Source organism: Tasmannia lanceolata, unplaced genomic scaffold (assembly GCF_043159265.1).
Source record: "Tasmannia lanceolata isolate RefF3 unplaced genomic scaffold, GAP_Taslan_0.1 ptg000008l, whole genome shotgun sequence".
Taxonomy (NCBI): Eukaryota; Viridiplantae; Streptophyta; class Magnoliopsida; order Canellales; family Winteraceae; genus Tasmannia; species Tasmannia lanceolata.
The window spans coordinates 22,464,133-22,707,925 of NW_027518685.1; the positions used below are offsets into that span (position 1 = coordinate 22,464,133).

The following is a 243,793-nucleotide window of genomic DNA, read 5'->3' on the forward strand; positions in this document are numbered from 1 at the left end:
GTGAAACTCTTGATGGACACACTATTAAATTCCCTCAAGCTAGTAAGCCATTGTTTGCATCAAGGTTGATTTTCTGAAACCCTTTAAGATCAAACTCTCTGAAACCAACGGCATCCCCGAATATATGGGTGGTTCTTTAAGAAAATCTACCACAATCACCAGAGAAGCAGTGGTAACTTGATAAATACTCTAGTGGAACTAACCACTTTTTGCTTCGCATTCCAGTACATTAGAATAATACTAAAAAGATTGAGATAGACCATACAACACTATCTAATTGCATCACCATAAGACATCCTTCAAAACATATTGGGTAATACTGGCAGCTATTTCATGTGTCTTTAGATATAAAGGTCTGTACAGAATTCAGATGTCGAACCAAAAAGAGAAATTGATCATTTGTTGCAAAAATCTTCATACCAACCAATTTTTTTTAATGAATATATCCCATAGCCTCCTCACCTCAACCTTGGTAGCAAATTTCATGAGGGAAAAAAAAAAAAAAAATGATACATGGAAGAGAGTGGAAACTTAAAAAAAAAATACCATGTGAAAGAAAAAGGAGATTAATTAGTGGATTAAATCCAAGAAGAACCCTAATTGCCCGTTTGGATTCATCGATTTTATACTCCAGGATTATAAAATCCTCTAAAACCTGAATCTTATATTATAAGCTAACCCTGGATTTTATAAGCTAAAACCAGGATCGTAAGAGAAATGAAATTAATTAGTGGATTAAATCCAAGCAGAACCCTAATACAAAAAAAAAACATGAAATCAGTAAACAAATAGAGGTAAAAGCGACGAAAAGAAAAGTATAAATTTAGGATACGGAGTTCGCGAATGCTTATCTCGTGAATTGATAGACAAGGGATTGGAAGTGCATATGGATTGAATAGCATGGATATCGCCCGTTCTTGCAGCAGTGTGAATATCGTTCTTCGAACTCGATCCTCTCCGTGAATTTCCCATTATCGCCCGTTCTTACAGAGTTCAAACAGTTTCGCCCCTATATGCTAAAACGGAAAATGCACACAAACAAACAATAAGGCCTTTGCCTTTTTACTGTTCAAGCAAAAAGTGAGCTGCTGTTGATCAAATATCCAAGGGTGGTCCTCTAGGCGTCTACCGTATAGTTGTAACTTGTAAGGCCTTGCACCGTATAAAAACTACAAAAAGGTATAGGGAGATTTTATATTCAAGGGCGGAGAAAGAGAACACCCTACACTTGATTTCTGATCCAACAAAAGTCCCATTTTTTTACTTTTTTGTGGATCAGAAATCAAGCATGGGGAATTTTCTCTCTCTTCGCACTTGATTCCACACGGTTTGCCACCATATAATTTCTCAGGTATAGGAATGCTGAGATTTTATTAGGTGTAAGCCCACTCTTTAAGAGGTTGTTGCCGGATCAGATATCAAGGGTGGTACTTTTGAAGTATCACTTTCATGGGACTTGATGGTCTGGCATCATATAATTTCTCACCCTTATAATCCCTTATTTTTCAAAAAGTATTGTACGGACCACACTATAGGATGATCCAAACCTTCCACGTGATTGGCCATAATGTAAATAGGTTGTGAGGTTTCCATAATATGCAGTTCATCGATAGATTAGAAGGTTGGCATCATACTATAGAAATGATTTTTTTGGGCACAACCTTTTTACATTATGGCCCATCACATGGATGGTTTGGATCATCCTATACTATGGTATGTACAAAACTTTTTGACAAATAAGGGACAAAGGGCTTACACCATATAAAACCTATAGGAATGCTAAACTCAGAGGAGCCCTTGCAAAAAAGAAAGGGTAGAAGGGCCAATTTCCATTTATGATCATAATTGGAAATTGGCCAATGGGAGAGCCCTTCTACCTTTCTTTTGCAAGGGCTCTTTTGAGTTTAGCATTCCTCCAAAAAGGTAACGACCTTTAAAAAAAAAGATACTGATATTCCCACTACCATGTTTTGATAATCAGACGAACTAAGCTTGTCTTATATTACCAAGCGCTTTTCATTATGAAACTGTCGACGTTTGGTTTCCATATTACCTGATTCTTTTGTGGAGGAATCACAATGCCTTTGATATGATGTGTTTTACTTCTATAAGTGCCCTTGCAGATGTCAGATGAGGTTTGATGAAGGGATCATCAAGATAAATACCGATGCCTCACTTGAGACAGATGGGACATCAATTGGAGGTATAGAGAGGGATGAAGCCAGTTATGTCTATGGAGTGTGTCCTCTCTGGATGGCAAGAATTTTGTAGAAAAGTTTGGAAAGGAAAAATATTTCTAACATTTCCTACTTATTCAATCTTATTCAAATTTTATTTAGAGGGACTTACAATTTATGATAATATCCGTCCAAATTAGCCACAATCAAATTATTTCAGTCTAAATCGTGAAAAGAAAAAATTTCCCAAGTTTTTTTTTTCCATCAGAAATGTTTTTCTTGCAATTCTAACAGAGCATAATAACAAAGGAAGAAATATTCGCTTTAGAGATCAATGCTATTATTATTATCCAAGGTGGATTGAGTCCGACTCATTAATGGCAGTAAATGTGATCAATGAAATCTACAAATGCCCCTAGGAAAAGATACGTCATATCAGAGATAAAAGAGCACTCACTCAAACAAAGTAGCTGATTTCCTTTCTAAGATATTATGCCACTGTAAAGGGGAGATTATTCCTCCCCTAAGATGCCCCCACTTTTCTTGATATTGTGTTCACATTATGAAAAAAGGAGAAATCTATACCCGAATGTAAGTCTTATCTTGTTTAATACACTCATAGGCCAAACCCCAGCTTGCCCACCAATGGTAAAAAAAAATCTAATCTTGCCAAACCCCACTTGTCCACCCAAAAAACATTCCAACTAATATGTCATTTTTTTTTTTACAGGTAAACTAATATGTCATTTATAAAAACTCAAACTCAACAAAGCCTTTGTCCCAAACTAGTTGTTTGTTCGAAAAAATTTATGAAGAAAGTAAAAGGAATCTACCCGGCTCTAATCCTGGTTCTAGTTGGGTTCTTCTACGTGGATCATTTTTTTCCATTCTATCCTATCAAAGGTCATGTTTTATGTCATGTTCCTAGCTATCAAGTCTTTCCTCACTGTTTCTACACAAGTTGTTCTCGGCCTACCCCTGCCTTTTTTTACTCCATCAATTTGGCATGAGTCGCCTCTTCTCACTGGAGCATCCAAAGGCCTGCGTTGGATATGTCCAAACCATCTTAAGTGGTGCGCTCTCATCTTCTCCTCAATTGGTGCCACCCCCACCTTTTTACGAATGTCTTCATTTTTAATTCTATCTAACCTTGTGTGGCCGCACATCCATCTAAGCATTCGCATCTCCTCTACACTCATCTTTGTGGGCCGTACAGCATGGCTGACAGCTGTCTTATAAAACTTTCCCTTCAGCTTGGTAGGGATTTTACGGTCGCACAGAACTCCTGAAGCAAGCTTGCACTTCAACCAATCTCCTCTTATTCTATGGTTAACATCCTCTTCATCTCTCATTCCTTATGTAAAATTGAACAAAGATAGCGAAAGATATCTCTCTTAGGTACCTCCTGTCTACTCATATTTACTACATTTTCGTCCCGCCTCCTTACATTACTAAAGTTGCATTCCATATATTCTGTCTTAGTCCTGCTCAGTCTAAAACATTTAGATTCCTTTGGATTCCAAAGTAGTTCTCAATAACTCTAATTTAGCATTTACTCCTGCTTTGGTTTCGTCGATTAATACTATGTCATCTGCAAATAACATACACCATGGCACCTCGTCCTGGGTACCCTCTGTAAGCACATATATAACTAGCGTAAAAAGACAAGGGCTTAGAGTTGATCCTTGGTGCAGTCCTATTGTAATTGAAAACTCGTTGGACGTGCCATCCGTGGTTCTGACACTAGTTACTGCTCCATCGTACATATCCTTAATCATATTGACATATTTAGAAGACACTTTTTTCCTTTCAAGGACCCACCACATAACACTCGTGGGAACCCTCTCATACGCTTTCTCCAAATCAATGAAAACCATATGAATGTCCTTTTTATTTTCTCTAAATCTCTCCATTATCCACCTAATCAAGAAGATAGCTTCCATAATTGATCGTCCGGGCATGAAACCAAACTGATTATCTGACACATTAGTCTCATTTCTTAGTCTATACTCAATTACCCTCTCCCAAAGCTTCATGGTGTGACTCATTAGCTTAATTTCCCGGTAATTGGTGCAACTCTTAATATTCCCTTTATTTTTATAAATAGGTAGCATCTTCTTAGTCTTCAAAATATTGTTAAATAATCTAGTTAACCAAACCAAATCCACATCAGTCAAGCATCTCTAACTCTCAATATGAGCATTGTCAGGCCCTCTAGCCTTACCTAATTTCATATTTTTCACAGCTACTCTTACCTCTGATATTTGGATTCTATAAACAAATCTCTGATTAGTATCATCAAAAGTGTTATCAAGTTCTGCCAAATTCCCTACAGGTTCTCCATTAAACAACTTATCGAAGTAACTTCTCCACCTCTGTAACGACCCGATTTCCGACGAGTCGCTACGAGCAAAAGAAAGCAAAAATCATGTAACTATTTTTTTTTTTTTTTTATACAAGCATCAACCACGATAGAATCTTATTACAACTGAAAGATGTCTTATCATAACAAAGTATTGATAGACATGGTAAATGACGCAAGGCGTCAAAATGTAAAAACTCAGGAACAAACTCTCTGATCACACAGTCCCTTATCCCATGGTTCCTTCATTTGCAAATGCTCCGCCATCTAATGCCTCAACCCCTGTGGTGGAGGAATCAACGTCAGAGCAGGGTCATCCAGAGACCGAGCAAAGTAAAAGAGACAATAATAACAGTGCATACAATATAATCCACATCCTCAATAATGTCTAGAAACAATATAATAAAGATTACAATGCCCATGGCAATATAAATAAAAGGAATGACAATAATTTCAATGTATGCTATGCATGCAATAATTATGAGACAGCACATTCCCCAGGTACATCCGGCTTTTCCCCCATTTATTTTTCTGTCAGTTCTTTTCTGACTTTTTCATTTTATTTTATTTTTTTCTGCCGGTGTCCTTGCCGCACGGCTACCCACTACCCCTGTCTGAAGGTAGTGACGTTATGGACTTGGATTACGGTCTCGCATTTGCCGAGCCGGGGATACTATCCCTCGGGGATACTTTCCCTTTTTGGTTGGTTTGCCAACGAAAGGCAGTACACGCTTCTCGCGTTGGCCTTTGGACCTTAGGTCCCAGGATGATTCCACCACACCCTTAAGTTCCCCTTCACTTTCCCCATGTATGCAACATGTATGCAATTACTTACCTTTGCCTTTCTTCCTGCATTCATTTCAATTCATTTGATTCCAGGCAAGCGAGTATAAATTCACTAAGCAGGTATTTATCAGGCAATTTATAAGCAGAGCTACATTGCATAGACAATTATATTGAATACCATTACAAGACAAGGTCTAGCTGTCACCTGCCTTTTTAATTTCTGAGTGAAGATAGTAACCGAAAAGTCCCAACAAGAATAGGAATGATTAACCTGTAAATAATTCTAAGTTTTATCAAATTCATGTCCTTTCTGTCCAGTATGCACTATTTATGTGGGCCCCGCATATTACTATGCATGTGGGCCTCGCATGTTACTATTCATGTGGGCCCCGCATGTTACTCATTCATGTGGGCCCCGTATGTTACTATTCATGTGGGCCCCGCATGTTACTCCTTCATGTGGGCCCGCATATTACTTCATGTGGGCCCCGCATGTTACTATTCATGTGGGCCACCATTCTTTGGCTACTATGCTCAGCAGTTCGCCTTTTTTTCGCCTTTCTTTCCTTACAGTGTACTTTACGGTTACTATGCGAGCATTTCACCGTTCAAATATGATGATAAAGTTTGCATAATCGATAGCGAGTTATCGCCTCATATGCAAGCTTTATCCATAGGTGGTAGAACCAACCATATCACCGATATTTCACTGTTTAAATAAATAACTATTGACCTTCGCCTTTCTTTCTTTACAGTTTACTTTACGGTTACTATGCGAGCATTTCACCGTTCAAATATGATGATAAAGTTTGCATAATCGATAGCGAGTTATCGCCTCATATGCACGCTTTATCCATAGGTGGTAGAACCAACCATATCACCGATATTTCACTGTGTAAATAAATAACTATTGACAGACTTACCTTCTCCTCTCTCAGATTTCATTTTCCTTCTCCTTTCTCAGATTTCCTTTTCCTTCTTCTCTCTGATTTCCTTTTCCTTCTTCTTTCTGATTTCCTTTTCCTTCTTCTCTCTCAGATTTCCTTTTTCTTTTTCTTCTTCTTCTCTTCCTCTCTCTTTCTCTTTTTTTTTTTTTTCCTCGTCTGCGAGCCTCTATTTATTATAGCCTTAACCTGAATTATTATATTATTATTTTATTTATTATTTTATTTGCATGAATAGTAACTTGAATTATTATATTATTAGTTTATTTGCTTGAATAGTAACTTGAATTATTGTGTGGGACTTACTTGTTGTGGGACCTACTGTTGGTAGGACCCGCTGATGTGGGACCCGCTTGTGTGGGACCTACTTGTGTGGGGCCCGCTGATGTGGGGCCCGCTGATGTGGGACCTACTGATGGTGGGACCCGTTTGTAAATAGTACTCGGTGGGTCCTACTGTGAATAATACTTTTAAATAGTGTATCTCAATAGTGAACTTGCATAGTATTTCTGCATAGTAATCTCGCATAGTGACTATTGTGAATAGTGACTATTGGAAATTTTTAACATATATATATATCTATTCCGTTTTTTGTTGACATCTGGGGCGGTGGCTTAGTGGTAGGAAGCCGTTCAATCTTAGCTTAGACTTGGGTTCGAATCGTGTACGCCCCATTATGCCAGATGTCCTCATGCCCGATTAACTTGGGGAAAATGAGTAATGGCCGATGATTACCCACCTATGAGGCCATTTTTATATATATATATATATATATATATATCTATTTTACCGGTTCTTACATTCTACCCCCCTTAAAAAAAATTTCGTCCCCGAAATTCCTCTCTATCACTAAGTAACTAAAGGCGTACCTCCAAATAATTCTGGAAAATTATTCTGTATATCGGATTCTCGCTCCCAAGTAGTCTCATCGACGCCATGGTGACGCCAAAGTACTCTGACAAGGGGAATCGACTTGTTCCGCAAAACTCTGTCCTTGCGCTCCAGAATGCGCACAGGTCCTTCCGAAAAGGACCAATCACCCTGAAGCTCCACCTCGTCCTCTTCTAGCACGTGAGAAGGGTCGGGATGATATAGACGAAGCATGGATACATGAAATACATTATGCATCTGATCAAGGTTTGGAGGTAATTCCAACTCATAAGCTCGAGATCCAATTTGCTTAGAGATGCGATAAGGCCCGATGTAACGAGGGCTCAACTTACCTTTCCTGCCGAACCGCATAACTGCTTTGAAAGGCGAGATTTTAACAAAAACCATATCTCATTCAGCGAACTCGAGCTCTCTACGCCGCTGATCGGCATAGCTCTTCTGCCTACTCTGAGCTGCCTTTAACCTTTCCCTGATCAAGGTTACTTTCTCAGAAGTTTCTTCCACCAATTTCGGCCCAAGCAACTGTCTTTCACCAACTTCAACCCAACACAATGGTGATCTACAAGCACGACCATAAAGAGCCTCGAAGGGAGCCATCTGAATACTTTGCTGATAACTGTTATTATAAGCAAATTCGACTAGGGGCAAATGACGCTCCCAGTCTCCCCCAAAATCGAGAATACAGGCTCTCAATAGGTCCTCCACAATCTGGTTAACCCTCTCGGTCTGACCATCCGTTTGAGGATGATAGGCAGTGCTAAAATTTAGCTTTGACCCCAAAGCCTCATGCAACCCATGCCAAAACCTAGAAGTGAATCTGGTGTCCCTGTCAGATACTATAGAAGCAGGTACCCCATGCAATCTGATAATTTGCGCCACATATACCTCCGCCAACTTGCTCATAGTCCAAGTCTTTTTCATGGCGATAAAATGTGCAGATTTGGTGAGACGATCAACAATCACCCAGATGCTATCACAACCATTCTTGGTTTTGGGCAAACCCATGATGAAGTCCATAGAAATACTATCCCACTTCCATATGGGTATCTCCAAAGGCTTTAGAGTGCCTCCAGGTTTCTGATGCTCAATCTTTATTTTCTGACAAGTCAAGCATTTCGAAACATAGCAAGCCACTTCTCTTTTCATTCCGCTCCACCAGAAATTTCTTTTCAAATCATGATACATCTTGGTGCTACCTGGGTGAATGGTGTAGCGAGATTTATGGGCCTCATCCAAGATACTCCTTCTAAGATCTTCTTTAGCTGGCACACATATCCTGCCTTTAAAGTACAAGAAACCGTCTGCCCCAATTGAAAAGTCTGGTCTGGAATCTACTTCTTTCTTCAACTTGATCAACTCTGCATCATCTGCTTGAGCCGCCTTTATCGACTCCAAAAAATCTGACTGAACTCGAAAATTTGCTAAGACTGATTTTTCACCCACTTTGCAAATGTCCAGAGTCAAATCTCTAAACTGCTCAAGAAGTTTCCACTCTTCTATCAGCAAGCATGCAATTTTAGCACATCCTTGCCTACTGAGAGCATCGGCAACCACATTGGCTTTACCTGGATGGTAGCTCAATGCAAACTCGTAGTCTTTTAAGAACTCAAGCCACCTCCTCTGGCGCATATTTAATTCTTTCTGATCAAACAGGTATTTGAGACTTTTGTGGTCCGTAAAAACCTCAAACTTCACACCATACAAATAATGACGCCAGATCCTGAGCGCAAAAACCACAGCTGCCAATTCTAAGTCATGGATGGGGTAATTCACTTCATGCCGCTTCAACTGCCGTGAGCCATATGCAATCACCTTTCCATCCTGCATAAGTACACAACCTAACCCCTTTATGGAAGCATCGCTATAAATAACAAAATCCACTCCTTCAGAAGGGAGGACAAGAACAGGCGACGAAGTCAACCTCTTCTTTAATTCCTGGAAACTGAGCTCACACTCCTCCGCCCAAATAAACTTGACATTCTTTCTAGTCAACTTGGTCAGAGGACCAGCCAATGCCGAAAATCCCTCAACAAATTTTCGGTAATAACCAGCTAGCCCCAAGAAACTCCTGACCTCAGTTGCGTTAGAAGGCTGTTTCCAACGCAACACTGCCTCTACTTTAACTGGGTCAACTGAGATGCCCTCCTTAGAGACCACGTGACCTAGGAATGTCACGCTCTCTAACCAAAACTCCCACTTTGAGAACTTGGCAAATAAATGATTCTGCCTCAAAGTTTCAAGTGCTCTCCTTAGATGCTCTGCATGATCTTCCTTGGACTTAGAATAAATGAGAATATCATCAATAAATACCACAATGAACTGATCTAAGAAGGGTTTGAAGATCCTGTTCATTACATCCATAAAGATAGCTGGAGCATTCGTCAGGCCAAAAGGCATTACCACGAATTCAAAATGACCGTATCGGGTCCTGAAAGCTGTCTTGGATATGTCCTCATCTCTGACACGAAGCTGATGATACCCTGATCTGAGGTCAATCTTAGAAAAGTGACAAGCTCCCTGCAACTGGTCAAAAAGATCGTCGATCCTAGGCAAAGGATAACGATTTTTGACAGTAACCTTATTCAGTTGCCGATAATCGATGCATAAACGGAGGCTGCCATCCTTCTTTTTAACAAGTAGAACAGGAGCACCCCACGGCGAATAACTTGGCCTGATGAATCCTTTCTCAAGCAACTCAGACAACTGTTCCTTCAATTCCTTCAACTCGGCAGGGGCCATCCGATAAGGTGCTTTGGAAATGGGTAAGGTTCCTGGCTCGAGAGCAATGGTGAAGTCGATCTCCCTGTGGGGAGGCAACTCCGTGAGATCCTCTGGAAAAACATCAAGGAATTCACTTACCACGGGAATATCAGCTGCTGATAACCCTACACCATCATCCTCTTTCTTCACATACGCCAAGAAACCTTCACATCCCCTACTTAACATTTTCTGGGCCCTTAATGCAGCAATAATTTTGATTTTGCCAGGGCGCTTCACACCCTTAAATAAGAATTCTTCCTCTCCGGGTATTCTGAACACCACCACCTTATGGAAACAATCCACACTGGCGTGGTAAGACGCCAACCAGTTCATGCCTAAGATGACCTTGAAGTCATTCATATTCAGCAATACAAGGTCTCCCAAAAGCTCCCGTTCCCTAATTTTAATTTTGCAACCCTTACATACCAAGTCAGTAATTACCACATCACCTACTGGTGTGACCACTCTCAACGGATGTAGTAAGGGTACAGGAGATAAAGCTACTTCTCGAACAAAATCAGGCGATATAAATGATAATGTAGAGCCAGAATCAAATAAGACATGAACAGATATACCATTAACGTGAAGCTGTCCTTCGATAACTGCATCGGATGCTTCAGCGTCGCGCTGACTCAAGGCAAAGACCCGATTGATAGGAGCTTGGGGTGCATTTCTTCCTTGAACTGGTATGAGCTTTGGGTTTCCCCTCCACTGATTTTGCTGCTGCGGCTGGAATGGAGGTCTAGGAAGAGCCTGCTGCTGCTGCTGATATGGCTGTCCGGTATACTGCTGACGCTTCTTTTTAGGGCAATCCCTCTGCTTATGGTTGGGATCCCCACAATTGAAACAGACATTTATTGATTTCCAACACTGGCCTGAATGGAATTTTCCGCAAAGAGAGCACAAGGTCTTGGATTGCGATCCACCATCCGTCTTCTGCTTTTTGGGTGGAGGTCCCTGATTCCTGCTAACAATAGATTGAGATCTAGCTGCCTGTACTGACTTCTCACAGTCTTCTGCCACCTCGGCCTTCTCACAGGCTTCTGCCAAGGTCCTAGAACCAAGGTTAACGATACTCGCCTTAATGGAAGGGCGAAGACCGCTAACAAATTTCCGAACCCGATCTGCCTCTGTTGCTGCATATCCAGGTGCAAAACGTGACAGCTCTCTGAACTTGGCTCCATACTGAGCCACAGTCAAAGCCCCCTGCTTTAGTTCTGCGAACTGCCCCGCCAATTGATCTCTTATGCGCTCCGGAAAGAACTGCTCATTGAAGCGAGACTTGAACTGTCCCCAAGTCCCTGACAAGACTGCGGGATAGTTCTGAATCATAGTCCGCCACCAGACACCCGCTTCTCCCTTCAGTAAGAAGGAAGCAAAACGCATCTTCTGAATACTTGAGCACTCCATTACTGCAAAGATCCCCTCTATCTCTGTAATCCAATGATCTGCCGCTAAGGGATCACCTGAACCAGTAAACTCAGATGGATGGTAGTCTCGGAACTGACGATGCATCTGAGAGGCATCCTCACGAGGTCTCGACTCCTGACGATTCCCGAGATTGGCTGCGATGGCCTGAAGGGCGGTCTGATTAGCTATCTGATTCTGTTTAAGAATTTCTGCAAGCATTTGCAGACTATCCTGATTTTGAGGTTGAACTGGGCCATGCGTAACGAGCTGAGATGGTTCATGTCCATCATTAGTAGGGACATTCGCCTGGTTAGCAGCTCCCCTCCTCTGATACATCTGCTAATAGAAGACTTTGTTGTCATTAATTGAGTAGGTATTAAAATTTACTATTGTGTCTTCCCTTTAAGGGTATAAAATCAGAGTGCATATATTTTGGTCGACAAGTCTTAATTGTCTACCCCAATCCTATAATCTACCCACTCTCACGAAGTCCAGGTATTTCACAAAAACCCAGAGCTCTGATACCACAACTGTAACGACCCGATTTCCGACGAGTCGCTACGAGCAAAAGAAAGCAAAAATCATGTAACTATTTTTTTTTTTTTTTATACAAGCATCAACCACGATAGAATCTTATTACAACTGAAAGATGTCTTATCATAACAAAGTATTGATAGACATGGTAAATGACGCAAGGCGTCAAAATGTAAAAACTCAGGAACAAACTCTCTGATCACACAGTCCCTTATCCCATGGTTCCTTCATTTGCAAATGCTCCGCCATCTAATGCCTCAACCCCTGTGGTGGAGGAATCAACGTCAGAGCAGGGTCATCCAGAGACCGAGCAAAGTAAAAGAGACAATAATAACAGTGCATACAATATAATCCACATCCTCAATAATGTCTAGAAACAATATAATAAAGATTACAATGCCCATGGCAATATAAATAAAAGGAATGACAATAATTTCAATGTATGCTATGCATGCAATAATTATGAGACAGCACATTCCCCAGGTACATCCGGCTTTTCCCCCATTTATTTTTCTGTCAGTTCTTTTCTGACTTTTTCATTTTATTTTATTTTTTTCTGCCGGTGTCCTTGCCGCACGGCTACCCACTACCCCTGTCTGAAGGTAGTGACGTTATGGACTTGGATTACGGTCTCGCATTTGCCGAGCCGGGGATACTATCCCTCGGGGATACTTTCCCTTTTTGGTTGGTTTGCCAACGAAAGGCAGTACACGCTTCTCGCGTTGGCCTTTGGACCTTAGGTCCCAGGATGATTCCACCACACCCTTAAGTTCCCCTTCACTTTCCCCATGTATGCAACATGTATGCAATTACTTACCTTTGCCTTTCTTCCTGCATTCATTTCAATTCATTTGATTCCAGGCAAGCGAGTATAAATTCACTAAGCAGGTATTTATCAGGCAATTTATAAGCAGAGCTACATTGCATAGACAATTATATTGAATACCATTACAAGACAAGGTCTAGCTGTCACCTGCCTTTTTAATTTCTGAGTGAAGATAGTAACCGAAAAGTCCCAACAAGAATAGGAATGATTAACCTGTAAATAATTCTAAGTTTTATCAAATTCATGTCCTTTCTGTCCAGTATGCACTATTTATGTGGGCCCCGCATATTACTATGCATGTGGGCCTCGCATGTTACTATTCATGTGGGCCCCGCATGTTACTCATTCATGTGGGCCCCGTATGTTACTATTCATGTGGGCCCCGCATGTTACTCCTTCATGTGGGCCCGCATATTACTTCATGTGGGCCCCGCATGTTACTATTCATGTGGGCCACCATTCTTTGGCTACTATGCTCAGCAGTTCGCCTTTTTTTCGCCTTTCTTTCCTTACAGTGTACTTTACGGTTACTATGCGAGCATTTCACCGTTCAAATATGATGATAAAGTTTGCATAATCGATAGCGAGTTATCGCCTCATATGCAAGCTTTATCCATAGGTGGTAGAACCAACCATATCACCGATATTTCACTGTTTAAATAAATAACTATTGACCTTCGCCTTTCTTTCTTTACAGTTTACTTTACGGTTACTATGCGAGCATTTCACCGTTCAAATATGATGATAAAGTTTGCATAATCGATAGCGAGTTATCGCCTCATATGCACGCTTTATCCATAGGTGGTAGAACCAACCATATCACCGATATTTCACTGTGTAAATAAATAACTATTGACAGACTTACCTTCTCCTCTCTCAGATTTCATTTTCCTTCTCCTTTCTCAGATTTCCTTTTCCTTCTTCTCTCTGATTTCCTTTTCCTTCTTCTTTCTGATTTCCTTTTCCTTCTTCTCTCTCAGATTTCCTTTTTCTTTTTCTTCTTCTTCTCTTCCTCTCTCTTTCTCTTTTTTTTTTTTTTCCTCGTCTGCGAGCCTCTATTTATTATAGCCTTAACCTGAATTATTATATTATTATTTTATTTATTATTTTATTTGCATGAATAGTAACTTGAATTATTATATTATTAGTTTATTTGCTTGAATAGTAACTTGAATTATTGTGTGGGACTTACTTGTTGTGGGACCTACTGTTGGTAGGACCCGCTGATGTGGGACCCGCTTGTGTGGGACCTACTTGTGTGGGGCCCGCTGATGTGGGGCCCGCTGATGTGGGACCTACTGATGGTGGGACCCGTTTGTAAATAGTACTCGGTGGGTCCTACTGTGAATAATACTTTTAAATAGTGTATCTCAATAGTGAACTTGCATAGTATTTCTGCATAGTAATCTCGCATAGTGACTATTGTGAATAGTGACTATTGGAAATTTTTAACATATATATATATCTATTCCGTTTTTTGTTGACATCTGGGGCGGTGGCTTAGTGGTAGGAAGCCGTTCAATCTTAGCTTAGACTTGGGTTCGAATCGTGTACGCCCCATTATGCCAGATGTCCTCATGCCCGATTAACTTGGGGAAAATGAGTAATGGCCGATGATTACCCACCTATGAGGCCATTTTTATATTTATATATATATATATATATATATATCTATTTTACCGGTTCTTACAACCTCTCTTTAAAACGTTAACTTAAATATATTTTTTAGTAAAGAAGTACATGATTTAGTAATTGGGAAATCTCATACAAAATTGAGCTCTATTTTTGAAATTATGGGTGGACAGTGGTTGAAGTTCATAAAACTAGTATTTTCATGATTATAGAATCTTTCCTAAATCGTGATTTATGACGGTACCAAACAGAGCCTAGCCTGACGTAAAAAAAAATCATTGGAAATAAAATCCAAGTTCACCTCGTTTTTCTTAGGGAGACGAGAAATTCACACCACTGTAGGATAATTCACAACCTTGTAAAGGAACGTATGTGGCAGACTTTACGCTTTTTTTAAGTCAATTCACGTTCAAGAGGTGCGAATTATCCTACAGGGGGTGCTCAATTCACGTTAAAGAGGTGCGAATTTATCATCTCCTTTTTTAATCCGAGGAATGTCTTTTAGCATTTTTGGGCATCTTTCTTGCGTTCTTAGAGCTCGCCGCCCCCCACCATAGAAGGAGCTGAAATAATTCTTAATCTTTTTTTAGTATGTATTAATTCTTAATCTTGATTTTGGGTATCTGTAGACACCCCATTTTGACCAGGCCCTAAAGTCCTGAAAGTAGAGTCAAGATCCCGAAGTTGAATAAACTCTAGAGAGGATGGGCCCAAAATGAAAAGAAAGTTTGAGTTTTCATCAGCTTATTGTACGCATTTGTGAGTACAAATTCCTCAAAAGGTTGATAATGGTCTCAAAGAGTATGCTCACAAAATTTCAAGAGAATCAGACGGAAAATGACAAAAGACGAGACCGTTTAGTGCAATAATCAAAGCATCATTATACAAATACCATCTTGGAAGAAGGGGTGTGTATCATCGAACAAAGGAGTGCAAATACGAGTTCCTATTTGCAAAAAAGAAAGAATATATTTGCCCCTTTCCTTGCCTAGCAGCCCCCCCCATAGAGTAAAAAGAGTAGTAAAAAAATGGACAAGCATGGGCTGTCCATTGGAAAAGGGAGGGGGTGCGAATATATCATTCCCTTTTCTAAGTGCCCATTTCAGGCTCTGTTCACTTGCGTCCCCTGGAAAGCAAATCCTTGGAAAACAACATCTTTTTTCCTTGACAAGATAGAATTTTGGTGTTCACTTGCTTTCCAGGGAAAATAGAATTACACATGTGGAATTTCTGCAATAAGTCAAAAAATACATGAAAAAGCCCCCATTTAGGGATTTCATTTCCGACAAAAAACACACGGATTTCGTTTCCCTGGAAAACTAGTGCAAAAAGAAGGGCAAGCAGTTTCCCTGAAAACCTTCTCATGCGCAAGTGAATAGTTCAGAAACAGTCCAGGAAAACCTTTTCCTAAACAGATTCCCTGGATTTCTCTTCCTAATGCCACGTCAGATTCCCGGGAAATATATTTTTTTCCTTTCCCGGGAAAACAAGTGAACAGAGCCATATGCAAATGGGGGAGGTCTCTTCATTTTCGTTGGAAAGGGAGGGGAAGGAAAACCCTAGTTGAGAAATTAAGAGAGGGTTTGGAAGAGAGAAGGAAAGGGGGGAGCTGCCATCTCCGGCCCAATTTCCGGCCACAATCCGGCACCACCATTAATCCTTCAAGGCCCAGCCGCAGCCATCTTCTGTCCTACCATCCCCATCTTCCAATCGAATCAGCCCCACATCTTCTTCTCCAAAAGTGTCTGCCACTACCTCAATTTTAAGCCACCTACACCTCCATCATCAACCCTTCAAGGCTCAACCACCATTATCATTCGACCCTAACCACCATCAGCTACCATCTCATATCCCGATCTCCATCTTCTCACAGCCACCATCAAACCCATTCTTCAAAACCATTTTTCAGCCATCCCCAAACCCTCTTCTCATTTTCCCAGAACCCACATCCACCATCGCCACCGAGCATCTCAAACCCCACCATTCCCAAACGCCATCTCCACCATCTCTTTCTTTGAAATCCTCAAGTAAAACCCCATGACCCACCTTCATATCTTTCACCTCAATACCCCCTGTTATCTCCTTCCCCAATGATCTCTAACCCAATTCCGGCCAGCCACCACTAAATCTGAATCCGACCACCAAAGCCTCTTCTCTGTTTCGTTTTGAAACAACAAAAGGAAATTCTCTTCTTCTTCTCTTTTTTTTTTTGAAATGGTGAAAAATATCATAAAAAGAACAGGGGGGGGGACCGAGATGGACCACACCCGAGAATACAGGAAACAAGAAAAAGAAAGAAAAATTACAAAATAATACTCACGGAGGGAGAAAATCAAACCATTCCAATTCCGAACGACTAACTCCACCCCTAGCCAAACCATCCGCCTCTCCATTAGCGGACCTCCGCACATGATTAAACACAATACTCGAACCCGAGATTAAATCCTCTATTTCATCAAAAATAGAATAGAATCTCCATGGAGGCAACACCGCCCTACTTAACCACCGAATCACATTGAGAGAATCACCCTCCACAATAGTTTTGTCCATGTTCTCTCTATCAATTCTTTTGATACCTTGATAAGCCGCCTTTATTTCGGCCTCCGAAGCATCACATATTCCAAGAGGGCCAGAATAAGCCCACACAACTCCACCACAATCATTGCGAAACACACCTCCAACCCCGGCCGGTCCCGGGTTTCCAAGACTCGAACCATCAAAATTCATTTTAAGCATTCCACAAGGAGGAGTCTCCCACCGTTGAGTCTTCTTCTTCTCTTTATTTGGAGTTTTAGTGGAGAAGGGTTGAGAGATTAAGAGAGGGGAAGAAATCGCAGCAAAAGAAGGACACAAGCAAGGAGGTAAATCTCTTCTCATTTCTTCTTTAAAATGTTAGCTAGATTCCATCTCTTGCTTGTGCTCTTTGATTCTTAGGCAAGTGTGATTTTTCTAAAAGAAAATTAGTCTGTGATAGGCGAATTTCCTTTTGGGGTTCTTGTCTTCAAATCGTTGTTTCAGAAACTTCTATGAAATTCTGCAAAGTCATGTTCATTTTCATTTGAGGAACAATCTCTGAATCAAGGTTTTGTTGGGTTTTGTCTTAGCTTTTGTTGCCCTTATCCAATGGGAAATTAGAAGTGGGCTTGTTTGCATTGACAAATTGACAGGTGTTTGGATCATTTAATTGGATTTAATATTATTTGAATAACGAAAGTTTTGATCAGTTATATGAGCAGGTGAATACTGCATACATGAGCTCATTATGTTTAAATGGCTTTCGATACTCTTCATGTGTATTTTTGTGAGATGGTATTTGCATAGCTATACCTGTCTTTGTTCTGTCATTTGGAGTTGATGTTGGTTTAGGCTATGCTTTGATAGTTGTATAATTCAGATTATACTGAATTACTGCATATTCCAGCTTAGTTCTTCTTCCTGATAGTTTTGTGGGAACTTTAGAGCTAAGAAAATAACAAATATGGGAACATATAATAGATACAATAATGTTGACATCATTCCTTCTCAATGATCTCATGAGTTTAACTATCAATCATATATTGATGTAGACACCCCATTTTGACCGAACCTTAATTTTCAAAATCGAATAAAATTCCGAAGTCAAGCAGGTGCCTTAAAGTCAACTTGAGTCCCGAAAGATTGATCCTTGTGTAAATTCGGGAAGGCAGAAGAGGGGTGCATTATCAAACATGAGTGTGCCAATACCAACCCCGCGTGTAGCAAAAAAAGAGCGATATATTTGTCCCTTTTATTACTTGGGACAGCCTACTCAAGTGCAAAAAGGAGGAAATAAAATGCTAGATGGGGGTTGCCCATTGAAGAAATGGGGTGAAAATATATCATTTCCCATTTTCTAGCTTGGACAGCCCTGTTTTGCAAAAGGGGTAGTTACAAATACGCATTAGGGGGCTGTCCAAGGAGGAAATTGGGGTCTGTTATATCATTTCCCTTTAGGGCCATCCAAACTAGGGTTTTAAGGAGGGAATCTTCCTCATTTTCTCTCCCAAGAGGGGAGCCTCATTTGCAGCCAAAGAAAGAAAGAAAAAAAGAGAAAAAGAGGAGAGAGCTGAGAAAGAGAGAGGGAAAAGGGCTTTGCAGCCATCTCTCCACCACCCTCACCCCCCCAAAAATCCATCCGACCAACTCCTCACCACCATCTTCTACCTGCTACCACCTCTCACTCTACCTTTAAACCCATTTTCATTTTACTCCATTTTCCATCCCCAACCGACCACCATAGCAGCCACCAAGAGAGAAGAGGAGAGAGTGAGAGAGATCCGGCCCACCTCCGGCCATCTCCCTCATTTCTCCGGCCAGCCACCCTCCTCCCACTTCATCTCCTCCATTTATTCCGGCCAGCCACCGCACCTCCATCTTCTCTTCCCAATCAGCCTCCATTAAAATCTCAACCTTGCTCTGATTCATTTTTCTTATCTAAACCCTCTCCTCCATTTCAAAACCTACCACCATCTTCTACAAATTTCACCCAAACCAGCCCCAAACCCATTTCATTCTCACACCCAATTTCAGCCATCATTTCCACCCTTTGATTTCTCACCACTACCACTATCCCCACCACCATCATCTCCCCCCTACAACCATCTCTAACCCCTACTCCTCCCATTGCAGCCACAACCAAATCCGTTTACCTCCATCGTTGCCACCTTCTTCATTCCCCACTTCATCCACCCTTTTCACCCAAATCAGCCACCATCAAAACCCATTTCATTCCTCATTGTTTCAGCTATCATCTCCATTCCTACCATCAATTTCATTCAAAACCATATCCCCTTTTCCATTTCTAACCACCATCTCTACAAATCCAGCCCCATTTTTGCCTCCATTGCAACCCCACTTCGCCCAACCCTTTTTTTCAGCTCAGCCTCCAACACCATGTCTATTCCCCTCACCACCGAGCTCCAACTTCTCCATTAAAATTCCAACAGCCCCTATTTTAATTACCTCTGCAAAACCCATTCCTCCTCAATTGCTCCATTTTCACTTCTTCTTTGGTGAAACCCACCAGACCCTAATTCCACCATCGTCTGCCAAGCCGCCTCAGTTCCGATCTTGGACAAGGAAATTCTCCATCAGAACGCTCCGATGAAGGGCGTATTGCGGGACTGACCTTAATTTTAGGCTCTATCCCAGGTAATTTTACCTTATTTAATTCATGTTTAGATCATGCATTTAGGTAACTTGATGAATTCTTCTCTTTTGCAATTTTACTTGATATACTAGCAGTTTAAAGTCATTCTATCTGTCATGTTCTTGCATAATCTGTGATATCTAATGGACCGGATCACATCTTTGATGGGAATACATCTTCTAATCCGGGTTCCTGTGTGCTTATCCTATTCACTTTGCCTTAGATCAGCGCCCCCCCCCCCCCATATAATCATTAATAGATCTGGGCATAGTTCCCTTTTGTTTGAGGCTAATTGATACTCCTACTACCCCTGTCCTGATAAGGAGATAGATTCATATCTTGATTTTTTTGGTAGTTGTCAAGGGGTCATTGCAGTGATCCTATTGTTTTCCTTAGGACGCACATCCTAGTTACACATAGGTTGTAGGAACCACCTGCATTTAGTTAGGGCATATAGGGTGTCCTAAAATTCACAATTCACTCAAATCTAAATGATCGCTCAAGAAGCTTTAATAATTAGTCCGGTCTTTTAGATCGAGTCTAGGATAGAGGTCTAGGCGTCTTAGGCATCATAACTTAGAATAGGCACGAAGAACTACGTTGCCTTGATTCTCGTGGAGGCGGGGATACGTAGGCTTCTTTGGATGAACATCAGACCATCCAAGGACTCGGGCTAAATCGTTTAGAGTCTTAGGATTTGTTGTGTATTTTGTTGTGTTTTCTTACTTTCATGCGCATACCTTATATCTTTAGCTGTAGTATGTGTGTGTTTGTTTACCAGAACTTAGACACCAGTTAGGCATGTCACTCATAACCTAGTTGTCATCAGGTGACACATCTTTTATTTTATTTTGTGTGTGCTTATTATTTTATCCCCTGGTCATGCATGATTAGGTAGACGTCTTCCCGGGGATATTTTGTTCCCATTTCACATGATTTTGCCCAAAATTCTTTGGAGTTAATGAAAATAGCATAAGAGACCAAGTGCTTGCACTCGGACGAATTGGGGGTACTCTTCGGACCTTCTCCATTCGTAACCAGGCACGAACCCATATATATTTCTGGTTATCCATTGCACAGATGATTTGTTTTTGGGGTTCCATGGCCTATCCATGGATGGCGACTCTGAGTTATTTTAGGTACATCTTGGTTTGGGGATTTATCCTTGGATCAAGAGGTATCTAGTTTGTATCGCCACTCGTGCTATGCTATGAGGGTGGCATCCGTTTCGAGAGTTCCTTGGTAGAGCTCTCCTTCACATTGTGGAGATCTTTGAGGATTGTAGAGGGTCTCGTGTCCTCGGCACCTCTCTTCCAGGATCGGGGTCCACAATTGACTACGTCAGTTTCCCATCATTTTTCTTAGTTGGAATTTGAACTTGAAGAATGATAAAATTGAGACAAGTAATTTTTTTTTTTGAAATGGTAATATATTGAAAAGGGAGCCGAGGTGGTCCACCAGAGATACAAAGAGAGAAAACAGAAAAAACAACAAAACACAATGGAAAATATGCATGTTTGGTATTCTTGGGAAGTCTAAGGCACAAAATATGCATGTTTGGTATTCTTGGGACCTATATTGCTCAGTTTTAGTAATGACATGAGATTTGTTGATCCTGTTGTCATTTGTACAATATGAGGACGGTATGTTGCAATTTACCTACCCATCTTTAGTTAACTCATCATAATATTGGTCACGATTCCAAAATATGCCGGCATTGTTTCTATCATAATTGATTCCATAGAGCAAGATCACAACAGTACCTTTTCTTGTAGTAATAGAACAAGGTCAAGCTACAGGTTGATTCTAAATCAGTGTGAAATGCTTTATCGGAATCCTTGCTATTCTGTTGCGAAAATTGTACTGAACCAGCTTGTGATATTCTTATTTTGATAGTCCATATTGCTGGATTTTGGTGTATGTCAATGTTTATAAGTGATTTACTAAGATACGGGTATGGTTTCATTATTTTGTTACTCATCTAGTTTAATGGTTGATTAGTTGATGTTTGTCCTATTCATGAAGAGAATGCAAATGAGTATATGGTAAGGTTGATAAGAGTTGTACCCAAATGTTGTGATGCCTCTGCTAGTTCTACTTTGTCCCCGTACATTGATCAACAATGTTGCTGCCCTGGGCATGCACTGATAATCGCTCTCTTTAGTTGATTTCTCTTGAAAAAATCATTAGTTTTATTGTAAATCGAGTGTAGTGGTGCATCTACTGATTCTATTTTGTTCAAGGCATTGGCTTTAATTGCTAAGCATTCTTTACAAATCGGGTAGGCCTCATTGCTTAATCTTTGAATGTAAGAATTTATAGACTTGGATTGATGCACATATTTAGCTCGTCTCTTTATTCATCCTAAGTAATATTTGTGGTGACACCATTCCCTTAAAAACAGATGAAAAGGCTGCTATATATATATATATATATATATATATATATATATATATATGGCCATATGTTGGTAATTGGTTTCCACAATCTTCCCTTTTGCTGTAAGTGTCCAGGGAGAGTTTCAAATCAAATATCTAAAAGGAAAAGACATGTTTAAGTTGATTCCATTGTGGTTAGGGCCTAATAGGATCTAGGAATGTTTTCCCCTCTCGATAGTGGTCTTATCACGGTTAATTAAATACTCAGAGTCTCTTTTTCCTTATCTTTTGTTCTTCCTTTGGGCCTAATGTTGATATCTAGGGTTTGGTCTTCGGCTTCTAGGTTTTCTTCATACTCTCAGAGTTTATGCTAGAGTCCGGGTTCTTGGCTATGACAGAATGTTTCTTGAGCCAACCTCTTCCCTTCTTGCCTTAGAGCTTTCGCAGGTTAAGGGATCCTATCCTTATAGAGTTAGGAGTCAATCCTATCCTCATAGAGTTAGGAGTTTGTCATACCTTTATAAAGCCATAGGAGTCTGTCCTACCATTATAGAGAGTCAGGAGTCTGTCCTACCGTCATAGAGTCATAAGATTTTGTCCTACTATCATAGAGTTTGGGAGTCTGTCCTACCGTCATAGACTCATAGGAGTTTGTACTACCGTCATAGAGTTTAGGGTTCTATCCTATAGTCTATAAGCTGTCCATTAGTCTAGGAGTCGGTCCTCTTGAATAAAAAACTCCTTTTTTAAGCAAAATAACAAAAACGTTTTTTCGCAATGCTGTTTCGAACTACGTTGGCTTGATCCCTTTCCACAGGGTACGTAAGCAGCTTGGGACCGACATCCCAAGTCCAGTCAAACTTTTCTAAAAAATCTTGCAAACCTTTCAAAATAAACATGTTCAAATCATTCAAAAACATAAAAATTATTCAAACAAATCTTTTATACCCGATTTTCGAAAAGATCTTCTCCTAGAGTTAGGAGTTTATCCTAGATGTTTGGGGTTTCTTAGAGTTAGGAGTCTATCCTGGTTGTGTTGATGCTTTGTGTGTTTCGTGTGAGTGTCCCTAGAGTTAGGAGGCATCGAGTCGTGGTTAGTTAGACACTTAGTCGAACCAATGGCTAGATTATGATGCACGTAGTTAGCCCATTGTTTTCCGTAGGACATACAACCTAGTTACACATAGGATGGAGGGCCCACCTGCATTAGTTCAGGGTTAAAAACTTGCATTAGTTAGGGCATATAGGGAGTCCTAAAAATCTACAATTCACTTGAACTTAAGCAATCGCACAAGAAGCTTTAAAAACTAGTCAGGTCTAGTTGATCGAGTCTAGGATAGCGGTCTTAGATGATTATGCATCGTAGTTTAGAATAGGTACCAAACTACGTTGACTCTGATTCTTCCTGGGCCGGGATACCTAGAGCAGCCGGGATGGCCGTCCTGGTCCGAGTCAAACTTTACATTAGAGTCTAGGGTTTGTCGTGTTGTGTTTGTGTGTGGTGTCAGGTTGTATTGTGTGTTTTGTTGTGTTTTCTTACTTTCCTGTACGGGTCTGTAGCTATAGCATGCATGTGTTCGTCCACAAGAACTTAGACACCAATTAGGCATGACACTCATAACTTAGTTATACTTATGAAACACTTCTTACATTTCGTTTGTGTGTGCTTATTATTCATCTCCGAGACATGCATGATTAGGTAGACGTCTTCTCAGAGATATATATATATTCCCATTTCACGTGATTTTCTCCTAAAATTATTTAAGGTTAATAATAAATGGCATAAGAGACTAGGTGCTTGCACTTGGGCGAATTGGGGGCGCCTAACACCTTTCCCATTCGTCATCAGGCACGGACTTTTGTATCTCTGGTTGTCCATGGCAACAGAGTATTTCATGGGATCCAGGGTCGATTTCCTTGGATGACGACTCTTCTTTATTTTAGGTACATCTTGGTTCCGGGCTAGTCCCCGAATCAAGAGGTACTCACTTATATCGCTACCCATGCTCTGAGTGGCACCATTTCGAGAGTTCCTTGGTAGAGCTCTCCTTCACATGTGGAGATTTCAGAGGATCGACGGGGATCTCGTATCCTCGTCGCTGCCGTCCTCGGGATCAGGGTCCACAGGCTGGCGACTTTGCTGGGAAGTTCTTAGAACATTGCCTAACTTTGCAAAAATGCCATTGAGATTCTGTCTCCCCATTCCATTGAATCTGTCTCACCAATCCATTGTGATAATTCTTAATCTTGATTGACAGCCTATATGATTTTTCAGTTCTATTTTTTTTTTCTCAGTTACTTCCCTTTCAGTAATAAGAATACTTAGCACTGAAATAAGCCTAAAATCTCACATTTGGAAGTTCCTTTTGAAGTGGGTAGCCTTGGTTTTTTATTTTATACAACTTCAAATCACTCGGTACTGAAAATTGACGATTTCATGTTTATATATGAAGATGTCTTAGATATTTCTTGATCTTGACAACCTGATTTCAATGTATATGATTCCTCCATTTATTCTGCATATTTTTCTATGATCAGAGTAGCATTCGGATAAGCCTCAAATCTTGTATTTTGAAGTGTTTAGTGTAAAGGCTGGCCTCATCTTTGGTTTAAACTGGTTAGATTCTGTGTATTTTCTACCAGATAGGATTTTGGCTTAAATGGTGTGAACTGCTTATTTTGTTTTGGGTGTTTATTTTTACAATTTGGGAAACTTGGCTGTAAGCTAATCATTGTAATGATGGTTGAAGTATTTTATAGGATTTATGACAATCTTAAATGGTTAAATGCCCTTAATTTCGCATTTATGACTGAAGTATGAGATGTGTGGAGCACATATCCCACTAGGTAAGGTAGTAAGACAGATGCAATCTTTGCTAAAAAATATTTCAGCTTTCTTCTTGGATACTTTTAGTATAAAGAGTTGAAAATGGAACTCGATTTGTAATGGCAGTAGGGATTTGGAGGTTTTGACAGCTAGAAATGCTAGCCACCAGTGAGTTCGAATTTATAGGGTTTAATGTCTAAAATTGAAGCTTATTTTGTCATAACAAGATTTTTTTTTTTTGCAACTCTGGTTCGGCTAGAGTCGATCTTATGAACTCTTGTTTTCTTCTTGGTTTAGAAACTCTTGAAGGTTTTGGTTGCCTTGCTAGTTTGCAATAAGAAATGATGTAGAACTTGTGCTTTCTAAATCTAGTTAGTTACACTTTGAAGTTTGAACTTTGAACATATAAGATTGTCACAATCATATACTATGCTGAGTGCATTGCCTCCCTTCCAATGCCCCGAGGTTCATATAAAAAATACCTTGGTCTTAATGTCTCTGAGCTCTCAGTTATACTGACAAGTGACACCCAGTCCTTTATACTTTTTTTGAATGGTTATAGCATTAACTTAGCAAAGCGAACCTAGTCCTTTATACCTGGCTTAATGCAGCAGTGAGATAACAATCAAAGTATGAACTTAGCAATGTTCCAATTCTAAGTGAGGGTGTGTTTGTCATGTGCAGGAGGGTCTCAATCCACTGACTTAATAGCTTAGTTTAGGCTTTTACAGAAGAACTTCTTATCCTACCAGGTGAAGCAACAAAGAGTAAGAGCTGAATACTTCACAATTAGGAACTATATGAAGTGCTCTTAAAAATTCTGAACTCACTTTTTTTCTACTTTGTAGCATCAACAACCATGAGTACCATGAAGTTTTGCCGTGAATGGTATGCGCTTTTCAACTTTATCTTACATATTTAGATACACATATGTTCATACTTATGCCTTATTTTTGGTTCCAGCAATAACATTCTCTACCCGAAAGAAGACAAGGAACAAAAAGTTCTCCTCTATGCCTGCCGCAATTGCGATCATCAGGTCTTCTCGTGTTCTCATACTTATTTTATCTCTCAAATGCTCGTTTTCTCTGAGTCGATATTCTGTTGAGGCTTTGTCACCCCCTTTAAATGTTGGTTCACACATTGGCTTGTGGTGGCACCTTGCACCCTTGCCAATGTGCACTTGGAAAATCAAGGTGGGAAGAAGGCCATGGGACCAAGGCTTTGGCATGGCATAAGGGGCATAGGCATGGGCTATGCTCATCTTGCACTAGACTGGTTTTGGGCACTGGTTAGGCACTGGATTGGTCGGGCATTGAACTGGTTAGGCACTGGACTGGTGTCGGGCACTGGTTAGTTATTGGTTAGGCACTGGACTGGTCGGGCATTGAACTGGTTAGGCACTGGACTGGTGTTGGGCACTGGTTAGTTACTGGTTAGGCACTGGACTGGTCGGGCATTGAACTGGTTATGCACTGGACTGGTGTTGGGCACTGGATTGGTCGGGCATTGAACTGGTTAGGCACTGGACTGGTTGTGGGCACTGGACTGGTTGTGGGCATTGGCTGATTGGGCACCATTCGTAAACACCAGATTTGGTGTGCACTCATTGGTGGGTGCAAGCAAAACCAAGGCACTAGTGGGCAACGGGCATTTGGCAACACATTGGCTTGGTTGCAAATGGCGGGAACGGTTAAGACAAACCTGGGCGCTCTTTGGCGTCACTTGGGCAACACTTGGGCAACACTTGGGTGTTTTTGAAAAAGAGTGGGAACTGTTATATTCAAATGAAGGCTGTTGTTTGTGGCTATTATGCTCACACTGTGGGTAGTTGTTTGTGCCACATGGTGGCTTTGTATTGGTTTGTAACTAAGCACATGGATTGTGCAAAGTTTGAATGGAATATAGGCACTCATAGGCAAAAACGCCCAAGGCATAGGCAATCTTAGGCAACTGTTGGAGTTTCTTTGTAATTGTACTATGGCAATGGCGAAATCTGTGGAGTAGGCAGAGATTTGGCCGAACCACGTTAAAAAGTCTCTTGTGTTGTGATTGTGTGTGTATTCTTGTTGATTTGTGTTACTTTGTGTGTGAGATTTTGTGTGGCTGACTAGCGTAGTGCTAGGCAATCACGGACAACCCCTTTTATCAAACAAAATTTGATTTTTGGTGAGTTGCCCCGTGACACTTGGCTACTTACTAGCTAACCAAATTAGGGTTTTATCTTCATCTAATTCGTGTAGAAGTTTGGGTGTTTCCATTTTGAATTTCAGTTGTTGGCATTATCATTATCCGTTGCAAGTTATTAGTTCATAATGGCTGTTTAGATGTGCAATTCAGTGCTCTGTGCACTTGTGCGGAATTTCCATTAGTTAAAGTTAAAAATTTGTGTGGTTGGTCCTATATTTTCTCATTTTGTGTAGCTATACCTTGAGCAGCAATAGCAGGTGGGCTCATTTTTCTGTGATTTAGTGAAGCATCAGGTAAAGTCTATAATTTTTGTGGTTAGTCCTATATTACCTCATTTTTTACTTACCCACCCTTGACGGCAATAGCAAGTGGATCCATCTTTTTGTGATGTATGGCATATGAGGAGATATTGGAAGTTTCTCCATCGTAAGATTGAGGTTTTCTTCTGTGAGAACTTCAAATCTGTGGGGAGGAATGAGGGGGGAAACAAGATCGGTATTGCAAGGACGACTAAAGGTGGTCATGTATAGACTATTTTTACTATGAAGATTCTTTTGCAAAATTTCTTATTTTTCCTTCAGTTTAAGCCTCTTTTCCAACTCCCTAGTGGTTATGGCCAATAACCCTTTATGCTACTTATGGCCAATAACACTTGTGTAAGCTTTCTTTATGTACCATTCTGTTGTAGCTCGTGCGGGAGCATTAGTGTCTATTGCTACTGGCGGGTTGTTAATAATAGTATAGTAATTGGGGAGAAGTTATTGCTCTAGACTTAATGAATAATACGAAGGGGTCTCCCAACTGCCCTAGATAGAGACAAGTAAATAGAAATTATAAAATGGATAGTGAAAGAAGCTGAGCATAGTGAATGAAAATAAAATATAGAACAACAATCTACTAACTTTTATCGATGATGAAAGTTAAAATGGAATATTCTCATTCGTATGTTTTCCTTTGATACTCACCAAGTTTTATCCATGTTTACACTACTTTGTGATCCTATTGCAGCTTCAATACTGCATGCCACAAAATCTATTGACTTTATGATCGTCTGTAGTACTTACACATAGTTCGGAAGGAAAGCTGCATATATGCACTGATTGGGGTGCTGAAGGACATGAATTGGTGTTTTATGTTTTAGAAAGAACAACCCTAGTATTTGGTTGCCATTGACCCTTTAAATGATATCCTCTGATTGGATAGATTTGTTTGTGGTTCTTTTGGGCATCCTGTGGCGCTTTTCCTGCTTTATCTGAAACTTAAAGGTTTAAGAATTCATTCAAGTACTGGATATTTCCTACCAATGTAAAGTTAATCCTATGTTATGACTCAATATAATGAGAATTAGTTTCACAAATTTGGGATTTTAAGCTAGTCAAAATGTTGCATTGAGAATTTGAGACAAAATTTATGATGCTGGCCTTGTTTTTGAATACAGGAAGTTGCTGAAAATAACTGTGTATATAGAAATGAGGTACATCACTCTGTTGGAGAGCGTACTCAAGTCTTACAAGATGTAGCTGCTGATCCGACTCTTCCTCGTACTAAAACAGTTCGATGTTCTCAATGCAATCATGGAGAAGCTGTATATTTCCAGGTCAGTTTTACTTTCTTTCTCTTATTCTTCCATTGGTTTGGTGGTGGACTATAGTCAATAGTGTAATCAAACCATATCTGATTATGAATTTTGGAGAAATGCAAAAATTAATAAATAAATAAAAATTAGATGTGAACAAACCGTGAACAAGCTTCAAATTGACGACCCCTTCAGTTCGTTTCTGATTCTTTTATGCTCCACAATGGACTTCACTTACTAGTTACTTTTTCATGGAGCCTGGGATTGGGATCTTTAACTTTTATTGATCAACCCAACAAATTTTGATCACTCATCTCTTGCAGAGATAAATTTCTAATGAATTAGGCCTCCTCAACTAGCAATAGTTTTATATAAACCTAGCCCAAATACATTTGGGCTAGGTTAAACTGTACTTGGTAGGTTAACCCTAGCCCAAATTCATTTTATTTTCAAAATTAAAAGAAAATGCAACATATTGGCAATAGGTATACTTGGTATGTTAAACTGTACTCTATCAACCAGTGGCCATACGATACATTTCAAATGGTATTATGAAATATTGTTTCAACTTGAGTGGTATTGAGCATGGTTTGAAATATCAGCCGACATGGATACATATCAGCCATACGTATCAGTCTCAACAGTCCGGTGTTATATCCTGCTGGAGCCTGCCCACATTCTTTCAGTAGAGCATTTATACCAACATTGTTTCACCAAATTCATCTTCAGATAATCATATACCGGAATGCACAGTCAAAACATATCAAATAATTTTCCTGTCCAATTTGTTGTCTTGTGCTTCCTAGATCTTCAGGTTTAAAAATAGCTTATTTCTATATGTTGCCACTCCTGCCTTCTTCTACTTGTCTTAACTAACACTGGATCTTATCTCAAAAGCATACTTGTGATATATACTAGTTTAAAAAAGAAATATGTAGCAGCTACCATGTCAGTTTCATTCGAGGATGTCATCGTTGTGGCTAATACTGTTTTTTGGTGAGAATATGCAGGCGACTGCTAGGGGAGAGGAAGGTATGACGTTGTTCTTCGTTTGCTGCAATCCTAATTGTGGCCATAGATGGAGAGATTGATGTAGCAGAGATTCTGGCTTTTGAGAAGATCCCGCCCATGTTACATGCCCTCTAGATAGGGTGATATTAGGTTGTTTACGCCACTGTTTGTCACAGCTAAGAACCATTCAAAGGTTTTCATACAGTTATCTAAAACTTTATATCTGCAAAAACATATTAAAAACTTGTTACTTTCCTTCTTATGTTGCTGTGGAACTTTTGTTTTTTCTCATGAATTAGATCAGTGTTTGAAAATGTGGATGCGAGCCATAATGCGGCCAAAGAAAATCCTAGTTGACTCGCTATGGTGCTATCAAGTACCTGGTTGACACGGTTGATTACTCAGTTGACATGCCCATAACTCAAGAGAGTCAAAGGAGTTTTGATTGACTTTGTAGAACAAAACACAGACTCGAACAAGAATGTGGCCAGCGTAAAAAGGAGGCTACTCGGGTGAGTCTACGATGATGATGCTGGAGAGTTTTGAAATTAAGAATTAGATGTATTGTCATTTGGTTGGTTGGCAGTGCAGAGCTCGGTGCAAGGTTCTTGTGAGCTTCCAATGTGAGTGGTACTTGGGCCCCACTAGATGATGGACCCCACCACCCACCATTGATGGCACAGTCAATGGTTAAAATGAAGATGGTTGTCATTACTCTGGAGACCATTGATCGATGGCAATACAGTCAAATCGTTGTGATTTTTGGCATATGGCCCACCAAATCAATCCTCCCAATCACGATTCCCAACAACAAAATTTTAAGCTAAGTACAATAAATTTAGTCTGGGTGCAACTTGGTCGGGTCGGGTTGAGGCCTGTGAAAACAACCAGTTACTCCAAAAGCTTAATCTGTTGGGTTTGGCCATTGTGTGTGGGCCGTGCCCCTCTTTCTTTGGGTTGGCGTGGCAAATGTGACCCCCCTCTTTTGGGTTTGGCCATTGTGTGTGGATTTTTGCTATCAGGGAGGTTTGAACCCAGGCATTTGCTTTGCTCTGATACCATGTGAAAACAACCAGGTACTCCAAAAGCTTAAGCTGTTGGAGAAGGTGTTATTTAATCTTTTATGCTTTAACAAGGCCAACTTTAGCCCAACACGGAGGGGCATACCTCACCTCCAACCCAACCCAACTTGCCCCTAAATCTCTCAACCCGAACCCAATCCATCTAACCGAATTTGTAAATTGGGTGGGTTGGGCCCAGACAAAAGTAGGAAAAATAAAATAAAAAAGAAGCTATAACCCGAAGATTTTGAAAATCACCATAAAATTATTGGACGGGTTCAGTTTGGGTTGGGCAGCTCAAGGTTTCAACCCTAACCCAGAAATTGGGTTGGCTTTTCCCTGCCCTAAACCAAGACAATCCGAGCTGAGATTGAGTTGACCCTGTCAGATTCGTGTTGAATCCGGCCCAAGTGGCGCTTCAAAATTTTGGAAAAAATAAAATGTGGGGCCATCATGTGTGTTTTTGTGATAAAAATTCTACTCGTCATGAGTGGTTATGTGCAAGCTAAAGCTGGGAGCTGATATTTACGCCCCTCTTAATTCTGCGGACACCCGCTTTCACACTCTCAAACCGGCTAAAATTGGTTGCAAGTTACAAAGAAAGAATTGTTCCAAACATGACCAAAATGCCCTTTCAACTGAACCCCCTCCTATCTCTCTCGCGCTTCCAAATCCCGCAACCCTCAGCTTCTCTTCTGCATCACGTCTCTCGCTGCAAAGCTTCAAGGTCTCTCTCTATAAAGAAATAAAATTTCAGAATCTCTCAGTCCCCTATGTGATATCTCCTGGAATCCTTCAAAGCACTTTCGATTATCCTCTCTCACACTCTCCTCTCTATCAATCAACCCAAAGCTCGCTCTATCTTGATCAACGACTTCACAAAATTCTGTCACCCAAGGGTCCTCCCCATGGCCATCAACGCCATAAAATCCCTCCAAAACCACATAATTCGTGCACACAGGCGTGATCACATTACTGGGAACTCATCAAATGTTGCATCCAAATAGAGCAATTGAACAAGAGAAACTCGTCCATCAACACCTTTTCTCACATGGGTTCAAACCAAAATCCTTTATAATCAACAATCTCATGAACATGTACATGAAGTTAGGTCTAAAAGAGGAAGGACGCCAACTGTTTGAAAAAAATGTCTGAATCGTAATGCCGTTTCGCGGACCACAATGATTTCAACTTATACTAATCCTACTGTGGAGAAGGATGGATTGCGGACCATTCAATAGATCCGTTGCAGTATAATTGTGAGATTGGGAGATTTAATCGTTTAGAGTTTGATCACAGGAACATTTGCTAAGAACAGTAATGATGTTGGAGCTCTTGATCTCTTTAAGCATATGAGGGGTGGTTTTTGAGCAAATAAGGTACACTAACGAGTGTTTTAAGAGCTTGTACAGGTGTAGTGCTTTTGGAATTTGGCAGACAATTACATGCTCAAGTGATGAAATTTGGGAGAGAATTTATGATTGACAATGCACTTTTGGATAGATATTGCAAATGTGAGGTTGTGGAGGAGGCGAATTTGGCATTCGAGCAGATTCTGGAGAGAGGAGCTGCGCAGAATCAAAAGGGGCGTAAATATCAAGTCCCCTAAAGTTAACTACATTTCATCAGTGTAAGAGATTATATGACTTCATGTGATACAACCAATTACTCCGACGCTTAAGCCTTTAGAGTTGGTGGTGTTATTTAATCATTTATACTTCAACACACTCCCTTGTGTGTAGCCAGTACTTTCCGCGAGTTAACAGGTCTGATACCAGCCAATAAAAAAAAAGGCCTGATACCATGTGAAATAACCAATTACTTCAGAAGCTTAAGCGGAGACTTAGCCCCTGGTTCGTTTAAGATTATGCCAACCGATTGTGAGCCCAAAACCAATTATTCAACTCAGAGCAAACATAATTTTGAGTCCTGGCTTTGGATTCGCAATCGGTTGGCATAAACTAAAGGAAGGGGGTGAGTTGGTGTTATTTAATCATTTATACTTCAACACCTCATAGCAACTTCAAACATATTTCTGAATTTGTAGATTGATGCTGTATAGATTAATTCAATCATTCGAAGAGAGAAGAGGTAGTTCGAGACTGGTAAAGTGGGCTTTTTGGAAGAATTAATTGTGTTTTTATTGTTCCAGCTTGAGTAACCCAAGACCTAGAACCCAGGACCGGCGGGTATAGGAGGAGTTCCATCTTGGATAACCCAAGACGGCAAGACCGACGGATATAGGAGTTCTTAGAAAATCAGGAGGCGAAGTCCCTTGGGCTTTCTCATGGCCAATTGGAATAGCAGACTCAAGTGAAGTGGACGTCCGAGCTCTCCAAGTTTAGCATGGGAGGATTTAAACATGGTTTTGGTAGAAGGAGATTCTCTTAATACTATAAGGTGGTTAAGAGGCTCTCTTGTCCCACCATGGAGATTTTCTGATTTTTTTGATGAGATCAAGGATAAAATAACAGGTTCATCGATCCAAACCACTTATTTCTGTGATCTTCCATTGAGCAAAGTCATCTCCATCTCCATTGGATGATTGCTCCAATTTCTGGCAAAGAAAACAACTATTTGATCTGTACAGATTGGTGGATTGGATCGTCCAATCGAGGTTGGCTTTTCAACCATCGGATCATATCACATAAAAGATGCCAATGCTGGGCCCAATGAATGTCTCTAATTACTAAGGAGTGTAATGGGCCCATCATCTCTTTTACACTATCCATTGAATTTTAGGCCTTGTAATGTGTCCGTACCCTAGGCCCGGCCCAAGGCCAGCCCATTCAATATTCAGTGGTAATTTCGTGGTTTTCATAAAAGACCATGTGCGTTTACGTAATTTGATCTTGCTCCTATCTCTTTACGCGGGCGTGATCTAGACCGTCCAATTTAGGGCTTCTTCATCGAGGGTTTTCTCCTTTAAAACCCGTGCGAAGGAAGGGTTCAGAGAGAGAGAGAGAGAGGCAGAGAGAGAGAGAGAGGCGAGAGCAGATCTCTTCCACCGGCGGATATTTTTTCAGGGCAGCCTTAGCGTCAGTTAAGGTAAGATCTCCGTTCGTAGAAAACTGGTTTTACTGTAACTGTTTAGGTTTTTTTTTTTTTGTTCCCCTACCTTTATCTGTTGAAGAATCTATACTTTTGCTTCATGTTTGCAACTATCTAGTTACAGGAGCCTTTAGATAGCTGAAATAATCGGATGGAAATCGAAAAATCAGTACCGGAGAGAAATTCCGATTCTCACTTATCTTTCTTTGTTCTTTAAAGATAATCATGAACGAGCAACATAAAAAGTTACGCTAAACATAAGAAAATTAAAAAAAGAAGAAAATTATAAAATGATCAGTGAAGCACTAAATCTCATATTTTATTTTTTGTTGAAAAGAAACTAATTCATACTGAGAATAGGGGAAAATGACCAGTTTACTATCCATGGAAAAATAATCCCAATTGGTCTGATTCTTGTACGAGCTCTCAGTTCAAATTTTAATTGGTGTTTGTGAGCCCAAAGATCTGGCTGATATGTCGCTAATAAAAGGGGAGATCTATTGTTTTAGGGCTGCTTATGGTAAGTGTTTATCATAAACAGTTGAGGAAATTTATATGGATTGACCAGAATTTGGAAGCACATCTTGATTTGTAGTTTTGATTGGCCAGAAATGGCGAATTGTAGTGAAAACCTTACTAACATTACTTGATAGAGGAAGGGGTTTTTCATCTCCTTGGGCGAAATAATGTGCCAATGTCTCAGTAACCTTTCATTACTTTTTTGTTTTTTTATTTACACCTAGATTGCAGTTTTGGTCCAATTTGGGCCTTTCTAGACGTCAATTTGCACAAAACTTGCAACCTAGAAAGCTCAATTTGCCATTTCAGTGTATGTGATATATACAATTGGGACTGCAGCTTATTAGGAAGAACCTCCCTCCACATTGAACTGAAGTGGAATGACAAGTGGGAGTTTTGATTTTGTTCTTTGGGCTTATTGCCCTAGGGCTGGCAATTTCACCCGGAAAAAGCAGGGATCCGCCCCGCCCCGCCCCGCTTGGGGAGGGGATTCCCCGATTTGAGTGGGGAAGGGGAAGGGGATTTAAAAAATTCCCCGGTGCGGGGAAGGGGAGGAGAAGGGGAGGAGAAGGGGATGGAGTTGGTCCCGCCCCGCCCCGCCTTAATGCCATTTTTTTCTTGTATTTTTTTAAGTGTTTTTTTTTTTTGAGGAAAACTACTAGAAACCCCTTGGATCAAAACATATCTACAAGATTCTCCCAAAATTTTCATAATTTCCATTAGTACAGTTTTGTCCCTGACATAGCTTTTTATGTTTTCTTTTACCCATAATCCATTGGGCATTGTCCCTCATTATATTAGTATATTACCCTTAGGAATCCCTAAAATCTCTCCCTCGAACCATCACTGTAAGGCAACATTAAATTCTTTGAAAATCTCCCTCCCCCAAATAAAGGCAACATCTTTCTGATGAGTGATGAGATTTTATATGGTGTGCGCTCGTATAGTCCATTATTTTTCAAAAAGTAATGTATGGGCTACGCCATAGGATGGTCCAAACCGTCCATTTGATAGGCTACAATTTAAAAGTACTTTACAGGCCACACCATAGATCATCCAAACCGTCCATTTGATGGGCCACAACGTAAATAGATTGCTGCCCAAAAATCATTTCCATAGGATGATTGCAACCCTCCGATCTATAGAAGGTACCATATTATGCAATTCCTCTATAGATCAGAGGGTTGGGATTATCCTATGGAAATGATTTTTGGGCCACAACCTATTTACGTTGTGGCCCATCAAATGGACAGTTTGGATCATCCTACAATGTGCCCATCAAGTGGAAGGTTTGGATCATCCTATGCCTATGGTAGTATGGTGTGCCCATCAAATGGACGGTTTGGATCTTCCTATGGTGTGGCACGTACAGTACTTTTTGGCAAGTGGGATTGGTAATTAGGGATCTGCTAGGGACTAGTGATCAATTAAATGAATCTGAGAGCAGCCACCTTTGTCCCCAGGTTAATAAAATGAATAAGACAAAATCTTAGCCTATGTGGGTTGTGTGGCTACTCTCACATGCAACAGTCAAGCCGCAACATGCCTGAAGTGATTGTCCTAGCAAATCTTTAGTTTTAAACCTAACATTTAACAAAGTAAAATGAGAAAGTAAAGTGATTGTCCCCGAAGGATGCGGGGCGGGGATGAGATGGGGATTAGATATTCCCCGTGGGGAGGGGGATTCCCCATCATCCCCGTAGTGGGGAGGGGAAGGGGAAGGGGCGGGGGAAAATTCCCCGCAGAGGGGAAGGAGTAGGGGACCCCAACATCCGGCCCCGACCCGCCCCGTTGCCAGCCCTATATTGCCCCTTCTAAGGGAGCTCCATGTTTGGAGCATCCATGGCTAGTTTCATGCTTATCAAAGTATGCATTATATATTGTGCTTGGTATTTCAAGGTACCTTAATAACCATGGAAAATGATGGTAGCTACCAATTTTTTTTTTGTGCATGGGGCTCCTATATGATAAAAATGTCTCGATCTATTATTGGATTCATAGGTATATGACGTGTATTTTATGTGTCCAGAAGTGGACACATCTGGATCTCTCTCTTTTTCTTAACTAACATATGTGTGTGAGCTATAACTGATTATGTTCGATGGGACTAGCAAACTAAATGTCGAAACGACGTAAATGATAATAATTATCTTTTCTTTTGTGTGGTTTTTGTAGTTTTAAATACAGTCCATATTGAATTTTCTCAATCGCTATCATTTACAGGCTAATTCTTACCTTTTTAACTGTACTATTTGTTTGGTCACTTAATCAAAATACATTTTGTACCTTCTGCACCTAGATGGCTTGCTACCTTGGGTGACTTTGATCTGTAAGGGAACAAGTGATAGGATGATTCTTCCTCAGTAGACATTGATCAACAGGGAGAAACAGTTCTATGATGAGTCCTAATAAAGAACAACACCAAGAAATGTATGTGAGTTTATATTGGATTGCCTCCCAATAAACAATCCCAATTTCCAACCAACATGATGATTGGTTCTCATCTATCACTGACACCCAAAATTTAACTTGGAACGTTGGATGTCTCGCAGAGACGCAGACATTGCTGGTACACTGAGTCATACTTCTGGGTGTCACAATGAGATAACAATTATAAATTCAATACTTAGATGGTTACCGTTGATTTGAAGCCTTCTATCGATTTCTTATCTCAAGACTACTAGTCTTTGGGGAGCTCCACCGTATCATTCCTGGTCAAACACCCTCTCTGGAAAACAGGAACTTATCTCTGGGTATTGGAGCATACAATGAACAGCTGGCAACTTCCTCTACCTTGGGGGATCGCCTGTCAAGTGGCAACCAATTTGACGATGCAAATTTTGGGCAAGTATTAGGTCCATTAAAATACTCATCTCTCTCTCTCTCTCTCTCTCTCAAGCATGCTATTAGCCCAGCCTTTACAAACAGTTCTAAAAAATACTGAGTTACAGACCTACCGAGTCATGAGGTATGAGTTGACTCTTTAGAGTGCTGTTTATGTAGCTGATCATGCAAACTGCTCTCGTTATGTGTTGTCAAACTGTGTTTTATAATCATAAAAATCGGTATTGTAGTTATTTTTTACTTGTGATTTTGTGGTTGGGTATAGATTTAGTCACTCATCAGGTTATGGATTTTCAGTTATGTGTTGCAGCTTCAAGACATTAATTTTGTGACCAATTTTAACATCTTATGAACAGGAAATACAGAGTTCCTTGTAGCTGAAAACATTAATGATTTATTTTGTGTGTATATATATTTTGTGTTACAAAGAACAGGCTCCAAGCATTTGGGGGACCATTTCTAACTTGTGTTATGACCCTCACATTTGTTGCTGAGGTTCAGGTAAATCATGGTTAAGCATAACAATGTTGTGCCTAATGGGCACTTTAAGAAGCACTGGCAAAATTATGTCAAGACATGGTTTAACCAACCAGCAAGGAAAACCAGAAGACGCGTTGGTATGCTGTATTTTCATTGATTTTGCATTTTCATTGTTTGAGTGTTACACAATGTTTCCTTTTTTGGTTAATAGTAACTTCTGATTGCTCTATGTTTTACTTGCCATGTTATATCTGGTCTTTGATATGTATGTTCAATGACAAAATTTGCAGCTAGGCAAAAGAAAGCCGTGAAGATTTTTCCACGGCCTACATCTGGACCCCTTCGTCCCATTGTTCATTGCCAAACACAAAAGTACAATATGAAAGTTAGAGCTGGCAGGGGATTTTCTCTTGAGGAGCTCAAGGTGAGAAGGAATTTGTTTTTGTTGTCTCATCAGGTGTTTGCATTTCCGATATTACTTTTGGAAAGCTTTAGCTAAAGCTGTTTGATTGGCAAAGTTTCTCTATAATAATGTGTGGATTCACCAGATAGCTTTCTCATTGGTAGGAACAGAATTGCCTTTAAATATGGAAAATAGTTGGAGGCAAATCTGTGGGTCACCACCAGTATAAACATTTTAATGTGTATAGGTTGCCCCTTTGGTGTATCAGGGCTATATGCGTTGTTTTTATGTTCGGTTTCGCTTTTGTTAAAGTAATGTAGAGGCCAATTGTTTCTTGGGAGGATATGAGATAATAACTCTATTGGATGGGTAGTTATGCTCCTAGTTTCTGAGTGAAACATTTTCTTTAATTGATTGAAAAACTTTCACCCTCTAAATCTTTTACCCTGGGTTGTGTAGTTGGCTGGAATTCCGAAGAAGCTTGCCCCAACCATTGGGATTGCCGTAGATCACCGCCGAAAAAATCGTTCTTTGGAGGGTCTCCAAGCAAATGTGCAGAGGCTGAAAACTTACAAGGCTAAGTTAGTCGTCTTCCCAAGGCGCACAAACAAGTTCAAGGTAAATTAAGTTCATCTGTTATATAAATTTTATGCTATTCATCCCTTCATTTTGTAAGTCCTTCATTGATGATGCTCTTCTTGCTGCAGGCTGGAGATTCTAGTCCAGAGGAACTGGCCACTGCTACCCAAATCCAAGGTCCTTACATGCCCATTTCACTGGAGAAGCCATCTATCGAGTTTGTGAAGGTTACAGATGAGATGAAGTCCTTTAAGGCATATGCCAAGCTCCGGATTGAGAAGACAAATCAGCGCCATGTTGGTGTCAGGGCGAAGAAGGCTGCTGAGGCAGAGAAGGAAGAGAAGAAGTAAGGTAACCTTCATAGTATTAGGATTATTCGTAAGAGTGTTGTGAGTTTTCTTGGCACAAAATTTGGGACTGATTTTAGTTGAGTTTTTCCGTCTAGTTTGAAACTTGAGACTATCAGTTAAATTTATGTAGTTTGGATTTCTTTTTGGATCCTTTAATTTGGTTAAATTTCATAAAGTCTGTCAGTAATATGTTTTATTTGAAGTTTTATTCAACTTTTCTGATGCATATTTCTAGTTTGGGAAGTGGTAGGGGCAGTTGCAGAGCACAACCCAATTGTCCCGGGTTTCAAACTCAGGGTGAAAATTGGGTGTAGTAGGGGTTTTCTCTTGCAAAATGAACTTGATTTGTCTGAACCAGACTGTTACAGGTTAGACGCCTGACCTGATGAACCCCGAAACAAAAATTGCTATTTTTAAGTGGCCATGTCTTTGTCCGATAACTAACAACCCCTTTGTGGCCATTTCAAGCTGTGACTTGGGTGTTCATCCATTTGAAGCGGTGGTGTCTGGAATTCCTATATGCTTTAATGCCAAAGGTGTGATTAATGGTACTACTACTATGAATCCATATACCACTTATTAAGGAGATTCGCTCTTTTCAGGCATAGTTATGATTAATGTTACACATTATTGGATGCATGCGAATCTCTTAGCCTTGCACTCTACCCACCCTTGTGCAATGCCCCAACATTACCGGCCAGTCAGCCTAACCTCAATTGGCCCTTAAAGTTGCGGTCAAGGACCCCAGCCTTGTACCCAAGGCATGTAGGACACTTAAAGAAATAAAGTGCACAAGTGGAAAGAATGTCTAGGACTTACCTACGAATGATGCAACCCAGAGGAACCCACCACCCACCCGCCAACCCCCACGCATGCGCGTGCACACACCTTGAGTTACATTGAGACTCTAATTGAAGGGGCAAATACACAAGTAGAAGGAATATGTTGTGGTCTCAAGCAAGGATGCTTAGACTGAGTGGTAAAGAACTATCCTAGAATTGTCTTACAATGAATACACCATCTACGAGTGTACCTACCATTAGATCTCTCCGAAAAACTTCCTGCACAACTGTAGATTTTTGAAAGGTTTTCCACTTCTCCATGGCCTGCTTGGCTTCTATTAGACAAATAAAAAGGGCTGTGGTGAACAATGAGCCAAAATTGTCTCGTCTTTAAGGCAGGCAACTATGCTTTAATCAAATACGTGAGAATGGTGGGTGATCCCTCAACCATTTGATGGGGGCTTTCGCACCCGTTGGATGATAAGGTGGATGGACTGGGAAAATTCTCGTTAAGAGTAGGATTTACACTAGGAAAAGCCCTTCCCGTTCCTTGGTTATTAAGTGTATCCCAAAACCATCTATGGCTGGAAATGGATCAAGTCCTGAATTAATGGTTGCAGGGCAAATCAGAATGGTATCTGTTTCAGTTGCATCTTTTGAACTCTCTTTTGTTACATTTTGAGGAGGAATAGGAGTTGTGAGTTGAGGTTTTGCGTTGTGATGGTTGAGAAATTAGGGGTGGGTTTTCGTCTGCCAATTCTTAGTGTCACATTGTGACTTTAAGCAACCCTCCCAATGTTACTCACAAGCCTTTACTTAAAAGGCAAGAAAGGCACGTATCCACGCTCACAAAGAAACAAATAGCCTGGGTGACCTAGCCTTGGACTTGAGGCAAGAAAAACTTGTATACTTGAAAGTACACAAGGCTTGACATTGTGTATGGGTGATCATCAAATTAAGAGCTCTCACCTATTTTTATGCTTTAGAACGTCAAATAGCAATAATCCATTGGGTCAGATGATCTAGTTTCTCCCGTCTCTTCCATGCTTCTCTACTGTATCCAAGAATTTTCTAAAATACTTCGTACAATTCTACAACGATTAAGATGTCATTTAACCTGTCTGGAGCCTATTAATAATTCTAAGCAGGGAAAGTACTATTTGGCATGTGTAAACCATAGTTGTAAGGGAAGTGACTGGAAAGTGAAATGGGAAACAAAGGATTTAGAAAAGTGAAATGGCAGGAAACGAAAATCTCCAAAGAAAGTAGAAAATGTGTGAGAAGCGTTGCTGAGAGTCAACGTGAAACATGTAATAGGTCACATTGAAATGAACGAGTACGAAAAAAAGAGTATGATTGGAATAGATTAGGGAAGAAATGTTAGTATAGGTGAGAATTAGAAGTAGAAAAGAAGACTTTGCTACTAATTAGAATGATAAGTTTTAGAAATTTACAGTTTATTCATGTATATTTACTAAGTTTTAACAAAAATATTCCCATAGTTTTCATTTAAAAATTTCAAGTTTTAAATGCAGTTTAAAAAAACTGCTCCCTCAACATAATCAATTGGAGAAAATATGATTTTAGAAAGAAACAATCATCTAAATAAGAAGCGTACTCTTAATTAAGAGGAAACACATATGAAGCATCAGTAAGCGCTTCATCTAAACTTGGGAAGAGAGAAGAACTTAGCTTTGAAAGCGACCTTCTCATCAAAGTAGGTAGTTTTTTATAACTGTGCTGTGAACAGATCCATTTGAGTGGTGAGGAAGGAGGGGGTGTTGTAGTGGGAAGATTGATCATATGGGAATCCTTTGTTTCAATTGTGATTAGTAGGGCTGCAACTTGGGTCGGGTTTTACCCGACCCGAAAATAGTTTGGGTTGGGTTCATGTTTCTCAGGTTTCGGATCGAGCCGGGTTTGAAGGGGCCCGACCCGACCCGACCCGAGTTACTTAAGTTATAGTATGTATTTTTTTTCCTAAAACTTTGTTACTTTAAAAGTGAAAACTTAACAGTAAAACTCATGCATGCACGCACGCAATCACAGGGGTTCTTTCCATCTTCTATTTGTTTCCCACTTTAGCTCTAAGGTTTCAAGTTTCAACTAAATAGTTAATGCACTAAATAGTTTGTTTGTTTATCTCATATGAGTATAATCATTTTCATTTGGTAATGCATCAATTTATTCTCTTTGGACTAGTTATTAGTTAATGCACTAAAGAGTTTGCCATGCTTGAGTTTTTCTACTTCTATGAGTTGAGTTGCCTTGCCAAACAAGAGTTTTCTTTAAAAAATTGCGTCAACGTAAAAAAATCCGATCCAAGATTTATCATGGGTAGGGCCGGGTTTGGGAATCGTGGGTTTTCCGGAAAAAACCCGACCCGACCTGAGATATTTCTCGGAGGGTTGGGTTCTTCAAAACCCGACCCGCCCGACCCGAGTTGCAGCCCCAATGATTAGCAATCCTAGGATGAGTCCTACGTAGCAGAACTCATTATATTAACCGATTGATAAAAAGGAACTTCGGTTACGAGTGATCACATAGTTGGTGTCGAAATTGTGATGCTTGGGGTCGAAATTGGCCAAACATGTTGAACCGATTTTGTTTCTTCCACACCCACACACACCGTCATCCAAAGAGGTGGGACGATAATTCACTCCCAACAAAAGCTAAAACAATAGAATCTCATCTCCAACAATGGCTGATGATAATTCACTCCCAACAAAAGCTAAAACAATAGAATCTCATCTCCAACAATGGCTGACCAATGGTCTGCCATTGAATGCCTTTGGCCAACTATCATCACTAGGTATGTTGAACGTTGCTGGTAGCGCGCGCGTGTGTGTGTGTGAGAGAGAGAGAGAGAGAGAGAGAGAGAGAGAGACTTTAATGGAGATATTTCTGTAAGCTCTGTTTGGTTGCACAAAAGCCCATATTTTTCCCGCATTTTTCGTGGTTTTAAAGTGCCAGCTCAACAAAATCGTCACTTGAGTGAGCAACCTTTCTATGATTAAAAGGGAAAAAGAAAGAACTTCTCATTTGAGGGAGGGAGGGAGGCAACATTTTGGTGGTGATGCAGTAAAACAGTTCCCCAATGTTCCTACAATTAGTTTGGTTGCTTGTTTTGGGGGGATTGTAGGAGTTTTAAATGCATGAGATCTCCGAGAGATCTTCCCAAAGCATGTTTGGTTGTCATTTACACCTTTGACCACCAGACAACTTCTAGACATCATGATTGGTTTTTATCCTAGGTGGCGCCTACGTGGCGGAGATGTTCTCCCCCATAATCTTCTCCCCTTTTTTCACCAAAATGGAAAAATTTGTTGGGAGAATTAGTAGAAATTCTGGTCTTATTCTTTTTCTCTCTTTCTCTCTCTTCCACCTATATTTTGATAATGACACCCTACATCTTCCGCTAATTTCCTCCCGCAACCAAACACTACTCGCAAATCTCCCTCCTAATATTCTCCCCATCTTCCATTCTCTTCCATTCTCGTCTAATTGTCTTTGACTTATTTTTCTCCTATTCTCCCAGCCATCTACAAGCAACCAAACAGATAGAGTCGGGGATAGGAAAGAATCCTTTTGAAGGATTCCTCCTCGTGAATGGGCATGCCCTTACGTATACTACGATTGAAGAGGCCAGATAAATACATTACGGAGGATTTTTTGTGCAGTTGGACACCAAGAGCAAATCGGAGGGTTGAGAAGGTTGATAATTAATAAGTTGTAAAGGACCAAAAGTGTCTCATTTTTGGTATAGGAACCCTTGAGTTATTCTATTTAAGGATTCCTAACAATTCACGCATTGAATCAAATCAATTTAGTATAAATCTGGAACAATCTATGCGGTAGTTGAGATGGACGGAAGCTATAGCTGTGCTCAAGCAACTAAAGGGGATGGGCGGACTATCATACTTGTTTAATTTATCTCTCTCCACTTGGATGCCATGGGGTGGGCCTTAGAAAGTTTTGACATATGCAGGAGGAATTCGCAGAGCCTAAACTGTACGACGCTCCTGGCCCGCAACGAGCTTAATCTGCGAACGTCATATCTAAAGAATTGGCCAAGGAGCTTTCTCGAATATCCCTTTCACTAATGAAGAAGGCCAAAGAAGATAAACAAATGAGTAAACAAATGAGCTTTCTCGATACAAGAAATATGTTTTACATATGTGAGACTGATCAATATTCTTCTATCAATATCCTCTAATGTTTCCATCAGTATTCCAAGATTTGTTGAATCTGTGAAGAATCCAAAAACTTGAGTAGGATCCAATTGTTAGATATGCGTTGTGCTTTTATGTGCCCTAATATGGGATAGTGGTACAATTGTTGTTGGAGATAGAGGCTGAGGGGCTCTTTGGATACCCATCAAGGCCTGTTCGTTTGAGATTATGATAACCGATGGTGAGCCCCCAAACCAATTATTGGACTCAAAATTGTTGCAATTTGAGTCCAATCGGGTTTGGGGGGGCGACCATCGGTTGTCATATTCTCAAAGGGGCCTAAACATTATTTGCATAGTTATATGCAAATGATGATTATTATATTTCTACATCTGTTTTAATTAGTTGCTCCCAAGCGGCCTCAATTAATGTCCTGTCAAGGAAAAAGTAGGCTGTTCTCCAGGAATTTGCTTTCCAGGGAAACACATGTGAAGAGAGGCTGAAAGAGCCCTATCATTTCCCTTTTGAAAGAGCCTAACAACCCACCGTGATTTTACTTATATCATTTTCCTTTGAAAGAGCCTAACAACCACCATTTTTATAAATGATACGCAACAAAGCAGCTTAACCACCCAAACGTACTACCACACTTATTGTTGGCCTAACAGATAGGCCCATTAATACTCTTTATTTGGATCTTGACGTTTTCTTCTCTGTAAAAGGAGAGACGAATTACATCCAAGTTTCTGCTATCAGGAGACAAATGAAAATAGGGAAAACTAAATACTTAATACTCTTTATTCAATTATTAAATCTCTCTAAAGTAGGAAAGTTAAAGTAAAAGGCTACATTTTCCATTTTTCAACATTGTTTCAAATACAAGCCATTTTTGTAGTGTTTGACTTTCTCAAACTAGGAGAAAAAGAAGAAGAGAAAATTATGAATCTATAATGGAGTTTTTATTAGAATTTTTATGAAATAAAAGTTTTATTTTAATTTTTGAGGAATGATAGAATGAAGGGCGCCCTTGCAAAAATCAGCTCTAAGGGCGCCCCAATTGGTGGGTTTTTGCAGAGTGAAGCCAAAAAGTGGAAATGCACCTAAAAAAAGTGGAAAGAGTGTTGACTTTGTAAAAATCAACCGATGGAGGCGCCCTTGGAGCTGATTTTTGCAAAGGCACCCTTCATTCTATCATTCCTCGTAATTTTTTATCGTGATGGGAATAAAAATGGGGAAAAGATATCCATTCCGATTCCTGTCTCACCCGAAATGGAAAGGAAGGCAAAGTAATTAATTTTAAGGGATTTGCTAGCGTCTATTGCAAAAGGCATTTCGTGGATGGCCTGTTGCATGTGATAGCAGCCACCCAGGCTCACTTTTCAGCAGATATTTGTCTTCATTCAAGAGGTGCTGCTCTCACATGCAACAGGCCATCCGCGAAATGCCTTTTTAAACGGACGCTAGCAAATCCCTAATTTTAAATGAACGCGTGTTATTGGAGAAGATTCCGAGGTTATTTACATAGACGCATGTATTTATAAGCGAACTCTACTTGCAGAACAAGGCAGCGAGAAAGAGAGAGAGAGAGAGATGGGTTTGAAGGTATGTGAATCTCTGCTTTCCTCTGCTCAGATTCCTTCGTTTTTCTCCGTGGATTTAGTTTCTTTGTCGGAAAATTTCAGCCTAGTTTGCAGAAATCGCTCTCTAATTTTCTTTTCTCTTGACTAATTTCTCTGTTTGTTCCGTTTTTAGGAAATTTTTTTCTGTTTCTCCATTTATATCTGAAAGTAGCGTAATTAGTTTAGTAGACTGTGTGATTGTTCTTTTTTTAAGATCCGAACAAATCTAATAATCTTTGCTTTGATCGGGTTATATTTTCTTTAGACCCAGGCAGTTTTCTACATGATCCGTTTCTTGGAAAATTCTGTCTATTTAGATGTGAAAATAGCGTAATTGATTTAGTAGACTGTGTGATAGTTCTTTTTTTTTTAGATCCGAACAAATCCAAATTTCTTTGCTTTGATTGGATTATATTTTCTTCAGATCTAGGCTATTTTCTACATGCAGAGTTCAAAACAAACTTTTGTTGTTGATCCTGAAGATTTTGTTTTGCTTTTCATGAATTTTATGTTTTGAATGTTCTCTGAGGTTTGGATCTTTGTTGTTTGAACTGAAAAAAAGTATGACCTACAAAAAGGATGTATTAGATTATATCTAGAAAGATCGGACAGTTGGATCATTATATTTTTATTGGTACATTACTAAAATTACTTCCTGATCTACCACTATAATGATCCAGCAGTCAGATCTTTCTGGATCTGATCTAATACATTTTCTAACAGTCTTTATGCCTTTGAGAATGTTTCCTTACATTGTTAGAATAGAGTTAGATCTGACAGGAAAAGATTGGAAATCTGCTTATTATTGATAAAACTTTGATTTGTTTTGTCCTTTTTTTTTTGTTTTGTTGAAAAGCGTAGATCTTTATTTATAGTTTGGAACTGTGTCGCATCCCCCCTCCCCTCTCCCCTCTCTCCTATGCCACATCCTTGTCAACACGTCTCCACATGCGAATCGGACATGGATTCGCATGGGACACACCCGGATTCTTGTTATAGCCGTGTCCTGTACGAATCCTCTTTTTTCGAGTGAATCCGACACATTGTTATTAGTTTTAAAATGTGAATCCTGTATATGTTCTCTTTAAGCCTGTTTTCTTCTTTACATTTTTATATAAAAGCACAACCTGTACTCTTTTAATAAAAACCCTAGCACCTCGACTCCCCACCCTCGAACATCGGCCTCCTTTCTCATTCTTCGAATATCTTAATAAAAACTGTAACGCCTCGACCCTCCACCCTCAAATTTTTCACGAATACACACACAAACACACACACATAATTTTTAAAATTTTATTGTATTTAATAAAAATTACCGAATCCCCGAATCCTATTTTTTGAGATTTGCCGAATCCGACACCTCGAATCTGTGATGGGTCCCGACACGCGGATCCGAATCCATGCAACACAGGTTTGGAGAGTGGGCTTTTTTTTATTGCTTTTTGACTAGGCACAGATTGTTTAGTCATACACTTTGAACATTATTTTGAAAGTCTTATGATTTACGATTCGATTTTACGATTCAAATCAAATCTTATGCATAATGATATGAATTCCTTGATTAAATCTTAATTTGTCTTACGATTTTCGATTGAAGCTTACGATTCGATCGTAAATCATACGATTCATATGATTTATGCGATTTATCCAAATTAAGTTTTGTATAAAAGAAAAGAAGAATTTCTTTCAAAAGATCTCATTTCCTTTATACATTACAAGAAGCCTTTGAAATCCCTCTTATTAGAAGGAAGAAGACAGAGAAGTAGGAATTCAAATGAATCGAACCAGTCAAGCACAATGCAGTGCTTGAGGGCATTACTTACATAGAGGTGAGAGAAGACTATAATGAGGACAACACCGGTGACTCTAGTCTTTTATTATTGATATTTGTTGTTTGATGTTTGAGACTTTGAGAATTGATATGAATTTGTGTTTTTTTTAAGATTATTATCCAATATGCATTGGTTTGGATGAGAAATAGATGATTAGCATGTGTCAAACTTTGTTAGAAAACATTTCGTATTACGATATTGAATGGCTAATAATGGTACTTTCTATTTGAATTGATGATTTTAGATGAAAAATGAATAATTGGCCATTTTTTATTCTTTAATTTGTTTATAATTCATCATTATCATTATCATTATATTTATTTATTTATTTGTTTTTGAATAAATCTTACGATTTGCAATACGATTTACGATCCGATACGATTCGGCCCCTATTACGATTTATGATTTGATTCCGATTTTCAAAACATTGCACTTGAATATCTGGTTGCATGTATCGTCCCTTGTTGACCATTAAGCTGTTCGCACACATAGATATGATGAACAATCAAATCACGGGGATACAAATAATCAAAGTAGGAAACACACAAGCAAAGATCGGGAAAACAAAATGAAAGAATGTAAATCAAGATATGATATATGGAAATTGGGCAAGGCAAGGCAATTAAGGCTTAATCCAAAAGACTTTTAGTCTGTTATTCACCCACTTATGCACATGGCTACATGGAAATAAAGCCCCGAGGATATAATGCCCACAAATTATCGATCCAAGACTGCACTCCAACTTTCATAGCGAACTAGTATGCCCGCACTTAGATGGAACAGGAAGAGATTAGGAAGAATACAAATCTAGATATCCTAGTATGCCCGCACTTAGGCGGAACAGGGAGAGATTAGGAAGGACACAGATCTAGAGCTCTGCACAATATAAACATATACACACTACACAAATACAAGAAAGGATTCCTATGAATTTATGGCTTTATGCCTTACCAAACCAAGTGAGAAATCTTTACATTGAGTTCTTTCTGATGTAAATTTAGACAAAGCATCAACAACGCTTCCACATATCCAAGGGGTTGCAGACATTAGGAGAGGTGTAGTGGAAACTCTTTGCTAGAGCATGAGACGGGGTACAGAATGGGAACGTCCAAAGAAATTACACAAAAGTATATACAAGGCATGTTATGAGGTAATACGTGGTGCTGGAATAGCCAACAGGTAGGGCATGCTATACAGTGTTCCTTCGGTGCTAAATATATTCATGTAGGTGTTTTATAATGGGAGCCTACATAACCAATGCTTGGAAATACAGGTCAGCCTAGCTGACTTGTTATCATGCTGTTGTGACTTTTAAGCATTTAGCCTAGAACAAGTATAGATATAAAAACTAGAAATGAAGAAGCTAGAGAAATGTGTTGGTATTTATACTGTATACGTATATACATATCAATATTTAATCATATAACAATTTCAAAATTCAATTTATAATTGAGATGCAGACTTTTGCAATTAGTGTTTGAACTTTGAACTTTGAAAAATGGTGTAAAATATATTATGCATATTTGTTGGAATTGCGCTGTGAATTCTTGTCTTAAGTTAAAATTTGTTAAGGTCTGTAGCAGATATATTTTGAAGTTAGATGATATTTGTATAATTTTGGAACCTTAAATTTTTTAAAATGTTAAAAGAATCAAGAGGGGAAAATTCTATTTTTTGAGGTTGTGACATTCTTTTCTTATAGGCGTAAGGGTTACCAGAGAGGGGCTTTGTTGCAAGTGTTGTTTTATCTTTAGTTGTTAGAACTGAAATTAAGAACAGAGTCAAATATTATGCATATAGCATAATGTAATATAAACTTTAACATAGGAAAACTCTACCAAGTCAACTGAATCCATTACTTAGTGCTTAGTTGCAGTGCACTTATATGGTTCACATACTAATTGGGACATGGATGTTATTCTTTATAGGACCAGGATCTAAATTACTTGTGACCCATTTCTGAACTGTTTTGCACCGACATGGACACCCCTTGTGTCAACTTGGTGGTTTTTAAATAGAGGCATTTTATTGTGATAAGGGAAAGCTAAGAGACCTAATTTATTGGTCATTTGTAGAAGCTAGTGGCAGTTTCACGATTTCATAAACTTGCTTGAATTTTTATCTTGTGCTTTTGAGTTTTTTGGTTACCAGCTATTAATACTCACTATTTCCAAAACAGTCTACTTCCACTAAACCTTCCACGAGGGGTTTTCTCTATCCTGATGTTCATTCATTTTTGTATTTGACAGTGTTCTGCTTCCGATGATGTTTTAAGACAATCAACCAATAATTTGATGCTTTCCATGGACTGACTTGGGTTCTTTTACAGGAAGAGTTCGAGGAGTATGCTGTAAAAGCTAAGACTCTACCCCAAACCACCACCAATGAAGACATGCTCATTCTCTATGCGCTTTACAAGCAAGCAACTGTTGGGCCAGTGAACACCAGTATGTATTTCATGTAAAAATAAAATATTTGATTTTGCCAGTTAATTTCAACTTCTATTTTTATATTTTTCAGTACAAACCAAGTGTTCATTTTGATTAGAACTCTAACTTTCATCCTCAATGAAAAAACACTGCTCATTACTTCATCATTTACAATCCTCATCTCCTCCATGTTATGGTGAATTGTGGAAGCACACCTCAGTACACAAGATATTTTGCAATGATACCAGATTTTCCTGTTTCTTAAATAGCAATATATTATCTCAACTCAACTCAACAAAGCCTTTGTCCCAAACTAGTTGGAGTCGGCTAAATGAATCATTTAGAAAAATTTCATGAAATAGCAATATATTATCTAACTCTCCCTATTAAGCCTCAAGGAAAGTCACGAGGACCATTATTCTCAAATCTCATGAAAAGTGGTGTTAAGTAACTATTGCCTATGAATACAAAAAATCATGTTGCCTTGTACTTCTCTAATGTATAAACCAATGGGTTCTCATCTTTTCGATATCTCTCTATGAATCAGGACATACAATCTTGTCCCATAAATTACAAGTTTTAGACCAGACAATGAAGCATAGGGGATATTTCTGTTACTTCTTGAGGAATGCATAGATTTTTTTACTCCGCCGCAGTCATTTGAAGTTCAAGTGAGATTTACAGATTACATCTGCTCTGCAGTTCTTCCATTTCTTAAGATAGTCAGCAAAGCGTGATTCAACACAAAAACGGGACGGGAAAAAGTTTAATACTGTATTGGTATAAAAAAAACATAGTAATAAAACGGAAACTCAAAATAATGCCTTCAAAATTTTGTAATTTACAAAATATAGTGGGGTAAAGCTGGAAAATTGGCCCAAAAAAACGCATTTAATACGTTTAAAATGAGTTCAAAACGTGTTTAAAACGTTTTCCTAAAAAAAAGGAGTGTTTCTTTTTAATGTCAAAAAGAAATAAAAATATGTTCTTGACTCTTTCTTCCTGCAGGCCGTCCTGGGATGTTCAATCTTAGGGATAGATACAAGTGGGATGCATGGAAGGCTGTCGAAGGTGCGAAAATACCCCTAGATTTAAAATATTTTCTAGTATTGTTTCAGTCAGTGGAGATAAATTGATTAATTGATTGCATGTTAAAATCACACCTTTGAAAAAACAGGTAAATCGAAGGAGGAAGCAATGAATGATTACATCACCAAGGTAAAACAGCTTCTGGAGGACTGTACTGCTACTGCTACTGCTACTGCTACTGCTTGATTTTCTTTTCATTGCTATTGGAATATGGATGCTTCTTGTTTTAGTATTATGGGCCAAAGACAGTAACTCCCAGTACTCAATTAATGAAGTTCCTATTTACTACTTCTGATCCATCTGCTATTCGACTTACCTTAAACAGGATTGGTGGAACTGCTATGTATTTTTTATTTGCCTCGGACTTAAACTGGTCAGGAGGAACTGCAAACTATTTTTGAGGTGAACAAACCTCCGTTGCTACGGACTTTGTGACCCCAAAAATGAGTTTTTATGGTGGCTATCTAGTATTTAACAAGGTGAGAGATGTGCAGAGAGGGCGGTGAGGAGAGCATGAGATGGGCTGGAAATGTGGGGGAAAAAAAATTCCCTCTTAGAATCTATTGTTACTTTTTCCTGTTTTTTAATCGCCATCTCATGTTCTCCTCACTCAAACTTGTATCTGTCTCATGCTGTATGTGCCCCTTTCTCACACTAGGTCAGCTGGGAGAGGCCGATTTTAATGTAGCAGAGGTTCGACTCTAGATGGAGCTTAGACCACCTCACTATTTTTGACATGCTTCTATCATTTGGCCAGGATGGCCCCTGCTTTAACAGTATAAAAAATGCTGAGACGATGGGGCTGTTATATACACTTTCCTAACATACCCCACCTGTGCTTTGTGGGCAAGATGAGATCTGTCTTGTCCAAAAGTTGCAGACTGAACCTTCATTGAGATGATCTAGGGTCCTCGATCTATCATGGTCCAGTTTAGAGTTGTGCCTAGAAATGCTAAAATCGGGGATTTTTGTATCCTAGGCATGTGGTTTCTGTTTCCAGAGACTATCGTCTTGATGGTCTCTATAATCCATAAACGTGTTGGGACCCAAACCAAAATTTAGTCGTTCTCAGACATTGTTTGAAGAGATGGGGATTTAGTCGAAAGGGATTTGCATGACCTTTGACATGCTTGGAGTGAGTTATGCGTCAAGTCGTGTTCTTTTTTTGGGGAACTCTAAAATACTGTCATGGGTAACTTTTTTTTTAGGAGATTTTTTAAATACTTCATTAATCGAGAGTTCTTCAAATACGCATACAGAGTCCTCAAGAAACTTCATATTTCATGAAAGGGAAATGTTATCAGCACAACCATATTTTGATATTTCCACAAACCCAGCTGTCTTTTCTTCTTTAATTGGTTTTTTTCGAGCTTTTTTTGGGAAATGTAATAACCTTTTGACAGCTCTTTAAATTACTAAAAGAAAAGATGGCTTGAGAAAATATAAAAATATGCTGATATCACTTCCCTTCATTAGATTATCGCCTATGGAGACTGGTTTGCCTAGAACAGGCGGAACTCTGAATATATTTTGCTTACATTTGCTGTGAATAGAACTGTCAATTAATCGAGCCAAACTCAGAATATTGCTAGACACATGGCTCAGGCTCTGGCTCATTGATGTTGGCCCCATCTTGATTGGATGATCTTTAGCCTTTTTAGTCTACTGTTATACAGTGTAAGATTTCGCTGAGATAAAAACTAAAGCGAAGATTTTTGTAGGGCTCTTAGTCTTTACATATGGCTGGCTGTTTGGCATGTGGAGCCTCTTTTGTTTTCGACTATTCTCATCGGATGTTGCAATCCTCAACAAGCTATCAGTTCATTTAAGAGGAGAGTCAACAATAAAATAGAAATGCTGACTCCATTTCCTTCTCACCGTCGGACTAAGCTGTAGATAACTATTAAAGATTAATAATATTGGGTGTAAAGTAAAATAAAGGAGTGCCAATATCAAAACAATGGTATATCAATATCATCTCAATTTGAGAATTTATACAATCGGAGGGTGTATTGAGTAGCTTGACCTAGGGCCATGCCATGGTTTTGGCATCATACAAGCATTGATGGACAGTTGGAACCACCTATCGACAAGTGCAATTTATTCTGGTAATCTCTCTATAATAAGGGCTTCCAAATGAAGGCCCTACGCCCTACGCCTTTGTTCTTGGACAAAATATTAACAGAACAGAATTAAAAGGTCTTGACTCATATATTAAAGGAACAAAATTGGTGAAGAACAGATAAGATATAATTCCTAAATAAACTTATACGAGCATCATAGCCAATCCAAGGATTACTATCCCGATGCAAAACAGCCCAATCACTAGATCTCATAGTCTATATTCCCCGTCTTCCGTTTGTTTTTATACAGTAGGGAAGAATAAGATGCATGGCTATATTTTCTCTTGAGAAATTTGGGTGGGAAGTAGTACAAGAGGTGGCGGCCAATTATTCAATGATCCAAACCACTTATTTCCCAAAAATTAGTTCCTATGTAGCTTTTGGCTAGAGATTTGCAGAAATGACCGAAATAAAGAACACCATTCTCTGTATTTTTTTTCAGTGCTTTCATTTTCCACAGTAGAAAATGCAATGGCTGATGAGAATGGTTCAAGAACACAGCCCAAGTGGCTTGGATCATTGAGAAACTGGCCCCCAATTGTAGCTCTGCCCACCCATATTCTACCACCAAAGGAAAACGTTGCCAACATTCAATAGAACAGAAGAAGAAAAATCAATAATCAAAATGGGAATAAGTGGGGAATTTACTGAATAAAAGGATATCTAGATATATAATATTCTCTCACACGCGATGCACCATCTCTTGCCAAAATCCCCTCCAAATCCCCCATAATTCTGGCCAACCAAATCTCCAAGTTCCTCTGGATTTCTTTGAAGTTATTTCTGATGGAATCCAAGAACCGTCTTGTGCTTAACTTACCTTGGCCTCCAAAGTCTTCACTCACATAGCTCTTCACTGTCTCAGCTTGCAATGCTGTCAGCTTCTGTCCAGTTTCAAGGGCACGCTGTTGAAGCCTAAATGTCTCAACCAAGAATTCTGTTTGCCGTTGGGTGCGGAGCTCTGAGCTGAGGGTTGGCTCACATGGGTCACTCGCTTGCTGAAAAAAACAGCAGCATGAAAATCCCTTCACCATTTCATTTCCAATCTAGAAAAATATTAGGTTCAGTTTGAACAATTACAACAAGAACAACTACAAAATACAAACAGTTTCTGAACAATGAGATGCTCCTTGAATCGATTAAATTTTGTTATGTTTAGTACATTTCTGTCAATTCCTGTTCAGCGAATGTCAAAGTTGTTTTTGATACTTGTTCACAGGTTTTGGTTCACTGCCTTATCATATAGCACATAAAGGTTAAAAGAAAGGGGTCATTTATCTATATCTCTAACCAAAGCTCCTTGAAATTGTGTAGCACCTTGTAAAGCAAAAATATTAGATCCTCTCTGTTCAACCTAACAACTGAATACTGATGAACCAGTAGTCAGTCGGGCAGTATTTTGTTTGGGAGTCAAACTGTAAAGATCATCTCTAAAGGTCTCCACTCTCCAGGAAACTCATACAAAGGGCAACAAAGCCCATTCACATCATTGAATTCATTTGTGATAGTAATCATCTTTCTATATCATGCCACATTTCTGTGTACTCCAACATTGAAGAGAAGACAATAAGACTATGTAAATCATTGAATTCATTTGTGAAAGTAACTGTCTATATATACAAGAAGACTAAGTACATCATGTCACCTACGTTGATTACACCAACATTGAATAGGAGAAAATGAGATGCCACTATTCAACAAAATTACAACTTGAAGGAAACTAGATGGGTGGGCTATTTTGGGGGTTTTCTGCTGTATATATTTTGGGTAGGTCTTGTCCATGTTGATAGTACAATGTAGAATCTTTTATCTTATATAATGGTCACTTTTCATAAAAAAACAACTTGAAGGAAAAGGAAAACAAATACTCAAACATAACACTAACAAATAATGGTCTTTAAAAGAACACGTATGAACCTTTTCAATAGTGATAACTGTGAAACAACCAATTACTCCCAAAGCTTAAGCCTTTGGAGATGGCGTTATTTAATCTTTTATACTTTAAGAACCCCCCTCACGTAGTCACGTGTGGCCCCCCTTTTTAGGGCTGGCCTACACGTGGCACATGTGGACCCTCTTTTGGGTTGGCCATTACATGTGGATTTTTAATATCAAGGAGTTTTGAACCTAGGACCTTCGATCTGATACCATGTTAAACAACCAATTATTCACCTCCCTTTCTTCAGATGTCATAATCTTGTCATGGGGTAATACTGTACCCTTGCTTTTGCTGTGCTTTATCTTTCTTTTTCATTAACATAATTCTCTTCCCCAAAAGATTCAATAAAAAACAGAGAACTTTTTGACATTTGATGAGGGCCATGATTGTCTTCATATTGTTAATCCAATAAAATCAATTAGATAAGGATGATTTTGACAAAAGAAAACCACCAAACAAACATTGATCAAGCAAATCTTCCCCATAATGGCAAAGAACGGACATACTCATATGACGTTGCAGGAAAATACAGTTAACATTAAAACAATTAATATAGTAACGGAAAATGGTGAGGGGCTTCAAAAAAATGAATATTCCTAATAGTACGAAAAGAAAGAAAAAAAAGAAGCAATGTTGGATGTTATGGCTTACCATTCTCCTGCATAAATCATCAATTTTCCCCGAGAGAGCTTGATATCTCTTTGCTTGCTTCCTCATCAAAGATGGAACCTTTGAAAGCTCACCATTCCCAATCCTCTCCAAATTTAGTAATTCCTGCTCCAACAATTTTAGCTTAGAGGGAACTCCTGTTGACTTGCCGTCTACTTTCCAAGGGGACTCCCTTCTGAACAATGAACAATTTGCTTATAAAATTGCGGAATCTTGAAAATATTAACTCCAGAAGTTTACTTTCTGTGGGATGCTGATTTACCTTGCTACAAAATGCTTCATGTGATACAGGGTTTCATGGGGTTCATACTGTATGTCCTACACGAGTTGAAGTTGAAAAGGAATGAGTATTAAGAACGTCTACCTTGACATTTTACTTTTCATTTTCAGATAATGATATAAAGAACTGCATTTGATAATATTCAGGATTCTCAATGAATTACTAAGTTACCATAAAAACAATTATCGTGAGTTACTTCAAGCAATCTCATATTTGCTCAGATAGGGTCACAAGTGGTTGCCACATATTAATGTTCAGTAGACGTGAATAAGACATAGCTATCGAGATTCTCCCACCCTCAAACCTTTAACTTCTCTGTTTGAGTCTTAGTGGCGAAAAATAAAAACGAAAGAAGAAAAAGGGTTTGATAACTGTTGGCTTTTGGCCGGATAGAGAGGTGGTTGGTGTCGCCCTACTGCGGTGACCAGAACCCAATCCGTGATGGCAGCAGTCGGTGGCTTGCAAGTAAAGCCCCACTAATCCTAATGGCTTCTTAATTTATCTACAAGAAGCTGATTTTAACTTATCTATAGATGAAAAGGATCCCACTTTTCACTCAAAAGCAATGGTGAGTAGCAATTCAGAAGCAATGGTCACGTCACAAGAAATGATCCAGATTAAAGTTTTAAGGTGATAGAGCTCAAGCACAATGGTCATGTCAAAAGAAAATCTAGACAACACCAGGCATTTGTGTGAAGCAGTACATGATCGCTGCGAATTGACATAACTAAATTCTAAAAAAGATTGTGTCCATATTTACCGGAAACTTCCTAGTTGGATGGGAAGCTCGCTTCCCCAAAAACTCGGTCCGGAAGATAGGTTCTCACTTCCCAAATTCAGAGGAAGCGTGCTTCCCATGTGTTTCCTCTTAATTAAGAGTAGACTTCCTATTTAGGTTATTATTTCTTCTAAAGGAATATTTTCTTCTGATGATGATATTGAAGCATTTAAAACTTGAAATCTCATCTTAAATTTCAAATGAAAATTATGTACATTTTTCCCCCAAAAACTTAGCATTAAATATACACGAAAAAAAAATGTGAAATTGTAAATTCCTAAAACTAGTTATTATAATCAGTCACGAAGTCTTCCCTTCTAATTATAATTTTTACCTAAATTAGACATTCCTATCCGACTGCAATCCTACTCTTTCTATGTACTTGTTCCTTCCAACGAGGCTTTACATGCTTCAAAATTGCTTTACATGCTTCATGTTGACCTTCAATGACGCTATCACACATTTTCTCTGTAATTTCTTTAGAGCTTTTTGATCTTCACTTCCCCATTTTCTCTTTTCTAAACCCCTTTCTTCTCGCATCGCTTATCACACTCGCTTCCCATGGTTAGAGTGACTAATGAGTTATTTCAAAACGACGTGATCATTTCTTGTGACTTGACCTTCATTTTTTTCTTGAAATTTTAGTTAAAGTGACTAATGAATTAATGAGCAGTTAAAAGAATTAGAGAACTACGCTTAAGTGTCATATCTAATACATTAGTTTAAAGGTAAGAAGGGTCACACTCTCACCAAGGGTTGATGAGCGTGAGTTAAGTATATAAGAAACAAAGGCCCTAGGTTTATAATTCATAAGAAATAATCATCATCTAATTAATAAGAGAGAAAATCCTAGCCCCTTTTATCACTGTCAGATATTTTGAAGAGCTACCAGTCAACCAGGAAAAGACAAGAGAAGCAAGTTGAAGATTCAAAATCATGTCTCGCGCTTCAACATGCAAGTTATCATTTCTCTATTCTTGTTTGATTCATGATACGAGGATGAACTAAAAAACAGGAAATAGTGGTAAATCATTGAAATTAAGATCTAACATTTACTTCAAAAGAAACTCAAGTGCTGAACTAACTAAAAAACATCCTCACGGAAGAAAATCGAACCTGCCAGGTGCCAGATCTTTCAGTCCAGGTCTTTGAAGCCGGTGATAGGAAATCACGACTAAAAACATTCTGCTCTCTACACAAAACCGACATTTCATCATTTTCCTCACTTCTCTCCAAGTAACAAACTTCCGGCACCGGATCTAAACCTTTAGAAACCCTAATCTTCCCAATCTCAGAGAAATCCGTACAATAATCACCAAATTCACCATTATCATCCTCATTCCTACCAAAAACACCTCTACTCTGAGATCCATAACCTCTAATCTCCGATTCCTTCTCCGATTTCGCCATTCTCCAACTATAAGCTCGAATCTCAGCTTCATTCTCAGTTTCTCCAGTTCTCAAACAGAAATCATCATCTTCATCTTCTACAGTCTTCCTTGACATGAAATTAATCATCTGATCCCTTTCATCAAGCTCTCTCTGCAACTTCTCAATGCAGATCCTCAATTCAGATGCCGATGTTTCCAAATCGCCGATTTTTGTCTTGAGATGAACGATTTCCTCGGCAGAAAGATCGATCTGATGGAGGAGCTTCTTCTCTTCTTGTTGCCATCCGTTCCTATGGCTTGCGAAGATCTCTACTACTTTTGCATTTGCTTTTGAGTCTTCTTTACGGCGAGATTGCATCTGCTTGAGTTTTTCTTCAGCTTGGAAGAGCTTTAGAGAGAGGCTTCTGTTGCGAGATTGGATTGAGGAGATAAAGGACATGTAGGATTTGGGGAGAAACCCTAGGAAAATGCCAAAGCTTATGCCTAGATAAGTAGAGAGAGGTTCTTTAGAGGGTTTGAGAAGAAGAAGTTCTGTTTTTGCTCCATCTGCAGCCATTACTCTCAGAGAGTGGGAGAGGTAGAGAGAGAGAGAGAGGTAATGTGTTTCCTTCTTTTATGGCTCGGTGTAAATAGTTTGATCCGAATACCCTCTACAAGTTTCAAAATGACTAATAAGACAGCCAATTTCTCTTTTACATTTCTCTATTTTAAAATTGATATTCGCACCCGTTGTTTTGGCATTTACTGGCCACTGCTACCCAAGTTAAAATTCCCATCCCCGCTTTGAGGATGGCGGGAAAATCTTATGTTGTTTTTATTAGATTTTGTTGATCCGTGTAGGAAAAACACCTTGAGACCTTGATCAGATGATCGAGATCGTTGATCTATCAAGTTAAATTTAGGATTCAACCAAGAAATGCCAAATTGTGATTTTTTAGTCACTTTATCTTCCGCATGAAATGTATGTTCAACATGGGACCAAAGAAAATGTGGGTTGCCTCATGATCTTCTATAAAATCAACGATCTTGATCGATTTCACATACATGTGTAAAGAAATTTCGGTTTTTCCGAAATTTGACCCAAAAAATCTGTTTTCTTTTTAATTAATTTAATATTAACCGTAATTTCAGCCGAAATTTAATATTGAATAAAATATGGGTTTCGATTTTTGTACCAGATTTCGACCGAAAATTTGAAATTTCAAGGTCCGAAACCGGTGCCGAAACCGAAATTTTAAACCTTGTTTATGTCTACTCTTTTACACTAGAGGGTGATGTCCCAACTCCCAACTCCCAACTCCCAACTAAGAAGGTGACCATGTTTTGACAATGGGGGCTATCTCACCTCTTTTTAAACTTCTGTATGGAGCTTTTTGGGAATTTTAATAGCTTTCGACAGTGGGTTAAATAATGCAAAATCAGGAAATGATATCTATACACCCTTGTTTTGATAATGTCACTCTTTGCTATTTTTTACAGTAACATTAAATAGATGTGGTAGGATGAGTGGCATTATCAGACCAAGGGTATGTAGATTCCATAATTTCTCAAAAATAGATACAGATGTTGTACTGAGAAAGAATAATAGAGATACATGGATAAGATGGGCATTTCGAAATACATGAGAAAGTAGAGTCGAAGGGGCATTCAAAATAAGCAAAAGTCTGTCATTGCCTCATTGGATTACGAGTTATGACGTGGAGATTATTTTTACCCTCGACGAAAGCAACAAAATTTTGGCCTGTTTGTCTTTTGGATTTTTGGTGGTCTTTACAGCAAAATGATGAGGCCTAGACTCTAGAGCAGTGTCCTTATTTTTGTATGCCATGCCCATACATCTTCTCTCCTCACCTAAAACAAATGCATGATGACACTGGCTCTCTCACTTTCCTACCACTCCACTTTTTCTCAAGTCCCTAGAGATCGTGGAAAGCTATTTCACGAGAAGTCCTTAAAAATAGCCATGCAACCTCTTTCCAAACAAGTTAAAAGCAACCAAATAGGACAAACTGAAATGAGTGAGGGAGATACTAACCAACCCACTTCCGAGGATATCCCTGTTTTACCTTCGAACATGCCAAAACCGACCTCAGCAGCCATTGGATTTTTCACAACCGATTCTGAATCCAAAAAACTGATTATTGGACTCGAAATTAAACGCAACTTTGTCCGACAATCAGTTTTGGACTCACAGTCAATTCTCAGAATCCAAAACCAACAGGGACTTTGAATTCTCGAAATCAGTTTGGCCTTAAGTTACAGAGAAACCAACATACAGAAGAATAATTATAAAGGAAATTAAATTCAACATATGGAAGAATAATTGTAAAGGAAATTAATTTCTTCTGATATTTAGGTATTGTTCGTTTGAGATTATGACAGCCTATTCTTAGCCCCAATCCCATTATTGGACTCGAAATTACATTGATTTCGAGTCCAAAGAGAGCCTTAATGTGAAAAGCTTAAGCTGTTGGAGTTGGTGTCATTTAATCATTTATACTTCAACACTTCCCCTCACGGTTGGCTCCTCTCCTGACAAATAGCTGAGACATATTAATCTGATAACTGTTGTCTCCTGCTATGTGTTTGGACTATGGGTGGTAGTGGAGGGAGAAATAAAACATTAAAAATCCTTTGATAACTGTTTTTATCAGACCGTATAAACAAAATAAACTCCGACCATATATTATCTATTTTTAACTGGTCATATGTGGCTTTATATGGGATTTGCTAGGCAATTTTGCACATAGCCATCTCGCGGCTTACTTTAGCAGGACAAAACACCCACAAAGGCTCAGCTGTATTCATTTTATTTATCTGAGGTGGACGCTGTACCCTGCAAAAGTGAGCCGAGAAATGACTATCCCCGACATTGCCTAGAAAATCCTCACCCACTCTATCCAGTCTCTCAGCATTTCAATCTCCATGCAAGAACTGGATTGTAAATATCTTTTCCATTTATGTATAACATTATCATTTTTAACAGCAGAATGGCATGGAAGTCCGGAAAGGAAATCTTCTTTCTCTATATTTCTATTTGGGAGTATAAACGTCTTTGTTGGCATTTTTAATTGGGGTGCATAAATGTTATCAGCACTACTGTACTTTGACGAGGGCACTCCTCACTTTATTAAAAGTGGACCATAAGATGATCCAAACCGTCCATTAGATGGGCCACAGCCTAAATAGGTTGTGCCCCAAAAATTATTTCCATAGGTTGATCCTAACCCTCCAATCTATAGAGGATTAACATTCATATCGGAGGGTTAGGTCAACCTATCGAAATGATTTTGGGGGCACAATCTATTTAGGCTATGACCCATCTAATGGACAGTTTGGACCATCCTATGATGGCGGCTATACCGTACTTTTAATAAAGTGAGAGTGCCCTCATCAAATCATCCAAATACAGTAGTGCTGAATCTGCTGATAACATTTCCCTTTTTCTTTTGTGTTGGGGTGAAAATAATCGGGTTGTAATTAGTAAGACTTCAAAAACCATGGCATCCTTGTAAGTCTAGAGAAGTTACCATCGGCATTAATATATCATTAAAAGCTCATTATCAAGTGAGGGACAATGCATTTATTTTATCAAGATGGTTTGGACAAAATTAATTGGCGCCGTACTGTGAATACCAAAATGCATTTAATTTGAGGAGACAGAGTTAATGATATCGCACTGCTCGAGGTTAAGACAAGATTTACTATTAAACTTGGGGTCTTCCTCGGTTTCATAAATCGATTACAACGTACGTTGGAAACTCGATTCCACTCGTTTCAGCTCGAGACTTTCTGACTCGGGTTATAGCAGGGAATATCCTAAGCTGTGACTCTGGGTGAGTCATCTGTGAGGGAAAAAGTTACGCAACCATGTTTTCGCAAGGTGGCAAACGGGCCGTGCCGGGCCGGCACGGCACGGAAAAATTAAGCCTGGAAGGGCCCGTGCCGTTTGAAACACCTTTTGGGGGGTATTCTCGGATTTTTTTATTTTTTTTTAAAAAACACATTTTTAAAAGGGGGCATCCGTTGGCAAACGGACCATGCCGTGCCAGCCCTCCGGGCGGCCCAACCAAGCCCGGTACGGCCCGTTTGCCACCTTGATATTGCACATATGGAGTTGGGAGGAGAGATAATACATAATTAACAGGGAAAATTCGAAGCTTCTGTAATAATTATATGGAATATGATTTGAGGATTCAAGAGGACATCATATGCAGTGTGTAGGCCAGCCCTAGTATCCTACAAGCTAGGGCTGCAACTCGGGTCGGGCGGGTCGGGTTTTGGAGAACCCAACCCTACCCGAGAAATATCTCGGGTCGGGTTGGGTCGGGTTTTTTTTTTCGGAAAACCCACGATTCTCAAACCCGGCCCTACCCATGATAAATCTCGGGTCGGGTTGGGTCGGTTCGGATTTTTTCACGTTGACGCAATTTTTTAAGAAAAATTCTTGTTTGGCAAGGCAACTCAACTCATAAAAGCAGAAATTACACTCACATTACACTTGAATCAAACAATGATGTAATTACACTCACATTACACTTGAATCAAACAATGTTGTAATTACAATCAAACAATGCTGAATCAAACACTTGAATCAACTCAACTCATAGACGCAGAAATTACACTCACACGCAATAACAGTGGGTGCGTGGGTTTTCACTTTTAACTTTTAACTAACAATAGAAAAAAAAATGTACATACTATAACTTATGTAACTCAGTTCGGGTCGGGTCGGGCCCCTTCAAACCCGGCTCGACCCGAGATTCATGCGGGTTTTTGAATGTTCAACCCGGCTCGACCCGAAACCCATGAAACCTAAACCCAACCTAGGCTATTTTCGGGTCGGGTCGATGCGGGTCGGGTAAAACCCGGCTCGAGTTGCAGCCCTACTACAAGCACTCTTCCCATTAAAAGAGCATTTGTCCTTGGGGACTAATCGTCTCTCAAATATCTTGCCTTTCATTTTAATGTGAAGAGTTGAGCTTAATCTTAAAAAAAAAAAAAAAATCAATTTGTCAGTCTCAGCCGTACACCTTAACTTGAAAGGTTGATATTTGGGCCAACACTCAGTAGTGGCGGGATGAAACATGTAAGCTCTTGTGTGGGAATCATTGATCTAATATCGAAGGTCTAGATTAAAGAATAAGATACGAGTGAAATTCCTAGAATTATCCATTGACCAAAGTAATTAGTAAAGAGTAAAAGAGTAATCAGCACATCACATGCTTACTGAGACATGGATTATTAGTGTTGCCGAATTCAACTACACCGGTAAACTTTGGTAATGTGGTTGATTAAATATACTAAGTCAAATAGAGTCGAATAGATAGAGGGAACTGCGCGCTCATTATGGAAACCTCAATAGATAAGAGGGTTATGGTCATCCTGTGGAAATGAATTTTTGGGGCACAACCTATTTACATTGTAGCCTTGCAAATGAACAGGTTGGATCATCCTAAAGAGTGGACCATACAATACTTTTTGAAATCAGTTTTACCACTATCAATTTGGTTTAGCAGCTCTTACTAATTTTAAGCCAACAATAAATTTCCCCCCTACTAATCCCTCACCATTTTAACCATAATGTTATTTCTCTAACCAAACCTATGCATTAGGGTGGGGCCCACCATTTTCACATCAATGGGACGTGGCCCACCATGTTACACCTATGCTATCCACCATGTTACACCCCCGGGATCCTAGTCCTTTGGTAAAGGAAATATGAGAGAGATGGGCAAAACATTAGAATTGGCTTGACTTTTTGTTAGGTACCAAATGAAGAAATTGCCAAAATATGTTTCTACTTATTGGCTGAGTATTTATTTATTTATTTTAATCGGGAGGGCACAAATGATCATTAAAGTGGGTCTTCGTGTAGGTATAGCTGGTCGTTCACGGTGTCAGATATGACAGAGAGCAACCCCACACAGACACAGCATAGCATAGCTACATCAGAACCCAACCTGCCCAAAAATCGGTTGAACCCGTCGGGTTGGAGTTGAAACTGACCCGAGTTGTACCCCTAGTAAAATTAAACCAAAAAAACATAAAATTAAACCAACCCTTGCAGTATCAAAATACGATCAAGGTTTTCAGTTTCGATTCCGGGGTTAATTTTGTTCCTCACCGAAACCAAAATTTTAGCCGAAATTCCGAAATTTTGGCCGAAATTCGGTGAAGGCGTTCGAAATGTCAATTTTGTAGGCCGAAATTTCAGCAGAAATTATCGAAATTTCGTCAGCTGGAATTCTGTAAAGGAATAAAAAATTAATATTTTATAAAAAAATTCTCCAAAATTTCGTAAATGTTGGCAATTTCGGTTTCGGTCCTCACCAAAATTTAAACCCTTGAATACAATAGTGCGGATATCAGTCCCCATGTTACTTCAAGTAAAACTTTTAGAGCAAAAAGTACAAGTCATGAGGGCGTGAGATATTCTTTCCCTAAAAACTTTAAAATTCGTACATGGGTAATTTTCCGTTTGAACTCTGTACTACGTACGTATGAATTCAAAAGCAGGTAACATGACTTCCAGATACTATGTGTACAAATCCAAAGCTCTAAAAGCGTAAGACAGATGGTGGGCCCACACATGCTTCAAAAGCCGTGCTTCTTACGTTCCTTAGGCAGAGACACACACTACGGATTTATGATTACCAAAAAAAAGGTCATAGTTAGATAACACCCGGACCTACCATACGAATTTAATCATTTCTTTGATGCGCGAGTAATACAAGGGAGACCAATTTGTTCATTCGGCCCATAACTTATAGAATTTTAATCATTTAATCTATGTTAAAGTATAAATGACTAAATAACACCAACTCAGGCCTTAAGCCTTTGGAGTAATTAGTTATTTCTCATGGTAGGTCTCCGTTCAAAACCCAACGACTCCTTAGATATTAAATATCCATGTGTATTGCCAACCTAAAAAAAAAAAAGAAGGGCCACACGTTAAGGGCAGTGTTGAAGTGTGAATGATCAAATAGGAATGATAGATGCAAGGCCCCTTTTTATGCACGGGCTAAAGAAGGGCCCTTGAATAGATTTACGTCATTAAGTGCAACCGAATTCAGTTTCTCAACCGATTTTCAAAATGACGTGGGTCTATTCAAGGGCCCTTCTCCGGCCCTAGCATAAAGTGGGCCCTTGCATCTATCATTCCTCATGATTAAATAGAGTTTTTATATGGTGTAAGCCCGTATAGTCTAGTATTTCTCTAAAAGCGTACAGCTTACACCATAGGATGATCCAAACCGTCCATTTCATGGGTCACAACATAAATATATTGTGCCCAAAAAATATGCCAATAAGATGATCTTACCCCTCCGATCTATAGAGGTTTCATAATATGCAGTTCCTCTATAGATCGGAGGGCTAGGATCTCTCTATGGACATATTTTTTTGGGCACAAGCTATTTACATTGTGGCCTATTAAATGGATGGTTTGGAACAACCTATGGTGTAAGCCGTACAATACTTTTAGAAAGATACCTGACTATAAGTGCTTACACCATATAAAATCTCGATTAAATAACACTTACTCTTAACTGTTTAAGCTTCTGGAGTAATTGGTTGTTTCACAAGGCAAGTTGGATCTATGTGTTAAGCCAAGTAAGCAATTTGTGGTAACATGAGTAGCTATGAATGAACTCTGAAGACCATCTCCACCGGGCCAATGAAGAAGGGAGGGCCCCAATTGGTAGAAAAACCCTACAATCCCTTGGGTTTATCCTACATATAGGATAAGATAGATTATCAAAATACCACTTCCTTTTTGTTTCGACACCTTTTTTCTTTCAATCACCTGAGATTGTCTCTTGGTTAGAACTCTTAACTCTTCTACAGTGGTATCTCAAGGAGGCGCTCTTACTGGATGATGGGTTGGTCCAATCAGGAATTCTAGGGCCCTCAAACTAGAGATGCCATTCTGTCAATGGCCCTCTGTCCCTCCTTTTCTAACCCACTTGGATGATAGATCAAATATAGATTTTTGTACTGAGAGCTACTTCTCCAAATTGACACATCATCAAAGAGGTCATGGCACCATCCAATCCTCTCCAACACTCCAAAACCATGTGATCTCTTGGAGCTGATAGCAACCTTATATCCAACCATGTCAGAAATGGCTATACTTACTCCACTAGAATGCAGTCTTTTCTTTTACTTTTTCAATTTCTGAATCCCAAAAATCACTACTGTTCAAATATTAGAACTTCCATAAATCTGATCAAAATATAATAATGGCAATATCTCTTGTTCATTTATACAATTGAACCCTGAAGTGTATTTATAAGGAGAAATTACAGAATCTGCCATTGAATTTCATTTTCTTTTCTTCTTCTTGAAATTCAGTCTCATTCTCATGTGAAGGAAGGCATGTAGTGTAAAGGCAAATGAAAATCATTTTCTTATTCATGGATGGATTCATTCCATTTTTGTTTTTGTTCTTTTAATATGTTTCACTTCAGTGAAGCCTTCCTACAATCCAAAAACGCTGAAAAATCATGATTTCCAACAATTAGACAAACCCATAACAAGTAGCTAGCCTTTTCCCTTTCAGAAATTTAGTGTGAAATAATAACTGATGAGTATTTTCTTTAACATTTGATATGGGATCTCCCCATATAGTTGAAATTCAGGGGAGCAAATGCAAAAGTTAAAGATGGGTCACTTGTCCTAATCAACATGTATTTCGGATATATTCTCGGTTCGGGTGTTAAAGACGAGTTGATTTCCGATGAGTCAGTTTAAGCCTATTAACTCATGCATGCATCAGACATAATATTTCATGTAATTTCCTTATATACATGAAAATGGTGCAACAAAATCAATCCCTGTTGTTAGAATTCGGCACTTTGAACTCTAAACGGCAGCTATGTAAGTTTGGCAATTAAGACAAACATCAAATTGATTAGAAAATAAGAGCATTTTTTTTTTTTACAGAAAGCTGTTTACAATTACACAGGAACATTGCTAGTTCTTTGCTCTAATCCATCTTGTTTCTTTGCCTTCTCTTTCTCTAGAACGTAGATTTGTTCTGCCTCTGGTAAGGCCAGCATGATTGCTTTCATTCTGAAGTTCATTTCCTCAACCTTTTCCATTAGTCTGTCATTTGTAAACATGCCAAGGAAGACCCCTTGGATTGTTTCCCAGCTTTCGATTAAGGGTAAAGCAATGATCACAGCTGATCCAATGGTACCCCATGATATGGCAATGACTGCCCAAAATGTGAAATAACCCAGACTGAATTCTCCTGCTTAAGAAAATTATAATTAGGATACTGTTCCCTTGCATTATAGTTATAATCCATAATGCATGAGGTATGCCATAGTTTATTGGTGGACTATTTCTTTTCTACCACTGCTCAAATTATATATAAAGAACAATCTACATTCGCAGAATATGTGTCCAATATGCGTTGCTATCGAGACTACCTTAACTTATATTTCTTTCATTTTTTGGTACTATCTGTATAGTCTTAAATAGTTATCAAATATTTATAATTCATCAAAATATGCTTTTCTTTATCCCATGTTATACATAATAACACATCTGCCTATATTTATCATATATTGTACAGACTTATCTAGTTTTCAATGCGTTTGACTCATTCTGTCAGTTGTCCAACACTCAAGATACTTGTCCATGTTTAATTTACATATCTACCAAAACAGAATAGATATATGTTCTGGGAAATATAAAGGTAAAGAATAATCACACAACTTATTATCAACTGAGATTACTCATGATTTGTGCAAACAAAATCACAGTTCAAAGTGAAGAAAAAGTATCTTTCTGTAAACTAAAAAGTTTTGTGAGATGATGAGAGGTTGATATATAGGTTTGGTTCTTTATGTTCTATAAGTTTTGAAGGGAACATTCTTATGAAATCATTACTGTTTTTTCCAGTAGAAGAAACTGAAAAATACTGTGGTGCATCCATACGACTCAGTGAGAAAATTATCCTAATTTTGTCCCTAGAAATAGTGTTTCCAAATGCGTATGAGGGTCAATGCAGCCAAAACAAATCCCAGTTGACTCGGAACGACACAGTCGAGTACTTGGTTTGCATACTGATTACTCGGTTAACGCAATCATAACTCAGGAAAGTCAAAGGAGTTTCGATTGACTTTGTAGGGCAAAATAGGGACTCCGACAACAATTCGGCCAAGGTAAAAGGGAATCGAGTTGGGGGGGGGGGGTTCACAATGATGCGGGAGAGTTTTGAAACTATGCCCAGACATGTCAAATGCAACTTTCTTTAATTCAAGTGGAACTCAAGAAATATAAAACCAAACACTGAATTTACCAGCTGGAAGGGAGAGCAGTGGCCACAATATTGCAATCACTGCAGTAAATCCAACACCCCATTTCACTATCCATGATTTAGCTCTCACTAGCCTTTCCTCCTTAAACTCTTCACTTGGCAACTCACTCCTTTCCTTCTCAACCATGGTTATCTGCTTGGTGGTCTCCCAGTCATAATTCTGAGGCCACATAAAACTACAAGCTGCATGAACTAGTCCACCAGTCAATATAGAGACAAGGTTTCCAGCAAGCATTGGTGCATTCCGACCAGTTGTGTCAAGATTTATCCGTCCATATTCAATTCTCGTTACAGATAACCACGTAATTATTCCGAAAAGACAACCGAGAATGGTCCCGAGAATAGCACCTATTGAGTTTGCTTTTCTCCATAGAAGCATGAAAGCTATAGGAAGCACAGCTGAACCAATAAGCACTCCCGTGGCTAGATACATCCAACCCAAAGAAACACCGGCCTTGTTTAGTATCACAGCTAGCACACCCATGAAACATCCAAAAGCTAAAATAACTCCTCTTGAGACTTTGAGAATCTGCTTCCCAGTTGCATCTGGATTAAGATAAGTCCTGTAGATATCATACGTGCACAAGGAGGAAACTGCTATTAACTCTGAGGAACCAGCAGATGTCACAGCCCTGCAAAAAAATAACAAACACTGAACATATATGGATGTAATGAACGTTACAATGATAAAGGGAATAGCTTCATGTTAGATTTTATTAAAAAAATCTAAGTTTCAAATATTCCATAATTGGGCTAAGGCTTTAAGGTGGCTTTTCATATTCCTTGGTCTCCAAAAGTCATGCACAAAAGGACAAAAGAGGGGGCCTTTCTTGGTGACTCTTTGTATTCCATTTATGATGGCTCTTTGGTTTTCTCCTTTAGTTGAATGCCTTTAGAGAACGTACAGCAGCTCTACATACAAGAGGATCATCTATATTCGGTTTGATTTTCATCTTACTCTAAGATTAAATTATTGCAGTTTTCATTTTATAATTTTCCCTTTTTGCACCAACACTTCAAACAGAGACTTAAAAACTTTGGAGTCTAAAGATTTGGCCAAGTTCAGATGAACATAAAATCTATAGGTGACTTTCTGTTCTTTCAGAATTTGACATTAAGTGCATCATTCCGACCCAGGACAAGTTTATGCAGATTTTGGTTGTTTTTGCTAGGTGACTCAAAATTTAAAATAGCTAGCCAAAATGAGGAAGGTATAGAAACTCACAACGGTGTGTGGTATTGATATCTGGCTACCTGAACCAAGTACCAAAGTGTGTGCATATTCTTTTGCATATTTTAAATATTTTTCCTACCCTAAACCCTGTGTAATGATAGTGTTGAAGCCCAAACCCAAAGTTCAGATTGCCAATTAATGATTTACATATTACCGGTGCTCCTAATTCGGGTCAGCTCTCTTCAATCTATTGGTTGCATTTTTTTATCCATGGCAATAATATCCTCTCATAGCTGCAACTCTTACACTGGACACTTGGTGATGCTCTATGTATTATGTGATGCTCATAAAAAATTCCAGCCAATGCTGACATACATAGGATGATTAAACTCTACTCAAGAACTAATAAGATATGTAAAGAGACATAGGCAGCATCCTTAACCCAGACTATTGCTTGCATGCATAAAAATTGCCACATTGTAATCACAAGATTTCAAGTTGTTCACTAAAGTTCTTGTGAGATTCCCATTTTGGTATTTTAGTTGGTTCCAGAAGACCAAAACCTGATAACCAGTGGGACAGGAGTCCATGAGTCCATGACCCACAACCACTCAGGACACGGTGGTATTGGCAAGTTTCTAATGAGATGGCCTACGAGAGGGACACTCAATTGCATATGAATAGATCACAAGCACAATCTTTAGGACAAGGAGAGTAATGTCACCAACAAATCTTGCTTCTAGATGATTTTTTTTGAGAAGGTAACAAAATTTTATTCCAAAAAGAAGATAACATCCATCCAGGGACAAGATGTCCCCAAATATGGATCAGAGTACATAATTAACAACCGCAATATAGAGGCATTAACAAAAACAAGTACATAGATTAAACACTGAAGATGACGCAGGAGATATCCACTCTTTCCACGCCTTCTTTCGCCAACTTGTCCACGGTTGAATTTGCCGATCTCCACATATGAGTCAAATGAGGGCGGATGATACCCACAAGGTCCCGGATTTCATCGATTTCTTGCTTCTAGATGATGCAGTTTACAGGTCATCAGGATCATTAGTTGTGGTCTTTGCGGGACCTACAATTATCCCTTGCTCCATTTTACTAGCAATTAAATGTTTTCTTCATGTGTCAGTAAGAGAAAATATTGTTATCATGATTTACTAAAAATGCGAGAAGTCCTGTTTTGAGCATTTGCCCTTACGCTCCGATGTTGGATCCTGTCTCTGCTTTGTCTCTAATACATGATAGAAAATTTATTTCTTTTTCAGGTACCTCTTCTAGAAATGACTGCTTTTTATTCCAATGGTGAACTCTCTTGTATCTTATGATTACAGAAGTCCTTCTCAGAAGCTGGGTATCTTGTGCCCTCCACTATTGGAGAACCTCCCTAGTTATTTGCCATCTGATGGCAAGTTTATTTGCTTAACTATTATTATAAGGTGACTTGTTAGTTTCCTCGGTATAAAATGTCTTTAACTTATTTTGGAAGACATCTCAAAATTGCACATAAAAAGGCTCCAATTCTGTTTCCATTGAAGAACATACGGATCCTATACAGCAACCCGACTGAGCTGCCTCTTTTCCCACATTTGTTGAAGCAACAAGCTGAAAGTGTTTGGGCCAAAGACATGATTTTTCTGGTTTATTGACTTCATTTGAACTTGAGGAGGGTGTCATTACTACATTCCACAAGCATGTATTCCATTCACTTGTTAAATTCACTAGCACTTCATAGTTGACATTCCAAATCTCAAATGCAAGGCTTAGCTCCGTGAAAGAGCACAATCTATTGGAGTGGAATACTGTTGACAACTTTTATCTTTTGATGTAAGCCATATGTCATCAGTAAAAAGAGAATTCGAACTGCTCCATTATAACCATAGCCATAACTTTTGTAGCGTTGAGGTATACTTTGGTTCTTGATTCTCGATCACTAAGCTTCATTTGTATAGCATGATATACATTTTTGATGTAGGTAAAGCTGGGATTGAGCCACCGACCTCAGGGTTGGAGAACATAGTCTTTACCAATTGAGCTAGAGTATAGCATGTTTTACATTTGACATATATGATCTAACAAATCTCTTTATGAGCACTCTTGTGGACACTCTTCAATTAGCTAACATTTATGTGCAAGCTAAAAACTATTGATGAGTAATCTAATGTTTTGATGTTTAAATTTAATTCAGCTTCCAACAATAGTAAATGTAAATAACAGCATTATAAATAGACTCTTCCCAAGAGCCTGAGAGATTATCCACGACTAACATTGCCATAATCAGAATGAGATGCCAGTAAAACACCCCACTTAAAGGGAAAATAGAACTCACATAAACAGCATAGTAAGAAGGAGAATAGACCCTCCCTTTCCCATCAAAGCTATAGCTGTAGCAGGTGGTACAAGTCCATGGCCGGCCTCGCTTGCTGTTATTGGGAGATCAAGGGCAAGGGCACCTAGACCCAAAGATGTTGCCAAAGAAAATGGCACAGCAAACCAGACAAGCCCACCCAACAAGTAGCCTTTATGAGTTGATGAAGGACGTGCTGCTATAGCACTAACCCAATACCCCTGCACCATGAAAACTAATACACCATGAAAACTAATATAAGGAATTTCCCCTATACCAGGCCAAAAATTCAAGGACGCTTAACAGATTGAAACAGATACTTCAAGCAAGAAGCCATTAGAGTGGCTTGCCTTGAAGTCTACCAAATTATCTAATGATTTAAATGCAAAACTGTGGACGAAAAACAAAGTTGAGTGCAGAAGTAATTTTATGTTTGAGATGAACAACAACCATATTTTTGGAAGGTATGTTTCATCCAGTCCTAGCAGAAACTTTTTATTAATTTATTATACTCTATTTTTTTATATTTAATGTTTCTTTCTGAATGCATAAGTTAAAGGGGAACTTACAGGGGACCAAAACTTAAATGGCACAAGTTACTTGAATCTAAGCCTGCTGGTACACAACAAGTCTTGCCACTTAAAATGAATAGAAAGATTGTCATGTGCATTTGAAATTGGGTATCTCGGTTGCATTGGAGTTTGAAGAAAAAGATCACATTAGCTACATCATCTTTCTCTGAAGGGTTGTTATTGTATGGTACTTGTCAGAAAAAAAAAAATATGAACACCTTCGTAAAACAAATATATATTTGATGCTCTAAAAGGGTTTCATTCATTTTAGAAAAGTCAGGGGCATTCATGGTGGAAAGGAAATTGCTGATATGCCCAACAAATCAGTAGATTGATAGCAAGGATCCAAAGATAACTAGATAAATGAGGAAAATAGTAGTCCTTACATTGTCCACAAAGACAGTACCAAAGTTGCCAATAATGTTGATGATTCCAAAAACAAGGCCTCCGGAGCTTAACATTGTTAAGTAGGATCCCTTGTAGTTCCCATTTACAGGTCCACAGGCTTGCCCAATATGTGAAAATGGTTCCTGACAATTTCTTGATTTACTAGCAACGAGCAAAAGGCGATCATATATGACTCTTGGGCTACCAAGCTCACTACTTGCCGTATAAACTAAGTAAACAAATATTACCAATACCAGATGCACTGCACATTGATAAATTAAGAGCTAAAGTTAGAAAGCCTGGAATGACATAAAAGCAAATCTAAATTACAGATTTACAAATTGAAATATACAGGACAAAAGTAGACGAAAGAAGATAAATTCCCAGAATACCCATAACACTCTAAAAACGTTCTAGATCACTGACCTTCAAATATACGGATTATCGAAAATAAAACAAAACAGAACAAATGAGGCAAAATTTAGTTATTTGAAATATAGGCAAACAAATAAGCTTAAAATGCAATTTCACCCCCCTATGAGATCAAAAGGACACAAGAAGAGTTCAGCTTACATACCAATAACCGAATGTATGTAGCTTGCCAAGAAGGTCGCCTTTAGTCCTCCTGCTAAAGTATAGACTATTACACCAAGAGGTATTAGAAAGCTTGCGGCATAGATATTCACACCAGTCAGCGCATTTACTACTGCAGAGCCGCCAAGAAGCAACATGGCAGTGACAATAATATTCGTTAAGAAACAGAATCCAAGGAAGACAATGTGAGCAGAAGTACCCCATCTGATCATACATTGATAGAGTAATTAGAACTAGTCAACAAGCATTCGAGATTATATATGAATTACAAACTATCTGAAAAATAACATACCGAGCTCTAACAATTTCACAAACAGTATGAGCATGAGGAGCCTTTCTTTTGATTTCTATAGCCATAACACCAAACAAAAGTACCTGGTTTTGTGGAAAGTCCCAGGGATTAAGATCGGAGTGCGAATTATTCATTTAATTGGGTGATCATATGAGAAGAGAAGTTAATAAACCTGGATGGTAGCACCACTCGCATACCAGAAAGGACCACTAACGCCGTACTCCCAAGCGACGTTGGAACTTTGCAAGATTGTTGCAGCCCAAGTCCACTGTAATGTCATTATATTTAAGTTATCGGATTTTAATATAAGCAATGGGAAGAACTGGGTCTGGCAATTGGATCATGTAATATAAGCAATTGGAAGAACTGGGTCTGACAATTGGATCATCTTGTTTGTTACCTGGGATACAATGACACTAGCTATGAGTCCTGTTTTAACATTTCTGCCTGCAGTGTTGAACCATTCTGAGGTGTGGCGAGATCCAACGTACCGCTTCTCAAGCCACACCTGATGCCACATTCAATACGCAACATTCAGTTTAGTAGTTTTGCAAGAATCATAGCTATCTAAGAAAATATATGTAAATTCATAGATTTATAGGAGATTTTCTCAGTTTGCTTGAAGAATGGAAAGAAAACAGATTCCGCTAAAGAGAAACAATCAAAGGAAATGCCTCATTTCATTCAATGTATGAAGGATAGTCACTATAGAAGTTATTGAATTGGAGCATTTTACATAGATAGACTAGGGTTTTTTTTTCCCGTTCTATGATTCAAATTCAAATAGAGTATTTGATTGTCGATAAATGCTAAAGGGACTGTTAGGCTCTTTCTAACAGTCATTTTTTGGGTCTCATGTGGACTTGATTGGGTTCTTATACGACCCAGTGAATACAAGTCTGGTCGGTTGCCAATGGCCTTGTTAGGTGGTGAAGCCGTAAAGAGTCTTATAACATAGTGTAGTTAGTTGGAGGGGTGTCAATGGATCTATTTCGGATCAGATCGGATCCACCTATGTCTTGGTCACAATTTGTTTGGATCCTTACAGGTCGGATCCTTTTCGGAGTGCTTTCTGGATCCTACTTTATGACTTAAGGTCACATTCCATTTCGAATCAGACCATCCATGAGTGTCTTAGGTGTAACATATATTGTACACAATAGGACTTAGGAAGGGAGATGAAAGAAACTGGAGAGAACCTCTTTAAGATTTTGAGTAGGATTATTTTAAGAAAATACCCCTCATAAATATACACAAATAAATGAAAATATGAAGAGCATTTTCATACATTGGCGTCCGCTCCATCGGATTTTGTGGACCTTATGGTATGGATACAATGAACACAATCGGATCCAACTGTTGTGCCCAAATTCTGTCAATTAACGTTTGGATCCTTTGGACCCTTTAGATGAATCGTCTGGGTCCATGGACACCCCTAATTAGTTGTGTCGCATGGACTTAATGGGGCTGTTCTCCTTGGGGATAGCCACCGGTTTTATTTTATCCTTGGATAGACTTGCTAAGCCGACCCCAACTAGTTTGGGACAAAGGCTTAGTTGAGTTGAGATTGACCTTTATTCTAGGAGATGGCGTCCGAGAAAAAAGATTCATGGATAGCAGATCTAATCTTAAAAGAAAGTCACTTTTATGCTCTTTCCTAAAAGACACTTATCGTGCCCTATTTCTGCCTAGCTCATATGATCAGATCCGTTGATTTGAACGGCAACTATAAATCCAGCCAAATGCCATTTAGAATAGCTTCATCGATGATTCTAGCCCTTCATCTAGTATTGAGTTATGCCATGAAAAGCTAAACCGTTGATTTTTGTAGTCCGTTATCTAACACATGAGATGCCCGTTTGGGATGAAATTTAGGCCATGTGGGTCACCTTGTGAGGATCTACAGGATCAACTATCTTGATTTCACATCCCTTCTATTCCCCTTGGACCCCTCATATAACACTCAGATGTTGTGATATTCTTAGAAGCATGTGAGGAATAATCCTCACATTTCGCGCCAATCTGTTCATGCTTTTTAAGCTCACAACATAAAGAGAATATCACAATAATGGTATTGGGAAACATGTGATTCTTCCTCATCCATTGACAATGCTTGAAAGAATATCACAACATTTGCACAGTACATGTGTGAATGGAGTTATAAATACAAGATGCACTTTGTTTCTTTTTCGTTGTGAAACATCTTCCTACAACTCTTCTTTGGCCCTTTCTAGCATCTGTGGTGGCAATGGCAGTGGTGGTTGTAAGTCAGTAAGTGAGAGTTGGATGAGACTGAACCATTAATTTTAGATGGTTTAGTTTCCTCCAATATCTCACCTTCAACCTTTCCCTTTTCCAATCTCTTTGGTGGCAATGATGGTGGTTGCTAGTGAGAGTTGGAGGAGACTCAACCATTTACAATGTAAGTGAGACTCAACCATTGACAGTATTTGTAGCATACTAACATTACTTTAAATGGTTCAGTTTTCTCCAATATCTCACCTTCAACCTTCCTCTGTAGTGCTTCTAGCTTCAGTAATGGAGGTGGAGATTAGATGTGAGAGTTGCAAATAGTTCAGTTTTCTCCAAAACCTCATCTTCTTCCTTTTTTTGTAGGTAAGCTGAGATAGAACGTCCCACCTCTTGGTAGAGGATTAACCCAATACAGGGTGTGCAACACAAGGACTTCCAAGGAGGTCACCCATCCTGGTATCACTCTAGCCAAAGCACAAGGACTTCGAAGGAGGTCACCCATCCTAGTACTACTGTAACCAAAGCACGCTCACTCAACCTTGGCGGTTTGGAATGATTAATTTTTGGGTATCACTACTTACAATCCCGACTGTTGATCTTATCCAGCGTGGAGATCGAAGTCCTGCTTTGGGATTGGTGGGAGAGATGAGAGGATGATAGTCTTCCAGTTCTCTCATCGAGCATCACCCTCACCAATCATAGGGCAGGAGACTCACATCTTGATCTGCTGTTGCAATTCTCATTGAGCTGTGATAGGCTATTAAAGAAATTTAAGATGCTAAATAAGAGAAGTGATATTTTGGCCCCCTTTTCTTCTCTGGTCCACCCACTTAGGTACTTATTAGGTATATTGATAACTCCTCTGTTTATACTACATGAGACTGGCCCGGGAAGAAAGAGAGCAAATATATCATTTCCCATGAAATAAATGAGATTTAATACGGGCGTGGGCGTAATTTTCTAACGTCCAGTAGGGCCCACTTCAAACCACACATTTGTTGGTACCCCTTAAATCATCTCCAAAGGATGATCCTAACCCTCTGATTCATAGAGGTTTCTATGATGTGCAGCCTACTTATGTCATGGTCCAACAAATGAGCGGTGTGGATCATCCTATGAAGTGGGCCCCACTATACCTCTTGAAAAATAGGGAAATGATATACACCCCACTTTTTTCTTGGGACAGCCCCCCGCTTCTTCTTTTTTTTGTAGTAGTAGTAGTCATAAATATACTTGAATGGGCACTCCTCACTCTAAATAAAGAGGGTGAATTTATCCTCCATTCTCACAGAAACCGTTACAGGGGGGATTTTATCCGTTTAGGCATTTCCTTAAAAGAGATTCTCTTAAATATCGTCTGCAAATTAGAAATTTCACTACAAAGAAGACAGAAATTGAGAGATAGATAGATACCAGAAAAGAGGTGAAAACGGCGAAGAAAGCTCCGAATCCCAAAATGATAGAGTATCCAACTCCTTGATTGAGAACTGTTTTTCCCTCAAAGAAACTGCTGTGTCTAAAGCACTCTCCTTTATCAGAAATCGAATAGTATTTAGCTGAGAATCCCAAAGGAGGGCACGTTGAAGAAGAGGCCATGGAAGCTACGTTTCCTTCACTCTTCTTCTCTTTCTCACACAGAGTGAAGGAAGAAAATTATATGGAGAGAAAAAAAGCGGTAGCTACGTTAGCTAAAAGGCAAATAAAGTCCAACCAAGAAGGTAATCTTGTTCTTGGAAAGCCTGTTGGGTGGCAATACTAGATCCAATAGTCATTGTCTAGGAAACTAAGAGGGTATCTTCAATTGCCTCATTGTCATTAGTAGGGCCCGCTTATTTGGGTTCATTATACATGTCATGACCCACCCCACTGAAAAATGTGGAACTTGATAGGAGCTGGTATATGTTATATGTGACTTCAATTATAAGCTCTGCTCATTTTATATTTTATTTTTATTTTTTTAATGGCCTCTTATAAACTTGAGGCCCTGTTACTCAAAATTAAACCTAATGTTGAGTCCAATAATCGGTTTAGAGAATAAGATCAAATCTTGCCAGATCTGATATATTAGGAAACTAATTTAGATTAGGATAGTCTTTAATTAGTTATTTCTATTTTTATAATAAAAATTTTCTATGTTTTAGTGCTTTATATAAGCACATGTTATTGCTAATAGAAATCAATGAAGAAAATATCTAAGAAATTGTGTCCTTTTGTACAAAGGAGGACTGATCCTTTCCTTGAAGAGGATTAAGAGGCCAATCTTCCCTCTAAGAAGATTGAATCACGTTACGAACTGATTCAGGTTCGTAACACTCGATTTTGAGTCCAATTAATTTTCGAAATCCAAAACAAATAGGGGCACACAATTGTGTCCGATAATAAGTCTTTGACTCAAAATCCAAAAATGTGGGGTCTTAAATCAAGACTAATATGGCTATTAGGGTTGTATCATTTAAAAAAAAATAAAAAAATCCCAATTATAAATAGTAATAAAACCTTTCCCAACTAGAATTGCTCTCGCTTTCCTGTATATAAAATCATACAAATTTTAATACTCATACCCATGTATTTTTACATATTATAAACATGAACTGTATACCGAAAGATGAAACCTCTTTGGATCTTGATGGAATTGAACCACCACTCTCTTGAGAAATAGCCTCAGTTCTCAAGGGCTCTTCCAAATTTTAAGCTAAAGATCCAGAGTGACGGCACCCTCTGTCCACGAGTGCTCAGTAAATCATTAACAGCACACAGGAAGAGAACGGCTCAGGATAACACCCACAGATGATTTAAAAGAGTAAGACAAAGCTGCTGAAAAATGCGCTCATGTTGGCTGTTTTCTCGAGCAAAAGCAAGCAGCGAAATGGCTTTCTGCAAAATTGTCTAACAAATCCCTGCTAAGAAATAGTCTCAACTATCCAAAAGGTATGGTCTATCCTCACCAGTCACAAGCATCTGTCTAAGAGACTTCTATAGGAAATGAGAAAAGGGCAGGGAAAAAATCAAATACATAGAGTTATAAAATTTATTAGAAAACCAAAAATGCTTGATAACGGGACGAACTCATATCAAATGCCACGGGCACAGAATAAGGGACCCAGAGAAAAATGGTAAAGGAAAGACTAGCTACTGTGGTGGGTTATTTACAGCGTATTGTACCTTATTGTGTGTAAACAAAAGAGGTGTCAATGTTGAAGAAGGGATTGCAGTTTTCTATATAAACAATTATAAGAAGAGACTGATATATGAAGATCAATGAAAAAATCCTTCACATAACACCTCTAAACATTATTTGCATATAATCTTGTCTCCAAACGGCTTTGATGTTTTTGCAAATACAGCAATTGACAATTTCCAAACGGAGATGATATTTTCACCCCCACTGCAGTACACATTCACCCCCTTATGACGTGAACAGTGAGCAACTTTTAACATTTTTTGACGTTAAAAGGAGAGTGAATGCATACTGCCAGGGGGGGGGATGGCTGGGCCTGTGTAGCTGTTCTGATGCAAAAGCTAGCAGGTAAATGGCTTTCCACGGAATTCCCCAGCAAATCCCATATAAAATACATAAAAGACTAGAAGACGCTAAACTCGCAGAAATTATATGGTTACAGATTATTTAGATGGAAATCATATGGCGATAAGTCTGGTAAAGCAGATAAGTCTGCCTCCTTGCTTCTTTCTCTTTCTCTACTGCCTTGGCAGCCTGTCCTTTCCCTGGCCGAATCTCACCGAGCCTTGCATCTCCCCATGAAGAATTCATTTTCGTATAATCTCGTAAACTCATAGATTAGAATCATCAATAATACAAGACAATTACACCACAGTAGGCACCACCAGTGGACTATTTGTATCAAACTAAGTGACAGGAATCAGCAAAATTTTGTACCAAAATCTACACATTTACTGAAATAATAGAATGCAAAAAATAATAATAATAATTTTATTTTTTTCACTAAGATCATCAACTACCATGCAGAAATCCAATACTTGTTAAAAGGATTCATCACCGAGAGGAGATATTGCATGAAGTTGATCTCAAATAATCAAATCCAGAAAAACCCAACTTTATAAGAAAATCAACAGTCCCTTCGAAGAAACTTCTCACCTTTTGTGTATATAAACATCTCAAAGCATTCTTCACTGTGGAAAGATTCCATGAAGTCAATCCCAATGAAGCTTTAGAACACCCATAGTATGATAGTTAAATCAATAGGCCTTTAGAAGACCCACAGAATGATAGTTAAATCAACAGGCCCTTCAAAGGATTCCTTTATAAACCTCGTAAAGAAGGCCACATCTTTATAGTTGCACGTGTTGCTTTCTCAAGAAATTAGTCATCATCATTGCCTAATTCCCCATGAAGATTTACTTTAGAAGACCCACAGTTTGATAAATCAACATGCCACATCTTTAGCTGCACATGTGTCTCCCTCAAGGAATTAGCCATCAACTTTGCTTGATTCCCTGTGAAGATTACTTTAGACGAACAACACTATGATAGATAAATCAACAGGCCCTTTGAAGGATTCCTTTATAAACCCGTGAAGGTTACTTTGGAAGACCCACAGTGAAGGACAGGCCACATCTTTGGTTACATATCCATCCTACATAAAGTAATGATTCCTCTTCCTTGCCCTCAAGAAATTAGCCATCATCTTTGTTCAATTCTCCCACACGCAATAAGAACAGAATTGCAACAACTCCCCAACACCTACAAAAAATCAACCTAAAAACAACATACTAAACCCCATATACATAACAGGTTGGGAGTAGGGAATATTGGAAGAGAGAGAGAGAGAGGGCACATCAAGCGAGAGAGGGAGGACCCGAGATGAAAGGAAAAATTAGCCTGCGAGAAAACCCTCCCTCAACTCAAAAAAAGGAAATTTTATTAATAGCGACTGGCCTGCAAGCGCATCTGCAAAGGCACAGCCATACTACCTATATATATGACTTAACAATAGCCGCATTTACATCTCATCTTTTCATTTCTTTTATACTCGATCGAAAATCCTAACCAAACCCCAACCACCATGATTATCCAGGTTATATGAAAACTCTCAAACCATCTTCTTCTAATTAACATACCTATTGACAAACATGAGAAAAACTGAAATACTCTACCATCGCCCGCCATCGAGACACAAGAATCAATAAAAATAAGCCTTTCCTCTTTTGTAAAACTACCATTGCCCAGCATAAAAAAATTCAGGAATCACAGAAAGAAGCCTTTCCTCGTTGTAAATCTACTCTAGGGTGCCTGCAGAAAAAAGTGGCAAAACATATATTAAAGCCGAAGACAGGAAAAAGTATTACAACAACTAGGACATGACCTATAAAAAAACTACTACGTAAGAAATGAAAAATAAACCAAATAGAAAAGAAACAGCAGAATTACAGTTGAAGGGTTCCAATTCGTTCCTCCAAGGTGGAAAGTTCCTCATCTGGTAGCCACCAGCATGTGAAGCCGGAGAAAAATACAATCGATGAAACATCCTGGAATACTCGTTAGATAAGTGATTTCTCCATGTGCTTCTTTACATGGTCCAGCAGCAAGACTTGGAACAAATTTCTGAAAGTGCTTTTTGATACCAGTTCTCCAGAAACCACATCACACCAAAATAATAATAATACCAAACAGGAAGGAACCAACTATACGAATAAACAGTAGCAGCAGGAGTTATACAATCTCTTGACAATAGTGATGCCATGGGAAGCATCATAAGCTTTTGGTCTCCGTCTATATAGACAATTGCACCACAATAGGCACTGCCAACAAACACCATTCAAAAAAAGGGCACCACCAGTGGACTGTGTCAAAAATTGGGTTTAACGCCAAAATGCTAATAGCATGCACTTAGCCGCTTACTGGTAATGCTTATAGGAATCAGAAAAAATTTATCTCGAAATCTTTGGCTTTACTGAAATAATAGAATGTAAGAAAAAATTATTTCAATGGGAAGTCTGCCATAACATCTTAAATTGATTAGATGGTGTTTGAATCTTGAAGTTGTTCATTGGACATGCATCTGTTGATTAAGGATGTTTGAGTAGTGCTGTCCAAAAAAAATAGTAGAGAGAAATAATGAAATATGTACCCATGAGAAATGCAATCCTCGCTAACAGGATTTTTCGACGTGGGGAGATACTCCATGAAGCCAATTTTAAATAATCAAATCCAGGAGATTTCTTTAGACGAACCAGTCAGAAATCAGAAGTCCATTATCATAATTTTTCACCTTTTGTAGATAAAAATCGCAAAGCATTCACTATGTGGAAAGATTCCCATGAAGTCAACAGTCCCCATGAAGATTACTTTTAGAATACACACGGTATGTATGAATCAACGATGAATTCCTTTATAAACATCTTAAAAAGGCCACATCTTTAGTTGCATATGCGTCGCTGCACATCAAGAAAGGAGTCGTCTTCCTTGTGCCTCAAGAAATCAGCCATCAACTTTGCTTAATTTGCCCACTGGCACCTTTCCTTTTCCAATCCTCCAAGAAATTCTCAAAATAGTCCCATAAAGATGTCACAATGGTTGCTCGCTCGCTCATTTCATATTAGAAGCGAAGGCATATTGTAAAGGGAACGGTGAGAACTTGCAAAGGTTTTATGTTGAATGAATCGAAGTAATGACAGATACATAGAAAATAACACTACGAATGATATGAAAGTGAGAACTGCCATGCATCATTAGTAGCCCTCAAATAATGGGATTTCATACAATGCAAACAAGAATTGCCTAATGTTTTTACTTCCTAAAGTCAGATAGGCACTAATCATATAAAATTTCTTAATTGCCCAAGGCTTTAAGTTGCCAATATAACAGCTTCTGACCCAATGCTTAAGTTGCCCATATAAAGCTCCCGGCCCCATGCCCATGCCCAAGAAGATAAATGTGATATAAATTTCCGTCGCACAAGGTTGATAGGTCGACATAGATTTATTTCAGCCATTAAAACCAATAACTGATATCTGTCAGCTAATTTATCAGTTTACTCTGTCTATAAAATGATTACAAGGCAAGTTTGCCATACCTGACATTTTAGATGACAACACTCAAGTTGATGTTGGATTAGATTGAGGAGGTGATTCTTAATGTTGAAAGCGGGACGGCGCCATGTTTCGCTTGTTTACGCAGGCAAGGATTAGAACTAAGAAAACACCAATATTTAAACGACATTATTTCCTACACCCAAACATATTTGTTTGGGAGTAGGAAATAATAGGGGTAGAGAGAGAGAGAGAGAGAGAGAGAGAGAGAGAGAGAGAGAGAGAGAGAGAGGACACAAGACAAGCGAGAGAGGGAGGGTCCGAGCAAAAAGAAAAAAACTAAATAGCCCGGAAAAAACCCTCCCTCACTCAAAAAAATGGAAATTTTATTGAGTGACTGGCCTGCAAGCGCACCTGCAAAGGCACAGCCGTACTACCTATACGACGTTACAATCGCCACCGCTTTTACATCTAATCTGTTCATTTCTTTTTCCTCAATCAAAAATCCTAATCAAATACCAACCACCGCGACGATTATGCAGGTGATATGAAAACACACAAACCATCTCTTCTAATTATCAGACCTGTTGATCATCGTGAGAAAAACTGAAATACTTCACCATCGCCCATCATGACATCACAACGCAAGAACCAATAAAGGAAGACTTTTCTCCTTTCCTCCACTGTAAATCCACCATCGCCCAGCATCAATACTCAAGAACCACAGAAGCCTTTCCTCTTTTGTAAATCTACTCTAAGGCACCTGAAGAAAAAGGTGATAAAATATATATATTAAAGCTGAAAAGGGGGGAAATTATAAGAACTACGATATAAGAAATGAAAACATAAACCAAATTAGAAAAGAAACAGTAGATTTACAGTTAAAATGGTTCAGAATGGTACCTCCAACGTGGAAAGAACCGTCCCAACGCAAGAATTTCCAAAGCATCATAAAAGAACAAAATGGTTGAGAATAAACTTTCTCAAACACCCCAAGATATGAAAGTTCTCCATCCTGTAGCTAACAGCAAGTGAAAACTGAAAATATAATCGATGACAAAATGGTTGAGAATAAACTTTCTCAAACACCCCAAGATATGAAAGTTCTCCATCCTGTAGCTAACAGCAAGTGAAAACTGAAAATATAATCGATGAACCACCCTTTCGACAAGTGATTTCTCCATGTGCTTCTTTACATGATCCAGCAGCAAGAGTTGAACAAATTCCTGAATATGCTCTTTGATACCAGTTCTCCAGAAAACCCATCACACCAAATTGATAATAATACCATACAAGAAGGAACCAACTATACAGATAAACAGTGGCAAAAGGAGCTCCACAATCCCTTGACAGCGGTCATGACATGGGAGCCATCATAAGCATTCAGTCTGTCTATATTGACAATTGCACCACAATAGGCGCTACCAGCAAACTGTGTGTCACTGTCAAACAAAGCGACAATGTGTTTCACGTCAACAGTAAAACCCTAATCATACGCACTTACTGGTAATGCTTATAGGAATCAGTAAAACTTTCGGCCGAAATCTTCAGCTTTACCGAAACACCAGAATGTAAAAAAAAACATTTCATTTGAGAAGTCTGGCATACCAAGGTTTAAATGGATTAGATGGTGCTCAAATCTTGGGCATTAACTACCGAGTAGAAATATGCCATCAACTCAACCTCAAACAAGCAGGAGCCAGCAAGATGTACACACAAGAAATGCAATCCTCGATAACAAGATTTTTCGCCCTGTGGAGATACTCCATGAAGTCACTCTCAAATAATTAAATCCACAGTCCCTGAACGGAGTTTTTCACCTTTTGTAGATAAACATCCTAAAGTGTCCCCCATGAAGATTACTTTTAGAACACCAATAGTGTGAATGAATCAACGGGCCCTTCAAAGGATTCCTTTATAAACATATTAAAGAGGCCACAACTTTAGTTACATGTGCACCACCACGTATCAAGAAATAAGCCATCATCCATGTGCCTCAAAAAATTAGCCATAATCTTTGCTTGATTTGCCCATAGGCACCTTTCCTTTTCTGATCCACAAAGAAATTGTCAAGACAGTCCCATACAGATGTCACAGTGGTTGCTTGCTTGCTCCATTCATAGTAGAAGCAAAACACATATTTTAAGGAAATGGTGAAAACTTGCAAGGGTTTGATGTCAAATGAATCAACATAATGTAAGATTGCAAGGGTTTGATGTCGGATGAATCAACATAATGTAAGATACATTGAAATTAACACTATGAATGACATGAAGTGCGAGCTGCCATGCATCATAAGTAGCCCTCAAATAATGGGATTTCATATAATGCAAACAAGACTTGACTGATGTTTTTGCTTTCTAATCTCAGATAGGCATTTACCATATAAAATTTCTTAATTGCACAAGAATATAACAGTTCGCGACCCCACGCCTATGATGATAATATATAAAATTTCTGTCGCCCAACAGTTCTTTTGATTTTATATAAACAGCTTAAACAATGGATTTCTTCCTAAGGAAAATATAGGTTGACAAAGTTTCATTTCAGCCATTGAACCTTAATCCACAATTAAAACCAATAACAACGGATATTTGTAAGCCAATTCATCAGCTTATTCTGTCTTTATAAAATGGTAAAAAATGCAAGTTTGCCATACCTGAAGTTTCAGATTAAAACGCTCAGGTTGATGTTGGATTCGTGCGAGGAGGTGATTCTCGACACTAATGCAGGGCTGCGCCTGGTGTTGCTCAATTTAAGCAATCAAGGATTAGAACTAAGAAAGCACCAAACTATCAACATCATACTTAGTTGTTTGGGAGTATGAAATAATTGAGAGAGAGAGAGAGAGAGAGAGAGAGAGAGAGAGAGAGAGGGCTCGAGCAGAAAGAAAAAAATAGCCCGAAAAAAACCCTCCCTCAACTCAAAAAAATGGAAATTTTATTAATAGTGACCGGCCCGCAAGCGCACCTGCTAAGACACAGCCATACGACCTATATGACTTTACAATCGCCACTTTTACATCTCATCTTTTCATCTCTTTTTCCTCAATCAAAAACCCTAATCAAATCCCAACCACCATAATTATGCAGGTGATATGAAAACACAAACCATCCATCTCTTCTGATTAACAGACCTCTTGATAAACATAAGAAAAACTGAAATACTTCACCATCAACCAGTAACTCGACCCAAGAACCAATAAAAGAAGCCTTTCCACATCTGTAAAGCTACCATCTCCTAGCATCATGACTCAAGAATCACATAAAGAAGCCTTTCCTCTTTTGTAAATCTACTCTAGGGCACCTGTAGAAAAAAGTGATGAAACATAAATATTGGAGCCGAAACAAGAAAAAAGTAATACAAAAACTACGACATAAGAAACGAAAATATAAACTGAATAGAATAGAAACAAAAGATTTACAGTTAAATGGTTCAAGGGTTTCGATTGGTACCGCCAAGGTGGAAAGAATCACGCAAAAGTAAGAATCTCCAAAGCATCAGAAAAGAACAAAATGGTACATGAGAAAAATCTTTCTCAAATGCTCTAAAGAGAGGATGGGGATGATTCTTGATGTTTCAGATTACAATGCGAAGGTGATATTGGATTCGAGCGCGGTGCTCAATTTATGCAGCCAAGGATTAGAACTAAGAAAACAGTAATCTATAAACATTATTTCCTACCCCCAAACATATTTGTTTGAGAGAGAGAGAGAGAGAGAGAGAGAGAGAGAAGCGAGCGAGGGAGGGCCCGAGCTGAAAGAAAAAACCGTGTGAAGTCTCTGTCTTCCTTCCCTGTTAATATGGCCAGGAATTCAGCCCATTGATATTTTGAGGGCCCACTCAGATGGATCAATTGCAGTGGAAATAACATGGAAATTTGATTTTTCGGATACTTGGCAGCATTTTCCATCTCCACACTCATAGGGTGTGTTCAGTTGTTTTCCTCCAGTGGGAAAGTAGAAGAAAATAACATGGCAAATGGAAAGAAAAGGAAAAGGAAACCATGTGATAATGATGTTTGGTTGCCAGGAAACTATAAAGAAAAGAATTGTAACTCCCTGCCAGTGGACTTCTGCAGACATGGTTCCCACCTCCTAAATGACATTCATATTCACAATACCCTGAATTACTACATGGGTTGCCCTTTTCAATCCACTGAGCGTGCGCCTTGCGGAACCACAAACTGCAGAAATGGCATAACCACACAATAATTCGACAAAAGATAGAAAAGATAAAACCCAATTGAAGCTTAAAAACAGATTTCTAGGGATGTTGATGATTGATTCTTCTTTAGACCTATTTTAAAATGTTAGCTTGCTTATAGCCTCTAATAAAACTAAAAATTGAATTTTCTTCTCTCTTTATTGACGGTAAACATATCCTTTGAATACAACAACTTTATCCACGTTTTCCAGTTAACATTGATGGGCAATTTCGCAGCTAGGTTTTGCATGTGAGAACGGCCACACAGGTTGACTTTATGTGGCCGTTCTCACATGCAAAAGCCAGTCAATGGCTTTCCATGAAATTGCCTAGCAAATTCGCTAAGGATAAATAAAGGGAGATGATATTTTCACCCCTCTGCAGTACGCATTCGCCCCATTATAACGTTATTTGAAGTCAAAAAGCGTTAAAGTTGCCCACTGTTCACGTTATAATGGGGCGAATGCGTACTGCAGAGGGGAGAAAATATCATCTCCCTAAATAAAAATGAGAGAAATCTGGAAAACTAACTGAAATCACAACTCTAAGGGCCCAAATAAAACAAGTAGAAAACTTACAAACTCGGACATTTATTTGTGGAGAGATTTTGCAACAAGCCTCCATTTGCAGCAAAACCCCACTAAACCCTCCAAACAGAATACAACCCTCGGGTTTCAGTCCACCATTAGAAATACCCAATTCCCACAAAACACAGATAGAGAGATGGAGGGATGTCTAGGGTTTCAACCAAAGAAGCAATGACATTGAAATCGTAAAAGTAAGAAGAGAAGGGTTTTTGTCATTTTCGCAAAGAGATCTGATGGGCCATGGTTTCAGACATATCAGTAACCATGAAGGGGACATAATTTTGTGTCCAATAATCAGTTTGGGACTCAAAATCCAAAATGTGCTGGTCCTAAATCAATATTACCATGGTTAGTAGGGTTGTAACATGTTTAATAAAACCTTTCCCAATCAGAATTATTAATAAAACCTTGCCCAACTAGGATTGCTCCTGCTTTGGACCGTATAAAAAATCATACCAATTTTGATAAGGCCCGTATCTATTCATACTATAGACATCTACTGGGCACCCAAAGATGAAACCTTCTTCAGGATCTTGGTGGATTTGAACCACCATCCTCTTGAGAAATAGCCTCAGTTCTCAAGGGCTCTTCCAAACTTGAGCTAAAGACCCAGAATGACAGCACCTTCTGTTCATGAGTGCTCAGCTAATTAGGGATTAGCCAGGCAATTTCGCAAAAAACCATTTCGAAGGGCAACATCTGCTAAAAACATGAGCGAATTGTAATCCGGAGATTAATGAAAAATCCTTCACATAATACACCTCTGAACATTATTTGCATATATAAAAGTGCAATCAACAAAATAAGGGAGTGTTAATAAATATATTTTTCGATCTAAAATACAACAATTTCATTTCATCATTAGAAAAAGTTGCCATTGATAAATTACACAAAATAGTCATTTCGATAGTGAAGGACACATTTAGTATGGTTCTCGATCAATTCTTCCCATAAGAGAGATGGCGTGATTCTTTTACTATGATTTAATGGTATTGTGAAAAAACAAAACGGTCAGATTCTTTTACTATGATTTAATGGTATTATGAAAAAACAAAACAGAAGTGACCATTCAAGTTTTACTAATTAGAAAGTGGAAATGGTGCACAGGCACTAATGATGTATGTAACATGGAATTTGCTAGGGAATTTTGCAGAAATGCACTTCGCGGCTGACTTTTGCATGAGAGAACAGCCACGCCACCTGCTGAAAAATGAGCCTGTGTGGTTGTTCTCTCATGCAAAAGACAGCCGCTAAACGCCTTTCTGCGAAATTCCCTAGCAAATCATATGTAAAATACATAAAAGAGGCAGGAACCGAATTTTTTCCATAGAAATTATAGTTACAGCTCATTGAGATGAAAATTATCTAGTTAGGGCTATAAAGAGTGGGATTGTCATCATAAATTGAAGGTTGTTCTAATAACTTGAACTGAGCAAAACGCCCTGGGAGACATAGCACATCTACCTCTAGTTGCATGACCCAGCAGCAAGAGTTGAACAAATTTCTGAAAAGTGCAATTTGAGACCAGTTCTCCAGACAACCCCATCACAACAAAATGATAATAATACCATACAAGAAAGAAAAGACTACACAAATAAGCTGCGGCATGCCATGGGAACAATCAAAAGCTTAACACTCTGCCTATATAGACAATTACACCACAGTAGGCACCACCAGTGGACTGTTTGTGATAGGAATGAGCAAAATTTTGTACCAAAATCTTCAGATTTACTGAAATAATAGAATGTAACAAAAATAATTTCATTTTCACTGAGATCATTAACTACCATGTAGAAAAATTCAATTAACTCAACCTCAAACAAGCAGAACCAGCGAGAAGTTTCCCACGAGAAATCCACATCTTTGGTTGCATATGCGTCGCTGCACATCAAGAATTGCTTAGTTCGCCCCCACAAGCTCCTTTCCTTTCCTGACCCTCAACGAAACAGCCAAATAGTCACTTCTAAATCCATTTTAACAACTTCTTCCATAGTAGCCAGAAACTTGAGCAGGCGGGAAACTCATTTCCCTTAAAACATGTTTTGGAAACGTTTTCGAAACATGATAGAAAAAATTGGCAACGTCTCTGAAACGTATGGGAAACATATGAGAAACTTATATGAAACGTGTGAAACCTTGAGAAACGTGTGAACCTCGTAGAAAACGTATGTGAAATGTGTGGAGAAAATACGTGTGAAACTTACTAAAATCGTTTTGAAAACACACCGAACAAATCGTGCAATATAGATAATAAAAAGAAAAACAATAGAACATATTGTAATAAAAAATAAAAATAAGAAATATTCAAATAGAAATTTTAAATTAACAAATTTTATTACAAAACCATATATTTCGTCTTTTCATTATATTTCATATGTTTTCACTTGTGTTTCTTAATTGTTGCTGAAATGCTTCTAATGCATTTCCTAAGACATTTCTCAAGGTGTTTCTCATGCGATTTCTATCATTTTCCTGTTTTTCGTTTCCCCTCTATTTTTTCTCTGCATTTCCCGTTTCCGTTTCATGCTTCACTTCCCGAATTCGTTTCCCACCCTGGCAACTATGGTTTCTTCTATTCACAATAGGAACAGAACGCAGACAATTCCCCAACACCTACTGAAAGATTAAAAGCACACGAATATGTTGCGTAGAAAAGAAGCATGCACAGTTAATTTTCCATTCAAATAACAATAACCACAGTACAACAAACAAATGGCATCTACCTAATGCGTAGTAGCCAAAGATTAAAAGCACACGAATATGTAAGGTAGAAAAGAAGCATGCACACATAATTTTCCATTCAACTAAAAAACCACACAACAACAACCAAATGGTATCTACCTGATGCATAGTAGACACACAAGGCCAACTATACAGATGTTACCGTGGTTTCACCTTTCATAGAAGAACCACTGGCATGTTGGAAAGGTAAGGGTGAAAAGTTGATGGCAAATGAATCAAATGAATCAGATATTATCATATCGTAAAGAAAGATGCATAACAATTATGTAAGCAATCCTTGAACAGTATAAATTAGACACGGCAAACACTGTGAATGATACGAAAGCGATGGCAATCGTGCAATTGGTAGTTCTCAAATAAAGGGCAATGCAAACAAGATTTACCAGAGTGGTATTTGCCATATAAAATTTCATAATTGCTCAAGGCTAAGTGGACAGTATAACAGCTCCTGACCACAGACCTGTGAAGATAAATGTGATATTTGTTAGTCCTTTACCAAAAAAAATTCCTGATGCTCACGGTTCTTTTGATTTTAGATAAACAGCTTAAACATTACATTTCCTCTGAAGTAAAATGTAGGTTGATAGGTTGGCTAAGTTTCATTTTAGCCATTGAACTTTAATCAGCCATTAAAACCAACAACTGATACTTGTACCTCATTAAAAAAAAACTACGACACAAGAAATGAAAAAAATAAACCAAATAGAAAAGAAACAATAGAATTGCAGTTGAAGGGTTCCGATTGGTACCTCCAAGGTGGAAAGTTCCTCATCCGGTAGCCAACAGCACGTGAAGCCTGAGAAAAATACAACCGATGAAACTCCCTGGTAAACTTGTTAGATACGTGATTTCTCCGTGTGCTTCTTTATATGATCCAGCAGCAAGAGCTGAACAAATTTCTGAATATGCTCTTTGATACCAGTTCAATAGAAAATACATCACACCAAAATAACAATAATATCATACAAGAAGTAACCAACTATACAAATAAACAGTGGCAGCAGGAGCTCCACAATCCCTCGACAGTAGTCACACCGAACCATCATAAGCTTTCGGTCTCTGTCTATATAGACCATTACATCACAATAGGCACTACAAGCAAACAACGTTAAAAAAAAAAACACTACCAGCGGACTGTGTCAAACATTGGGGTTAACGCCAAAACCCTAATCATACGCACTTAGTGTAATGCTTGTAGGAATCAACAAAATTTTCTGCTGAAATCTTCAGCTTTACTGAAATAATAGAATATATATTTAAAAAAAAATCATTCATGTTGGGAAGTCTGCGATACCCAAGTCTTAAATGGATTATTAGATCATGTTGGGAAGTCTGCGATACCCAAGTCTTAAATGGATTATTAGATCATGTTGGGAAGTCTGCGATACCCAAGTCTTAAATGGATTATTAGATGGTGTTCGACTCTTGAAGTTGATCATTGGACATGCTTCTGTTGATTAAGGAAGTTTGACTGGAGTTGTCCCAAAATATAGTAAAGAGAAAGATTAATTACGAGAAATGCAATCCTCGCTAACAGGATTTTTTCGCCGTGTGGAGATACTACATGAAGTCAATCTCAAATAATCAAATCCAGGAAATTTCTTTAGATGAACCACAGTATCAGAAATCAACAGTCCCTTATCAAAGAAACTGTCAAAATAGTGCCATACAGATGTCAGTGGTTGTTCAGTTGCTCCATTCAGAGTAGAAGCAAAGGCATATTGTAAAGGGAACGGTCAAAACTTGCAAAGGTTTTATGGTGAAGGAATCAACATCAGGAAAGATACATAGATATGAGCAATATGAAGAGCTGCCATGTATCATTAGTAGCCCTCAAATAATGGGGATTTCATATGCAAACAAGAATTGCCTCATGTTTTTGCTTTCTAATCTCAGATAGGCACTTACCGTATAAATCAGCAGGCCCAAGGCTTTAAGTAGCCAATATAACAGCTTCTGACCCCATGCCTGAGTTGCCAGTATAAAAGCTCACGACCCCATGCCCACAAAGATAAATGTGACATGAAAATTTTTTGTCGCCCGTCGTTGATATGTTGACATAGTTCCATTTCAGCCATTAAAACCAAGAGGAATGATAGATGCAAGGGCGCCCTTGCATAAAGAGCCAGAAAAGGGCTCCTGATTGAATCCACATCATTAAGTGCAAGCCCTTGCATCTATCATTCGTCTGAAACCAATAATTGATATTTGCCATTTAAATTATCAGTTTATTCTGTCTATATAATGATAAAAGGCAAGTTTGCCATACCTGACGTTTCAAATGACAACGCTCAAGTTGATGTTGGATTTGAGCGAGGAGGTGATTCTTAAAGTTGAATGCTGGGCGGTGCCAGGTGCTGTTTGATTAACACAGCCAGGGATTAGAACTAAGAAAACACCAATATTTCCTACTCCCAAACATTTTTGTTTGGGATTAGGAAATAATAGAAGAGAGATAGATAGTGAGAGAGGACACAAGACGAGCGAGAAAGGGAGGGCCCGAGCAGAAAAAGAATATTAAATAGCCCGGAAAAAACCCTCCCTCATCTAAAAAAAAATGGAAATTTTATTAATAGTGACTGGCCCGCAAGCGCACCTGCAAAGGCACAGCCATACTACCTATACAAATTTACAATCGCCACCACTTTTACATCTCAAGTACCAACCGCTGTGATTATGCAGGTATATGAAAACACACAAACCATCTCTTCTAATACTAAGACCTATTGATGAGCATGAGAAAAACTGAAATACTTCACCATCGCCCATCATCATGATGCAAGAACCAATAAAGGAAGACTTTTCGCCTCTATAAAGCTACCATTGCCCAGCATGAAGACTCAAGAATCACAGAAGCCTTTCCTCTTTTGTAAATCTACTCTAAGACACCTGCAAAAAAGTGATTAAACATATATATTAAAGCCAAAAATGTGAAAAAATTACAAGAACTACAACTTAAGAAACAAGATTATAAACCAAATTACAAAAGAAACAATAGATTTACAGTTAAAAGGGTTCCGATTGGTACCTCAAAGGTGGAAAGAATCGCCCCAATGCAATAATCTCCAAAGCATAATCAAAGAGCAAAATGGTATGAGAGAAAAAAAAACTTTCTCAATCACCCTATGATATGAAAGTTCTTCATCCTGTAGCCACCAGCAAGTGAAGTGGTGGTGGCTAGTGAAGCCTGAGAAATATCTAATCAATGAACCACGCTTTGGATTAGTGATTTCTCCATGTGCTTCTTTACATGATCCAGCAGCAAGAGTTGAACAAATTTCTGAATATGCTATTTGATACCAGTTCTTCGAAAAACCCATCACACCAAAATGATAATAATACCATACAAGAAGGAACCAATTATACAGTGGCAGCAGGAGCTCCACAATCCCTTGACAGTAGTCACACCACCGAAACCATCATAAGCTTTCAGTCTCTGTCTATATCAACAATTGTACCACAATAGGCACTGCCACCGGACTGCACGTCAAACATCGTGTTTAATTCCAAAACCCTAATCATAAGCACTTACTGGTAATACTTACAGGAATCAGTCCGAAATCTTCGGCTTTACTGAAATACTAGAATTTAATTAAAAAAAGAAATCATTTCATTTAAGAAGTATGCCATACCTAAGGTTTAATTGGATTAGATGGTGTTCAAACCTTGAGCATTAACTACCAAGTAGAAATATTACATTAACTAAACCTCAAACAAGCAGGGCCAGCAAGATGTACACACAAGAAATGCAATCCTCTAACAAGATTCTTCGCAGCGTGTAGATACTCCACGAAGTCAATCTCCAAAATCAAATCCAGTAAATTTCTTGAGATGAACCACAGTATGAGAAATCAAGAGTCCCTGAACAGAATTTTCACCTTTTGTAGATAAACATCCTAAAGTGTTCTTCACCATGCGGAAAGATTCCATGAAGTCAACAGTCCCCATGAAGACTACATTTAGAAGACCCACAGTATGACAAACCAGCAATCATCTTTTCTTGATTTGCCCACAGGTTTCCACCTCAGTAACTGTCAAAATAGTCACATACATATGTCACCAGTGGTTGCTCTGTTGCTCCTTTCATAGTAGAAGCAAAGGCATATAGTAAAGGGGAGGGTGGAAACTTGCAAGGGATTGGTGTCGAATGAATCAATGTAATGAAAACACTATGAGTGATAAGAAAGCGCGAGCTACCATGCATCATTAGTAGCCCTCAAATAATGGGATTTCATATAATGCAAACAAGAATTGTCCGATGTTTTTACGTTCTAATCTCTGATAGGCATTTACCATATAAAAATTTCTTAATTACTCAAGGCTTTAAGTTGCCAATATAACAGCTCTTGATCCCATGCCTAAGTTACCAATATAACAGCTCCCGGCCACACGTGCGCGCGCGTGTGTGTGTGTGTGTGTGTGTGTGTCTATATATATATATATATATATATATATTTCTCAGTCAATTTATCTGTTTATTCTCTCTTGATAAAATGATAAAAAGGCGAGGATGCCATACCTGATGCTTCAGATTACAATGGTGATTCTTGATGTCGAATGGGAGTGATTCTTGATATCAAATGGGGGGCGGAGCCAGTTGGTGCTCAATTTATGCAGCCAAGGATTAGTATAAACATTATTTCCTATTGTTTGGGAGTAGGAAATAATGAGAGAGAGAGAGAGAGAGAGAGAGAGAGAGAGAGGTGAGCGAGGGAGGACCGAGCAGAAAAAATAATAGCCCGGAAAAACCCTCCCTCGCCTAAAAAAAAAGGAAATTTTATTAATAGTGACCGGCCCGCAAGCGCACCTGCAAAAGCACAGCCGTACTACCCTATATGACTTTACAATTGCCACTTTTACATCTCCATCTTTTCATTTCTTTTTCCCCGATCGAAATTCCTAACCACCATTTTTTTTTTTGAAATTCCTAACCACCATGATTATGCAGGTGACATGAAAACTCACAAACCATCTCTTCTGATTAAGAGCGATATTGAAAAACACATAAGAAAAACTGAAATACTTCACCATCGCCCGCACTGCAAGAATCAATAAAAGAAGCCTTTCCTCTTTGGTAAAGCTACCATCTCCCAGCATCAACCTCTCTAGTAAAGGGTTCTGATTATTACCTTCATCCTCCATCGTGGAAAGAATCACCCAAAAGCAAGAAATCGCTAAAAATCAGGAAACAAAATCCCCGAACTAGTGGCTCAGGTGATGAGAAGTTGCTAAAAATCCGGAAACAAAAAACTCTACTATCTTTCCGGTTTTGAGGAGAGTTTTTTATTTCCGAATTTTTAGCAACTTCTCATTGCCGGAGAGACTAGTTTCCGGAATTTTGTTTCCTGATTTTAGGAAATTGGAGACTCCGATTTATCGTGAAAAATAAAGCCTCCCAGCCAAATGTGAAAAAAAAACTCCAAAATCCCTAAGATTGAAGAAATATGGAAATCCCTCTTCAGAAAAAGCCTTCGGAACAATCTGGAATAAGATAGGAAAAAAGACTCAATAATCTGGAACATAATACATCCTCAACGATTGATAAAAAAAAAAAAAAAAAAAAATGATAGAAATCGCTCTTCAGAAAACCCTAAATAAATTCTAAGATACGATGAATGATTAGATAGAAAAAAGATCTACACTCAAAGAGATGATCGAAGATATATATAGAATATAAGAAGAAATCAGAGGAACTAAAAGGCTAGGGTTTCGAGACTCACATCGGTCACCAAATCCACCGCAACTGATTTGCAGCATCGCAAAACAAAGACCTCTCTGTAAAGATTGTATGGGCGTGAATTTATAGGATGCCATTGAAATAATCTACGGTCCTGATGTTGCGATGTGATTGGCGGGGCCTTTAGATCAACGAATGGCTGGACACCACGTGTACTAGTCTAAAATAGCTAATCCACTAATTTAATTTGATTGGATAAACAGAAAAGTGTGTTGATATTTTCACACCCCCTTGCAGTACGAATTCGCTCCACTGTTAACGTGATTTGACGTTAAAAGGCGTCAAACATGGGGCGAATGCGTACTGCGGAGGGGGTGAAAATATCAAAATCCCCATGAAATACGTACTTTGACGTCAATGCCAGCCTGACAACTGACGTTTTTAGAAGCGTAACTTGGGCTGTATCGCTAACCACGGTTTTAGAGGGGATTTTGCGGATTTATTATTCGTGCCACGTCAGCAAAAAGACTTGGGAGTTGATAAATTCGCACTCCATTTAGGATAATTCGCAGCACTGAATTGACGTCAAAAAGCGTCAAAAAAAGGAGGGTACGCGGAAGAATCCAACGCTTTTGCCTTTTGGGCCTCAATTCACTCTACAAGGGTGCAAATTATCCTGTAGAGGGTGCGAATTAATCATCTCCCAAAGAATTTTGTTGCTATGTAAACTACAAGAGATTTGCTAGGGACCATCGCAAAAAGGCATTCATGCGATGGTCCCTAGCAAATCCCAAACTACAATATTTGGGCAACAATCAGATTCGGATCCCACCTACTAATCTAACGAAATTTTTAGGCGCTAACCATATGAAGACTCGCTCTTCCCTCCGCAATTCCGCCCATCAATATTGAGGGCATACTCAGAAGACCCAATTGCCGTGGAAGTCTATATTCTCGCTCAGATGAAGTCAATTTTTCGTGCAGAGAAAATAACATGGAAATTAAGTAATTTTTCTTGCAAATTTTTCGTGTTCAGATGCCTCACAGCATTTTCTTGCACAGATCCCATATCAGAAAAGTGAATGGATATGGAAGGGCTTCGGCACCCTCTCCTGACAGCTAGATTTTAAGGGTGAATTCTACATGTCTTCCAACAAGTGATATTAGAGCTGGGGCACCGTAACCCAATGTACCCTTGAGGATAGAGAAAATCCTCAGGAAAGATCTTGTAGCTCCTGTGTTGCTTCTGAGTGGAGTGGGAGATTGTTGGGGGTTCCATGCGAAAAGCAAAGATCCCACATTGAAAAAGTGAATGGATGTGGAAGGGCTTATAAGAGCTTTGACACCTTCCTTTAATGGCTAGCTTTTAAGTGTGAGTACCACCCGGGTCCCCAACATATTCTTCGGCTTTTAATTCGTATGTAAACATCTTGCGTGTAAAGGCGTTGCATAATTAATTTTGGAAAAATCTTAGCTCTCATAAGTATTTTTCGTATCGACTTTGTTGAAGCCTTGAAGGTACAACTCCAAAGCTCAGCCACTTTGATAAAGGGATAACTGCCTACCTGGACGGGCAACCACTCAAGATGTCATGACAAGCAGTTTATTGTTGCATATTTGCGTTTTTTCATTAGTTTCATTACCAATTCATTCTTCAATTTGCTACTTAATTGACAATGTCGGGCTTTAAAGTCACATGTCGCCTTATGTTTGCATCATTAATCCTTCTTTCCAAAATTTTAGTTCGAGAGTATAAACAAACTCCCATTTTTAACTCGATGAAATATATCATATTATTTACACTATATTGAGTGCTTCTTGAGTGAGGCTGGCCCCCCTAGGGGAAGCTCAGGGGAACTTGTCCCCCGATTTCTTGCTGAAAACAAGGCAACCTTCTATAGGCAATGGTTGCCTGTGGCTGCTGCTTAGGAACTGGTCGGAGCTGTGGCGGCTCATACAGCTCACCCTCTTCCTGTTGGAGTAGCCAATCCCGACTAGCTTTTCTTTTTAATTTGAGAGAGACAACACAACATTCAAAGCACAAAGTGATGGATTTAGTCATAGAAAGGCCTCCAGTGAGCTCAACAAGACACGAGAGTGGAGGAGAGATACAATGTGAGAGAGACAACTTGACGGGGACAACCCTCAGATATGTTCGGTGTAAAGTACACAGCTCAGAAAAGAAAAGGAAATTGATATGAAGAGCGAGAGTAACACTGAGCATGGGACCTGCAATGAGAATATGCCATGTGTACAAAAAAATTACTTTTTGTTGATTTTCCTAAATCTAAGGGGTTGCTCACATAACTTGGCATGTTGTGAAAAGAATCAATTGGTCGGGTCGTGTTTTAGGTCATATTTTCAGTTTCCCTAGCATTACTCAAAAAAAAAGTACAGTATAAAAATCTCTACACAACCAAGGATTGGGATCATCCTATAAGAAGATGTTGGGGGCACAGACCTATCCACGCCAAAGACCAAATCTCTCTACAGTAACACCCAAAAACCAAAGGAAAGTGATATATTTTGCGACTTTGTTGCCTGGGACAGCCCCCCTGTAGTCCTCTACTGTATTTACTACCATGGTTTTAAATTTTGACCGAAATCCGAAATCGATTAAAACCTAAAAGGTCATTTATTTTGGCACCCAAAAAATCTGTTTTTCGACCAAATTTAATATTGAATAATATATTGGTTTCGGGTTTTTTACCAGATTTAGATCGAAATTTCGAAATTTCAGGGTCCGAAACCGGTACCGAAACCGAAATTTTAAACCTTGTTTACTACTACTCTTTTACACTAGAGGGGGCTGCCCCGTGTAAAAAAACGGTGCGAATATAACATTTCCCAAACCGAAAGCCAAAGTTTTTCAAAACGCGTCTACTTGACAAAACCTATAGTCGTCGCAGTTACGTTTCGCTGTACCTTCCTCTTACAAAAAAATGTCTCTTCAACACGAATCTCTCACCATAGTCCGAAACAAAATAATTTAAATACCACTCAAAATCACCAAAATACCCCTTAACTCAGACACCCCTTCGGCCTATAAAAATGTCCTCTTTAATATATGTCCAAACCCCCCTCTTCATTACTCTCTGCCCGCTCTTCATCGCTCTCTCTCAACCATGCTCTGAACTAACCCTAACCCTAAACCTAAAATCTGCAACTCTCATCTCCTCTTCTCATATATCGATTCCCATTACACTCGCGATCCTAAAATTTGCAAGGGGTTTTTTCTTTGCCCTATTTCTCCGCAAAACCTTGAAACCCTAAGCCTTATCTTAAATCCCTAAACCCTAAGCTTCATCTTTTACCCTTTCATTTTCTTTGAAATAGAATTAAGATTAGGGTTCTTCTAATCTTCTCTCAATTTCTTCGTTTTCATCTTGTTTTAACGCAAGATTTATCCCTGATTTGAAGCAAGAATCAGAAATTTTCACCAAAGATACGATCAGGCGCTTGGCTTTTGTGAATTCAACAATGGCGGAACTCTGAAAAGGAATACAACCTTTGAACTACAGTCATGGCAGTATTCGCAAAAGGCAAGATTTCTGTGCTTCTTCTTATTTTCATTTTAGCTCCTTCGTCTCGTTTCAGCTTCTTTGTAAGTTTCTGCTATGGAATTGAATTTGAACAAGTACACGAAAACAAAATCGAAAATAAACAAGGTCACGAGAGCGATTCTTTATGTCTCTCAGATCGGCAAGAAATTCAATTGAAAAAGCTTGAGGATTTAGTGAAAAACCTTACTGAAACAGTTGCTAAACTGGAATCTTCTATTTTGGATTTTCATAATTTTGGATCTGCCAAAAAGCGCCAGCTTGTCGAGGAACCAGTGCTTCATTTTGTGCAGACTGAAAAGATTGATAGTAATGATCATGGCGGAATCAGGTCGTTGGACGTAAAAAAAGATGGGGTTTTTGAAGGGAAAGTTGGTGCAGCAGAGAGGGGAAGGGGAGTTACAGTGACGAAATTCAAGCCTTCATGGTCGGAGCGGTTTCGGTTTCTCTCAGCGGTGAAGCTCGAATATGAAGTGACTTGCATAAATGTACTGCCATATGAGGATTATGAGGGGCTTAGTAAGTATGTTGCAGTGGGCGACGAGAAAGGAAGGGTTTACATTTTCTTATTGAATGGTGATGTCTTGGTTGAGTTCAACACATTGTCAAATTCGCCCATTACTTCGATGCTTTCTTATATGACTCTTTGGAAGAATGAGACTGTGCTGGTCACTGGACATAAAGACGGGGCGATCTTAGTTCATCGGGTTTGGGAGGCGGCGGCGAATGGTGAGGATTGGCATTCTCTTTTTATGGAAATGTCACGTGTACTTGTTATGCCAGGAAAGGGCGATGAGGATTTGTCAGTGCTGGTTTTGGAATTGCACCAAGTGGGGAGGATGAGATATGTAATGTGTTCGGACATTAATGGGAGGATTAGGGTGTTCTTTGAGAATGGTACACTTTTTGGTGCTGCCACATCACTGAGTCGGCCACTCGTGTTCTTGAAGCAGAGGCTTTTGTTTTTGACGGAGAATGGTGTGGGATCATTGGATTTGAGGAGTATGACTATTAGGGAATCTGAATGTGAAGGGATGAATGGGTCTGTTGCAAAAAATTACGTGTTGGACGCATCAGAGCGATCAAAGGCATATGGGTTTTCATCTGAGCGTGAACTGATACAAGTAATGCTTTTGGGTGATATAGTGAATTTCAAATGCGTGGTTAGAGCTAAGAGAAAATTAGACATGGATGGGCCTCTTGCGGTACAGACGATTAAAGGGTATTTGCTTGTAGTTAATGAAGAGAAGGTTTTCATGTACAATGTTTCTTCTCCGCATTACAATAGGGTTGGTGGCCCACGGCCACTATTTTTTGTGAATATGGACGAAATTATATCTTCATTTCTGAATTCACATGCACTGCTTGAAAGCTCTACAAACAGAAAGCCTTTAGTCTCCACTGACCGTGAAAGGCTTGTGATTCTTGGCTTTGGAAGTGGGTATGTTGGATTGTATCGTTCGAATCTTCCAGTTTTCAAAGCAGAGATCAGTACTGTGCTCTGGAGCAGCCCTGTCGTGATTTGCATTCTATTCCTTATTGGTGCATGGCAGTTCTTTGGCAAGAAGAGAGATTCACTTACTTCATGGGGTCCAGATGATCCTTTTAGCACCACGTCAGTGGAAACTGGAGTTTCATTAGGAACTGGCCCAGGAGACAGAACTTATGATGAGTCTGCAAGGTCTTCTGATCTCAGGGATTTGAGAGGAGGTGCCATTAGAGGTCCATCAAGAAGATATGTCTCCCCCAATAGGTATCCTGGTGGAACAGGCACTTCTTTTAGGCCAAATTCTGCCGATCCCAACTTTAGATCAGCTACAGAATTGAAATATAGAGGGCAAAATCTTGAAATTACAGGTTTTCCCAAACGACGAGAGCCTCTATTTGCAAACAGTCAGGTTGTCGAGGATAATATTGATTGACCTGCTCAGTAGTTTGTATGGGTCTAGTTATATTAGACGGGTTCTCTCTTTTTTTTTCGAATGGTAATATATTATATTAGACTAGAGTCCTTCAAATTTTGATAACTTGGCCCTTATATTTTACATGTCATCGCGTGATCCTGCCATATTTGTAACTCATTTCTGTGGGAATGTATCATAATGACATTTGAAGCAAGTCCATTTTTCTTTGCATCCTAATACCTCAATAAATGTGGTAACTTTGACAGTAGTATATAGGGCAAGCGGGCTAGTATATGCTGTGATAGATGCAATCTTACAAAATGTTGGTCTTCACATGCCTCCAACTTCTTGGATCTGTAATAGATTCTCCATATGATTTGTTGTTGAATGAGGATAATTTGAATCAATGATTAGTGCTCCTACTCCATCAGTATGCACTTGTTTAATATATCAAATGTATGCACGTACATCATAACGGAAGTCTCTTCAATTATACCATATGCCATGAGTGGTTTGTTTGCTATTTTAGGTCTTATCTAGGAGTGCTTGTACATCATAAGGGAAGTTTCTTGAATGGTTTGTTTGGTATTTTAGGCCTTATCTAGGAGTGGTTATATAACATCGGGGAAGTTTCTTCAATTATGCCATATGTCATGAATGGTTTGTCTGGTATTTTAGGTCTTGTCTAGGAGTGCATTTATTATCTTCTGTTTCAGTCAGTAGGTTTTGCTGAGTCATTCTAGTATTATGGCCATTTTACAGGAGTTTTTCTGGATATGGTTAGCTGATGAGGCTGCTGAACTAATACAACCGATTCATCTTTTAGTTTTGAAGTTCAGTAAGGCATCTTGGTTTAAACTAGAGGCATGATGAATTAAGACAGATAGCTCTTCTTGGCAAGTGCCCTATTTTGTTTTGTCTTCATTGTTGTGTCATTGCCTGTGGGTGTTCGTGTTGGCAATCACTCACTTTGCAGCCATTGAAGGATCAATACTTGTGGCCGTTGATTTCCCTGCAGCTTGTTGGTCATCTGAGATTCCATTCTGAAACGTTTATTGTGTATCTTCGTCTGGTCTGTCCTTGTATTGGTGTCACATTTGCTAACACAACCATCCTCTAGGTAGGGCGTAGGGCTGCCGATTATTGGTATTTCATCCTCCAGCTGGTTGTGCCACAGTACCAGTTAAGCTGAATCAGATGAGTTGGGGGGACTTAGTTCATGTCAAGAAAGGTGATCTGGTTATCCTAGCTTTTGTGGGTCGTCTTGGGGTGTTTTACACAATGCATACACAGGTAATGTATAGTATTTTCATGTCTTTGTACTGGGGTCACACTACACGTGAAAGAACAGGTTTTAGGGCTTTAGCCAGTAACATAAATAGATTTTTTTTACACCCACACATAAATAGTGCGAAGTAATTGGTCTTCTTTGACAAGACATCCAGAAAAATTCGCAAATTGGTACCTTGTGAAAGAGTTGGGCCACAATTCTAGTTTTTATGTATCAAGGAGTACTGGAAACTTATTCAAGGTGGGATTTTTGGGTGACTGTATAATTGCTCACATGCCCAACTGCATAACCTTGTTAAAGAGTTGGGCCACAATTCTAGTTTTTATGTATCAAGGAGTACTGGAAACTTATTCAAGGTGGGATTTTTGGGTGACTGTATAATTGCTCACATGCCCAACTGCATATGATCTGATTTGTCTGGTAATAGCCAACCTAATTAGACTATATACCTGTCTCCTTATTGGGTAGTTTAGTGTAAAAGAAATGGCTAAAAGCTGCATCCAACCGTCTGTCTCTGCATGTATGTGTTTGAGCATGTGCTTAGAGCTAACATAGCCCTTTGTTTATCCCCTTACACCGAAATGATGTTGATAAGGGAAGTGTGCAATTTAATTATTATTATTTTTTTTTTTTCTGAATTCAGTTGGCTTACACTATTGGGTCCATGTTTCTCATTGTTGAATAATGTATTATGTTAGTTTAGACATTACTTGTATTAGTTAGGGGTATTGTAGTCATTGTATGTTGTTGCCCTAGTTTGAGCCATATATACATCATATTCATGAGGAGCTCCCTAGTGGAGTCTTCCAACCTTCACTTCTCTTTTTCTTCCTCTCTTCTCTAACCCTAGATTACTTCTAACATGGTATCAAAGTCAATGGGTTGATCCTTCAAGAAGGAAAGAAGAAGAGTATCTCCCTCCATGCCATCATCCATTTCTCTCGTATCTCTCTCGTATCTCGTTTTCCTCTCTTTATCTCTCTATAGTTTCTCCCTCAAATCTCAAATCCCTCAAATATCTCTCTCGTAGTATCTCTCTTTCCGTGTCTTTAAAACCCATTTTTTTTTGAAGAAAATCTCTCTCGTGCTTGTGTCCTTCCCTTCTCCTCCTCCTCCCATTGCCCCTCTTCCCTTTTCCCTAACCCCTCCATTCCCTGCTACAGTAACTGCTACAGTACCGCTATTGTAACCCGCTACAGTACCGCTACAGTAGATCGCTAATCCGCTACAATACCCAAATAAAAAAAAAAGCCATTTCTATACCCTAGAAATCTCACTCTTTCTCTTTCATTTCGTCAAACCCATTTCGTTTTTAACCCATTTTCCCTCTATCGTATATCTCAAAACAAAACAAAGATCATGTTTGTATTACTTGTGTAAACCCATTTTGGGTTCTCCTCCACTTCAAAGCTCTCTTTATTTTCTCTTCTCTATAGCTTTTTTGGCCTATGGCCTTTGTTTTTCTCATCTCATCTTCAAGGTGCACCCCAACTGTTTGATGAAATGTCTTAAAGGGGTTTTGTGTCTTGAAAGTGTTCTTTTTGTTTCTAGTTGAGGCCTTTGGCCTCAACTAGAGGGGGAGTGTTGTCTTGTATTGTTTCTTGTTGTGCTCTTGTGCTTGTCTTGTTGTCGTCTTCTTATCATCTCTTTCTTTCTATTACCTTCTATGTCTTTTATGTAGTTCTTCAAGGCGCACACCAAGTATTTGATAAAATGTCTAAGAGAGGTGTAGTGCCTTGTTTGTCATCTTTCCTTTTTCTTGTTCTCTACGGCGCACACCAAGTGTTTGATCAAATGTCCGAAAGCGGTGTAGTGCCTTGTTTACCTTCTTTTCGTTGCAAGTTGAAGGTATTTGACCTTCAACTTAAGGGGGAGTGTTTTCATGTAGTTCTTTGTGTCTTTTCTTAGGAGTGTTGTCTACTTTGTTGTCTTTTCTTAATGGGGAGTGTTGTTAGTGTTGTCTTTGTCTTCTTAAGGGAATGTTGTCTTGTTTTCATGTCTTGTTTTTCATGTCTCTTTGTGTTGTTCGGCCTTATGTCTTATCCCTTCATGCTATCTTCTTCCTCCTTTTTCGGGCGATGGCTTTCATATCCATCGTTGGTCGGCTCTCTTACAGGTGACTGTCTTTTTCCGTCAACCTCTCCTTTCTGGGCTATGGTTTCCCCATCGTTGGTCGGCTCTTTTCAGGCGACGATATTCATGCCGTCGACCTTGTCTCCAGGCGATGATGTCCCCATCGTTGGTTGGTTATCTTCCTCTTCTTATCTTCAGGCGTCGATATTCATGCCGTCGACGTTGTCACCAGACGATGGTTTTCCCATCGCTGGTTAGTTATCCTCTTCCTATCTTATTATCTTTTCAGGTGACGATGTTCATACCGTCGACCTAGTCTCCAGATGATGGTTTCCTCATCGTTGGTTGGTTATCCTCTTTCTCTCTATCCCTTCTCTCCAGGCAACGGTTTCTCCGTCGACCTTGTCTTCGATGGTTTCCCCATCAGTTGCTATCCTCTTCACTTGGCGTTGTGCTGCTTCGCTAATGTTCGTTGTGCGCACCTTTGGTGTGCCCCTTTTGCTTCTGGATTGTAGCTGTTCTTGTCATGGCGCCTCCATTGCCCTCGATATGCGGATATGTTCGCCGTGCTCTCATTCAGGGAGAGGCCTTATTTGATCGCTCTCGTTGTTGTGCTACTTCAGGGTAGCTACTCTTATGATGGACATTGATCTCGATTTTGTTCATGGTGGCCTTTGTTTTTTTTGTTTATGTTTTTCATTATGTATGTACCACACCAGCTTGAGGATGAGTGTTATACCAAGTTGGATGTGCATGAGCTTCTTGAACTTTTTTAGTTGTTGATGTATTTCTTTGTAGCAAGCTGAAGCTTCATAGTATATACACTCCAGCTTGAGGGGGAGTGTTGAATAATGTATTAGGTTAGTTTAGACATTACTTGTATTAGTTAGGGGTATTGTAGTCATTGTATGTTGTTGCCCTAGTTTGGGCCTATATATACATCATATTCATGAGGAGCTCTCTAGTGGAGTCTTTCCAACCTTCACTCCTCTTCTTCCTCTCTTCTCTAACCCTAGATTACTTCTAACATGTTAACTAACCAACTTCTCCAAAAGCTTAAGCTGTTGGAGAAAGACGCTATTTATCTTTTATACTTTAACACTCCCCCACACGTGTGGCCCACTTGGCAAACACGTGGCACATGTGGTCCCACTTTGGGCTGACCATCGTATGTGGATTTTTGCCATCCGGGAGGTTTGAACTCGAGACCTTTGGCTCTGATACCATGTTATCTAACCAACTTCTACAAGAGCTTAAGCTGTTGGAGAAAGGCGTTATTTATCTTTTATACTTTAACACTCATCATTTTTGCATTCAACCTTCCCAACATTGAGTATATATCCTCAGCTTCCAAAAGAAATCTATCACCAGAATTGAACATGCTCACTTTATTCCTCACATAGACTCAGCTGCAACCAGCACGCTTTTCTGTCCTCCCTTCCTCTCATTTTCTCTCATATCTTTCTCATCTCAGTCCACTTTCCCTCTGCAGCATAAACATTAGCCCCTTAAATCTGCTTCCATGTCTAATACTTTCTCCTCAGCTTCTCTTGCCAACACTAGATTCCTAGGTATCCTGCAAGCATTCAGACATGTCCCACAGATTAACCCAATCTCTGTCAGTAACTCTCAATATCACTTCTGAATACTACATATCACCACATTTTGCTCACGTCAACCATAGTACTGCTCAGTTTCTCTTCTACCTCAATCCCAACCCTAACTATGTAAGTGTGCATCTGCTTTCTGTGATCTAGAGCTAATTGTATTGCAAATTCTCCAAGCATGGTCGGTCGCTAAGATCAACACATCAAGAACCTTGTGAAGAGGAAAAGAAAGCTGTCCAGACAAAATTCTTTTCAGATAATGAATCCAAAAGCCCTCTGTGCTTCCTCCATTTTCCCTCGACAGCAATCTCCCAAGATCATCAAGGTAGTTGAGAAGCCATTTTCTGTCTGGATCACTGCATGAACTGGCAAGTGGCAGCCACATTTCACATATTTAGGAGAATAAGAAGTTAACCTTTGACTAGTTTCTAGCAAATGAAATAAGTCTTAGTGTGAGACAATAAGTGTAGATAGGATTTGTTTTGTGTAGATAATGTTTATTGAGTTGGAATAGCTTAGACTTAAGCAAGCAGTCAATATGCTTGCAAAAATATAACTCCTTCTGTCTAATCTCATTTTCCCCATTTGATCATTACTCCATAACCATTATGAGCACAACTTGAAATCAGCGTATTCCAAGACAGTGTCACTGATGGCTGGGAACTCTTTTAAACAGATCAAAAGCCAGCTCCAATTCCCCTTCTCTGCAACATGCTGGAACCACCTTTGGGGCTATTTATTTGGATACTTGGATTTCTAAAGCCTGGAAACACGGGAAGATCTCCTACTCTCACTCAATGGAAAGAAGGGCGATAAATCAGAAAATGATGGACGGTCTACTTCTTTTGTCTCCCTTCTAGAATTTTGAGGAAATCCAAGATTCTAAAATCCGCGTATCCAAACGGCCCCTTTGTGTTCTTAGAAACTGAATCTTTCGCACATGTTCCATTAAGCTTAGAAGCAAGGTGGAAATATCAATCCTTCTCACGTGTTCCATTAAGCTTTAGAAGCAAGGTGTGGCACACACGTCCACAGGTCCCCCAGCCGCCACCGTCAGAGCACTCGAACCTATTTTTGTGCTAGAAGATAATTCTTAAACAATTTTTACCATATGTAGGGACCATCTTGGGGGCCTTGAAAACCCTAATTGCTTTTCAATCACTTGGGGTTTTTTCTCGTTATCCTTTTGCTTTTCTATCTAGTGAGATCACTTCAGAGATCAGTTGGACTTTTCTATAGGAGCTGAAGAGATGTTTTTGGTTAGTAGCTGGGGTTTTAACGGGGTGGAGAGATGTGTTGAGGATGATAATGCATTACACGTTTTCAGAGTGTAATGAATTTTAACAGGGTGAGAAATGGACATTGTGCATGGTTGTAAGCAAAAAATCACAAATATGGAGTGACAGCAATTTCCCTTGACAATTTTTACCAAATATGGAGTGATTTGTCGGCTGTGTTTACTTGCGCGCTTTCATGGGAATCATCTGTATAGCAACAAATCTTGAGAGGTCTGTTGCATTTTTTCCCTCACTATATAAGGTTCCAATATCCTCTCCTCCATAAAAGTTGGGTTAAGGCATGATCACAACATTTATTTGCTTGAAAATTCCCTTTTTGAGATTGGGGGAACACAGCTGAGTTTTCTGTGAAAAAAAATCTCTCCTTATTATATGAATTTTCTGTGTTTTTATTCTCGTGAATTTGCAAAGCAAAGAAAAAATAGCCAAAAGGAAGACGACACACAAATTTTTACGTGGAAAAACCCTTCAAAATGAAGGGAAAAAAACCACGGGGCAAATCAGATCCACTAATCAAAAAAGAAAGAAATTACACAAGTTTCTCTCGAGGCAATATACCAGGCCTGAGGAAATCACACAACTTTTCCATAAACATATTCTATTTCATTCTCTCATCCGGTTCTCTTCTTTCAATACCCCCCAATTAGGCCTGAGGAATTACACACAACTTTTCCATAAACATTCTTTTTCATTCTCTCATCCGGTTCTCTTCTTCACCAAACTTGCGGTGATCACAGGGAGAAGAACAGTCCTACCACACCACCACCAAAAGAAGAAAATCTCGCAGTAGCCGCCCCGCACGTTTTGTTCTGTCAAATTTCTTTCAATTTCACCACACTTTTTTGTTCTATACCCAATCACAAAAAAAACCTTTTGTTTTGTCAATTATCTTTAAATATAAATTTTGAAGAGTATGAAAATCTTGCAATAGTTTCCTAAGATGTTTAAGAAAAGTGTTTTAAGAAGATGCATAAATCCTAGAAGAACAATGTCAAATCTATATTAAAAATCCTAGAAGAACAATGTCAAGTGTTTTAAGATTTAACTTCCTCCAAGTGTCAAATCTATATTAAAAAAAAAGAACAAACAAAATTCAGATACATCACAGAGAAAAGGAAAATTTTGGAAAAATGATTTAGGAGGAGCATAAATCCTCAAAGACAAAAAGAAAATACAAAAAAAGAAAAAGAAAAGAGGATATGAAGAAAATACAAAAAAGAAAAGACGTTTGAAAAGAACTGGAAAAATGGTTTAGAAGGAGCAAAAAGCCTATAAGACTACTGAGGATTTGTAAAAACCACTATCAGCTACAGAAAAGTAAGAAGAAAATATGTAATATAAACTGTACTAAAATTAATAAGACCCAAACCATCCCAATGCGGAGAGAGCAGCGGCGGCGGCGGGGCACACACGTGTGCTCATTTTTGGGTTGATCCTGCATGAATCCGAAAACTTTTTAGGCTTCCAAAATTTGGCAACACCAAAGTTGAATTGAAAACAATGACAACACTTTCTTGACTTAAAATAGCATCTAATCAAAAGGAAAACAAGTTGAAAAAGAAAAAGAAATTAACCTTGAAAATTCTCCCGACACAACAAACAAAACTCATCCCTCTTAAACTCAACCATCTCTTGAACTCTTCATTTGATGTGGTTTAAAAGTTTGCAAATGGTCATCTCTTAAACTCTTCATCTGATGTGGTTTAAGTTTGCAAATGGCCACGCTGCAGTTGTTGTTTTGGCCACAGACTTGGTGGGGACTACTTCAGGAGTTCCAAAGACATTCCAAAATCTCAATGTCTCATCCCCTGCTGCAGAGGCAACTGTGCATCCATCTGGGCTCTGGAAAAAAAAATCAACAAAAAGGTTAGAAACAATCAAAACCCAGAAAATTAAAGAAACCCATCTTTACTATCTTAAAATTTCATAAGAAAAGAGAAACTTGTATGTGTATTGATACCTGAGCCATGAACAGAACTCTTGAAGTATGACCAGTAAGTTCAGTAATCTTAACCATTGAGGGGTATTTCCACAAAATGAGTTGATTTTGAGTGAACCCATGAGAGCTCAACAATTCCCTCTCATTCTTGCTCCATAGCAAAGAGCAAACTTGTGAGCCTGTATCAACAGAATTCAAACAAGCACCTGTGTGACTGTTCCAAAACTTAATAGACCTATCTCCAGTACCCCCACCAGATGCAAGCAGATTGCTCTGGAAGGGACACCAGGCAAGTGCCTTCACAGCGGCTGTGTGATCTTCCAATCTGTGAAGCCATTGGGTTGGAGAATTCGAAGAGGCCATGGATCTGTCCCATATGTGAAGGAGATTATCATTCCCTCCACTTGCTAATTGTTGTCCCGAACCCGACCACTTCAGCCCACAAACCTCTTGCTCATGCCCTCTGTATGTTTCAATGATATGGGATCTTACTCTCACATCATGGTTAATTATCAACGAATCCATTCCTCCAGTCGTTAGAATGTGATTGTTCCAACAAAGAGACCCAACCCGTGATCGGTGCCCACCTTGCAGAGTTCTCAGCTGTAGAAACACAGGAACATGAAGGAAAATTAACAACATAAGTGAGATCATCATCAACAAATCCCTAAATGATTAAATAACACCAACTCTAACAGTTTTACAGTTGCTAACAAAAAACAACTGCCAAGAACAGAATATTCCCCCTGATTGAAGAAAACGCGGTTTACCTTTCGATTTGCAGTGGAGTCCCACAGCTGGACCTCAGAACTGTTCAAGCCCACAGCTATATGTTGTCCATCAGGAGCCCAACTCACACTGGTAACAGGACCATTCTCATCGTTCACGGTCACGAGCTCTGATGTAGACCCATCTGAAGCATCCCACAAGTACACTGTATTTCCAAGGGCGATCGCTAAGATATTACTGCTACTCCAATCCAGCAAGTTCAAATAGTAGTCATCTACAATCTCTGGGGCATCTAATGTCCTCTCTGCTGACTGTAAGATCATAAAAAGAAGTACAGTTAAAAAACAATAAACACCCAAAAGAAAACCATGAATAAAAGAATCATAAAAACAAAAAAAAATAGCAGAATAAAAGTAGCAAAAGAAAACCCACTTGTGGAATGTATCTGTGAGACTTTGAGGGTTTTGTTTGATGGAGATGAACATTGTCAGAATAGGCCTCTTGAAATATGCTTTCAACGGGCGATGGGGCTTTGCTCTTGAAAGCTAGTATTCTGGTTCTGTTCATCTTCAAAGTTTCGGCGAGTTGCTTTCTGTAAGCCTCTTTTGAAGGAGAACCAACTGCTTTGTTCTCCTTCTCTCTCCTTGCTTCCATTAACAAGTAATGGGACATGTCTAAATCCATTGCGGATCTGTCTGGGATGAATCTATCACCCTGCAATTTCCAAAGAATTATCATAAATCAATGAGAAAAGAAAACCAAAAATACACCGAAAGAACATTTGTGAATCAAATAAAAAAGGAGAGAAAATTCTATCAGATTCCTAAAAACCATAAAAAATAACAATCAAGAAAGAATGGGAGAATTAGTCGTAATCATGAGTAATTCCACAAACCTAAAATTGATTTGAAACAAGTTACATGAAACCAGAAACCCAAAAAGAATTTTTTAAACAAAACTCACCACAAAGTGCATTAAGAAGGTAACAGGAAACAAAACCCATAAAATGAAAGAGAGGATTGAAGAAAGAAAATAAAAATTGAAGGGAAATTACAGAACAAAACACCACAATAAATTATTTTAAAACTCATCATAAATGTGTATGGAAAAGGGTATAGGAAACAAAACCCTAAGTTTAGGGTTTAGGGTTTACTGCGCAGAAAAAGAGGGAATTCAAATTCAAGAAAGAAAATAAAAATTGTAGGAAAATTAGAGAACAAAACTCCACAATAAATTATTTAAAAACTCATCATAAACGGACCCCCAGTCAGGACCGTAACAGATATGTAAAAAAAACTCTTGAATTGATCAACATACGTATTGCCGTGATACTGGATGCTTTGGAACGATGTGTTCTTGAAGAGGGATGCGAGATTGCATCTTGTTAGAAGAGACAGATGAAGAGAAAGATCCTGCATCCATTGATATAAAAAAAAAGAGCAAAAGAGAGAAAAATCCTGCAAAAAAAAGATCAAAAGAAGAAGAAAAAATCCTGCAAAAACAGAAAAATTAGAGAAACAAAAGAAAACAAGATTCCAAGAAGAAAACAAATGATTGATGGCCTTCCAATATCAGAGCAATCAAATAATAAAACTGGAAGATGATAATAGCAGAGAGAGAGGTTTGATGGGTCTCTTTTGATTGTTAAGAGAAGGAGATTTTCTCAGTGCGCTTTGTATGAATGAGTTTGTGGGGTATGCTTTTATATACGAATAGTTTTCTTGTAGATTCGAGTTTGAGGAGCAAAAAAAAGAAAAAAGAAAACCCTAACGGCTCTATTGCCAGGCCACGTGTTTTTTCAAAAAAAATAGCCGTTAAGCTGAGTTGGGTTTGGTAACTGTGTTCGGTTCTCCGCGTGTTTCAAATTTCTTACCATTTTTAATTTTCCGGGAAGTGATTGCCAGGCCCGCCCTTTCTTCCCAGGGCCACTCTCCTCTAGTGTGATTATGACTCCTAGTTTTGCACTACTAAGGGGTGGCGGGGGGAAGAAAAGGGGGCGAATATATCATTTCCCTTTTTATCTGGAATTGCTTCACCTCCGTCACAATTAAGGCTGATTTTTTTTTGGCAAATCTCTGGTTTTAAAATTACATAGGTGGTCATAAAGCCTTCTTTATTTTTGTAGTTTTTATAAGCATTGGATGTCCCATTGAGATAGGAGGAAAACCATCATGACATTCTACAAGATCAACGGTCTTGATCCCCATATAGGACCCACTAATTGCTCGCTGCTATTGATCCTGCCTACTCATTCTCCTTTCCTAACCGTCAATTTGTAATCAATATAGGACACAGGAGCCAACCAAATGAAGGGTTTAGATCACATCGAAGTCGGATAGGGTTTCTAATTGGCTTCGCATTTAATTGTGAAAATTACTAGAGAGACACTCACTGTTAGAGTTCTGAGTTCGAGCCCACTGCCGTTGCTGGAATTTTTTTGATTCTTGAGACTTTTGTGGGATTTCCTCAGGAAACCCACGTTTGGTTGGTGGGCCCTCATACGATGAAGTTTATGGGGGACTCCTGGTCCCTTCTCTATGCTCTGTTCACTTGTTTTCTAGCAGCAAGAAAAGAAAAGAAAGGAAAAGAATCTGACCTGGAAAACTGGAAAAGAAAGGAAAATAAACTGTGAGAAAATTCCGTTGTTCACTTGGCCGAGAAAAGAAAAGAAAGTATGCAGGCAAAGTGGTTTTCTCAGGAAAGTGATTTTCTCACCCTTTTGGTGAAAAAATTTAGAGGGAAAGTGCAAGAAAGATCGTTTTCCACGTCATTATTTATATTTTCCATCTGTGTAATTATACTTTCCCGAGAAAACAAGTGAACGGCGGAAAATGTCAAATCATGTCTAATCACGGAAAAATTTGGCTTACTTTCTTCTCCTTTCCTTTCTTAAGTAGGCAAGTGAACAGAGCCATGTAACTTTCGTATGATTATTAGAGCCCCAACTGCATATACCTAATGAGATAAGAATAATCTCTCTTCCAAAACATATTTTCCAGAGGGAACAAGGAGCCCCCAAACTTATAGACCCCTCTTGTTAAAGGCCACCTAGATGCTAGATTTTCTAGCTTTTCTTCATTAATTAGGAAAGTTTTTTTTCCCTCTTTTTCAGAATTCCATGTAAACATGCATTAGACCCACGTCCGTATACAAGTAGTACCTTCGTTTGAGGAAGGGAAAAAAGCAAAGAAGAAAGGATTAAGGGTAGGTTGAACCCTATTCCCAATGCTTCTATTTTCTTGTTTTGAATTTCTGATGGAATGAAGTATTATGAACGGTATGCATGGGCATTGCACAATCTGAAGTAACAAGCAAATCATATGTACCTTACAGTGTATTCTCCTTCTGCATATCCAAATATCTGTAACCGATCTCTTGTACCTTACAGGATTAACCTTGGAGAAAGGTGAAGAAATCCATAACAAACAACAAAGAAAACGTATGTCAATTACACATGTTTATCACCTATTCCCCTACAGAAACTAAAGGAAGTCCCCTGCAAAAAAAAATGGAGAGACATTAGTATTTAATTCCCTAGTATTTCTTCTCCATAAACTAATACAAAGTCATGTGAGATAAATGGGAAGATAATCATTTACAGTAATACAAAGTCATTTGAAATTAAGGCTCTGTTTCTTTCGATGTAAAATTTGTTCTTGATCATCAATCCAAGAGAATGAAACTGCCAATTTAATACTCAAAAACTACTAAAAGATGGAATTTGCTAGGGACCATCACAGAAGGCATTTCGCAGACCGGCTGTTGCATGATAGAGCAACCAAATAGGCTCACTTTTCAACAGATTTGTCTTTATTGATGAGGTGGCTGCTCTCTCATGCAACAGCCCTTCCGCGAAATGTCTTCTGTGATGGTCCCTAGAAAATGAAAATCTCCTAAACTTATATAAACTACAAGGATTTATGGGTAAGATTGCAAGAAGATATTAAGCTTACCAATACCATCCCCCATGTGTAGAGAAGTAGTCATTGTCCAATGACACGGCAAGAGCAACAGCCACAGCTCTCTCTGATAGAGTCAGTGGGCGGCTAATTTCTAATTCTTGAATCTGAAACACACAGAACAGGAAGGGTAATAGAAAGTTGAGTGAAAATAATGTACAGTACTCAAATTATTAGCATGGATACTTACCACACGAGCCGGCCCCTTCTTAGAACTCTGATCAGCATCCCCAAATCGTATCACATACTGACCTGCATCAGTGAGCAGCTGCAAGGAAAAACATCAACAGAGATTAGATTTTTGCTACAGTGGCAATATCCTGAAAATCCAATGTCACAAAATAAGAAGTCATGGTTTTCAAATTCAGCCAAAACGAAACAAAATGACCGAAATATTTCGGTTTCAGCCACGGCCGAAATGAAATTTACATGAAGTCATTTCTTTACAAGATTTCAGCAAAATTTCATCAAAATTCAGAAATTTCAACCTTTGTTTTTAGCCATTTTTACAAAATTTCCACCGAAATTTTAATTATGTCCACCGAAATAGCCAAAATATCTACCGAACTCACTGAAATTCACACCAAAATTTTAGATGGTCGAAATTTAAAAAAATGGAATCATTATCATAATTTTTACAAGATTTCGGCCAAAATTTTGGCCAAAACCGAAATATTTCGGTTTTGGTCACCACCGAAACCGAAATTTAAAACTCCCACTTGTGAAACACGAGAGAGAGAGAGAGAGAGAGAGAGAGAGAGAGAGAGCACCATGGTATAGAGTTATGAGAAGTGGAAAGCGTTAAGAGATACAGATTAGGTCAACAAGTAACTCATTTGCTAGTTTAACCTTGTTGTCAAATGTTTATGTATTTACATAGGTTGCTATAATATGTATATGGGAGATGATGTCCACGGTCCCTCGTTTGATAAATGAACACTTGTATTTTCCACTTCTCTCACTGGCTGTTATGGTTCCCTAAAACCTATAAACAGCCAGTCAGAGAAGTTTAAAATGAAGGGATGGGTGCCAACATCAAAAGAAGAGGGTGCAGATATCATGTCTTCCATGTTGCCAAAGAGGTAAGTCAATGCATTTGGCATCATGGGAAAAGCCTATTCTAAAAACGAGCAAATGCACAAAACACCTAAAGAACTATTGGGAAAAAATGGGAAAGAACTGGAAGAGATGCATTTGCAAACAAGAAAAGCACAATCAAACTGCTAGGAATGTCTCTGGACATGCTTGGGATTTTGGTATTCAAGTATTTTTCAAGCAACATTGGATTTTGAAGTATTTTGGACTTCCAAGTATTTTCTAACAAAATTGGATTTTGAAAAAAAAAAAACAGAATATTTTAATTGCTGAAACATCATTGAAATGTGAAAAGCATGCACTCAATTCCTAAACCATGTGAGTTTCAAATTTTCTAATGAAGGATTTCAATTTAGATTAGGGCACGGACTCAATTCAAACTGGTACCAGCTTGAATATAATAAACATTCGAGTTTCTGCAACTCCCTAATATCTGGGTGCATAACAAAGTAAACAGACCTCCAAAATTTCATTCAGAAAGCAAAATATGAAAATAAATGTGCAAAACTAATTGATGGCAGAGGAAGCTTTTGCATTGCCACTATTTCAGAGCCATTACTAATTGACTCATGTGCCAAATACTATCCAATGAGATGAAAAAGAGACTACCTCAAAGCCAATACCCCTCCAGTCACGATTAATTTCAGCTAGCACATTCCCATCATTATCCTTTAAGGTAAATGTCCAGTTCCAAAAGCCAGGGTTTTCAACTACTGCAAACTGTTTCTTCCTGTAAATGAAATTCTAAAAAAGATTAATTTTTTTTAAATATCCATTAAAAAAGGATTAAATATTCCAGCAGTTATTGATAAATTGCTTCCATCCAAATAGCCAGAATACCAAAATTGAAGTTAAAAGCGCAAATGCCTAAAGTGGCATACCAGTGTGGAACTCTACCATGCCAATTAGTTTAGAATGATTAATTTCTTTAGCAAACTTGAATAATGACAAAAGATGGGCCCATTAAATCAAAGCGACACAGGATGAGGTTCTGCTTTGGTGTATTCATTTCATTAAGGACTTCAGAATCTTAGATGCTATAGTACAGTAATAAAACGACATAGAATCACAATACAAGCACAGTTTAATGGCAAGCCTGCACAACCCCCGAGTTATCTTAGAAAAAAAAAGAAGATGAACCACAGAAAAAAAAAAAAAAACAATGGTATGCATAGACCTTCTAAACATGCTACCTACCATACAATGCTGCAAAAAGACTAACTGTATGGCTGCACACAATAAGAATGCTCGAGTTAGGCCAACAGTTGCCAAATCAATGACAATGAACTAAAATGTGCAGTTAGATAAACCTCCCCAGCCAATTACCCAAGCCCAATACCCATCACTTAAACATTCAAAATTATTTTACATCCTATTGGTCAATACCACCACCCACTACATATTCCCCTTTACCCTCTTTAAATCTCTTTCTATTTACCCTATTGGCTAGCCTTTGGGCCCACCACTTAACCTAAAAGAAACCCCACCTACAAAACCCTAATATTCATCCCAAAACCAAAAACGGTTTTGTGAAAAAAGAAAGAAAAGGAAAGCCCCCTCTTGCATCAAGGTATAGCCTCCCCCTCTCTCTGCCCCCATCCCCTCTATCCCTCTCCCCTCACTTCCACCACTCTCTCCCTATCCTTTCCTCTTCTCATAACCTTCTCACCTCTCATTACCCTCTCCTCTCTCATCCCCATGACTGAATATAATTTAAAGATGAAAATTTAGGAAATGCTAGAATAAGCACAAATACAAACTTATAAAGCATCACATAAGCAAGACAATCATCCATAATGGTTTAAAACAATCAAACACCTAGAGACATGTACTGTCACATATGTCCGATGATTTAGTACATACCAAATTTCACATGCAATTCATATAAATATAATTATGCAATGCATACTAATATAGTATGCCACTACTACATTTACGATTTTAGTTTATGCATTTTTGTCTTTTCGGTATAAATTTTGATGGACATGAAAATGGAAACATTTCGGTTGTTTCGTGTCGGTTTCAGTAGAAATTTAAAATCAAGACAACAAGGTGGTTGCAGTCAACACATTGATTGATAAGAGAAAAATATCCTGTTAGGACGATAAAAATACCACTGAATGATATGGAATTCATGGGAGCATCTCCACAAGCTATTAACCAGAACAAGGATAAGAATTTTGTTCCCATCAAGTTCACTCGTTACCCATGTTGGTGATAAAAACAGTTTATAACATCAAGGTCAGGGGTTCAATCGTCATGCCTCTCCATCAAAATGAGAAAAAAGGACGTTCCCATGAAAAAATGGCACAATTTTCACATTCGTTGAATCAAAATGGATTGAATGCCACTGAGAGTTTTAAGACCTGACCAACTAGTGAACCAGCCTGGTCCTCCCAGGCCGTCAAACTGTAAGATATAGTGTTCTTACCAATGCCTACCCATGCCAAACTTAAAGAAAAGTGATCTGCAGTTCAGCACCATTGATTCTTTCATGTGCCATTTTAGTGGTTCGGGAATGAGGACAGTCTCAAAGCGATTAATCTAACCCCATCAAAACAGAGGCAAAATTTAGTCCACCAAAACATGTGGAGGTGCCACCGAGGACTCATAATTTCCTTCATAGCTCCAAATAGAAGAGACTCCATGAAATTTCTTAAGTTTAGTTTGTGTATCCTTCACACCTCATATTTCTTTCAATATTGCACCATAATTTTCTATTTTTTTATTCAATTATTGTCAAACGTATGATTTGACATATAAGAAAACCTATCTTTTATTACAAGGTGGCCAAATGCAGTCCCTCACTCCAAATGCTTAAAAAGAACCCCGGTCACATTATCAAACCATATTAAACAGTGAGCCCACACATCGTCTGCATTGAAAAGAAAAAACAAGACAGCCATAATCTTCTATATGTATTGATGAATCAAATTTATCGTGTCTCTAACCAATCAGACAAGGCACATCAGTCAACTGATAGCTACTTTAATTCAGCATATTAGAAATGCAAGAAAATAAAGAAACAAAGCCAAACATGGAAAGTATACAAAGCCAAATAGGGGTGACACTGGCGTGAACTCTTTCAGTACATAGCCAACAAATTGAAAGTTGTTTTTTGTGAAAAGCAAGCAAGTCATCCTTCTCTTCCTCTAACTCTTCAAATCAAGGATGGTGAGTTGGTACTTGTTTTCATGATCACAAGCCATCCTGTTGAACTTCAGAACCATTTCCAGCAATAAAGAAAAGGAGGTACACAGTGAAGAATCAATCCTATCATCAAAATATGAAGAGATTAACACGAAAGATGCATTACCCCAGATACAAATCGTAGATTCTCCTCCAAAGATGCCATCGTCTATGAACCACACCAATTTCCTAGAAAACAATAAATATGTTTATGTAATTACTACAAAGGCTCCTTCACCTTCTTGCCATGTCACTATGAACCATGGAGGGTTACCTTTATAGACATTAAAAAACAAGCTTACCTTACCGTCTATCTCTGCATAAATTGTGCTATTTATAAACCAAACTGGCCTGCGAACCTAAACAGAATAATGCTTATTAGGGGTGAAGCTGCAAATACATAACTCAAAACTAAAAGGATAATGGTTCCAAACTACTTCAAGGACTAGTGTTTATGTATCGTAATGCTCACCCTAAAGAGTTCGTTACCCATGGCATCAGTTATGTAAGCAATGAAAGGGCGCCTTGTACGGAGTAGCTACAAGATTTTTTAACACATAAGCTCCATGCTTCAACAACAAGTAGAAAAAAAAATGGAAGGGACAGCCTACGATGAGCATTTAGAAAGTATCACTCGAGCATGCATAACTTATTGAAACAAACAGCATGTTGTGGAGTTTGATTTTTACTACCCAAATTCAATCATTTACATGGAAACATAAATCTGCAAACCAAAGATTGTTCACCCCTATAATTATGCATCTAGAAATCAAACATAAAAAACTTCATCAGAAGTACAACGAACGTATTAATGCTTCAATTCTGCCAACTGGCTACGAACATCCCTTCGAAAGCAATAGCTTTATTCTCTAGAAAACGCATCTCTCCATATGCATAAAAGAAATAAAAAGCTTATATATGAAAAAATTTGGATCAATGTGTATGAAAGAACATTTTGCAATAAATAGAAACATAATTAGCAAAATTCCTTGGATTTTTACACATTGTTATTTCTTTGTCTTTTTTAATTCTAGTTAAAAAAAATCTGTTGATGATAAATAAACACATAATTTCTTCTACATTAACCTTGCTCAAGCTCAATGATACAAGGAAAATAAATGATAAAAAAAGAGAGCACATGGAATGCAGAGATTGGTTGATACTAGTGTTACCTTCGACAGCATTACAAGTACGGAGACAGCAGCAAGGTTATAAAGATTTGACACCATATCAGATCTCATCTCACACATTTTTATATATGTGAAGTTACAAATTACTTGGCCTGTAGGTGCAGGGAGTTTTTGTGTTTGTATTGTGTCACAATATGTCCACAGAGGTTCATGTTAGGAGGCATGCGATCATGTTCCTGTTCTTGCAAGCAACTAACACAGCTATATCTCCAACTAATATTTAGCATTATAATGTTCTAAAACATCCCATGCATCCCATGCACAATGATTCTCTCTGAATTCTCTTTTCCCAAAAGTATCCTTGCACAAGCATGCCTTTAAGAAAGGGAAAAAAACTACCGTTCGAATCTATGTCACAAATATCTCCGATATTTTCAAAATATCGCGTTTTTATCATGACATTTCGATAAAACGACAAAATTCCGAAATAATCCCAAGATTTTAAAAATATAGCGATATTTTCATTTTTATCATAAAATATCGCGATAATATCGCAACGACAAAATCCCGAAATAATCCCGAGTTTTTAAAAACATATCGATATTTCCATTTTTATCATAAAATATCCCGATATTTTTATTTTATATTTTTTCTTAAATTTTATATATTTACATATGTTTTAAATAATTTTATTTTTATCATTCTTTTCCCGATATAAATACGAATTTTTTTTAAAAAATTTAATATATCCCGATATTTTCCTTTGCCGAGAAATTCCCGAGAACGATATTTATGACATAGGTTCGGATCACTCATATTTATGACAGAACGGTATTTATGACAGGTTCGAATCACACGGTTCTAGGTCAGCCAAACTCCATTGCCCTGGACCTCTCTTTGGGCTTGTAAATTTTTGAGACAACAAAGCAATTGATTGAATTCCATCTCTCTCTCTCTCTCTCTCTCTCTCTCTCTCTCTCTCTCTCTCTTAAAATAAATAAATAAATAAAAAACTCTCGCTTGATCACCTAAAATCCCTTTATTTAACTTTCCAAAGAAAATTATGAGTCTAACTTTGCTTAATTTTGTGCCTCAACCTCTAATTAACCATTTCTTATCATTTTGTCTCACTGTTTTGGCCTTCTCTGTTAAATAATTAGAAAAATCGTAGATTTGTTTTTTGCATCACTACATAAAATGCCAATATTATAGGGAAACTAGTAAAAATGCACGTGCTATCCATTTAAATTATCCATTTAAAATTGTACAGACCACATCATAGGTTGATCCAAACCGTCCATGTGATGGAACACAACATCAATAGGTTGTGCCCATAAAAATCATTTCCATAGGCTGATCCTAGCCCTCCAATCTATAGAGGTTTCCATGATTGTTGTTCCTATTAAGGTGTCCAAAATTCGTCAATATTTTTACAGGTGTCCTGCATTTGTAATATCAACATTTCTGTAATTTGACCCGCACATAGTGAATAAGGAAAAGTAGTTTTTTCGTCATCGTTAGGGGTGCAACTTGGGTGTCAACCCAACCGTTGGGTCGGGCTGACCCGATTTGATATGGTACCAATTGTTGACCACCTCAACTCAAGCCGGGTTGTTTTGGATTTTGAGAACCAATAGTGAGTCACCAATAATCAGTTGTTAACTCACAACCGGTTCTCAAAATCCAAACCAAACAGGGACTAACAATTAACAAAGGGAAATATTATCCGCACTACTATATTTTGATGATCACAATCCTCACTTTATTCAAGTACGGTATGGCCCGCACCATAGGATTATCCAAACCGTCCATTGTAGACTGTGGAGACTATTTCAATGTTGAAAAAGAAAACACCCATATACAGAACTTCTTCAGATGGAACCCAAATTTGGGTTTCGGGTCGGGTTGGGTTGCCCGACAGCCCAACCCGACCCAACCCGATTTCCAATTGGGGTTGATTTTTCCCAACCCAACCCAACCCGATTTGCAAAAAAGCCTAACCCGACCCAACCCAAATTCGGGTTGAACCCGACCTGCGTGGGAACATCCAAGTAATAACGATGGTTTGAAATTATATATAGTGCTAATGTTCTCACTACCATATTTTATAATGGCACTACTCACCGTATTTTGATGATCGCACTCCTCACTCTATTAAAATGTACGGTATGGCCCGTACCCTGTGTCGGTACTTTTCGTATGTAGATTACAATTTTACCCTGAAATAATTTCTCATAGAGATAGATGTTAGATATCAGCAAAGGGGTTAATGGTAAAAGAGTAATGCTGACGTGTAAATCCCAGACAAAAAGAAAAGAAATTTCTTTTGGATGGGCCACTTCCTACATAGGTTGTGCCCCAAAAATAATTTTCATAGGTTAATCCGAACCCTCCGATCTATAGAGGGTTATAGGTTGATCTAAACCGTCCATGTGATGGAACACAACATCAATCGGTTGTGCCCGTAAAACCATTTCCATAGGTTGATCCTAGCCCTCCAATCGATATAGGCTGATCCTAGCCCTCCAATCGATATAGGTTGATCCTAGCCCTCCAATCGACAGGGGTTTCCATAATTGTTGTTCCTCTTTAGGAATCCATCAATATTTTGCAAGTGTCCTGCATGAGGAATATAAAGTAGTTCTTTCGTCATTGTCATATGTCTTTACCTCTTCTTGGTAGTTTTTTGCCATAATTGTCATAGACAGGTACCCTGTGTCGGTACTTTTCGTATGTAGATTACGATTTTACCCTCAAATAATTTCTCATAGAGGCAAATGTTAGATATCAGCAAAGGGGTTAATGGTAAAGAGTAATGCTGACGTGTGGATCAAAAGGTGGGACAAAAGCGGAAATAATGGCAAATGACACAAATGCCCTTACATGTGCGATACAATTGGAATTATGGCAGTGGGACACAAGCGGAAATAACAGCAAAGGGTGGAAGAACTTAACCCATGATTCCGCCTTTATATATAGTAGTTAGAGTTTCTACTACCTCTTTACTGTGTAATAAATATTGCTCTTTTCAGATTTGTACTAAAATTGGGTTGTAGAAGACACTTGGACTCATTACTTTAAATGCTGTTTCCATCATGAGAAATAGCAAAACCAGAAGCCATTCTAAGATGGAGTAAAGGATAAGATAGAAACATCTACTGACAGTTGTAATATTTTAAGATAACACAGCAAATAGATCCTAAACACATACGCATATCCCAAAGCGAATAATTTCAGTAAATCAGAAGACGAATTAACAGTACTTTTCATATAAATGACAAGCAATTTCTGCAAAGATTTCACAAGATTATTAATATGGACATTAGCATCACAGAACTACTGATTTCATCATGGTGAGCCAAATATCAGAATCAACACACAAATTGTGGCATGTTCACTGTAATTCTGTAACTCATGCTAATATGCATTCTCAGAAGAAAGAAAAAAAGTCAAAACTTGTTAGAAGTGGATATTAAACATCCAAATAGAGGAAAGAGAATATCATAGGCCAAGGTATGAATTTGAAAAGAAATGAGATGGAGCATACCTGCCTAAAGATGAAGTTACTTTGCTCACGGATAAAACCCACAGGCTGAAAGAAAAACCAGAATCCATAGTCAGAAATTTTCCAATAGTAAGAAAACAAATGGATATTTTCACCATTTATTATTAATTATATAAAAGCTAAAACATCAAGAGAGTTTACATACCGACTGAGGATAGTAAGCATCTACCATAGCATACCGGTTCTCCTGCAATCTTAAGAAATACAATTAGTCTAAAGACTCTAAACCATAGGTGCAAGTAAAGGATCAACCCAATGTTCAAGAAGTACATAAATAAAGAGCCGAATAAGAAACAATATGATACCATTCGGAAAAGAAAAACAAGAAACAATATGACATTAAGGTAGCATTGGCAAACCTACCAATTTATTATATGTCCCTATTTAAAATGTAGGTGTGTGTAGCAAAGAAAATTGAAAAGATCTAGGGAGTGGACATCTGGGCAATAAAACGAGATACGAGATAAAATGAGTGGAGGGGTTGACGGGTGTAGGCATATTCCTAGAGGTGCAAATGAAGTAGTGAACAAGCTGGAAGAGGAGGGAGCGGATAGAGAGTGTCTGTATGTTGGGTAGTCCTTGCCCAAGAATGACTAATTAATTTCTGTTTTTGCAATCAATTTATCTTTTTCCAAGAAAAAAAGTCAATAAAAATGGGAATATATTCAATGATTGTGTTAATGCCAAGAGGAATGAACCGAGTAAAGACGTAAATATATTCAGTGATTGCAATAATGCCTAGAGCAATGAACTGTGTACGGTGTACCAACCTCTCAAGAACCAGCTCAAGTGTTGAGAAGATAAGGTATAACAGGAACTATGCCCAAGTACTGTATAAACATGCACACTGAATAAATACATTTAAACTATACCACTGCAACAATTGGCGCCCAGTACCAAATGCAACTCAAACTTCATTGTCTTGTTCCGTTAAATCCCATCAAATACCAAATATGGTTGAAAAGGATCTATAATAAATGGCCTTCTATCAAATTATTCACAAGAATTGTCTGCCAGCCACTTCGTATGAGACAGGCCATGAAATAAATCCAAAACTCTGCGCACTGCAGTTGCGAAATTTTGACAAGAGGGAAATCAAGCGAGACAAAAGATGCAAGAACTTAAAATTTTTGCCATGACAGGAGCCAGCAACAAGTTGAGCACTTAACAACAAACTAAAGGCTCTAAGCTGATGGTAATTTTTGCATGCAATGCAATTATCATCTAGGATTCAAGCTTCACCTCAAAAGCCTTTCTTTCCTAACAACAACCAATTCAAAAAGCTGCTTTACTAACATAAAATAACATCTGAGATGCAACACCTTAACAAGTATTTAACCACAACAGTAAATACAATTTTTTACGTGCATATATAAATGGACAATAGCTGAGTGGCAAAAAATAGCTCACCTGCTCAAAACCCAACATAAGATTTGCCCACTCTATGTCCCTAGTAATGAGCAAATTGGCCCTAGAAAGAAGAGGTGCTATCCTGACCTGTGGTACCCAAAAAAAAAGTTGTCACTTCATCTCCAACTCATGACAGTGATAGTAGCCATGTGGTTACAAAACAATCTTTATGGAATCCAAAAAAAAAGAACTACACCTTGTGATAAGAAAAAAAAAAGCATGCCGCATTGAATTGATAAATTAATCCGTCCCAAAGACATTTCCAAATGCAGATTAAAACTTGATCAACAAGAAGTAGTGTCCCGACTTTACAATGGTGAAAACTAAAACACTCGCTAATAGTTTCAAATTGTGCAGATAAAAAAGCCTGCTAACAACAATACCAAAACAAGTATAGATACGCTCATACGCTCTTAGGCAACTTAAACCCTAATCCAATCTCAACCATCAATTTTCTTTTTATTTGCTCCCTGAGAAAGCAATATGAGAGAAACCACAGTTTCCTCAAACTTGGGTTCACTAAAGATTTGCTTAAAAAACTCTAAAAATAGAAATAAATTCTTGATGAATCTCTAATCTTGAAAATGGAAAGGTTTACTAACTTCAGGTCTTAACAAAAGACCATAGAATTTCAGCTACATCAACATGCTGTCTTGGTAACATCATCCATTGATGTTATAGGAAGAACTTATCCTTGAATTTGAATAATAAAGAAAACTTGACCCAGTTTTTATAGTTGAGAACCTTCCCCAACTTCAAAATCCAACCCAAGAAATCCTACACATGGAGACAGTCGTGGAAAGAGCAGTAAAATATTTACTTGTCGAAAAATTCCACATTTGTATCTTAGTTGACCCATATGAGGCTATGATCAAGCACAAGAAATTAAGATGGATTTGGAGTAACAACGTGACAGGGAAAAAACTGCTGACATACACTAATGTTTAGCAAATAAAACATGAAAAGAATTAGAGAAAGATACGGATGCTACTTTACTCACCTCTTCTGGAGATGCTGGCTTCAAAGAACCTGTCGAAGATTGGCTAAGGGGTGGTTGCTTGAGAAGTGGTTTCTCTGAATTATCAGATCTTTCTTCTGCAGCCGGTCCACCAACAAAGCCTCTTCTACTAAATGGCATCTGAAAAGAAAACTGATTTTCAAATGTACTGTCCCCACTTTGGACATGTCGAACAGTTGTTTTTGTTATGCGCCTAGTATATTTCGTTTTTCTTTCTGCATTCCAAAGCTGGACAAGCCAGTCTCTACTTAAGCAGGGCTCTTTTACAGTAGCTTCTCCAAACCAACGGAGCATAACCAAAGGAATCTGTTCTGGCCTCCAAGGACTTATTGTGTCAGAATGCAGTTCAAATCCCTTGAAAAGTTTATTGACTAAGATTGGCCTTTCCCAAAATCTTAAATTCCCTTTGCCAACAGTACCAGACTGTAGTGACGATGTGAGTGAAAGAGATCCTGTTTGAGGCTGTTTTACAAAATAAATGGGTTCCACAGTCTTTTCAGCATTATGAAGACCACTTTGGCACTTATCTACGATGCGGTGCCATACATCCAATTTACAAATCTCACTAGAGAATCTCATACGACTGGGTATGAAACACCGCGGCTTTAAGCGCTTCATTTAATCAATTGATCACAATGTGAACACTCCTGCACAAACAATAAACAAATAATGACAATGCAGCATTCGTTTCAAAAAAGGTAAAACAATAATTATGACATCACAATGCATTCTACATGCAGTTTTCAGATTAAGTAAACCCCATTAATAATCACAAGAAGAGATGTTACTTACCTTAGTCAATGCTTCCTGGTTATGAAAAAATGGTATGGAGATAGCTGATAGCCCTATCTAACATGATAAGATCAAGATGCTTGAAACACTTGAATATAGGGTATTGAATTGGTTATGAATATATCTTCCTTTCTAGACATCTTTTAAAAAAAATGGAATAAGAAACATAAATGCACGGATTTTGTAAGTGTGTTTCAAATGTTGACATAGGCCCCTCCTAATTCGTGGTCTCAAGACTCTCAACATATCTTCGAATTATGAAGTGCTGAAATATTGCAATTATCTTTATATAGAAGCTGATGAAGGGCCATAATGAAGCGGTCTTCTAATGAATTTCCAAAGAAATTGCCAGAAGAAGGCTAATCAACACAAAATCTGGAAACACTCTTCACAGTTTCCCAGGCAGCTTTAAGCAAAACCCAAACAAAACAAAAAATGAGAATTTGATCCAAGTTAAATCAGGCAACTTACATTGCTTTAAAACAGAAGGAAAATTAAACAGATTGCAATCATAAACTGATTATTTCTGAAAATTCAGTGGATCTTCTAATTTCACCCATTTGATTTTACTGATGTGAAATGTTATCAATGCAGGCAATAGTATTTGGACAGGATCAAACAAAAAGCAAATTAGGGATAAATCAACTGCAAATATAACTTCTGCTAAATGCCAATAATCCATACCCTATTGATTGGATTCCAGATATGACAGAAATTCACAATTTACAGCATGTACAAGATCCTACCTACTAAAAATGTACAAAGGGATTTTATCCAAGTAATTTTGCTAGAATGACAAGAACATCCCCGGTCATTTGATTTAAAAAAAAAATGCATGCACTGTTTCTATCACAGAAATATTTTAGTAACAAAAATACATTTTAGAAAATCGTCAACTTGCATTTATTGAGCCGACCCCTACTAGTTTGGAACAAAAGCTTAGTTGAGTTGAGTTGAGTTGTCAACATGCATTTATCGGATATATCTAATCAGGTGTATTTTAGTGAACCAAAAATATATTTTCAACATTCTAAACATTAAGCTCAAAAATAACAATGCCCTTCAAAATACTTCCCAAATTTCATATTTTAACAAGAAAAAGTTTGTTATATTCTTCATGATTAATTATCCAAAATTCAGCTCTAATTTTCACATTATGAAGAGATAATTACATTTACAAGGCCAATTAACAAATTGTTGTAGAACAGTTACAGAAATTCAATGCTATTCCGGAAATATGACGGTCATGTAAAGAAATAAGAAATACTCCACTGAATCCCGCCTAACACCAAAGATCCTTAGTGGATCAAGAAATTCGAAACCCAAAACCCGAAATATGGGTAACGACAAACATAAATTGCATTCCAAGCATTTTTCTATGAAGAATTCCTTCTCCGTAAGTCAAAACCAGTACAGAATACAGATCGTACACACCTTCAAAATAAATAAAATGCATCAAGCATTTTATTAAAACTGTGCTCGAAATTGTAAAGAATAGAATTAATAAACATAAAAATCTCAAAAAACTGATGACAATTACCATATCAAAGATCCAAATAAAATCTAACCTAGAAAATTACCTCAATTTACAAAAAGATGAGCGAAATCCTAAAGAAATGAAATGCTCAAGGCCATTAAATTTAAAGAACTCCAAAGAAAAGCTGTTTCATGAGCGAAATTGTAACGACCCGATTTCCGTCGTGTCGCTACGAGCAAAAGAAAGTAAAAATCATGGAAATATTTTTTTTTTTTTTTTTTTTATACAAGCATCAACGACGATCCCGATAGAATCTTATTACAACTTAAAAATGATACATGACGTAAGACGTCAAAATGCAAGGACTCCAGGAACGAACTCTCTGATCACACAGTCCCTTATCCCATGGTTCCTTCATTTGCAAATGCTCCGCCATCTAATGCCTCAACCCCTGTGGTGGAGGAAGCAACGTCAAAGCAGGGTCATCCAAAGACCGAGCAGAGTAAAAGAGACAATATAAACAGTTCATACAATATAATCCACATTTCAATAATGTCTAGAATAAAGATTACAATGCCCATGGCAATATAAATCAAAGGAGTGACAATAATTTCAATGTATGCTATGTATGCATGTATGCAACAATTTTATAAAATGAGACAGCACATTCCCCAGGTACATCCGGCTTTTCCCCCATTTATTTTTCTGTCAGTTCTTTTCTGACTTTTTCATTTTCTTTTATTTTTTTCTGCCGGTGTCCTTGCCGCACGGCTAACCACTACCCCTGTCTGAAGGCAGTGACGTTATGGACTTGGATTACGGTCTCGCATTTGCCGAGCCGGGGATACTATCCCTCGGGGATACTTTCCCTTTTTGGTTGGTTTGCCAACGAAAGGCAGTACACGCTTCTCGCGTTGGCCTTTGGACCTTAGGTCCCAGGATGATTCCACCACACCCTTATGTTCCCCTTCACTCTCCCCCATGTATGCAACATGTATGCAATTACTTACCTTTGCCTTTCTTCCTGCATTCATTTCAATTCATTTGATTCCAGCATTCATTTCAATTCATTTGATTCCAGGCAAGCGAGTATAAATTCACTAAGCAGGTATTTATCAGGCAATTTATAAGCAGAGCTACATTGCATAGAAAATTATATTGAACACCATTACAAGACAAGGTCTAGCTGTCACCTGCATACATTGCATAGACAATTATATTGAACACCATTACAAGACAAGGTCTAGCTGTCACCTGCCTTTTCTTATAGTCGCAGTAGGACGAGATGGCTCCTGTAGGCAAATAAGTGAAATAGGTCAACTTATTTTAGTCTAGGTCCTTTTAATATCACACAGACAACACTTGTCCTTTCTGTGTCCATTTATGTCCTACAATAAGGTTCCCTGTGTTCACTATTCATGTGGGCCCCACATGCTACTATTCATGTGGGCCCCATCATGTCACTATTTATGTGGGCCCTGCATGTCACTATTTATGTGGGCCCCATCATGTCACTATTTATGTGGGCCCCGCATGTTATCATTTCACCATAAGTTGATAAAGTTTACTTTACGGTTACTATGCTAGCATTTCACCGTTAAGTATATAGGTGGTAGAACCAACCATTACTTTATCCATATAGGTAGGTGGTAGAACCAACCATGAAAGAGATCATTGCTTCGAATAATTTTAGGTGGTAGAACCAACCATGAAAGAGATCATTGCTTCAAATAATTTTAGGTGGTAGAACCAACCATGAAAGAGAGACTATTATAAAAGACTTACTTGGTAGTGGATTTTCTCTTTCCTTCCTCTCTCTCTTTCTTCTCTTCCTCTCTTTCTTCTCTTCCTCTTCCTCTCTCTCTTTCTCTTTCTCTTTCTCTCTCTCTCTCTTCTCTTCTCTTCTCTTCTCTTCTCTTCTCTTCTTCTCCTCCTCCTCCTCTATTTATAGACATTTTTTTGCATAGTAATCTTGCATAGTGACTATTTTTAATATATATTTTTAATATATATTTTTACCGGTTATTACATTCTACCCCCCTTAATGAAAATTTCGTCCTCGAAATTGGACATACCTTATATATATATATATATATATATATATATATTTTACCGGTTATTACATTCTACCCTCCTTAATGAAAATTTCGTTTCTCGAAATTGGACATACCGTTAGATGATGATACTTTTGTTTCATCTCCTCCCCTGGTTCCTCTTCTTGTGGCTTTCTCGCTTCAAGTTCTTGTTCTTCAGGTTCTTCCTCGGAGTCAGAGGAAATTTCAATCATTTGCTGCAATCCTTTCTCTTCTTGAAATTTCTTCTAGCTCACGACAAGGTTGTCAGAGGTTGTAACATACTATATAAAATATCACCATTCTTAAGGAAAATCTTCATAATTCAAAATATCTTTGTTGATAAAATCTCAATGTATTATGTCATCATCATCTTCAATTTTCAGACATCTTCAAATTTCACAACATACTCATAAATCATCATCCCAAAATTCAAAATATCTTTGTTAATTATTATCCCAACGCATGACAGATTCATGATCATCTATTTTTTTTTTTATGATTAAAATCGATTCCTCGTGAAATCCATCTAACGATCATTTTTCCCAAAATCCAGGCTTTTAATGAAATTTCCAACTAAATATAGCTGTAAATTGTAACAGGGTAATAATTTTATAATATAAATTTCTGACCTTCAGTCGCTCCATCCTGTACCTCAGCGGTTATTACATTCTACCCCCCTTAATGAAAATTTCGTCCTCGAAATTGGACATACCTTATATATATATATATATATATATATATATATATATTTTACCGGTTATTACAGAAATCCTATAGAACTGAAATGCTCAAGGTCATGCAATTTAAAGAACTCGAGAAACTGTTTCTTGACAACCTAAACGTGCGGAAACCCTAGAAAATCATGGATGGAACAATGAATATTGCAGATCATACACCTTCAAAATAAATAAAATGTGGTTCAACGTGCATCAAAATTGTAAAGAATAGAATCAATAGACATAAAAAATCTCAAAAACTGATGAAAATTACCAGATCACAGATCCAAATAACTTACATCAAAGAAAATTGCCTCAAATTACAAAAGGATGAGCCAAAAATTGTAAAGAATAGAACCTAAAGAAATGAAATGTTCAAGGTCATCAAATTTAAACAACTCCAGAGAAACTATTTTTTGACAACCTACACGTGCAGAAAACCCTAGAAAAATCATAGAAGGAACAATGAGTATTGCAGATCATAAATCTTCAAAATCAATAAAATGCGGTTCAAAATGGATCAAAACTGTAAAGAATAGAATCAATAAACATAAAAAATCTCAAAAACTGATGAAAATTACCACCATATCACAGATCCAAATAACTTCTAGCAGAAGAAATTGCCTCAAATTACAAAAAAAATGAGTGAAAACCAAAAGAAATGAAATGTTCGACGTCATTAAATTTAAAGAACTCGAGATAAACTGTTTCTTGAAAACCTAAACGTGCAGAAACCCTAGAAAGTCATGGATTGAACAATGAGTATTGCTGAACTGAAAAAAGAAACAGCAAATCGCATGAAGGTAAAGATAAAACAGACCTGAATTCTTGAGGAAAGAAGAAAGAGCTCCCAAAATCGAATGAAAGTTTGCGAAGATCTATGCGGTAAAAAGGCCTACGGGAATTTGGATTTCAAGGGAACGAAAAACGGAGGCAAAGATTGTACTGGAGGGATTTTCAAGCGGCAGAGACGGAAAAATGTTGGAGTGAAATGAGGAGGGTATGATGTCCGCGCGTACGTTTTATTTTATTTTAAAATACAGTGGGGCCATCTTGTCCAAAATACGAGTTTTTGTAATCCATTATTTTTCAAAAAGTACAGTACGGCTTATTCCATAGGAAAATCCAAACCGTCAATTTGATGGGACATACCGTAAATAGGTTGTACCCCAAAAATCATTTCCATAGGATTATCCTAGCCCCCTGATCTTAGATGTTTCCATAAATTTCAGTTCCTCTACAGATGGGAGGCTAAGATCACCCTGTGGAAATGATTTTTTGCGGCACAACCTATTTACGTTGTGGCCCATCAAATGGACGGTTTGAATCATCCTATGGTGTAAGCTGTACAAAACTTTTTGAAAAATACTAGACTACACGGGCTTACGTGGGCTTACGCCATATAAAATCTCCGAACACGGGCTTACGTCATATAAAATCTCTGAAGATCAAAACTATTAATTTGTGATAAGTGATAATATCCGGCCCATTGTGACTTGGTGCTCACGGGTTAGAGTAACGGAAACAGCCTCTCTACAAAGCAAGGGTAAAGCTGCATACATCTAGAGTCCACATGGAAAGGATTCAACGGTCCTAATTATCATGTACACTGCAACTAGCTATCCCACGTAAATAAAAGGGGCGAATTTATTATTTTCCTAATTTATTTTTTTATGACTAAAAATAAATAAAATTGTACTGTACGTTGCCTTGGATGCCTTGGATACGTAGAGGTTTCTAATTGTGTGGTCCCTCTACAGATTGAGGGTTAGGATCATCCTATGAAGAAGATTCCAATAATCACGGCCTCTGATCTATAGAGGTTTTTAGATGTGAGGTTGCTCTATAGATCGGAGGGATAGGATCATCCTATGGGGAAGATTCAACTAATCATCGCCTCCGATCTATAAAGGTTTCTAGATGTACTGTCTCTCTACACATGAGAGGGTTAGGATCATCTTATAAAGAAGATTCCACTATCATTGAAGGGTTAGGATCATCCCTTTAGAGGAGTAGGAAAAAATACAATTGGGGCGCCACTTGTTCATATTTTCCCAGTACCTAATCTGTTTTCCAAATTACAGTTATAGGCTAATAAATTATATTTACAATAGGAAATAGAATTTTCCACTGAGAAATTCTTTACTTGACTAATGCTGATAGCCACTTTTTAACTATAACATTACTTGCAAACAATGCCTCTCATAGAAACACCATAGCTATAAACAGTTTCAGCAGATCCCGCCTTAAGATTTCAAGTATAGATATGGTAAATAGAAAAGAGAAACCAGAAAATGTTCAACTAAAATACATAACCCTTTCTCTAGTTTCAGCAGATCATGCCATAGGATTCAGGTATAGATAAGATAAATAAAAAACAGAAACCAGAAAATGTTCCGCTAAAATACATACTCCTTTCTCCAGTGCTGAAATGGCGGTGTCGTGTTTATGAAACTTAAGCGTGGGCAAAAAAGTGATGAGTTTCTCACCCCAAATAAGCATTTAGGATACGGGATCTGCATTGTGCCATCCCTTAGCGCACGGAGGTATGTTCATGAACTCGTCAAACTCTTTAACATGAATGTCGCAGCATTTCCACTGCAAATCACAGGAAAGGATAAGTTAGGAAGCCACAAACGTCTAAGGAAATGAACAGACGATAAAGATGATGCTCTGCTCTTACCCCTCTCATCCTGTCATGGAAAACAGCAGGTCCAGGGTGGTATTCGCATGCACTTTCATGATTATCCTTTTCTTTGAAGGTTTTACCGCATCCTTTATTTCTGCAAGTTTGAGGCTCATTCAGATCAATTGTCTTCTTGGCAGGAGGAGGGTCTTTCTCCTCAACTGCATGGCTCTCGGCAGGCACCGTGGCTTCCTTCAAAGGTTTAGAATTAACCACTCTGGCATGTGAACCTGAAAAAATTTAAGGGGCAACTCTCAAAAGTTTTTAATTCCTTCAACCCATCCCCAGTAAAGATTAAGATGAGCAAGAGAATCTAACAGCTATACAATATATTTATGTAGTAGGAAAAAGGTGTTAGAAGATTAGGGAATACCATGATCGGAGCAAAAGAAGCCTTGACGGCATCTTGAACAATTCAGTTTTGATGCGCCAGTCTGGTTTTTGGCTGCAACAGGAGGTGGGACTGGCTTTTTAACAGCTGTAGTCACTGGTTTCTCAGTTGTATGTTTACCTGTCTTGCATCTTCATTAATAGGAGGATGATTTGAGCAACTAGTATTGTAGAGATGCAGAATCGAGACATTTGATTTAAGAAAATATTGTATAGTCATGGTCTTAAAATCATGTATTTGGGAAAGTGGGACCGACAATCTCACTTGACGGTGTCTGTAGTCATCATGTACATTGTTTACGTGCACGTAAGTAGATAAGTATTCCTCAGAAATTCTGTGGTGAATGACAGATCCTTGGGCAATTCCATATGTGCAGAACTTCAGTTAATACTTTTTTCATACAATAAAACTGCTTATTCTTTAAACTCACTCCCCACCCCCATCCCCAAAGAGAAATTATCAAAACAAAATATTAGTTATGTTTTCCTTAATTTTCCTTTTTTTAGAAAAAAAAAAGATTTTTTTCTTCATTTTCTTATTTTAGGAAAAAATGAAGTATTTCTATATATTGGCTCTTGTCAAGATATTGATGCAAAAACAATAGAGACTGAAAGGATAGCCAGTTTTTAACATCGTTATGAAAACAGTGAATTCCATGCTGATGAAAATAAACTCAGTAGTAAAAAAATCCATCTCGCTTCTCTTTTATTCTCCCTTTCGTTCTCCTCATGTTTTCTCTCCATCTCTTCTCTGTCCCTAAATCTACAACTCTTATTTTTATTTTATTTTTGTTTGATTCCAAGCATTGAACAAAGTATGTCTGCCTTCTTACCTGAGAGGAAAAGAATGACATATTGCTTTGTCGTTTAGTGTTACCAATTGATGTGATCCAGGAGCCCATGATTAGACTTTTATATTATTGCTACAATGGAAAAGCCTTTTTATATTTTTAGAATTTATTTTAATATTTTATTGCATTTTAGTTAGCCTAGATATGGGGGTTGTCCGCATAAAGATATTACCCACCCATGGTGCATGACCCATTGCCCAAGCCCAATAGCTATCAGTTATCCCTCTTAAATTTTCTTATAGCATATTGCTCACTCCCTGGCCCAAGGTTTTAAATTTCGGTTTCAGTTTCAGTCGGCATGGAGACGGAAACATTTCAGTTTCTGTGGAAATTCCAGAAACGTATGGAATCATATGCAAATGATGAAATTTTAAGATGGAACTTTGGAGAATGCTAGAATAAGCATAAGTACATACTTAGAAACCATCATATAAGCAAGAAAGTCATCCATAATGGCTTAATCACATCGAACACCCAGCGACATGTGTTGTTGCACGTAACAGTAAAGTTAATAAAAAAAGGTATAATATAATGAGTATAAGAAAGTACAATGACCAGTCTCCCCTCCAAGGACCCCAACTTTATATCAATACCATGTATTGTTATGAAGTATTATTGGTCCCATGTCGATTTGACCATGGTTTTAAATTTCGACCGAAATTTCGGATTTTGGTGGAGACCGACAAAGAAACCACGCAAAACCGAAATGGTCATTTATTTCGGCCGAAATTTCGGTTTTTCCGAAATTTGACCCAAAAAATCTGTTTTTTTATAATTAATTTAATATTTCACCGAAATTTCGGTAATTTCGGCCGAAACTTAATAATGAATAAAATATTTGTTTCGATTTTTGTACCAGATTTCGACCGAAATTTCGAAATTTCAAGGTCCGAAACCGAAATTTTAAACCTTGGATTTGACGTCCCATGCACAAAATATGATTACTTTGTTGTGCAGTTCAATGATGTTGCCTACCAAATATCATTCTCTACATTAATGAAATGAAAAGAAATGCAAATCATAACATCTTTTCATTTTTTTGTCGTTCCAACCATTCCGGTCGAATTTCAGGAGAAAATAATGATATGGAAGGAATTTATTGACATTTCATTCCAGTGGGGATGGAAATGGAAACATTTCGGTCATTCCATAAAAATTTAAAACTATGCCCTGGTCTACCACTTCAAACCATTGAAACCCAGACTTGTTCTATTGGCCGGCCTCGTGGCCCACTACTTATCCCACTTACCCTCTCTTAACCCCCCCTCCCCTCCTCCCTCTTTCTTATCCTGTTTGGTTAGCCCTTTGGGTCCACCTTTTACCCAACACCCCCTCCTCTTATAAGTCTTTCACCCGACTACGACCGCCACCACCCCTACTACCAAGAAATACTTAATCTTGGAAAACAAAAGAAAGAACCACCCCACCACCCTGTCAATTTCCTTCCCTCCCCAGTCTACTTACTTCCCCACCCCCACGCCCCATCCAAAAAAGAAAACCCACCCTCCCACCCACTTCTCTCCTCTCCCGCTTTTCCCCATCAACTTCTCTCCTTCCCCTCTTCTCACCACCTCTCTCCCTGTCATTCCCCCTTCTCACATCCTTTTCTGTTCTCCCTCCCTTTATCTCTCCCCTCCTTTCTGTCACTTCTCCCCTCTCTCTCACCACCTCACAGTTGGGTTCCTAAGCCACCCCCTTCTACCCTCATCTCTCTCTCTCTCTCTCTCTCTCTCTCTCTCTCTCTCTCTCTCTCCAGTTTGCTCTCTTCCTCCTCTCAGACATTGCCAGCAACAGATGATCAAGGCATAAAGTCTGACATGCCCGCCCAAATATTGATTCCACTTCCCCTTTACTTTCTATAACTTATTTCCCCCACAATCTCACCCTTTGAACCTTCATATTTCTTTGATATATAGTCAACCCTTTTCCCATCAGCTTTTATACCCCGATATTTCTCATCCATACACCCTACCCTGATCCTTTCACAGTTTCACCACCCCCTTATTTCCTTACCCTATTGGGCCTTAGGTATCTTATTTCATATCTTATTTTTATTCATTCAATAGTTGTTTTCTCTTTTGGTAGTCATTGTATGGAACATGATTTGGATGAATTTAGTTTCTTGGATGGTTGAACTCTCAAGCTTAGGATTTCTTTGAAAACCCTTGCAATATTTTATTATTTATGATCTGTTTGTGCTGATTTGGGGATGCATGTAGGTGTTTGGTTAATTTAAAAACTCGTATATTGCTCCTAAATTACCAGAAAGTCATCTGTGAACCTATAGGTTTGCACCTTTGATGAAGGGGCTCAAGTCGATGTCTTTGAAATTGTGAATCAGCCTCATGCCTTAATTTGTTACATTTCAAGGAAGTGGCAAATGGTGGCATTTTTTGTTTCATTTAACCCTGGGGCTGCTCCATTCTTTATAGCCACATATGCTGAATTTGATATCATTTGAAATCAAGAGCAATCAGGTGTCGAAATTGTCCAAATTCCTTGTCCCATTGTCATGTTCAAGACGATCAGCCCCTTGTCCAAATTCCTGGTCCCATTCTCATGTTCAAGCCGATCAGCCTCGATTCAAGTTCTATGCAGTGGAACACACAACTAGAAGCATGTTTCCTTGTCATTGATGGAAAAGCATGGTATTGCATATCCCCCAGATGTATCCCTCCAGCTCCAGGTTTAGTGAAGCAAAATTTTGACGGATAAGTATTGGTAATCCTGATCCCACTCAAGTAGGGGAAACACTCAGAGATGAGCCTAGCTTCATCATGTAGGCTTTTTTGGGCCCTATCAGGGTTAAGAACTCCAACAAGGCTTAAGTGAGGGGGGCACTAAAGGGCATCATGATCATTAACGAATGAAATTTGGGTAGACTTATAGTGGAGGGAGACTCCATCAATGTTATCAGGTAGATGGATGGGGCCAGTCTCATCCGTGGAGGATCGTGAATATGATCAAAGAGATTCAGGATCAAGTTGAGGGGTGCCCAATTTGTTTCCAGCATGTTACAAGATTGGCTAATAGTGAGGCAGATCACCTCGCCCAATCAGGAGTTGATAGGATGAGATTGGAAATTTTTTACACAATCCACGCCCCTTGATTTTTCTTGTTTGTTATGCTCTGATGTAGTTTGGTTGTTTTCTCTTGTTGAATCAACCATCTTGGTCATGGCCTTTCTTTTCTTTAGTAAAAATTATACATTGTTTAAAAAAAATGCAGAATCAGAATGATAGCATAACTAGATTCTGGACAAAAAAATTGGAAACCACCCAAGAAAGTTTTTGGAATTGCCTATTTTGTTAGGCATAGAGAAACTTCCACTTCTATCATTGAACATCACTGCCATATGTTATGCTGATATAACTAGGAAATGATGCAAATCAACAAGAGTGAAAATCAAAATTTGAGATAGATTGTTCTTCCACTCTGAAAAGCAAAAACAAAGGGACGATTAACAATTCCCATGAGTTGATGTTACAAGCAAATAAAAGTCATATCAAAGTGACATGAATACAAAGTAAGAATAAAAGCAATATCTTTCCAAAACCAATTTCAATTCCTCAAGACAAAGTGAAAGACATCATACCCTGGAAGCTCTAAAAATAAGCTAAAATCATGACTTCTTTGCTTACAACAGCTCCATTCTTTCATGCCATCATGAAATAAAGGCTGGAAAAAATAATAGTAGCATCAGATTAAAGCACTTTTAAGACACTAAATAGTTGGACTTTACGATATAGCAAAAGAAATGCAAGTATAATTTCTGAAAATAACAAGAGGACATAAATTTTGACTTACCCCCTGAAAAAATGAAGCAGCCAGAGACGTTCAAACCAGCCAAAACATGACGAAGAAAAGTGAAAATCAGTATATACCACCAAAAAATACACCAAAATGTCCATAAGAGTGTCAACTTACTATAACCACTTATAATGTTTAAACCATTATCTAATCTTGCATGCATCAATATATACTTTACATTCAAGGAATTCAATCATCCCTTGAAGAATGGCACACATTAGGAGGCTCCTAACAAATGTAACCAACCTGAATTTTGGCATAGCTATCAACTACAATAAAACCATCCAACATAATAGAAAAGAAATTCTTCAGTTGAAAATTGCTCAACTGAAGAAATAGAAGTATGACTTGTGGACCGATGGATAAATTTGCCTTATCGCAAATTATGATCAGTAATCATAATTTTATATGTATGTGCGTGAATAGGTGTACCTTTTTCTAGATTTTTACGGGTTGTCGTTGTTAACTAACCAACTTCTCCAAAAGCTTAAGCTGTTGGAGAAAGGCGTTATTTATCTTTTATACTTTAACACTCCCCCGCACGTGTGGCCTACTTGGCAAACACGTGGCACATGTGGTCCCACTTTGGGCCGACCATTGCATGTGGATTTCTGCTATCCAGGAGGTTTGAACTCGAGACCTTTGGCTCTGATACCATGTTAACTTACCAACTTCTCCAAAAGCTTAAGTTGTTGGAGAAAGGCGTTATTTATCTTTTACACTTTAACAGTCATATCAAACGCCGTGTATCGTGTTGACACTCGAGAGTCAAGACACAAATCTGTGTCCACAAATCATAGAATCTTCCCCTTCTAAATGAAGTGTATAAATCTTCACAAAAGCAAAAGCAAGCACAGAAAAGAGCACACATACAACACATTTCCTATTTCTTTCCACCTTGATATAAATGCTTAGTAACATTATATTCAACAACTACCCTGTAAAATAGAATTGGGATTACCACTTTTGTGTTGGTTGGGAAATGTTGTTCTCAGAGCCATTGTTTAAAAACATCAGGACTCAATCATCAGCTTGCGCGAGTTGCCTCGATTTTGGCTCTGCCAAGTCTATCAAAAACTCTGTATAGTTGCACATGTGGATGAAACACTGTGCACTTTAATCAATCACTCCCCCATGATGACTTAATTTTACCTTGGTCGAGTTCTTGTTCAAGTAAGAGTTTGAAAAATTATTTGCAACACCTTCATGCTCATTATTTTTATTTTTTTATTTTTGAAAAAGTATTTGTATCAATAAAAAAAGCAATACATCTTGGGAAAGCTTCTCGCCTACTATATGTCCATAATCCCTGTCTCAATTGTTAAATAGGTCTTGAAAGTTCAAAGGGATTTCCTTTGGGATGGAAATGAAGAGGTCAAGAAGCACGAGCACCTTTTCAACAGGGAAGATGTGTGCAGGTCTAAATCTGAAGGTGGTCTTGGAATAGGAAACATCAAAGGTGGAATTGAGCCTCTAACTCAATCGTAGGTCGGAGGTTCAATCTCAGCTTACCTACCAAAAAGAAGGAAACATCAAAGGGATAAACATGGCTGTCTGGGGGAAATGGAGTTGAAGATACGATGAAGAAATCTTGGAACTTTGGAGAGAACTAACTAATTCACGCAAATCGTGGTAAACGGAAAATCAAATGGTTGTCCTAAAAGCGGCAAAGGATCTAGGGCATTTAATCTGCTTTGTCATAGAGAATTTTGCTAGGGTACAAGATAGAGAGAACTAATTCACGCAAATCATGGTAAACAGAAAATCAAATGGTTAACTTGTCCTAAAACCGGCAAAGAATCTAGGGCATGGCATATATTCTGCTTAGTCATAGAGGAATTTGCTAGGGTACAAGATAGAATTGACAAAGGGAATGATATCATGTTTTGGGAGGTTCTTTGGATTAACAATACTTCCCTATGTCAATAGTATCCTAATATGTATTGTATTTATTCCACAGAGAGGCTCAGGTGGCAAACCACGAACGTGGTCAAGTACATAAATGACAAGGCTGAGTGCAACTGGGCTTTCCATCGTTTCTTCAAGATCATGACGAATCATGCTTCTTCAATCTGACCAGAATTGGACCCAACATACATCTCTCCATCTGAAGATGATCGTAGTCGTTGGTTAAGGGATTCCAAAAATAGATCCAGTATTTTGATAATGACACAAACTCACATTGTCCATTCCTTTCCAATTCAAAAAAGAAAAAAAAAAGAGATCCATTTGACTGGCATATGTATGGTTGAGGAGGCGGGTCTACATGGGCTCATTGAGGAGGGTGACTCCATCAAAATGATCCACTAGATTAGATCGAGCAAGAACTTTCCTTGGAGATGTGTGGATGAGAAAGAAGAGATTTTGGATCATATTAAAATTCACGCGATCAGTATCCATCACGTTCTAAGATCATCCGACAATGAGGCAGGGGGGGGGGGGGGGGGGGGGATGTTAGCATCTATATTACCATCTTGGTCCCCCTTTTCTTTTAATAAAATACTTGCCATTCAAAAAAATCCTCATCCCAATCTTTCTTTCAGGTGCTATCCAAAAACTAGGACTTCCCTCCACCCAAGAAGATTGGTCGGGTACAGTTCCTCCCTACATAGCGGCTTTTGTTAGGACCATGATCTCCGAGATTATCAACACTCTTGACGTCCTAAAAAAGATTTTCAGGCTGGTGAATCATTGTGTGATGTGTGAAAAGGAAGAACTCAGCCATCTATTTGCCCATTGTGATATTGTCTATGTTATTTGGATGGTTGTCTGTACTGTCTTGGGGTGGACTGGGCATCTGCAAAGGACATGGGAGATCGACAAAGTGTGTGAAAATTAGCAAAATAGGGGGAAATGGTAAAAAAATGTGGATCATTGCCCTGTTCCCAGTATGAGGCATTTGGAACAAACCCAGTAAGGGAATCTTCAAAGGTCTGAAATCCCAAGTCAGGATGCTTATCATGAACATCAAACTGAATATAAATAATTGGGTGATTGTAGCCCACCCACATTGGGCCTGCATCATATCACATATACAAAGAAGGTGGACGAGATTGTGACAAAGAAGTGACTTCGGGCAAGAAAATCATCAATTGGACCCCGCAACCTCCACACACTCGCACAAATTCGATCAAGCTCAATTTTGATGGGAGCTCTAAAGAAAATCTGGTTGATCACCCCCCAGTTATCAGAACTTACTCTCCTGACCCTATCAGTACGGAGGCTGAAATCAAAACTCTCCTTGAAGGACTTCATTGTTTCAAATTTTTCTCAATAAGCAAATTTGGGCAAAAGGAGAATCAGAGAATGTTATTGCTTGGGAAGCTAACAAATATGTAGGCTCCTGCCGCTTTCCCAACATAATCTCGAGAATGAAGGACCCCAACTCAAAGTTATCTACTTTTCCTTGACCCCTTGATCGGCTAGCACTATGAATGATGACCTCGCTAAGTTGGGTGCCTTCCGCGACAGTATTAGTTTATTGAACACGCATTCTATTGTATAATAATCCTGCTTTGTAATCTCTTTTGTTGGTCTGGGGCTACCATGGCCCTAGCTTTATTGCTTCGTTGAATAAATTTGCTATTTCCAAAAAAAAAAAGAATACAAAAAGAACCAATACGAAAAAAGAAGAATGAGGCAGGCGAAGTGCCTCCAACAAACTACAAACTTAGCATCTCGTGACATATTACTCTGTACAAGATACTCCAAAATTAGCAAGCCTGTCAGCTCGTGAATTTCCTTCATGATGGATATGAGAAAAAGTACACTCCACAAACTCAATCACATCCCACATCTCTAAATATACTCCTATATCTCCATGGATTAATAGACTCCAACTTTCGGATATTGTTACGAGAATCGGCCTCAATCCATATCTTGGAGGGATTTAAACTTGATAGCTGTTTAATCCCGTTCCAGACAGCTTTATCTTCTTCTGCCTTTGTTGCAACACAGCTTTAACTTCTGCCTTTGTTGCACTACTTTCTCCAGTTGGACCAGCATAAGCCAAAATAGTTCTTCCATTAGGTCCAGAGAACAATCTCTCAATGAGAGCCGAGAGGGTTTTGCTATGACCATTATCCGAGAGTTTACTATAGTCGTCAAAATTCATCTTAATCCATCCATCAAGAAGCGTACTCCATACGCCAGGACTCACACAGCGGAACAATAAATCAACATTGAAAAAAAAATCATGCACCTTAGTTTTTCAGGTTGGTTTCACATCAAGTTGTCTTCCAGCTTTCAGGTCGGTCCGCTAATGCAAACACTAACTACTTAGCCAGAGAGGGGCATCCTGATCTGAGATCAAGGTTTTAAATTTCGACCGAAATCCAAAATTACGGATTTCGGTCCAGACTGAAACCGAAACCAAAACTGCAAATACCCGAAATTGTATTTTATTTCCGAGAAATACACTGAAATTTCGCCCGAAATTTCGGTGTTTCGTGTATTTTGCCCGAAAGTAATAAAATGGAGGCTGTATTTTAGTCGAAATTTTCCCCCGTTAAAATTTCATTGGAGCGAGATTTGAGATTTTATTGGAGCGAAATTTTATCCGGCAAGATTTTATTGGAGCAAAATTTTATCCCCCGAGATTTATGGAGCAAGATTTTCTATGGTGTAATCCCAATCCGGTATTTCATAAAATCTGGTATTTTCAAAGAGTACTGTACGGCTTACACAGTTACACCATAGGATGATCCAAACCTTCCATTTGGCAGAAACGTAAATAGGTTGTTCCCTAAATGTAAATAGGTGCGTTTCACCCGAAATTACCGGGATTTGATATTAAAAAATATTGTTTTTTAATGGTGTGGCAAAATTTCGGCAATTTCGCCCGAAATTTGGTATTAAAAAATATTGTTTTTTAAATTGTGTATTAGATTTCGTCCGAAATTTCGGCCTGCCTAGGGGCAAAATGCATACCGAAACCAAAATTTAAAACCTTGTCTGAGATGGTGTCTTTTCTCGTGTTCCCAATTGTGATGGCTTAAGCCTTGTTCTTCTTCTTCTTCTTCTTCTTCTTGTTCTTCTTCTTTTCTGAATGGTTGGCTTGAACCTTCTTTTGGTTGTACTTTTCTTGCTCCTGACCATTTCACTTTCTGAGTGTCTTAGTTTCCATTCCAATACTCATAAAATTACTACCATCCAAAATAAAGTTTAATCTGAATTATCTTATTTTTCTATTAGACTAAAACATATATATATATATATATATATATATATATATATATATATATATATATATATATATGAAGTATATCTTTTGATAGGAATTGATTTCTTGCCCCTAGCTTGCTTTGACAAGAATAACGCTAATGTATGTGGTCTTGCATATAGGAAAGAACAAATCGATGGAGTTACCCACAGTGGTACTTCTACTCAAGATTTTGTCTTAATTATTCTCAGTCATATTCTTTCATCGGGTTAAGCAATAATTTGAACTAAAACTAGAAAGTTGGTCGATTATATTTACATGAGATTCCATTAGACCCTGAAAGGATCATGGAATAGTAATCATGCATATTTGGAGATAAGATGAGTTCCTTGTCTCCTAGATTTCTCTACTAAGGATAGCCAACAAAATGAACTGAAAAGTTCAAAGCACTAAATTTATATTTGAAAATAGCCATTCAAAAAAATACACGAAAATAAAAAGAACGAAACAAATTAGGATGTAAAAAAAATGCCGCGGGAGCATGAATATTTAAAAAAAAAGAAAAAAGAAAATTGTAGATGCCTGCAAAGGGAGAAAAAAAAACTGCATTGAAAAATTATAAAAAATTTCAGCCTATACAAGATAAATCGAATAAAAAAAACTCTCCTAAGGAAAAGAAGAAATACAATGGTCAAATACACGTGAACTTCTTACAGATTCGTGGTACTTGCAGGAGTCCTCGGGATTGTCATCCTCAGTGAACATGGCGTCGCAGCCAATTCGTTGGCATCGGAGCTTTGCACCCTTCTCCATGCTAGTTTCTCTCCCTTCAAAAGAACTACCAAAATTACTAAGACAAAGAACCTATAATTTGCATCAATACGTTGGAAATAAACTTATTAACATACACCGCAACAATGGCACATGTGACGGACAAACAAAATGAGTGAAACACAAACATTTACTTTGCAATTTTGATAGGAATTGGCATATAATTGACTCAGTGGAACATAAACTGTCAAGGGAGGGTTGAACGAAGGTAATACTTGTAAAATTGAAAGTACCAAATAGCTCCAAAATGAGGGGAGAATTAAATGGTATTAATTGTAAACATAGAAGGAGGAATAAAACCAGAATGCAGTATCTATGTGATTGAGAGGAAAGGAAAAGCACAATGAGTATGCCTGATTCATTATAAATAATTAAAAGAAAGCCCACTTCTCCAAGCTAACTTTATTAAGTGCTTAGCAAAAAAATTCTTTACAGTTTTTTAAGTGATATGCTCCATACACTGTAAAGCACCCTTACATTGCCTACCCATTTGATCACTTACTTGGAAATTGGAATGCATCATCATATTAACATGATTTATGCATGTTCTTATGCAACTGTGAATGATACCACCGCCACCCAGTTTACATTAACAGTGAACTTAATTGAGAAATAGCATGAACTCACTAATTACTAGGCTAAAATTAAAAAAAGTGAACAACCTTGTTAATCCGTGTGCCAAAATCAAATATTATAACAAGTTATACTACCCATTTTATCAAAAAGACAGCATGACCTTAGAACAACCTTGTAGAAAAACTAAAGGCATCAAGATTATTTGGGTTATGCCTTAAATTAAACTTGTACAAAAACTATCCAAAAGAAAGTTCTAACCACCAACTAAAGGCCTAAAGTGGAGACCTAATTTTCTCTAAAAAAAACACATGCACAAAATCAATCTGAGCATTTCACATGAAGATGAAAATCATATATAAGAAATTAGTGGAAAAGAAACAAACAATACCCTATTCGAAGGCCAGACTTTTCTTCGATTAGTGTGAATTAAAAGCTCGTTAAGAAATAATTGAATTTTCCTTGATTCGTTTTACAGAAGAACTAGAACTTACTCGAATCTAGGGTTTGGATTGAAGAGACGTAAAGAGAAGACGACTTTCTCTCTTTTCTTATTCTCTTCCAAGACTCGAATCTCCAACACTGATTTATAGAAAGTTGTTGGATTTATAGATCTAGGGCAAATTTATAATTTATTCCACCACTAGATCGAAAACTGAAAAAATCACGTGCGTGCCTAACCGTCCGATCTGTAGAGTGTCTATAACGTGATCCTTTTATCAATCGGAGGGCTAGGATCATCCTTTGGAGATGATCTTTGAGGCCCAACGTATTTACATTGAGGCGATCCAAATGAATGGTTTCGATTATCGAACAAGGTGGGCCCACTGCACTTTTTCAGAAGAACACAGAGACATCAATCGAAATTAAAATCTGTATAATACAGAGAGGATTTGTGGGCTCCTCGATTTGAGTATTTAAACACCAACAATGGAGGAGGAGTAAGACCTGCTCTGAATCTCTGTTTGGGCTTAATATTTTGCATATTGGCAATCGGGATTTCAGTTTCGAATGGTGGGAGGTCTGAGAGATGGAAGTTTTTCTTCTACTTTTTTCTTTCATTCTTTTCCAGTCTGTAATTAGGGTTTAGATTTTGCAGCAGTTTTTCATACTGATTTTAAGAAATCTGCGGTTTCTATCAAAAACATGAAAATGCGTTCCGGTTTTGAGTCTGTAATTAGGGTTTAGATTTTGCATTTTGGCAAGCCATTACTAATCAAATCAAGCAGTCTGGGTTGCCAACTTCCACTTGTTTTGCAAGTTTTTTTTAGATAATGAACTATCAGCACCAAGGACGGAGATGTTTATTCTGGTGCTTAACCAGACACTTGAAATGGAATCGAAATTCCCTTTACCAAGGGAATTGGAATAGGAATGGAATTCGATACCGATACCAATACCGATTCCTCATTCCTGTAATCCAAACGCACCATAAGGTAAATGGGAAAAGATTCCATTAACTCGATTCCTACCATAATATGGTGGAAGCAAGATGAGAGCGTGTATTTCAGTGTAAATACACATTTTCTCTTTGATTACCTTTTTCACAGCAGAATGAGTGACATTTCGTTTTTGTAAGGAGCAAGAGAAAAACAAAGGTAAATAATCAGTTTCTATAAATGGGGGAACATCGTGAAGAATGCAGTTAGCTTTCACAAGTACTTAAAATAGTTACAACAAGCCTCAACTAAGCCTTTGTCCCAAACTAGTTAGGGTCGGCATGTTTAAAATTATTACAACAATGTAGCAATTAAAAATGTTTAATAAAGATAGCATGTTTCTCTCCCATAAATTTCGGTTAAATTGCCTAAGTCTAGCCCTGAAACCCTGGGTTAGAGACTCAGAGCCACTGAATGGATAAAAAAATAAACCCTTTAAATTGCAAGGGAATATTAATGAACCAAATTAGAATGAGTTCAATGGTGAGGGGGACAAGGGAATTGTTCATCAATCTCAGAAGATGAAGAGGGCAGGAGCCCTTGAAGAGAGGTGGTGTAGGAGAATTTGGGTGGAAGTGTCATGAGTCGTTCATCTCCACTCTGCTTCTGCAATGCCATTCCCAACGTGTATCCTAAAGCTCGAGCCACAGGAACAGCGACAGCATTACCAATTTGTTGGTATCTGCAAGAACACAACAGTGAAATTGAAAACTAGTTTTATCACAAATGCACATCAGAACTTCGTGGTTAAACCTGTTTGGGGGAGAGTAATCTCTCTCTCTCTCTCTCTCTCTCTCTCTCTCTCTCTCTCGTATAAATACAGTTTTAAAAAAGCGGTGGAAGTTGAAAACTAGTTTTAGCTTATCAAAAAGAAGCTTCATGTGAGGAATCACAAGGAAAAGTGGAGACGAGATGACTTTGGTAAGGCCCTGTTTGTTTTGGATTTTGAGTCCAATACTGATTATTGGGCTCAAATTTGGGTTTAATTGAGCCCCATAATCAGTTTTGGACTAAAAATCAATTCACAAAATCCAAAAGAAACAGGGTCTAAATAAAGAAATTCCATCCAGAGACCAAAATTGATTGCGATGTGAGAAAGAGAGGCTTCGTTTTCGCACTGAATAAGAGAAAGCTACTTGAGTCTACCAACCTTTCACTGACACGATGGTACAAAGACAGCAGAGTTTTGAATCACATCTCACCTGTCATCCTAACATTACTAAAAGAAAAGAGCATTTTTACTGTTTAATTTTATGATGGCAAACTTTCAACAACCAAACAATAGGAACAAGGTGTCCAAAAGAATAAAAGAAAACATGTGGTCCGAAGCTCGCAAGATGATGAAGGTTCAATTAAAAAAGGAAATCCCCAAGGGAAATGAAAGTGGTTCTCGCAAACTTTCTCAATCCCAATTTAGAAAAAAATGTGTACCTTTAATTTGAAGAATAAAAATGTGCATACCAATTGATGAGTCAAGGATTTCAATATAGAAGCAATTGAATTCTCCGGATTTAAAAAACAACAGCACAGAGGATCGGAGAAGGTCCGACTTCAAAGTCTGAAAATTTGATAGAGAACATTTATTGAAAGATTCTGGGGCAAGAGTAGTATTGAAGCATCCTAGGAAGTCCTCGTGTTGCACCCCTCTAATTTTTTACCATTCAAAAAAATACATTTACTGAATGATAATGTCAAAGTTTGGAATCCATCAGCTAATACAAAGATCAAATATATGTGCTGCTTAAATTCAGAATATTTTATTTGACTCGGAAACTGATCCAACCATAGATCCAGATTCGTCCATCAGATCAGACTGAGATTTTAATATAAGAGGTCTACTACAAATCCAAAGAAACCCCCAAACTTATATCTCGATTCATTAGTTAATTATAGATACAGTAGGTCTTGAAATGGAGAATGGGAGATGAGAGTCAAGGATGATACTTAATAGACAAAAAGATAGATGAAAAGGTTGGAGTCGCGTCAGCCCAAACCTAAGGCTTTACACACCATTGGGTTCCAAGGACATCTAGAGAGCAATCATAATAGTTTATTTAATTCATCATAATTTGTCTCCAAGTGGAACTAAAGTCCTTAAATATATAGAACATTGGACTAAGATCAACTAGGACTATTGGCAACTTTATCATGGACTATTAATTACTTGATACATGGACATTGACTAAACAAATAAAATAGAAATTCTAAATAAACTCCTTATAATACCATTCACAAAATAAAAAATAAACTCTTTATAATAATACAGCTCCAACAGAAAAAATACTTAATGTTTACCATTCAAAAAGTAAAAAATAAACTCCTGATAATAATACAACTCTAACAGAAAAAACACTTGATATTTTCGTAATACTTGATTGGCCCCACTTCTATGAGCAATTCACTTAAATGACTCGAGTGACTTTATAACAAAAGACCACTTAATCCTTATAACTAAAGTGTATCTTTTCTTTTCTTTTTTGAACAGTAAAATAATTTCATTAAAAGAGACCGAGAAGGTCAAAGAAAGAGATACAGCAAAAATAGGATACAATGCGAGATTAAGAAACGACAAAATGCCACTGTCTTATTAGAATGGTTGACAATTGCTTCCAGTTCAGGAAAAAAAGGTTGGCAATTACTTACAAGTTCAGGAGTTTTTTTTAACCTATCAAAAAAAATAGTTCAGGAGTTTTTCCGTCCAAACCTCTAGGTAGATGACAATAAATGCTCGAAATATCATTTTTTTTGCAAGAAAAAAATGCTCTCGAAAATATAATAAGTATGATATGACATTCTCCTATATAATAAAAGAAAGATTTAAAGATTAAGCTTCCTCAAACTTTCTCAAAAGCTTCAAGACACGAGCCACGCAAATGCATAAATCCCAGCTATTGTGAAGTTGAACAATATGAATTGTCATGAGCCTACGAAAGAGAGAAAAACCAACCGCCTAAATTATTGTTAGACGCTAACAGGTCCTATAACCAAGTTATACCTTGACAAGGAAAATTGGGGGTCTAAGAAGAGAACTTTCCTGCAGAGCTTAAAAGAAAACTCAAAAATAATTGCAATTCTGAATACTCATAAACACTATAATGCAACTTTTCTGTCGGAAATTAGTAGTGCTGAGTATGATGGTTCCATTAGCAGCTAATGTCAATTAGTCCAAAAGATTCCACGGCACAAAGACTTCAAAAGAAGTTCAATTGAAAATCTGTGTGGACAATGTTTTTCAAATTTTATCATTCTAAAAAAATTCAATTTTTCTAGGAGAGAATTAAGAAAATTAAGAAAAGAAAATGTTTTTTCAATTATCTAAAGAAGAGAATTATGAAAATCCCTAAAGACTAAGAATCACAAGTAAACATCGGTCATGCTAAGGCACAACACCCCCAACAATGATAAAACAAAAATTGAAACCAAAATATTTGACCTAAACTAGAAATAGAGATATCACCCTGGTCACAATAGGAAAAATGTAATAAATAAGCACAAATGGTACCTGTCTTTGAGTGGCCCACAGAGCTTATAATAATCAGGAAAGCCCTGCAATCTTGCATTCTCACGTACAGTGAGGACTCGATCTTGCTCAGGGTGTAAAATCACCTAAAAGAAAAGTTCGAAATTAGTGGACAACTAAAGAATAATTAATCATGAACCACATTTGGAACAAGAAGCTACCTGGTTGTGAGGCTCGGCTCTAGTCACCACAGTCGGCACTGTCTCATCCCACCATAATCGCCCAAAACATCTACGTAAGTTACGCCCAATAAGTTTCATACAAAATAACAAATAAAATTTACGTGATGCAAAAGGCTTCAAAAAGACCTAAACTCACTTCGTAGACTTCCCGTGAAGATGATTCATGGCATAATCTGGAACCTATTTAGAAAAAGAAAGAAAAGGGGAAAATATTACAATTAGCTAAACACAAATGTATTAAATAATGGGAAAAAAACCACTCAATATTGGACTACATCTAAGAACATGTGTCTTCACTACTCTAATCTGACAGCATAAACGAATTGTATTAAACCAAATGATTTCATGGCTGACAAAACAAACAAAGAACACATAAACCATCATTAAAAGGTCATATGGCCAATATAGCCTCATCCAACGAAATTAAAAGCAACAACCCTACTGTAACACCCCACAAACCAAAGATGGGTCGAGAGGAAGCATTGACTTTGACAAGACTGAATCAAAATCCCGTCACTACAAAATACTTCATAAAGGAGCCGGCGATATGGAGTTTAAATGATCAATAGTGTGTGCCTTATAATGAGGTGACAGGTAAATAAAGTCAAACGGTTATTCGACTACATGGAGTTGTCAGATCAGAAGAAGGCCAAGGTAGTGGCCATAAAATTTTAGGCATGGTGGGAACAACTCCAAGCTACTAGATTACATATGGAGAGGTCAAAATTAGTTCGTCGGAAAAGATGAAGAAAGCTTTAAAAGGTACCTACGAATTACAAACCAAACATCCAAACCTTCACGCCAGTAACTAGATCCGTGAAAGAGTATATGATGACTTATATTGCATACAGATCCATTTTAAACTCATTTTCGAGAGACCGAAAATCAGGTCATAGCACGATATGTTTAAGGGATAGGCGTGTAAACTATATATATATATATATATATATATATATATATATATATATATATATATATATATATGAGAATAGAGTTCCTAAGGTGTCACCTCATATAGCTTATATGAGGTGGCGCTTAAAAACATAAGGGGCCTACTTTGTTTGGATGATCCAAAGCATTCATTTGATAGGCCCTCACATAGATAGGGTGTGCCCAAAAAATGAACTTCATAGGATCATCCTAACCCTTCCATTTGTGGAGGTTGAAATGGATGGGTATAAACCTCCATAAATTTTCCTATTTTTAACCTCCATAAATGGAAGGGTTAGGATGATCCTATGGACCTGATTTTTTGTAAGCACCATATCCATCTAAGGGCCTTTCAAATGAGTGGTTTGGATCACTCCAAAAATGTGGGCCCCTTATGTTTTTTGAGCGCCACCTCATATAAGCTATATGAGGTGACACCTTAGGAACTCTATTCTCATATATATATATATATATATATATATATATATATATATATATATATATATATATATATATATATATCAGGAAAAGGATTGTAGGCTCGAGCGTACCAAGCTTATGGTACGCTCCAGTGCCCAATCACATGTGGACCCACTTAGTTAGGATGATCCAAAGCATTCATTTGAAGGCCCTTACATAGATGGGGTGTGTACCAAAAATCAGCTCCATAGGATCATCCTAACTCATCCATTTGTGGAGGGCAAAATGAACTGACCACAAATCTGCCCATTTTTGCCCTCCACTTTTGGAGGGGTTAGAATGATTCAATGGGGCTGATTTTTGGTACACACCCTATCTATGATAGGGCCTTGCAAATGAATGCTTTGGATCACCACAAAAAATGTGGGACCCATGTGATTGGGCACTCCAGCGTACCATAAGCTTGGTACGCTCTAGCATACAATCCTTTTCCTACACACACACACACACACACACACACACACATATTAGAAAAGGGTTCCTGATGTTAACCTCATATAGCTTATATAAGGTGGCGCTCACAAAACATAAGGGACCCACATTGTTAGGATGATCCAAAACATTCATTTGAAAGGCCCCATCATAGATAGGGTGTGTACAAAAAATCAGCTCCATTGGATCATCCTAACCCATCCAAAAGTGGAGGGCAAAATGGATAGACACTTTTTGCCCACAAATCTGCCCATTTTTTCCTCCATTCGGAGGGGTTAGGATGATCCAATGGAGCTGATTTTTGGTACACACCCTATCTATGATGGGGCCGTGCAAATGAATGGTTTGGATCATCCAAACAAAGTGGGCGCCTTATGTTTTGTGAGCGCCACCTCATATAAGCTTATATGAGGTTAACCTCTCTCTCTCTCTCTCTCTCTCTCTCTCTCTCTCTCTCTCTCTCTCTCTCTCTCTCTCTCTCTCTCTCTCTGTGTGTGTGTATATATATAAAGACAGACCCGCCTAAAAGCAATATAATAAAAAAAAAAAAAGACCCGCCTAAAAGCAGACCGACGAGGTCCCACTGAGACGGACAAAACAAGTAAAAAAATCTAAATTAACGGGAAAGAGTCATATGAATCAATGACTGGCGTTTCACCCTGATGAAGCCACATTTGCATAAAAGATCAATCTCCATAACTCCAAATATGATATCGATCATTCTGAATGTCCCTGTACCACCCGCAGAGAGGAACCCCCCAATTTGAACCGCAACCACATGGAAATCTCCTCCAAATCTTCCCTCCATAGACAAATCCTCAAATCAAATCCCCCCTTCCTACTCTATTCACAAAGATTTCATTTCAACTGGAATTTGGATCTCTCTCAATTCGATGATCCAGGATTTGAATTATCTCGTGCTGAAAAAAGCACTAAAATACCTCCTCCACAGGGCCAATGAACTAAAATGATGCCCACTATTTAATCCTTTTTTTTACTATCCCCCCATCAATCCACTCTCGTGATGAGCCTGCCACATATCAACCCGACCAAACTTCTCCCTCGAAAAAAGTCTTCTTACTTCTTGCCTCCTCCACAATAACCTCAACGGCACCATTTCAACCCTTTTTCCTACTCCCACCAGCCCACGCTCTGGAAAGGATTGCATAGCTTCCATTAACGTGCCTAAGCTTGGATCCACAACCCCTTCTCTTGAGCCTCCCCTCTTCCTGCATGGTTTAAATTTCCCTGAAATTTCCCCAAAACGACCGAAATGTTTCCATTTCCATCCCCAATGAAACAAAATATACATGATTTCCTTTCACGTCATTATTTCCCCAAAATTTTGATAGAGATTTCTGAAATTCGACCAAAAAGGTCGGCACGACAAATAAATGGATCAATGTTATTATTTTCATTTCATTTCATTTCATTTATGTAGAGCAGGATATCTGGTAGGCCACATCAATGAACTGCACAGCAAAGTGACTGTATCTTATGAATGGGATGTATAATTGATATGAGACCAATAATACCCCATAACTCTATGTTCTATTGACAAAGTGTAATACCCGACCTCGCCAAGGGTCGGTAATGTAAATAAAGGATTAAATAAAAAAGAAAAAGTGAAATTTCGAGGACGAAATTCTTTTAAGGGGGGTAGAATGTAATGCCCGACCCCACCAAAGATCGGTGAAATTGGTAAAAATATAATTTAATATTAGTCGTAGATTCCTCGATAGAAGATCAATGGTTTAGATCTTCAATTTGAGCCATTCGATCCGTTGGATCCACAATTGGACCCCTAGGACCGTCGATCGAACTCGAGAAGACATCAGATCATGTCACTCGAGCATCGATCCCCTTTGATTTTACAAGATCGGAAGAGTTAATAAATCTATGGACCATATCCAATTATCTTAAAAATAATCACTCAATTTAATCTTGAGATTTTCCATGGAATTGATTTTTCATGGAAAATATCTTTTCAAATCCACATAGGTTGGACAAATTTCCCATAGGGAGAAAGTGTGCCCAATCATGGGATTTGCCTAAATGGTAAATCTCCCATGGTTGACTTTCTTTCCCTCTTTTGGGTAATCATAGATGGCACATAAAACGTTAGGAAAGATATTCAACTTTCAAAATCTAAATTAAAGGAGGGAGATATTCTTTTTAATTTATTTTGGTTATTTTCTTGTAGCACAAATTTGAGACATCAAATCTTGTTCGTTTGACTTGATTTTGGTCTCATGAGATAGGTTTTTCGATTCCTTGTCCAACGGGCCCAAGATCAAGCAATTTGGACATGATTTGATGAAGTTATGGCCCATTTACCATTATGGTATGGGTCGGGATTTGTGTTTTAGGACTCTTTTTAAGCAAGTTTAAAGTTGTTTAATGTTATTTAAATTAGAAAATAAATTAGTAAGATTGTGTATATCTTCCAAATCTTAAAGAGTTGACTTTGCTTTTCTAATTTTAGTAAGCCATGCTAGAACATCATATTTTAGGTTCTTTTTTTTTAACTTAAAACTTAAAATCCTTAGAGGGAAAACCAAAAGGGAAAGCCTACTTAATAAATGAGAAATCACTTAAATCATATATGGGAATTAAGTATCAAAAAGAAAGAAAGAACTCTTGGATTTGAGAGAGAGAGAGAGAGAAGAAAAATAGAAAGACATTGTAAATAACTTAACTTACGCTTTGTAAATAACTTAACTTAAGCTCTCCCCTTAGGTTGGAAAATAGAGAGAGGGATAGAAAGAAAAGAGAAAAGAAAGAGAGGATGAGCAGAGGAAAAGTGGAGGTTTGGGCATGAAGCTTGACCTTAGAAGCAGGAATCGTGCACATAGGTACCGCTCCCATGTGAGAACCGCGATTCCACGCTCCTCCCTAAGGAGCGACTAAGGACCGCGCCCCCAAATAGAGCTCGGAACAGAAAAGCTCGAAATAGAAAAGAAACACAGAAAGAAAAAACCTAGAGCTTATGAAAGATTTTTCAAAAAAGAAATAGAGACAAAACTAAAAACAAAAGACTTGGGCAGATCGGTTAAGAATCTGGCCTTGTGGAGCTCAAAATCTCTTATGTTTAGATGTTCTGCAGAAGGTTATTGAATCTTCATCACAAATGGTGCTCCAAAACTCATATTGCTCGAAGGAAGGCGATTGAATCCTCCCCACTGCACGCGAAAGCCCCTTCCATCTCTTCCCAACGCCTTACCTATTCCCAACGAGTTAATGGCGGCCATGTAGTTTAGGGTTCTTTCAATTTTACATTTCCTAAAAAGCTAGGGTTCTTTCATTTTTACATTTCCTAAAAAGCCAGGTACATGTATAACAATAACATGTTACCCTTCTCCATAAATGAAAATAGAAATTTCTGGAAAAGGGTGTTTTTGTAAATGCAATAAAGCCCCCTCGTTGAAGGTGATGTTTTTGAATTTTTTATTGGGAAATGATATTTTAGCCTCTTTGTTTACTTGGGACAGCCCCCTATAGTGTATTTATGACTACAAGCACTCGAGGGGGCTGTCCCTAGTAAAAAAAGGGGCCGACTATGTCACTTACCTTCTTGATTTCCTAATCTCTTTCCTCTTTATGGTTCGAATAAAATATTAGTTCCATTTCTTCTCCTCCTATTAAGAATGATATTTGGCACTCCCTTAATTTGATAAGGGCACTCATTATTTTTTAAACATGCTTATTAAATAATAATGTATTATAGGCATTTGGGAATTGTAAAAATAAATGAATCACATCTATTATTATAATCTCAGCCATCTACTTTCGTGTGAATGACTGAGATTAGTCTAACTTAAAATCAAATTTTCTAATCCCAGCCATTCACGGCTTATTTTAAGGGCGGTGATAAGTTCTCACAATCAGTACTCTCTCTATCTCAACACAAAACCTTGATGGGGCCCAACAATTGAATGGTTTAGATCTATGAGCAATGCAACCATTCATTAGTTGGTCCTAGACAAAAATAGGCCTTGCCCATAAAATCTTCTCCATAGGACGATCCTAACGATCCGATGTGTAGACAAACAACGACACCATATATATAAACCTCTACAAATCGAAGGGTTAGGATCTTCTTATGGAGATTATTTTTGGGGAAATGCCTATTTACATCAAGACCTAATAAATGAACGGTTTGGATCTTCAAACAACATGAGCCCTAATGAATTTTCTAATAAATACTTCTGTATGGTGTCTGTATGTACGTGCACATATTCTTTTTTAGTAGGGCCTACCTAGCTCAAAGTTCTAGACCATCAATTGTTGAGGCCCACCATAAATATTACATAGGCGCTCCCATGGCACTCTTCTAGACCCCACGCTTCCCCGCTCCCGCCCCCGCTTCGTGCTTCTAAGGGCTTGACCTTGTATGGCTTGAACTTCTTCAACATTCAACTCATCTAGTAAGTACCCTTGATCTTGTATGATTTCTTTCCAACAACACTATGCACATAGGTTTATACCCTAGAGTTTTACTGTATGTCTTCTCCAACAAGACTATGTTTATACACTAAAGATTTTGTGTATGCCTTTTCCAACAATCACTATTCATATGGGTTTATACACCAAAGTTTTCATGCATGTCTTTTCAACAGCACAATGTATATAGGTTCATACACCCAAGTTTTCATGTATGTCTTTTTCAACAACACTCTGTATATAGATTTATACAACAAAGATTTCGTGCATGTCTTTTTCAACAGCACTATGTTTATATAAGTCAATACACCAACGAATTCGTGCATGTTCTTTTCCAACAGAACTGTCTATATACATAAGCTTATTTGCCAAGATTTTCATATATGTTTCCATTTTCATCAGTACCATGTATTCAACAAGTTTTCGTGCATATTTCCATTTCCTCAATACTAAGTAAATAGATGTGCAAATCGATTTTTTTTTTGTATTGTCCATTTCAACAGTACCATACAGATAGCTATTCAAATAGATTTGTGTGTATAACCCTATTTGACCAATCCTATGTAAATAGGTGTGCAAATTGATTTTTATGTATAATTTCTATTTCTTCCATACTATATAAATACCCTTCAAAATGAGTTCTATGTATGTTTTGTATCTCATCAGTTGTGTACGCATAGATCTCTTTAAATGATTCTTGGTGTAAGATTGTTATCTCATCATTTGTATGCGCATAGATCCTTACAAATAATTTCGTATATGTTTTGTACCTCACCAGTACTATGTGCATAGACCCTTCAACATGAGTTTTGTGTATGATTTATAACTTATCTGTTCTATGCTTATGGACTCTTTAAATAATTTTCGCAAATATTTCATATCTCAACAGTTCTTTATGTGTGAGACTCCCCAAATGATTTTTGTGTTCTCACCCGAAAAATGGGACAGCGGCGTCCTATGTTTGTATGAGTGACTGCATCCCAAAAACGAGACATCAGTTTAGTATGTTTGTGTGCGTGCTTTATGCCCAAACACAGGGCAGCAACTAGCATTCTCGGTGTGCGTGCTTTTCGCCCAAAAACCGGGCAGCTCGTAGCATTGTCTACGTGTGTTGGTGCCCCAAAACAGGGCAGCAGTTAGTAGTGCATGTGTGTAGACTTGTGTGCCCAAAACAGGGCCGCAATTGTTGTCTTGTGTGCATACCTTGCGTGCCAAAAAAAAATAGGGCAGTGGTTGTGTTCCGTGCATGTGCATTGTTGTCCCCCAAAAAAATGGGATTGCACTATGTAAAAAGTGTGTGAGTGTTTGGAAAACTTAAAACCTAAATTAATTGACACTGTTACGCTCTATGATTGACTTTGGGACTGTTTCACTCTCCCTAACAGGGACCTCTCTATTCGCCCTCTTTCGTAAGTTAAAAGGCCGGTGACAGCTAAACCTAAACTTTGTATGGTTTTCAATAAGGGAAGTAGGTGCAATAATGTAACTTCTTTGAATGGTAACATGTCACATCCCTAGACCTGATAAAATGTTACACCACATTCACTTATTATTCTTGTAGCATATTATAATTGGAAACCTATTAGTTCTCTTATTGAAATGTAATGATATACGTGTTGTACGATAACGGATTCTATTGATAAAAAATGAAGGAAATTATTGCTATGTCATCAATCCTTGGAAAGGTAAGAAATATTACATGAGCAAGGTTAATGGGATGGATGATGGGAGGCCATTGAGCTAATCCCCGGATATTTAGACGACAAGGGTGGTGGGCGCAACCCCTTGTCAATGTAGAATCCTCTAAAACCAAGAGTCCATGAGGCGGTAGGGTCTACCGTAACAAGTTATCACGGCCACTATCTTTGGACGGGGAAGTGGGCAATCCGTGCAGGCAAAGGTAACATGCTATGGGAGCTGGAGTACCTTGGATAGCCGTCCCATATTTCATGCATATTTCCCACAGTTTATCTACTTTTCTTGTCACTCTTATTCCTATTATCATATTTATCCTCTTGAGCCTTATTCCTATTTATTCCATACGGTCATTCTGTTCAGTAGACTATGTTACAGCTTCACTCTTTTATTGATCTCTATACTTGTTTGGGTAGCTGGATGACTCTGCTAGATCATTGTATCTAATGTTGTTATATATATCTCAGGTTTCGCGATAGTGGATGACGAAATTAATGTAGATGGGGAGACCTAAATGGAGCGCGCAAGGACAAGGAAAAGTGTTATGAGTGGAATGACGGGCCACGTCATTCTTCTAGATTATTTCCTTATGATGATCAAGGGGTTGATGTTGGAGTTAGGATTTTAAGAAAGAAAAATGGATTTGTTTTTCTTAATTCTTTGGTTATATCTAATTTCCACAAAATATATTTAATATTTATTTATTGAGTTAGCTTGTTTCCTTTTGTGGTAGCGATTCGGATTTTGGGATTGAAATAAAAAAAATTGCCCCAAAAAAATCTGGGTCGTTACACAGAGAGTTGGGGTCCTTAGAGGGGAGACTGGCCATTGTACTTTCTTATACTTTGTTACATTGTATTTTATTGACTTTACTATTCTAGACATGTTCCGCGTATGCTACTAGGTGTTTGATGTAATTAAGCCATTATGGATGGGTTTTTTTTTTTTTTTTGCATAGGTGGTTTCTAGGCATGTATTTGTGTTTATTCTAGCATTTCCCAAAGTTTCATCTTAATATTTCATCATTTGCATATGTTTTTTTTAATATTAAAAAAATTCATCAAATGTATATGCTTCCATAAGTTTTCGTGACTTTACAAGATTTCCAAAGAAATCGAAATGTTTTTGTTTCCGTGCCTGCTGAAACCAATTCCGAAACCGAAATCTAAAACCTTGTTTCCCTGCAGGTCAATTCTTTGTCTGGCTCCAATGAATTTGACAAGACATCAGTATATCACTTTGGCTCCAACATTTCTTACACTCTACATGTCGCCTTGAAGACAATTTTTTTTATCCAATGCCTAGAGCACACCCAATCTCCCACTAAGCCCTTGCTATATTACCATTAAAAAAAGCCCTTAGCTACTAGGTCCTTAGCCCTTTCTAACTTGTGTCCCTCCATAGAGCTCACCTTCTCATTTTCTTCTTCATTAGGTGATCAATCCCTTAGGTTGAAGAGTATAAATTAGGAATTTTTCTAAGTTGCAACCCATCGAGACCACATCTATCGCAGTCGAATTGGTGATGAAAGTGGGCATTCGGCTTGAAGAGTAGTCATTAGATGTGATGCTTTTGGAATAAGTAGCTATAGAGGCCATTTATGTAACGACCCAGTTTTCAAGACTCAGGTTGCTAAGGAACAAAACAGCTAAAATCCCAATTTTTTTAAAAAACCATTCAATAAACGAAGAGGAAACAACAAGAAAATTAAATAATGAAAAATCTTACCATATATTTGATCCACAGTAATTAAAATATGGGAAAATTATTAAAAAAATGCAAAGTTTTGCTGAAATTACGAGTCAAGGACAAACTTTTCAAAATCCTAAGAGGGGCTGTCAGGTACGGTCAGATATGTTTTAGGACAAGAATACCCTTCTTGCTTTTTCCTCCACCTTTTAGGCACAGATCTCAGTGCCATTTCACCTACCCTTTTCACTTTTTATCTTCTTCTTCCCCAAGTATTCCAAACGGTAAAACTCCATACCCATTGCCATTGTCATTAGAAAAAAATTCCATTGCCATTAGGAAATAAACTCCATTGGTTCTCTTTATTTTGCTTTGGATAATAAACCTATGCTCTGGTATGTCCATTGTCCTCCATTTTGCTTTGGATAATAATGGAACCACTCTTTCCATATTTGGCAGGTGATATACATGTGGACAATGATAATATATTTATGTGGTGGTATCAGTATTTTAGACCATGAACTACTATAATTCTTCTTTTGGAACCACAATTTTGATTTTGGCAGCACCTTTTTAAATCTTGAAACCACTATCTTGGAAACGGAACCACTATTTCTGACTTAGGAACTGCTCTTTTCATACTGGAACCACTCTTTGGGTGTGTCACGTCATATAGCTGATATGAGGTGGCGATCACAAAACATAAGGGGCCCACATTTTTGGGGTGATCCAAACCACTCATTTGAAAGGCCCTTAGATGGATATGGTGCCTACAAAAAATCAGGTCCATAGGATCATCCTAACCCTTCCATTTATGGAGGTTAAAAATGGGCAGATTTATGGAGGTTTATACCCATCCATTTCAACCTCCACAAATGGAAGGGTTATGATGATCCTATGAAGTTGATTTTTTGGGCACACCCTATCTATGTGAGGGCCTATCAAATGAATGCTTTGGATCATCCAAACAAAGTGGGCCCCTTATGTTTTTAAGTGCCACCTCATATAAGCTATATGAGGTGACACCTTAGGAACTCTATTCTCATACACACACACACACACACACACACACACACACACACACACACACACACATACACTAGTAAAAAGCCCCGTGTGATGCACGGGCTGACAAAGAACTGTACGGACCTCATCATAGGTTGATCCAAACCGTCCAAGTGATGAAACACAACATCAATAGGTTGTGCCCGTAAAGTCATTTCTATAGGCTGATCCTAGCCCTCCAATCTATAGAGATTTCCATAATTAAAAAAGCATAAAGGAGGGGGGTAGGATTGAAATTATGTGGCTTTAATGGGTGCCTTTGTTAAAAAGCATAAAGGAGGGGGTAGGATTGAAAATATGTGGGTTGAATAGGTGCATTTGTTAAAAAAAAGTCAAAAAAAGTGATGCATAATTCTCATAGAATTTTGGGAGAAATTCAAATAATTCTCTCCTTTTCTCTTCTGCTATATATATATATATATATATATATATATATATATATATATATAGAGAGAGAGAGAGAGAGGGAGAGAGAGTACAGACAACCAAAACAAAAAAAAATCATTTAATACTTAAAAGGCATTGTTGAGACTGAGAATACCTTTTATTTGATTAATTTCACTTTATATGTAAGTATTGACTTGATAAAACTATACAAAATTATTTCAATTAATATGAAAGTACTGACTTAATGAGATAATACACAATCATTTAATATAATGGTTACCGACTTGTAGAAAAATTAAATTTCAAAATATTTGACATGTGTGTGTGACCTGAAAAAAAAATAATCTATCTCATATATATATATATATATATATACATTAAAGCAGGAGTAAATGCTAAGTTACTGAGTAGGACTAAGACAGAATATATAGAATGCAACTTTAGTAAAGTAAGGAGGCGGGATGAGGATGTAGTAAATATGACTGGACAGGAGATACCAAAGAGGGATATCTTTCCCTATCTTGATTCAATTCTACATAAGGAATGAGAGATTGAAGAGGATGTTAACCATAGAATAAGAGCAGGTTGGTTGAAGGGGAAGCTTGCCTCAGGAGTTCTGTGCGACCATAAAATCCCTACCAAGTTGAAGGGAAAGTTTTATAAGACAATTGTGAGGCCATCCATGCTATACCTTATTGTTTGAGGAAAGAAGAGATATTGACGAAAATCTAGTGGGACCCACAAATTTTATGCGCATACTCCCTAATTGGGAGTGTGCGACAAAAATATAGAGAGGGCTTGTAAAATCGCAAATTCCAAAAATTCAATTCTCAACTTAATTTTATGAGGTACCTAAAATACCCTTGTCTCTTTTAAAGTAGTACAATAACGAGGGTTAGATTAGTCTCATCTATTTCGTTAAATTTAGGGTGCCATTAACAAAATTTAGCACACAAATACCCAAAATAAATTTCGGTTGTTACAATTTATAACTTGCATTCATCTCTTTTGGGTTTAGAGTTTATGCGGCCCTCTTGTAGAAAAGGTCTTTTGGGTTTAGAGTCTATCGCATTCTTCTCTTTTGGGTTTAAAAGTGTTTCAAAAAAAAAATTTAAAAGTAGGTAGAAAAGGTCTAGGGTTTTGTGTCTACGGAAAGTGCTTTGGAGGTAAAAAAAAAAGAAAGAAAAAACTTTCTATTATCTAAAACAATACTTTTTGCTGAGATTTTGATTAATTACATGATTTGAAGTTTATGCCAGTCGGTGTTATTTTCCCTCTGAACAATATCATATCCTAATCTCCATCTTGTCTTTTACTATGCTATGTGCTTGGATTCGTTTCAGGTGTGAATTTGAATTTGCAACTTGTGGTTTTTATTTTATTCTTGTTGCACCACAATAGGTATCATAGCATGTTAAACCCCACACTAAATTTGAACAAAGAGAAAATTCGTGATTTAAAGGAAAAAGCATCCATACGAATGTGTAAAGTGGAATATGGAGTACCCAATTACAAACAACATGCAAACTCATGCATTGGCACAAAACCAGAAACAAAAAATGCACTTACCAATGGTTTTCCAGAAGGTAATAGTACCCTTTCCATTGTTGGATCCCACGCAACAATATTGTCAGCTCCAACAATAACACCAGGAAGGTCCCTAAAATTTGCTCCCTATAGAATCAGGAAACAGATTTAGGAATAAGAGAATAATGCAGTAAATTTAGAAAAAAATGAAGAATGATTTCTAACTAGCTAACCTTTCTCCGTGGGATTCGACAAACTCGATCGTAATCATCCTCATTTAATTTAAGAGGGCAGTGATCATATAGTACAGATTTTTGTGTATTTTTCATATCATGGGATGTTGAATTTATCATATCTGGAGATTAAAACAGGATATTATATCAGGACTAGGTCCCCCAATAAGCATTATGTACATCCACAACTGTTAGTTGATTTTAAAAACAATATTGCAAGTTACTAACAGTGTGTATTGTTGCTAACGAAATAACAATAGTGCATGGGACAAATGTAGAGGAGATAGGTAGGCTGAATAGAAATAATACCAAAAAAGATGTAGCAGTAGTAACTAAGGAAAGAAAGAACGGATGCAGCACTATGATACCAAATCGATCTCTCGCTGGGCTCAAGCAAGAGGTTACTGGTAGGAATCAGATTAAAACAAGCGGCGGAAGTTATAAGAGAGGGCTGAATAGCCAAGCCCAAACCATTGTTTGGAGATTCGCTGATGAGGTGGGGGCACATGGAACCTTAACTAGGTGATGATGAACATAGTGAAGCGAAGTAAAGATAAGAGGGCTAGCGGACTGCTTGTGCAATATAGTCCACGAATTATTGGTGCACTACAGTTAATACAGTCCACAGACTTTTGTCCAGAATAAAGAACCCAATCAGCGTGGGGCCGGACTAGGAGAATTAGTTTAGTTGTAGTTATCATTGTCTATAGTATATATTTATTTCTTTTAAATATTATCAGCTTTATTAGTTGAACAAGTGTAAGTTGTTTTATTTTGTTAGGAGTCTATCATAGGGAATGCGTGAGGCTGCTATCGGTATGCAACGGCCTTCTTTGGGCCATCAAAAAAATAATGAAGCTCTTTGGAGCATTGTTGCATCATGCTATTTGCAGTCGTGGGAGTGTGAGGCCTTCATCTTGTTGTGATGTCTAGAGACATCACTAAAGTGATTCTAACGATTGATTGATCTCTTTCTTCATTAATAAAGGTATTATTCTGCTGCCACTTTCATTCTATTTCCAGTCAGTTTAGTGGTTGAATCTGTTTTTCTGTCAAAAGTTCCAATCTCTCATATTCTTTCCTTCCTACACCGTTCGACCTCTACCTTTCACCATCTTCTTCAACCCAAACCTTGTTAAACCCCTGACCTAATCCATCTGTTCAGTCCTTTGTGTCCTAAACCCTATGTGCAAAACCTATGGCTTTAAAAATGTTTTCTTACCATTCAACCCCTAAATAGTTGTCCTTTCTTAGCCCTTAAATCTACCCTGAGATTTCCCCATTGAATCCTTCAATCTTTTTTTGAAGGTATACCCTATTGAATCAACCTTTATATAAAACTAGCCATAACAACATTTAAATGGAATTTTGCTGCCTTTTCCCTTTGGTTATGATCAGTATTACACATTTTACAAGCCTAATGTCCGTTTACTCTTTCACATGTAAAACATGCATACTGTTTAACCAAGATGTGGAAATTTGAATTTAAGGCATGGAAAAGCAACTATATGGAGAATCATGCAGTTCATTACGGGTGAAAATCAAAAGAAAGATAAAAGGAGAGAAGCAAATATAAATGAACATATTAGAAAATCAACTTCTTTTCCTACACTATACCAACTTACTAGAATAATTAGAAATCAAATGCGAGTAAACTAAAAGTCTATAACCCCAACAAGAACTAAAACACAGACTACTGTTAACAAGGTCATTACTTCTGGGATTCTAATGGTTTGGAAACTAGTAGAAGCCTCCTAAACCTAATCTTTCCAACACCAGCTCGTAGTATTCCTTTTTCTCAGGCTTTGTACTCACAGCAGGATTCTTCTCAGCTTGTTTTCACCTTAAAAAAGATCTCCAACTTACATTTAAAGTTCAAATAACCCCATAATGGACGTACAGTTATTGCAAGATTGGGAGTTTTGTTGTCATTATCAATTGCCTAAAAATTACACTAAAATACCCAATATTTTTCATAGTGTAGAGCCATCTGCTGACATTGGCATTGTATCAAGATGGGGTCACGGTGACATCATAACTTAGTGAGATTTCAACCTTCTTCTTAATTCTACATTTTTTATGTTTCTTAGGTTTTAGTGAAGTGGTTTATCAACCTTGCTGGGTGTGCTTAAATTGTGGGCCATGCAAAGTTATATCTGGGGATTATTTTACCGCTGCATCAGTCCCTTGCAGTTTGGAGAAACTCTTCCTAGAGTCTAAAACATCAACACCCCTTTGACCCATCAATGTTTGGTAGCTCATCTCCGTTCATCCATGTAGCTTCGGTTTTCGCTTTGCCTTTCTATAGGACTTGTCACTTTGGGAAGTCTACCATCATAGATGTAGAGAAGAAGCAGAGACAGAAGGAAGGAAGGAAGGAAGGAAGGAAGGAAGGGGGAAGACGAGAAGAAAAAGATGAGAAAAGAGAATAAGAGGAGCGAAGAGAGATTCCGTAGGGGTTAGTTCTCTTCCCAGCCCACGATTCAATATATAGCTTTCACTTTAAAAGACATTACAAAGAGCTCCCTATGGCTATCTGATGATGGGCCCTATCAACATACACATCAATAACAAATTAAATATAAGATACCTTAAGTTATGGTGGGCCCTATCTTCAACCTTATCTGATTCTTTAATTATATGAACTCACATAGTCGAGAAACTACATTTCTTTTCTTACTAGATTTCTTCCAACAAATAAACAATAGGCAATGCTTAATTGTCCATCTGAAGGTGATGCTACCCAATCTGCATCTAAAAAATTTTCCACATTTAAGTGACTATATCTCTTGAATACAAGCCATTTTCCAAGTGCTGCCTTGAGATACCTTTGAATACGTCAAACAACTTCCCACTGATGCACACTAGGGCTTTGCATGAACAGCCCAGTAATGCTTCCGGAAAATAAGATATCAGATGCTTAGTCATGAGATAGATAAGTTTCCCAACAATCCATTGATATCGAGCAGGATCTTCCACCAATTTTCCCTTGTCCTTGATCAATTTAATATTGGAAACCATAGGAATGTGGATAGGATTTGCCCCCAGCACACTAGTCTCAAACAGAAGATCAATAACATACTTCTTTTGGGACAGATTGATGCCAAATTTTGGCCTTGCCATAATCATAAGAAAGTACCGTAAAAGTCCTAAACTCCTAATGGACTTTTATAGTGTATACAGCTAACCTTTATAGTGTATACAGCTAAAATCCCATTGACCTAGAGGCTCAATCCATGCAAAAGCCAACCTTTATAGTGTATACAGCTAAAATCACGATCCTACTATCTTGTCTCCAAACAAATACAAAGTGATCTACATGGATACTGCAAAAACTAACCTTGATAGCAGTTGAGCTGAACTTAACCCTGCACAGGCGAGACTTCTTGAAACCATATATCACCTTTCGGAGCTTACAGACCTTTCCTGACTTCCCTTGAGCAACATAATCTAAAGGTTGATCCATATAAACCTCTTCCCGAAGATTGTAGTGGAGATCATCATGACTCCCACAACGCAACATACCCAAAGTACATACTAAAAGGTCGTGGATCCCTTGTCTAACTTATTGATTCCAATGGAAGTGGATCGTAATCTGATATAGATTTTGAAATAAATGTTTGGCTAACTTGAGAGCAGTATTATCCCATTCTTTGGAAATGAAGCCTACTCATTATTAGCTCTGCTTGATTGTTGGCACATGCATACCTATACCTTTGTAGGTTTAGGTCCACAAGTTTGCTGCTTTGGATGAAATCTGAAACTTTCCTCATGTTGATCGCAATTCTTTCTCATGTGGGAATGGATACTCTTGAAGGCTACTCCTACTGCCCGTGGTCCTTTCCAACAGTTGTGAATTTCTTGTAGTTCTCGCCACAGATTGCTACTCAATCTAGGATTTTTTCAGTCTGTGCACAGGTGTTAAACATCTGACTAAAGCAATCCTCGAAGTTCAACATTTCAAAAGAAAGAGTAAACTCCCCATTTCGTTCTCCACCATTCGTAACGTGACTTTCCTTCCAAATGACAATAATACCTACTGCTGATCCTTTTGCTGGTACAAACGACCATTTTCTATCATTGATTCCTGATATCTGATTAATCTCACTTTTTTATACTTGCTGCAATTTGGATTCAACAATAAAGAGAATGTCCCGCCTCATTATTACCAAATCATGGATTGCTCTCTTCTTTTCATCAGTTCCTATGACCCTAATACTTCACATTATTATCTTCATGGTTTACTGATTTGATTAATTGATTCTCCTCCCCTCCTTCGGTTACCTCCATTCCTATCAATCATCTATTGTCTGGCGATATATCAGACATTAGACTTCTTAATTCTCTCTTGCCTTTTCCTTTGGATTTGAAGATCGTATCAGATGATGCCCCTTGTGGAGGCAGATCTCTTTCAATTTCAGCGGCCATTTTCCATGCCCGCTCATTCTTGCAAATTACTCCAAGGTTGTCGCTTATCTCCATCATTCTGCCCTTCTCACGCCTTGAGCCCGTGACCCGACTCCCCTGGTCACTTCTCCTAGATATCTACACTTTGTCGAAACCAAGGTTACCTGGAACGCGGTTCGTTCTGGTACGTGGTACGGGAATGGGTACGGGGTTCGATGGTAGCCCGGTACGCGGTACGATGAGGGTAGGCTGTTCGCTATTTTGGCTCTCGTGTCGAATTGGAGCGCAAATCTAGGTCGCTCTGGTACTATATGTATATAATTTCTTATATATATTTTTACAAGAATATCATTCTATAGTCCATACTACATACATTTAATAAACAAAACCTAGAGCCTCGTATATGCCATTCATATATTTTCAAAATGAAAATTCCAGTTCCAATCCAATCCATAATATATAAAATTTGAAATTTGATGATCTCCAAATATCACTAAATTAAGTACCAACATATATTGCATTCTCAATCTTAAGTGAAAGCAAATAGAAAATAACTACTCAGATCTGAAATAAAAACCTAAAAACATGAAAAAACTAATAAACTACTGTGCAGCTCTCTTTCCCTAGTACACCGAGTGTTACCTCTCTCTATACATCTCTCCCTTTCCTATGGATCGCTCGGGTCGCCAGTTTTGGCGATCCGGATCGCAAATGACCCACGTTTCGGGTCGGTGACCCCGGATCGTGGGTCGAAGGATGGGAGGGCGATCCCGGTAACATTGGTCGAAACTGAATTGCCCTCTGACATTTCCTTGTTAGATTCTCCTCTCCTGTCTTCATGACCTAGGAGCAGATCCCATTGTCTGCCATACTTCCCTCTTCACGTGGTATTGATTGGTCAAGAGTTCACCTTCGACTTTCCTCTTCAGGATCAACAACCCGGTGCATGTGATTCCTCTGATGCACGGTCTTTTATTGATTGTTCACAGCAATATTAATTAAAATGAGTCCAAGGACCTATATTACATAAGACATCCTTGCAATCACAAGTTGCCCAAGCCATTCAAAAAGGAAAATGGATAAAATTCTCCCAATAACAAACGGTGTTGTAATGATTCACATGATGAAATAAACTCTTCTTTCAAATTTGCTATAAAGTTGTAACGACTAACGAGTATATAATATATTAGATTAACTTAGAGGTAACACATAATACTTGAAAAGCATTACAATCAATTTAGCGAGATGATCCCCCCCCCCCCGCGCGCGCCAAGGATAATGTGCCTCCCTTTTAATGTGAATTGTGGGCAAAATTTAACACTTTTTGACGTCAAATCACATTAAAAGGGTGGCGCATTATCCTAAGAGGGGGGAGGGGACTTGAAAATCTCATCTCCCTCAATTTAAACTCATATTACAAAACCACTATATACATAAAATAATAAGACTGGTTTCGGGCCGTCCTGGAGGAAGTGGATCAGAGCACTGATATCAGCCAGCTCCTTCTCAGTAATCACTAATGGCTCAACAGAAGGATTCCTCAAAGCATCAAGGGGGATCCGCCAGGGGGACCGATTGGCACCGTATCCGTTCATCATGGTTGTTGAGGCACTTAGTCTGATGTTGACAAAAGCAAATAGAATGGGGTTGATTGGAGCACTTCGAGTGGGACCCTTAGCTGAAGAGATAACCCACCTTCAATTCGCAAATGACACATTAGTCTTCCTGCAGTACACCCCTCAGGCTAGGGATCTCTTGGGTGTACCCTCAATCTAGCAGCACTCTCCTCTCTGGATGGCACACATGGCCTTTTGGAGAAATGAGGAGAAATCTCTGGGCAACGACCCCATACGCCATAGTAGGGAATATCTGGAAAGAACGTAACAGACGCATTTTTCAGGAGAAGAGTAGAACTGTGGCTCGTATTGCTTTGGATATCAAGATTGAAACGATTTTCTAGACAAGGGCAAAGAAACAAACTCCTTACGAGATGGGCGAGCTGATAAGGAACTGGTGGTCAGTAATTTGGGACAGAACTATCCGATCCAAACCCAAACCCAAATGAACGAGCCCGCCTACAGGGTGGTTGAAATTGAACTTTGATGACAGTTCTTTGGGAATCCTGGATGGGCAGGAGTTGGAGTAATTAGAAACTCCTCTGGATCAATTGTTATGACGTATTCGGGACCCTGTGGAACATGTGACGCTAACGAGGCTGAGATTAGAGCATTACTTTTTGGTCTAAGGTGGGCGTCTGATCATGACCAACGTCCTCTTATAGTGGAAGGCGACTCCTCAAATACAGTGGCCTGGGTTTCCGAATCATAAAAGGGACCTTGGAGATTGCATGAGATGGCTAACACTCTAGCTAAAGCAGGAGCCGATCGGGAGGACTTTGAAATAGTATCATACTTGTAATCAGCGCATTCCATCAAGGAAGAATATTGCAGTCCTAACCTCTGGAAGGTTGCTTTTTCCCTTTTCAAAAACATCGGATAGGTCCGGTGTTCTACTAATATTTGTAACAACAAGCTGGGACCACAGGTCCCGAATGCTTTTTCAATATTAATGAAAATTGTCATTTTAAAAAAAAAATACAATAATAAGAGAATAAAAAGGTTCAACTACTTGTAAACCAAATATGGCCATTGCAACCAAGGTTTTAAATTTCGGTTGCGGTGAAACGTTTCGGTTTCGGGCCAAAATTTCGGCCAAAATCATGTAAAAATATGATTATGATTTCATTTTTTTTATTTCGACCGAAATGTCTAAAATTTCGCTGATTTTAGTGGAAATTTTGGCTCTTTCAGTGAATATTTCATAAATTTCGGTGGGAATTATAACATTTCGGTGGACATTTTTAAAATTTCGGGGATCTATTTAAATTTTTGGTGGAAATTTTGTAAAAAAGACTAATTCAACCGAAATTCCCGTGACATTTCGGCGAAATTTCGGAATTTCAATGGAATTTCGCTGAAATCTTGTAAAGAAACGACTTCATGTAAATTTCGTTTCGGTCGCTGCCAAAACCGAAATATTTCGGCCGAAACGAAATATTTCGGCCGAAACGAAACTTTTCGGAACCATGATTGCAACTCACAAAGTGAAATTAAAAAAAAAAAAAAAAAAAAACCTTATCCACCAACCAAGGTTTTAATTTTCAACCGAAATCCAAAATTTCAATCCGAAATTTCGAGTTTCCTTCAAGACCAAAACCGAAATTGGATAAAGTCGAAACATTACAAAATTTCGGTCTCAATCGAAATTTCAGGCCAAAATTTAAGGAATATATCCAAAAAATCTGGCATTTATTCATTATTTAATAATATCCCAAAAATTTCAGGGATTTCGGCAAAATTCTTTACGAGCTAAAATATTACTTAATTTGATTTCGATAGATTTCGTCTGAAATTTCATCGGTTTACTGAGGACCGAAACGCGTTCCGAAACCGAAATTTAAAACCTTGCCACCAACTACAACTCCGATGCAAGATAAAGTTTTTGTCAGAACGGTTGTATTTGTAAGTTCCAATCAGAACAAGAAAAGAAAGAGAAGCTAAGAAGATTAAATAGCATTTTTCTGAATACATCTCTAAGGAGAAAAACATGTAGTTTAGCAACCAGAATTCAATATGAAAAAACTGTGTACCCAAAAAAGTCTAGAATTTCAGTCCATTAAAGAAGCAATATGAGCTCATAAAATTCGTTATAAACAGCACACAACAGTTGAGTTTGCACATCACAAGAACACCAATAAACTATAGAATTTTGGTTACAGTAAAGAAGCAGTATGGCATCATAAAATCCGTTATAAGCAGCACACAATAGTTAAGTTTGCACATCACAAGAACAACAATAAACTACATAATTAATAGAAGCTAAAGTTATTCACAGTTTGTTTGATCAAAACCAAAAATATCATTCAAAATAATAGTGAGCCTGAGGATAAATTAGCTGTATAGATTAGCTCAATTTTTATTTTAAAAATAATAAAATTACCAGATTTAATTGATCTGATAAATTTCTGGAACTTGGTTTGTGGATCTTCTCCATAGGACATCTCATCACGGGTTTCATGACTTGTAACCTAAATAAGAAAATAAGGTAAACGTCAGAAGATCATCAAATCAACCAAATCAGAAACAGTGGTCATACAGGTGGAAGATCAGAAATAGCATCACGAAGATGCAGCGCTTCTTCCAGTTCTCGCCGTTGGTTTTCATCATAAGCAACTGTATTACGCTGCACCGTGAAAATCAGATAACTCAGCAATAAAAGACTAGATCAATAAAAAGTTGTCATTAAAGTTGGTCAAACAACAGCCATACCTCAAACTCAGTTGGAGCCCAACCCCTTAAAACTACATCATGCGTAGGGAGTGGATATTGGGGCAGTCTCTGCATAGGAAAAAAAAACAGCTATTAAACAGCTTCAAGTTAAATAATAACCTGACCAAAATTATGAATATAACTTACTTCATTAGGATGAGCACCCCATAAGAATACCCGCATCCGGAATTGTGGAAGGCCGTAACAACCAGCAGCCATAATTCCAAGCTTTGCTTGGTAATTCATGTTAACTAACCTACTCAATGCATATCGTCCAAGTGAACCCTTAGCAAATTTCAAAATGTCAACCACGTTTTCCATCAAAACATATTTAGGCTTCAGTAGCTCCACAATATCCATGAAAACAACTATTTGATGATTTCGTTCATCTTCTAATGGTGCATCAGCATTTCTAAAGCGATTAAAACCGCTAATACCCTGGCATGGAGGGCCCCCACAGATGACATCAGCATCATCCTGAAATTCAGTAACCCACTTAGAAATTGCGACAGCCTATTGATTTATTAGAAAATTTCAACAACCTATCAATTGATCTAAAGCCTACTAGGTATCATACAACAGGTGACATGTAACTAGTGACGGAGCCGACGGGGAGCAATTGCCACACACCCCCCCGACCCCCCCCCCCCCCCCCCGCCCCGGCGGCTGCCCGCGACAAAAAATATGGTAGGGATATAACTTGCTATAAAAAATCCCAATTTTACCCTTTGCCGCCCTCTATAATTTTTCATTCGTTCCGAAGAGGGACAATGCCTTCAATTGTGAATATGAATATTTCCAACACATACGGAAATTTAGGGATTTCAAAATCTCATCGCAATCTTATTTTTAGGGTATTTCCCAAAACTAATGCTATTTAAAACACTAATCACGATCTTATTTTTAGGGTACTTCCAAAACATGATATGCATTCTTTTTGTTTTTGTTTTTGAAACAAATCTCCCTCGAATGATGGTTTTTTCTCTGAGGAGTTCGGCCAAATAGTATGCTCTCTCTCTCTCTCTCTCTCTCTCTCTCTCTCTCTCTCTCTCTCTCTCTCTCTCTCTCTCTCTCTCTCTCTCTCTCTCTCTCTCTCTCTCTCTCTCTCTCTCTCTCTCTCTCTCTCTCTCTCATTTGCTTCATGAGATTGATGAAGTAGAAATGGGTCTCTAGTTAAAGAGGCACTTGGGAGTCTCTCTTGTAACAATAGTCAATAGATGCTAGACTATGATTTGGTCGACACTTTGAATTTATTGCCGACTCACGTGTCCAGCCGTGTCCGACATGACACGCGTGTCCACACGTGTCAACACTCCTTTGGAGACTTTTACTTGTATTGCTGGAAGTGGTAGACTTAATGTGGGTGTGTGGACATGTTTTTGTAGCGTGTCAAGTGTGACATTCTGTTTTTTTTATTGAATATTGTGTTTACCTCATTTAGACAACTCGTATCCATGGCGAAACTGGACACACGAATCCATATCCACAAATCATGATTACATATACTTTCTATTTTAGCCGTGTCCCCGTTTCTAAAGTTTGGGGGTTTGCCGTGTCCGTGGCGACACACGACACTCGTGTCCGTGTTTACAAATCATAGATGCTAGTATGTTGTTCTCTAGAGGGTTAAATTTCCTGATTCCATGTAAGATTGAGTTGCATTTGTGTGTTTTTCCCCTTTTCTACATCAATTTGTTGATTATTATTTGTTTCGGTAGTTCAGTTTGCTTTTCCTGATTCCATGTTGTTCTCTAGTATGTTGTTCTCTCTCTCTCTCTCTCTCTCTCTCTCTCTCTCTCTCTCTCTCTCTCTCTCTCTCTCAAGTTATTGATAGTTTTTGGCGTGTTGTGTTGTCATGTTTTTTCAAAAGATTTGTTTTTTATTGCTCTTGTTTTTTTCTGTTTACCGTGACATGGTGAAGTGGTTGAGACTTGTCAGCTTTTGTTTTGTTTTTTGTTTTCATCATGGATTCTTATTTGGTTGATGACACTGATTTTTTTGGGAGGTAGGGTTTAGCGTCGACCGGAAAAAACAGGTGCTAGTAATCAATATTTGTGGGGGTTTTTCAAGAGGGTGGTGTTGATTAGAAGAAATGGATGACCAACGTGGGGTTTTGGTCTACAATTTTCTTCTGGATTTCAAAGAAAGTACTAATCAGATTCCTCTTTCGCGAGCAACTATTTGCTCAAGATTTTGCTTATTGGAGATTCAAGTATTCCCAAATCATGTCTTCTGCGATTTGTTGTAAGTATGCTATTAAGTTGTCTTGCATATTTTTTTACTACACTACATGGGATTTAGGAATTCATGAGAAAATGGACCTTCCTTGCACTTCAACCGAAGACAATTGAGTAAAATTTGTACATGATTTTTTTTTTAATTAAAAATCATTTGATTTAAAAGTTGTCATATTTTGATTTTTTGACTTTATAATGACTTATTAGTAATTGATAATTTATTAGATATTATATAATAACCATTATCCCCCCCCCACCCCACACACACCGGCGCGCGCGAGCAAAGGCCTTTGCTCCGTCCCCGCACCAAGAACAAAGGAACATCGGCATTAAAACACATCAAAGAAAATCAAACTAAAAGAAAGCAAGGAAAATGACACTTACAGGAAGTGGCAATATCTTTGAATTGAACCCTTCTCTTACAAAATCTCGTATTCGGTCTTGGCAATTGCTGAGATATGTACAAAAGAAGATTAGTACCAAAGCAAGTGCTCCTCATTGGCTCATTATACCTAGAAGTAAGCATACCTCAACCCTTCCATCGGTTCCCAAGTATCTGCACTTGGACCATAACCTTTCCAGCGCACCTGAACAAGACGAATATGAGACATTAATCACATTCCAAATTTCTATCAAAATCACTACTTTAAAAGACACAACAGAAAGAATAAGAATCACTTGAAATGGAGGTGAACCTGAATGAAGCATCAAATAAGAGACTGTGAAAAGATTGTTGAGAATATGAAAAGTCGTAACCATTCAAATATATATATATATATATATATATATATATATATGAAAAGTCGTTATTCTCATACATTAGTGTTAGATATATGCAATAAGCCTGAACGCAATATAGTTATTGTAAGTGTCTTTATAATATAAATATCATAGTGAGCCTACGGTTATGATGCCCTAGGGACCGCGAACGAACGCCTCCGCCATCCACCATCGCCTCGCCTCCACCTACTCTCTCTCTCTCTCTCTCTCTCTCTCTCTCTCTCTCTCTCTCTGTGAGCAGTGTTCACTGCCGTGAATAGTACCACGAATAGTGCCATCCCCTCCAACCCCTCGCCTCCCACCCCACCCTCGCCTCCCTCAACCCTCATCCCTCTCCCCTCTCCTCGCCTCTAACCCTACCCCCATCCCTTTCTTTTCTCCCAACAAGCCCTTCCTACTTCTTCTTAACCCTAAACATCATTTTCTAAACCCTAATCATACCTTTTTTTTTACATCTCTCGCTTCCTATCTCTTGTTTTTCTTTCCGAAGGGCCGCCATTTCAGCATCCATAGCAGCACACTGGCCAGGGTGATCTAGTGCCTCTTGGACATTCATGGTCAAAGAGACAGAAGACAAGGAAGAGACAAAATTGCGAAAACAAGGGGTGGATGCTCATAAGAAACAACTAAAGAAATAGGATGAGAAGTTTGACGAGATCTCGTACGAGATGCAATAGATGAATCAACTGAACAGAACTAGAAACAACAGGCACCTGAGTGGCAGCAGCCGGGATCTATGTCTGGGAGGAAACCTGCTCAGGCTTGACATCAGATGCCTTCTCTTTCGCTCATCAATGGTAGACCTTACTAACAGGTGGTGGGTGACACGGTGCATCTATAGTAGGAGGACTAGGATGATCAATAGGATCGTGAAGAACATGGATAGGAAGAGGAAGCGGCGGCGCTGAAATGACAAAAGCATCCCCTGGAAAGGGAGGAAAGAACGGCTCCAACGCAAAGAAGGTGACATCGGCTGAAACAAACATGCGTATCAACAGTGGGCTATAGCAATGATAGCCTTTATGGGTATGAGAGTACCCTAGAAATACACATTTCTCTCCTTAGGATCCAATTTATCAGCACTTGGAGATAGATTATGGACAAAGCAGACACATTCGAACACTCGCGGATTCAGAGGAAAGGGCTCAACCGTAGGATGAAGAACGGACAAAGGGGTAGAGCCATCCAGAACCGAGGATGGAAAACGGTTAGTTAAGAAACAAGCAGTGAGTACGGCATTACTCCAATAAGACTTAGGAACTCGCATTTGAAAAATCATAGAGTGAGTGATATCGAGAAGGTAGCGCATCTTGCGCTCAGCCACATCATTTTGCTATGAAGTATGTGCGCAGGAAGACTGGTGCACAATACCACGAGAGGATAAGAAATCCTGAAACTCGGTATAGAAATATTCCCTAGCGTTGTCAGTGAGCAAACATTTAATGCTATAATTGTATTGGTTAGCAATCTCTGCATAAAAAGTCCGAAAAACATGAAAAACCTGAGAGCAATCCTTAAGCAAGTATATCCAAGTAACACAAGAATAATCATCCACAAACACAATAAAACTTATGTAACCAGAATGTGGCATAATCCGTGAAGGACCCCATACATCTGTATGTACTAAAGCAAAAGGACTCACAACACAACTAACGACTCTTGAGTGAAAAGACACATGACGGTGCTTCCCGAGTTCACAATACTCGCAATCAAAAGACTGAATAGTAAACGACACAACTGACGACTTGAGAAGCTTCTGCAGAGAAGGGTGGCCTAGGCGACATTGCCACAAGTAAGAATCAGCAGAGCTGTGTAGAAAATAACGAGGTGGGCTACTGTCTAAGCGATAGAGTCCATCATGCTCATGGCTGGAGCCAATCATCCTCCTAGTCGAGAGATGCTGAAAGACATAATAAGACAGATAGAATGAGACAGATCAATTTAAATATTTTGTAAGCTGACTAACAGAAATGAGATTAAAAGGGGATTTAGGCACACACACAAAACATAAGATATAGTCAGCCCGGAATGGGGCGAAAGAGTACCAGTACCTGAGATAGGGGTGGATGTCCCATCGGCGAGAGTGACAGAGGTTGAATCAGAGGGAGAAGGGCGAAAAGAGCTAAGAGAAGATGAATTACTGGTGAGATGGTTCGAAGCCCCAAAATCAATGATCCAGGAGCTAGAGCTACTAAGTAAGGATGCCAGAGAACTACCTGGCTGGGCAAAACCCGTAGTGGCTGGACGACTGCTCAAGCGAAGACTAGGGCTGTTCATTCGGTTTAAACCGAACCAAAATTGGAAAAAATAACCGAACCGAAATATTTCGGTTCATATAAAATGCTAACCGAAACAGATAACCAATGCAATGGTAACCTAAATGAACCGAAACCGAATAATAATTTCGGTTTTTCGGTTACTTCGGTTATAATCGAAATGCATTTTGCCATTTTTTTTAGGCATTTCGCCCAAGGAATGAACTCATTTTCTGAAGGAGGAGGAGATCCCGCTGGACAAGTGGAGGTGGAGGAGATCCCGCCGGAGAGGAGGAGGAGGAGATCCTGCCGGAGAAGTGGAGGTGGAGGAGATCCCGCCGGAGAAGGAGGAGATCGGAGATCAGAGATCCCGTGAGGAGAGTCGGAGTCGTCGGACGGAAGCCTTGTTTCTCTTCTCAGACTCTCAAGGGCGAAAATAAAATGTAGAAAAGTAGAAAACCCTTGACAGCAAAAGAGAAACGTGAAGAGTGAGAAAAAAATAGATATTTTTTAGGGGAGAGGGAGAAAAAACAAAAGAGAAACGTGTAGAGGTTTCTTTCACTTCATTACACTGACACTTTCTCTTCACTGCGGTGGGGCCCACAATCCATGCATCATTATGATATTTGTCTCTCTCTTACACAGTTTTTATGTATATATACCCATACAGAGCTCTCTCTCTCTCTCTCTCTCTCTCTCTCTCTCACACACACACACACACACAGTTTTTATGTATATATACCATACACAGTTTTGTGTGCTATACATAAAAACTATCGGTTTTTGGTTTAACCGAAATTTTTAAATAGGAAAACCGAAACCAAAACCGATAACCGAAATTCTGATTTTTTTAAAACCGAACCGCAATCCCTACTAACCGAACTGAAATAACCGACTGACTTCGATTCGGTCGGTTATTTCGGTTATAACCGATTTATGCACACCACTAGCGAAGACGCTGAAACTCATCATAATCAGCCCATGAAATGGTCAGTGTATCCGTAGCTGGTGCAGGAGCCGAGTCAGATGGAACCAAGGTTTCAGGTAGACCAACAATGACATGGGCCAAGCGTGGAGGTTGAAGCTTGGGATGGAGCTGAAAACAAATATCAACATGGTGGCCCTCTCTCTGACAATGGGTGCAAAAGGAGCTTCTTCGGCTGTCACCAAGGCGATCACCACCACGGCCTCCACAACAACGTCCACGACTAAAGGAGGCACCACGCGGATGGAACGAGAACCGCTATCATACGCTGCTAAAGTGGAGCCACCAATAGACACTGCTACCGTGGAGTCACCAAGAGAGCACTGTTGAACACTGGAATAGACCTCTGTGAGTGAAGGAATGGATCCAGATCAAATAATCTGCCGACGAAGATTTGTATACCCAGGACCCAAACTCTCAAGGTAATGAATAACACGCATCTGGTCCCGCTGACAAGCAGAAACAGTAAGGTCGGACGCGAGCGGCATATATACATCAAGCTGCTGGCATAGGGCCACAAACTGACTGTCGTGAGCAGCAGTGGACATATCGCCAAGGCGAAAACGCATCCACTCAGAGTACGTGGAGCAGATACGACTAATGTTGGACACACCAAAATAAAGCAGTGTAGTCTGATCCCAAACCTGTTTGGTTGTAGGAAGAACCATCTTGGGGCTAGCAATGTGATCGGCCATACTCTACAAAGTAGGGTACGGACCTGAGCATCCTCCTGTTCCCACCGATCATAGGTAGGGTTTGTAGTACGAGGATGATCATGAAGAAGAATATGGGCCTTGCCCCGAGCAACTACGTCTCGACTGCAGCTTTCCAAGTCACATAGACCGAAGAGGGTATCGCACGGAAGTCATGGGTCACGCCGGAGGATGGACTCCCAATAACGGGATCCATAAAGGCAAACAAAAGAGAAAAAGACAACCCTGACGTTGATTCGGTTCAGAAAACAAAGAAAGATGAAAAGGTGGGCAAACTAAATGAAGAAGAGTACGCTAAACGCCGATCCAACGAGAACATGCAACGGAATCAAGGCACAAGTAGACATCCATAGGAAATAACCACGGAGCCGCGAACGAAAGAGAAGGGTAATAGAAAAACAATCTAGGGCATTAGGTCGCTAGGGAGAATATACGAGGGATTTGGTTCCGCTTGCTTTTGGAGCTTAGGCTGTTGGTTGTCGCTGGCTATTTGCCATCAAACACTTGCCAAATGGAACCATTGAGCAACTTAAGGAGCGCTTGTTGTTAAGGGCTACACCTATACATATGGCCTTGACTACACATAGACCTTTTCACCAGTGGCCAAAATTCCATCTGTCAAAGTTTTTTTCTCCCTCACTGTCAATCGAGGCTGACCCCTGTATCAGCTGGATGTCAAAAATGCCTTTCTTCATGAGCAGTTGACTGAGGAGGTGTATATGGAGCAACCTCCTGGTTATGTTGCTCAGAGGGAGATGTCCTCCTCACTTTGAAGGCTCCATAAGTCCTTGTATGGACTAAAACAATCTCCAAGAGTATGGTTTGGCTGCTTTAGTGATGCGATCATGAGATTTGGTATGCGACAGTGTGTAGTGGATCACTCGGTGTTTAGTTGTTATTCTAATGCAGGGCATATTCTACTCACTGTTTATGTAGACGATATCATTATTACAGGGCTTGATACAGCTGGCATATAGAGGTTGCAAGTGGTCCTACAAAAAGAATTTGCTACAAAGGATCTTGGACACCTTCGATACTTTCTGGGGATTCAGGTTGCATACTCTAGTACTAGTTTATCTCTCTCACAGAGGAAATATGTTCTAGATTTATCATTTATTGGAGGAGACTGGATTCGTAGGGATGAAACCAGCGACTGTACCTATGGGCCCTAAGCCCCTAATACAAAACTTATGGCAGAAGAAGGAGATTTGATGGATGATCTTAGTCGGTATCGTCAACTAGTAGGGAAGCTTATCAACCTCATTGTTACTCGCCCAGACATTTCGTATGCAGTTGGTGTGGGTTTATGAGTACTCTACACACTTCTCACTGAGCTGCAGTAGTTCAGATCCTTCGTTATCTAAAACGGGCACCAGGGAAAGGTCTATGTTCAAGAAACATGGACATAGTCGAGTGGAAGGATTTTGTGATGCAGATTGGGTAGGATCTCCAGCAGATAGGAGATCCACCACAAGCTATTGTACCTTTGTTGGAGGCAACCTTGTATTGTGGAGAAGTAAAAAGCCACGATATAGTTTATAAGTCTAGTGCAGAGGCAGAGTATCGAGCTATGTCTCACACAAGTGGAGAACATCTCTGGCTACGATCTCTCCTATCTGAGATTTGGTTTCCATCATCATCTCCAGCACAGCTTTATTGTGATAATAAAGTTGCCATCTACATTGCTACCAATCCCGTGTTTCATGAGAGGGCCAAGCATATCGAGGTAGACTGTCATTTTATTCGCCACGGGATACAGAGAGGCGAAGTTCAGGTTGCTTTCACTCGATGTGTAGATCAGCTAGCGGATGTATTTACCAAGTCTTTAAGTAAAGATAAACTCAATGACATTTGTAACAAACTAGGAACGTATAATATCTACACTCCAGCTTGGTGGTGGTGGTGGTGGTGTGTGTGTGTGTGGGGTGGGGTTAGATATATGTAATAAACCTGAAGGCAATATAGTCATTGTACTTGTCTTTATAATATAAATATCGTAGTGAGGGGGAGCAAGTCTCCAACTCTTTCATTCTCATTCTCTGACTCTAACAATTACATTGTTCGTTATAGTGTGATTTAAGGAAAAGGCGATAAATATTGAGAGTAAATATTACGTTTCAACTCAAATTTTGATAAAATAGTATACCTTAAATTTAAGCCCATGCATGCCAGTTTCCATGGGATCACCATAACAAATCCCAACTAGTCTTGAAACTTCATATTCCCCTTGCGAAATCTTAGAATCATCTACTTTTGAGATCTTTGACGTAGATCTTTGTGCTTTTTCCACACTACCACCAACATACTTTTTACAAAGTCCGATCCATTCCTTCAATAATAAGAAGAAATCCCCTGCAGACTCATTTCGAACCTATTAAAGCAAGCACAGCAAAGTAAATACCCCCAAGTATATGTGTTATCATTAAGAAGTCAAAAACAATAAACATAACATTAAGTGATCCTTACTTGTGTCTCTGGATGATTTCGCATCAAACTTTCACAAGCTGATTGGTCAAAATCCACGGCCCATCTCTATCAAAAATAATCAGCAAGTTACATATAGAATGCACACGAAACAAATCCAGGTTTAAGGATAAAAATCAAATTTGGAGGAATGGGAAAATGAAAGATAATGATTGAAACGACTTACTGTTATAAGATTGGTGCCTGATAGTTTGGCCCCAAGGCATAATCCAGTTGACATTGCGCCACAACCGGAATAGAGATCTAACAAAGCTATCTCAGACTTTTCAGCTTTAGAGGTAGTAGATAGTTCTCTCAAATGAGGCTTAATTTCAACGCAGCTAGATGAGGATAAGTCACTGCTTTCGCTTGAACTATCTGAGGTAAATAGAGAGCTAGATGATTAACTGGAAAAAGTAATTTAATGACAGTATGAATTAACAATATTCAAAGTACAAGAGGAACCAACTAGATGTAATTGGGGTGTGTGTGTGTGTGTGTGTTTGTGTGTGTGTGTGTGTAACCAAATAGATTAGAAATATCAGTCCTAGAAGGATTAAGGATAGGTGTGTGCTAGTGGCACAATATAATATGATGGATGAAATGCAACAGCAAAAATTTCATAAACATGTTCATTCAAGCATGTGCAAACAAAAGATACCAACATGTCAAAACTCAGTTCGTAGCTTCATACATTTATTTTTTGCATACAAATACAATGTAAACAAGGTATTTCAAAAATATAATTTTTTTTATTGATAAGTTGGGGTTAGGCAAGCCAACCAGTTTGGGACAAAGGCTTAGTTGAGTTGGGTTGAAGTTGGGGTTAGGCAAGAACCCTACCAGAATTTACAAGAGAGAAACAAAATGAAATTACAATCGAATATAGGAAGACCCCAGAACAAGGTTAACTGGAACATGATTCCTTCAGGTACGCCGTACGGGAACGGGTATGGGGTACGATGGTAGCCCGGTACGAGGTACGATGTGGGTAGGCTAAGTCGGTTGGCTATTTTAGCTCGCGGGTCGATTTGGAGTGCAAATCTGGTATATAATTTCATATATTTTTACAAAAATATCATTCTATAGTCCATAATACATACATTTAATAAACAAAACCAAAAACATCGTGTATGCCACTCATATATATTCAAAATGAAAATTCCAGTTCCAATCCAATTCATAATATATAAAATTTGAAGATCTCCAAATATCACTAAATTAAGTACCAACATATATTGCATTCTCGATCTTAAATGAAAGCAAACAGAAAATAACTAACGGGTTCTGAAATAAGAACCTAAAAATATGAACAAACTAATAAACTATTGTGATACTCTCTTTTCCTAGTCCACCAAAGTGTTCCTCTCTCTTATGAATCTCTCCCTTTCGCGCAGGTCGCCCAGATGCCATTTTTTGTGATCCGAGTCGTAAATGACCCACGTTTCGGGTCGGCGACCCCGGATCGCGGGTGGGAGGGTGATCCCGGTTACTTTGCCCCAGAGACTCTTTAATAATGCAATTCATCAGGGATTGAGGGAGAAAGTCGGGACGGAAGTCTTCACCCTTACTCGGACAGTTGTGCTTTGAGAGTAAATCAGCCACGGAGTTTGCCTCTCTCCAAATGTGAGAGATATGCCATGAATTGAAGAGTAATAGGGTTTTCATGATTGCTGAGTAGGAAGGTTCTTCCAAGGACACTTGTAGGTGACATTGATGATCTTGACAACCATAAGAGAATATGATTCCACCCAGATATTTTGAATTGTTTTTTTGGCAAGTTGGATACCTTTGAGGATTGCTTTGAGTTTGAGGCCATGTATTTCTTCTGGATTGGTCTTGATTGAGAAACATTCGTGAATGACACTGTTTTCATCCCGCAAAACGCCTATGATTGCTGCTAGCTCACCATCAAGGGAGGCATCGGTATTTATTTTGATGGTTCTAGGCGGAGGTTTCACCCAAGTGCAAGCTTTTTGGTCCTTTGGAGTGGGAACCAGCTGGATAATGAGGTTCGATGCAACCTGGGTGTTCCTAGGATTTGGTTCATCATTGAGGGATAGATAGCAAAGGCGGATTTTTACCATTTGGAGGATGCTTTCAAGAGCCACTCAAAAATATAATTTACATAGGCCATCAAGAGATTTTTTTACATGGTACCATAGCATTGCGATCTCAAAGATCAAGATTCATGGGCCTTCATCACGATCTAGGTATTTCTCGTCTCTTCCATTCTTCTAATCTTCGTATTTCCCCTTCCTAGCATTCCTATCCTTTCTTTCTTCATTTAAAATCGTAGGGTTTTTATTCACATCCACGAATACTAGGATCTCTCCTTTTTCCTCGCCTAAAACTCCATGTGTTTCTTACTTGATTGCAAACTTAGCACCCTAAGTGAGTTACAAGTTAGCAACTCACTTCAGTATCTCTTTTAAAACATAAGGGACCACCTATTCTCACTTAAGTGGGTGCATTTTAGCACGGAACTTAAAATAGGTACATGTAACCACCACCCTTGTCTTTCCAAAAAAGAACTATGAGTTTTCTCTCCAAACCCTAAAAAATCTCAAACCCCAATCCTAATCTTCTGATCAAATCACTCAAACCAACCTTGTGCACCCCTTTTCTTTGGATTTCCCATGCTTCCCTCTTTATTCTATTTTTTATTTCCCTCTTTATTCTATTTTTTTTTTCAATGGATGAACGCATGCTTCCCTCTTTATATTGACACCATTTTTCACACTTTTCCTCCACCGTTTCTCCCAGGCCCAGGCATATTTTCAACCTTTTCTTAGAACCATTTTTCATACTTTTCCTCCACCATTTCTCCCAGCCATATTTTCAACCTTTCTTAGATTTCGCATTTCTTCTGCAAACCTCTGCATCATGAATGATCTTCATTCTCATGCCACAAAACTATTTGTCCTCCTATCCCGTGTCTTCTCAATTACTTAGGTTTTGGTGATAATCTGTGGAGGGTATTATAATAACAGGGATAGAAAGATTTGAAATGCAGAGCCTTAAGCATGTCTTTCAAGGTACCTACGATATGAAGGACCTAGGTGTCTACAATACTTACTTGGAGTAGAGATGGAAAGATATAATGAAGGGATGTGTCTGTCCCAAAACAAGTATGTCGCACACCCTTTTCTTAATAGGTTTAAGCTGATGAATTGCAAACTATTCAATGTACATGTGGCATATAGCAAGAAATTAGTGAAAAAGTAGCAGAAGATCCGGATCCTCGTACTTATAGACGTATTGTAGGAGCACTCCAGTACATAACTCTTCCAGACATGAAATAACTTAAGTGGAGAATCAAGTATGTCAATATCTTCAGAGTCCTCTAGAGAAAAACCATCAAGTAGCCAAGAGGAATCTGAGGTACATAAGAGGCAGCTTAGATCACGGGCTACTCCATAGGGAAAACTAGGATAAGACAGTCAAAGTATGGATATTCATATGGAAACTGGGCAGGAGATCTAGATACATAGAGGTCAGTGTCATGATATTGTATTCAACTCAATGGCTGCCTAATCTCATGGAGTATCAAAAGGCTAAGGAAAGTTTCCAGATCGAGTGCAGCTGCAGAAGACATGTCCATGGCTTCTAACATAGCAGAGCATACATGGCTGAGACATCTCCTATAGAAGTTAAATTTGAGATCAAGGACACATGTTTTTTACCATGGTTTGAAATTTCGGTTTCAGCATAAATTTCGGACCTAGCCGAAACCAAAGTGTCAGCCGAAATCCCGAAATTTCAGCCGAAATTCAGTAAAGACACTCGAAATGTCGATTTTTTGGGCCAAAATTTCGGCTGAAATTTGGGAAAGGAATAAAAAATTAATATTTTTTTCCAAATTTCGACCCACATTTGGTACGTTTCGCCAATTTCGGTTTCGGTCTTGACCTAAATTTTGGATTTCGGACGAAATTTAAAACCATGTTCTTTACTACGATAATAAGAGTGTCATCAAGCCATCTCAAAACTGTCTTCCATGCTCTGACAAAGCACATTGAGATTATCATTGCATAGGTGAGAAGTTGGAAGATGATGAGTTTGTCCTAGCTATGTCTCCAATGTGTCACGACACTTGTGTTGCCTATCACGGGAAGCCAAACAGTTTCGATGTGACACTTGGGGACCGGAAATGTTGTATACAACCGCCTTGTGTTGAAATTTCCCTTTGGGTCCATTCCAATCACAGTAAAATGGCCAGAAAAAAAAAATTCTAAGTAAATCTTTACATGCTAAACTTTTCGTTTTCCATTGTGTAAAAGTCAAACTTCCTTCAGCCGTTTATTTTTAATCATTAAATCGGTGAGCTAGAATCATCTTTTCTAGAAGATTTTTGGGCCACGGCGTATCCACGTTGGGGACTACTTAATGAACAGTTTAGATCGTGCATACATATTATGCATTGCATGGACCAGGCTTATCTCCTCCAAATGACAATGACATCAATGGGAACAACTGTCAAGTCGTATTCGTGTTTGCTTAAATAGAAAATGTTGTCAAGTAACCATCGTCAATCTCATAATGTTATGCAGCATCAAAGATAATCAAATTGCTTGAGGGAAGCACTTCAGAGGAGCAGCAAATGAGCCCACCAAGGTATCGTCAAAGAAAATTAGTCATTGTTTCATAGAGGCTTTACTCAGTTCATTAAATTACAGGTCGTCTAAGGCTTTCCTTGCAATGACCCATTCTGAAGGTCAGTGCTGCAACATCCACCTAAAACCTCATCAAACTCACTGAACAAAGAAGCGAATTGCAACAAACAAGACCTGACCCAATGAGCTGAACAAAACGCAGTTCTAGAAACACGGTGAAACAAGATCCAATGGGATGTTTATCAAATCAAACAGACGAGCAATATCCATATAAACAAAAGATTCTAGAAAAGACAGTAATCAAAACAAGAAACTACAAATTCCCCCAAATATCTTATTTTTTGGTGGATTGAGCTTGCAGACTTAAAGTTGAGGTTCAAAGCCTCCTGCAGTCGAGCTACAGGCCCAAACCCATCCCCAGATATCTTTACTGGACATCGAACCTATTAAGAAGGACATCAAAACAAATACGAAGAAACCCTAGAGATCGATGCGACAATGGTTCAAAAATCCCAGACAAACCACCAATAAAACAATGGGAAAACATGAAAGGTGCTAACATCAACAATACAATTATGTGTCATTCAGTCCTAGCTAGCTTTTGCCTTGATTTTCATCAACCTAGATGTCATTTCCATTGACCACATACCCAAAAAACAGCAAGTGATATGTCATGACTCAGATTTCCTGACAATGACATATAATTCCTCTTTTTATAAGGATGCCAACACTTCATGTAGGTGTTGTCCATGAAAGACACCACAAAGAACCTTCCAAAAAACGATTTGGGCACTAGTATATTGTATTACATAAACGGTAAACCAAATGAACTTGCGAAATACCTCATCATGAAAAGAGAAAAAAAGAACTCTATCATTACCCTTAAGATGTAGGTATTCTTTTCCCATGGTTTTCAGGTCATATTGCAATGAGTGGCCCAACAATAAATGGCAAACTTTCATATCAACTATGTTAAATCAAATTTCATCTCTATAATTTTTTCCAACTGAAATTGAAACTAAGCATCGAGGACTCACCTTAGATTCATTGCCTTTCTTGAAACAACCGATTTGTTATGGCGTCGGGAGAGGATCTATCTTCAACCTCAATTGGGACACTCTCTTGTCATAATAGATTCTCACAACATCAAACAACACCTGAAAAAGCTTTTTGCTCACGGTACTCTTTTGGAAAATGTTGTTTAGCAGCCGATTCCCTTCCATCAACTTGGGCGTGAGTTTCTTCATTGCTCTCTACAGTTTCTTCATTGCTCACTTCTTCATAGGCTCCTTCACCACCCTCTTCTCTGTCAACATCTATTGTAAGATGGTTCTACACTTCTTTAGCTTTTCCACAACACTCGTTCATTCATTGCCACGTTTCCCACATTGGAAGCAATCAAATTGTTGCTCGGTAAATTGGGATACAAACGAATCATGGACAGTGCTAGTGCTGGTTGGCCCTCCACAATTTTGCAGGTTTGGACGATTTGTCTAGGCTGCACCTTGGGTTTTCATTTCACTTGTGACTTGAGAGGATAGAAATAATTGCTGTATTCTCCAACAATCATGTTTCTTGCCAGTGGGGCTCGTATTGTTGACAAGGATGCCTTCATGGTTGGTTGGCAAGAATTGGGATTAAATTAACTTCACCATTTTCTCTCATGAACTGATTTTGCTCTTACACAATTTGTAATCCTAGCCAATTGGATTTGTTGCCACCACATAGATACATACCCCTTGCATTTAATGGGCTACAATTTTCACATCATTGGCTTCAAACTTTTTCCGAATATTCAAAAATAATTTCTACTTCAGCCAGCTTGCCCTGGTTGTTCCTCTCCATAAAATAAAATTAAAAAAAAAAAGGTCAGCCTTAACGTGTAAATCCTGATCACTTCCATCACATCCATATTATTGAATTTTTCTTTCCCTTGCACAGAACCCAACAAATAGACGGGCGGTGGAGGGGATAGGGTTTCCAACGAAAACATGGGCCTTATAGATTTCCACTTGCTCCAATTGATAACAAGGTTGTCCAATCAATTTTTGCAAAGCTTAAAAGTCCACCCGACATAGCCTTGCTAGCTTGGTACCAACTAATGCAATGCAATACCAAGAAATAGAACTCAGCAGCAAGAAAAAGGTTTCAAGAAGAAAATAAAGTCGAGAGAAATGAAATAGGGTAAACCCTAACAAGCCTTAATAGAACGAAAAAAACAACAGCATAAAAGTACCCTTCTTTTACTTTCTATTTTCTTATATGTAACCCTAAGCTTGAAAACCTCTTAGGTGGATTCTCTAGTTCCAAACAAATAAATCCCCCAAAAACCTCTAAGTGGACCAAATTAAAACCCCTCGTGTTGACAATCAATCAAGATTCGATTCAATGAATTAATTTAAAAGAGGCCAAGAACTAAAATTTAGATGTGGAACTCAAAGCGCGAAACTTGCCCCACTAGAAAAGAACTAAGTTCCTAGTAGCATGTTATAACATTCTGAAACGCAATAGATGGTTAATCACTCTACATAAAAGATGACCCACTAGAGATGAAACAAAGGTTGGTTTCGAAGAGTTATAATCATGCTTGGTTTCCATTAGTTATAATTATGCTAGAATATCATATAATTAAAAAAGAAATTATTTTAAGGTTTCTTTATTCTTTCAGTCAGACAGAATTAAGCGACTGCATCTCACTACATATAACCTAAGTTCATCAGGCATCAGGTACTTGGCAATGACACGCAGTCTCGAAGACCACAAACATGCATGTACAAGGGAGCATATGAACAAAGTGGCTTCTGAATAATACACACACATAATCAAGAGAAAAGTTTACACAATTGAGCCTATGTATGCCTATGCATGTGCAACATGTGCCTAAAATAAAATAAATAGGTATAGATACAATGTGCCTCACTTTCATATTACATGATACAATAAACCTCAACACCTTAAATCATCAACACTATCAATGGCTTACCATTCACTATAGTACTAAATGTTGAATAATCCACAGAGTATTTCATATCAAAATAAAAGTCACATGGTGGAATAGACTTCACCTTCAACTCTAAATCAATCTGCACAAAAGCACAGTTAGTTTACTGGCATGCTCAACAAAGATGTGAGACAATCACGATGGAACAATTAACAAAAAATGATTTACAAGATCCGTTATTAAATTTCAAATAAAATTGAAAAGGTTGCTAACACAGTGTTCAACCAATCCAAAATAACTCGAGATCAAAGCAAACATACATTGGGGGCTACTTGTACAATCTTGACTTTTGAAACGAGACACTCTAATAAATTATCATTCTTTAAAGTCGAATAGAATAGACGCTTCTTATCATGCAAAGCAGCTTGTTCTTTCATAACCTGAGAAGAATGTGTGTAACAATTATAAGAATCAAATATTGGAAGAGATAAAATAAAAATAAAGTCTCAAAATCATCAAGATTCTCACAGTATCTCCGGCTCTAAAGAACCATTGGACTGAACAATAATATTGCCCTTCCACTGTTTCAAAAAACTCTAATACCCTACCAACATAATTTGGTCCTCCATCTTTACCCTGGAAACCATACATAACATGTGAAAGTTATTAGGCTTGCATCACATTTCGGAGCCAAATTTGATGAAATTTTTAATAAGACATGCATACAAATTCAAAGCTTCAGGCATTTTATTTTATCTAGGCATGAATCCAATTTTATGAGAAATGCCTTGCTCGCAATCTATCACAAGGACCCAACTCACTTATAAAATTGTTACCATTCCTAAAAATGCCCATGATGTTCACATGATAATAAAGCAACAGACTAAGCTTCCAAATGTACATATTTGGTCTTCCATTGTTTGCAGTTATAAATGAATTCTGGCATGTTATGCATGTTGTTATAATAATTGATTCATGACAATAATGGTAATCTAAAGCAACCAGGAGATCAAACACCTAAGTCAATTAGATAGTGGTAGTCTCACTCTCTCATCGACAGACGAGTCGGACGACGGTTTCTTACAATCTTACTCTCATCAGTCATCAGTTTCTAACAATCTTCTTGCAAATTGCAAGTTGGGAAGTTGCAGACGGGTTTTTTCTTCTTCTCTCTCAGTCTCTCTCACTCAAGAAGTCAAGATTAAGAGGTGATTTAGGAATTACCAAGTTACTTATTTAGGGTTTCTAATCTATGCCTTTTACTTTTAGTCTTTTAGGGCTTTGGTCCTTTGGATGTGGGTGGATTGATCATTGATATTTAGTTATTAAGGGTTCCGGTTATGTTTTTCAAAATGATTTTTTTTTATTTCAACATTGATTGATGTAGGGTTTTGCTTTTTTAGGGTTTTTCTTTTTTCCCCACCTGAAAATTTGAAATAGGGTTTTGTTTTTTCTTTCCCTTTGATTTTGTATTTTTATTGTGCTAAATTGGTAATGGACCTAATGGTTTTGCAAGTTGCTAATGTAATGCCTAATGAGTATTAAGAAATACCTAATGCTCTGTTTTTCTTGCCATTGCTAAATAATGTTAATGACCTTTTTTTTGCTAATTTGCCTAGTATTGGTGCAAAAATGGTGAGTATTGATTGTCTGATTCAATGAATGCGTAATTTGGGGTACTGGGTAATTTTGGTGCAAAATTTGTGAATATTTTTTTTGGCTAAATGGTGACAGTTCTGTAATTGGATTTGGTTGATGGTTCCTTAACTTCTATTGGAGTCCTGGCCCTTGGGTAATTACTAATGGGTATTTTGTAAATGGCTTGGACTTTGGATGTTTCTGTTTGATAATGGCCAATGGGTATTTGGGTATATTGTTTTTGCAAAATGTATTGTTGATGCTTATGTTGCATGTAATAGTGTAATGGGTAATTTGTAAATGGTTGAAGGTTTTGCACTTTTGCTGCGTAATGGCCATGGGTCTTGTTCAAATGTTTCATGTTTCTGCTCAAATCTCAATGTATTGGTTGATAATTATGTAGTTATGTTGCCTGAAAAGGGTAATTTACTAATTTGTAAATGGTTGAAGGTTTTGCTGGGTAATGGCCATTGGTCTTGTTCAGTTGTTTCATTATACTTTCATGTTTTTTGCTTGTCCTGTAATGGGTAATTTGTAAATGGTTGAAAGTTTTGCTGGGTCAATGGCAATGGGTCTTGTTCAGACTTCAGAATCAGATGTTTCATGTTTTTGCTCAATGTATTGGTTGATGCTTATGTTGCCTGTTGGAGTGTTTGTTAATGGCCTAATCTAATGGGTATCTTCTTTATATTATTTTCTTAGATGTCGCAAGGGGATAGTCATAATGTTAATGTAAGCGAAGGATCTTCCAACCCCCTAGACTCTACCCAAACAGTTGCATGCTCAAGGAAGAGAAAGGCGATTAAGCCACGGTCAGAGGTTTGGGGTCACTTTACGAAATTTGTTGATGAGGATGGTGAAGATAAGTCAAGGTGTAACTACTATGACAGGGAATTATGTTGTGATCCAAGAAAGAATGGCACTACGGCACTTAAGAATTACATTTCGACATGTAAGAAATGCCCCGACCATATAAATGCAAAGCAGACACTGTTGAATTTTCAACCAATCAAGGGTCAAGAGGGGGATGGTAGTGGCACTCTTAGTTGTTGGAAGTTTGATGAAGGGGCCATTAGAAATGCCGTAGCCCGTATGGTTATTGTGGATGAGCTTCCTTTCAAGTTTGTGGAGAAGGAAGGGTTTAGACAATTGATGTCAATTTCATGTCCAATGTTCCATATTCCGTCTCGTTCGACCGTGAGGAGGGATTGCTTTCAATACTACATTGATGAGAGGTTGAAGGTGAAGAAGTCTCTTAAGCAGTCAACTCAAATGGTTTGTCTCACCAGAGACACGTGGTCTTCTTTGCAGAGGATTAACCACATGTGTCTAACCACTCACTACATAGACAATGATTGGAAATTGCACAAAAAAATCTTAAATTTTTGTCCAATTTCCAGTCACAAAGGTGAGGCCATTGGTAAGGCACTCGAGAAGTGTCTTCTTGAATGGGGGGTTGATAATGTGTTCAGCATTACGGTGGACAACGCAAGTTCAAATGATGTTGCCATTGGATATTTAAGGAGAAGAATTGTGAACTGGGGGTCAAGTGTTTTACAAGGGAAGTATCTCCATATGCGGTGCATTGCACATATTATTAATCTAATTGTATGTGATGGACTGAAGGAAGTGGAAGTTGCAGTTGACCGTGTTCGGGCCGCAGTGAAATATGTGAGGAGTTCTCCAGCTAGGTTGAAGCTCTTCAAAGAATGTGTAGAGGCTGAGAGGATTCAAAGCAAGAGCCTATTATGTCTAGATGTTTCTACGAGATGGAACTCGACGTACTTGATGTTAAGAGCGGCTGAGAAATTTGAGAAAGGTTTTGATCGGTTGGACCTTGAAGATCCTTGTTTTAGTAGTGAAATTAATTCAGGGGATATTGATGGGATTAGAAAGCCAGACAATGAAGATTGGGAAAATGTTAGGAGGATGGCTACATTGCTTCAAAAATTTTATGACCTCACCATTCGGATTTCAGGGTCATTATATGTTACATCCAATACCCTATTTACTGAAATCATTGAGGTTGAATGCCTCTTAAAACAATGGAGTGAAAGTGAAGACTTCAAGTTGGTCATGATGGCAAGGAGGATGAAAGAAAAATACGACAAATATTGGGGTGATATTGAGAAGATGAACAAGTTGATTTACATTGCGGTTGTTGTGGACCCTCGACACAAACTTGATTTTGTGAAGTTTGCCCTTATTGACACGTATGGAGATGAGAAGGGAAATGAGTTGGTGACAAAGGTGTTTAATGCGACAGTTGAAATGTTTAATGACTTTAACGGTAAGGTCGCAACCAACACACCTCGGGACAATCAAGTTAAGGTCGGAAGTTCAAGTTCAAGTGAGACTTGTCATTCGTCACAACACGAACTGAAAAAACATATGATGAAGATGATGAAGGAGAAGTACAAGAAGGATAAGATCGAATCGGGAGTTGGTGACAACAAGTCTGAGTTGGATAGATTTTTGAGTGAAGATGACGAAGAAGATAACACTGAAGACTTTGATATTTTAGGGTGGTGGAAACTTAACAGCCCTAGGTTTCCTATCTTGTCACAAATGGCTCGAAGTGTCTTGGCGGTTCCCATCTCTACGGTCGCTTCAGAGTCTACATTTAGCACAGGGGGGGCGTGTTCTTGATGTATTTAGGAGTTCTTTAACTCCTAAGATTGTGCAAGCCCTTATATGTGCTCAAGATTGGCTTCGATCATCGTCAAAGCCGTTGGATATCGAAGAAACATTAGAGGAGCTAGATTCTTTTAAAAATGGTAATTTTTAAAAATTTCTTTTAGAATTTTTGAGTATGTATTATCTATTTCAAGTATTCAATTTCTCAACTGACTTCTACTTTAATATTTGTTTTACTTGTATTCCTTTTTTCAGAGTTTCGAAATGTAGGAGATATTTCTTCAACTATAGAGCTCTGAAGAGTGAAAGACTGATGTGATGTTTACTGGTGGACCTGGTGGTGGGCCTAGTGCCTATGTTGCTGACTTGTTGGCTGTGGTTTTCTCTTTTCATGTTGTTTTGAGACTTAGAGAGTTTGAAGTTTTGAACAATTGAACTTTGTATTATTAGTGCTTTGGTGGATGCCTAGATTTGGTTTTCAATACTTTTCATGGATTGTGTATTTGTTTTGATGTGTAATGTACTAATGTGTAGAAATATGACCTAATCAATTATAGCTTTGACTATGAAATTTCTGACTTTCTATGTTTATTCTTATCTATGTGACCATGTCAGTCAAGTTATATTGTTACAGTTATATCTCCATTGGACCATTACCTTCTCCTATTTAATGTTTTCACTTTTCATCAGGTTAGTTCATGGGTAAGAAGGTTTATGTCATTTTTAAGGGAAGGCAAATAGGAATCTTTTACAGTTGGCCAGAATGCCAAATGCAAGTTAATGGCTACAGTGGAGCATGACACAAGTCCTATAAAAGTAACGAGGCGGAAGCGGATTTTAATGCCTTCTTACAGCGTAGTGTTGATCGCGAAGCAGCACAAGTTACTACTGAGGATTTGAAAGAAGACCAGAAAGAGGAGATGAAGATCCACGCTCGTGAGGATCGCCAACCCTCAAAATCTACTTTACCATCTCTTCTTATAGTTGGCATTATTCTTCTCTACATCACTTTTGGTATGAAAGTAGGCAAGTAGCCAAGTAGCAATGTAAGTCTTTTTTGATGATCCTCTTTTGCTTTGGTAGAATGGTAGTTACTTACTATGCTTCTTAAGTCTTAACTATGGTCTATGGTCCTATCCTCCAATACTTCTATTCGGTTGGTAACTTGAATACTTGATAATTGATATGCATGTAAATCAGTAAATGTAACGCACAGCCACACATGTCACTACTCACTAGACAGTTGACTACTCAGGTCAGAGACTTCAGTAGACACTTTGAAGTTTGAACTTTGAATCATTATCTTGGTGTATGAATGTATGATGATTGATGGACCACCGACCATCGTTAGAGTTTGTTCACTGCACAGCAATTCAACATAGGTGTTCATTATGGTTCTGTTGTGAATTGCAGATTCTTCTTGAATTTTTTAATTTAATTTAGGGAAATGAATCATATTTATGCCTCTCTTCATTGCCTGCTTGCTGAGTTGCTTGCATGCTGCACCTGCACAGCCATGGGGCATTGGCATTGGGCACATGGCTTGATAATCTGACTGCCTTGTCTACTCTTCATTGACAGATAGGGGTTGCAAGCCTGCTACTGTTAGTGTCTACTGATCTACTGGTCTTCTAAATAGTCCATGCATCATGCCTGTGCAGCAGTGCATGTGTAATAAAGTCTTGCAAAATCTAGACTATCCAGTAATCTACTGCTCTTCAGCCTCTTCTAGTTCTAACTTATAACTATTCTAAATTGATTAAATGCATAGGTTGTTACTTAACTTACTATTTAGTGTTAGATGTGGGCCATGTGGCCATGTGGGGCCTGTAATGGTCCTAATGGAGGGTAATAAAGACAAAGTCCTGCAAAAACTGCATTAGTGCATAGTCTACAATTCTGCTGCATACATAATGGTTTTTTTTTTGCAATTCTGCAATTTTGTCCCTGTCCCTGTCGGATGCCAGGTTTTTTTTTTCGCAAAAAACACCTCATTCGGTTATAACCGAACTAACCGACTAACCGATCTAAATATTCGGTTTCGGTTAGGTTCGGTTACAGCTAAAATCGGTTAGCATTTCGGTTACCATTTTCAACTAACCGAATTTTTTTGGTTATGAATTTTCGGGTCATTCGGTTTGGTTATAACCGAATGACCACGCCTACCTCCCAAGATATGTCTACACCCATCCAAACCTTCATAAACCTTGTAGGAATTTTTTTCCTAATCTAATCACCTATTTTAGGACCCAAGCCCTAAATTTTTACTCATCTATTTCACCCATATTCCCTACGCCCATAGTCTACACCATCTCGATATCCTTCGAAAACTACCCAGCTTGTGTAAATTCAACTCAAAACCTACCCACAAGCCCCTTTTGAGGTCCATAACCTTCGGCGTAGGCATATTGCTATTGTGTGAAACCTTGTGAGATTTCGTAGGTGGGATTGGAATACATTTCTGGGGGGTTATTGAAATTTCTTACTTGTGAGAATTGTGACTTCTTGGAATTCTTGCTATGTGCATGCAGATGTATAGATTGAGTACATAATTAAATTCACTCATGGATAATCTTAAAACCTAAATCGTTTAATCATATTTCCATGATTAAATCATAGAAGTTGTTCCCGTCCTACGTCATGAACTAAAATTCCCAATTGAGATAGAAAAGCTTTAGTTTTTTTCTTTTGAGGGTTGAACGCTTGAACTATTGAAGGATCATCTACATAGTCGCGGATTTGAAAGATTCGTTGCCAAGTCATCACATTTAAAATGTAATTTAGCCCCCAACCACCCCCCTGACTTGACCGAGTTATGTGCCAAGTAGACAAGTTACGAAACACTAATTTGGACTATGTATCATAAGTACTAGTTTACAATGTCAATAAGAGATGAAACTCTTTAGTTGCAATTTACAATGACAACAACAGGTGACAGAATTTGTTTGCAATGCAATTGTGTTTGTGCAGGTGGTCGCGTAAGCGCACACCAAAAACAAGGTGCAAATGGCACACAAATGAGTTTATCTCCTTGGCAGTTAACCATGGTTGGCCTCTCTATCAGTTGGATGTGAAAAATTCTGTCTTACACGGTGACCTCACTGGAGAGGTGTGTATGGAGCAACATCCTGGGTTTGTTGCTCAGGGAGAGATTGGTTTTGTATGACATCTCTATAAGGCGTTATATGGGCTGAAGCAGTCTCCCTGAGCCTGGTTTGGTAGATTTAGCGAGGACATTATGCGGTTTATTGTGAGGCAGTGTGTACTCGACCACTCGATATTCAACGCTTATTCTGATGAGGGCTATATCCTGTTGATTATGTGTGTGGATGACATTGTGACTATTGGGGATGATGAGACATGTATTCAACGACTTAAGACGTTCCTTCAGACGGAGTATTGCACCAAAGACCTAGAACGATTTCGGTATTTTCTGGGTATAGAGGTGGCATATTCTTGAGGTGGTCTTGTCACAGAGGAAGAATGTTCAATACATATTAAAGGAGATGGGCCCCTTAGGAACAAAACCAGTTGAGGTCCTATGGATCCCAACATGAAGCTTTATCAAGATCAGGGGGAGTTGTTAGACCCTAGAAGATATAGGAGGCTTGTTGGTAAACTGGTTTATTTGATTGTGGCTTGTCCCGATATATCATACGCAGTGGGAGTAGTTAGTTTGAGTTTTCGTACTTCGCTCTAGGGTGAAGTTCTGCAGATGGTGAAGTACTTGAAAATGCCCCCTAGTCAAGGCTTATTCTTCAGGAAGCATAATCATTTGAGATTAGAAGGGTTTACAGATGCCAAATGGGCATGATCACAAGCAGATAGGAGATCAGCTAAAGGTTACTACACCTTTGTTGACAAAAATCTTGTGTCTTGGTGGAGTATGAAACAAGATGTAGTGGCTAGGTCAGGTGCAAAGGCAGAGTATCGAGCTATGGCTCGTACGTGAGGAGATCAGCTAAAGGTTACTCAAGCACATTTGCATTATGACAATAAGGTAGCACTTCATATTGCTTCCAATCCAATGTTCCATGAAAGGACAAAGAATATTGAATAGATTGTCACTTCGTTCGTGAGAAGCTTCAAAGATGTGAAATTAGTATCAACTTCATTCGATCTGGAGATCAGTCGGTTGATGAATTTACTAAACCATTGGGAAAGTCCAAAATGAGAGATATTTTGTAACAAGTTGGGGTTGTATGATATATGCACTCCAGCTTGAGGAAGAGTATTAGAAGGGTATTTAAGTCTTTATATATGTAAACCTAGTAGTCATATTATGTGAGGGTTCTCTTTACGGACTCTCACCTTCTACCTCACTTCTCTTCCATCACTTTTTCTTTTTCCATGGAAACCAGGTTACATCGAACATATTGAATTATCAAAACATGTGCGGCAACGCATGTCACTAGGTCTTTGAGGTTGTTAAACCATTATAGATGACTTTTTACCTCATATGATAGTTTTTGAGTGTGTACTTGTGCTTATTCTAACACTTTCTAAAGCTTCATCTTAAATGATCATCAGTTGTATATTTTTTCATACGTTTCAATGATTTTACAGGGTTTTCAATGAAATTTCCATCCAAAACCGACAGGTTTCCATTTCTGTCACGACTGAAAAAATATGCCAAAACCTAAACCTGAAACCTTGTGATTCATGACTTGACAATTTTGAATAGTACTCCCCTCTTCTATCAGCTCATCACGTGGAGCGCGATCATGAAAAGGGTCATATTTCAAGTCTCTAAAATCATCACTCTCCTCATCTTGTTCCTAAAGTTTGTACCAATCAAGTTGTCAGTTTAACTGCTGAAAGTCACCTTAGGGTCTTTGATTGATTAATCAATTGGATTAAGGGGTGATTCCCACGAAGTCCCTTGCCTTGCCTCTTTTAGTAACCATGTAGTTGTTGATTCCAGAAGACATAAAAAACACTAGGCTTTGGTACCAACTTATGCAAAGCCATGAAAGAAACAATAAAGAGAAAATACCTCAAACCAGTTGTATTCAATCCCCAAACTAATGCAAAACCTACAATAGAATGGAAGAGGAAGAAGGTTGTCTTCTCTCTCAAAAGATAGAAAAGGGAAGATATATATATATATATATATATATATGTTGTCTTCTCTCCTCTCAAAAGATAGAAAAGGGAAGATATATATATATAGAGAGAGGAAAATGAGTGTGCGGTCGACCGCATATAAGGTTATATGCGGTCGAGGGCCCAAACACATGAGTCCCACATTTTTTGTGGTGATCAAAACCATTCATTTGCAAGGCCCCATCATAGATAGGGTGTGTTCAAAAAATCAGCTCCATTGGATCATCCTAACCCATCCAAAAGTGGAGGGCAAAAATGGGCAGATTTGTGGCAAACGGTGTCTGTTCATTTTGCCCTCCACTTTTGGATGGGTTAGGATGATCCTATGGAGCTGATTTTTTGTAAACACCCTATCTATGTAAGGGCCTTGCAAATAAATGCTTTGGATCATCCTAACAATGTGGTCCCACATGAGTTTTGGGCCCTCGACCGCACCTAAGCTTGGTGCGGTCGAGCGCACAATCTTATTCCTGATATATATATATATATATATATATATATATATCTTTGTGTATGGGAAAAGAGAATCTAAGAGTTTGCATAGGCAGCTTACCTATGCAAGCTGCTTACCATCAGTGGCAGGAAAATCTTTCCGGCGAGTGGCGGGTATTGTTTTGCTCCTCTCCGAATATAGAATAATACCCTAAAGTTTCAAGTCGATCTGACGGCCAGATAGGGAGAACGAAGCTTTCAAAGTGAGTCGCAGTTTCTGTAATTTTTTTGAACTACGACATCTTTGAAAATTTAGAGAAACTGCCACTCACTTTGAAAGCTTCGTTCTCCCGATCCAGCCGTAGGATCGACTTGAAACTTTAAGTGGTGATTCTTCGGTCGGAGATGAACAAAATGAAACCAACCACTCGCCAGAAAACTTTTCCAGTCGCCGGCAGTAAGCAACTTGCATAGGCAAGCTACCTGTGCAGACTCTTAGATTCCCTTTTTCCCATGTATATATATAGGGATTTGCTAGGGACCTTTGCATAAGGCATTTCGCAGACCGGCTACTGCATGAGAGAGCAGCCACGTAGGCGCTTTTTTGTCTTATTCATTTAGTTCATCCTATGTGGCTGCTCTCTCATGTGCAGGTCTCATCTCTTTTCTCTTTTCATATCTATATCAAGACCTAACCAAAGAAAACATTATTCACGTTTTACTGTGAATTTCTAGAGTAATTTTTAAACAGACCAAAGTACCACTATAAAATCTTGCAAATATCACAAAGAAGGAAGAGATATATTCACACCCTTTTCTTCCCTGGGCCAGTCCCCTCTAGAATATGTCACTTCCACACTAAAAAATCTTAAATATTCACATGGGTTTGGAGATTTTTTCCAGTCCAGAAATCTAACTTCTTTCGCCAAATTTTGCATTGCATTTCTTTGCTTCGAGACTTTATCGACATATATTTTGTATTAAATCACCGCAATATAATATAACGAAACAACTTACCTTTACATAGGCACAATCCTCGAGACCAAGAATGCACCCATCGATATCAGCTTGGTTGTAATGGCATTTGACATCCAAATCAAGTTCTTCATCTTCGTCATCACTATACAAATAAGCATGGGCAACATCAACCAAAAAGCAAGTTGATGAAGCATGAGATCGTATATAGAACAAAAGTCATAAAACAAAATATTTACAGGTCATCACTTACATGGAGATACCATGTCGACTCTTAGTCCCTTTATCCTACAGAACATGACAGTTATACTCATTATTGCAGAAATCAAAAGCATCCTAAAAATTCATGAAGACTGTGCAAAAGAAATTTGAAAGAACATTATTTTCTAGAGTACTCATCAACCAATGTTAGATGTTTTGTATCCAAGCTAGAGATAGACAACTTAGATGAGGTATTATGGACTTCTCTTTTTGTAGGTAAAGTAGTTATTGTGTACTATTGTGTTGGATATGGCTTTAGTTTTAGTTCAGTCTCAACAGAAGCCAAGTATTTTTCTTCTTTTTTGCATGGTAGGATTTTCTTCTTTTTTATCTATTCTATATGTGTGTGTCCCGTTCCCCCATGACATTTAAAACACTACAAAAACATTCTTACATATATATAGCTCTTATATTCAATGTCTACGGCTAGATGTTTTTTTTTTTAACGGCTACATGTAGTTATTAATTATTATTAGTGAGTCTCTTGCACATCAGCCGCCTATTAAAAGATAAAAGAATTAACTAATGACGGTAGCTACATGAATTTATTATATATACTATGTAATTGTTGACCTAATAAAGAATTATCCCTATAAATGCAAACTCCTTTAAATATAGTTACTAATTTACATAACAAAAACATGTTATTTAAAACCTCATAAATGTGAACCTATCTAGAGTTATTGGATACCTTGTATGAGAAATAAGAAAACTAAAGGGAATAAGAAAATCTATACATTACTTCTTTTTTTCTGAAATAGCGATTTGAATTAAATGAAAAGGGAGCACCCGAGAAGCAACCCAGAGAACAAAAACAAGAAAGAAGAAACAGGAAAGAAGAAGAAAAGAGACAACAAAAATTACAAAATTATACTACGGGGGAAGATGATCAAACCAGAGAATATCTCCCCCCCAACTCCCTGCTTGGCTAACACATCCACCTTTTCATTTGCCAACCTCCAAACGTGTTTAAAGACAATAGCCAACCCACAACAAAATCCTCAATTTCATCAAATAACGCCAAAAATCTCCAAGGAGGAGCTGCTCCACCCTTCAACCACCGAATGACATTCAATGAATCCCCTTCAACAATAATATGGTCCAAGACTTCCCTACTCAACTTCTTGATCCCAAAATAGGCCGCTTTGACTTCCGCCTCCGAAGAATCACACACACCAATAGGGCCAGAAAAAGCCCAAAGTATCTCATCACGAAAAAGTCCTCCCACCCCCGCTGGACCCAGGTTTCCAAAACAAGCACCATCAAAGTTGATTTTCATTACTATAATGCATCTTAAATCTATAAAAGGCGGCCCACTGCACGAGGCTACCACCATTGCGGGGTCTGGGAGGGCTAGATGTACGCAGCCTTACCCCTGCTTTGCAGAGCGGCTGTTTCCGTGACTCGAACCCGTGACCACCAGGTCCCAATGGAGCAAACTTACCATTGCGCCAAGGCTCGCCCTCAATGCATGTTAAATCTATACAAACAAAAAATAAAATGACTTTGATCAATGGGTCCCTTAAAGGTTTCTTCAAGACGTACAAAGACCATTTATCTCCTATTTTGTTTTCTATCATGGACAAGGCGCTTAGTAGAATGATGGAAAAGGGATCCCATTGAAGGCTTCTACATCGGTCAGGTGAAGGTTGAAATATCTCATCTCCAATATGCGGATGAAACTCTTCTCTTTAGTAGTCCAGACCATCGAAAATATAACCTCAAGGTTGTGTTCTCAAATGTTATGAAGTTTTCTGATCAAAATGTGAACTTTGCCAAGTTAATGGTTATGGGGATTAGGCTGGAAGAGCATGATGTTGAAGAGCCCACCAATATTATGGGATGCAAAACTGGTTCCATCCCTAATCCTTAGCTTGACCTCCCATTATTCATTGGCAGAAACACAAAATCTTTGGGATCCTTGCTATACCGAGAGTGGAAAGGAGATTGTCCTCATAGGAAAAAAAACATGCTTTCTTTTGGGGGCAAAATCACCTTAATTAAGATGGTTCTTGCCAACTTTCCTATATATTTTATATCCTTATTTCTCTATCCGATTTTGGTCATTAACATAGTTGACCAGCTTCAAAGAAACTTCCTCTGCAATGAAAAAGAAAATGACGAAAAGAAAATTTTAGATAATTGGGATGAAGTCTGGTAACCTCTAGAGGAAGGTCTCCGAATCCAAAAAACTAAAATTGGTGGACAAAGCCTTACTTAGGAAGTGGCTATGGAAATAAGGTGAAGATAGAGGCCATCTCTAAAGAAATGTGAGGGAAGCTAAATATAGTTCTGGTTTCGAAGAGTGGGCCCCACAGGACGACTATAGAGTTATTGGGGCTTAGCTTGGTGGGACTTTATGGAATTTAAATTTTTCATTCAGAAAAGAATCTGTTTTAAGTGTGGGCAATGGGGAGAAAAAAAGATTTCAATAGGATACTTGGTGCAAAAGTAGCACCATGAAGGAGGATTTCTCATTTTTACTATAAAACCTTGCACAAAGATATATGTGTGGCCAACTCTTTTCACAGGCAAAATAGGGATGTGGATTGGAATTTTGAGTTCGAAAGAAACTTCTTTGATTGGGAGCTAGGCGTCCCCGTGCCCTTCCTATCTAGAATTAACTCGGTTTATATTAGATGCCATGAGAGGTAATAGGCACATTGTCTTTTATGTGCCTCAACAAGATCCTCATGATTGACCATATTTGTTATAGGAAGAAGATCAAAGTTAATAATTATGCTCTTCGCCTTGCCAATGCCATGTCTGTCGACTATCTCATGCTTTGCTGCAGTTTCTCGTGCAATATTTGGCACTTCAGTTTAGGTCTATAAGAGTTAGTTGGGTTCTCTCGAGCATATCATTAACATTTCAAGTCATGGGCTTTTTCCCATGTAGAGGTAGGATTCTATAAAACCACTTTTTTACCAAGTTAGCTTATCTGAAAATAAAGAAACAACAGAGTTTTTAAAGTAGTATCCAAAGATGTGTGCTACATTCAAAGGAAAATTTTCTTTTTGGTCGCTCTTTAGGCTACAACTCTTCCTTCCTTAAAAGGGATATCAGTGTCAAATATACCAAAGGAAGGACCTCTCATCCCAAGCCCAGCCACCCCCCCCCCCCCACCCCACCTCTTTTCTACCCCAGGGAACTAAAGCTAAACTCTCATAGCTCGAGTCTTGGCAGCCTGGGTCTAGCTAGTAGGTTTTTTTCAGGGGCTACTGATGAGAAGGATTCTAGCAAAAGTTCAGGCTCTTCTTTGTGGGATCTGAATTGTGGACTAATAACTAGTTAGATCACATCATCATTGAGGGTGATTCCCTAAAAGTACTCACATGGATGTGAGACAGCATCAGTTACCCCAGGAGATTCGTGGACACTATTGAGGAGATTGTTGACATTGTTGAGGGCCACAACGCGGTGATTTGAGTTCGTGATCGGCAAACTCTGACGTCGACTATCTTGCCCCTTCGGGTTTCGACAGGCAGACTCGATCACAATATTTCCTCCTTGAGTACTTTTAGGCTTTTAGCATTTGTCAACTCTTTTGTTTGTTCGCCCATTTGTGCTTTATTTTCCTTTATTGCTTTATTGTATTCAAGTTTTGTTTGCTGCATTTGACCATCTCGACCGTCGGGCACTTTTCATTTATATATCTTCATCATTCAAGAGAGAGAGAGAGAGACAGAGAGAGAGAGAAGAAAGGCGCTCATACTATGATCAATAAGGCATCTCTAGGGACCTACTAAGAAAAGCTAAATCATAGTCTTTTATAAATATTGCCCTTACAGATAGGACATTCACATGGAAAGGGGCTGAGACCATGTAGGTTGTCTCATGGGGACCACACATGTGCTATGCATGACCCAAGGTCTAAGTATTGGGCCTCATAAAGACATTAGTGAAAAAAGCACATATTTTTGCATGACTTTCATGCATAGCGTCAGTTATTTTCTTGTATAGATTACAATTTATAAGAACAAGATGCGCATTATGCACGAACGTGTTGTTTTCTTATACAGATTACAATTTACAAGAAACGACATGTGCTATACATGTGCCATTGAAAAAAAAAATGTATGTTATGCAAGGTTCTGAAAATCGGAATCGAATCGTAAATCGTAATAGGGTATGAATCAGATCGTAAATCGTAAGATTTCTTCAGAGTTATATATAAAAATGAGAAAATATAAAATATATATATATATATAATATAAAAATAAGAATAAAATGAGTAATTATCTATTTTTCATTCAAAACTATTAAAATAAATATAAATTTTAACAATTAGTAATCCGAAGCACAAACTATATTCATCGTTGATAGATCACTAAACAAATCACAAACCATAGTTGCCGGAAACTCCTTAGGCCGGTGGGAAACATGTTTCCTCTAAAACGCGTTTCTCGCAGTCGGGAAACTCGTTTCCCCTAAAATGAGGGAAACACGTTTCAGAAACGATTCCAAAATATGATACAAAATTGGAGAAATGTTTCTAAAACACATGGGAAACATATGGAAAACTTATGTAAATAATGTGTAAACGCGTGATAAGCGTATGCAACACTCGTAGAAAACGCATATAAAACGTGTAGAAAATATGTGTGGAACTTACGAAAATCATTTTGGAAAAAACACATCATTTCCTAAGACGTTTCTTGTATAATTTTTTTATTGTTTCTCGTTTCTCGTTTCCCCTGTATTTTTTTTCATTCGTTTCTCGTTTCCGTTTCACATTTCGTTTCTCGAATTCGTTTCCCACCCTGGTAACTATGTCACAAACTATATTCATCATACAATAAATCATGATATAATTTATCACAATAGTAAACAAAGAACATACCTTATTCAATTCTGTAATAATCATCATACAAAGAAGTGCCACTAATAAACAAAGCATATTGAAATGATTTTCCTTTTGAAATCAAAATCAATTCTCAAAATCCAAAACAGACATAATCGTAAAAATAGTAAAATGAATCGTAAAAATCATAAAAACGCACGATTCAAAGTCGAATCGTACTTGATTCGTACGATTTTTACAACAACAAAAAAAATCTTCTTCCAATTTGAATCGTTCAACCCACAATTTGATTTGAATCGTGCGATTCAAATCGTAAATCGTACAATTTTAACAACACTGGTACTATGCATGACTATGATTCAGGTACAAAAAAATGTGCTTTTATGACTAAGTTTTAAGGAGGTAAAAGTAGAGATGGTAAGAATCGAGAGCTTAAATTTGTGAGTTCATAACACAAACAATCATTGCTAAGATATGATCATGATGATCGGCCTTGGGGCCCACATAGCAGACATATGTAATCAAGAACATTGATTTGGTGGATCCCCATGAGGAGTGCAGATAGAGATGTGCTTTTGGCTTTCTCGGGGGCTATTAGGGGTGCAACTCGGGTCGGGTTGAGGCCAACCCGAACCTGACCCGAGCAAGCATTTACTCAACCTGAACCCGAACCAAGTTCCAACCGAACGAGGTTCGACCCAACCCGAGGGACCCTTTTTTCCAACCCGAACCCGACCCAACCTGAGATTTTAAGCTTAGTAAATAAAAAAATTATTAAAAATGTTGGGTTTCACTCAGGTCGGGTTGCCCAAGCCCTCGACCTGAACTCAACCTGAACCCGACCCAACTCGACTTTTTTTGGGGTTTGAACCCGACACGAGTTGCACCCCTAGGGGCTATTGATGAGAAGGATTCTGGAGAGGTGGAAGTTCAGGTGCTTCTTTTTGAGATCGGAATTGTGCACCAATCTTAGATAGATCACATCACCATTGAGGGTGATTCCCTAAGTGTACTCAGATGGATTTGAGAAAACATCAGTTACCCCAGGAGATTCGCAAACACTATTGAGGAGATTGTTGACATTGTTGACGGCCACAACACGGTGATTTGGCACATTTGGTGATCCACAAACTCTGACGCTGACTATCTTGCACCTTCGGGTTTCGACAGAGACTCGATCCCATTATTTCCTCCTTTGAATACTTTAGCTTTTGGTAATTTAGAAGTAATATAAGGGTTTTAACTCAACAAAACAGTAACATGCATTCCCAAAGTAGAACATATTTAAGTAACCAAATACAGCAATGATTTTCTGTAATAACCGGTAAAAATATATATATATATAGTCACTATGCAAGATTACTATGCAGAAATACTATGCAGAATACTATTCAAAACTACTATTCACAGTAGGACCCACCAAGTACTATTCACAAACGGGTCCCACATCAGCGGGCCCCACATCAGTAGGTCCCACATCAGCGGGCCCCACACAAGTAGGTCCCACATCAGCGGGCCCCACACAAGCGGGACCCAACACCGGTCAAGCACGCTGTTACGAGTCAAGCCCGCCACCAACGAAAATAAACTAAAATAATAATTAAATAATAATTAAATAATATTATTTTACTATTTAAAGTACTATTGAAAATAATTAAATATACTTAATTATTATTAAATAGCCTTTACTATTCACGCAGCAGCCTTTTACTATTCACGCAGCAGCCTTTTACTATTCATAAATAATTAAATAATAGCCTTTACTATGCACAAAAATGCCTATAAATAGAGGAAGAGAAGAAGAAGAAAAAGAAAAGAGAAAGAGAGAGGAAGAGAAGAAGAAGAAAAGGAGAGAGAGGAAGAGAAGAAGAAGAAGAAGAAAAAGAAAAGAAGAGTGAAGAAAGAGTAAAAGAGAGAGAGGGGGAAAAAGAGAGAGAAGAGAAGGGAAAAGGAAATCCACTATCCAGGTAAGTCTGTCAATAGTTATTTATTTCCACTATCCAGGTAAGTCTATCAAACAGTGAAATAACGGTGATATGGTTGGTTCTACCACCTATATAAGTAACATGCGGGGCCCACATGAATAGTAATATGCGGGGCCCACATGAATAGTAACATGCGGGGCCCACATAAATAATAACATGCGGGGCCCACATGAATAGTAACATACGGGGCCCACATGAATAGTAACATACAGGGCCCACATGATCTTAAATTTGATAGAAAGAACACAGGGAATATTATCAGAAAGGAATTTGATAGAAAGAACACTGAACACAGGGAACATCAGAATTTGAAAAGGGTACTTCTCACGTTGCTTTCGTGAAATTCTCATCTGCACGATCCTTTCCACGTACATTCAGGCAAGTGAATATGGACTCGCTTCATAACGGTAATTCAGTGTAATTCCTATGATTATTTGATATGTGACTGTGTTAGAAGGTAAAAGTATCTTCAATACCATATTTCTTTAGAATTTCATTTCAGAAAGCAAAGTTTCATATTCATTCAGAAAGCAAAATTTGCATAAATTCTGCATGCCATTCTAGGTTGAAATGAAGGGTGAGAGAATAGTTGACGGCCAGAGTCAGGGTAATTGAGAATTGCCATAATGACCATAATGACCGTATGACTATTGGGAAGATTTTTGGGTGGAAGGTGACCCAAAGAAAATCCTCGGGTGGAAGGTGACCCAAAGGAAATCCTAGAAAGGAGCACGTCTCATTAGGGGGCGGAGGTTCCTTGATGGTCAATAGTTGACGGCCAGAGTCAGGGTAATTGGGGAATTGCCATAATGGCCATAATGACCGTATGACTATTGGGGGAGAGAACATATTGGGAATCACAGTAAGGATGAGAGTTCATATTACTTGATTTATTTCCAAATTTGATTTATTTGAAAGAAAAAAAAACTGTATAGTTTAAAATGGATTCTAATGTTGATCATTGAAATTTTTATGGTTATTGTACTGTTTCTTTTATGTCGTGAGCCTTTTTCCTTGCTCTTACGTTGCTACATTTCCCTCCACAGGATTAGTAGAAGAAGGAGCCTTCGCAAACGAAGACATATAAATAAAGCGGGAATGGGAAATACATAGAGAGGGTGGAGTGACAGATGGGTCACCTGTCATAGTTAGACTCAGTTTAAGTATTTAATTTCGGACTGTAATAAATGTTATTGGGATGCTAGGTCCTTAATTTAGAACAGAGTGAGTTTAAAATTTTAAATGGATTTCATTATTGAGAATACTTCCGCTGCTCATAAAGAACATCAGGTGAATTTGTCAAATAGGTGTAACGGCTTGGTTCTGGAAATCGGGTCGTTACATTTTCAAAGAAATGCTAGGCTTAGGAATTCAACCATCAAAGAAACTAAATTCATCCAAATCATGTTCCATACAATAACTCTCAACAGAGAAAGTAGCTATCTAATGAATAAAAATCATATCTCAATCAAATCTGTCCTTGAAAATCAGATCTATAAAGAAAATATCTAACTAAGGCCCAAACAACTACAATACTAATGGGGTAAGAAAATATCGGGGTTGATGAAAGGATTAGAGTACAGTATATGGGTAACAAGGATAGGCCTGATTGGATTCAATTGGGTATAAAAAAGATGAAAATGGGTTGGATGTGTAGAATATAAGGAAAGGTCAAAGGATGAGATTATGGAAGAAATAGGTTATCGGAGGTAAAGGGAAAATTCAATCAGTACTTAGAAGGGTGTGTCAGGCTCCATGCCTTAATCATCTAATGCAGGCAATGTCCGAGAAGTAAAAGAGAACGGGGGGAAAATGGTTGTTCACAACCAAGATAAGAGGAGAGAGAGAGAGAGAGAGAGAGAGAGAGAGAGAGAGAGAGGAAGAAGAAGAGGAGGAGGAGGAGGAGTTTGATAGAAAAGAATCTTCCATTTCCGATCTGCATCTCCTTATTGGCTCAACAGTAGGAGCATGGAATCTTTACTCAAAATGAGAGTAGGAAATCTATCTCCAAAAGAAGGGCTTATCGGATCGGCATGCGCTGGGAAATAGAAAGGAGTCCTAGTTTACAGGATTGCGGATTAATGGATCTCATTATTACCTTAATGGAAGGGATCAAGCACTAAATCATTTAGCAGCTCCCCCCACGAAAAGAAGTACTTCCTTCTTATTAGACAGCACAATAGCCATTCATGAATAGCTACTAAGTGGACTCTGTGCCAACAATAACTTCCCTCTTCTGGAATGAGACTATGAAAGGGGAATGTGCAAGCAACCCTTATCCGGCATACATCAAAAAAGCATCTCTAAAAGGGCAAAAGCCATGATTGAATTCAACCTTTAATCGACGGATTCTTCTTTCATATATTCTTTGAATGAAAGAGTTCGAACTTCGTAGGAAACTAAGCTACCATTCTTTAGAGAAGTAGCAGAAGCTGACCCCAACTCTGGATTTTATGAGATGCTCAAACACAAATAATAGGGATTGTCTCTAGGCCGGCTTTATAGACCTACCTATACTTTAATGAGCCAATTCTCTTGCTTTCGAAAAGATACGAAAGTAATGCCCTTGCCAAGGCTACTATCAGCTTGCTCAATCAATCACTCTGCTTTAATCATCTTTACAATCAGAATAGGGCAATGTCCTTCTTACTTAGCATTTTAGTCAATCTTATCCATTCTCTTTCCACGTGCCGGAAAAGAAAAGATGACTTAGATGACTCCACTCTGTCTGCTGAGATGACCCAAAGACTGATAATCACACTTTTGAGTAATGGCACCGAGAAGTACTGCCTCTTGGGATTGGGCCAGAGAAGAGAGAGAGAGAGAGAGAGTCCTGAGTCAGTAGTAGGGGCTGCACTCTAATTCTAGGCTTTCAAGCCACAGCCAACTTAGACATACCTCAATGGATGATCTGAAGAAGCTTATGTCAAGTGCTTCGGGATTTGTTTCCTACTCCTAGAGGAGGAGGAGAGGATCGAGATCAAGAAACGAGAAAGATAAGAGTAGGGGTAAAGGGAGCGGCTTATGAGCACAACCGAGAAGGTGGAAGTAAAGAGAAGAAATGAGAGAGAAAAAGGAGAATAGAGAGAAGAAAGAAAGAGAGAAGAGAAGAGAGCGGAGAATGGGGAAAGTATATGAGAAGGGAGAAGAATAAGGGGAAGGGTAGTGGAATGTGCGGGAGAAGGGAGAAGCGAGAAGGGAGAAAGGGTAAAAGGGAGAGGAGAAGGAGAGGAGAAATCAAATACAGAAAGGAAGGAGAGAGATCAAGTAGAGACTAGAGAAAGAGAGAAAGGGACGGAGAGAGAAGTCGAAGGGGTGGGGAAGAGAAGGTAGCCGCCACTCCAAGGAGGTCGTCTTTTGTCGATTTCCACAATTAGGGTTTCAGGTGGAGGTGAATGATATTTATATGGAGGGGGTATTTGTTTAAATGGGGGAGCTTTTGATTAATAAGATAAAAGAAAAGGAACTAAAAGGGTTTAGCGGACAAAAGGGCAATTGTGTCGGGGCTAAAAAGGCTATAAAGTGTGATTTTAAAGGGGCAAATGGGCAATGGGAAAAAAGTGTAGTGAGCCATACGCTGATGTGGGCATCCCCACCTCTATGCTTCATAAAATATGAATTAAACTCTAAATAAAACCAAGTAATTAAAAAATACAAGCATGTCCATGAATAAACAACTCCTAGTGGTTGGTAACATCGGGCCTCCTCCTAGTCCCATTTGATGAGCATCGCTGTGACCTCTTCCAGCTACCAAGTACCCATCCCGAATAGTAGAGTAGTAAGTATATTTATCGTACGAATCAACCTTGTGGAGCTACTCCACAAGCCTTTTGAACACCGTTACGTGTTTCAAAAGATGCTCGACTTCCCGCAACTTCAGCCCATACAATTGTCATTTCAGATACAATAGGTTGGCTAAGCCTTTCACATATAAAGCTTCTCCCACTTCTCTCAAAATTTTGACATAAATTCTTCTTTATAATGCTAAATGTAATGTTAACCGCAAGACACAGTCGAATAGTGTTCAGTTTGCTGACATACCACGAATTAACCTCTTCCCATTCGGCATCTTGCATCTTCTCCAGCTTTCCATCCTTTCCCTTCAACACCTTAACGAGGCCTATTAACTAGAATGTCCTTCAGTCCATAGTTGTCAAACCGTGACTCGACTCGTGACTCGATTTCTTTATTTTATAACTCGTGACTCGACTCGACTCGTAAGTGTTTTTGACAAGAATAAAAATCTAGTCGAAAAAAATATAATTATATTTCAAAAGATTAACCATGTAAAAAATATAGCCCAATAGTACATAGATAAAGCACTATGCCAAATATATAAATAACTATACGTATGTAACTTGCATGCACAAAAATAATTAAGTTCTGGTTGGAACTTAATCATAGGTGAAAACCCTTCCTTACTTTAGATTTGTATCCGCCCATGATTTATGGTATGTTTGGAAGGAGATTTGTGGTCGTTCAGGCCAAGAACCCAAGATAATCCAAGACTGGAAGCCCCCCGCTTATGGTTTTTTGAAGCTAAACTTTGACGGGTCAAAGATGGGGGGTGGTGCTGCCAGTATTAGGGGGAGTCATGAAGGATGAATTTGGAGCTATTAAATGGGCTTTTGCGGGTCCGATTGGAGTCGCTGACGCTAATGAAGCTCAAGTGCGTGCTATCTACCAGGGAATAAGGTATCTTGAGAATGAAGATTTGAATAAGGTAGTGGTAGAAGGGGACTCGCTCTTTATGATAAGGTGGCTTAGTGGCTCTCATTCCTTCCCTTGGTGATTTGTCTCTTTCTCGATGAGATCCAAGACAAGGTGGGGGATACATCAATTTCTTTCCATCATGTTAGGCGGGCCGTTAATGGTGTGGCGAACAGTTTAGCAATCGATGGTGTCTTTAGGGAGAGAGTTGAGCTATTTGACTTCCTCCCTCCTTGACTCTTGCAGTAGGGATTGTGCTTGTCTTTCTTTTTCTTTTATGTCGCTTTATTTGTATAGGCCTCCTCGATCTTTTTCTGCATTTTATTCAATTGCCTACCATTCAAAAAAAAATTAACTTCTAAGTTCCAACTTCCAAGTTTTCAACCGTCAAAACAATAAAGCATAGGCCCTAGCGACTCAACTTGACTTGTAAAAGTCCTATTTTTTTCGAGTCGACTCCCAACGACTCGTAAGATTCACTAGACGACTCGTAAGAGTCTTCAACAGAGGCGAGGCGGCTCACCCATACGAATCGACTCGACTCAAGAGTGTACTCATACGACTCATTAGAGTTTGACAACTATGCTTCACTCTCCTTCAGCATAGGGTTAAATCACATTTTCTATCAAAATTGCAAACTTGAATTTCAAGTTGAGCCATTTGCTGCCATTTCGAATCAACCCTGAATCCTTCACAAACTTTGAAATCAACCATTTCAGTTCTGAGCTCTGGTCTTTCAAGTTCCTCGGTCGTTTGATCGGACTATCACTTAGGCAATTGGCTAGGGCATGATCTATCAGTCTCTAGTCATCTGATATGAGTAACAATCAGCTGATCGGCTCAGGTACGTTTGATCTATCAGATGTGTCAATCGGTTAGGCAGAGAATTTCATGCTTCAAAAAATCCAAGCAGGTTTTCACTCGTTTTCTCGCACAATTGATTTGAACCCCCTCCGATCGGTTCATATACTTCCAAAATAAAAATTAAACCACACTGAAATCTAAATCAAAAGGTTATCTCATGATAATAGTTAACCTCCGCTAGAATCTTCGTCAAGCTTTCAAAAACTCTATCGTTCTTGATTGTTCTTTGCCAACAATTGCTTCAACTAAGGCTTTGACATCACTTTATTTTATAGCAATTTGACAGTACTACCAAGATATGCGTGGTGTATAAACTGTGAGAATAATAAACAAACCACAGGCGCAAAGATAATATGAGTGTTTATGTCGTTTGGAAAGATTGCCCACATTCACCAAAAAGAAGTCATCTTCCACTATGAGTACAAAGAGATTATCACCAATACCCTAACCCAACCCAAGAGCACCCAACATCCAAGCAAAACCCACCTTCACTTCTGATGCGTATTCACATCAACTTCTCACACGTTCAAGCTCGACTCTTCTCCTCACTTTGCAGTTTGCATAAGGTATACCAGTATCTTAGGTAAGCTACAACAGACAACTCCCATTGTTTCAAAACCATACATAACTCCTCTCTTTTTGCATCCAATTCAAGCAAGGAAGCCTCCAAGAGAAAGGGCATTCCTAGCCAAAATAGAATGTGCCCCACTCATACCTCGTGGGAAACAACACACAATCGCAATCCCAGCAAATAGCTATAAAGAAATTAACATGTATAAGGTATTTAATAGCTAAATGGAAATTTACATTTATAAGGTTTTAAGTAATATCAGGGCTTGTCCACGACCACCCAGATTCTATCATTATATAGAGTATAGTTTTAATTTTGGAAAAAGTTTACGGATAATTAACAGAGCATATTTAGCCCTTCGATAAAACCAAAAGACAATATGATCCAAACATGTTTATGTTATGACAATCAGAGTAAAGAAAATATCAAATTTGTACATAGTGATAGCCAATCATACTCAACACCTCTCTTTTCTTGTTCACTGAACTGATTTTTGCAAGAACGATTCCTATAGAATTGATCAGTGATGCATCATCAAATCCATGGCTTGCATAAATGCTTTGGTACGTACTACTACTACGCCTAGCTAATATTTGAACTCAGTAAAAACTGCTGAAAGAATGCCATTCAAAAAAAAAAAAAAACACTGCTGAAAGAATTTAACAAATGAAGATTTTGCAAGACCATTTCCAAAGGACCTGATTGCAATACAGAAAGAAACAGTCACAGAAAATGCAACAGAAACCACCCTTTTAGATCATAATGTCCTTCACTTGGCTTTCAGAAGGAGCAAGCAATGGTTGGGAAGCTTTTTCTGTGGGATGATGTCAGTAACCTTTATCCAAACTACACGCATGCTTATCTCATAAAGAAGATCACTCTCTAATAATACTTGTTAGTCAAGTAATTGTGATTTTACAGGCAGCCATTGACTAAGCAATCATTTTACTAATTAAGAGTCACAAATAAATGAGAACAAAAGAACTAACAGCATCCAAAAGATTTCGGCATTAAATTATTGCAATTAGAAATCAACAAACCCAATCAGATCTAACCATCTACCAATGATGCATTAGAGTTCATGTCCCCAATCTATAATTATTATTTTTACCTTTGAAGATCTTTTGCTACAATGCAATAAGATTCTACATGCTAAAATGTGATTCAATTCGTTCCCTAGAATCACGTTATTAGGGTTTTCTTGTAAACGAAAAAATAAAATACCAAGATTAACAGAGACAAAAATGCAATGCAGATCAAGTCAATGACTAAAATTGCAAGAATCTAAATAAAATATACCTTCTCTGCGTAGCGTCTAGGCCAACGTTTTCGCGCTTCTTCAGCACAGATTGGATCTCCAACAAAAGACACATTATCTGAATTTATCTCTTTCTTCTTCGGAGAAGAGCTCCTTAGTTTCTTCGATGGCGAATCAGCAGATTTCTTTTCTTCGGAATTTTTCTCTTTCTTCTTCGGAGAAGAGCTCCTAAGTTTCTTCGATGGCGAATCAGCACATTTCTTTTCTTCGGAATTTATCTCTTTCTTCTTTGGAGAAGAGCTCCTAAGTTTCTTCAATGGCGAATCAGCAGATTTCTTTTCTTCGGAATTTATCTCTTTCTTCTTTGGAGAAGAGCTCCTAAGTTTCTTCAATGGCTGATCAGCAGATTTTTTAGGACTTCTACCACCATCACCATTCGCTAAACGCGATTTAGAAGAGAGATTTGGGGAAACATGGATTCTAGGAGAAGATCTTGTGAGATTTGGGGAAATTGAGGTTCTTGGAGAGCGACGCGAGATCTTCTCATCGGTCATTGTGAAGAACCAAAACCCTAGCCGCTTAAACCCTAATCGGTTGAGAGATGAGTGTCGACTAGAAAAAGAAAGATTCTAGCGTATTTATACTATTCACGAGAGTGTCTGACACATTTCTTTTATTTCAGACTTAGGCGGGAAAACTCGTTCCAAATTTAAATGAAAAAGTGAGAAATATAAGGTTAAGAAATATAACCACATTTTTTTTGCCGCGGTTATGATGGCCTGATGGGTTGGGTTGGGTTCGGCTCGGAATTTGGGAATTAGGGTTGAGCTATTACTGTAAAATGGGCTTGGGTTCGGGTCTACTAAGAGGTGGAAAGGAATAAACTAAAGGGCAGATGGACGGCTCTGATTCACCAAGATTTCTGACGGGCATTAAGACCTAGAATGACGTTTGAATTGTCCGTTCTCTTTGCAATTTGGGCTGGCCGGGTCGGGTGGGGTCTTTATATAGGAAACCCCGAGATCCGTAAACCTGACTCTTGGGTTGGGTTGAGTTTTTAATGTTTAGCTTACTATAGGGATTAATTTTAAAGATTCTAGAAAACTACAAATCTCCATACCAAAAAAACTTTAAGGCCACATTTGATGCCAGCAAGATTTAGATTTGGATTTAGTTGATATTTTGAACTAGATCAGATCCTTAGAATTTCCAAATCAGTTACAACAGTGCAAAAAATTCCGATTTTCAAGTCTTTTTTGCGAGACATTATTTGGAAATCAACGTTTGTGGCAACTTCCGTCACCATCGCTGCTCCTCGATATTGCTCCGGCAGCAACAAGACATCCCTCCCTCCCTCACTCTCTCTCTCTCTCTCTCTCTCTCTTAAAACATGAACATGAAGATGATTGATGTGCTTTGTATCCAAAACTCAAATCCAAATCAAAATACAAATGCATGAGGTATCCAAACGGGCCCTAAATTTAAGTTTCTAAGTTTAAATTTAAGAATGAAACTAGTTTTTCACCTAGCAGACCTGATCAACTCAGTAAAGGCCATTATATCAATATACTTGAAGATAATTTGGCATGTTATTGAAGTGATATTTAAGAAAGTCAAGCACGGCTATAAGATTCAGGTTGGGTTTCGGGTTTTTTCTTTCTTTAAAGACGGCCCGGCCTGATATTGGGTTGGGATTTTCAACATGAAACCCCTCCCAAGCAACAAAGAGACACATATCATCATAGCAAGAGAACTCTGTAATCATTCTCATAAAGTGGAGATAAATTGTGGTTTTGAGCTTGAAAAGGGGAGGGGGGGGGGGGGGGGTGTTCAACAAAATTCTTCAACATGCTTAAGAGGGCTACCTTGAACAATTCAGCTTGAGCATGATGAGTAACAATTCAGATCTTGTTAAGTCCGGGCATAGTAGATAAGCTGATCTGGGTGTTAATTTGAGCAGATGCATCAAAGGGTCAAGGGAATGAACTAGTTGTGTGGGATGGTTAACTGGTCAAGACTGTGAAGGCAGAGCTCAATTCCCCCCTCAAGCTCTTCAAACTAAAACAAGATTTAGCTGAGCAAAACGAACAACCGAGTAAGATTGGAGATATTGAGCCCATCCAATCGAGCTTAACCTCATCTTCCTTGAACGTAGCAAAACACTCAATCGAGCAAAAATAGCCAAGCCTGGGGTTAACAATCACGATGAATCTCATACTGTGCTCAACGAATTAACGTAAGGCTGAACCTCGGGCTGAGCTCAGCGGACAGAGGTAAGAATGAATCTCAATCCGTGCTCAACAAAATGATGTAGAGTTGAAACTTAGTCCGAGCTTGATAGATTGAGGTGAGGATGAATCTCAATCCGTACCTAATGGGTCAAGATAAATATCCCACTACGAGCTTAACAGACCGAGTTAAATGTCTGAATCCGAGCTTAGAGGATCGAGTTTCTTAGGCTTAAAATCGGTAACAGATACGGCAGAGACGTAAGAGTTGGGCTGGAGGGTCCGAGGAGCTGAAGTGAAGGAGCTGAGCCCTGCACAAGAGCGCACGAGGTCAGAAGACCAACCCGGAGTCGTTGCTCCGGACGGGCACTTACACACTCAAGTCAGTACGAGCAAGAGTGCAGAGCCAAAAATTTAAGAATGGTAGCTTCGAACTCATTTACCTCTCGCTTTGAGCCTTAAGAGGCCTTTTATAGAGGGAGACCTGGGGTGGTTGGATAACCTACCCCAGGACAGGTGTTGGCCCTTTTGTGGGTCTAGGTTTACCTACTCTTAGGTAATTACCGGATCACCCCTGGGCCGATGCTGGATTTGTGGAGGGCCCTCCTGGGGCCACGTGTCGACAGCTAATTAGTTGTTGTTTTCATACCCCATCAGAGTTCAACATTCCAAAATCAAGATCGGTAAATGGGGCCAAGTGATTCCCTGAGACCAGCCCAAGATACAAACCTCAATCACCTGAGGAAAACATCCCAAGTATCCGAGCTCTCCTAACCGAGCTCTATCAGCTGAGCTCATCACACTGAGCTCTGCAAACCAAGACCTTCAATACGAGCTACCACTACCGAGCTCAACTGACTGATTAGAGCATACTGACCAAGGACTACTTCCGTTGCCCGTAACAACCAGAGGTAGTGGGTGTAGGCGCCCCATTTTGCCTAGCTCGGACTAACGATGGGTTTGTCGTAATGACAGCTCTGATGATGACCAAAAATCTTTGATTAAGTGGACCAAATGCCTCTGTAGGCATGAAAACCAAGGGATTCCACGCACCGTAGTAGCCCAGCTACCAAGCACCCAGCATGCCATAAACCGCACAGAAAATTCTAACCGTACAACAAACACCCATTTATAGATACATCAAATTACCAACAAAGGTCCAACTCTTGAGCACAACCAGGCCCCTAGCCAACTTGTTGTCACAATTATCACAACACTTAGAGCAGGGTTACACTTTGTGGCCGCAGCATGCATATTGTGGTCACAGTTATTCGATGTTATCAGATAAATTCTGGAGCCGACTTTCTCTCATTTCTTCCGGTCCCACATCGACCAAACAGGCAAAATCCCCTCGGTTGGCATGCCCATAAAAGGCCTGGTGCACTTGAGGATGAGAAGTTTTATGAACTTCTAGCTCCCTTACTTGGCTAGAAGTCAGAAGAAAGAGCCACAAACCCCATAACATTGAGATTTTGGCTCCCTGAAAAGGACCGAAAAGCCCTGGAACGAGCCCATAAGACCACGAGGAGTCTAGCGATGCCCCGTAGCATTTAGAGTCCAAGGATTGGCATTGACGTCATCGGCCGGTAAGCGGTCCCTATGTTTCTTTACTTTCATCATGTTCTTATTCTTCGCATTTCCGTAGGATCAGCTATGACACATTAGAAGGAAGCTGTGGGGCTTGGGGTTTTGCTAGACCCTAAACCTCAAAACTTTCTCCTCCTAAGACTATTTAGAAGCATCGTATATAGCATACACCCTCACAACCCTTTGAGTGTTTTTTTCTTCTTGTGTTAGGCCCAAAATTGGCAATAGATGAGGCAGTGACGAAGGAGCTGATCTGGCGGGTCGAAACTGCTGAACTGATTGAGAATTATGTCCTGCACAGAAGTATACGAGGTTAGAAGACCAACCTGGAGTCGTAACTCCGGACGGGCCCTTTGGCACTCAAGTAAGTAATGAACACAAAATTGGGAAAACCAAAGCTAGAGATGGTCGTTTTTAGGAATTCGGTCCTTTTCTTAGCATTTGTGTGAGCTATTTATAGTGAGGGTCTTGGGTAGTTGGATTATCCGCCCCTGACATGTGTCAGCCCATGAGTGGCCCAGAGTCTACCTGCCCTTGGAGGATTACATGATTACCCTCGGGCCTGATGTTGCTCCGTTGGTGGGCCATGTGTCGTCAGCTGATTGGGGGTGATTTTTCATACCCCATCATCTTGTGTTCCCATAAGATTATGGCTTATTTTAAAGACCAGTTTTTACTAGACCGGGATGATGCCCAATACCTTCTATCCTCGTAATATGATCACTAACCCATCTTTGTGAGAGCATGGATCTAACTTATTCACAAGGGGTTATAGGCCCATAAAACCGAGGTGATGACCCACGCTCTAGTTTTCGTGGTGGAAAAAGCAGGTGGCCCCTCCGCCAGACTTCTTGCTAGCAGAAGGATCGCCTCATTTTCACATCCCCAACTACAAAGAAAAGAGAGCGACAAAAGCCGGACGGATGTCCGCGCGCCCCTCGTAGGGGACAAGTTCACAACGAGGCAGTGTGATGGAGGTAAAATAGTTGCCCAAGGAGAAAGCTGGCACGTGGCACATGAAGGGGACTCGAGGCGACCGAGGGCAAAAGGATAATTTCACTATCCAAACCCTTCTAGAAACTGCCATGTAGGGAGATATGTATTATAGAAAATCAGCCCTTTCAGAAACTGCCTTGGAGGGATATTCTAGGAAGTTAGCTTAAGCCTGATTAGGAAAGACTCACTGAGGAGTTAATCTAATACCAAAAAGGCTTATTCTCTAATCTTCACCATATAAATAGGGCAGACTCCAGGGTACACATTCTCACTTAATTCTCTTCCCCCATCGCTCTCCAAACCTTTCTGATGTTTTCACTCCTGACTTAAGCATCGGAGAGTCCCATTGGAGTTGGCTCTAATGCTCTTTCCTACTGATCTCGTGCAGGTCTTCCTCTACGAGATTGGAGTTCGTGCAGGGTTCAACGACACACATCAACATTCCAAATACACCCGTATATATTTAGCGGAAAATCAAAATAGGCCAAGGTGTTGGTAGACTAAATATGAAAGAATCCCATACACGCACTCCTGCCTATTTTCTAAGTGGGCCTTACCCAACCTGACCCAATTAGTAAGCGTGCTTAAAAAATCCCAAACTAGATGATCTAGGAGTTTGGTACGCCTATCAAGCATGCATGCTGCCCCAATCGACTATCATACAAGTTGGCCGTGTCGATAATTTTTTGTCTGCATTTGAATCCGAGTCGAATATTTTCCAAATATTTAAGATTGCTTAAACTAAAAAAAACCTCTTACAGTTCGGAAGGGATTTGCTATTTAACTCATTTAGGCCACGTTTGGATACCGTCAAGATTTGATTTGGATTTCTCACATTTGCAGTTGAGATTTAGAACTGGATCAAATCCTTAGATTTCCAAATCAGCTGCAACATTGAAAAAAAAAAAACCGATTTTCAAATCTGTTATGCAAGACATTATTTGGAAATCAATATTTGTGGCAATTACCTTCACCGTCTCTGCTCCTCGACCTTGTTGCTGCAGCAGCCAAATGCCCCTCCCTCTCCTGTACAACACGAGCATGAGGATGATAGATGCAAAAACATGAGGTATCCAAACGTGGCCTTAATTCATATGAGGTGGTTGCTTTCTCGTGAGTGGCCAGCTGCAAAATGCCTCTCTGTGATGGTCTCTAGCAAATCCCCGCTTGTAATGTACAAATTTTGTATCCCGATTGTTGTTGGCACTGCCACGTTTTGATAGCGGCGCTAACTCACTTGTCTTTTGCTATTCCACAGCTGTCAAAGGTTGTAAACAACCCCGTTCAAACGATACATATCGCGAGAAAATAAACTCAACTCTCCGATATATTCACTGATCGCGAGAAAATGAACTCAACTCGCCGATATATTCAGTGGTTCATTTAAATCCCAACCAGGGGTTACCAAACCAGAGGGAGAGACAGAGAGAGGTAGGAGATAGACAACGAGAGCAAAAAAGAGAGGTATTTCTCTGTTAATCTGTAAGAGAATGAGGTATTCATCTGTAAGTAAATCTGTTGTCCTTCACGGTTCTGCCACAATGGAAAGAGAGGAATGAGAATAGATTTTTTTTTGTTCTGAATATACCATCGGATCCATGTCTACAAATCTAAAAACCATCGACCAGAGACAATGAAGCACTTACAAAACCCTAGAAATTAATTTCCCGTGAATTTTAATGGAAACCATAACCATCAAGAACCCCAAACCGAGCGAATCAATGGAGCTTTCTCGATCCTATATCGGTATTTTTCGTGTTGGAGCATGTAGAGATTCTAGGGTTTGGTTTTAGTTGTTTTTTAGATTATTAGGGTTTCGTTTTGGAGATAGAGGGGATGGGCATTTCCGAGGGTTTGGATTGTGATGACGTGGACAGGATCGTTTGGGTCAGGAGGAGGAACGGGTCTTGGTGGCCGGGTCGGGTTCTCGGACCCAATGACGTATCGGACTCTCAGTCAAGGTCCGGAACCCCGGTCAAGCTTCTTGGTAGAGAAGATGCTAGTGTGTAAGTCTTTTTTCAACCCATTTCTCTTTGATTTTATGAGTTTTTTTTAATCACATATGTATTTCATGTGGATTGATAGGATGCGAGTTTCTGTTTATTTGGTGATTTTCCTTGTTATTAGCTTGCATTTTTCTCTTGAACTGTTATTTGCTTTATTAGTAATTTAGGTTTGTGCCTGTTATGTGCCCTAGCATTTTCAGGGCTTATGCAAAGATGTAATTTTTGGATGATTTTAGCTTTTTTAATCACAGATTTATTGCATTTGGATTGATAGAAGTCAATATTCTGTTTATTTGGTGGTGATCTTTCTTGTTTTTGTTTGAATGGCTGTCATCTTCTTTGTTGTTAGATCGCATTTTTCTTTTGAGCTGTTTGTTTTATTAGTAGAATCAACTTGGTGCTTGTTATGTGGCCAAGTATGTACAGGGCTTATGTTTGTTTCTCTTGTTTAGCTGAATTAAGATGGATTCGATCTCCATGCTCAATTGTCTTGATTCCGTGTTGCAGTTTTCTCATGCTAATGATAATTTGATCTGGGTAAAAAATAGTGATCTGGGTAAAAAAATAGAACACTACTTTCTTCTATGATTCAATAAGTATTTCACTGCCATTCATCTCTGGTATCACGCAGCTACCACAGTCATACTTGAGACTACTGAGATAGCTAAGGCAAACATGGTGTTTGTTTACCTATTTTGATAGTTTTCAATGCCCCCTAGTAGGTGCCTTATTGGGTCATGTTACACAAGACTTGGTGAACAAAGTTACTTATAATTTGTTTAACAGATTGTGCTTCTTGTCAAGGTGCTGTAACTCTTCTGTAATTGCTAATATGCTTCGAATTTTTTTTTGACAAACAGAACATGTATATTTCACAATATGGTGATTGTATGCTAATGGTTACACTCAAGGTCTGGCTAGTCTAATCGATGAATCGAAATCAATTATGCATGACTGACTGGTTTAAACCATGCTACCATGATGGTGAAGAACAACCATGCATCTGTGCTTTGAAACTTATAGCCCTCCTTGCCTTGGAACTTCTCATTTGGAACAAATTTCATGAACAACTCATCAATTTCTCTCACTACTTCTAGTGTGGGTAACTTGAGTGTTCCCGGATTCTATATCGCAGCACATCTCTTTATTTTACCATTGATCAATGTATCTTGGTTGCACATGCCTATAGACATCTCAAACAAGGCTTGATTAATATTTCACCCAAAAAAGTTGGATTATAGACATGTTATTGTTGAGTATGCCCTTTTTTTTTTTGAAAATTGACATATATTCATTGATACCATGAAAGGTACATTAGGGACCAGGAGTTCCAAGTATCATTACATAGCATCAGATAAGGCAATTCAGGGCATACCCTGAATCACCAAGAACCAGTGATATAGACTATTGAATCCTACACATTCATAGAGCATATCTTACTCTACAGATTAACCAACATATATTCTTCCCCAAGAGTACCCAGATATCTATCCTGTACTATTACTGCCTCTCCTATTCTCTATCATTAATTTTTCTCGAAAATCCAACCCCCAAGAATCCATATCATCAGCTTCTCACTCCTTTAAAAGAGAGTTTTCAGGCAACCGTGCCTCCAAAAGCGAAAAACCATGGTCTCTCGAGCTTTGGAGGGTCTTCTTCTTTCTTGTAGCTCACCTGAAATTGACATTATATAGCCCAGTTGCACCTACTATTTGACCCACATATTTCATTGCCATTTTGGCAGTATAGAAACCTAGATTTATATATACTATACTTCAACCATCATCCAAATCGTCCCAAAAGTCACATTCTTTTTCCAAAAAATCAAAACTAAAATTCCCCAAAAAAGTTTCATCCATATAAACTATTACCCGAAAGGTCACAGTCTACTTCCTTGCCATCTTTAAATTTTCTTCTTCCAATCAGAAGCTAATTTCCAACTCCCCAAGAAGCCGTCTATCAAAGACCTTTAACAAAACACCAAAACTAACTCTAGCTCGGATCTTTCACGCACAATTGCTCAACTCCATCAATAGGATCCCAATATCTAACTCCAATTCCATATCTTTAGAGAAGAAGTTTGAGGCGAATTGCGGGTAAGGAACCTCTTCCACTGGATTCATCCGGATTGCTATCAGTTCTGATATCTTGCGCATGCAAAGGGTTTGCTTTGCCTCCCATTCTAGCCGTCTCAAGTTGTTCGCATACTCCTTATATCCTCGGAAAAAAGGAAGTTTATAAACCGGTATACATATATCCTTTACACTATAAGTATCTGTTAGAGGAAAAAATTCTTCCGCAATGAGCCTGTAATCCTCCTGAAATAGCTTCCATTGCCGTTTGATGATTCCTTTAACTATTTCAGGGATGGTGGGGGCTTCAACCGAGGCTTTTGCAGCATTGTATTTCAAGTTACGAGCCCACCGGTGATGCTGAAACCATTCCAAACAATCAGGAAAATCTCTCCGTAATCTCTTATAAGTTTGAATATTCGAAGAAGAAGAAAAAGCCATCCTCCGAAACACTAAATAAATTTTGACTATCCTTTTCTGAGTAATACCAACAGACCGATTAATCTTGTCTTCATTACCCATTATATAAGTATAAAACAGGCGAATATTGAGATAATCACTTAACGTCGAAATAGATGGCTATAGGAGCGAGGTCGCCGCCTTCAATTAAAGAGGCCGTAGAAGAGCCATTTGTACCAAAAACCGAGGTAGTAATTATTCCTTTCCTCATGCACTCTACCCCAGAAATCATATCTGTCGTAATCTTTTGTTATTCAAGATAGAACCCATTTCTTCCTAAGATTTGTCTTTTGTCCAAAAAGCTAAAACTAGAGAAGGGAAGTACAAACTCTTCTCCAGTTTTGACGTCCCATCAATTGTTGTATCATCTGACACGACCTATGCAGGCCATATTTTGGAAATGAGAGCTGAGAGCTATACTTCTGACCCAAAAGATTGGTGAGGAGGTCCCTTACCATGTGTTTTCCTTTCAAGTTTGAATTTCGGAACTTTTTGGCCAGCTGACCCTGACGTCCCCTCTCTTGACCTTTCATATCTAGGGCAGCATCCTTGAGATTTCCCCAGGAATTCTCATCATCTCGGGTCTTGAGCCTCTGATTTTGAATTTTGAAATTCCAACCCTGAGACTCACTTGGACCCGGTCCGTCAGAGTGATTCGACTAAGTTGGAACCGGTACCGAAACTTCTGGCTGTTCTAACTCAGCCCTATCAACTGGTTTAAAGATAGATTGTTCATCCTGGCCCCAGGTATATCGAGGATCGTTAGGCTTTACGACGGGGCGCGGTGCCAATGGAACAGTCCTAGGAGAGGAAACCCTACTTGTTGGTTTACCCGACGGAGTCTCAGAAACCTGATAGTCAATATCTATTCTGAAAATGACGCCCTGAACCCGAATGTGGACAAAGGGTTTAATTCCATCCATGTCTGAGGTTAGGATTAGGGCCAATGCGTGAGTCATTCCTTCCAATTTCACTTTTAGAATTTTTCCAAATAGACTACCCAAGGCCTCAACTGTAGAGGTTGCCCAAATGTGGAGAGGGATCCCAGAAAAGTTGATCCAGACCGCCCTTTCCTCCTGCTTCATAATCGGACTCCACTCAGAAAGGGAGGAGAGGAAATTTCCACAAGCCTTGGCTTCCATCTTCAAGACCTTGGAAGCCTTTTCTTGGGTGGTGAACATAAATAAGATCATATTAGGGCCAAGGGTACCAGGCCTAGGAAGGGATGGGATTTGCCATTGATATTTAGCTCAGATCCAAATATCCGTCAAGCTCCAATTCTTCCATTTTGGTCTACCAACCAAACAAGACTTTAAAAGAAGAGTGCGATCCGCCACCTCCTTGCCAGAGATAGATAGGGTTGGGATGCCATCGATTAGGTTGGATGATATATTCCCAGAGTCAGGCTAAGAAATCTCCGAACTTTCCTTGGAAGGAAGATCTCCAAATTCTCGAGGGCGCCAGATTTTATCTTTGACTGTTCCAAGCTTACATAACCGACATTTGTTCCTCCATCGAAAGTTTAAGTATCCACAATCGGTGCAAATCCAGTCCCCCCACATTTTCCTCCAGAAAATCCAGAATTCTCTTGTCACTGCAGTTGCGAATATTCCTATTGATGGGGTATAATTCCTATTGACGGCGAATGATTGTCTAAAAAGTGTAGTATCTTAGATGCATGGATGCTATAAATATCCATCTAGGAGCTTGTATCACCTTGAGTGTATGTGTACTCACATACTGCTTTTACACTAAGAACTTTTACCCTGAAAATAGTTGGTCGTTGTTGTCTCTTTGTAATGATATAGATCAATGCTTATTATTATGTTAGAGAATTAGATACTATTAAATTATTTATGCACAGTGAAGGGCTGTGGCTTATCTTTCTATTGTCTCAAGACAAAAAAATGAATGGTTGAAATAAGGAATTCTTCATAAAAGAGAGCCCCAACTCCCAAGACAATTAGTGAACTTGGCATTTTCTTAGATGGATGTGTGTTAAGTTATCCTTGCTTTTGTAGGTGCAGCTGGTGCCACCATGGCATATGAAGTGCAGGTATTTGCCTTCTGAAATGGGTGTCAAGTTCATGGCACATTTTTTACTGTTGACCTTTTGTATTGAGGGAGATTATTGAACTTCATTACCTGGCTCAAGGGAGATGCTGCACCAGCATTGCCCTTTTCCCATTTTTTTTAAGGAAATTTGACATTTTCTTCTTTTGGTGACAATGTGGCAGATATCCCACATACATTATGAGACAAACTATGAAGCAAACAAATGTGTCAATTTCATCACCACCTTTAACTTCTCGATGATGTGTGTTTTCTTTTAATTAAGTTTTCTTTTATGTTAATAAAAAAGAGAAAAGAAGAAAGATGGTCCTTTTGAACTTCTTTTTTCTCTTAATTATGAGCTTTGGATATTAATTTATTATGTCAAAGAAGGGTTTTGATATTTCCTCTGGTTGAGCTTGTATGAAGGGAATGTGGCTCCTTGTGATACATTTCTTGGGGCTTGTCCTCACTTGTTACTTTGAGCTTGTGTTTATTTGCATTAGATTGCATTTGGAATCTTCTACGGTTGTTATGGATTTAAGTCGTGCGAGTTCTGTATACATATGATATCAAGGAAGAAGTATATTGAAATAATATTTTATTTACAGATAATTGCAATACGAATTCACCCACAAACAAATGGAAAATGTTATGTTTGGCATGGACATTCCCAACTCCCATGTTCCTTGCTTTCAAGAGAGTGTGAATGTGACTAACAAGTCTACTTACTGTTTCAAAACTCCTTGTGCCTATTGTCGAGTCACCCTAGTTGACTCCCTTGTGCCTTTGCCGAGTTCTTGTCTGAGTCCTCATTTTTTGTACCAAGTCAATCAAAACGCTCCTGACTCGCCCGAGTTATGACCATGCCAATCATTGACTTCAACTGACTCGACCATGTCAATCAAGTACTTGGCCGCGCCGTGCCGAATCAACTAGGATTTTCCTCGCCCTTGTTTTGGCCTGATTTCGCATTTTGAAACAGAGTCTACTTGGGATATGATTCACTGCCTTTTGTGGTAAACATTTCTTAGTTGCGATTGAGCTAGTTGTCAAAGTGCTGAAACCATACGCTTCGCTTGGAGCACCAATGAAACTACTGCTTCTCTCGCCAAGTCGCCAGGGAAGGTGTGGAGAATGAAGAGTTTTGTACTTTTGTTCGTATCGTTGAGGGTTCAGTGCCTATTGTGGCCCTGTGGGTGCCTTTTTGTGTGTTTGTGTTTTCCTATTTTAGCTATGTTTGAGCATTTCCTTTTTTTTCCTTGGGGCCAGATTGTCCCCTTGTTGCAGCTTTTGCTGCCTTAATAAATTTTTGTTATCCATGATAGAAAGGCGCGGAGTCAAATATTTCAACTCTTATGGTAATTACTTGACTTATTTTGATCATGAATTTCATTAGAGGTGGTGGAAAGTTGCCGCTCTTGTTATTTGTAGTCCATGTCCATCTTCCAGTTATAATCTTCTTCTTCTGTTTGCAGTAAGAGTTGAAACTTGTTCTGCCTGTTACCAAACTATTTCATCCTTGCGACTTTTATTTCTAATGTTTAAATTGATCATGTTCTGGAGTTTAATTGAATGAAACAATCTTTTATCTGTTCTTTCAGTAACTTATATAACTTTTTTGCCTTTTTATTAATTTTTGCCTGAAGACATTTAACTTTTTTTAAATCTCCAAATCTCCCTTTTCAGTAAGTGTTAATAATGCTTGAATGGTTGGGTTTTTTCCTTTTTGCCTCTCAGGGATTGGTACAATTTAGAGAAATCAAAGCGTATAAAGGCATTTCGATGTGGGGAGTTCGATGACTGTATTGAAAGGGCCGAATCTTTGCAGGGTAATCCTATAAAGAAAAGGGAGAAATATGCACGCCGAGAAGATGCTATTCTTCATGCACTTGAGCTTGAGAAGCAGCATCTTGAAAGGAAACAACAGAAATTAGGCATTCCTTTGAACTGTATGAGCAATAAAATACTTGGCATTTCAAAAAAAGAGCCGGATAGCAGTCCATCGCTTGAGGAAGAGGTCATGGGCGATCCTTTATACACTCAGAAGGGAAAACATGCAAAAAAACCAATCTGGGAGGATGATAATTCTGAAGCCATACCTCGGATGAGAGGTTTGCAGGACTTTGGGCTTAGGATCGCTCCATCAAAGAGAAAGCTTTCCACAACTGTTGGTTACGAGAATTCTCGGAGATCTGACTCAATTGATAATTATGTCCATGCCCTTTCTAATGGGGTTGGTGCAAATCATGTCAATAGCAGTAAGAGTTCTTTGGCCATCAAAAGGAAAAGATCGAAAGGTGGTCCGACTGAGGAATCCCTTCTTAAAAGACGTGATAGGCTCCGGCCTCTTGTTCAAGTATTACAGAGTAGTACAAAATTACCAGCATGCCAATCATTGCAATCTGATGTTGATGCTGCGCCTATCTTTATGCAAGGCGAGGAGGAGAAGGTGGGTGTTATATGCAGGGCAAAAAGGAGCAGATGTGTATATCTTCCAGATGAGTCAAATGATTGTTTGAACCACACAGGATTTCCTTCAGACCAGATGCAGATATCACCATCCCATTTCGGAACCAATAATTGTCTCAACACTGTTTCTTTGATAGAACAAAATACATGCTCGGGATTGGTTGAAGAAGAGGAGTCGGATTCCTCGGAGAGGGATTACTTAGTCCATGACATGGAGGAAGAGGCAATTGTACTTTCAGGTCAACTTTTAGCCTTCCTCAGAACTTTATATGTCGCTGTCTTTTCTTTGGGCCCTCTTTAAATACACTGTTAAATCATGAATGATGTTGGATTTGATAATCTTGTTATGACTTTGCATATATTAGGTTCATTTTATTTATCATGTCCTGCGATAGTCTCTCATATGAAAGCCCTCTTTATCATGCACTGTTAAATCAAAGCTACTTCTGGTGCCCACTTCTGATACCCTTGAGTAGTGATAGCCATTCCATAGCCGACAGATGTAAGGTTTCTCTCTTGTCTCGTACGTAAGCTAATGCCATTGCAATTTATGGGTAGCTTCCACTTGTGAATGTGTGTTCACGACAGTGTGTGCGTCCGTGCGTGCATCAGGAAATGACAGATGACTGAGATGATCGTAGAAAGAGAACTACATCCAAAAACCAGAATGGAAGTTCATTAATGATTAAACTACTGATTTAGCAGAGGAAAACCATCTTACTAGAGTAATGACACTCTCACCATCCTGTCTTTAGCCAAAAAATCAGACCCGGTATTTGCATCACTTAATATGGGAAAATGAACACTGAACTGACAACACTATCAATATATGCTAAACAGCACAAGCACTCAATACAGTTGGGAATCCATTTACTGAATCCTCCTCATTCTCCATAAGCAATCTCACTCTTCTTAAACCAAGAAACTGTGCCTCAGTATAATCCCTTATCCCAATAGGTCCGGAGAAGGCCAAATATGCAGCTCCTTCATGTACTTGAGCCATGCCATCGATGCCAACATGTACTGGATTTATGAAGCTCAAACCATCACATTTATCCATGTTTGGCCACACTAAAATCTTGAATTTTTTTTTTTTTTGAAAAGCAAACTTTTTGAGGCTTGGTAGCCAATTTTTGTAGTTAATTTCTTTTCTGGTAAAAAAATTTCATCAAAAGCTTGAAAAGAACAATCCATGCTACAGCTATGTTTTTTCTTGGGAAGGGAGAAAAATTTCCGCAAAATTTTTTCAGCATAGGTAAACATGTGCCTAGTTTAAAATATTTGGAGGGGTCTTGTCTTAGCAGCGATTCCTCTTAACACAATTTTGTGGGCCAAAGGGATTTGTGACGGGCCGTGGAGACTAGCCAATCTCATGGATGACATTAAAGATTTGTGTTTATATGGTGCTTTCTCTTTCTCTCTCATTCCTAGAAGCGCCAACGATTTGGCTGATCGTCCCGCGTCAAATCAGGAGCAACTAGCGCCTCATTTTATATGGGGCATTCTTTACCCACCAAAGTGCACTTGTTATCCTTTTTTTAATAATAAAATTGGTATCTTTTTTGAATAGAAAATCTCATCCAACATTTTGCTCTTTTTCCCCTTCAATAGAGAACCTTTAAAAAAATGAATTTGTAACAGGGGCAGAGATTGCCCGACCAAAAGTGTGTATCTATTGACTCCACTCATAGCAAGTGAATTTGCAACATCATTAGCACATCTAGTTAAGAGGAGAAAGATAAATTCTTTCCACTACATAATTCTCTAATCCTGTCAATAATGTTCACCAAGCCCCATGGACCTGGACTTGCACTTATTGCTCCAATCTTTTCCCATCTAGTAACTTTCTAACCTTTTCCCATCTAGTAACTTTCTATTTCTTCGGAACTTTTATTACTTTTTCTAATGATAATGGCATTCATTCTCTATCCAGTTTTATCCAGCAAAGCATTTTTATTCTCGTGTGCTGCTTTATAACTTGAGCTTCTGAACAATTCAGGCACTCATGCTACTTCATGTATGCTTAATTTGTAATTCTCCTTATCATTTTTTTAGTTCTCCAGTGTTTTGGAGGTTATCTCATTGTAATCTTCTTTTCATAAACTTTATTCTGTTGCATTGTTGATTTTCAGATCCTACTCAGATACCGGCAGTGCCAGGACAAAGAAATTCGGCAGGATATGTTAGGTGTGGTGGCTCTGATCTTGATGAGTGTGCACATTCTGGTTACATGTCCCATACTCATCCTAATAATCAGACATCGGGTATTTCTGCTGATATGGGGGTTTCCAAATGGCAACTGAAAGGGAAACGCAATATTCGCAATTTAAGCAAGAGGCCTTTGGAGGCATTGGATGGCAAAAGTACTGGCATTGAAGCCGATAACTGCAATGGATCCATCCATGGAACATTTTCTAAAGGCAAGATAAACATTCTAAAGACTGCAAGAATGGTGATACCTAGCCAAAGGGCATCAGGGAAAGGTTTTTGCCATAGAAGCGAGGAGTTAAACTATGCTTATGATGAGGGTGTTTTGATTGATAATGATCTGACGCAAACCCAAATGTTGGGATTTGGCAATAGAAAATACCCATTAATGTTAAATTCATATTCCAGAGAACGACGGAAAAGCAACGATAATATCACCGACTCAGATGAGGACTCACTCGCAATTTCCCCACACTGGGAAGAGTCCGATGAATGCTTTGACCCAATTTATGTTGGTCAGCTTAGTAACAGGTTGGAATCGATGTTGGTTGATGTTGATTTGAAGGTCCAAGCAAGCTATCAAGGAGAACACGTGCCCCTGGTTTCTCTGATGAGCAGATTGAATGGGAAAGCAATAATAGGGCACCCAATTCAAATAGAGGCATTACAAGATGCTTCCTCTGATGTTCTTCTTTCTACAAATGGTTTCAGCGAGGAAATCGCTGATGATGATGGGAATCCAGCACTCTCACCGGTTTGGCGAACTGGGAAAAGGACAGTCACGCAGTGGGTCCCACATCCTCATCCAGCATCGACGAAATCATATGACAGTCATTCAAATGATAAGGTCAGGTTGATGAAGAAGAGCGTCTCTCAAATTCGCCGGCCTCTGAATGAGAAGTTTCCAAAAAAGCCATTGAAGAAACTAAGCTTGTCCGGCCAGAAAACTAGAACACTGTCTTCAATTGCTACTGAACAGGTTTGCGGGAAGTACACTGACCACAAATCTGCGACCTTGAATGGTGACCTAGATGGGTGGGGCAAACCGGAGAAGACAGCACCTTCAATAACATGCATCCCTGTGAAACTGGTATTCAGTAGGATATTAGAAGTGGTTGGTAGACTTCCATCGAAGGCCGACTCACAGGGTTTTGACAACTATTCATCAGAAAGGAAACCATCATAGGCAGAAAGGTATTTATCTTGAGGGATTGATATTAGATTCCTGAAGCTTTGTTCTGTGTCACTGCATTGTACAATATAGAACAGTGGCATCATGGTGTTGATGTCTGAAATCCAGTTGAACTGCTCCCCTTGTTTGGGGGCAACAAAGGTGAGTCTCCCTTCTCTGTTGGGTGATTTTGTTACACCAACCTATGCGGAAATGAGTATCAGAGACGGGCATTTGGCCTGTTGCTCATACTCTGGATCCTCTTATCAACCAATGTAAATTTTATTTTGCATAAATGTTATATGTAATTTATTCAAATTCCTTCTTGGAGATTGAGGAATTTGGGTAGTTGGGTTCTCATGCAGATGTTATTTTTTTTGACTGCATGCCCGTGCCCTTACTTTTGTAAAATACTTCCTGCAACTTTTTAGTATGTCGTTTTGGTCCAGCCATTTGATTCAGAAGAAAACTTTCTGAGAATGGTCATGTAAAAGACCCGGGAATAGGACATCATTTCAATCATGTTTCCAATCCATTCAGTATAATCTGTCAAAGACTCCATGCAAGTTAATACCCTATAGTCTAGGCTCCCATTTCAATTTTCAGACGAAAAAGAAAAGAAAAGAAAAGAAAAGAAAAGAGCAGAAAAGACCCACATAAAGATGTATGATTTATCAATTATAAAGGTTCAAATAGAGGGATTTCCACATATATTCATTAGAAGTCTCCTCTTCACTGGACAGTATAGTTAGTTCACCCCACTATTAGTAAGGCCTCTTCTGTGAGCCCTAAATTAGTCAGGGGATTAGACGAGAGAGGGAGGGACTATACTATATTCAGCAGCTTTACTAATAGGGGGTGAAAAGGGGAAGTAGAATCTGAAACTATAGCATGTTTGGTAGCCATGAAAATTTTTTATTTATGAAATATTCGTTTGTAAGTGGTGAGAGATGGAGAGAATTGAGAGGGCATGAGTGAGGAGATGATTAGAATTAGCTGAAAATCAGGGAAAAGAAAAACTCCCTTCAAAATAGGGTTTTTGTTTGCCTTATTTTTCGGCCAATAAAAATATAGCACTCGTGTTATTCTAGGTCAGATTCATGGATAATATGAGTCCAGATCAAGGGAACTTGATGCAATTTTACTTATTTTTCTTCTTTTGATATTTGTTATTGGGACTCCTGGTTTCAAGGCATCATCAAGAGTTTGATAGGAGGCCCTTGATAAGTTGCAAGCTTCCCTTTAATTTGTTTCGTAGCGTTCAAAAACTTTGCTTGGAAGTTGATCTACTAGATAAACCAAAGAAGATTATCTAGTTGGAGAATATGGAAAGAACTAAGTGCCATCCTTTGTGGGGTATGTGCTCATCTTATTTGAGTGAAAGAAGACAGAGAGGGACCTCTAATATCTTTTGGCTTCGATGTTGAAATTGAGAGAATACAAGCAGAAAATTACCAACGTGTTTAGTATGAGCTACCAATATAAGCTTGAAATACTCATAAATACTTGCATACTATGATACATCACAACCATGAAAATACATGGAAGTAGCCTTTTAAGGCCATTAAAATTTGAAATTTGATAACCAGCCAATATTAATAATTTAGATACATAGCAGCCATTCATGTAGCAACATTTGAGGCACAATATACAAATTTTATTTAAGAAAAAACACCTTTAATCTACAGTTTATCAAATACAACTGTGAATCCCCATGCTAAGGTGTCTTATTCTGCTGCAATGAGCTCTGCCCATACTTTAAGTTCCAATTTCTCAACTGGCAAAGAATCCTACATCTAGGCACAGATGACTTTTTTTTTTTATGGGTAAGCAGAGGTTAGGCAGGACCTCAACTAGATATATTAGATAGAAAAAAGAAATTACATGGGGGCCCACAAGGGCGACAAAGACATAGAGCAAGAATAAAAATGAGAGAGACAAAGATAGCTCTATGCAGGGAATTACAGTCTAGTATATAGAGTTCCACATTTGTCTTCATGGAGAATAAGCTGCAGGTCTGAAGTCATTGAGGAAGGAGCAATATCTACACCTTTTAGACAGCAATTCCGTTTGGAGAGGTAATCCGCAGCGGCATTAGCCTCTCTCCAGGTATGAGTAATGGTCCATGACTGGAAGGAGCTTAATAGTGCAAAGATTTCATTGATGAGCTTGAGGAGTCTCCATGGGTGCTTAGCTTGATTTTTTATTATGTTCACCGCAAATTGGGAATCAGATTCAATCCAAAGTTTGTTGATGTTTCTGCGAACGGCAAGCAGTAAACCTTCTCTGATCGTCTGGAGTTCCAGTTCATAAATAACTGATTGTTTGATCTCCAACGAGAATAGAGCAAGGGGCATACCTTCATCGTCCCTTATTAAGCACAGATGACTTGCATATACATGAAATGCTCCCAAGTCCCGCGCTCACAGGTTCAAGCAATTTCATTTTTGGTTCTTCAAAGTCCACTACCTACTTATCTTTGTTACGAGAGCGCTGACGCCATGTAGTTGGAGGATGTTGAGAGGTGGTGGCGGCTTCTTGGAGGGGCCCGTAGATGCAGGAGGACGACGAGGACTTTTCTTGGCTAAAGCTTTCCCTTCATATTGAGAAAGATAAAAAGAAAATAAAAGAAATAAAGCAATACCTTTGCGCGGTAGAATCTGACACTGCTGAAAAATCTTGGTTCACCTCCTTTAGAGATTCAACACGAGCCCTAGCGAAATTGTTTTGTTCTACAACCTGAAACTCAAGGGTGGATGCATGTAATAATAAGCAGACCCAAATAAAAATGACATTGTTGAATTCAAAAGCATTTTCTAGACATCTCATGATGAGATAAAGCCTTTGGAAAGTTGTGTTGCTTATTAAAACTATAATGCACACAATTAACATAATTTTGTCGTACTTGCTGGAAACAGAGGTACCCAATCTCAAAAAATCTTTCATTCAGAGACTTGTGAATGTGCACTGTTTTGATTATAAAAAATGTTCATTATATATATATTATGGAAAAAATCAAGGACCTTACCGCAAGCACCAAATAGTTTCCAAAAGAAGCAGCATGTAAGATCACTGATTATAATTAAATATGTTAAGAATTATGCACCTAGGAACAATAAAATTTAATTGTGTGAAAAGCCTTAGAATCTCAGTTTTGAGCACAAGATCCCAAAAACCATTGAAATTAGCACATAATCTCCATAGTTAGAGACAAACTATAAGATGCTTGGTCCAATGTGTAAAATACAAGAGAAAGATCTCTTGAAAAATGTGATGTCCATGAATAGAAAACTCGATTTGCACAATAGTGCCATCCATGTTTTGGAAAAGATTTTCTCAGAATCTCAGTTTTGAGCATAACATCCCAAAACCAATTGAAATTAGCACATAATCTCCATAGTTGGAGAGAAACTCTAATATGCTTGGTGCAATATGTAAACTATACGAGAAAGATCTCTGGAAAAATATGATGTCCATGAATAGAAAATCTCAATTTGCACAGTAGTGGCATCCATTTCTTGGAAAAGATTTTCTCACCTTTTCCATTATACTCGTCAAGTAATGGATTTCGTTATTCTTTGCCTTTGACACATCTTCTTTGACCTCTCCTAAATTTGTCCCGCATTTTAGCCATTATACTGTTATAAAACAAAGCCCTGGTTTTTTGACATTTTTCAAGGAATATTTCCTAACATGTGACTCTCTTGAATGCTTTCCTCTTCTTAGTGATGCTTAAGATAGCCTCCCACAAGCATGAAAGTTTTAATTACTCTTCAAGTACTTAGAAATAAATCAGCCAAACAACCATAACATATTGTATAAAAATGTAAAACATAAGAATTATAATTGTGTTAAGGCTGTAGCCTTTTTCCATTTCTAGTTTGAGTTATTTTACAGTCCATTTATTACACAAACAAAATAAAAGTGCCTTCTAGACCTCTGGTTTCGCTATAGTGTTTTTTTTTTGGCAACTTCATAATGGCTTCATTAGCTGAATCAACACATTATTTTAAATTTATATTTGCAAAAAATTGCACATACTTATCTGCAGATAGAATGTCAAGATTATGTTCTTCCACAAGCTGTTCTACTGTACCAAGAGCGGTACCAACCTGTGATTAATTAAAACTGGAGATGATAATTAGGAAAATCAAAAGCCTCTATTGTATGAAGAATGGAATTATTATATTTAAAGGTTGTTAGAAGATGAGGATGAGAGGAGAAGAAGAAGGTACACATAATACCTAAACTACCGTTACATACTCTTCAACAAAGGTTTTGCTAACGAGAGCCCTCGTTAGGTGCATTGGAAATGTAAATTTACACGTGTCGAAAGAATGTTGAGACTTTTTTTTTATCAAAGAATGTTTACGTTTCCAATGCAATTTAACAAGTGCCCTTAGTAAAACCCTATATTTAATTATCCTTAGTGAGTTAACCTTTAATACCACTCCCCTATTCTGTTTATAGGTTGTTATGGTTTCCACTTTCTTTGTTTTGTTGAATTCCTTTTAACAAACTTACATGTCCTAGACTCTTGAGATATATTTCAATGGTGAAAAAATTAGGGGGAACAACACAATTATTTTAGTAATGCTCAGAAATTATGACTAAAATTAACTTCTGTAGATGGAAACAAAATGCAAAATTGTAACATACATAAAAAATGAAAGTATTAGATTTTTTTTACATCTTCAGTTGCAAATATGTTTTCTTAATCTTTCGTATTCCACAACACATGAATAACATATCATATATTATAAACAGAAATAGTAGTAGACCCGTACCTGTGTTTCCTGGCATATAGAGCCAAATTTCTCCTACAAAAAATGATTCACGGGCATAGATTTAAAGCTTAAATTATTGAAAGCCATATTATTTGGCACACAAAGTTGATTCCTACAAAGGATGCAGTGTAATACCAATAAATAAGAATGAAAAAACAAAAGCCAAAAAGGGCATTTTACTAAAATCAGCTCAACAACAAATAAAATCAAAACATAGGAGCGGAAGAGGCATGTATGAAATCCTTTATTGGTTCTGCAGTTGCAAGTTGGATATTACGTTGTTCCTTTTAAATGAAAATATTGTGGGTAAAGAGAAGAAACAGAATTACAAGGGGGGTGAAAACTCCCCAATACTTGAGTGCTGTTCAAAGTCCAAACCATCCTTTGGGAAGAGTAGTATTTGCTACCTCATTAGCCTCACACAAAATATGAATGGACACTTGCCACTACTTGCATCCAAAACTAAAAACAATAATGCATGCTAGCCTGCAAGGATTCAGACTCCTTTTTTATTTCCATGATATGACATTTATTTAATACCGTTTAGACAATAAATTTCGGGCTAAGCTATTATAGAAAATCTTCTCTTCCAAAGGTCTGAAGCCCCAACACTACTCATGTCTTTGATCCCTAAGGCCGATTTTGTGGAACATAGATGACTTATATACACCATAATAGGATGTATACAAGTCGCATGAAAGAATACTTGTATACTTTAGGATATATACTTCAACAAAATGGCATTGCTGAAATAAAGATTGTGTTCACCCCATCATTCATTCTCATTTCAATAAATCACAAGCTCCGGATTACCTAATAAATTGTTTGTTTTCTGATATCTTGGTCAACAAATCTCCTTACCATTATCTCTTTGGGAGACCCCTAGATTATTCTTTGCTCCACATTTTTGGTTGTGTCTATTTTGTTCATCCACCTCCATATGAGAGAGAAACTCTCATCTCGTACTGCCGAGTGTCTTTTTCGGATTCGGAGACGGTTAGAAAGGTTTTCGTTGTTATGACCCTAGCCAGTGCTGTATGTGTGTCATACATCATGCACTTTTCCTCGAAAATGTTTACTTTTATCATCTTCCACAATAACCATCACCTTCCACTATCCCACAGCTACGATCCTTTTTTTTTTTAATAGCAGCTACCGTCCTTTTGTTGAAAAAGATAATTCATTCCCTTCTCCTACCTCTGAGAACCTATAATCACTTATAAGTGGAAAAGGAAAGAGATGTCAAGCAGCCAGTTTCAAATCCAAATCCTTCATCGAGCTCAGGTACTACTTCTTCGCTTCCACATAAGCCGAACACATCATACCCAAGATTTTCGATGCATGTTTACACCAAAAGGCCCACCCATCCAACCTCCAAATAATGTTGTGACCTTCCCACATTCCGTCTCATACCAATAAACTAAGAAATACAAGATTTACTGTTCTTAATTGGTTGAGAGGGAACAAAAAGATGGAAAACCATTGCAAATCGATGTATGTTTTCATATTCCAATCAAGATTTTTGAACTTTCACTTGAAATTTGTATGTGTGTGTATTTACGCGCACGCGCACGCGCACGCACACACACACACACACACACACATTATTTACTCCATGATTGAGAATTTCATAAGAATTTATATGGGCAAAGAGCAGTAAAATCAAAAGATGCCTGGTAAATGATTAAAACAAAAGGTAATACAAATTAGTACACACTCACTAATAAAAAATAATAGAAATAAATCCATCACCTGATACCATTTCATCTCCCAATCACTAACTCCCAAGATCTCAAGAAAAGAAATAAACAACATGAAAAAACTCATTTTAAATCAATGAGTTCACCAACAGACACCAGATTCACGACAAGTTTTGGAGAAAAATGAAGATCCAAAAGCTTCAAAAAGCAAGTCATAACTATGCAAGGAATCTACCCAAAACGTTGTAAAAAGAGAAGTTGACATCATACAGATAAAGAAGAAAACATTTCAAAAGACATTGAAATAAAAATTACCTGCCAATAACCCATAGCAAGCCAAGAGGTACCAGAAGTTCAATCAATGTAAATTTTTAATGTAGATTTTTTTAAAGATAAGTTCCACCAATGTATTGAACACACGTCGTCATACAGGAAAGAACTGACAAGCATGAACTCGAAGAGGAACAAGGAAATAAATTCATAGTTCTTAGAACATTGTTTCTCAACCACAAAAAGCTCCAGAGATGACATTTAACTTCCTCATACTTTTTATCCAAATCGCCAACTTGATATCGAAAGATATTGAGCTCAACATGCGAGCAGTAAAATGCACTGGCATAATTGCAATGATGTTGGGATGTATTTAATGGCAAAACTGCAATATTATCATGAAATAGGAGCATATACTTGTTCTTTACAGGTCAAATGCAGCTACGATAAAGTTGGCACTGCACTACTTAGTATGTTGATGTATCGTATTACAATTTGATAATATAACCAATCATTTCACATTGGATTTGAATAACAATTTGTTATATAACCAATCGTTTCACATTGGACTTTGCACACTAACAACCAAATCACTAAAAAAAATTAGTGTACTATGCTAAATGGAATTATTTGCATTGCCAGTATTCCACGTCAAAATTGGGTTGTTCCACTGAACATAAAAGCAGAATGCTTACATCTAAATCACATTCCAAGTGCCAGAACTAATTAGGTCAAGAAGTTCAATGTTTACAAGTAAATAGTCTTTCAACTAATAGTTCCGATTCTTGAGGAAAGGGCCAGATGCTCAAGTTTGCCTGCTAATATACCTCCGTAGCTTGTTAAAAACTTCAAACCAAAGGCCTTAAGAAATTAAAAGGTGAAAAGTAAATTGATTGAGGATTTGAAAGTACAATTCATCTAATTAGATAGGTGTTAACTATGACACTTCAAAACAAAAAGTAGGCATTAACTATTAATTGATCATCTGTATCCTAATTCCTAAGCCAATCAAAGAAGCCAAGAACTAACTGCTATTAAGAACTGGAAAAGCATACCTCTATATTTTCATGCACAGAAGTGATGACCTGCAACATAAGATAGAACAAATGTGGAGCATTGGCTTAGCTGTAAAGAAAAGTTGAAGTAAATTATTTAATGAGAGACAATGAAAATCCGGCATCAGCTAGTATATCTAAAACTAGATAGATAGATATCTAAAACAGTTAGTGGAATATAACCAAATGCTATGAGTGCCAAAAGTCGATACATAACTATCTAGAAAGTTGTTTTTCTTTATTTTTATCCAGAAATAAAGCACAAATAAAGCAAACATATTTAATCATGCCGAAAAAGCATGATGAACAATTGACGAGAAAAGCCTACCTGAATAAAAAGGCGACGAAGATTTTCTTGCTCAGCAGAGCCAAATGGTGAAAAGATGTTGCAGAATTCCTATCAGATTCATATGAAACAAATATATAACTCATAGATAGTACAGTAAAGGCCTTTTATATTATAGAAGAATCCAATGCTCATGCTTAATAAAAATAAACAGCAACCTAATGAGACACACATTGCAATTTGAAGTACATCCAAATGCACCCTTCACACAAATTGCAACTTGGATCCAATTTGGGCCATTTAGATCCCATTTTAGGTGCATAAACTGCTATTTGAAAAAGCCCAATTTGCAATTTTATAGAAGAATCCAATGGTCATGCTTAATAATAAGAATAAACAGCAACCTAAAGAAACCCAAATTGCAATTTGAAGTACATCCAAATGCACCCTTCACACATAAATTGCAATTTGGATCCAATTTGGGCGCTTTAAACCCCATTTTAGGTGCATAAACTGCTATCTGAAATTCCTAATTTGCACCCTCCACACACGAATTGCAATTTGAAGTACATCCAAATACACCCTTCACCCACAAATTGCAATTTGGATCCCTTTAGACCCCATTTTATGTGTATAAACTGCTATCTGAAAAAGCCCAATTTGCAATTTGGGTGTAAACCCAAATGCACCCTTGCACACCCAGATTGCAATTTGGGTCTTTTTATACTAGAGCTTAGACAGATAAACAAGAACCTTAAAAGGCCCAAAAGACAAATTGGGTATGCAGCAAACACACTCTTATTAATTTCTCAACAAATAGTAGAAAGGTATGGCAAAGAAAATCTCATAAACAATGTAATGGAAAATAAAAATCACCTACTTAGAACATGTGGTTAGCAGGGAGCGTACACCACGCTTACATGACTAGCTTAGATTCGATTGTCTCACACTAGAAGGAATATGGCTCGTATGGGTATAACGTATGGGTATAATCCATTGGGTATGGATAAAATAAATAAAAAATAGATGAAAATGGTTTCTAACCTAACAGGGATCGGAAAAAATAGTGCATTAGAGGAAATGCAAGAAAGAAAACTGGAGTGGGAAAAAAAAAAAACTTAAAACTGCAGAGAACTTCAAGAACCCCACTCTCCCCACTCTCCCGCACTGCTTTGATACGTGGGCCACCAAGACGCAAGACGCAAGACGCAAGAGTATTTGGAGTATGGACCCACCATCTTTTAGTATGGTTTCTTGAACAAAAAGTTTTAGTTAAAATGACCAAATAAATGGGGCTTTCTACTAACTATGACGTGTCAATAAGGGTGTTTTCTAAATCACCAATCAAAAGTGTATATGACTAAAATGCCCTTGATTCTCTCTCTCTCCTTATCAAATCACATTTTTTGAAATGATTACATTTACAATACAAATTCCAAAACCCACCTTTTTCCCTCTTCTTCTTCTTCCTCCCACCTACAAAAAAAAAAAACGTACGTCTGAAAAACCCAAAAACCTCCATTTTTGAAACCTAAAAACCTCCATTGTTAGATGCCAAAAGCTCCATTCTATTGCTGAAAACCTCATTTTTAGATGTCAAACCATTCCTTACATTGCACAACGCCTCCATTTGCAACAACTATTGCAGAAAAACGTTATTGGATTTCGAAATCGCAAAAATCTTCACTACAAACCATCATTCCATTGCACAAAGCCTCCATTCAATAGAAAGGTGTGTATTTCTAGCCCTCTCCCTTCTCTTTCCATTATAAAGCATGTCTACAAACTCGAATGAAAGTTCTCCATGTTAAACTACTGTATTCCATTGCACAAAGCCTTCAATCACTATTTAATCATATTTAAATTACTTTAAACACTTTATAATCATTGTTATTTTACTGTAAACGACTAATTTCTTAAGTTAAACCACTATTTCACTACAATAAACCACTACTGAAGGCCACTAAGTGCGTGTTTATATAGCTTCTTTGGTTAAGAATCATCAGTAGTGGTTTATAATCCTAAGTAGTGCTTTATTTAGGTTTACTAGTGGTTTATAGTGTTTACAATTGGTTTATATGGCTTAACATTGGTTTAGAGTGTTTATAAGTGATTTAAATAGGGTAAGCAATAGTTTATAGTGTTTATAAGTAGTTTATATAGGGTAAGCAGTGGTTTAAAGTGTTTACAAGTGGTTTATATAGGGTAAACAGTGGTTTATCTAAGCCTATCAGTAGTTTAGAGTGTTTATAAATGATTTATATAGGCTTATCAGTGGTTTAAAGTGTTTATAAATGGTTTATACAGGGGAAGAAGTAGTTTATAGTGTTTATAAGTGGTTTACATAGGGTAAGCAGTGGTTTAGAGTGTTTACAAGTGGTTTATATAGGGTAAACAGTGGTTTATACAAACCTAGCAGTGGTTTAGAGTGTTTATAAGTGGTTTATATAGGCTTATAGTGATTTCAAGTATTTATAAGTGGTTTATACAGGATAAACAGTAGTTTATATGTTTATAAGTGGTTTATATATGGTAAACAGTAGTTTAGAGTGTTTACAAGTAGTTTATATAGGGTAAAAAGTAGTTTAGGGTGTTCACAAGTGTTTTATATAAGCCTAGCAGTAATTTAGAGGGTTTATAAGTGTATAATATATGGTAAACAATGGTTTAGAGTATTTATAAGTTGTTTATATAAGTCTAACAATGGTTTAGATTGTTTATAACTGGTTTATATAGGATTAACAGTGGTTTATAGTGTTTATAAGTTGTTTATACAGTGTTTGTAAGTAGTTTATATAGGGGTAAGCAGTGGTTTATAGTATTTACAAGTGATTTATATAGGGTAAACAGTGGTTTAGAGTGTTTATAAGTTGTTTATACAGTATAAGCACTGTTTTATAGTGTTTGTAAATGGTTTATATAGGGGTAAGCAGTGGTTTAGAGTATTTACAAGTAGTTTATATAGGTAAACAGTGGTTTAGAGTGTTTACAAGTTGTGTATACAGTGTAAGCAGTGTTTTATAATGTTTGTAAGTGGTTTATATAGGGGTAAGCAGTGGTTTAAAGTTTTTACAAGTGATTTATATAGGGTAAACAGTGGTTTATATAAGCCGATAGTGGTTTAGAGTATTTATAATTGGTTTATATAGGCTTGCTAGTGGTTTAGAGTCTTTATAAGTGGTTTATATAGAGTAAGTAGTAGTTTATAGTGTTTATAAGTGATTTATATAGGGTAAGCAGTGACTTAGAGTGTTTACAAGTGGTTTATATAGGGTAAACAATGGTTATAGTGTTTATAAGTGGTTCATATAAGCGTAGCAGTGGTTTAGAGGGTTTATAAGTGTATAATATATGGTAAACAATGGTTTAGACTGTTTATAAGTGGTTTATATAAGACTAGCAGTGATTTAGAGTGTTTATAAGTGGTTTATATAGGCTTTGCAGTGGTTTATAGTGTTTATAAGTTGTTTATATAATGTAAGCAGTGGTTTATGGTGTTTGTAAGTAGTTTATATAGAGGTAAGCAGTGGTTTAGAGTATTTACAAGTAGTTTATATAGCGTAAATAGTGGTTTAGAGTGTCTGTAAGTGGTTTATATAGGAGTAGCAGTGGTTTTATAGTGTTTATAAGTTGTTTATTTATGATTACCAATGGTTTTGGGTTTTTGGCTAAAAAAGAGGGTTTTGGAGGAAGAAGATGATGGATTATGGTTAGATTTTGAGGTAAAATGGTTAATAGAGTTGGGGTTTGGAAAGGATTAGAGAGAGAAGGGAAAAAGAATGAAAAATAGAAGGGGCAATTGAAAAAAAATCGCACGTTCCAGGGCTTTAAACGTGTATGGAACAGTTCTCGGAATTCCGAGATTTTTTTTTTCTCAGAGATTTATTGGTGAAATTTGCAGAGGGAGAGAGAGAGAGAGTTGCCGAAAAATTTCCGCCGGCAAGGGGTATTTGCAGCGAGAGAGAGAGAGAGAGAGAGAGAGAGAGACGGAGAGAGTTGCCGGAAAATTTCCGCCAGCAAGGGGTATTTGCAGAGAGAGAGAGAGAGACGGAGAGAGTTGCCGGAAAATTTCCGCTGGCAAGGGGTATTTGCAGCGAGAGAGAGAGAGTTGCCGGAAAATTTCTGCCGGCAAGGTATTTGCAGAGAGAGAGAGAGAGAGAGAGAGAGAGAGAGAGAATGTTAAAAAAAAGAGAGTAAAACTAACGTTTTTTTTTTTACAATGAGGGCATTTTGTCCCAAACCCATCCAAACTAGTCAACATCACTTCAAATTTGTAATTTAG

General features: G+C 38.4%; 13 protein-coding genes and 3 long non-coding RNA genes across 24 annotated transcripts in view; 5 read left to right on the forward strand and 11 right to left on the reverse strand.

Moving 5' to 3' along the window:
- The window catches only part of LOC143884825 (Ankyrin repeat family protein), a 4,682-nt gene extending 3,568 nt beyond the window's left edge, over positions 1 to 1,114 (reverse strand). The window contains exon 1 of the mRNA XM_077388635.1: positions 833 to 1,114. Coding sequence (XP_077244750.1) covers positions 833 to 972 — 140 coding nt within the window. The 5' untranslated portion in view covers positions 973 to 1,114. The remainder of the gene's footprint in view (positions 1 to 832) is intronic.
- A 6,004-nt stretch (positions 1,115 to 7,118) lies between these two features.
- On the reverse strand, positions 7,119 to 7,547 carry LOC143882817 (uncharacterized). The gene has a single exon (XM_077386224.1). It carries the CDS (start codon positions 7,545 to 7,547, stop codon positions 7,119 to 7,121), a length of 429 nt encoding a protein of 142 aa, XP_077242339.1.
- A 9,540-nt stretch (positions 7,548 to 17,087) lies between these two features.
- LOC143884828 (DNA-directed RNA polymerases II, IV and V subunit 9A) lies at positions 17,088 to 29,731 on the forward strand. 2 transcript variants are annotated; one of them, XM_077388637.1, is made up of 6 exons: positions 17,088 to 17,183; positions 25,379 to 25,461; positions 25,543 to 25,582; positions 25,658 to 25,733; positions 28,323 to 28,481; positions 29,471 to 29,731. In XM_077388637.1, the coding sequence occupies exons 3-6, from the start codon at positions 25,554 to 25,556 to the stop codon at positions 29,549 to 29,551; spliced, it is 345 nt and encodes a 114-aa protein (XP_077244752.1). In that variant the 5' UTR covers positions 17,088 to 17,183; positions 25,379 to 25,461; positions 25,543 to 25,553; the 3' UTR covers positions 29,552 to 29,731. The 2 variants fall into 2 exon arrangements, with proteins under 2 accessions (XP_077244752.1, XP_077244753.1); XM_077388638.1 differs by having other exon boundaries at positions 25,379 to 25,446.
- A 3,692-nt stretch (positions 29,732 to 33,423) lies between these two features.
- On the forward strand, positions 33,424 to 38,964 carry LOC143884829 (large ribosomal subunit protein eL13z). The gene is made up of 5 exons (XM_077388639.1): positions 33,424 to 33,580; positions 37,448 to 37,563; positions 37,717 to 37,850; positions 38,289 to 38,447; positions 38,537 to 38,964. The coding sequence occupies exons 2-5, from the start codon at positions 37,455 to 37,457 to the stop codon at positions 38,756 to 38,758; spliced, it is 624 nt and encodes a 207-aa protein (XP_077244754.1). The 5' UTR covers positions 33,424 to 33,580; positions 37,448 to 37,454; the 3' UTR covers positions 38,759 to 38,964.
- Positions 38,965 to 45,161: 6,197 nt separating this feature from the next.
- Positions 45,162 to 50,978, forward strand: ACBP6 (acyl-CoA-binding protein 6). The gene is made up of 4 exons (XM_077388643.1): positions 45,162 to 45,314; positions 49,493 to 49,610; positions 50,601 to 50,663; positions 50,770 to 50,978. The coding sequence occupies exons 1-4, from the start codon at positions 45,303 to 45,305 to the stop codon at positions 50,865 to 50,867; spliced, it is 291 nt and encodes a 96-aa protein (XP_077244758.1). The 5' UTR covers positions 45,162 to 45,302; the 3' UTR covers positions 50,868 to 50,978.
- A 2,443-nt stretch (positions 50,979 to 53,421) lies between these two features.
- Positions 53,422 to 58,460, reverse strand: LOC143884830 (Ribonuclease P protein subunit P38-like protein). 2 transcript variants are annotated; one of them, XM_077388642.1, is made up of 4 exons: positions 57,587 to 58,460; positions 55,675 to 55,730; positions 55,395 to 55,584; positions 53,422 to 53,802 (listed from the first exon to the last, which is right to left on the reverse strand). In XM_077388642.1, exons 1-4 carry the CDS (start codon positions 58,415 to 58,417, stop codon positions 53,449 to 53,451), a joined length of 1,431 nt encoding a protein of 476 aa, XP_077244757.1. In that variant the 5' UTR covers positions 58,418 to 58,460; the 3' UTR covers positions 53,422 to 53,448. The 2 variants fall into 2 exon arrangements, with proteins under 2 accessions (XP_077244757.1, XP_077244756.1); XM_077388641.1 differs by having other exon boundaries at positions 55,395 to 55,587.
- An 8,294-nt stretch (positions 58,461 to 66,754) lies between these two features.
- On the reverse strand, positions 66,755 to 77,511 carry DUR3 (urea-proton symporter DEGRADATION OF UREA 3 (DUR3)). The gene is made up of 9 exons (XM_077388644.1): positions 77,239 to 77,511; positions 73,973 to 74,080; positions 73,745 to 73,840; positions 73,573 to 73,655; positions 73,264 to 73,484; positions 72,686 to 72,948; positions 71,710 to 71,948; positions 68,174 to 68,823; positions 66,755 to 67,117 (listed from the first exon to the last, which is right to left on the reverse strand). The coding sequence occupies exons 1-9, from the start codon at positions 77,419 to 77,421 to the stop codon at positions 66,822 to 66,824; spliced, it is 2,139 nt and encodes a 712-aa protein (XP_077244759.1). The 5' UTR covers positions 77,422 to 77,511; the 3' UTR covers positions 66,755 to 66,821.
- Positions 77,512 to 78,310: 799 nt separating this feature from the next.
- On the reverse strand, positions 78,311 to 85,604 carry LOC143883439 (uncharacterized). Of its 2 annotated transcripts, XR_013252387.1 has the most exons (5): positions 84,442 to 85,604; positions 83,737 to 84,275; positions 81,233 to 83,596; positions 79,940 to 81,094; positions 78,311 to 78,699 (listed from the first exon to the last, which is right to left on the reverse strand). It is a non-coding gene; the product is annotated as an uncharacterized LOC143883439 (long non-coding RNA). The 2 variants fall into 2 exon arrangements; XR_013252386.1 differs by lacking the exon at positions 78,311 to 78,699 and having other exon boundaries at positions 78,840 to 81,094.
- Positions 85,605 to 90,749: 5,145 nt separating this feature from the next.
- Positions 90,750 to 96,137, reverse strand: LOC143883441 (uncharacterized). Of its 2 annotated transcripts, XR_013252389.1 has the most exons (5): positions 96,089 to 96,137; positions 93,397 to 95,849; positions 92,277 to 93,257; positions 91,118 to 91,164; positions 90,789 to 90,828 (listed from the first exon to the last, which is right to left on the reverse strand). It is a non-coding gene; the product is annotated as an uncharacterized LOC143883441 (long non-coding RNA). The 2 variants fall into 2 exon arrangements; XR_013252388.1 differs by having other exon boundaries at positions 90,750 to 90,828; positions 91,118 to 93,257.
- Positions 96,138 to 99,010: 2,873 nt separating this feature from the next.
- On the forward strand, positions 99,011 to 101,740 carry LOC143884833 (putative membrane protein At1g75140). The gene has a single exon (XM_077388645.1). It carries the CDS (start codon positions 99,569 to 99,571, stop codon positions 101,525 to 101,527), a length of 1,959 nt encoding a protein of 652 aa, XP_077244760.1. The 5' UTR covers positions 99,011 to 99,568; the 3' UTR covers positions 101,528 to 101,740.
- A 6,486-nt stretch (positions 101,741 to 108,226) lies between these two features.
- On the reverse strand, positions 108,227 to 112,216 carry LOC143883442 (cell division cycle 20.2, cofactor of APC complex-like). 2 transcript variants are annotated; one of them, XM_077386788.1, is made up of 7 exons: positions 111,764 to 112,216; positions 110,879 to 111,160; positions 110,488 to 110,757; positions 109,739 to 110,320; positions 109,353 to 109,620; positions 109,148 to 109,213; positions 108,227 to 108,587 (listed from the first exon to the last, which is right to left on the reverse strand). In XM_077386788.1, exons 1-5 carry the CDS (start codon positions 111,866 to 111,868, stop codon positions 109,468 to 109,470), a joined length of 1,392 nt encoding a protein of 463 aa, XP_077242903.1. In that variant the 5' UTR covers positions 111,869 to 112,216; the 3' UTR covers positions 108,227 to 108,587; positions 109,148 to 109,213; positions 109,353 to 109,467. The 2 variants fall into 2 exon arrangements, with proteins under 2 accessions (XP_077242903.1, XP_077242902.1); XM_077386787.1 differs by having other exon boundaries at positions 108,227 to 109,213.
- Positions 112,217 to 113,746: 1,530 nt separating this feature from the next.
- LOC143884834 (phospholipid scramblase family protein C343.06c-like) lies at positions 113,747 to 131,876 on the reverse strand. Of its 2 annotated transcripts, XM_077388647.1 has the most exons (13): positions 131,693 to 131,876; positions 128,461 to 128,532; positions 125,795 to 126,459; positions 124,795 to 124,881; positions 123,530 to 123,571; positions 123,367 to 123,411; positions 119,162 to 119,227; positions 118,992 to 119,048; positions 118,817 to 118,878; positions 116,110 to 116,230; positions 114,596 to 114,673; positions 114,400 to 114,512; positions 113,747 to 113,942 (listed from the first exon to the last, which is right to left on the reverse strand). In XM_077388647.1, exons 3-13 carry the CDS (start codon positions 126,428 to 126,430, stop codon positions 113,912 to 113,914), a joined length of 1,338 nt encoding a protein of 445 aa, XP_077244762.1. In that variant the 5' UTR covers positions 126,431 to 126,459; positions 128,461 to 128,532; positions 131,693 to 131,876; the 3' UTR covers positions 113,747 to 113,911. The 2 variants fall into 2 exon arrangements, with proteins under 2 accessions (XP_077244762.1, XP_077244761.1); XM_077388646.1 differs by lacking the exon at positions 128,461 to 128,532.
- Positions 131,877 to 133,074: 1,198 nt separating this feature from the next.
- PBS2 (cysteine and histidine-rich domain-containing protein RAR1) lies at positions 133,075 to 148,407 on the reverse strand. 2 transcript variants are annotated; one of them, XM_077388651.1, is made up of 7 exons: positions 145,669 to 145,824; positions 144,485 to 144,597; positions 138,607 to 138,609; positions 138,395 to 138,477; positions 133,932 to 134,080; positions 133,556 to 133,788; positions 133,075 to 133,470 (listed from the first exon to the last, which is right to left on the reverse strand). In XM_077388651.1, the coding sequence occupies exons 2-7, from the start codon at positions 144,581 to 144,583 to the stop codon at positions 133,375 to 133,377; spliced, it is 663 nt and encodes a 220-aa protein (XP_077244766.1). In that variant the 5' UTR covers positions 144,584 to 144,597; positions 145,669 to 145,824; the 3' UTR covers positions 133,075 to 133,374. The 2 variants fall into 2 exon arrangements, with proteins under 2 accessions (XP_077244766.1, XP_077244765.1); XM_077388650.1 differs by lacking the exons at positions 138,607 to 138,609; positions 144,485 to 144,597; positions 145,669 to 145,824 and adding an exon at positions 148,404 to 148,407 and having other exon boundaries at positions 138,395 to 138,478.
- On the reverse strand, positions 146,770 to 214,785 carry LOC143884836 (DNA (cytosine-5)-methyltransferase CMT3-like). 2 transcript variants are annotated; one of them, XM_077388649.1, is made up of 22 exons: positions 214,204 to 214,785; positions 199,963 to 199,997; positions 199,752 to 199,854; positions 189,450 to 189,557; positions 189,242 to 189,361; positions 188,964 to 189,063; positions 181,552 to 181,742; positions 181,368 to 181,433; positions 181,048 to 181,272; positions 174,697 to 174,755; positions 174,553 to 174,619; positions 172,079 to 172,408; positions 171,932 to 172,000; positions 171,759 to 171,845; positions 171,603 to 171,690; positions 163,197 to 163,318; positions 163,006 to 163,110; positions 150,452 to 150,495; positions 150,295 to 150,364; positions 150,116 to 150,219; positions 147,764 to 147,832; positions 147,158 to 147,295 (listed from the first exon to the last, which is right to left on the reverse strand). In XM_077388649.1, exons 1-21 carry the CDS (start codon positions 214,714 to 214,716, stop codon positions 147,805 to 147,807), a joined length of 2,634 nt encoding a protein of 877 aa, XP_077244764.1. In that variant the 5' UTR covers positions 214,717 to 214,785; the 3' UTR covers positions 147,158 to 147,295; positions 147,764 to 147,804. The 2 variants fall into 2 exon arrangements, with proteins under 2 accessions (XP_077244763.1, XP_077244764.1); XM_077388648.1 differs by lacking the exon at positions 147,764 to 147,832 and having other exon boundaries at positions 146,770 to 147,295; positions 214,204 to 214,784.
- A 5,565-nt stretch (positions 214,786 to 220,350) lies between these two features.
- LOC143884838 (uncharacterized protein At1g51745-like) lies at positions 220,351 to 231,861 on the forward strand. Its single transcript, XM_077388653.1, has 3 exons — positions 220,351 to 220,979; positions 227,303 to 228,273; positions 230,167 to 231,861. Exons 1-3 carry the CDS (start codon positions 220,810 to 220,812, stop codon positions 231,426 to 231,428), a joined length of 2,403 nt encoding a protein of 800 aa, XP_077244768.1. The 5' UTR covers positions 220,351 to 220,809; the 3' UTR covers positions 231,429 to 231,861.
- Positions 231,862 to 233,250: 1,389 nt separating this feature from the next.
- Positions 233,251 to 240,698, reverse strand: LOC143884839 (uncharacterized). Its single transcript, XR_013253083.1, has 6 exons — positions 240,392 to 240,698; positions 239,554 to 239,622; positions 239,226 to 239,255; positions 236,201 to 236,233; positions 233,773 to 234,152; positions 233,251 to 233,672 (listed from the first exon to the last, which is right to left on the reverse strand). It is a non-coding gene; the product is annotated as an uncharacterized LOC143884839 (long non-coding RNA).
- Positions 240,699 to 243,793: the final 3,095 nt, after the last annotated feature.

Coding starts and splice junctions, on each gene's coding strand:
- LOC143884833 (XM_077388645.1), top strand. CDS start 99,569: ATGGCAGTATTCGCAAAAGGCAAGATTTCTGTGCTTCTTCTTATTTTC.
- LOC143884836 (XM_077388648.1), bottom strand. CDS start 214,716: ATGACCGATGAGAAGATCTCGCGTCGCTCTCCAAGAACCTCAATTTCC. Junction 189,558..199,751: donor AGGATTGTGCCTATGTAAAG/GTAAGTTGTTTC, acceptor TATGGTTTCCAG/GGTAAAGATGGAGGACCAAA. Junction 181,743..188,963: donor ATTTAGTACTATAGTGAATG/GTAAGCCATTGA, acceptor TATTTACCTCAG/ATAGTTCAAGCGAAAGCAGT.
- ACBP6 (XM_077388643.1), top strand. Junction 49,611..50,600: donor TGTTGGGCCAGTGAACACCA/GTATGTATTTCA, acceptor TTCTTCCTGCAG/GCCGTCCTGGGATGTTCAAT. Junction 50,664..50,769: donor TGCATGGAAGGCTGTCGAAG/GTGCGAAAATAC, acceptor TTGAAAAAACAG/GTAAATCGAAGGAGGAAGCA.
- LOC143884829 (XM_077388639.1), top strand. CDS start 37,455: ATGGTTAAGCATAACAATGTTGTGCCTAATGGGCACTTTAAGAAGCAC. Junction 37,564..37,716: donor GAAAACCAGAAGACGCGTTG/GTATGCTGTATT, acceptor CAAAATTTGCAG/CTAGGCAAAAGAAAGCCGTG. Junction 37,851..38,288: donor TTTCTCTTGAGGAGCTCAAG/GTGAGAAGGAAT, acceptor TGGGTTGTGTAG/TTGGCTGGAATTCCGAAGAA.
- LOC143882817 (XM_077386224.1), bottom strand. CDS start 7,547: ATGGTTTTTGTTAAAATCTCGCCTTTCAAAGCAGTTATGCGGTTCGGC.
- LOC143884830 (XM_077388641.1), bottom strand. CDS start 58,417: ATGGCTGCAGATGGAGCAAAAACAGAACTTCTTCTTCTCAAACCCTCT. Junction 55,731..57,586: donor AAAGATCTGGCACCTGGCAG/GTTCGATTTTCT, acceptor CAACTCGTGTAG/GACATACAGTATGAACCCCA. Junction 55,588..55,674: donor ATGAAGCATTTTGTAGCAAG/GTAAATCAGCAT, acceptor TTCATTGTTCAG/AAGGGAGTCCCCTTGGAAAG.
- LOC143884838 (XM_077388653.1), top strand. CDS start 220,810: ATGGGCATTTCCGAGGGTTTGGATTGTGATGACGTGGACAGGATCGTT. Junction 220,980..227,302: donor GGTAGAGAAGATGCTAGTGT/GTAAGTCTTTTT, acceptor TTTGCCTCTCAG/GGATTGGTACAATTTAGAGA. Junction 228,274..230,166: donor AGAGGCAATTGTACTTTCAG/GTCAACTTTTAG, acceptor GTTGATTTTCAG/ATCCTACTCAGATACCGGCA.
- PBS2 (XM_077388651.1), bottom strand. CDS start 144,583: ATGGAGAAGGGTGCAAAGCTCCGATGCCAACGAATTGGCTGCGACGCC. Junction 134,081..138,394: donor TTATTTTTAGAGCTTCCAGG/GTATGATGTCTT, acceptor CTATTAATGAAG/ATGCAAGACAGGTAAACATA. Junction 133,789..133,931: donor CTTCTTTTGCTCCGATCATG/GTATTCCCTAAT, acceptor AAATTTTTTCAG/GTTCACATGCCAGAGTGGTT.
- DUR3 (XM_077388644.1), bottom strand. CDS start 77,421: ATGGCCTCTTCTTCAACGTGCCCTCCTTTGGGATTCTCAGCTAAATAC. Junction 73,841..73,972: donor CTAGTGTCATTGTATCCCAG/GTAACAAACAAG, acceptor ATGACATTACAG/TGGACTTGGGCTGCAACAAT. Junction 68,824..71,709: donor CTTCTTACTATGCTGTTTAT/GTGAGTTCTATT, acceptor ATTTTTTTGCAG/GGCTGTGACATCTGCTGGTT.
- LOC143884828 (XM_077388637.1), top strand. CDS start 25,554: ATGAGTACCATGAAGTTTTGCCGTGAATG. Junction 25,734..28,322: donor GCCGCAATTGCGATCATCAG/GTCTTCTCGTGT, acceptor TTTTGAATACAG/GAAGTTGCTGAAAATAACTG. Junction 28,482..29,470: donor GAGAAGCTGTATATTTCCAG/GTCAGTTTTACT, acceptor GAGAATATGCAG/GCGACTGCTAGGGGAGAGGA.
- LOC143884834 (XM_077388646.1), bottom strand. CDS start 126,430: ATGAAGCGCTTAAAGCCGCGGTGTTTCATACCCAGTCGTATGAGATTC. Junction 119,228..123,366: donor GTAACTTCATCTTTAGGCAG/GTATGCTCCATC, acceptor AAAATCTTGTAG/CTACTCCGTACAAGGCGCCC. Junction 113,943..114,399: donor ACACATGGGGGATGGTATTG/GTAAGCTTAATA, acceptor TTTTTTTTGCAG/GGGACTTCCTTTAGTTTCTG.
- LOC143883442 (XM_077386788.1), bottom strand. CDS start 111,868: ATGGATGCAGGATCTTTCTCTTCATCTGTCTCTTCTAACAAGATGCAA. Junction 110,758..110,878: donor CTCACAGATACATTCCACAA/GTGGGTTTTCTT, acceptor ATGATCTTACAG/TCAGCAGAGAGGACATTAGA. Junction 109,621..109,738: donor GAGTTCTGTTCATGGCTCAG/GTATCAATACAC, acceptor TTTTTTTTCCAG/AGCCCAGATGGATGCACAGT.